Raw genomic sequence first — 288,358 nt, forward strand, 5'->3', positions numbered from 1 at the left:
GGATCGGAGCACAACAACTCTATGTTGGAGCAGCCACCATATATAGCGTATGGCCATGGTTTCTATGAGTTCCCAGACTCATGTAGAAATTCACCCGCTTCATAATCCATTTTCTAAATGGATTTTGGCCCAAATTTTTAAGAAATCTATAATCTCTAACATGAAGATTATTAATACATAAAAATAAATAAATTGTATAAACTAAAAGTGATAATTTTTTTAAGGAAATATTTAGATCATTGGTTTACAGATTTTTTTTTGGAGAGATCACCATTTACATCTCTTTGGGTTGGAAGGTTTATGCGGGAAGGTAAAATGTAGGAATGAGTCCCAAACGCGTATAACACTTTTCCCATATGTATTATTTTTTCTTCCTTGACAAAGTTCAAAGGTCTAGAAATAATAGGGCTGGTAAGTTTTGTTTTCAAATTGGTATTAGTTGTTATACCAGGATACATAAATAAGAGGAATTTATGAGTGTATTCCCGAATTTTTCTGTTATTCAAAATTCCCTCTTTAAATTTTGTCAGTGCTGTTCATAATCCAAACTTTTATGCTTTTTTATTTTTTTCAAAATTACCTTATTTCGGATCTTTAAAGTTCAAAATTTTATGAAATTGAAAAGTTTCGATAATGGATGGGATCTTAACCGCACTATTAAAAGCAATTATTTGCACTCATTAGATGTCAAATTCAATAGTTTGGATAAACACGAAGTTCGAGAATTTTTTTTCATGAAACTTTGTGTCTATTCAATGGCACTCTTACAATTTTGAAATTTAATCGATAAGAATGATTCACCTCCATGTATAAAAGATAAATGGCATCATGTAGAGAATCCCTTATTTCAATGAAATATATCCTACACTTTAAGTGTGACTAATAATATGTATATCACATAAATAACATGCAGGTGGCATAACTAGAGTTATCATAACACTTATTCCCATGGTTTTTGACATTGCTTCTTAGTCTCCACCACAATTTGTTTTCATATTCATCACTGATTTCCTCATGATTCCACCAGTTTAGAGAAATATCGGTGTATCAATTTGGCAAGAAAGTTTCATCAGCTATTTTTTACTATATTTTCATATAATTGATGGATAAATGCATGTTCCTCAACTGTGATATCAATTAATTGGACAGTTGCAAGGCATCATTCGTCCACTAGAAATCTTCCTATAAGTTGAGAGAAAAGTATTTAATAGAGGAATGATGTCACTCAACCATCCTTGTTTAGTGAGTTGGGGGACTTGTTTATATCCATGCATTATATAATGTTATATGAACAGGAACAGATGATGACCTCTTTTTTTTTAAGGTAGATCAGTAGGGAAAGGGCCCCTACTTAGATCAGTAGGGAAAGCGCCCCTACTTATAAAAAGAATTGAATTTAAGACGTCATGTTGTGGCACTCACCATACTAACCACGCTTTGAGTCGACAAAACTCTAACGATCTCCTAATTCATCCAAAGTTGTAGTGCAACTCCAAAAATTTTGATTCTATTATACGCCAAAGTTTAGGGGAATTCGGTTAAACATTATTTTCCTCCTAAACCTTGGTCTTAGATAGTGAATATCATAATTTCAAGGTGGACAACTAGAAGGTAAGGCTCCACAAGTTAGAGATTGGGCCCATTCCTGGCAAATTCAGTGACATTCAAGCCAAAATGTGAAGAGCTTCGGCCCAAATTCTATGCCTACCTGATTTGGCCGAAATTTATTGAAAGTTTGCCGAAATTTTGGACAGGAAGGATGGTCCCAACACTTAGAAGAGTTGGGTTTGAATCTCCAGCTTGTTGCAGTTTAATAATAGATAAAAAGGAGAGTGAAGAATATTCTAGCTCGCAAATTGAGGGAATTCCAATCCTTACAAGGACAAGTATGAAGTGCCAAATGGAAAGTAATATTTGATTAGGGTTTCCTATGTTGAACCGAAAAAAAAACTTAGAAGAAACAAGGGCTTGGGTTTGTTTTTTCACTTTTGAACCAGGATTTTGTTTGGAGGCAATTGGAAGCAAGCACATTGGGCATTAATTGGGTTTGGAACTATGTCCATTGCCTATGCATTTGGGAACCATGATATGACCGAAAAAAACCCCTTCAAATATTTCATGAAATGACAAAGACATCCATGAACATTGCCAAATGACCAAGATGCCATTGTTTTTTAACGGAGCAAAGTTCCTATCACATTAGTGTTCTTTCCTACTAGTAATGATAGATTGTAATGTTTTTCACTTTCTCAATCTAACCGTATTCACTTGAACTTAACCAAGGATTTATAAAGCTGATTCGGAATCGTCTGATTCAACTCGGGATCAATAGCCATGGGATCCCATTTTGAAGAACTCATGCATCCCCTTGATTCCCCCACTTCCAGCTTTTTATAAAATTTCTACGTTGAATATTACCCTGTTGACTTGGAAATTGCCCGAGTCGTGCTAAGCGAATCAGAATCAAACCTTGGCGAGTTGTAAACCGATTGCGATTTTTGAGACCCGATTGCAATTTTTGAAACACTGGTTTCCACCAATGTGCTTTGATAGTACTACTTCAAGTTGTTGCTAGTGATTATATGATGTCCAAAATGGGATATCAAGAATTGAGGGGTGATTTTGTCATTGAACTTCAACTAGCCCTAGGTGGTTACTCACGTGATCAAGGTCATTTTGGTCATTTTATAGTAGAGAATATGCCATGGCTGCAAGATTGACGAAATCATTGAGCATATCTTGACATGCATAAATCCAAGCCCAACCACTAAGAATACATCATCAACACCCTCACAGCACTATCTTTTTGGGCCCAAACCATTCTCTTTAACTTCTTCCTCTAAATATGGCCCTACTAAGCTCCTCAAAAAGCCATAATCCAAGCTTTAATGGAGGAAAAACCCACCAAATTGCAATAGAGAAAGACCCACTTTTTCCACCAAATATGGCCCAAGATATCCACTCAGAAACTAGCCCAAGCTTTCATGGAGGTGCACAATCTCACCAACTTGCAAGAGGAAAAGAGCCTATTTCCTCATCAAGTGCAACTCAAGAAAGCTCACCACCAGAATCCCATGATCCTAACTTCAATGGAGGATTAAAACCCCACCGAATTGCACCAGAAAAAGAGCTGCTTCCTCAAAAGCAAGGGAGCAAAACCATGAGGTTCCTTGGTGTGAGACAAAGGCCTTCAGGGAGATGGGTTGCAGAGATTAAGGATGCATCACAAAAGCTAAGGTTGTGGCTGGGGACCTTTGATAGAGCTGAGGAGGCAGCAAAGGCCTATGATGCAGCTGCGCGGATCTTGCGAGGAAAGAACGCAAAGACCAACTTTCAGACTGATGAGTTTTCGAGATCTTCATGCTTGAAAAACCCTAAGTTCCAGCACCTCCTCCTAAAGGCCATGGCAAAGCGTCGCTACGCCGACCAAGTTAGAAAGAACTCTAGCTATTTGTGCAATGAGAATTTGAGGTTCTTAGAGGGAGAAACTAGTTTGATTGAGTCTGGTGAGCCTACAAGGACTGGTGAGATGATGCATGGGGAAGGGTTGAGCTGTTATTTAGGCAGAGGAAACTTAGTATATGGGGATGGTAGGGTTTGGAGTGGGGGAGGGGAGGATTTTTCTAGGGTTTTGTATGGTAGCAAGGTTTATTCAACTGTTCATGTGGCCCCTTCCTTTAATGTTTCATTGCACTTGGAAAGTGTTGTTAGGAAGGATAAAACCAATCCTCTTCTTGTTGAGAATGGGTGGTTGGATGCAGTTTCCATGTGATGGGGAGGGGCAATGTGATTGTGAGTTATTTGTATGCCTTCTTTGAAACATATTCATGTTTATGACTGGTTCTCAGTTTGTAAAAGAGGTGGTGCACTAAGTTTGCTTTTGCTAGCTTTCTTTTGATCTACAATAATTAACATGTGTTTTGATTTGTTTTCTTACTTTTGTTATTATAGTTAAGGCAATGTTTACTTAAATAAACAATTGCTTACTTTGTAGCCAAAAGATTTCATACTCCCAAGAGAATATATTGTCCATTTCCTCCCTAGGGTAGAAACCACTATTGGAGTAATTAGGACCTCAAATTTTGAGGATGTGGCCTCTTTAACCTATAGACTAATCTCAGCCTCTTCAAACTATAGACTAACCTCAAAACAAATTGCATATTACTCTCTATGCACATGAAAAAAATAATAATTTGTCAAGATCGAACGGAGAGCATCTGATTTTTGGAGGGTGAGATCTAAGTTTTATTTGAAAATGATCCCAAGTAGGTTTGTGATAGAGGGAGTAAATCTGTGGTATGCGCTAGTGGGAGCATAGTATACATAGTCAAGTTTGTAAACTAGGGTGGAACAAGAGGAAATATATACAATGAGGCCATTTACTTTTGGTATAAGGAAGTCATGAGTATTATTGATAGTTAGGTGTGAAATCGAATGGTTAGAGATATGTCATTGATGGGCAAAAATTCAAAATAAAATTTTTAATGACCTACTTTATCTTTTTGGTTTTCACATTGATTAGCTAAGAGTTAAGAGTAATAGTGACTTTCTTGTTTCAAAAATATATGGTCTTATAATATATAATCTATATAATATAGAGAGAGGTGGAAAACTTAAAAAGAGCTAACATTGTAAACTAGGTTATGCAAAAAAATGGAAGGAAAAGGCAGGTTGGATGGAAACTTGGGAAGGATATGGTCTATCCAAGGGCTTGGGACATCGTATGTGGGAAGGATATTGTCTATCCAGTGGCTTGGGACAACGTATGTGACTTCTTTGCTCCTAGCATTGGCAATCAGCGGAACCTGGGAAGGGCTGGCTCTAGACGAGCCAGCCTAGGTCCCCTAGTCGTTCCAGCCCAAACCAGGCAAAAGACCGTGGTTACCTTGGCCCTTATAGGGCCGGGCTGGGACAAGCTAAGTTTAGATTGATTAAAAAAAAGAAAATTGTTAAAAAACAAAACAAAACAAAACATATGGGGCTGGGTTGGCCAAAACGGTCCTCAAGGCATGTTTTGTGGCTCAAGACTTACTATTTCATTGCCTGGACCACTGGGCCGAGCTGGATTGATTGGCCCATTGCTTGCCTAATCATTTCCTAAAGATATAAACATATTAGCCCGATTTGGGAAAGGTGTCTATATTTTCTCAAGAATATAGAAGATCTATGCTTCCCCTAGCATCTAACCGACCAATTTTGATCAAGTGAGTCACTCATTGTTTGATCATAGATCTGATGCCTCAAAATATTTTAATTTTAATTTTTTCTATACAATTTTATGAACATAAAATTCGGTACGTGTCATCTTATAATTGTGACGCACCAATAAAATATATTAAAAATAATTTTTTGATAAAATATAATGACCAAAATACCCCTTAAAACTTTTAGGGGTGTTTTGGTTATTTTATTTTATTGAGAATTTTTTTATATATATTTTTTAGAAGTGCAAATTTAATAGAGGATTAGATACCCAAATTTTGGTGTGAAAATATTTTATAGACAAATTTAAAATAAAATAGAGCAGATACATGACATTGTGATTAGGGGACATTGTGATTAGGGCTATCTTAGCCCTCCATTTAGAATGGGCAATTAGATAAGGAGAAATATACTTGGTGGGTATTCGGTTTTGGATACAAGAGTACCATTGCCCGTGTTCCCCACTAAGTAGAGCTATAAATGGGCAAGTCAGAGCGGGTTGGCACTAACATGATCTGGACTTAACCTGATAGTGTCTGGATCGACTCCCGTTCACTAGACTTGGACCTAACCAGATCCAGTGAGTGCTACTGTGACCTTGAACCGAGTATGGTGGACTATTCAGGTCGACACACACATAATTGGCTCATGTCTGGTCCGGTTGAGCTTGACTCGTCCCCGCCACTCTCGTTTACGAGTCTAACCATGTACCGGGGCTAGGGCAATCGATAGGTTGCCGGGTAGAACCGGCCCGATTGACCCTCCTATCCCAAGGATGGGATGAGGGAATCTAGGAAAAGGTGGGCGGAGAGAGTATCGGTTCATGAGAAAGAGAGAGAGACCCAGCAAGTGTCCCACTCATGGCTAGTGCCTTTTTAAGATATTAAAACCAAAGCCCCCTCTGTCGATAAGGTTAAGAATACTTGATAAAAAGGTTCTTTTTGGCCCTTTTAATGTTGAGTATACCAACATAAAGTTGCAGCCCATGAAACTTCATAAAAGGTTTCGAGGGGTTGGACCATTAACGATACAATATAGTTGCATCCCATTGTTGGAGTCTTAAAAAATAAAACAAAAGGATATTGATTTTAAAAGAAAAAGTAAGAAACTCCGTACACCTTTTTTTATTTGGCCAATGTTGGAGAGACCCTAAACAATCAAATTAAGGAGTACCTCAAAAATTTACTAGAAGAAATTGTTTCGATGTCCAAAAATCCTCAAATCAATCATCTTGACCTTAAGATGCATGGACATGAGGAAAAACAAATTTCAAGTCTTCAAATTTATGCATCTTGTAATGCATTTTCCAGATCATTAATTTTCAACATTTTCAAGTATTTATAATCTTCTAGGTCGACACTAATTTGGAAGCTTTAAATTTTATAATTTGAGATAAAAATAAAATTTATAGACATCACCAAGATTTTTAGTACTGAAACGGCATCTTTTGATGCTATTGAAAAGTGCACCTTACTTTGATTATTTAGGACCTCAGCCTTATACAAACGACACCTTTATTGTTTAGTATACCAACATAAAAGTTTGGAGCGGTTGGACTCAGAATGATACAGTATATAGTTGTACCCATTGTTGGAGTTTTTAAACATAAAATAAAAAATGTGTATAATGAGGCCATCTATTTTTTATATAAGGAGCTAACAATAATTATTTACTGTTAGATTTGAAATTAAAGATGTGTCATTGTTTGAACAAACTCCAAAATAAAATTTTTCGAATATTGCAACACACTTTCATCTAATAAACTTCACATCCAATGGCTAAAAATAATTGTGAACTTCTCATACTAAAAATACATGATCTCATAGTATACAATGCCATAAAATAAGTAATATTGATTTTAAAAAAAAATTACAAAAACATACAAGATTAATATTTTAAAAAAGACTTTCCTTTTAATATTGGAAAAATGGTATGTTCGTCAAGGGATGCACAACAATAGAAGCCCCTGGCCCATTAGGGGTATCAATGGGTCGGGATGGGTCCGAGTCGACCCGGCCAAACTTGGGTCTGGGTTTTGGACCCTGACCCAGTTGGGGTTTGGGTCTAGAACCTAACAAAAAATTTAAAATATATGTTTTTTGTATAATAATATACTGAAATAATCTTTAAAAACTATGTTAGGGTCATTTGTTTGACCCAACATTTTAAATATACACTCTTTTAATTTTAATAAAAAATTACAAAAAAGAAAAATTTGAAAACACAACCTAGAATGTGTTTTTTAGACCAGTTAATATAGGTTGTCCATTTTGGTGAGTTGCTTAGATCTAGACCTTATAATGATCTTTTTTCTTTTCAAATATTTAGATAAATTTATTGTCACTAGATTAACAATATTAAAAAAGAAAAAATTGATTTTGAATTCATAAAAGCCTAGATCGTGAAATTCACCAAATGGACGGTCTATATTCATTGTTGGAGGAGACTCAATTTGACTATATATGGGGCGAATTTTTTAATTTTATTTAGAATGATTATTGAGATGATGTGAGTGTATATACAAAATTTCAGGTCACACAAATACTACAAGCATGGTTTTCTAGAAATATGGTTTCATTATATTATAATGACATGATATTATCTATATATATATATATATATATATATATATGGAAAAGACTTCTTAACGCCTATAGGGGAAAATGAAAAGTGATTTCCCCTATCCTTATCACCGTCAAAGTTTCATCACATGGTCACAATTGTCTAGTAGTGTTTTATTTTTTTATTTTTTATTTTTATAAATCAAAATGACCTGAAATTTGAAGGGTATGTACATCTTACTGAGATGCATCAAATAAAAATATAAAAAAAAATTATCCGGTCAAAAACATTTGACCAAAATACCCCTGAAAAGTTTCAGGGGTATTTTGGTTAATTTTTTTTATGTAAAATATTTTTTTTATATTTTTCAAAGATTCCTCTATTTTTTTAAGAATACACTTTCCAAGTTTCAGGTCATTCAAACTTGTAAAAAAAAAATGAAAAATAAAACACTCCCAGACAATCATGACCGCGCGATGAACTTTGGACTATGAGGGGGTAGGTGAAATCATTATTCATTTTCGTCTATAAACATTGCGTAGTGTTTATATATATATATATATATATATGTATGTTTTTTTCCAATTAATTGGAGTCGGTTACATAAACTTGGTTCTCCATTCTGCTCTATTAAAGGTTATATCCTTAGTGAGGTTATAACTCCCCATATCTTTTTAGACTACTTCCAACTATTTCATTTTGGGCATATCCCTTGTCTCTTTCAATCATTTCACTTGAACTAACTCGTATCTCCTAACAAGTGATGTATTTGGTCGGCGCCACATATGGCCAGCCCACCTAAGTCTCCTCTCTCTTATTTTATCGCTGCCATACTTAAAGTCTCTTGAATAGATTCATTTTGGATTCTATTCCTTCTTGTCTTGCCACTCATCCATCTCAACATCCTTATTTCCATTATATATATATATATATATATATGTGTGTGTGTGTGTGTGCACGCGCAAATGTTCAGGTCAGGTCAAACTTAACCGAATCCAATTTAACTCCAAGGTTTTTGACCCATACCTTGATCGGGTCGACCCAACCCAATTACCAACCCTATGGCCCATTAAACATCCATCTTGTAGATGGAAGCCAAAAAATAGTTCCCCCATTAAAATTTGAAATTTCGGGTGTTAAAATTTTATTAAGAAATTTTATTTTTAAAATTGATTTTCTTTTTTCGTATTCCTACTCATCACGGTTGAGATTTTCATTCCTTAAATTTTGAATCCAAAATCCACATTTATAATAGATCTTGCAAGGAGGACTCATTTAAATAGATGAGTGGGGATGGAAACCTTGTCCATATTATATATTTTATATTGGAGTCTTTCTCAGATTTTTTTTTGTTGAAATTATTCCCAATTCAAAACCTTTTATTTATTTATTTTCTTTTTGCAAGAAAAAGCAATCTAGAAGTTAAAATTCCGAACCCAGGTCTAAATCCAAAAATGGATTTGGAACTTGAACTTTTAGCCCATAGTTCACTAAAAAAACTTCGTGTTGGGTTGGCAGATTGGGATTCTGAACCCGGGTCTAGAATTTTCACCAAAAAAATACAAGTGTGGTGCATTCGGAACTTGAAGTTTCAGATCCACCATTTCACAAAAATTGTGTTCAGTATGTGAAGTTCAAAATTCCGATCATCAAACCTAGCGCACGTTTTCTTATTGAAATCTGAGTTCGGAAGTTTAAGTTCCATACCTATCTTTCACTTCCAAACTGCTTTTCCGCATTTAAAAATTATACAAATAAAATCTTCTGATTCTGACCTTAAAGTTCCGAGCTAAGACAATTTAATAAAAATGGTTCAACATAAAATATAAAACAAAAATTCTTTTTTTTTTTCTAAGGGCAGTTTAGCATGAGGAATTTTCTTTTAAACCATTTCCCTCTTCTAACGAAATTTTTGAACTGGAAACTTTTCCCTATAAAAAAAACGATGATATGATATTTTTGAACTGGAAACTTTTCCCTATAAAAAAAGAGAGGTGCATTGTTGAATTCTTTGATGGTGTCATCTATAATGTTTTGAGAAAGGGTACGGTTTGTATAGAGCCTAGGCTCAAAAGTAGGAACTCAGATGAGGCTTTCCACTTTTGGTTGGTATCCTCGTGGGTTTGAAGGCGCTTTGGGATTAGATGGCAGGTCTCCTTTTCCCATGGGAAGTGTTGAGAAAGCTGAGTGGGAGAAGCTTAACATTAAGTCGGGACTCTTTGTTTATGGCTCCTTCTCTCCTCCCATCACTGATTTTTTTAGTTTATCTAATTGGGCTAAGAGGGGGTGGAATCTTTCTTATTGTCCTGATGTTAAGAATATTGGAGTGAACCAGGTGGTCTTTAAATTGAAATATGAGGATAAGGTCGCCAGAGCTCTCAAGATTCGCTTCTGTAGAGTTCGTGGTAGCCTCCTATCCCTAGATTTATGGAAGCAGAGTGATCATAGCTCTTTTTTATAGAAAGAAATTGTTTGGATTTATCTCAGTGGCATTCCTTTATATGCATGGAACTTAGAAATTATTAAAAGGAATGTGAATGTTGTGGGCTTTTACAAAGACATGGATTGGGACTCTTTTTTAAATCCAGTATGCTTTGGAGTTCGCGTCAAAGTTTCCAAAGTTAAAATTTATATTTTTCCTGACCATATTTGTCTTAATATTGGTGAGGATTCTTTTGTCATTCAAGTACGGTATGAATCCACACCTTCGACTACACAGGCTGGTGCCCCTAGTGGGCAACTTGTTGGTAGCCATGGCAGAGAGATGCAGGGGATGGAAAAACCACAATCGCCGGTGGCCAAAGAATCCCCAGTCAAAGTTAACCGTAAAACTCCTTTCCAACGGAATTTTAGGGCTCTCAAATTTCAAAAAAAGGTAACCCCAAAAGTTTCAAAACGTTGGATACCTGTGGGGCGTTTTCCGGAGTATTTGCAAGGCCTTTGTATCTTTTTTCGTAACCCCCTGAAATTAAGCTAGGAGATTTGAATGGTTTGAAGAGGGATTTGGAAACTGGGATTGTGGAAAATGCAGATTTAATGCCGAAACTTGTGCCAAAAAATTGGATTCTTGACAATGCCTCGTTGTCGCAATGTGCTTGCTTAGAGAAGGTGGCTAACGGTGCTTGTGCCGGTCCATCAAATAACTGGAGTATTAATAGTGCAATTGATTTGACTTTGGCGGTGTCCTCTAAAAATGTGTCTTGCACACCTAAGGAAAGATTGTCATGCCACCAGGCCACCTTTGGGAAACTGCCCATTCTACGAGTGGAGGCATATCTTGTGGTTTCCGTTCCTAAGGATATTATCCTTCCCTGTTTGAAAAAAGCTGATATCTGGCCTCACCTTGCTTCACCATGCCCGGTTGCTGCTTTTATCTTCTTCGTGGTTCAGTGGAAAGGTCTGGGTCGAGCTTGGTGTTTGGTGATTGTTTTGGCCATCCTTCGCAGCAAGATGCACCCTTTGCTATACCGGAATGCAGCGGCTAAGGGCTTCCCCAAGAAAAGTCGCAAACGCTTTGACCCTCTTTTAATTGATCCAATGGCCACAATGGTGGCTGACCCAGATGAACCTCGGATGTTGTTGGAGAAAGAATAAGTTCACGCCTTACCTCCTTTTATGGATGCTCTTGTGGGAGATGTTGAGTTTGTTACGCCCTCGGATTGGCCTTTGGTGATGGTTCCTGAGCCACTACCTTTGGGGGTCCTCCTCTCTCCTTCTGATGGGTCGTCGTTACCAAGTAAAACCACTACTGATGATTCCCCTTTGGTCCAAAAGCTGCTGCTTGATATGAGTTTGGAGAATGCTCCTTTGGCGATGGTGATGTTCGAGATTCATAAACACAGGGTAACTAAAGAAGCCATGAACATGAAGGACTCTATGAACCCATCTGAACTTCGCCCTATTAAAGATTTGGTGGCTTATACTCCGAAGGGAAAGGCATCAGCTAAGGCTAAGGGGAAGAAATCATTTCGTCGAGGTATACGCTCCTCGGCTCCACTGGAGGCTCGGGGCATCCCTAAAGGAGGTTTCCTTAATGCCGGGGTAGTTTTCCGTGAACTAGAATTTGTTGACCTCGGCACCTCGTCCTCTTCCTCCTCGCCTGATGACGATGACTGGGAGTCCATGCTATTGCCTGAAGTGAGCGGTGGGGTCGGTCCTTCTAGACCAGGTTCTTCATCCTCTCCTTCTTCATTTTAATGAGTATTTTATCTTTGAATGTTCGGGGCCTGGGTGACCCCAGGCGGAAAAAAGATGCTTTGTTTTTAGTTTCTAAGTACAAACCTTTAATTTTGGCTTTACAGGAGACCAAACTTCCTAGGACTTCTTTTTCTATGGCTAGGGAAGTTTGGGGTTCTAGAAATGTTGATTTTTGTGGTATTGATGCTGTGGGAAATTCTAGTGGTATTTGAGTCCTTTGGGATCCGTTAGTACTTAGTAATTTTCTGTCTATAGTTAAAAATAGTTTCATATTTTTTGGGTTTATGGATCCTACTCAAGGTTTTTCTTGAAGTTTTATGAATATATATGGCCCTTCTGTTTCTTCTTTGATATGCTCTTTTATTGAGGATATGTCTTCTGTGATTAGGGATTTTTCTTTTTCATTTGTTATTCGGGGGGACTTTAATCTTATCAAATGGTCTGATAAATGTTTAGCAGGTCACCCTATAAACACTATGATGAGATTGTTTAGGTTCATTGAAGATAATGCCTTTTTGGACCCATCAATTATTGGATCAAGATTCACTTGGTCTAATAATAATATTGGGAATCTTGCTATGTCCAAATTAGACAGATTTTTTATTGCAGCAGATTGGGCAGAAGTCTTCCCTCTTGTTTCAGTTAAATCCTTGGTGCGGCTGCCTTTTGAGCATCTCTTAATACTTCTTATTACGGGAAGTCTTAAGGGAGGCCCTAAACCTTTCAGATTCGAGGTTAGAGAATCAAGGGGCGGTTGAACTTATTAGGAGAACATGGTCTACCACTGTGGTGTTTGGGTCCATGGACTACCAAATCCATAAAAAGATGTTGAATATAAAGCATAAGTTGTTAGAATGGAAGAAGGAGAACCAGTTGGATTTTAGAGCCAAGATAGATGTAAGTCTAGCAGAGATTGAGATGATGGACCTTAACATTCAAGAGAACGGTGTTTTAATTGATCAGTTGGTTTGGGAGCGTGATCTTAAAGTGAAACAGTTGGAGGAGCATGGAGAATTGAGGAATTATATTGGAAGCAAAGATCAATGAATAAATGGTTGAAAGAAGGTGACCTTAGTATGAAATTTTTTCATGCAATTGCTAGTTTCAAAAGAAGACAAAATGATATTTCGGGTCTTTCAATACTTGGAATTGATCCTGATGATAGTGAGGCTATGGAAGCTGGTGTTATTCAACACTTTAAGGCTGCTTTTTCTAAGGAGTTGGCTTGGCAACCTAACTTCGATAGTGTTCCTTTTCAAACATTGACTAGTAATCAACAAGCCTCCTTGAAAAAGGACATCTCTATTGACGAACTTAAAGATGTTGTTTTTGTATTGCCTGGAGACAAAACACCTGGTCTTGATGGATTTCCTCTAGTCTATTTTTATAGATTCTGAGATATGGTGAAGGATGACTTATTGTTGATGGGGAAAGAATTTTTCATTAAAGGTTGTCTGTTTAAATGAGTTAACTCCACTTTTCTGGCTTTAATTCCTAAGAAATCAATGATCAGTGGGTTATCTGACATTCGACCAATCAGCTTGCTTTCGAGTATTTATAAAATTATTGCGAAAGTTTTAACTGAGCGCATTAAAGGGGTCCTGCCTTCTCTTATTTCAACCTCACAATATGCTTTTATCAAGGGCCGTCAAATTACTGATAATGTATTGGTAGCTCAAGAGTGTATTCATTCTCAAATGTTGAATAAGAAAGCGGGGGTGCCTCTTAAATTGGATATGAAAAAAACTTATGATAGGGTGGAGTGGGGGGTGTTACTAGAAATTATGAAACATATAGGGTTTGGACCTCGATGGAGAAGCTGGATCTTTGGCTGCCTCTCTACGACTCATTTCTTTGTGCTTTTTAAGGGCAGCCCTGCTGGATTTTTTAATGCTTTCTCCGTTCTTATTCACCATCTATGCTAAATGCTTCAGCCTTATGCTAATCAGGGTTGAAAATTTGGGCAATTTCAAGGGATTTCAAATTGTGAATTCTAATATTATTGTTTAGCATTTACGATATGTGGACGATACTATTATCTTCTGTGATGCAGATGAAGAATAGTTAGGAAATGTCGCAAGATTTCTAGAAATATGTAAAGTTGTGTTGGGGATTAATGTGAACTTTCATAAATCTTATTTAGTAGTAATTAACTATTCTGGGATGTTAGTTCAGAATTTGGCTTTAGTGATGGGATGCAAAGTTGAATTATTTCCCATTACTTACCTGGGATTACCAATTTCGGATTCAAAATTCCTTATTGCTATTTGGATAAGGTGATAAAGATGGTGCAACTTAAATTTGATATGTGGAAGTATAAATACCTATCCTTGGGGGGTAGGGTCACTTTACTAAGATCATGCCTAGTCAATCTTTCTGTATACCAGATGTCTGTTGTTGAAATTCCCCCCTTGATGGCTAAAAGGATTGAGAGAATGATGAGAGATTTTTATGGGGATCGTATGGAGGTAGCAAGAAATTCCATCTTCTTAGATGAGATAGAATGTGTACATCTAAGCTTGAAGGAGGTTTGGGAATCCGAAGTTTGAGAAATTTCAATCTTGCGCTTTTTTGTAAATGGTGGTGCAGATGTTTTCAGTTGAAGGATCACCTGTGGTGTCAACTTTTTGTGGCCAAATATGGATTGGGGGGTTATGGTGTATGGCCTGGTGGTGGAAGAGGTAGCAAAATTTCTTATGTATGGAAAGCTATTTTTTAATTGCAGGCCTATGATCTCTAGTTATTTTACGTGGAACATTGGTAGAAGAAGACAGACTTTATTTTGGTATCACAAATGGAAGTGTCCTCTTAAAGTGGTGTTCCCTGACCTGTTCCTGGTGATGTCAAACCCAGCTATTTTGATTTATGATACAGTTGAGAGGAGATGCCGTAGGATTTTTAGAATTTACCTCTTATTTACAAACGGCTGAATAATGTAATATTATCACAATGGTGTGCATTGCTGGATAAAGTCTATGTTGCACAAGATGCTGAGGATATGCTCGTTTGAGAAATTTAAAATGATGGTGTTTTTTCAGTAAAATCTTGTTACAATTTGTTCTTCCATGACAGGTGTAGATGGTCTTTTCCTTTTATTACCCAAGTTTGGAAATGGCCGATTCCACATAAAATCCAAGGTTTTGTTTGGTTGGCATCCCAAAATAAAATCTTAACTGTTGATAATCTCCTCAGGAGGGAAAAAATTTTCCGAATATTTGGGAAAAAATTTTCCGAATATTTGCTTACTTTGTAAGCAATATGGGGAGTCAGTTAACCATTTATTGCTTCATTGCCCCTTCACTTCTAGACTATGGCACTGGTTAATGGGCATGGTTGGTATTTCTTTTGTTCTTCCACAAAATGTTCTTAACCTTGTCCATCAGTTCTCTCATCTATTATTTCCTAAAGTGGGTAGTGTGCTTTGGAAAATAGCTAAAAGAAAAATCTTTTGGGAGGTATGGAAAGAACGAAATAGGAGGACTTTCGAAGGGGTTGCTTTACCTTTTGACAAACTAATCCACCTAATTAAATTGTCTATTTGGTCAGGTCTTTCAGTGACTAAGGAAGGTTGGGGTATCTCTAAAGTTCATGTCATGATGAATCTCCCCAATTTGTTTTCCCTTAGTATACACAGATGTAAGTCGAAATGTCTTTGGGCTGTATTAAGCTTAATTTTGATGGGAGTTCTTTTGGAAACCCAAGCCTTGCTGGCTTTGGTAGGGGTCTTTCGAGATTCCTCTGGTAATATCCTCCTGCCCTATGCGGGTCCTATTGGCATAGCAACTACTAACTTGGCGGAATTATACACTGTGCTGAAGGGGATGGAGATTTTTATTGAGCGGAATTTAGGCTCCACGTGTTTGGTTGAAGGAGACCCCTTGAATGTGATCCAGTGGTGTCAAAAGGAACTATGGATCCCTTAGGAACTTCGTTCCTTACAGTTAAAGATTTTAGATGTTACTTCTTCCATTTCTGTTTCTTTCACCCATGTTTACAGAGAGGCTAATGGTATTGTTGATGCCTTAGCTAAGGGTGGTGTCTCTCTGGCATCTCTTACTATTTCTAATGATGTAATTTCTAATATCTTTCTCTTGATCAATAAAATTTCTGGATGTCTTTCAAAAAATCTTTGTGATACTCTTAAAATATATTTTCATATTTATTTATAACGTTTAAGGCTTAAAAAATAGTGTAGATTGATATATCTATGAACATCTTAAAAATTGACGGTCCAAAAATGCGTTACAAAATATACTATTTCTTAAACTTGAAATCTATTTTTTTCTCATATCCATGCATGGTGATGTCAAGATGATCAATTTGAAGATATTTGGGCATCAAAACAATATCTTCTAGTGAAATTTTTTAGGTAGGATCGGATTTGATTGTTTAGAGCCTCAGGTCTATAAAAACTTTTTCCTTTGAGAAATATTTTGTACTTCCCATGTAATTAGTTAATGACAAATAAGTACTCTTGTTAAAAAAAAAAGAAAAAAAAAAAAAAAAAAAAAAAAAAAAAAAGAAAAAGAAGAAGAAGAAGAAGAAGAAGAAGAAGAAGAAGAAGAAGAGACCGAACATAAAATTGGTACAGCACCAGCATGAATGCGTCATTGCAGGAAATTAAACGCACAAACTGCAAACCCATAAGCTCGAATTTATGTGCATCTGATTAGGGCACGTACCCTTGTCAGTTGATGCCCATGCCCAAAGGTTGATTCTTGGCATTGAACTCGCTAGCGCAGGCATTTAAGGAAGTGGTGAGGGTGAGGTTTACATAAGGTACACTTCGTACACTCAGAGTAAGGTGCGTATTTAAAGTTTTCCTATAGATGTAGTTTCGAAATCAAAAATCCTATGATGACTTGAAAATTTTTGTTCATCCTAAGCTATGAAATTTTAAAATTTTAAAATTAGTACAAATCAAACAAATCTATGAATACTTCTAAAATCTTGAAAATGGACAATTTAAATAACTTGTTGAAAGATGCACTGTTATTTGGAGTTGAAATTCTTTTTTCTTTGTACCCATATATCTCGATACAATGACCAATGGAAGAATTTTCCAATATAGCAATTCTCTCTTCTAGAGGATTTTTGAGATGCACCTTATTTATTAATATAAGGTGGACACCTTATTTATTAATATAAGGTGGACACCTTATATAAACTCTTTTTTTAAGAAAAGGTTTATGTAAGGTTGACACCTTAAAATGTAGAATAAAGATGCACCTCCTTCAAAAAAAAAGTGACAAACATTTAATTTATCATCTCGAAATCAAGATGTATAAATCCGGAGAAAAAGAAGATTTCAAATTTTAAATATAGCAGATCTTGCAACACATTATATAGACCATCCATTTTGAAGATTTCCATGCATTTACAAATTTACTTGATTTGAATCATTTTTTTAAATTAAAATTTTATAATTACAAATCAAAATAGATTCTCCCACTATCCTAAAAATTTTCGATTCAAAAACTACCTCTTAAAATAAAAGTTGGAAGTACACCTTACTTTGATAGTTTAAAGTTGCAACCTTATGCAAACCACACCCTTTCTAAAAAAAAAAAAAGCTAAGTGCACATTAAAAAAAGAAAAGCTAAGTCCACATTAAAAAAAAAAATTGTCTCCATTGTTTTCACTCGTTTTGAAGAAGTCGGAACCGGCACTTCTGCTGATTCTAATGCGAACCCCACTCACGTAACCTGAGCGTTAAAGAAAAAGGCGTAAAAAAGGGTGAGGTTCCTATAAGATGTCAACTTTTACTGTACATATAAGGCGTACCTCAAAATTTTGCAGGAAGATGCAGTTTCAGCGTCAAAAAACTTATGATGGATTGAAAATTTATGTCCCACCCGAATTATAAAATTTAAATTCCAACCACAGTATATACCGAACATGTATATAAATATGTAAAAATCTAAAAAATAGACGGTCTAGATAATTTGTTACAAAATGCCTTATTTTTAAAACTTGAAGTTCTTTGTTTTTTCTCACTACATAGATTCCGAAGTCAAGATGATCAATTGGAAGGTTTTCCACTTTCCAAACACTCTTTTCTATTAGATTTTTTAGGTGAATTCTCTATTGTAGAATAGTCTTATATAAACATTTTCATCTAAAAAAGTGATTTTTTGCCACAAACTTGACCCATCTGACTTGAGTACATGAACCATTTCATGCCGAACCATGGTAGGTAGCAGGTTCCAATTTGGAATCACAGGTAACAAGTATTGAAGTACGGACAGGAGCCTCAAATAATTTTTTGAGTGAAAGTTGACATGTCCCATAAATAATCCCCTTATGAAAGGTTATGGATTTCCCAAATATAAGGAATTATGAGACATCCAAACTATCAAATTCCATTTCACATCAAATAGTTGTAAAAAATTGTGACCACTTTGTACAAAAGATAAATAGTCTCATTGTATAGAATCTTTTTTTTTATTTTTGGGAAGGTTATAGATCCATACTTCCTTTCCCAATGGAATCAAACCAAACCCCTCATAAATTCAAAGTACTTTTGTCTCTTGGAACAAAAGAGAGAACCAATATTTCACTTGAAAAGAAGCTAATTTGACACTAGTCACTAAGCCTGACCTCTATGCCGTACCGCAGGACAGTGCTGTAGTGCGTAGGATCATTAGAATCTGATCCCCACCCCAATACTGCTGAAGAGGGTCACCACTTCCTATGTACTTCAGATCGCCGAAGCTCGAAGAGACATCACCCATATTTCACTTGCGAAGGAGCTAAATCAACCCAATTTTTTTGAAGAGGTCACTAAATTAAGGCTAAAGGGGAATCGCAGGAACAAAACACAATACTCGACATATAACCACATATTCACGATCCAGGAAGATTCTACCAGTGTAAAAGGACAATTTCCAAAAAATGTAGCATCCTGTGTCATTTAAGAATCAAGATTGGTGTAATATGTATACAAGATCTTTAATTCCTCAACACAACTTTGGTCATGCTTATCTTGAGAATACACCTTGCAATGCTTATATCCAGAATTATTATCACATGGTGATCAGTTAGAGGGAATCTTTTCTTATTTTTGTGAGCCATATTTTTATGTATCAGAATGAATGGATGAAAGAGAATATTCTGTAAGGAACGGAGCTGAGCGAGAACTAACCGAGGCTCTGTAATCTTTAGACCAGTTCAAAGCAGAAGCTTAAAAGCTTGGTCTTAGTCTGGATTGCAAGCACTCACACCAAGTCAAACTTGGGACTCACGAGAGTCAGCAAACCATGTTTCAAGTTTAACAACTCAAGAAGCACTGCCAAGTTCAAAGAATATGGGATACTTCAAGAAATATCCAAGATTCCAAGATTCCAAGATTTAAAGTGATCTCAATATAATCAAACAAAATTTCAAAGGATACAGATAATTTAGAAATCCTGCACACTTATTTCAAGCAATATGCTTCCAATTATCCCATATAAGCTCTGGATCTAACTTACCCAACCATATGGAAAAAAGGGATCCATTTGAACAGAACCCAGATTATGAAAATGGCAATTTCAAAGAATTGATTATTCCAATTACTCATTGACTTAAAAATTATAAGAAGCCAAAGAATCTGACAAAATTAGACAAGAAGGAAAGTTGAAATATTTTCATATTTCACATCCATGACAAGGATCAAAATATCTCCAAAATCAAAACAATGAAAGAAATACCAACATGGATACAGCAGGTGGGATCATGAATTTTTTTCGTATTCAAGAATGCACAACGAAGGTGTTCTCTGGAAGATATTTCATACATGATCATCTTATAGGAGGGGAGTGCAGAATGATAGGAATGACGCTTCTGAAAGGATGAAATAAAAGAGTAGTGTTTTGTGTGAACAGAGAGCAGATGGCGCTGAAAGTTCAAAGCCCTCTTCTTTTCCAATACACTTGGGAGATTAATTAAAAAAAAGAAAGAAAAAAGCAAGACTCTTTGGAGGTTATCAAGATTGAATTCAGGGAAGTTGTTGAGAACTTCCCTTCCTAATCTGTATGCTAGTATTTTTTTTTTTTTTTGGGGGGGGGGTTGGGCGTTGGGGGGGGAGAAGGAAAGAAAGGAAGACCCTTGCGAGGTTATCAAGATCGAATTCAGGGAACTTGTTGAGGACTTCCCTTCCCGTTATGTATGCTAGTGAATAGTTTGTCATTCTTATAAAAAAGAGAAGGTGGAAGACGTACATGAATCTCATATGAATGGGAGAGAGATGAAAATAAAGAAAAAATTTACAGTTTCATGCATTGGATTTCATCCACATTTAAATAAATAAATCACAATAAGATATGTTACAAGAGTAATGACCGCCATGAAATCAAATCAGACAACAGTTGAAAGAATGAGTATTCTGTCTTAATGTTGTATAAAATCTTACGAGTGTTATGGGTAGAGAAAAATGATCGTTTCGCCCCATTAATGACAATGATGCAGAAAAAATACTCATTGTTTGTCCAGATCATTGTCAATCAAGTGTAGGTACAGAAATCCACTACTGTAAATCTCTATATAAGCTTTTAATTATTAGAAGCCATCCCCCCTGGCCCCCCTCCAAAAAAAGAAAAAAGAAACCACATCATGGCTAAGGTCTTGGCCAACAAGATCAAGTAATGAATTTTGATCATCTACCTGAATAAGGGGGCCATGATCGAGGCCACCATGTTCTAAATTGTGTACATAACGCCCATGAGAAATACGATTTAAGAGGCAAAATAAAGCTAAGGCTACTATATAAGATGGATCACGCAAATCCTATGACCTTGAAAACCAGGATTCATTGATAGACATGCCCTGCAAGATGGGTTTTAAGTTTTAACTTTTGAAGGAATGGCAGCAGCAGATTACAGCTTATATGACTAAAACATCATGAACATGAAAAGTAGGTGAAGGAAGAGGTATTTTCCTAATAAGGGATACGCTTTCTATACTCCCATATAGTATCACATGTCGACTCAGCTGTACATTAAGGAAATAAAGAAACTTACAAATTTCAATGCACGTTTTATATTTTATGGAGTAGAGTGGACATGAAAAATGCAACTGTCGTATCAAATGAAGGAGGTCAATAAGCCGAATAATAAGAGGGATCTAGGAACTAATAGGTACAGAATGGTTAGCAGAAATTTCCTCTCTCAGTTATTACCAGGAATTTTCTAAGGAAATTCCTTTTTTGTAATGCAAAATCCTCTTGGGTAAAGATCTTTCATCTCTCCATGCTGCACTTAGGACAAAAACTACATGACGCCATCTCATTCAGCACTGCACATTGAGGGAGATACTATGAATAAGACCAGATGGATGAATAAAGATCACTGTGCCACACAAGAGGTTTCAGATTGTTTTGCATGATTTTGGACACTCACAAGTAGACGTAATTTGTCAATACCTCCGATAAGCATTAGATGGTGAACTTCCTTGCAAATTGGAAGGAAAACTTGGAATTGGGCTGGGTGATCGTTTTATTCAAAGGGGCCTAATGATTACTCTGATTACTAATGATCTGCTACCCATTAATCTGATTACAAATGACCTTTTAGCAATACAATATAGAAGGGCAAAAAATAGTAATGGAAACATGCTGCAAAATGAAATCACGAATATTCATACAGAGCCTGAATGTATAAAACACCAACGGCCGAACTAAATTTCAGTTTCAAGAATTTATCAAGTCACTTTGAAAACAATCTCCACTGTTGCCTCCTCCATCCAGAAGTTAAAACACTCCCACATTATTTGTGCAACTAGATATGAACTGTATGATTTGATAGGTGGAATATTTCACAGTAGCAGATATGTCATGCAAAAAAACCTCAAGCGTGGAAGCAACACTGCAATGAACAACAAGGCCGGTACTGTCAAAAGTAATTAACAGAAACATAACATGGCCACTGTACAAAAAATTTTGTATAGGCACGCAATACTCACCATAACCAAGCTACCCATCATTGATCAAGCTAATATACAAACAAAATTAACAAATCATCTGAAATTAATGAGATCAAACAAAAGAAGAGCAAAGCAAAATTACATGTAAAATCCAAATAGACTAAATCATCCTCAATGGAAAGAGAATATACCATTCATCCAACACCACAAGACAAGGCCTACTACATGGGAAAAGAAATTCCCAAACCAAATATATATATTAAACTTATTAGTCTTTGTTCGTGGAACATCGGCAAGCCAGCTAGAAAAAACAAAATATCCTAGACGAGATCTCTCCACTAAATACTGAATTTGGGTCACCGACAATCCCACAAGACTCAAACACCAGATCAGGAGTAGCAAAAGCAAAATGATGAGAACTTGAACTTGTAAACCCCATATCTCTAATTTCATAAATAAGAGTGTGCATAAGAATTAAACAACTGCAGAAGGCAAAAAAACAGGAAATCTCCTAAGGTCCACATCTCAACCTCCTTAAAGAACAGAGCAGCAGATAAATCAAAAGTCAGGACCCCTCAAATATAAATCGAATAATATATGGTCCTGACAACAACTACGAATGATTAGAGAGAAAAAAGAGACCCAACAACCTGAAGAGGTCTCAAACTGGCGAGTCATCCTTCCGACCTTCAGCTTCTCGATCAGGCCTCTGCTCCATTAGCAAACCAGCCTCCTCCTCAGCTTGAGCACTCTTCTTCTGAGCTTCCTTCAACTTCAAAGCCTGCAACTTGGTGTGATTGTAGTAACAAACACCCAAGAAAGCGAGCCCATACCCCAAAAGATTAATTGGGGTCACTGTATCCCTGATAACTGACCACGAAAAGGCAATGAGGAGCCAATCCTTGACCACCCCTGCAACATTCATGGTGAGAGCAGAGGTCTTCCCAATCAAAAGGAAAACAGCCAAATTCAAACCAAAAGCACAGAGAGAATTGGTCCCAAATATGAAGTAATCGAATCGGAACGTCGAAGTCTCTCTAATAATAGGGAATTCCACATAGAGCCATGGAATAGTGAGAAAGACCAAGCAACAAGGAGCCACATAGTAGAGAGAGGTTATGGGATTCAAATTGATCCCCTTCGAAGTAAGTAAGATCTGGATCAAAACCAGGCGGGTAGCCTCAAAAGCCACAGCACCCAATTGGAGCAAAACCCCCCATGAATCAAATCGAGCTTCACCATAGGCAGCGACTGCAACTCCAACGGAGATAGCAAGCATATTCGCCATGACATTGGATTTGAAGGTCTCCTTTTTAAGGCCAACCCCGATCGAGTAAACAGCAACGGGCATTAGGGCTTTGAGCATCTGGATGAAAGATACTGATAGATAAATGTACGCAGAGTTGGAGAACCAGAGGCTCATCGAGTAGAGAGCACCAATAGGGACTACAGAAGACAGGTAGACCTCCTTGCTCATGCCGATGGGCTCAACGACCTTGAGAACACGAACCAGAAGGACAGCTAAAGTAGAGCAAAAGGTCATATGGATCATGGTGAGGCTTATAGGGAACGGCCATCCGTACATCTTCCGATCGAGAATGTATTTGTTGTATACAATTACAGTGAAGCTCAGGAGGATCCAGATCCCCACATATGTATAGCTCAGAAGGATCTTTCTCAGCACATTCTCGTTCAGAGACCCGCCCTTCCCCATCTCCCTCTCTCTAAACCCTCAAACCTAGAACTTGAGAGAGAGACAGAGATATGGAGGTCTACAAAGAGATATACAAAGGCCTAGAGAGAGAAAGAGATATGGAGGTCTAGAGAGAGAGAAAAAACACAGAATTCACAGATTCAGATCGAAAATGAGACGGAAAACAGGAAAGACGAAAACTTTAGAGATAGAATTCAGGGATTGAGAGGCTAAGAGAGAGAGGGAGAGTTCAGAGGAGAATAGAGAGAGAAAAATTAAAATTAGAGAGAGAACATTGGAAGATCGAGATGTTGAATTCTAGAGAGAGAAAGGGGGGAGTCAAGAAGCAGATCTCTGCAATTATGAAGCATACAAGCAGATGGGAAACCGGGTTAGGGTTGGGTGGAGGAAGCCTCGTCCGTTCAAAGGTGGGGCAGCAATGCGTTGAAGGGGCAAAAAAAGTGTTAGAACAAATATATAGAGAGAGAAAGTGAGGAGAGTAAATACTCAGAGAACGTAGGAAATAACAAAGCCGCTGCCCGGGGTGGTCCTCATGGATCACGTAACTGTAACGAATAACGCATGTTAGAGAGAGAAAACAGATTAATCATGTAGAGAGAGAAAGTAAATAGATTAATAATGGAGAGAGAAAGCAAGGCAATCGTGTTCTAAGAGTTAGGGTTTCGTCAAGGATTCCTGTTTGGTTGAGGAGTGGGGTAGGTGATATGCTCAGGAGAGTGAAGGGTGAAAATATTACAGAGAGAGAGAAGAACGAGTCAGTGAGAGAAAATGGAGCAAAAAATATAAGGATTTTTTTTCTTTTTTTCTTTTTTCTTTTTTCTTTTTTTCTTTTCTTTTTTTTAAATTCAGTGGTAGGACAGGCTCTATCTATTTTTTCATGCAGATAAGATGATTAGTTATTTTTAAGGATCCCGTTTCCATGCGGCCAAGCCTGCGTATGTTGAAATGGGGCCTATTAATAAATGGCTTTTTTTGAGATTTTTTTTAAATGGCTTATTTTTAAGATGACTTTTTTTTACTTAATTTTTAAGATGGCTTTTTTTACTTAATTTTTAAGAATATGTAATATCTAACATGGTAATCATGAATGTGAAAAAATAAATAAATTTTTAAAATTAAAAATAATAATTTTAATAAAAAATATTTGTGTAGTTAGTTTTTATTGTTTTTAGATGGAACACCTACTTGCATCCACCTTTAAGATTTGACGTTTTGATCCATATATATAGTCTTGTGGTCCAACCCGGATGAAATAATTTTCTTTCTTTAAGAGTGTCCAAGTTAGTGGTGTAGGAACTTGGTAACTAGGTATGGGGGTGCTATCATCACAAGCCGACCTCTTTCCTAATATCAAAGACTTCAAGTAGAGAGAACTGGAAAAAAGTTTACATAGGGCCACGGCGTAAAACTTGCCGTTTCAATCATCTAGAAAAACATTGTGAACATCTTCACACCCACAATTGTGGGGTAGCAAAAGGTCGGGTCTGAATAGTATTCGAGTCCAAAATTTGGACCTAGATTCGACTTTTCAAGTCCAAAATTTGAACCCATTTCTAGACCCAAGGTTGGGTCTATCCGTTGGTCTTGATTCTAATTAGGTCTATTGCCACCCTATGACTACAACTTTTTTCTTTCTTTTTTTTTGCCATTTTTTTTTACCATCATATACGACATGTGCTGATATTGTTGGCAACATTTACAATATTGCACAACATTTATGACTACCCACATTCCTTACTGTTTTAGGAAATTCCTAAGAAACAAATGTATTGGCAACATTTATGAATACCCACATATACGTGATATTAGTCGGGTCAGGAGTCGACTTTTCAGGTCCAAAATTTGGACCCATACCTAGACCTGACCTCGGGTCTACCCATCGTGTCCCGGGACCTTTTACAATTATGGAACTCAGAGAAAAAAATTAAAAATAAAATATCTAAAAACATATTTTTTTTGTATAGTTTATCATTCAAGCATTTTTTAGAGTGAACATCTTCACCCTAACAATTATGGAACTCAAAGAAAAAAAATAAAAAATAGAATTATCTCGGAACACATTTGTTTGGATCGTTTACCATTCAAACAATTTTTCTTTTGTTTTATTTTTAACTTCATTCAAACAATGTTTTTAAGTTTTAAAGCCCATAATTTGGTTTCGATTGTCCCCTAACTCTATGATCAGGATCGGGTGGATCGATGATTCTGCGTTAAAAATCAAAAAGTAAATTTAGGAGATTCAAGGGGTTGGAGATCTGGATTGTTCATCGACCGAATCCGATATGGATTGGTGATTCATGACCAATTATTGGGTTTTAAAAACTTTTGATTATATGCACCATTTTGGGAGCCCAATTTTCATAATACGGGAAAAATAGAATTGCATGGCATTATAAGGGATTTTGGCGGCGAAATTACATCTTCTTGCAGGGTTTTAATATACATTTTTATTTTTTATTATAGAAAATATATATAATGAGATAATTTATTTTTGATACAAAGATGTCACAATTATCATCAATTGTTAGATTTGAGATTGCATGGTTGAGGTGTGTCATTCTTTGGGCACAAAGTCTAAAATAAAATTTTTTAAATGTTGTAATATAATTTCATCTATTGGAATTCACATGCAATAGTCAAAACTCAAAAATAATGTGTGACCTCCTTGTATAAAAATAAATAGTCTCGTAATATATAAAACATAGAGATAAGGGAGAGATAAAAAAAGCTTATTGCCGGACGTGTCATGTGTTAGAGCATAGGCTGAAAATTGGGGTGGGGAGAATGTTGTTTGAAAACAAGATATTTTTTAAGGATGTGGTTAGCATAAGGCCTAGGCATTGCCATAAAATGTAAAGCCGCACTTCCAAACTCTGCAATCACATACAATTTTGATGCCATAAGGGTCTATGATGGCCTAAAATTTATTGATATACTTCGTATGAAATTTAAACTTTTAAAAATGATGCAAATGTGGTGGACATAGAAATAGTTGAAAAAAAACAGTGATAATGTGTCACAATATTTAAGACTTAAAATTTATTTTTTTCATATCCATCATCCAAGGTCCATATTGTCGATTTGAGTGTTTTCTTGCGACAAAATTGTACTTTCTATCGGGCACGGCTTGACCTTTAATGATAAGGGTATATATGAAGGATTTTTTTAATGTACTAAATGTTTTTTTGACACTTAATATTCTTACTCCATAGTGAAGTAATTTTTTCTCTAACGGTAGTCTAGGCAAGTAATCATGAGTAAAGTATTTATTAATTATAATAATAATGACACTATTCAATATTACCCACATAAAATATTAATTGTTTTTTAAACATTAATAGAATGTTGTTAGTTTTTATAAAAATACCTATCCTACCTTTTCTAATAACAAAAAATTGCAAAAATGCTATATTACTAAGCAAAAGTTATGAATGTCAAAAGATATTAAATAGATGAGAGATATACTCTATATGTAGTATATGTAGTAGTACCCTAACAAAACCCTAACAATAAAGTCTAGATTTATGTAAACTTTGTCCTTTTATTCTTTTTTTTTTAAAGATGCGGATAGCATGCGGCCAACTTTGATATTGTAGAAATGTAGGTTTGGCAATAAATATATTTTTAAATATAACTTGATCTTAGTTTTTATAGTATATATAATCTTTAACATGAAGATCATGGATATGAAAAAAAAAATTGAAAACTAAAAATAATAATTATATTAATAAAACATTTGAAGCATTAATTATTATTGTTTTTAGATGGAGTACTAAAAAAAAGAAAGAGGAGACAGTCCTCGTGAAAGACATTTCGATCTCAAGAGGTGAGTGTCCTTTCTCCTTTCTGTTTCCTTTGTGCAGGAGAGAGAGAGAGAGAAATTTTAGTAATTGTGCAATACATGAGCAGGACAAAATTGGATAATTTAGAGAGCGAGTTAAGGGAAAAAGTCGAGGGACAAAGGAAATTCAAGGAAATGTAAACGTGTCTTCTTCAGGTAATTGAAAAGTAATTAGAGCAAGAGATTGAGTAGGAGGGGCATGGAAACAACACGCGGGACACAAAGAAAATTTAAATTTTTTGTTTATTTCGTAAACTATAAAAATGTCGAAAGAGTTTTATTTTTCTATTTTTTTGGGTAAATTAGTGGGAGTGACAAACTCCTATTTGTTTTTTCTTTCGACCCACATATGTAGAAATACGGGCCTCTTAATAAATTTATTTTTGATATGGATTTTAAGATTTAATTTTTAAAGGCTTGTAATTTCTAACATGAAGATCATGAATATGAAAAAATAAATAAATTTTTATAACTAAAAATAATAATTCTAGTAAGAAAATATTTGGACCTTTAGTTTTCATTGCTTTTAGATGGAATACCTACTTGTATCCATCTCTAAAATGGATGCTTTACACTTTCTAGACCATTTATATAGAAATGCGATTCAGCCCGCATAAAACAATTTTCTTTTTGCTTTTATCTAAAAAATTACAAAAATATTATACGAGAAAAAAATACACTTACAACCATTATACAACCTTTTCTTGGGGAATATTGACAGAATCCCTCAAAATACAAAGAAAAACAAAAAGAGTTACAAAAATAGAAGTACACTTCAACTTGGGAATAAAAAATAGGGATAAATCCAGTGTGAGAGAGGGAGAATAATAAAGCGATTAAGATAGAGGATAAATGCATTGTAACTGGAGAGATAAAAGTATGAAAAGACAAATCAATAGCATGAGATCATTGTAAATAATTACATATCTAGAGGCACAATAGATTATGTAGGGTGGGTGCTTATATTATTACGTAATTTATAATTGTACTTCACGAATTTTAGACACTTTTATATTTTTATTTTGTATTTGAGTATCTTTATAATTGTACGTTATAATTGTACTTCACAAATTTTAGATACTTATATATTTTTATTTTATTTAATAAGTTATTTTTGTTATTGAGAGGGGTTTGACATCATCCACATGGAGTTTATGTTATAATACTCATACTATAAAGTATTTTATAATTATAAACAAATTTTGGATACTTTTATATCCTTATTTTCTATATAGGTTATTTTTTAATAGAGGTATTTTTTGTCATTAAGAGGGATGTAACATCACCCATAAGCACATCATTTAATGCTCCAGGGGTGATATTACACTGGTGTAGATCATGTGGCACCTTTCATAATGATCAAAATACCCTTATTAAAACAAGGTGTGGTTTCTATAACATTGCAACCTTAAACAATCCAAATAAGGTGCACCTCCAAAATTTATCATAATATGTAATTTTAGTGTAAAATATTCTTAGGATTATGTCCAAATCTATTTTCATATCTAATTATAACATTTTAAACTCCAAAAATGGTTAAAATCAAGTAGATCTAAAAACATATGAAAGTCATGAAATTAGACGGTCCAAATAATGTGTTGCAAGATGCACTGTTTCTAGGAATCAAAATCTTTTTTCTTTCATATTCATATATGGCGATGTTGAGATGATCAATTAGAGGGTTTTTCAACATTAAAACAACCTTTTTCGATGGATTTTTTAGGTGCATCTGTAATTCTACATTTTAAGGTTGCAACTTTATATAAACTTTTTCCATTAAAAAATATTGTATTACAAAAACAATACTATATAAATGTCAAAAAATTTGCCAAGCACTATTATAAAATGTTCTATAATGTGAATATCCTAACATAGTCCTTTTAGTTTTTAGGCAACAAGATATATGGAGATACACATAAATTATGGTCTTGTGGATATCTGGACAGTTATTGTGGTATAGATAATCTACATCAAGAGAAAACTGAGTTTTGTTTATTGATGTTATGGAGAGATAACTTAGAGATTAAGACGCAAATATCATTTTGTTTCATTGGTTAAATGATTATATATTTAGAATTATTAGGATAGAGATTGTTGATAGAGAAAGGGCAAAACCGAAGTTGGGTAAATGATGAGATATTAGATAAGGCATTGAAGAAAAGAATGATAGAGAGAGCCACCAAAAGGGACAATTGAGCAGGGATAAGTGATTCCCGATCGAGCTTCGTGATGAGGTTGGATAATAAATAATTTTAAAAAGTGAAAAAATAGAAAATTGGGATCTCGGATAATTTCGGGTTTTAAAAAGAGGTGTATGGCCTACCCACCAATCCCAAGCATTGTCGCTGAGTTAGGCAATTTTAAACAGCGAATTCCACTGTTCTAAAACTCGGCTTGAGCCTTGGCCCCAGCAAATTCCTTGAGCGAGTTCGAGTTAACTTGCCTAAGGTACATTTCTTGGAAATACGGCACTTTTGAAAGAAAACCAAAAAATTTGTGACTCAATAAATCAAACTAAAACACAAAGAGCACTAAAAGCAAAAAATAATGAAAAAAAAAAGGTCTCTGAATCGACGATCCACTTCAATTTGTATCATTAATCCATAAAATATTAAAAATAAAATAAAATAGACTAAAATTAAAATAAAAACTTATAAAGTTGTGATTTAAAGGGACCGAAAAAATATTAAATAAGCTTAAAAAAAATTTGAAAGAAGTATTATGGGGGGACTAGGTTGGCAGCGTTACCTTAGAACCAGTTCGCTGTCAGCTTTTCCCAGTTCAAATTGACCCCAACATATCTACACAAATACATATATATTTTAAATGCGCAACACATACACATATTTTTTGAAATGTATAGCATTTCCTACATATATATGATGTGTGTGTGTGTGCGTTTGAATATTTCTCAAAAAACATTTGTTAGGTTCCAGACGCATACTTGAACTGGGTTGGGTCCCCTAGACTTGAGTTGGATACTGGTCGGGTCCAGGTCTAGGTCGACCTAGACCCAACCCAACCCCTTGCTAGAAATAATTCAAAAAATTATGAGAAAAAAACTTGAAAATTGGAACAAATGATAAAAAACCATATCAAAATTGTGAATTTTAGGTACAAACATGTTTATACATTTATTTACTAAAGGGTTATGTTTGGGTACTCATACTATATATCATTTTATAATTGTACTCAACAAATTCTGGACACTTATATATCATTGTTTTGTAATAGAATATTTTTAGTTACTAGGAGGGGCGTTACATCAACTACATTGGATATGACTACACTTAGATGGAGGATTAAATATGACTAGTATATTCCATAGAAGTGATATCACACCCATGTAGATGGTGTTACGCTCCTCTTAATAACAAAAAATACTTTTACTAAAAAAATGATCCATATACAAAATAATGGTATATAAGTGTCCAAAATTTGTTTTGTACAATTATAGAATGCTCTATAGTGGTGAGCACTCTAATTTGGATAAATAAAAGAGAAATTATCAGAAATATACTTTAATTTTTGCCTAATTGAAAAAAAACCCTTAACTTTCATGAATCTCACATGCACCTTTTTTCTTCAATTTTCGTATTTTTTTGACCAAAATACCCTTCACAGTAGTCACAGTACAGTGAAGACCGAATTACGGTACTTTAAGTACTGTAATAAATACCACATTTTATACGGCATTTATAATACTGTGATAACTCCTAGCATTATTACGGTACTCAAATTACTATAATACTGTCTAACTTGAAGTCTTATTTTCTCTCGTCTTTCTCTCTCCTCTTCTCTATCTTCTCCCTCATCTTGTGGGGCCTAGCTTGCCCTACTCTCAAGTTAGTTCTATCTCTATATATCGATATACTCATATCTCCCTCTAAATCCTATCTTGGGTGTTGATATATCCTAGGGTTTTGCTCTCTCTTGAATTTCTAGTTGTTTTGCTTTATTTCTTTCTCATGGATTTGATGTTTTTTCCTTCTGGTGTTTCTCTTGCTTTTTCCTCTTGTTGTTTGGGTGTTTTTCTCTCTCTAACTCTTAGGTGTTTGCCCCTTCTCTCTCATACCTGTTATTATGCCCTTTTTCGAGTGTTTACATGTTTTTCCCTTTCTCTTTCTTGACTCCTTCTCTCCCCAAGTATTAAGGCGTTTTTTGGGTTTTGTTATCGTTCTCACATGTCATTTTGGGCTTTTTCCTCCTCTGTCTTGTTGCTTTCTTCTCTTCCAAGGCCATTTGTATTCTATCTCTGTAGATATTCACATTCACTTTAGGAAAAGGTTTCTATGTTTCTCCTACAGTATAGAAGTTCTATCCTTCTCTTACCAGCCAACCGTCCAATTTTGATCAAGAGAGCCACTCACTGTTTGATCTTAGATCTGATGTCTCAAAGTATTTTATTTTTAGTTTTTTTAATACAAATTGTATGAATATAAAATTTGGTACGTACCATCTTCTTATATGAGCGCACCTATAAAAAACATTAACAATAATTTTTCGATAAAAAATAATGACCAAAATACCCCTTGAAATTGTTAGGGGTATTTTGGTTATTTTATTTTATCGAAAATATTTTTTTTTTTATATTTTTCGTTAGTGCGAGTTTAACAGAAGAATAGACGTCCAAAATTTGGTGTCAAAGTAGTTTATAGAAAAAAAATTAAAAATAAAATAGTGTAGAGACGTGACATTGTGATTGGGGCAATCTTAGCCCTCCATTCAGAATAGACGATTGGATAAAGGGGAGGATAGAACTTCTATGCTGTAGGGGAAGCATAGAAAGCTTGCCCTTCACTTTATCTCTCATAGGGCATTCATCCTATGGTTTTTATTCCATCTCAACACTATTATACGTTTGTCTTTCTTGGTTTTTTTTTTTTCCCATAAAGCGTGAGGTTAAGGAGTTTCAATGTGCATGCTGGTTGAGACCATTTCCAGGGTGCATTACAGTCTTTAAAGTACTGTAATGCTTAGCATGGTCATTACGGTACTTAAAGTAACGTAATGCTTAGCCTGATTATTACGGTACTTAAAGTACCGTAATGCTTAGCCTGATCATTACGGTACTTAAAGTACCGTAATGCGGTCTTCACGGTAATACGACTACCGTGAATGCTATGTTGGTAAAAAAAATATCAAAATTGAAGAAAAAATGTGTGGATGAAGTTTATGAAAGTTGAGAGTTATTTCTCAATTAGACAAAAAGTAAGGCATATTTATGATAATTTCCCTAAAGAAAAGTATACAAATTTCATATGCTAGTACTCCTCTTGTCAATGTGTCGATTCTAAGATAAAATAAGTCCAAGTTAACTCAGTTTGATTTTTTGAACATAAATGGATTAGATTTTTTTGAAGATAAATGGATTACACATAGAGGTGAAAATTAGAGAAAACATAATAAAGGAGGGAAAAATATAGAATGAGACTATTTACCTTTGGTACAAGATCGTGACATTTTTTTGTACCATTACATGTGAAATTGGGTGTTGATCAAGCTCAAACTTCAAAAAAAATATTTTCGAACTTTGTAACACATCCAAGCTATCAAATTTCACATCATATGGTATACAATTGTAAATAATTATGACCACATTGTATCAAAGGGAAATGGTCTCATTGTATAAAATCCCATAAAGGAAAATCAACTAATTAGTAATGACATATTGTGGTGAGCTGGAAATGCTGGAGTCAAGAAAAAGACACCGCTTTGAGGAGAGAGAAAGGATACCCTACATCACATGGAGACACAGGGCCAAGACACCGCTTAGTGCTGAATTTGCCGATGTTGGGAATGCCAAAAGATATTCTACTCCTTCGAGAGTACACTGTTGATTTATTCCCTCAAGTAAAAGTCCACCAAGGACTAATTTTGGTCGCCCAAATATAACTTTTTTTTAGCACATAATAAAAAAAATATCTTCTAATTGGACGCTTGAAATAGTTGAAAAAAATTATATCTCTCAAGGCTAAATAAAAACAGTCCGATTTTTATATGGTAAGACCTAAGTGTCTGATATCTCAAATTTAAAATTGTTTCTTTTGAGAATAATCATCTAACAATTTTTAAGTGGCTCTCAAAATTTCAGATTGAAAAAAATCTCCACTCTTCTCACGTAGAAAGTAAAAAGGGTTTACGCCCTCAAAAGGTCGAGAGAGAAAAGAGGGAAGAGAGAGGAAAAGATCAAATTGAAGGGGATAATTAGAGATTTAGCGAGAGAAAAGCAAAGAAAGAGTCAAACAGGAATGTAGTAAATGTAGAGAGAGAGAGAGAGCACTCTCAGCCCAAATGTACTAGAAAATGCAATGGCATGGACCCCGTTTCTCTTACAAGTGCGCAAGCAGCAGTTACTACGTTTCTCTCACTTTTAGCTCCTCGATCTCGGCTTTTTTTTTTCTTCTTCCCTTCTGAAATCTTTTTTTTAATATTAATTAACAATTTATTATTACTGTAGTTGTTGTACCCAGCTGTATTTATTTCAATATAAATTCTATTTAATTTGGAGTCGGGTACGCTTCTTTGGCCAATCAATGCTCTTGCAGCCACAAATGAATAAAAAACAGTACAAATTATGTATGTATTTAATATTTTTAAAGATTTTAAATGTATTACAGTGAACTTAGAACGAGTTTTAAATTATTGAAATATAATAAAACTATCAAATTGAGATAGAAAAAATGTCCCAAATTGATGTGAATGATCTTCCATAGCAGCCCAATAATGGATGAGAGACTGACTGCATGCCAAAACCCTTTTGACTTTGTAGAATGAAGCTTCGCCGCCCCTAAGTCTCTTTCTCTCTCTTTGAATGTTAACTTGTTTGTTTTTTTTATAATGCTCTCTCTAGAGAGAGAAAAGAGAGAAGAAAGCGTGGTCGAAATAAAGTAATGACCTTTGGTGATGAAAAGTCTCACTTTCTCTCTCTAGAATTATGTACCACTCTTCCAAGAAGATGAAACTCTCTCCCCTTTTTTCAAATTTGAGAGGACACGGCCAATGCTGTCTTTCTCCATTGTCAATTAAAATGAAATATCGAAGTGCTTTCCTTGAGGGTAGGATAGAAAATAACACGCTCACTCTTCCTCTCTCGTATAATCTTTTCTCTATGAAAAAAATGACCATATGCTTTTGGTACAAAGAGGTCACAGACCCTATATCACCTCAAATTTTCATCATTGATTAATTAAAGTTCACAAAAAAAAGTTATTAAATTTTTTGATATACCCTAAGCCATCCATTTTTACATCTAATAAATAAAAACAATTGTGACTCTTTATAACAAAAATATATGGTCTCATAGTATACAATCCCTTAAAAAAATAAGGGAAAAATAATATAGAAAGAATTACAAAGGCAACCCAAAAACGTATTTGTTCTCCAAGGCTGCAATATAAACATGGGGTTATTTGTAAGCTTTATTTAGCAAAGGCATGTCATTGGGGAATCCTTCTAAAAAACCCCGCAATAAGGGGGGTTCGAGCTAGGTAGAGACACTAGATTAGGAGATGTTTCTTCCGTATTAACAACTCATTTCTCGGTCTTGGTTAATGGAACTCCAAAGGGATCCTTCAATGAAACCCGAGTAGTAAGATAGGGGGATCCTTCTTCTCCCTTCTGATTCGCTTTAATGGTTGAGGCATTCAACATATTTTTAAAAGGGTGCAGTTGGCATACAGATGCATCCGTAGCTGTAGAGGTAAGGTGCACCTTCAAATTTTATCATGGTATATAATTTTGATGTAAAATGTTCTTAGGATTATCTCAAAATCTATTTTTATATCTAATTATAAAATTTTAAATTTTAAAAATGGTTAAAATCAATTAAATCTATAAACATATGAAAAACTTGAAAATGGACGGTGTAGATAATATGTTGTAAAATGCACTATTTTTTAGATTTAAAATATTTTTATTTTTCTTGGTCATACATCTCGATGTCGAGATGATCAATCAAAGGGTTTTTCAACATTAAAACTACCTTTTCCGATGAATTTTTGAGGTGCATCCGTAGTTCTAAATTATAAGGTTGCATCCTTATATAAACTTTTTCCTTTTTAAAATATGTGGAAGCAGTTGGATTACTCTTAGGTTTCAAAATTTTAGATCAAGTTCAATGTGTCGAGCATCGCCAATATGCTAATGGTACAGTGATCTTTGGAGATGTAAGTGAAAAGACGATTAGGAATCAGAAGTTTTTTTGAGATGTTTGAAATTGTATTGAGTTTAGTAAGGATGGAACCATAATGGCTGAAATTGCTTGGAGTGAAGGAGAGGTTACTTCGACCTGCTACTTACGGAAGTCATGACACCTGGATCAATATGGAATTGGGTTAATCAGATATCGTTTTTGAAGTTGGACTTATGGAAAGCAAAGCACTCGTTTTTGAAGTTGGACTTATGGAAAGCAAAGCACTTGTTCTAGGTGGAAGGATTGTTGGGTTTATGTGACGTGTTTATAAAATGAAATGTTATAGTGGAACATGAATTCAGTGGGAGTGTGGTCCCTCGTAGATCATACTAAGTAAATGATGGTTTGCTGATACCGATCTGTGCTTAACGATCTAGGTCAGACGGTTGGAAAAAACCCATGTTACATGGACATGAAGAACAAACCGATGAGGGTTTATGGGTTAGCCCTTGATGAGGTCGGAGAACATGCCCGGATGAGTGAGCCGAGAGACTGTGTGACTCTTGTGTGTAATGGTAGCCTACAGAGACACGGGCCAAAACCTCATCCATGTACCATCACACGGCATGCATATAGATAGATCATTCGGGAAAGCCAGAAATCTGCCTTTTAGGGTGAAGCGTACGCATGTGCGAGAGATACCCCTATGCGCCATAGAGCTGTGGTCGAATAAGGTCTTGGTGGCCTTGACTTGTCTCTAAGGGTGGACCTGTAATCTACAGACTGAGATTACGACCCCTTGGCTCATCCGTCAGACTTTGGTGACCCGCTAATGAGCTCCTGCTTGGACTATGGGTCATGGGAAACACTGGGTCGGTTTGATAAGACAAGTGTGGTTTGTAGTCCACAATTGAAGGTGGAGTGCCCCATAATTGTAGATTAAATTCTTTGACTATATGGATCTATTTCCCATCAAGTTAATTTAATTATGTTTGTTTTATGATAGACATTATTTTAGAATTATTATTTGAATTTTTATGAGTCATTTGATATTTTATTTATATTTTTTTTTTTACTTATAAAAATGAAAATATTGATTTTACAAAATTATAAAATTCAAATAATGTTTTAGATTTTTTTTTTGATAATTTAAAATTATATAAAATATCATGGAGGGGACCATAGTGCACATGGGCCCACCATGTGTCAAGTGGGTGGGGCCCACATGTGCCACACATGGGTGGCACACCCCACCCATTGGATTCTTTCTTGGAGTTTAAGCTATTTCATGTTTTGGTAATATTATGTTATGACATGTGGTCAAATAAGATATGAAATATTTTGACTATATATTGAAAGTATATATTGACTTGATATATTTTTGGAATATTTTATGAAAGATTATGGAACGCATAATATTTTAATTAGATTTAACTTATCTAATTTTTATTGATGGGAAGATGATTAAGAAAAGGGGGATAATGGTCCATGCACCTTCCATAATGTTGATGGCCTATCTATGGAATGGATGACTCAGATCTCTCACCCCACAAGTCACCCTTGATCAACGGTCTATGTTCAATCTCACAAGAAGATGCAAGCTAAGAAAAACCCTAAAAAACCCTAATCTTGTTCAAGCCTATAAAAAAGAGATTGTCTCTACTCAAAATCTCTACACCTTATCTTTATATCTCTCTCTTAAGAAAGTTTCTCTCTCTCATGTTTGATCTCTCTCTTCCACATTGTAAAAGAACCTAAGGGTTTAGGTCATGGAGTTCTTCTCTCTTTTATCTCTCAAATATGGATAAGGGTTTTAGGGTTTAGCAAAAAGAGAATCTATCTCTATTAAACTAGGTTGCTAAGAGAATTCACATAGGGTTTGAGTTTGTGATCAAAGGGGTCCATGTTCCATTAGTGTGGCTTAGCCGAAATTTGCTTTCTCAATTCGATATTGAAGCTAGACCGTTGATCTCGCGCCATCGGATGGTGGTGACTCGATGTGGGGTGTAATAAGCCCGGTTGAGGTAATCTACGGTACTCTTCCTTTTGTTTCTTGCAATCTTATCCTTTATTCTCAAACATAGTGCATAGTTATTTCAATGACATCAAGTTGTTAAGATCTTGGTTTTATTGTTATGTTGATTTATTTTGAAATTTATCTTATTATAATAAAAACCACCTGTAAGTGATCTTTTGAAAAAAAAAGGGGTAAAGAAAAAAAAAAATGTATTTCTCGGTAAAAGATCACATAGGTCTTTCTTTCCAGGATAACCCTGATAAAGTACACCTTCTCGAATTTCTCACTATATCGTGGGCCTAATTACATCTTTAGATCCCTCGAAGGCTTGATGAAAACGTTATGTGTAAAGACGACAGAGATCGAAAGAGTATGACCGAGTGGCATGGCATAAGGTTCGTACCCTGTAAAAGGATGAGGGATGGAGTTGGGGAGATTGAACTTGATGAATATGGCTTTGATGATGTGGAGAAGTTTTTTGTTCGTATTATACCAGTGTTTTCAAAATCGAATCGAAATGGTTAATCGGATATGGGGCCGGAAGCGGTTTAACCGGCGTAACTGGTAAACTGGCCGATTCAACTGTTTCAATCGGGCAAGTCCTACGTGGCCAAAAAATTATTAAAAATTAAAAAAGGATGCAAACAAAAAATTTACTAAAATATGAAAGCCTATAAATAATGATTAAAACAAAATGCATTCAAATGAAGTTCAAAATTAACGAAAAATGGATTTTAAAATTGAGTATTCATGACCAAAACAATTTTTAATATTTACCATAATGTAAAAATTATTAAAAAATGTATCACGAATCAAATCCTTACTTTTAAGATTTTATATATATATATATATATATATATATATATATATATATATATATATATATATATATATATATATATATATATATATATATTTTTTTTTTTTTGAATTTTTTTTTTTAAAATACCAACCGATTACCAAAACCGCCCAAAACCGAAACCGACAAGGGATCTGTTCTGATCTAACCGGACGGTTACCAGTTAGATCACCCGTTTTTTTTAATAATGTATTATACCCTTTGTGATGGTCTAAGAAGGGTGACGACCTTAAACTTTCCCTTAACCCATCTAAGCCTGGGTCAAAAGGTTGGGTTGTGGTAGACAGGCAACTAAACATAAAATTTTGTCAAAACTTTACATGAATCCGAGATCTGCAATATCTCCTTATGCCTAGGGCATGATATTTCCTTTAATAGAGTAGAATAGTGGACCGGTTTTGATAACCCAAACAAGGAAGAATAATTGATATGGGAAATTTCAGAAGATGGATATTCTCGGTGTGCTCACTATAGAACCTGATGTTCCATGATAAACTTCATCTCTTTGAAGTATGGAATCTGTCAATGCCCCATATGATTCGAACTTTGGATCCCAAGATTTAGAAAGGTGGTCAACGATTGCTATGCTAATGAAAAAAAAGGATACCATAAAAAGTGTCATGTTTTGGTCTAGTTAGGATTTTGGTTTTTGAAAAATATTTCAAAATATTTACATAGATTTTTTAAGCTGTATTTCGTAGAGAGAGAAATGTGTGCGTGTTTGGTCCCCTATTGAACAGTTGAGTGTGGATTGACTATTATTTAAGTGTATGTATTCTCATGCCTTATACTCTCAGTATAAAGGTAAGAGTGATGGTGTATATGTGGTGCATGCGAAGCCTGCAACACGCATACGTGCGTAGAACTTTGATGGCGTACTTTGCACTTCACACGTTTGGATGAAGCGCTCCTCACCCGAGTAAGTGTACAGGTCGGGCTTGAAGCTTGATATATTTTTATGAACGTGGCACGTGTGAGACATCCAACAGTCACCAGTCAATATCTATAAGCTTGGCACGTGTGGGACATCAAACAAATCAGTACAATTGAGGAGATGGAGACTGGTACCAATAGCCGTTGAGATTAACGACGTGTATGTAACTTGTGAATGTTGGTGGTGCATGTAACCTTTCCTACAATAAATGGGCAACCTCTTGGAGCTTTCTAAAAATGTCATTTCTCCCAAACAATTTACTCTCTTCTAAGACACATTTCTCACACCATTCTTTGCGAAATTCTAAAGCACATAACATAGCACTCCTCTCTCTTTTTCTACATATATTTTCTCTCTTTCTCTCTCTAAAATACAACACTCTTGGTTCTTTATATAGTAGGCTTCAAGCTTGGGTGCATAGAACTTTGAAGCATAATAGAATAACCTTTTGCTTTCTTGTATCCTAAAGACGAATTGCCCTTCCTTGTCCCCTCATTTACATTATCGAAAGGGGCATATATCATATTGAGAAAGTGCTATGCGTGCTTGAATATAGCAAGGTTTTTCACTTAACTCATTTTCTTTTTGTTCCATTTTTCACACCGATCCAACAAGTCCAAGTAAATTCATGATGTGCGAAATAATAATTCAAAATATTTCATGATCTTGCTAGCCATAGAATTGAGGTTATGGTTTTTTCTTTATGTTCCTACTTTACCTTCTGAAATTAATTTCTCTTAATCTTAATGAGTTGTGTAATAGAAAACAAAATTCAAAGAAGAAAAGAAGGAGTAATACACTTTCCTATCCTGGTTGAAAGAAATCGAGATCAGCTACATATCTACAGATTTGATGATTGCAGACCCTTTGACTAAAGGAGTTGTCCCTAATGTTTTTGTAAGACATGTGAGAGAGATGATGATGAGAGAAAGTGAGGAAGTAAGAAAGGCCAAGTGGAGATGTTAGGTTATCTGGCCTTTAAAAGCCTTATGAGTGTATATTCAAATACTTTTATTATAGTGAAACATAAACTTAGTGGGATGTGGTCCCTTGAGGACCATACTAAGCCAATGATGTTTACTTATACTGGACTGTGCTTATCGATCTAGGCTAGTCGGTTGTAAAACCCAAGGTACCTGAGCATAAAAAATTAACCGATGAGGGTTTGGGCTAGCCTTTGATGAGGTTGGAGCTTATGCCTAGATGAGAGAGCCGAGGGACTGTATAACTTTTGTGTATGATGGTAGGCTTACTGAGACAGGGGCCAAAACGTCATCCATGTTCCATCACACGACATGCATATTGATAGATCGTTCGGGAAAACCAGATATTCACCTTTGGGTGAAGCGTATGCATGTGCGAGAGATACCCGATTACACCATAGAGTTGTGGTCGCATCAGGTCGTGGTGACCTTGACTCATCTCTAGGGGAGGACTTGTAATCTACAGACTGGGATTGTAACCCCTTGATTCATCGACCTAACTTTGGTGACCCGCTAATGAGCCCCTGCTTGGACTGTGGGTCATGGGAAACACTGGGTCGGTTCGATAAAGCTTGTGGTCTGTAGTCCAAAGTTGGAGGTGGAGTCTATATTTACAGATTGAATTCTTAAAATCATATGGATCCTTTTCCCATCATATTAATTTAATTGTGTTCGTTTTATTATTGAAATGATTTTAGTTTTATTATTTGAATTTTTATGAATATCTCAATATTTTAAATATGTTTTTTGGACTTATAAAATACAATTATAGATTTTACAAAGTTCTAAAAATTCAAATATACATATATATATTAATTCGTTTTATTTTAAAACTTTTTATAAATTTCATGGGGGCCCAAAGTGCACATGGGCCGACCATGTGGCATGTGGGTGGGGGCCCACATGTGCCACAAAAGGGTGGCACGTCCCACCCTTTTGGATTCTTTGTGATTAAGGTCTTTAAGGTTATGGTAATTTTGATTCGAGGCATGCGGTGATTCGGTGTAGGGTGTAAGAAGCCCGATTGAGGTAATCTTTGGCATCTTTATTTTATATTTACTTGTTCTTTATTTCATGTATTATTTATTTTTGGAATTTTTATTTTTTGTAATAAGACCATCTGTGAGTGATCTTGTTGCCAAAATTATAGGGGGCGATTATTATTAAAAAAAAAAAAATTGTATTCTCCCGGCAAAAGATCATATAGGTCTTTCTTTCATTGGTATCAGAGCAAGATTTTACTTGATTTCCATTAGGAGTCTTATCTTATTTTTGCTTGAGCATAGAAACATAATTGCTGCTCGTACCTTCATCTCTGAGATCCTGAAAATCAAAAGGTTTGATGGGACCAAGTTTACTTCATGGAAATGAAAAATCAAATTTGTGCCCTATGAAGAAAACTTGCATGAGGTACTCTTTGAGGACCGACCTCGTTGTCCAACTGACGACTCATATCAAATAATCAAGATGAGTACGCCAATTGGAAGAGGAAGAACTTGAGATGCAAACACATTCTTTTATGTGCCATGACTGATTCGTATGTTTCTGAGTACGAGTCAATCTATACTGTAAGTGAGATTTTTGATAAACTTGAAAGATAGTATGTTGAACCCTCTCTCATGAAGTAAACTATGGCTATGAGAATGTACAATGATTTAAAAATGGTAGAAGATACCAATTTTACAGATCATGTGCACGTGTTTCGTGCGCTAGTCAGAGATTTGGAAGATACATGCATGAAGCCCAATGAATCTATGCAAGTGATTCATTTAATGAATTCTCTTCTTAATTCATGGGAGACTTTCATATCTTCCATCTCCGTTAGAAAAAGGTACCAAAATTGGAGGAACTCATCACGACCATCAAATCTGAAGAAGAAAGGAGGAGTTCAAGGCAAACCCCAAGGGATGTTGTGCATATGGTAAATACTTTTGAGAAGAAAGAGAAGAAATGCTTTTGAGAAGAAAAAATATTTCAAAATAAGAGATTTTAGAAATAAGGGAGCAAAGAGAGAGACTCGAACTTTTTTTATTTGCATGAAGGTAGTCCACATAGCCAATAGTTGTCGGTTCAACAAATCTGGTGGAACTAACAAGGAATTGGTATGAGTGGTTTCGCATCCATGCTAGCTGACCCCAAGAGAGCTTCTTGGTGTCTTGACTCGGGGGCTATGACCCATGTCACAAACACCAAAGAAAGTTACTGTTCTTTCACTCCCATGGGGCCAGGACAGCAGCATATTTATATGGGAGGAAATCAAAAGACCGATGTACTTGGAGTTGGAGATTTTGAGCTGAAACTGAAGAGTGGGAGCACCTTGATCTTAAAGCAAGAACTTTATGCTTCTGATATGAGGAAATGTTTGGTTTCGGTTCCTAAGATGTCTATAGCTGGATTCATAACTACTTTTATTGGTGAGAAAGTGGTGGTCAAGAAGGGGAGAAATGTAATCATGACTGGACGACTTGTAGACGGGCTATTTATTATTGAAATAAAAGAGAATGTTGCTTATGTTTCGTTCCCTAATGAATTAGAAACTACCCTATGACATATGAGCTTAGGGCGCAGTAATATCAAATGAATGGAGAGATTAAAAAGGGACAACATTATTCAAAATTATAAGGGAGATTTATCATACGTGTGTGAGTCTAATAAGGAAAAATACCACCAGGGCAAAAAGAACTACTAGCGTATTGGAAATCATTCACAGTGATATATGTGGACCTTTGAATGTGACCACCAAAAGTGAAAAAAGATATTTTATCTCTTTTATAGATGACCACTCGCGATATGACCATGTGTACCTTATTCATGCAAAATCAGAAGCCCTTAAAAAAATCAAAGAATATAAAGCCCAAGTAGAGAATCAAACCAACTTGAAAATTAAAGTCCTTAGAACCGATAGAAGGGAAGAATATTCATTTGACATTTTCAAAAAATTGTACATTGAAAATGATATCATCCATCAGTATACCATGCCTTATACTCCTAAACAAAATGGTGTAGCTGAGAGACGGAATATAACCTTAGTGGAAATGGTAAGGAATATGATGGGGCATACAAATCTCACATTGGAGTTTTAGGGAGAAGTCGTATTAACGGCATGCTACATCCTTAACCGGACTCCCACAAAAACTGCCCCACTTACTCTTCACGAAATTTTTACAGGTCGTACTCCCTCCCTTTAACACTTGAAAGTTTGGGGTTGCTCAGCCCATGTCCTTATCCCATATCAAAATAAAACCAAATTGCGACCCAAAACTGTTAAATCCATTTTCATTGGTTACCCAGATCATGGTAAAGGATATCGATTTTACAACCTGAAACAGGTGCGGCTATTGAAAGCCGCAATGCTCACTTCTTCGTGAAAGAGTTCCTTTGGAGCAAGGGTGAGTAGAAAACAAGCCGACTTTTATGAGGAGGCCCAAAACAAGGATGTAGTTCGAGACCCTGAACCTAAAACTTCTAAACCAGCCCAACTTGATCCTGAACTCCTTATAGAAAGTGAACATTTATCTGAACCAAGACGAAGTAACCGAGTCAGTAGACCACCTCTTTACCTAGAACATTTTGTCTAACTTAGAGAACATTTTGATAAGGTTGGGGAAGATCTAGATTCAGAACCTAGAACTCACCGTGAAGCCTTAACCAAAATCATGTATGAGAATTAGTACCTCTACCTCCACCTCCAAAACGTAAGGCCATTGGTTGTAAGTGGATTTTCAAGAAAAAGTTGAACTCTGAAGGGAAAATAGAAAAATACAAAGCTAGATTGATTGTAAATGGTTTCACCCAGAACGAATAGATAAATTATGAGGAAACTTTTTCCCCTGTTGCCAAATTTCCATCCATCCGAATCCTTATAGCTATAGCAGCCTATTTTGACTTTGAAGTTCATCAAATGGATGTCAAAATAACCTTTCTAAAATGGGGATTTTGAAGAATAAATTTACATGACCTAACCTGAAGGATTTGAGGAGAAAATGAGAGAGAACCTAGTATGCAAACTCAATAAATCCCTTTAAGGCCTGAAATAAACATCGCCACAGTGGTATATAAAATTCTAGGAGACCTTTGCTCTTGAAGGGTTCTCCACAAACAATGAGGATTATTGCATATATCAAAAGGTCAATGGGAATGATGTGGTCTTTATATCGTTATATGTGGATGATATATTAATTTTTAGTAGCTCAATTGCCCTAAAAATAGAGACGAAAAATTTTCTTTGCACAACACTTCGATATGAAGGATCTTGGAGAAGCTTCATATGTGTAGGGCATCAAGATAATAAGAAACATGAGAGAGAAGACTATCCAACTTTCTCGGGCAACCTACTCTAAGAGGATACTAGAAAAGTTTGATATGAATATGTGTAAGCACATGTCAACCCCAATTGACAAAAAGATGAAGCTTAGTAATAAAATGTGTCCTACCGAAGACATGGATATAAGAGCCATGGAGAGAGTGTCATATAGGAGCGCAATTGAGTCCCTTATGTATGCCATGATGGGGACAAGGCCTGATTTGTCTTTCATTATGAGTCTGGTGAGCCGTTTTCAAAGTAATCTAGGAGATGAGCATTGGAACGCTGTAAAAAGAATTCTTAGATATTTAAAGGGGACCATGAACTATGCGCTCACATATGAGGGGAGAACTGAAATAACAATAGAAGGATATTCAGGTATAAGCTATCTCGCGGATTCAGATGATGCGAAGTCTACATCTAGGTATGTGTTTATGCTTGGAGGGTGTACGGTTTCTTGGACGTGAAAGGAACAAGATATTGTGGTTTTGTCCATTATAGAATCTGAGTATATGACATGCTTTCTAGCAGCCAAGGAGGTCGTGTGGATTAAGAAGTTTCTTAATCAACTTAATTTTCATCCTGTACGTTGTGACGCAGTACAAATTTTCTGCGACAACACTGCAGCTATTTGTGTCTCTAAGAAGCTTGAATTTCACAAGAACTCTAAGTATATTAAGCCTTATTTTTATCATCTGAGAAATAATTTTATGGCCTATCTATGGAATGGATGGCTCAAATATCTCACCCTACAAGTCACCCATGATCAATGATTCATATTCAATCTACGATTCATATTCAATCTACAAGAAGAGGCAAGCCATAGAAATCCTAAAAAAACTTTAAATCCTATTGTTGCACTATAAAAGTGGGTAAGGATCAATGGTTCATATTCAATCCACAAGAAGAGGCAAGCTATAGAAATCCTAAATAAACTTTAAATCCTATTTTTGTACTATAAAAGGGGACCCCTTGCCCATAATTCTCTCCACCAAAAACTTTCTCTCTCTCTCATCCACTAGGTGCTCGCCCCACTCTAGAAAGTCTCTCTCTCATCTTGGAAATCTCTCTCTCTCTCTCTCAAGAAATCCTAAAGGGGCACGCCCCACTCTCTCCACCTCTTGGATCTCTCTGTCCCACATTGTGAAAATGAGCTAAGGGTTTAGGCTACGGAGTTTTTTTTTCTCTCATCTATCAACTATGGATCTATGGCTAAGAGTTTTAGGGTGTAGCAAAAAGAGAATCCATCTCTCTCAAACTAGGTTGTTAAGAGAATTCACTTAGGGTTTGAGTTTATAATAAAAAAACTTCATGTTCCAATGGTATGACTTGTTCAAACTTGCTTTCCCGATTGAGATTGAAAGTTGATTGTTGATTCTGTGCCATCGGATGATGATGACTAGGTGTGGGATTTTATATGCTCGATTGTAGTAATCTCCGACACCCTCTTTTTGTTTCTTATCATATTTAATTATATTGTCTTTATATTATCAAGTATGAGAATTGTAGATATTTTCTTTGTTTAAAAAAAAATAGTGGCATCAAGATTCTTAAGATCTTAGATTTGTTAGTTTTATTTCCTTTGAAGCGAGAGTTATTATAATAACACTACTTGTAAGTGATCTTTGCCATAAGAAAAGAAAATGGGTGAAAAAAAGATAAATAAAAAAATATATTCCCCGGTAATATTAAATTAGTCATTCTTTCATAGGTTGTGTCTTTTCTTTTGTTAATGAAAAGTACGGCTTGAATGGTTTCAAGTTCCTGAGATCCTATTGTATTCTTTTATATTATTTGAAGTTATTATAATGTAAAAAGACTTCTTGTGAGTGATCTAGACCATGGAGAAAAGAAAAGAATTGAAAAAAAAAATTATTATATACTCTGACTAGATCACATGTGCCATTCTTTTACATAGTATGTTAAAATCGTAAGAAAGTGGTGATCATTTGTTTCAAAATTTTTCACTTAAATAGAGAATATGCGTGTGGACAATAAAAGAATTTGAGAAACATATGCTGATCGGCATGAATCAGGAAACCTATAATTCGCTTGTTGGATAAACTGAAGGAAGTTGCAAGTTGATACAAGCAAAGTCACAAAGATAGGGCTGGCAATGGGCTGAATGGCTAGGCCCAATAAAAGTAGGCCTTGGCCACAAACGGTGGCTTGAGGGCCGGGCTAGGACTATACCGGCCCAGTTTGGCCCGACCCATCCTGACCCAAACAAGGCCAGGGTTGGACCTAGACCGGTTTATAGGGACAAGGGCTTGGCTAGGGCCAAGGCAAGACCAATCTAGGCCTGACCTGTTGCCACCTTTACACCGAACGCCCAAGCCTACACAAAGAAGAGGAAGGCGGATGCATTGTTAGCATTTTTGGTTTAAAAAATGCTTAAGAGTATTTCAAAACAACCACTTTGGTTTTATTGTAATTTCCTAAAATGCCTTTGTAGAGAGAGAAAGATGTGGGTTTGAGTCCCACATTGAAGATGAGAGAGTTCGTTGAATATTATTTAAGAGCACACATTCCCATGTAATATAGTCTAAGTATAAAGGAGAGAGAAGGTGCATGTACGGAGCACACAAAGCATGCGACACGCTCACACACATGCACATACGTGTGCTCCTTATCTTTTAATGAGAAGATGCATGTGCGGAGCATGTGAAGTGTGTGACGTGTGCGTGCTCGTTATCTTTTTATGAGCCCGGCTCGTAGGGGATTTAACGGTCATCTAGCTGTTGACGCGTGTGGGACATCCAACAGTCTTCTAGCCATTGATGAGATGGAGGCTTGTAACCACCACAACACTAAATGGGCAGCCTCTTGGTGCTCTATAACAAGAGTCCTCCTACCCATAGGATTTTAGACACTTAGAACAAGTTTTAGCCTCACTCTACAACTCCAGCAAGCAAACCAGTGGGTCTCCCTCTCAACTCATTTTTCTCTTTTTCTCTTTCTAATACAACTAGACCATGGTGTCTATTGTGTAGGTTCCAAGCTCGGGTGTATAGAGCTTAGGAATATTAAAACATACCTTTATATTTTTTTGTATCTCGAGAACGAATTGCTTTTCTTATGTACATCAAATAATCTATTGAATGGGGGCAAATATTGTCTTGAGATAGCGCTCATGCGTGCTCGAAAACAACAAGAGTTCAAGATCTAATTTTGCATAACGTACCATTTTCTGTCCCCTTTTACACCAACAACAACTTCCAACAGATGCCACCACTAAATGGTACTATCAAACTAAATTTTGATGACAATTCTATTGGAAATTCAGGACATATGAGAGTTGATTGTCTGCATAGGGATCACGAGATCAAGCTTACATTCTCAGGCCCAAGGGGAATCAATACAATAAATGGTACAGAAGTTGGGGCTGTATTGCAAGGATTGAAATTAATGAAATGGGCGTGTGAGGACCTCACTATAGATGGGGATCCCATGAATGTAGAATGCTCTGGCAATTGATGCCCCATATGCTTGTAAAGGCATCACCTTTGTCCATGCTTTTAGGCACAATTTGGGTCCCTCGAAATCGATATCCTAGAGATATACATCTTCTGCTGTATGGATAGCATCTAATAAGAGACATAAAAGATGCTTGTTCCATTGCTTGGATGGCCTGGAAGATATGTCTCCCAGAAATTATACAATATAACATTATATAATAAATATATATATATATATATATATATATATATATATATTACAATACAAATTGCTTATATATGTAATATATAATTAATTATAATCATACTATATAATCACTATATCCATATAATTATTAAATATCATATAGTATTATATATAAGCAAATATTATAATATAATATCATATAGTATTATAATATTATATAATGATATAAAATTATGTTATAATATTATATAATATTAAATGTAATATTATATATATTATTATTAAATATAATTAATATGTTAATTACATATTTTATGATATACATTAATTATTAAATATAATAATATATGATTTATTAATTATTATTTATATATATGAATTATTACAAGTATTACAACTCTAGGGTTTGAAGTGGTTTTGGGGTCCAAGCAGTGTTCACAAAGCCAGCTGATTTAACCGCTAACTGGCCGGTTAGATCGGAACCGGCCAATGGTCTGTCCAGTTTTGGCCGGTTTTGGTGATCAACCGGTATTTTATATGTTAAATAGATTAATACTTCCAATTTATATCAAGTACGTTAGGTTGGTTTATTGGATAGCATTAACGAGTACCTTTTACCTGAATCAATTCTTGTTTTATAAGAATTGGTTCATAAAATCATTTCGTTGGATAAAAAATATTTACCCTCTTTCAATGAAGTCCTCTATTACTGGACACACTAACCAATATGTCATTAATTACTTAATTGATAAAAATAAGGGCCTATGTTATATATAACATAAATTTTATTCATTTTCTTGAAAAAAAAAATCTTTTTAAAAAAAATATAATTTTTTTAATAAAATATAATTTTTTTTAAAATTAAAAGAGTTGGTCTAGTCGATTTTTTTAACATTATTTTAATATTCTTTACATTATGGTAAAGATTAAAAATACTCACTTTTATATTTTCCTATCTTTTTCAGAAAATTTTAAAAGCACCTCTTAAACCCAAAACCCTTGCTGTTTTTGTTTATGTATTCCTGATTTATCCACTAGGTCAGTCTAGTTGGTTCTTTGCACCGAGTTAGACACAAATCGACTCGTTAAAATCCATTTTTTCATTAACTTTCAACTTTATTTGAGTGTGTTTTGTTTTAATCATATTCTTTATATGCTTTTCATATTTTATTAGATTTTTTTTTTATCTTTTTTATTTTTTCAACACTTTTTTTATCGTTCAGGACTTGCCCGATTAAAGCAGTTGAATCGGCTGATTTACCAGTTAGGCCGGTTAAATCGCTTTCAGGCCCATGTCCGGTTAACCATTGCGTTTCGATTTTACGAACACTGGATCCAAGGCTCTCTTTCAATCTCCCGAAAAAATTATTTTCACATATTAAAAGGCTAAAAATGTGGAAATCGATCTCCACACAGAAATAGGACTCCCATCGGAGGGCATCTAAACAATACTTACTGGTTGTTTCCAGATGTCCATTTCTAGAGAACCAAACGGGCCATTAGGGAACTCAATCAGGAGGCAGAAATGTTGGCAAGCGGGGTGCTTTTTAGCCATTATCTAAATGTAAATAGGCGTTAAAATTACATTCCATCTACTTGCATGTTGTAGCAGCCATAAATGGACATTTTCCAGTAAATTCAATGGACTAATACTATATTAATGTTCGAAAAATAAGCAAGGTTTATGCTTGAAATTTTTCAAACATCCTTGATTCATTGAGATTGAGAAAGAAATGATCTTGAGCTCTTAAAACCCTAGATCCATCAAGTACTCTGTGTGGATGGATACCCAAGTCAATCATGGAGCTGGAATTGATTTGGAGTCTGTGTTTAGGTTCCATATTAGTTTTCTTAAATAGTATGCTTCGCTAAAGAGTTTTCGGATCAAAAGATACCCCACCTTGACATTCTATTTTGACTACGGGATCAAACCAACAATTGGATCCTGCTGGACCGCAAACCTTTTGGAGTACTAAAAAAAAAATTCCATTGGATAGCATGCCGGTGGTCCCCCAGGACCACCATGTCGTTTTCATTATAACATATCAGTGGTGAACATGAAATTACATTTGCATGCAGACATCTCGGTGGGTGTGAAGACACAGATAAAATTGTATAGAAAAGACATAAAAAGATGGACTCGGATGAATGGGAAAAGGCCAAAGAACAAAGCCTGCAACAACAACCATAGAAATATGGAATCGGATGAATGGGAAAAGGCCAAAGAACAAAGCCTGCAACAACAACCAACACATTTTAAAAGGTTTTCGAAAGGAAAAAGACAGGACTCATTGCTATTATGAGAGAAGCAAAAATATGAAAGAGATTTTGAAAGATTGAGGTTCACTACTTTTTAGGTAAATGTTGGGAAATACATTTCCACCAAATCATAGAAATCACATGCAACAGAATAGTAAGTCAACCTTCATAAAGCCTTTTTCCAATTGAAATTTGCACGAAATAATTGATCTCATAAAGCCAAGCCGAAAGAGCATATGATCCCACTATGTATATCTTACATTCACCTCCTTGGGTAAAACCGTATCAATGATGAGTTTTAGGGCCCCAAAATTTGGGGATGTAACTTACTTGATCGAGAAACCAGGTTAAACGATAACACGGATCGTCAAAATCTTTTTTCAACTAATTCAAGTTGGTTATACGAATCCTGGTCGGTTATTCTGCTCTACTAAAGATTATACTCTCGATGAAGCCATAAGTCCATATCTTTTCTCACTACTTCAATTATGTTCTTTTGGACCCACCCTTTTATTGAGCCTCCTATTTGAACAACTCGCACTTCTTAACAAGTGATGAGCCACACATGTTATATATTCTTGAAAATAATACCATTTTAAGATTGAACAAAGATTATCTAATTTTCGGATGGTCAGATCTTAATTATAAGGACCTCAAAACTATTTTCCTTTTAAAAAGAATAGTCTTTTGTTGATTCTAAAGTAGAGATCAAAAAAGTTTTCCTTAGTGTGCACTACGCTCCCAGGACTACCCTATACGATCTCTATAGCGCGTTGGTGTTAAGCAACAAACCAAATATGGACGAAAAGCCTCATTAGTGTAAAAGTATGTCCTAGGTTGTAACTTGCAGCAAGGTTTTAAAAATTGGATCAGGTTGAACCGGTCCCTCATGGGGTCCGAGTCAATCCAACGATCTAGCCGACTCAGATCGTTTCGGCCAACCAAGTTGGTAACCAAATTTGGAAAAATATTCATAAATCTTAAAAATAAAAAAGAGTAGATTTGTGAAAAAAATTAATTACACATTTGGGCGTGGTTTATATAAGACAAGGCCCTAAACCATTAAAGTAAGGGGCACTTCTAAATAGTATCCAAAGATCATTTTTCCATTATCATTTTTTTGTTGTTTTTATTTTTATTTTTATTTTTTTTAATAGTCCCTAGCCTAGGTTGTTTAGATGTAAGTTTTTTTTTTGTCGCAAAAAAGAATGGTAAGTATATTTGCCCTATAATTTATTTTTGTTTTGCTTTACAGTATGGTCCCAAAATCCTTTTGCTGCAAATTTTTGCCATGAATGATCCGGAACCAGGTTGCTGTAATGGAACTTTTTGTTGAACATTCTCAACAACCCATGTTTTTTATATATTTTTTTCCTGGATTTCTGAGAATGGTTAGCAACGTTGTTGTTTTGATATAATTTGCAACGAAAACATTCAACAGAAAAATTCTGCGTGGCGAGGATCCAGGTTCTTTATAATGTAGTCATGTAATTATTTGCTACATTTATTTTTTCTTTTTTTCTTTTTTTCTTTTTTTTTTTGCCCTCTTATTGTTTAAACGGCTCTTTGCTGTTCTTTTTTTTAACCTATATTCTTTGTTGCTGAAATGTTTTTGTTGAATTGCCAATAATTACTTGCTGCACTTATTTTTTCTTTTTCATTATATGGATCCACTTTTGCCCTCGATGTTTGCTCTGATAATTGTTCTTTTATTGATTTTAATTTGCTCTTTGCTGATGTCATGAAGTTGTTTCCGCTAAAATGTTATTTTCAGCTGAAAGTGTACCCACCCATATAGTTTTTTCTCGAAATTGTTTTCTTTTTCATGGCTGAATGGATCTTAGAATCGTCACTGAATTCTGATAATAATTTATGGATCTTATAATAGTGGGGAAATTTTTGTACTAAAATTGAAAATTAAATATGTGATCTAGACCATCCATTTTGTTAGTCAAATTAAAATCTCATTCTTTTAATAAAGGTTATCCTCTCATCAATGAAAACTACAGTGAACGAATAAAAACGGCGTGAAATTCATATCTCCAAGTTTGCAAAATCCCATATTAAATCAAACCCAGCTGTAGAAATTTACAGAAAGGTTGCCCTACACAATATTTTATCTTTATCAGGTATTCAAATTCCGAGCATCCAAATCTCAAAAGTAGAAATTCTAGCTTCCATTTCCAACATCTACTTATCAATAGGGGTGTCAACGGGTTGGGTATGGATTTGGCCCCGGACCCGATCAAACTCGGTCAAAAAATTAGAATATTTATGTATTTAATTATATTTAAATATGTTTCATAATTTGGGACCTGAAAAATGTATTATGGGAACTAGACTCAGACCCGATCGAATTTGGACTTGGATAATGTTGGGATCCAATTTTTGGATCCACACTCATACCAGTATTGGGTCTACCCATCAAGTCCCCAGGTCGGGTCTAGGTCCATAGCCACCCCTAGTTGCCAAACAAACATCCCATTAATGTCCCCTAAAAATTGGAAATTAAATTTATTTTAATTCTTCTGCCTACTCTGAAGTAATAAAATGGCTTTGTCGCTTTAAATATTGTAAGCAGTTTGGAAAAAAAAAAAAAAAAAAAACGGAAAAGGAAAAAGAAAACACAATTATTGTAACAATCCTAAAATTTCAAAAAAAAAAAAAAAAAAAAAAAATAAGGGGGGGGGGGGGGGGGGGGGGGGGGGGGGGGAAATGATGCTTTTAATAGGTGATGGTCTGATTGAGTATGATGGTCCTTGGGGACCATCACTATTTTCAAAACTTTTACTTTGGTTTAACTTTTGCTCTTTTGCCTCCGGCTGCTTACAGCTGGCAACGTCCTTTAGCGGATGTGGTTTTCGTACGATAAAAGCAGACTTTTAACGCGACACCTCAGGTATGAGGTAGAGCGTAATAAAATAATATAATAATACGTTATAAGAATTTAAATAGGGAATGTGAGCACTCCCACCCTAAAACAAAATTTTGAGATCTCTCTCTCTGGTCGAAACACAGTGAACTTCTCTCTCGAACCGAATTTTTTATTGGAAGCTCCGTCTCAAATAATTGTGGGTAAGTGACATCGTCTTCTTGAAAAATAGTCTGTTTTTAATAAATAGTGATATTTCCGTCCAGGATCTTTATTTTATAAGATTTGTGTGTAAGTGACCCCATTGTCTCGAAAAATAATCCATTCTTTTTAAAAATGAAATAAAATAATTATTTCTGCTTATTATCATGAATTTTAGGCGCGATAAATTTTATGCGCACGTGACCTCATTATCTTGAAAAATAATCTTTTTAATAAAAATGGTGATATTTTATCTATGTTAGAAATTTTGAATGCTGTAAATTAGAAAAATAAATTTATTTATTTTTCTTGTCTATTGGTAGAAATAAATGTGATATTTCTGCTTTTAGTAAAATTGTGATATTTCTTTCTACTGTTTTGAATATTTAGACATTGTAAAATTCATGTGCAAATGACTGCCTTATTATTTAAAAATTGACATTTTTGCAATTGATTATAGTATTGTTGTGAAATGTTTATTTGTGAATTGATATTCCATAAATTGTGATAATTCCGTATTCTTGAATTTTTATAAGAGTTTTTCTATACATATTAAATTGGCAATTATGCTAGAATGCCTTTACAAACTGCTACCTTTCTAAATTTGAGCCCAAAATATTTGATTGGTTATTTTTGAAATGTTATAGAGAGTGACTGTTATTAATGGTTTAAGTGAAATTCATATTAATGGTTTCAGTGATATGTTGAGTACATGATATTGCTGCTTTCGAATGTTTAAAGAGATTAGAAATAATTTAAGTATGCAAGTGGACTCATCCGGTTCGCCGGTGAGGTATAAGTGGACCTATCTGGGACGCCGGTAGGGATTAAGTGGACCTATCTGGGACGCCGATAGGGATTAAGTGGACCCATCAGGACACTGATGTGGTATATAGGTGACCTACTTGGGACGCCAGTAGGGTATTTTGTGAAATCCTTTGAATTATGTACTGCCGTTAAAAGTGTTATAAGCATTTCAATTACTCGGATTATACTTAAATTATGCATTTATTGAAAGTGAAACTGTTGATGCATTTCTGTTATTAGATCTCATTTTGGAAAATATTGATATCTTTCAATCATGATTATTTTTAGGATTATGATGATCACTTACTGAGTAGCCAAACTCATCAAACTATGGTAAACATTTTTTTCAGGATAACTACGGATTCATTTTGAGTGCTAGTCAAGATCAACCTTGGAAGATACTATTGTTGTGCTAGCTTTCTTTATTTACTATGTAAGACCTCGCCACTGTAAATTTGTCCTATCAATAGATGTATATATGTTTTGTCCGTCACATCTCAGGAATAATAGTATTGTAAATTCTTGGGGTGTGACAATTATGGTACTTAGGAAATTTAAAAAGATCCTTAGGAAATTTAAAAAGAATGTACTTAAAATCCCAATTATTGTGTGTACAGACCGGGATAAAGTCAGGATCCAGAATAGCTGAAGCCAATATGGAAGGAATTCACAAAGCCTTGGAAAATATGGTTGCTCTAATGCAACATCAGATGGAAAATAACAATCCACCCAGGCAGTCAGTTACAGGAAATGGTGGGAGCAATATCGAACAATTTAAGAAATTAAACCCACCTTCTTTTAAGGGTGCTGTAAACCCACTGGAAGCCGAGGGATGGATTATGCAACTGGAAAAAATATTCGAGGTTATGGAATGTCCTGATGATAGGAAGGTGGCCTTGGCAGTTTTTATGTTAGAAGGTGAGGCACAACACTGGTGGCGAATGGCAAAAGGAGTATTGGTCAAAGAAAATAAAACCTTGACTTGGGAAGTATTTCTAGAGGCATTTAATGAAAAATATTTCCCAGATTTTATTCGAGACTAAAAAGAAATGGAATTTCTAGAATTAATCCAAGGAAATAAGACAGTAGCACAGTACGAGGCCAAGTTTACTGAATTGGCCAGGTTTGCACCATATATGATTAATAATGAGGCAAGAGAGGTGAAGAAATTTGAAAGGGGTCTCAGGCCAGCTATTAGAAGCAGAATATCAGTCTTGAAATTAAGAACTTATGTTGAAATAGTGGATAGTGCTCAAATTGTCGAAAAAGATTTTGAAGATTACTAAAAGACGAAAAATCAGAACAGTCATGTTAGACCTACATCATCTAATCGACAACAGTTTGAAAGGCCAAACAAGAAGCCAAGGCCCTCGCCATTTCAAAACCCAATAGAACCATGTAGAAAATGTGGGAAAAATCATGGATCAAGCCCTTGTTATTGGAATACCGGAGCCTGTTTTAAATGTGAAAAATTGGGACACCAGATTAAACAATGTCCTAGCTTACAGACACAACAGCTTCCAAAGCAGGGAGAGATAGCTCCAAAGCCTCAGATGAAGGGAAGAGTATTTGCGATTACCGAGCAAGACGTACAGGCCTCAAAATCAGTGATCCAATGTACTCTTACTATCTTCCAAAAAGTAGCTCATGTTTTGATTGATCCTGGATCTACGCATTCATTTGTGTCACAACACTTTGCATGCCACTTAAAGGTAGAACCAGAACAATTAGAATACATTCTAGAAGTAGCCACACCGATGGGAGATTCAATTAACACCAATATAATGTACAAATCATGTGTAATAAAGATAGAAGAAAAGGAACTGTTGGTTGATTTAATACTCCTGAAAATTCAAGATTTTGATGTAATCTTAGGCATGGATTGGCTCTCTGCATACCATGCAAGTATTGATTGTTATAAGAAAATTGTTACCTTTAGTATTCCGAATCAACCAGTATTTTACTTCAATGGTGTCAAAGAAGACTCCCCATCATATTTAATCTCTTGTATTCGAGCTAATCGCCTCCTTCGAAAAGGGTGTCAAGGCTTTCTTGCCTATATCAAAGAAGATAGGAAGGAAGAAATAAATTTGGATACCACTCCGGTTATCCGAGAATTTCCCGACGTTTTTCTTGAAGAATTGCCAGGATTACCGCCTGACAAGGAAATTGAATTCTCCATTGAATTATTGCCAGGAGTAGCACCAATTTCTAAGGCACCTTACAGAATGGCTCCTGCAGAACTTAAAGAACAGAAACAACAATTGGAAGAATTATTAAATGAAGGTTTTATCACGGCCAGTGTGTCACCTTGGGGTGCTCCAGTACTGTTTGTCAAAAAGAGAGATGGGACTATGAGATTATGTATTGATTATAGACAGTTGAACCAAGTGACAGTGAAAAATAAGTATCCATTACCTAGAATTGATGATTTATTTGATCAATTACAAGGATCACAAGTGTTTTCAAAAATTGATCTTAGATCTGGATACCATCAGCTTAAGATTAAAAGTGAAGATGTACTCAAGACAGCTTTCAGAACAAGGTATGGCCATTATGAATTTTTAGTCATGCCTTTTGGATTAACCAATGTACCAGCTGCATTTATGGATTTGATGAATCGGATCTTTAAGCCCTTTTTGGATAAATTTATTGTGGTATTCATCGATGATATTTTAATTTATTCCAAGAATCAGAAGGAACATGAGCAGCATGTAAGAATGGTATTGCAAATATTAAGAGAGAAGAAATCGTATGCCAAACTTAGTAAATGTGAATTTTGGCTTGAACAAGTGACATTTTTAGGACATGTCATATCAAAGGAAGGTCTATCAGTTGATCCTTCAAAGGTTGAAGCCGTTGTTAATTGGAAACAACCAAGTAATGTGACTGAAGTTCGAAGCTTTTTGGGATTGGCAGGATATTACAGAAAATTTGTAGAAGGATTTTCTCGAATCGTAATCCCATTGACTCGATTGACACAGAAAAATGTCAAATTTGAGTGGACAAGTGAATGTGAGGAGAGTTTTCAAGAACTAAAAGTTCGATTAACTTCAGCACCTATTTTAACTATTCTTGAGGGGAGTGGGGGATTTGTGATTTATAGTGATGCTTCACATAAAGGTTTGGGCTGTGTATTAATGCAATACGGGAAAGTAGTGGCATATGCATCCAGACAGTTGAAAGAATATGAGAAAAAATATCCAATTCATGATTTGGAGCTAGCCGCAATAGTATTCGCTTTAAAAATATGGAGGCATTATCTATATGGTGAGTAATTCGTAATATACACGGATCATAAGAGTTTGAAATACCTTTTCTCTCAGAAAGATTTAAATATGCGGCAGATAAGATGGATGGATTTCTTAAAAGATTATGATTGTACAATCCATTATCATTCAAGAAAAGCTAACGTTGTGGTCGACGCTCTAAAAAGAAAATCTACGGGAGTCTTAGCTCATCTAATGATCCAAGAAATGCGATTGTTAGAAGAAATAGTGGATTGACATCCAACTCCATCCATTAATGGTGTGGTAAGTATGATTGCCAATATTAAGGCGGAACCCCACCTAATCCAACAGATTCGATTGGCACAAAAGAAAGACCCTCAGCTTATAACAATTATAGAAGAGGTGAAGCAAGGAAAGAGAGATGAATTCTCTATATGTAGTGAGGATTTGCTAAGATTCAAAAGTCGGGTTTGTGTCCCGAATGATGAGAGTGTAAAGAAAGCTATCTTAGAAGAAGCACATCATTCTCGTTATACGATACATCCCGGAAGTATTAAAATGTATCAGGACTTGAAGAAAACCTTTTGGTGGAATAATATGAAAAAAGAGGTAGCATTATTTGTGTCTAAATGCCTAACATGCCAGCAAGTAAAAGCTGAACATCAAAGGCCCGCTGGGTTGTTGCAGCCTTTACCAGTGCCAGAATGGAAATGGGAGCACATCTCTATGGATTTTGTCTCTGGCTTGCCTAGAACAAATTCAGGACATGATAGCATTTGGGTCATTGTGGACCGGTTAACCAAAGCTGCCCACTTTCTACCGATTCGCACGACGTACACTTTGGATCGACTGGCTCAGCTGTACATTAAGGAAATAGTGCGATTGCATGGAGTTCCTGTCAGTATTGTATCGGACAGGGATACTCGGTTTACTTCTAAATTTTGGGCTAGACTACAGTCAGCCATGGGGACGAGACTCGCCTTTAGTACTGCCTTTCACCCCCAAACTGATGGACAATCGGAGAGGACCATCCAAACCTTGGAAGATATGCTGAGGGCCTGTGTTATTGACCTTACAGGAAGCTGGGATGACCATTTACCCCTGATTGAGTTTGCTTATAATAATAGCTTCCAAGCCAGTATTCAAATGGCACCATATGAAGCCCTGTATGGAAGAAAATGCAGGTCACCCATATGTTGGGACGAGGTTGGTGAAAAAAAGCTTTTGGGGCCAGAAATTGTCCAGATAACCACAGATAAAATAGCATTAATTCGTGAAAGGCTCAGGACAGCTTAGTGTCGGCAAAAGAGTTATGCCGATAACCGAAGGAGAGATCTTGAATTTGAGGAAGGTGATCGAGTTTTCCTAAAAATCTCACCAATAAAGGGCATTATGAGATTCGGCAAGAAAGGAAAGTTGAGCCTACGTTACATCGGACCATTTGAAATCCTGGAAAGAATCGGAGGTGTCGCTTATAGACTTGCCTTACCACCCGAATTGACAAATGTCCATAATGTCTTTCATGTATCTTCACTAAGAAAATATCAGCCCGACCCGTCCCATATCTTAAAATATGAACCTTTACCGATCAGGAAGGACCTATCCTTCATTGAGCAGCCAATTTTGATACTGGATAGAAGGGTGCAAGTGTTGCGTAACAAGGAGATTCCTTTAGTCCATGTATTATGGCAGTACCATTCAAGAGAAGAGTCGACTTGGGAACGAGAAGACGAAATCAGACAAAAATACCCCTATCTTTTTCAGTAATCAGGTACACAAATTTAGAGGACTAAATTTCTTTAAGGAGGGAAGAATGTAACAATCCTAAAATTTCAAAAAAAAAAAAAAGAAAAAAAAAAAAAAAAGGGGATTGGGGGGGGGGGGGGGGTGGGGAAATGATGCTTTTAATAGGTGATGGTCTGATTGAGTATGATGGTCCTTGGGGACCATCACTATTTTCAAAACTTTTACTTTGGTTTAACTTTTGCTCTTTTGCCTCCTGCTGCTTGCAGCTGGCAACGTCCTTTAGTGGACGTGGTTTTCGTACGATAAAAGCATACTTTTAACGCGACACCTTAGGTATGAGGTAGAGCGTAATAAAATAATATAATAATACATTATAAGAATTTAAATAGGGGATGTGAGCACTCCCACCCTAAAACAATTTTTTTTTTTTTTTTTTTTTTACGTCCTTTAGCGGACGTGGTTTTCGTACGATAAAAGCAGACTTTTAACGCGACACCTCAGGTATGAGGTAGAGCGTAATAAAATAATATAATAATACGTTATAAGAATTTAAATAGGGGATGTGAGCACTCCCACCCTAAAACAAAATTTTGAGATCTCTCTTTCTGGTCGAAACACAGTGAACTTCTCTCTCGAACCGAATTTTTTATCGGAAGCTCCGTCTCAAATAATTGTGGGTAAGTGACATCGTCTTCCTGAAAAATAGTCTGTTTTTAATAAATAGTGATATTTCCGTCCAGGATCTTTATTTTATAAGATTTGTGTGTAAGTGACCCCATTGTCTCGAAAAATAATCCATTCTTTTTAAAAATGAAATAAAATAATTATTTCTGCTTATTATCATGAATTTTAGGCGCGATAAATTTTATGCGCACGTGACCTCATTATCTTGAAAAATAATCTTTTTAATAAAAATGGTGATATTTTATCTATGTTAGAAATTTTGAATGCTGTAAATTAGAAAAATAAATTTATTTATTTTTCTTGTCTATTGGTAGAAATAAATGTGATATTTCTGCTTTTAGTAAAATTGTGATATTTCTTTCTACTGTTTTGAATATTAGACATTGTAAAATTCATGTGCAAATGACTGCCTTATTATTTAAAAATTGACATTTTTGCAATTGATTATAGTATTGTTGTGAAATGTTTATTTGTGAATTGATATTCCATAAATTGTGATAATTCCGTATTCTTGAATTTTTATAAGAGTTTTTCTATACATATTAAATTGGCAATTATGCTAGAATGCCTTTACAAACTGCTACCTTTCTAAATTTGAGCCCAAAATATTTGATTGGTTATTTTTGAAATGTTATAGAGAGTGACTGTTATTAATGGTTTAAGTGAAATTCATATTAATGGTTTCAGTGATATGTTGAGTACATGATATTGCTGCTTTCGAATGTTTAAAGAGATTTAGAAATAATTTAAGTATGCAAGTGGACTCATCCGGTTCGCCGGTGAGGTATAAGTGGACCTATCTGGGACGCCGGTAGGGATTAAGTGGACCTATCTGGGACGCCGATAGGGATTAAGTAGACCCATCAGGACACTGATGGGGTATATAGGTGACCTACTTGGGACGCCAGTAGGGTATTTTGTGAAATCCTTTGAATTATGTACTGCCGTTAAAAGTGTTATAAGCATTTCAATTACTCGGATTATACTTAAATTATGCATTTATTGAAAGTGAAACTGTTGATGCATTTCTGTTATTAGATCTCATTTTGGAAAATATTGATATCTTTCAATCATGATTATTTTTAGGATTATGATGATCACTTACTGAGTAGCCAAACTCATCAAACTATGGTAAACATTTTTTTCAGGATAACTACGGATTCATTTTGAGTGCTAGTCAAGATCAACCTTGGAAGATACTGTTGTTGTGCTAGCTTTCTTTATTTACTATGTAAGACCTCGCCACTGTAAATTTGTCCTATCAATAGATATATATATGTTTTGTCCGTCACATCTCAGGAATAATAGTATTGTAAATTCTTGGGGTGTGACAATTATGCACCTAAAATAAAAAAATAGTGAGCGTTCCTTAATAATACAATTCCAAAGGACATTAACATAATTTTCTTTAAACTTTAATTTATTCAATTATTGTAACTGTCAAAATTCAATTTTTTTTTTTTGATAATTCAATGGAGAAGATAGGCGCCTACTCATTTTTCAAAGAAAAAGTTTATACAGAGCTGTGGCTTTAAACAATCAAATTAGAGCACACCTAACAAATTTACTAGAATAGGTTGTTTTGATGCTCAAATATTCTTAAATTGAGCATCTCGAAATCAAGATGCATGGACATGAGAAAAAAATAGATTTCAAATTTTTGGAAATAGTACATCTTGTAATGCATTTTTTAGACCGTCAATTTTCAAGATTTTCGAGTTTTCATAGATCTTCTCTCTCTACACTATTTTTGAAGCTTTAAATTTTCAGTATTATTACCCAAAAAAAAATTCAATATTGAAACCATATTTCTCGACATTATTTGAAGGTACGCTCTACTTTGATTGTTTAAAGCCTAACCACACCCTTTTTCAAATAGATTAGGAGTTAGTTAAATAAATGAAGAATTAGCTTTTTCAAAGCATTAGTGGGTGGTGTTAGCGGTGGGAATAGAAACCACAACGGAGTGATCAAGATATGGTGTGCTACCACCACAACCCGAGCGCCTTTCCCGAATTCCAATAATAGTTGCTCAACCGAGATTTTTTTCAATAGCCAAGAGAGTTTTCACACAAATAAGAGAGCAATGAGGAAATTATTTCCATGCCACTTTAACAACCGACATAAAAACCATCATTTTCAATAGAAGTTTCAGGGGTGGCAATGGACTTGTAACCGACCCGGCACCCGAGCGGTAGTTCTAATTCAAGTTTGAGTGATAGATCTAAGTCGAATTTGGGTATGGGATTAAAACTTGAAATTTTTTAAGTCCAAATTTTGAACCCAAACAATATTTAGGTCTTGGTTAGGGTCCGAGTTTAGTAACATTTGTCTAGTCTCAATACATAACACATATTTAAATATAATTACATATATAAATATTTTAACTTTTAAATCGGGTCGGAATCCAGGTCCGGGTCCAGCCGGGTGGCCACCCCTAACTGTTGAATAACAGTCCCACTAGCATATCTCCCCAAAGAACTCAACTTGCAAAACCCTAAACAAGTGACACAAAAACCAGTAAAACAAGCCCGCGAACAGAAAAATAAAAACAGCAATTAGGGTTTCTCTAAACCCTGTTCTCTGGTTGAGGGAGAGATTACGCATCTTGAGGGAGAGAAAGCACAGAGAAGGTTTGCAATTCTCAACGTAATTTCTAGGGTTCGTATCTGGTTGTCCGTCAGTGAAGATGGGGAGAAAGAAGAAGTCTTTCGTGGACAAGAAGAAGTCTGCAACTTTTTGCCTCCTCGCTAGGGATTCATCTGAACCAGCATCAGAAGCCCAAGCTTCGAGTGATAGGGTTTTCGTTAGGGTTGATAATAATCCTTACTGCGTTGACGGATTCTCAGAAGAAGATTGTTTTGCTTCGAATAACCAAAATCAGGAACCAGTTGATGAATCGATATTTGCAGATGCTGATGAAGATGATGATAGTGATGAAGAAGTTGCAGAGATATTGGGAAACCCTAGAATTGGAGGTTTTGAGAGTTCCTTCTCTTCAGGTCCTCTTCGTGATCATATTAGGAGGGAGATTTTGGAGTTAGGGTTTCCTGATGATGGGTATAACTATCTTCAACACTTGAGGGAGATCAAGCAATCAGGAGGCGGTTCTGCATTCTACGAGAACAGCAAAGCGAAACTGGACCAAGTTCGTCTCGACGTAAAGGTTAGGGTTTGGAGAATTACTGTATATTTCCTGCACAGTGTAATTGCTATTTCAAATTTGCCTGTTTCATTTGTCTTTTTTTTTTTTTTTGGGTTCTGCTTATAAAAATATTTGGTTAAGTAATTGAAACCATTTAGTAAATCCTTAGTCACAGCTTTATAATTTAAGTTCTTAATTTTGGATTTGGTATCTTTAAATCATTGGTTTTCAGCATCTGTTTTTACTTATCAAAATCTTTATTTTTTATACTGACTCAGAGTCTCATGTTTAAAATTAATTACTTTCAACTCAAAGGAGTCCTAATGTTAGAATTAAAAAACTCAATTTTTTTTTTGTAGTTATGTTGTAATTATTTATCAATTATGGGCAATGCTTTGTTGAGCAAACACCTGTGCATATAAGATCTGAATAAATCTGAAAATTTAAATGAATAGATGGCATAATCTTTTTTCAGTTGAAAGGTTTTTTGTTTTTTTTCTATTTCAGATAATGTGGTGCTTGTCTCTTTTGTAGAAAGTCATGGACCTTTTGGTTTGTTCTTTTTTAGGATTTATGATACTTAACTGATGCTCATTCATGTTTTCTTTCTATAATACCTTATGTTTGGTTTCTTCATTTTTCTAGGCGTATGATGCATCAAAACTGCAAATCAAGTCTGAGGCTTCAGAGGATTTATATAGAGTGGCTTCAAAAACATATGGAGTCAGGGTTCAAAAGGTCGTGCATCCTGAGGTGGTTGCATTGCTCAATGATTCAGACGGTTCACAGTTTGGTTCTGATGTGGAGGACTTGGAAGAGGATTTTGTGGTTCAAGCTAATCTAGCTGATGAAGGTGATGATGAACAAAGTGAAGATGTAGGTGGTTCTAGAAGTTTGAAGGTTAGAGATAATGACACTCTTTCTCCTTTGAAGAAAGCCGGCGTGAGTGATGATCATGATGACCAACCAGTTAGTAGTGGCTTTAAAGGGGTGAGTGGTGTAGGCAATGAGGAGGAGGTGAGGTTACGCAGGCCCTTGGACGAGCAATTCGATTTGGTAAGTTGCTTCTCTTATACTTCATGACAATCAAGTTCAGGACTAAGATAAAGAAGTGCCAGAAAACAGTTTACCTTGTAGAATGGGAATCACTTCTTAGGCTACAAAAAAATTCAGGAAAATGCTTGGACAATTTAAAGTAAAATCTTGGGAATTGGGTTGCATAGGGACATTGAAATACAGGGGGAAACACAAATTTCAGGGATAAGACATCCCTATTTTGGAAACAAGTTCTTGAGGAAAAGGTTTTCCAACCAACCAACAAGTTTCCCTCAATCTTTGTTTAGACAATATGTTAGGAAATTAGATTACTAGTTCAACTTGTTCAGGATATTATTCCTTACATGTTAACTGATACTGAATCGAACTAATTTATGTTCAAACTTATCATCGGAAGACTCTAATAAAGTGAAATCTAAGTTGATTTATACAATCTGAGTTTTGGTTTTAGGTGTGCTTCTAAGGGATATGAAAATCCAAGTCATAAGTTAGCTTAAGGTAGATGTATAATATATGTGACAGACTGAGGTGAACAAAATCGGACTTGCATTTGTGCACAATAGCTTTGAGCTGTGATATCATCGATTGAGAGGGCAATAATTTGAGTATTTAACATTTGTGGAAGGGATTATTTGTTATTTATGTGGTTAGGCTATTCCAGTTCGATGTTTGCTGCTCTACGAGTCACTATAATGTGTGTCTATGTCATAGGCCACTTGCATATTGTCATGGTTACCTTCGGATATCTTAGCTTAGATTGTAATTTTCCAAGGGGTTATTTTCTTATTAAAACAAGAAATTATGAGTTACCTTCATTATTGAGATTGCTGGATCTGTTTAGGTATTTATTTATACTGTTGTTCTTGAAATGACATATAAACTCTACTTTGATACTTGTTAGCATTAAAAAACAAAAAAAAAAGTAGAAATATGTGCAAAATTGTCAAGGGGTTTGGTATTTTTTAAAAAAAAAGAAACAGTTTTGGTGACCTTCATTATTTTTTCTGGGTATGCCATGTCTAGTTGCTGAATATCTTGATGAGTTGGGCAATGTGAAAGTAAGATACTCCCCAATCAAGCACTGCAGCACTTATTCAGGCATGGCAAACTGCATGCTGATGCTTCTCATATACCAAATGAATGACCAAAGCAGCCTTCAACCTTTTCCATTTACTATCTGTTGTACAAGAAAGTTGATTGAGTAAAGTTTTACTATCAAATGTCGAATCTTTTGATGATTCTCTGTCCTTCGAATCCCTCATCCACGTTTTCTCCTTTCACACTTCTTCTGCAAATAAATACTTCACACCTTTTTAAGATCAGATGGACAAGTTTCAAGCCTGTCATTCATAGCACACAAATATGTAATATCCCAGGTTAACTCCCTTCTATTTGACTAGATGTGCTCAACGATTTTAAGTCATAATATGTGTAAACTTCGTGCAATGTTTTAAATACTCCAATTATGTTTGTATTGTAAATTATGCAATGAATGTACCTTTCTGGACATGTGGTTGCCAAATATGCTTCTTTTTCCCAACTTGTAGCCTAAGTCGATGGTGCTCTTGCTGATAACATGCCTTTCCATGTATGTTCTTACTGAGCACAGGCCTTAGCACACTATTCCATGTATGTTCTTGATGAGCACAGGCCTTGGCACACTATAGCCAGTGCTTTGTGTCAAATGTGTTCTCTTAGTACTTCTCCTGAATGTTATATAGATTGATTACTAGCAATGTTTTATGATTAATTTCGGAGGTTTCTTTTTGTGTTGGCTGGGAATGGAGGTGCTTCTGCTCTTCACCAATTTGGAGGAAGCCTTCTGCTTTCTTGTTAAAAAAAAAAAAAGAAATACCTTTAAAAAATTATGCAGTACAAGGAATTTTTTAAAATATATCGATGTTTAAGTTGTATTTTCAAAGTTCTGAATATCACAGAGGTAGTTCTACAAAATTTTTAATATTGTGGAAGTATTTTCCACTTTTTGAATAAATCAGGTGCATTTTTTCATATCATTAGCGATATATTGAAATATATCAGGGAGTGATTTGCTTTGCTTTGCCTGAAGAAAATGGCCGAAGAAGTCAAAGCGAAGTGAATTTAATAATGGACCGGTTTATGCCATATAGCCTTTCAAATTTTGGTTTATGGTGGAAGTAAAGCTTACATTTGGGGATAAGCCATGGTTATTGGTTATTGGTTTTGAATTTTAATCATTTGGCCATCTATGTTGTAGTTTGTTCATTCATCCATGTTGCTCTTTTATTGTATGTTCATACTTCATAATGCATTTTTTGTTTTGCTCATAGAATCCTACAGTTAGCCCTCTCAGAGTTATAGTCTGATCCTGAGTTCAAACAAAAGACTCAGTTTGGGATTCGTCATGGTCCTGATCTGAGACGAATCGGCAGGACGACTCTGGTGAAAAACAGTAAATTTTTTTGGACTTGGTTTTTTATCTTTCAATACGTGGCTTTGTTAGCTACCCAGGTGAGCTAACTTGGGTGCCCTTGCTGCATTCTTGTTGACTAGTGTTATCATTTGTTGAGGTGGTGTATTTGCACAATCGAACGAGTGTGGGGCTGAATATTTGTGAAATTTGTGCTGATATTGGGGTTGATGAATTGATAAATCCATTGTGATGTTCAATTTACCAACATATTGAAAGTCAAATGGAACTCGTAATAACCACTCCATTGAAACATGAGGTAAGCACCAAATTACATCCTTGAAGGGTCATGTAGCAAGCTTGTCATGGGTCATACTGGTCTGAAATGCTATCCAGCTTGCATGATCACGAGGGGTTTGTTGTGTCATGGTTTTAAAATTGTGTGTGTGTTGCTGTTCCCAGGGCTTGTGGCTTCTGTGACAAACATCCAGATTGGAGCTCTAGATGAATGATTTTTTGGACTATTGGATATTTAAATTGAATACAAAAATGTGAAAGTCTTCACAGGAGAAGAGATGATGATCTTGAAGAGGATGAATGAATTTGAACCAAATGCACTTCCAAATAAATGATGCGTCTTCATGAGATGTAGATGTATAAGAACCAGCCCATAATGATGACTTCCTTGATGATTTCAATTTGCATATGGATGATACTAGTGTAGTTTCAGCTCCAGAGGGGAAGGGTGGGTGGGGGAGTGAGGACCCCACTTTCTTGTGATCTGCTTTTAAAATTTACCAAAATTGGTTAGAGTTGTTATTTTCATCCTGTATCATATGCTCATATTTTTTGTGTGGTTTGGTAGTAGTAATCGGACTTGAGGTATAGCATACATTATATGCTCATATTTTACTTGAGCAAAGTTTCTGTCAATAACGGAAAAAGTCAAGTCTTTAGAAGGAATTTGTTTTTCTCTTTAGTTTCAGAATGATGTCGTGAGAGAGATTTGTTTGTTTGTTTTTTTTCTAATTATAATGAGCCTTGAGAGGGATTTCTTTGTTCTTAATTAATTAATTAATTTATTTTTTGAATTATGATTGAGTCTTGAGAAGGATTATCTTACACACCGGTTTTATCACAGATGATGCTCCGCGAGTATGACAACAACAGCGAGGATTTCGAGGGTCATGACTACGCCTCAGAAGATGATGATCCTCTCGCTTCCAAGCTCAACAATGCCCTGAAATGCCACCCAGTGGATGAGCTTGACCTCCTAGACAAGTACAGAGTACCTGCCGATTTTATTCATCCAAAACACCCAGATAAAATAGAGGAATACCCATCAAATTCTTTGGTAGAAGTGATCCGTAAATGTTCAGAATATGCTGAAAAGTACAATGTTGAAGGAGAAGAAGAGGGAGTAATGGAGATCAAGGAGAGCAGCGATGAGTCTGAAGTGTGGGACTGTGAGTCTGTGATTTCTACTTATTCAAATCTAGATAACCACCCTGCAAAGATCGGGTCACCTGAAAAACCTAGAAAGAAGTTAAGTGAGTTGGTGTCGAGAAAGCAAGATATCAAGAGTCCTTTGATTTCCCTTGGAGGCAAGGAGAAGTTACCAGTGGAGTTCTTGCCACTTGGGAAAAAGATGGATAGTGCTGGGGAGGTGAAATCTGGGGGTCAGGAGAAGAGGGGAAGGGTTCGCTTTGGGGAGACAAAGGAGGAAAAGAAGGAACGGAAGGTATGGGAATTTCTCGACATTGGTAATATATATATTATACACACACATTTGGATAAATCTTGAGCTAGGTAAAAAATATTAATGATCTAATTTTGAAAATCTTATGGAAAAAAGGAAGTAGTTATTGCCATTGCAAGTTTTTCCTTGCACCATAAAGAGAAAAATATGATCATGCTAGAAGTAATTTGTTTCAACTGAAAAATTAATCTTTTTAATGTGAAAAAGGTTTGCTCCTGCATTATTTTGAAAGATTTAGTTGTGCTCAAACAAATTTATGTGAACGAATAGAAGTTCTCATGAAAAATCTGAATGCTCATGTATAACAATGTACAAGAACTAACAAGGCCATCAATCAATTCATGTGTGGACGCGCAAACAGAATAAGTTACACTTTTCCTTTTAAAAAAGCAATCTTTTGGAATCATGCATAAAATTTTGCTTTTCCTTCTGTTATTGTTTGTTTCAGGTCTTTATTTGTTCAGAGTTTTCCATTTTCCTAATTTCTCCTGAAGTTTCCCCAAGAAATCCCTTTTGAGATCCTACATTTCGAAAGTCTCTCCAAAAACAAATTAAAATGATATTGTCAGCATGGTCACGAACTGATTTTTATGTTACAGCTACTGTGACATGAGTTACTTGTTTTTTCCAATCCTTGTTAAGCTAATTCTTCTTTTTTATTACATCTAATGTGGTCAGACTGCTATCAAAGGGGAGAGAAGGGAAGCAAGGAGAGCGAAGAAAGAGTTGAAATGTGTCTACAGAGGCGAGGCCCAAAGGGCTCAGCAGGTTGCTGCTGTTTCAGGCCCATCTTCAATTCATTTAGCCTGAAGCTTTCTTTCGTTTCCCTATTGATTAGTTTGTTTATTTGGTGAAAAACCTTTGTTTAAATGTAGAGATGGATTCCTCGTTTTTCAGTATGAGAGGCTTCCTTCACTTTAGAGATATGTGAGATGGAAAAGGAACTTGGGGAAGGAAACTGAGAGGAAGGGAAAGGGGGTAGGAGGTGTATGTTAGTGCATTCTGTTTAATTTCATCTCTCTTCAGCATTTGTGTCTTAGCTTGGTTACTTTTAATTCTTTGTGACTCTTGCGTTTTTTCTCTCTCACTACCAAAATGATAAAAAACATTAAAAAACATATTATAAACAAGTTCTTTATTTTTTTGGGATTATATATATATATATATATATATATATATATATATATATATATATATATATATATATATATAGTCCAACGGTCCAGATTGAATTTGGGTCGATTTGATGATCACGGATGTTTGGTAGTGTTTGAATTTTAATTTTTTTTTTATAAATCTAAATTATTTGAAATTTTAGATGTGTATTTTTTTTATCAAGCTGTATTTAATAAAAATATTTAAAAAATAATTCGTCTAAATGACATTGATCAAAATACTTTTAAAACTTTTTGGGGGTATTTTTATCAATTTATTTTATATAAAATATTTTTTTTGATATTTTTCGAAGATTCGTTTATTTTTTATGTATACATGTATCAAATTTCAAGTGATTTGGATTAATAGAAAAAAATTAAAACTCAAATATTACCAGACATCTGTGGTCGTTAGATCGGTTTAGATTCAATATGAGTTATTGGGTTTATTTTTTTCTGTGAGCTAGTGGGTTCATATATATATATATATATAATTTTATTTTAAGTTTTTTAAAATACCCAACCGGACTACAAAAACTAGCCAAAATCTTACCATTTGGTGCCCAGTTTCAGTTTGACTGACTGGCTGGTTTTGAGTTGGACAAGCCAAGTTTACAGGATGAGGGTTGATTGCCCTCTCTTTGTTGATAAAGTCGTTTAGAATGCTATATCAATCCAATTCCAACTCAATGCGTCGACCTTTGGCCCTATTGCGACAATCGTGTTATGAATATCCTATTGCGATGGCAATAATCAGAGTCGTGTTATGAATATCAGCATGCATTGTTGGCATGTGGGATTTCGTAAGCATCTCCAGCCTAAGAGGCTGGAGAATTTTTGAGGTGGTGGAGAATTACATATTAGCTCGAAAACCACAAGCTTGGGAAAAAGAATGTGCAAGTTATTCACAATGTGCAAATTAGAATTTTTGAGGTGGTGGAGAATTACAGATTAGCTCAAAAACCACAAGCTTGGGAAAAAGAATGTGCCAGTTATTCACAATGTGCAAATTAACGTGTAAGAGCAAGATGCATCTAAATTTGGACTTGGAAAAAAAGAAAAAATTATGGGATAGGTTTCTATTCTTCCCCTAAAGCATAAAAGATACATATTTTCCCTTTCATCGAGCTATCCAATTTTGATCAAGTCAGCCAATCACTATTTGTTGCATAAAAGATGCATGTTTTTTCCATCGAGCTATCCAATTTTGATCAAGTGAACCAATCACTGTTTGTTGCATAAAAGATACATGTTTTCCCTTCCATCGGGCTATTCAATTTGATCAAGTGAGCTAATCACTGTTTATTGCATAAAAGATACATGTTTTCCCTTCAATCGGGCTATCCATTTTGATCAAGGGAGCCAATCATTGTTTGTTTGATCTAGATCCAACACATCATAGTATTTTATTTTTCGTTTTTTCTTGCCATATTAAATTTGGTATGTGCCATATTCTCATATGACGCCTCATATACATCAAAATTTACTAATTTTGGACTCTAACCTCCTCAATTTAGTGTTTGATCTTACAAAATTTATACCCTCAATTTGTACAAGGTTTTTTGCTTGGCAGAGTATAAATACAATATGATCCTCATAGAGCATGTACTCACGCACTTCTACTCATTTATGTAGTAACTGTTTTTTCAGCGCAACAACCCATTTGGAGCCCATAGACTGAAAACTTCATAAAGATCAGATGTAAAATTTATAATATCAAAATGCACCCACCGTTAAGGCATTTTTAGCCAATTTGGATATTACATATTTTTTTATCTTTATTTGGATCGCCTTGTTGAGACTTGCATTCTTCTAAAGTTACAAGTCAAATAGTTTATAAATGGCAAGGTTTATACGATACATAGCTTAAACATTCAACCTGCAATCCCTGTGAAGATGTAGTTCAATAACTTTTGATATTTAAATTATGAAATGTATATAATGAGATTATTTACTTTAACACAAGGTGGTCACAATCATCATTGATGGTTAGATTTGAAATCGAGTGACTATCAATATTTGGGCACAATGTCTAAAATAAAATTCCTTGAATGTCAGGATATACTTTTATCTATCGGATTTCACGTCCAATTGCTGAAAGCAATGGTTTAAAAAGCGGATCGGTGACTCGGATCGGGCACCTAAAAACCGATCCGGATCGGCGAATCGACGATCCGGATGGGGAATCGGGTGAATCGGTCAGATTAAAGCTTCAAAAAAATCTGAAAAAATTATTAAAATTCATTATAAATATTGTTTTCAGGAATTCAATAAAAAATGAGGGTATTCCATTAAGAATTTTCATTTCTTTGCATGAATATGCGAATATTGATATGTTCTTTCCATGCTTGAACTACTATTTACCATTTAATTTACGTCACACAAAAGGATAAACATAGAATTATCATGGAATAAGTATATCAACATACGTGGACTATAATAAAGCATACAATTAGTAACATACGATCTAAAAATAAAATGACAGACGACGTCGTTCTTCTTCTTGGTCACGCTGGTGCCATTGATTGAATTCGTTTGACAATTCATTGATTCGATCTAAAAACGAATCATCGATATTAGCAGGCGTCTAACTATATCCAAATCCCTGAGTGTTCTATTGTGTTCCCAATCCAAAATCCCCGAAGCTTGTCCATCCTTCATGCTCACCTACACTGTCGTGCTCATCCCTACCCTGTTACTGTTGGGACTCGATATGTGAATCATATTGTTGGGATAAGGTGGCCTCGGAATCATCATCTCTCTCATTTTCCCTTAGACCCATTTCCCACTCTCCGTCATTAGGTGCAATATCACCGACATCTCCGACGAATTGTGGATACGTTGGCTGACTGTTTCCTCTTTCATGCTGCTCATCTCCTTCTTCAAGATCTTCCTCACCGATAGCCTCAAGGAACGCTCTCTTGTGCAACACTGGCTCCTCCTCTTCTACTACCCATTGGCCTACTGTGTTTGTGACAAATATTGTGTCTAAGTCTATCGGCCCATAGTCTTCAAGCTTCCTTCTTATTTGTCGCTCTCGGAGGTTTAAGTTGTAATGAACGTAGACTAGTTTATGAAGCTTCTCCGAAGCAAGTCGATTTTTCCTAGTAATGTGCAACCATCGGAAAGTACTTCAGTTGCGCTCACAGTAGTAGCAGAACATGTCTGGGAGAGCATCTTGATTGCTATCCTCTTTAAGTGAGGTGCATCAGTACCACATATCTCCCACCATTCAGCTGTATTAAAATGTAAAAAGCATTGTAAGGGCAAGAACAATTCATAAGATTAAATATATGAATGAACAAAATATTAGCTAGGGGATAACCTGGATCCATCTTAGTTCGAGAATTCCTAGCAAGTCTAGTTCCAAAGGATCCTATAGCATCCCTATACATAGTAAGCTAAAACAAATATATTTCGTTTTAGTGCATTATTCCTCACAAATATAACAACTCAATAAAGTTCTTACCCAAACATTAAATAATACCTCTTGTACTGCTGCTACCTGGTTTCGATGGCTTCTCTCCAACCGGGCAATAATGTATCTGACCCCTTCCATAATCTTGTGGGGATGTTCAGGTGTCAAATTGAAAAAATTTGGGTTGAAGAAGTAACCTGGAAAATATATCGATATACAATGAAACATTCTAATGATATAAATATATATTTACCTGCACAATGAATTGGACGTCCAAATTTGGTGTTCCACCTCCGTTCTATAATCTCGATCACTTTGCTAGCAAAACTACACTTCTTCCCAATAGCTGATTTCGCTCTTTCGATACCTTCATAAAGGATGCCCATGGTAGCTTTCTTGTCAGCATCCACCATTCTTAACACCGTGACCAAAGGGGCAGTGGCCTCTACGACACTGGAACATTGAGACCAGAACCTCCTATTTGAAACTATGCCATCCACTTTTATACCGGTACTGGACTTCGAGAGGCGGTCATTTAACCACTCTTCACAGGTAAACAATCTCTTTAATGCACCTTCAGATTCCCGAATGGAGTCCACAGCTAAGTAATCGGTCGCAAAGCGAGTTATGGCAGGCCTGATTATCTCTTTTTTCTTAGAGTGTTCTCTAAACAGAAATAATATTTTAGAGTGGTTGTATATAAATCTCGACACGAACCTTGCTTCATCTAGCGCCTCCTTCACAATTTTGATCTCACCGATCTCCTCTAACATAAGATCGATGCTGTGTGCAGCACCCGACGTCCATACTAGATGCTTCCTTTTATCCATTAACTTGCTGCCATGCGCATTGTCCGTAATAAACTGGACTACATGCTTATCTCCTACCTCCTCCACTATCTGATCATATAGTCGTATGTAGAAGTTTGCATCCTTTTTCGTTCCTGATACGTCTTTGCTAGACAAAAAAGCTGTACCTTTTGGGGAATAGGCCAAGAAGTTTAAAAACTCATTTTTGCTAATTTTATTTAACCAATCATCACTCATGAGAGTAATGCCTGTCTTTGGCCAACTTTGTTTATATTCTTCAATCTACTTAGTAACTTCCTTCACCTCTTCATCTACTATTGGCCCATTGAGCTCATATGCCGTCGGGGGTTTTACCCCGGGCCCTGCTCTCTGAATTGCACTGACTTATAGGTGGAAAATATGGGCTATCGGCTGCATCAAAGGGAATCCCTTTATCGTAGAACCATTTACCAACATATCTCCCCAACATGTTTTTTATACCTTTAACTATGCCTTTTAGGGTCATCTATTGTGACTTAGGCATTGAGAGAAATGAGTCTATACGACCATGACCTACAATACTGGCACTTCTAGATAAGTTAGGAACTATTTCTTCAACGTTTGATTCTTGTTGACACATACTGCCACCAACCCCTCCATACAAATTTGAGCTGGGCTCGCCATACATGCTCGACCTGGGCCCGTCATGCATGTCTTAACTGGGCCCGTCATACATGTCTAAGCTAGGCCCGCCATACATGTCTGAGCTAGACCCACCATATATGTCTGAGCTAGACCCACCGGGCATTCTAAACCCACGCTCCCTCTGATATTGTTCATGTAAACTCAATCTTGTGGCCATGTCCAGGTCATTATTATATTGCTCTTCTAGGTCATTATTTTATTGCTCTTCTGTATCATTCCTACTCGATGGCGTATATAAACTAGCTATCTCCTCATTCATCCTATGTTTGGCAATTTTTTTATCTTTGTTAGCATTAAGAATTGCCGCCATCTATTTTTTTACATTACTAGGGACACTAGTGCATGCAGAAACATCTCCCTTAACCTTTGCTAAGTGTTGTTTGAACCTATGTACCGCATTACTTATCACTCTTTGACAGTAATTACAAATAATTTTGTCTTTTTTTTTGGGATCAAGTTTGACCCCATGTTGCCATGCAGAGTCTTCTGCAGATCTTGACATGATTCAACTGTTTTAATATGTAAAAAGGTAAAAATTAACCTGACAGTTCAACAAGAAAAATAATCACCATGTGTAGTGATAATATGTTGGGGTAGTTCACGTAATCATATTTATCGTTATTTGTTATTGCACAATACCTCTATTGACAATAATATTTTCGTACATATCAATTACAAACATACAGGATAATATAATACAAAATGCAAGCTCCAAAATGGCTACAACTCAATTATCAAGAACATACATTTTTTGCATTTAAAAATTAATAATAAAATTGAAAAAATGCAGGATAATATAATTGTCATATATGCCACGATTTTTTTACAATGATATTCACTTTAATTCCACACGATAATACAATTTAACAACATGTATTTTTTGCGTTCAAAATTATAAAAATTGAAAATACATTTTTAATGCAAAACTACATAAAAAATATAATACAGTTTTGCATTAGAAATATAATAACATGTATGTTTTTTGTATAAATATTCTATCAACATGCAATTTTTTCAACAAAAACTTTAACAACAAAAATTAAAAATATGGTTTAATACCTCATGATAATCAAAACCTGGTCACTATTTTCACATCTTTTCGAAAAATCACGATTTTTAAAATAAAATCCATCATGTACAAAAAAAAAAAAACAAATAAAAACAATTCTTCACAGAGCCACCTAACATAAGTTATTCCAACTCAAAAATGCATTAACAAAAGATTAAAAAATACAGTTTTGCATTAAAAATATAATAGAATGCATTTTTTTGCATAAATAATCTATCAACATACAATTTTTTCAACAAAAACTTTAACAATAAAAATTTAAAATATGGTTTAATACCTCATGATAATCTAAACCTTGTCACGATTTTCACATCTTTTCGGAAAATCATTATTTTTCAAAAAATTCGATCATGGATAAAAAAAAAAAAAAAAAAGTACAGCAAATTTTCATAAAATCCGATCATGGATTACAAAAAAAAATTCGATCATGGATTAAAAAATAAATTGCAAATTTTCAAAAAATTCGATCATGGATTACAAAAAATTCGATCATGGATTATGGATTACAAAAAATTCGATTATGGATTACAAAAAATTCGATCATGGATTACAAAAAATTCGATCATGGATTACAAAAAATTCGATAATGGATTACAAAAAATTCGATCATGGATTACAAAAAAAAAAAAAAAAAAAAATTCTATCATGTATTACAAAAAAAAACAAAAAAACAATTCGATCATGGATTACAAAAAATTCGATCATGGATTACAAAAAAAAAAAATTCGATAATGGATTACAAAATACAAAAAAAAAAAAAAAAAAAAAATTCCGTTCTTCACTGAGCATCTTAAATCAGCCATGTTAACTAAAAAATCCACCTCCAAGCAAATAAATTACATCCAATTGAGTACATTTTCTGATAAACGACATTATAAGGAATCAAAACCCTAAATTTTGAACACATTATCATTTATAAATCAAATCAAATCGATTAAAATGAGCAAAAAAAAAACAACACAGTTTTTCACAGACAACAGTCATTGAATCTAAAAAATGAAGCTCACATTGATTAAATCAGATCAAATTGAGTACATATGATTATAAACAAGACTATAGCGATTAAAAACCCTAGAAATCTAACACATTAATTGTAATATATCATGAACAAAAACTCGAAAGGCGGAAAAAAAAAAAAAACAGCCATCACTGTGTTCATCTAAAAAATCAGGCTGTAATTGAGCAAATTAAACAAAATTGAATATGTTACATGATAAAAGACACAATAACGATTAAAAACCCTACAAATGTAACTCATTATTTTCAAAATCTGCAGTGAAATTGATCATATGGCGGAAAAAAAAAAAAACCCAAAGTTCTTACATGGTTTCGTGAACCCGAGCCTTCAATCTCCAAATTATTCTGTTTTTCTCAACGATTTTCACAAATTCGTAACAGAATGTTTTGATGAACAACTTTACGATCAAAATGACTACAAATATTCACAGATTCATGCGCTATTTGGCATGAAACACAAAGAAAGGCGAAAACCCTAAAAACTCAACGTTCATGATAAAAAAAAAAACTAAATTTCTCCACCATTTAATCCATGAAAAGGCTGAAAAAATATGTATAAAGCCTGCATATTCGATCATAGGGCAAAAAAATAAAAAAAATGATAAAAAAATGATAAATTTTGAAGAATCCCGTGAAGAACACTGTGCAGCCCATGTTCTTCAAGGGATTCGCCAATTCCGTACAGTGAATCGGCGAGTCACTGTACAAAATCGTCCGGTTCTCTTTAGAACCGTGCGATTCCGTGTTTTTTGATCGATTCGGCACGTTCAGTGCCGATTCCCGAGTCGAATCGGGCGATCCCGGTTCGACTCGCCGTTTTTTTAATCACTGGCTGAAAGTGATTATGATCTGCATGTAAAAAAAAAATAGTATCGTAGATTACATTCTATTCAAATTTTTAATAGATAGATTGTCTAAATAATGTATCTAAAAGATTCACTATTTTTTAAATTTTTAAAATCCCTCCACCTGTATATCTAAAGGTCAAGATCATCAATTTGAAGAGTTTTATCCACAATAGAGTAGTGGTTTTTATGTGTTGAAGTGCCTTTACTTCGCTAATCGAAGTTTAAAGACGAGTATAAACCTTAATAAAACAATATTTGTGCACTCTGGTCATTGAACATGTCGAGATCGGGTATTCATCTCAGGCTTCCTTGGAACTTGGGCTAACCTATTTCACCTAACCCGGAGTCATATCATACGAACATTTTAATACCTGGATTGGTGGGGCGGATGATTCAGTCACGCATTCCTCATTGGTGATCCCAATCGTGTGGCCCAACTTGATGATTGAAAAAATACTATAAAAATTGAATAAAAAATAAAAATTAAAATAGAACTTTATAGAGTGAAAATTTAGAGGAGACGTAAAAAAATATTTGATAAATTTTGAAAATAAAATAAAATATATGAGGTATTTTAAGGAGAACTAAGGGCCGAGACTCATACCATTTGGAACACCTTCGGTTCCAGAAGATTTCCCATCCCAGATAGGCAAATCCAAAACAGAAATCGTTGATTTTAAAAGACTTGATCTTACTATACATTTAGACCTCTTGTAAATATGACGAGTAGGACACCTAGGCAATGCAATCATGTACTAAGTTACAGTATTGCGCATCGAGACTGAAGAATCATTGGCAATAAATGATGCAACCAAGCCTCTTTCCAACAAAATTTCACAATTTTGAGGAGACCCATCAGGCATCTTCTTCCTTAATTTTCATTTTCATGGTTTTTTTGGTAGAACAAGAAGCATGGCTCCTCTCCCTCTAGAGACTGTAACAGTAGAGCAAATCAGAGAGCTTGATATCCCTAGAGATGAGGCAGAGAAGTTTTATCAGAAGGTGCAACAGATACTTAGCGACCATGGAAGTTGCCGTGTTAAAACATGGGATAACATTTCAAAGCATCTTCTCTCACCTGAACTTCCATTTGCTTTGCACCATATGATGTATTATGGGTGTTATAGCGAATGGGATGCAACCCAATTGGGCCCTCCTCCCGCTTGGATCACTAACTTGTAAGTTGATGCAGTATTATTTTCCCCTCTTCTTCTCGTTTATCGAATTTCTTTCTCCTGGTTTATAATCAATTTTCAGTTTGTTGGGTTCTGGATATTCATTTATCAACAGTACTGTTAGTTTGGGTCCTTTGTTTTCTTTTATAATTGGTTTTTTTCCCTATTCTTATGCTTCTATACTCCATTCACAGTCTTAGCTAACTTAGATCAAGGATTATATGCAGGTTCAGAAATTTGAATTAATAGAACAGAAAAGACATCGTTCAAAATTGGGTTGGGAATCCTTCTAAGAGTAATGAAAACTTCGTTCTTGTGTTTCTAAATTTTTGAATGGTTAGAAGTGTAATGAAACTTCATTGAATCACAAGCTTCTAGGGATGGGGATTTAGTGTAAACTAGGTAGGCATATTGTCCACAACTCTCAATTTATGGACTTCTAACTATGTATGCATGTTTGCCCATAAATCTTGATTCTATTCCATTGCAATGTCAGATTTTCTTCATGGGGCTTATATCCTTTGGAAGTGAATGACCTTGTCCTGAATTCCTTTATTTGGCACATAACTCCCAACTTTCTGCGAAATCTTCCATAATGTTTTGGCACAAATGGCATCTATCTACTACACTATCATGTTACCCTTGGATGACATAACCCAAACTTTTGAGAAATTAAGGCTTTATATTTGTGGTTGCAGGGACGATGCAATGAGAACCAATGTTTCCCGGGTTTTAGAGAGACGTGGGAATGAGTTTCTCGGATTGAAATATAAGGATCCCATCTCAAGCTTCTCTGCATTTCAAGAGTTCTCAGTTACGAACCCCGAGGCATGTATCCCTTTTCTTCTGGAATTTTAGCTGAAAGTGGAAATAATTATGGTGGACTTTCACATAGATTGTTTGTAGGGAATATACTATAATCTCATGGAGTATGCGAAACCATAGTTTGGTGGGTTCATTACCATCCATTGGAATGATTAATACCCGTGGAAAGGGTGGGCCCCAAATGTGGGTCCTACTTTCTCTTCATATCATCGTCCATCATGTCATTAGATGGTGATGGCCCCAGTGAACAATGGGTACCCGTGTTCAACTGGATTATATCACTTTTTGCCTTGTTTGTAACTTCAAATCCTTTTGAATTTAGAAGCATTTGGTTTTTCTTGTAGGCCTACTGGCGTATGATGTTAGATGAGCTAAATATTTCCTTTTCTGTGCCTCCATCCTGCATATTGAGTTCTGATGAGTTAGATAAAAATGAGTTATCTTGCCCTGGCGGAAGGTGGCTCCATGGGGCCATGCTGAATTCTGCGAAGAATTGTTTGCTTCCAAAAGGAAGAAGTATGGAGGATACATCCATTATCTGGCGTGATGAAGGTTATGATGAATTACCGCTGAATTATGTGACCTATAGGGATTTGAATGCAAAGGTCTGGTATGTTATGCTGCTGCCTTCTGCCTATTTTCTTTTATCAACAAATGAACTAATTTACTTTGTACAAATATCAATATTTGGCTTAATTCCCATGTATTGAACATTGGGTCCATTTAACTGTCATCATTAAAGGAAATTTTCTTTAGTTTTGAACTTTAAAATACCTTTTATGTTACAGTGATGTGGTCATGATGGTCAGGAAAATTAACATTGTCAATTGTTTGATTCTGTGACCAGTGTCCAATGTCTATGCTGCTGTAGTGTTCTTTTGCATCTCTTGCAATCTTGTTGTGTATACGGTTCACGGCATCAAGTGTAGGGATATTTGCATTCTTTGAGTATAGGGCTATTTGTGTTTATTAGAAAATCACATTCTGATTTTTGTGTTTCTTATGCGACTTTAGTTCTCTAAGGCATTTATTTTCCTGCTCTTGTACCTTCCTACTGTATATAGGTTCCTTTGATGTTGCAAAACTAGTGGAATTTGTGCTTCTAGAAAATCAAACTTGTGAATCTTAAGGTTTGTGTCTCTACAGTTACGTAATAAAATAGTACCCTGGTTATATATTTTTATGGCAAGAACAGAATGGTTCTCACGATAGTTTTCTAACAAGAATTGCATGTGTTCAAGACTTACTTTAGTAAAGTATATCTGTTTTCATATTTGTTGAATATTTATTTTGTGTTACCTTTATTACAATTCCATTCACTGCTTTGATCTTGCTGGCACTGATATAGTCTCCAATCATGCATTTTATAGCCTTCCTTGGAAGCTTAGAACTGTATATTCATCGTATTCGTGAAAACTTTTTAACTATTTCTTTTCTCAGTTTGGTTGCAAATGCACTTGAAATGTTGGATCTAGAGAGGGGATCTGCTGTTGCAATTGACATGCCAATGAATGTCACTGCTGTTGTTGCCTATCTTGCCATCATTCTGGCTGGATATGTAGTTGTATCTATTGCTGATAGCTTTGCTGCTCGTGAGATTTCAATGAGGCTCAATATATCAAAAGCAAAAGCGATATTCACTCAGGTACTTTACACTATTGTCATTGAACTTGCCTCATAAAGCAGGATCCCTGTGGTGACCCTTGTTTACGTTTTGACTGTTATGGTTCTAGATCTTTGGCTCCCTCGAATGATTGGAAATGGGCTGTTATTAAGATTCTCTCAAATACTTTTGCATGAGCCATTCATAACTAATGACAGGTTTCTTATCTTTGGTGTGTCTGCGGTTCGTTGATCTCTCTGACCATTGCCTTTTGCACCTTGTTATTTCTATGTATTCTCCATTTTAAGGTTATTTTGAACTAATGATTCATCATGATAATGTGGATTGTTTTATTATATTTTTATACTCCTTGTATGGTTATTTTTCATCTTATATTCTCTTCTTATGCTGAGTGATTGTTTCAAATTTTTTAAAGCAGTACAGGTCTAAAATTCTCTCATATAATCTTTTTATTCTTGTTTCCAATCCTTTTAGGATGTTATCATCCGCGGTGATAAGAGTCTTCCTCTGTACAGGTATTGTTAATCAGCTCCTTTCCTCATTTTTCTTCATTTTCCTTATCCCAATTACATTAATATTAACAGGTGATTGTTGACAATTTGTCAATTTCAGTAGAGTTGTGGAAGCTTATGCACCTTTGGCAATAGTTTTACCTGCTAGAGGCTCGAGTCCTAGTGTGGAACTTCGTGAAGGTGATCTATCTTGGGATGAATTTTTGGCAAGGGTAAAACACGACGGGTATGTAAACTTGGTTTTTGTTTCCTATTGAAGAATCTCTAGTTTTTGTTTCCTATTGACGAGTCTATCTTTTTCATCATACTCAGTCATGCATCTGTCATAATCTTATGAAAGAATCAATAAGGTAGGAAAAAGATGGAGAAAATAGATAAAACCAAAACATGAAGTAAGATGGGAGAAAATACCGTCTCAGAGTCTATAGGGGAATCGGCCCTGAAGGTTTGAGAGATTTGCCCATCTCTCTGGGCCTGCAAGGGAATTCGCCTTGAAAAGCACAAGGCCTAAAAAGGAAAAAAAAATCAATTCAACTTCTGTGTTCTATTCCTAGTCCAACACTTACATATTTATAAACAAACATTAAAAATCTAACTTGTTCCATAAGACACCCTAATGACAATTAAACACAAGCGCGCTTCATCTTCTCAAAATTAAACTTCTAATTCCACCTTTCGGTTCTCTACAACAAAAAGAAATAAATATCCTACACTAATTGGAAAACTAGAATTCCAAATAAACCTGATTTCAATATCCTAAAAAAATCATAAAAATAAAATTAAATGCCCTAACTGCATCATTCTTTTGGGTTCGGAGAAGCTCAACCTCAAGCTTGTGTCACATCCTTCAGAAGCCTTTTCAATAGTTGTTGAGTCCTGTCGTTCACTTCGGTGCTTTTTCCACGTCGATAAACCAATGAATAGAGACACTTAGTGTGCATCTTGCAATGGTACATTTGGATATCGAGCATAATCTTAATTTCTCATTCGAGCCCAAAGGGTTGTATTTTCACACCAATTATCATCTTCTTTTAATGAATTATCAAAGTTCATGGCAGTTTTTAGGATGAATTTGCATGTGAAGTTTGATTCTTGATCAACTGGATTATGATCAGCCTCTTCAAGGCAAAGAGCAATTTCTAATCGTTACAATCATTGATTTACTTGAATATCTCCTCGAAGTTTGCTGATTCCTCTTCATAAATTCATCTAAATACATCGACATCTCTTGGTTCTATTAGTTACTAATTTTCGTCTATTGTATTACAGAACTAATGATTACACCCCTGTGGAAAAACCTGTGGAGTCATTCACAAACATTCTTTTCTCATCTGGAACTACAGGTACTTGCACCACTGATTCTTTCAAAAATTCCAACCATATATCTTCTCGTTCTTTCTTTCGTAAATTTTACTTCCTTTCAGAAGTGAAGAACAAAGGAAAAAACTTGAATTTCATCATTGATAGTTTATTCTTTGATTTTTATGCTTTCATTTATTATCTTTTGGTTTATCATAAACTGTTCAGTGTTTTCTGTTAAGGTATAAAGGGGGTTATTTCTGAAGCAAAATTCCTGCATAAGTGGATGCCTACTAAGGCCCATATGATCTTCCCAATCTCCAGAATATTTCTCCTTGACCTCGAGCTTTGGATCCCATTTCCCTTCCAATAGTCAATAACTTCATGCCAGTGTGCAAAAACTCGGGCGAGCCATGACAGAATCACCACCCTGGCAAGTCCGATTATTCCAAAGTTGGGTGGTCCGACTTGGGGATAGTAAAAAAAAAAAAAAAATTAAAAAAATTAAAAATAATAAATTTATTTGTAATATGTTTTTTTTTTTCTATCATTTTGAAAAAGATTGGAAGTTTGGCCATGAATATTTATTTTTACATTTTCCCTTTTTATGGATTATTTCTAAAATATCCTCTATCACAAATTCATTTTTTCAAAATCCATTTTTTCACTACTTTTTTAATTTCATTTAGATGTTTCTTGTTTAATTTTATATTAAACATATTTTCCTTTTTCTGGGATTTTTTTGTATTTTTTGTAATTTTTTTTATTTTTTACGCTTTTTGGCTTGGCCAGACATAGACCAACTCAGGTCCCCAAGTTGTGGTTTTACATAGTATACATTCATATTCAATTAAATAGTTGACTTCTTTCCCAACACGAAATTCTTCTAAATTCAGTGTTTGTATATTCGACACCCTGAAACCTGATAGTAGAGTGCTAGGTGCTTGTTTTATATTTTCTCTCTAACGTTGTTTTTATCAAACTTGCGTAAATAGTGGCCATTATTTTTTTCTTTCTTTCTTCTCCCCTTAAATATAAGCCTAGATTATCTAATTTTCCTTTATCATGTGCTTTTTAGATAAGAAGAACAAAACTCAATATTGTTGTTGTATTTCATGTAGGGGAGCCTAAGGCTATTCCATGGACTCATATGACTCCTATTAAGGCAGCTGCAGATGGCTGGGTGCACATGGATATCCTTAAAGGGGATATAGTTGCTTGGCCCACAAATCTGGGTTGGATGATGGGTCCTTGGCTTGTGTATGCCTCTCTCCTTAATGGTGCTTCAATGGCTCTATACAATGGATCCCCCCTTGGTTATGGATTTGCCAAGTTTGTTCAGGTAGTTGAGATTCACTACATAAATGTTATCTAGTAATCACTGTTCTTCATATGTCTCAATCAATTTTTAGTGTCATCATGTTTTAATGTGTTCTTTTAATATCATCTTTTGCATCTGATTGACATCTTTGAACTTTGACTAAATTAATGGCACTGGAAGCTATGCAAGTTGGGAGATTGAAGTCTTACTGAGATAACCCAAAAGTCTTCCGGGATGAACAAAGTGTCCCTTGCATCATGGAGCCATAAATTGGGTGTTTTATTTTATTTTTTGTTTTTTGAATGAACTTGTTTCTCAAACAAGTCATTCAGAGCAAGTTGAATGGGCAAAGGCACAAGCCAAGTTTTCGTTAGTCGGCTGAGTCTTGAGAAATCTTCTTGTTTTAATTTTATTTTTTTTTGCTTTTATCTCAAATGAGTCCTAATGAGTTTATGAATTTCAGTGGAGGTTATAATTATCTCAATATCATTGTGCACGGAGCTCAAACTTTTGCCCCATTTTTGTATTTCTACGTTACAGATGTTTTGGATTTGCATTTCATGCATGATTTCCTTCGTGAAAGGCATGGAAATTTCATAAGTCACTGTAATCATTGTAGGATGCAAAAATAACTATGCTTGGTGTGGTTCCAAGCATAGTACGGGCATGGAAATATTCAAATTGCACAGCTGGTCTTGATTGGTCTAGTATTCGGTGAGTTGTGAATTTTGAATTCTGTTTTGGATTCTAAGAATGTGATCACTGAATGTTTTTGTCCAAGTTCCATTTTGAATTTCGGAAATTTGAGAATGCCCAAAAGTTCTTATGCTTTTACTTAAATCCATCTAATTAATTGTCAAAAGAAAAAGTATTCCACAAGCCAATGGTGTATCATATATGGTGCTCCAAAGAGGCATCTGATGATGCCAGAGATTGACAGTAGCATCTCAGCTGCTCCACCAAGGGTAATCTCCTGTAAATTAACAGGAAATGAGTCTGACATTTTGGAGTATTGTATGTCTTTCTCCCTAGGTATGTGGTATGCCATAAAAAATTAAAGTGAGGATATTACATGTTTGATTGCTTAAATTGACTGGCTACAAGTTGGGTTGATTTCTTGGAGAATATGGCAGATGCTTTGGCTCCACAGGTGAGGCATCAAGTGCAGACGAGTATCTCTGGCTCATGGGTAGAGCTTGCTACAAGCCTGTGATTGAGTATTGTGGTGGAACTGAAATTGGGGGTGGATTTGTTTCCGGATCACTTCTGCAGAATCAGTCTTTGGCTGCTTTCAGTACACCTGCTATGGGCTGCAACCTCTTCATCCTTGGCAGTGATGGAAATCCCGTTGTAGGTCATTCTTTTACCTTCTCACTTTACTGAATTCACAGGATTGTGCTGGAGTGCTATCCATTCATGGGTGCCAATACTATGATCCATATGGTAATGGTTGTTGGGGTTATCAGTGTCAATCCTATGGATTTGACGGTGGTGGAATTAAAGTGGGGCATACGACTCAATGAAGTCTTTGGTGGCATTAACATTTCTTGCATCAACGTCCAAGTTGTTGATGGGACAGTAATATCCCTGTTACCACATACAGTTACAATGTGGGTCATGACTTACCTTCCCTTATTCACGTGTGCTAAGGGAAACTATACTACACAGTGCAGTATTAATACCACAGGCATTTGGATTACCAGTTTCCTGTTGAATGATGTGATGTCTACTCTCTATCATTGGATGCTGATGACACATTTGACAAGTGGTTTAAATAACGGATCGGTGCCCTGGATCGGGCACCCCAAAATCTCATCCGAATCTGTGAATCGGCGTTTCAGATCTGGAATCGGGCGGAATCGGCAATTTTTGTATAAAAAAATATTTAAAAAATCACTAGAAATCTCTAAAATAATGTTATTTTAATTTGTTAAAGAATTTAGGAGTGGTGCATTATGGATTTTCATTACTTTGTAAAAATAGGTGATTATTGAGACGTTTTTCTATCTGGATGTCTGTATAATTAAAATAAATAAATTAATGAATAAAATAGACTTAGTTATCATTGTAATTAGTATAATTATTAATTACAATATTATAATAAATGTGATTCAAAAAACAAGGGTATGACCCTCACAAATAAAGAAATCTAATATATAGCAATTAGTGTGGATAGAAATATAGAATTTAGAAATACAAATTTAAACTATTTTTTTTTAATATCCAATAGACTAGAATTGGTATTATTATTTTTATTTATTCTATGAGCTAGTACGAATTTTTTAATCCTAATTAACTATTTAATTAATTATTATTCATATAATGAAATAATCCAATGATATAATAGCTTAATAGAGTTTTTATGTTTTTTTGTAAGTAAATTTAAATTTTTTTGGTGAAAGATAGGGTGATGGGCACCCAATTATTATTTTTAATATTTTTTTTCTTTTTTATCGTCAAATTTATTTGCCACAATTGGGCAAACAACTTTTTTATTCATGATGGACATACACTGTCGCGTGTGCACCATTGCAGGTACACCATCTTATTGCAATTTATTCCAAGCTAACAATATTTGCCAGCTTGCTTATTCATGACGGGCTACAGAAATGTCCCACATCGGAGCGATGCGGGAAGACATAGTGTAATAAAAGAAACCCACAATCTAAGGTAAGAAAATGTTGTCTGGGCCATGAATGCTAAAGTTGAAGTGGCAACGCCACCTGGACTGAAAGACGGCGGTGAATGGGGTTAGGGAAGCTTTTTTGGTGGCAGCGCCACGTGGCGTGCAGGACGGCGACGGATATGTAAAAGCCACTGTAAACAGAAAGCCAGATTTTAAAAAAATAGAAGTTCGAGTCACCCGGCTTTACCAATATTGGATTTGGAGCGGTATCACCGATACCCGATCCACATCGCCCGACTCCGGATTGGATCGGCCATTTTTAAAACACTGCAATGGACTATTATTTTTCCACTGTCCATTGTATCATAGCATTCTTTCTTGTCCATGCTCATGCATACCAGTGCACGTACGTAAAAACATGTGCACTTTCCCACTCATATGTGCAAGTTCCATACATGCCTTTGGATGCAGACATGTTATCCATGCATTTACGCTCAAAAGCGCATGTCTATGCTAATTACCTGTGGGTTAATTTTTTTTCTTCCTTTGAAAGCCATCGTCCACCCCGGCAATTGGGGAACTAGCACTTGATCCAGTGATGTTTGGGGCATCAACAACACTACTGAATGCAAATCACTATGATGTGTATTTCAAAGACATGCCCAATTGGAACGGAAAGGTACATTTATTGGAGTACCTTCTCCCTACTCACTTCCTGCTTTATACTCATATTCATGAGAATTCCTCTCCTTTTGAAGGTTTTGAGAAGACATGGAGATGAATTTGAACGTACTGCTGGAGGATATTATCGTGCCCATGGCCGCACAGATGATACAATGAATCTTGGTGGCATTAAGGTGTGAGCAGTTGCATCAAAATCTATGTTTATGTATTTATTTAACTATTTACCATGTAATGTGTGTGGGCGTACTATAAATATATATATATATATATATATATACACACACACACACACACACGCACACACACCCACACCCACATGCATGCACATATATATGTACCATATAATTTAGTTTGTATAAATGTATGTATTTCTGCATGCTTGGATGTATTTATGTACTTTGTACGTTACTTATGTGTATTTGTGCATGTAAAAATTGCATGATTGATGATGTAATATGGTGCTATCAAATCATGCTTAGGTGAGTTCGATTGAGATTGAGCGTATCTGTAATGGAGCGGATGAGTCTGTGCTTGAAACTGCGGCTATTGGGGTGCCCCCAGATGGTGGCGGACCGGAGCAATTGGTCATTGCACTAGTTTTCAAGAACCCTAATCATTCCAATGTGGACATAGTTCAACTGAAAAAGGCATTCAATTCTTTGTTGCAGCAGAAGTTGAATCCTTTGTTCCGGGTACACTTACAAGAATCTTTGATCTCAAAATGGTTTGCCATGGGTTAAAACATTGTATTTTCAAAGTAATGGAGAATGATAGCATGTGGTGTTCCATCCACCTAGAAAATTGTTTTGAGGTGCTGGGGGATGTAAAAAAAGTTCCTAATTACTCTCCGACTCTCTAGAAACAGTTCTCTAAAAGAAAATTAATTTTGGATCGCCAAAAGCAATTAGTGTTGCCCCAAATATAATCTGGGCCATCTACTTCAACTGGCAGTGGGCCAAAAGAATTTGAACATTTTTGCCGTATTAATTCATATTGAGAGGAGAATGTTTTGGAACTTTGTTAGGCCACCCGCACCTCAAAAGTGGTTTTGAAGTCTGGGGCTAGGGATGTCAACAAGCCAAGCCAGCTCGACCTGGCTTAGTGAAGCTTGAACTGCATTTTGCAGCTCCACAAGCCAAGTAGATCCGAATGGACTGCTGTACTAATCAAGTCAAGCGTGCCTTGAACTTGGCTTGAGCTTATTTAATATATATATATATATATATATATATATATATATATATATATATATATATATATATATATATATATATATATATATATATATATAGATATAGATATAGATATATGACATTTTCTCAAAAAAATTATATACAACTTTTATAGATGTAAATTTCAAAACCACTTTGCAACCCAGAAGCACCCCTTGTACCTGCCATGTTATTGAGTTTTTTGGCTGGATTAGACGCATGTTTATGGCATGAATTAGCTTTTTTATAGGCATGTTTGGACTTGCTTAGTGAAACAAGCCCTGTTAGAGAAGTTCAAGCTTTCCTCCTCTCAATCAAGGCAAGCCCAAGCTGGAGCTTGATGTTTCAAGCTCGAGGCTGAAGCCAAGCCTAAGCTCATCCTCTTACTTGCAACGCTTGAACATGTTGAAGCTTGGCCCTTTGACAGACGAATCCGGGGGGGTGGGGGTTGGCTAAGGATAAGAATCAGAATAATAATCATCATTAAAAATAGCATTCAATTTTCCAGACACAAAAGTTTATGTATTCATTAAGAGAATGGATATTAAATTTATGTCGTGTTTTTGCAGGTCTCATACATTATGCCCACCACAAGTCTTCCTCGGACAGCATCAAACAAGATAATGAGGAGGATTCTAAGGCAACAATTTATTAATGATATTAGAAATTCTAAATTATGATTGAGTTTTTTCTTTTTTTCCCATCTTTATGCGTGGATTTGCAAAATTGAGTATTGAGATCGCATATGTATGTGCATATTTCAAGTTTGGACGGGGAACATTGGAAATTGTGAGTTTATTTATTGGTAAGTGTGGACAATGTCCATATAAAATTGCAATCCTATGCTATAGACGCAAATGACATCTCAAATATCAAATAGAAAAGAGTGTTCCAAAGTAGTAAAACTGTCTGATTGATAATCTCGACCTTGAGATGTGGATATAAAAAAAAAAAAAAAAATTTCTTCAAGATTTTTAACAAGTTTTTAGATGGTCTATTTTCAAGATTTTAAAGTTCTTATAGATTGTTCAATTTACACTTATATATATATATATATATATATATATATATGGGAAAAGTTTATATAGAGCCGAGGCTCTTAACAATTAAATTCTAGCCTACTTAAAAAATTTCACTAGAAGAGATTGTTTTGATGCCTAAATATCCTCAAATTGATCATCTCGACGTCAAGATGCACGGACATGAGATAAAAATAGATTTCAAGTTTTAAAAATAGTGTATTTTGTAACGCATTTTTGGACTGTCAAGTTTAAAGATTTTCAAGTTTTCATAGATCTATCGATCTACAATATTTTTGAAGCTTTAAACTTTATAAATGAAACTAAAAACATATTTGAAGGCCATCAAAAAGATTTTTAATATTGAAACCACATTTTTCGACATTATCTGAAGGTAGGCTCTAATTTGATTGTTCAGAGCCTAGGCTCTATACAAACCGTATATGTATGTGTGTGTATATATATATATATATATATATATATATATATATATATGAAAAATACTATGCTATGCCTATAGGTGAAAATGAACAGTGATTTTGTCTATCTCCATCATCGTCAGAAGTTCATCGCGTGGTCACGATTGTCCGTTAGTGTTTTATTTTTCAATTTTTTTATAGAAAGCGGAATGATATGAAATTTGGAGCTTGTATTCATAAAAAGTAAGGGAATTTTTGAAAATTATAAAAAAATATTTTACACGAAATAAATTGATCAAAATACCCTTGAAAGGTTTTGGAGGTATTTTGGTTAATTTATTTTTTGTTGATAATTTTTTTTTATATTTTTATTAGAAGTACTTCAGTAATATGTACATACCCTCCAAATTTCAGGTCATTCCGATTTATAGAAAAAAAAATGAAAAATAAAACACTACCAGATAATTGTGACCGCGCGAAGAAATTTGGACGGTGATGAGGGTAGGCGAAATCACTATTTATTTTCGCCTATAGGCGTTGGAAAGACTTTTCATATATATATATATATATATATATATATATATATATATATATATATATATATATATATATATATATATATATATATATATATATATGGAAAAGGTTTATATAAGGTTGCAACCTTAAAATGTAGAATTACAGATGCACCTCAAAAATCCATCGAAAAAGATTTTTTAATGTTGAAAAACCTCTAATTGATCATCTTGACATCGGGATGTATGAATATGAAAGAAAAAATATTATGATTCTCATAAATAATGCATCTTGCAATATATTATCTGGACCATCAATTTTCAAGATTTTCATGAGTTTATAGATCGACTTTATTTTAACCATTTTTGGACTTTAAAATTTTATAATTAGATATGAAAATAAATTTTGAGATAATCCTAAGATATTTTTCACCAAAATTACATGTTATAATAAAATTTGGAGGTGCACCGTAATTGGATTGTTTAAAGTTGCAACTTTAGAAAAACCTATATATAGAGAGAGTTAAACATGGATTTTCAAGCCATTATATGGTTTCCAATATTAGATTATATCTTCCAACAAAATTTAGAGATACACTTTATTAGTGCGCTTATACAAATCTCACTCATAAACATGAAGACAAATCCTGTAATCATGTGTCTTACAAGGCATCATAAGGTTTCCGAAATCAAAACTATATCATCTGGCAAAATTTAAAGATACGGCCGACTTGAACAGTGTAAGGTGTGCTTCTTATATAAACCTCAGCTTTTAAGTATGAGCATGAACACAAATTCCGTAGGCATTTGTGTCTCAGGCAAATGAAGTATAAGGTTTTGGTATATGGTTTGGTTTTTGGTATATCACAATTGTACGTTTCTTTCAAGATAGATGTTGACCCGCAAACATCTATCTTAAGTGGACCATACATTATTTTTTAATATTCATAATCAACTTGGCTTAGATGATGTATTACTAAAAATTTGGATAAAAAAGATGAATTTTATAGGGGAATCGCAGGTGTGCGTAATATGCATTGGCTTACTCACAGAAACCCCATCCTTTAAAAGGTGTATTGATTAGGAATCGGAATAGAGCTTGATTAGTTTGCAAGTTTTATCTCAAGCTCTATTCCTACTACTGAAGTACTAAAAAAAGGTGTATCGATCAGGAAAACGTTTAGAACCAAAAGTATACTAGAATTCGCATAACCAGAAGCTTACTAAAACTTGCAGAATCGTGACCGTTGAAATGAAGTTTATCTACTTTTTAACTAGTAAAATGCAATTATTTGTGGGGGCGAATAATCTCCTTTTTCTTTTTTCCACTTTTAAAACCTTGGTTTCATGCCAGTTATGCAGTATTCTACAATTTCATTACTTGATACTTCAAAAAATTTAAATTGTATGGACAATGATAATTGTGTTATCAGCTCTCAAGAATTTTAAAATCCATCAGAAAATGATTCCAAGAATTTCTAGAAACATTATAATTTTTCATTGTTGTAGCTTCACAAGGCCCCAACCACCAAGCCGAACTCCACACTTTCAGGCTATGATGAACGCTTACCACTCTCTCTCTCTCTCTCTCTCTCTCTCTCTCTCCTTCGTGGGTGTATCGGGTATTTAGAAGGTTGTACCTTTCTTATTTCCAAAACTTTTTCGACCAAACTATAGTCAGGTTTCAAAACTCTGTTAATGCATAATTATAAACTATAGTCAGGTTTCAAAACTCTGTTAATGCATAATTATATACAATCCCTTATTTTATAGTCAGGTTTCAAAACTATTTAGAATTGAAAGAGTTATATACGTAACTGCAGCATGACGGGAGTGAAACCATCATTTCTAAAACAAGGAGAGATATTGAGCTGTGATCTGAAAGAGGGCCTATTAATAGAAGATGATCGGTCCTTTCCAGCTGAGATTTACTTTGACAAAAATATCAAGGAAAATACCAGCTAGCATCCTCTCGCAAATGTAAAATTCATCATGTTATACCCAAATGTACAATGCAGAAAGGAAAGAAATGTTTTTAAAATTCCTTGTGGACAATATCATCATGCCGTAAAGATGTAACACACCTGGTGTCCCCTCCATATACAAACATGGGGTGATAGAGAGCTATAAAATTCGCATACTTTTTTTTCCATATCTAAGCAACCGTTTGATTCACATAAATACCAGATTGTGCTGCTTTTGACTCAATATAACTATTCATTAATAAGTTTATGTTCATAGGAAGCATTTGGGAATCAAGTGCATGAAAGAAATGGAGGCAGAAACATGTACTTTTCTTAGAATCATAAAGAGTAAGGTAGTTGATATTGAAGTCAATTGTGAAACCATTCACCATGTAAAAAGCATACTTTAGCAATCAGAACAAAACATTGTTGGTACTTGTGAGATAGTGAGGCTGCAAACTGTCATTGAATATCCAATGAACTGAAGAAGCCAGAGTTTTCTTGAATGGAGTCCTTGGTATCTTCTGGTTCGCATGCCAGATGGATTCTTCCCTTATTCGGTCATCTGAAAATGTCGATGCGTTTACAAGTTCAATTTGATCCCCATCTTCCAATCACTCAATGATATTATCTCAAAAATGGAAAAACACCAAAAACAAGTTTGGTTTTGGTGATCTTCTAGAGGATTTCCTAATGTAAGTCTCTTCCATACCTCACCTTCAGTTGTGATCCATTACCGAACAAGTTCATCGTGAGGGTCATCAATGTCAATTGGCAGCACAGTCTTAAAAGAGACACTAGCACTTATCTAAAAGTTGCGATCAGCACTACGCACAACAGAGTCTGACACACGAACCAGTCCAGAATCTAGCGGCTTTATTCACCTTAAGCATTAGGCCTCAAACCTTAATTCTTCCCTTATTGACAGTAAAAATAAATGTGAGCTAAGTTGCAAGATGATGCTAAAAACGAGATGTATCTGTCTCATTTTTTTATAAGACAGAATTAAACTCATGCCAATTCTATTGTTCACTATAAATTTTCTCAGAAATGAGAAAAATAAGCATATGATTAAGTATTTCTCTCCTTGTACCTCCAAGGTGTCTAATACCTCGTCTTGGGGCCACAACCTACTACAGCTTCTAAGAAAATCCAAGTTTTCTAGTTCTAATAATCCATCCCCCATTTCGAAGTTGGTCATGCATCTACAACCTATTATTGTGTTCAATATTTTCGAGTGACTTCAAATGACCTTTAACTAAAACCAAATATTGCAAGCTTTTCAAAAATTAATTGCATAATCTCCAAACCAAAAAAATGACATTATGAGAGTCGGCTTCAACCAGTGTTTGAAAACTCGTCGAGACAAGCCGGACTCGCATGGTTTGACTCGGGAATCGCCTGCTACCGAGTAGGTTCCACTAAAAAACCGGGAATCGCCAGTATTTTTTTGGATTTACACCTGGCAGCCTCACATGAGTGACACGTGGCCACCACCAAGAGTGACACGTGGCCACACGTGGTAACTCATCTACCGTTTGCCTCCCTCACGTCTCTACAGGCGCAATAGAAAGTCTAATACACATGACTTTATAGAGAACCAAGCAACACTCATCCTTCGATGTGGGATAATTCCCACAAAAAGTCATTAAAGCAATATCATTGAATATATATTATTATGGAAGCTAGAAAAATCACATGTGGTGACGTGGCCATGTTGGTTGACAACATTGAATTTTGGGTTTATGTCTTGACTTCGAACCCTATAGCGAACACCAAAAAATATTTTGAGTTTCCCCCCTTAGCACACAAAATTTTTTATTTTTTGAGTTCGAACCCCTTAGCGCACAACCAAAATATACAAAAAAAGTTTTGTTGTCAAAAATAAAAAAACAAAGGCAGAAAATACAGTTGTAAAAAAATAGAAAAAATATAAAATAAAAGGCTTTTCAAGATAAAGATAAAAAAGATAATACAACATTTTTTTATTTTTTTGTGAAAAAATACAATTTGTTGTCAAAAAAATAAAAAAAGGCAAAAAATACTGTTGTAAAAAAATAAAAAAATATAAAATAATAGGCTTTTCAAGATAAAGATAAAAAAGATAATACAATATTTTTTTATTTTTCTTGTAAAAAAAAATACAAGGTAATATAACAAGTATTTCTTGTAAAAAAATAAAACAAAAGGCATAAAAAAATAAAATGTACTTCGGCAGCATTATTTTTTTTATTTTTCTTGTAAAAAAAAAAAAAAAAGTAATACAATAAGCAAAAAAAAATGTAGTACAACATCTTCTTCTTTTGTAAAAAAAAAAAAACACAGATAATCAAAAGTATCATATTTTCTTATAAAATAAAATAAAAGATAACACAATTAGTATTTATTGTCAAAAAAATAAAAGGTATTTCTTCATACAACCTAGGAATAAATGGTCTAATTATATTTTTTATTTTTATAATAAGATGGTCTTTAACATAAATTTAAGAATATTAATTTAAAGATAGGATTCATACAATGAGGCCATTTGAAATCTCTCTCTTTCTACTAACAGTCTCTTCTACTAATTTATTCTAGAAACCTAAAAAATTAAAAAAAATTGGTACGCATTATAATAATTTCTACATTGATAACCAAATCTTTTATTTTATTTATTAATTTTTGTATTATAAATCATGTAGTGTATTATTTTTCTTACAGTTGTCAATAATACATTTTAAATTAGATGATATTATAAAATATTTTGGATTTGTTATTATTTATATAATAAAATAAATGTAAAATATTGTTGGTATATAATATTATAGTTAGTTAGGTTGTAATAATTTGGGTTTTTTTAGCGGATTACAGTTTTCCGCCAATTCGAGATTTTAGTGCCCAAATTTTCATCGATTTAGTCAACTCATTATTGTAGTCCGTATATGATTATACAATTAATCCATGACAGTTCTATGATTTCTTTTGTGTGATGTAAATTTAATGGTCAACGTAAGTTCATACTGGGAAAGAGCATCTCAATATTCACAAGGTGATGAAAAAAGTGAAAGTTAATAATGTAGTACCCTAACTTTTTATTGGATTCCTAAAAACCAACATTTATAATGAATTTTAATAATTTTTTCGGATTTTTTTGAAGCTTTAATTCGACCGATTCTCGATCCGGATCACTGATTTGCCGATCCAAATCTGTTTTGAGGTGCCCGATCCGGGTCACCGATCGACTTTTTAAACCATTGGCTTCAACTATAAAATTGTTGCGCCAGTCGGGTTAGGATCTCTTGAGAGATTCTAGACAACACTATAGTTGCCCCAGTCAGGTTAGAATCTCTTGAGAGATTCGAGTAGAGCAGTAGTTGTCGAAGCTTGTCCAGTTTATTATCCGCATTCAACATATTTGATGATTCCGCTTCCCAAACCCTCCTTATCGACTCTTTTACTTACACAAATATGATGCTTATTTAATCACCTTTTTTTTTAAGTGGGTTATTAACATCATCCAATATAAAAATATCAGAAAATTTCTTAGACTCAAACTTATTTTTGAAAACTCTGAAACCTCGATCACCCAAAAAGTTATTTCTCACACGCAATCATTTCTTAAAAATTATTTTTAACAAGTACTGCCCTAACATCAACTCTGAAACTTTAATCACTCAATCAATTAAAAAGTTATTTCTTATAATCAATACTTTCTTAAAAATTATTTTTAACAAGTGCTCGTGATACTTCTCTAACATTACAGAGTTTGAAGTTTGGACATCTCTTAACATCGGCTAACATTATAGAGTTTGAAGTGTGGACATCTGTAACCTATGGCTAACATTCCAAAGTTTGAAGTTTCGACATCTCTAACCTCCTGCAGTTTCAGGCTGACAAATTTTTGTTAAACACCGCCTCAAAATTTTATTTCTGATGCCACCCATGCAGTCTTAATCATCCAAAACATTCTCATCAGGTCACTCACCTGAGAGTCAATGCCCAATAGGGTTATCAGTGACATGACATGGTGTTCTCAAATTCAACTTAGTTGAAACATGCGTAGCGTCAACCAAATTCACTTCATTCCTGTAGAAAATCCTTCCTCATTAAGCAAATTAAAGAAACATGAAACATCTACTTTTCTAAGTAATCAAGTAAATAAAAGTGATGCAACAGAGATATTGGTGACCATGATGCCGTCTGGCTAAGAAGATAGGATATATTTTTCGGAACATGGAAGATAGAATATATTTAAGCCGGTGCTTAAAAATCCGGTTCAGTGTCACAGATCGTTCACCTGCCGGATCATTGGCTCAGCAATCCAGATCAGGTCTGGATCTGTCTGTCCAAATTCCCGATCCAAAAAATATTTAAAAATAATTAGGCAAAATAAAAACAAAAAAAAAAAAATCAAAATGTGTAATTGAGTATGGAGATTTAGGCTGGTTGAGATGTTCTGTGAAGCTCTTTTCTCTGTCTTGATGACAAAAATTGAGGAAGACAGCTATTCGATTTGATTTCTGGTTCGATCTCTCTGTTTCTCTAGGTTGTGAGGGAACTCATACTGAGATTTTACCATGTTTCACAGATCTTAACACAAGTTCAAGTATACTTGGGCCATTTTGCTCTTTCCCTCCATCAATTCCTGTAAATGCTTCTCCATCAATTCCTGTTAATGCTTCTCGATCGGCTTTTTGTACAGCAAGGGTTAGGGTTAGGTTTCGGACAGTGAGGTCACTCAAAACCGTTCAATCCAGGAAAGTGGAGCAATGCTGGCACTTCTTTTCAACGGTTACCCACGGTGTTTTAAAAATCGGCGAGCGCGGTTCGCCTCGTGTGCGGGTTCCATCATAAAATCGGGAACCATTCGGTTCTAGAATAGAACCACCGGTTCCCAGCCGGTTAAATCGGTTCACGCACGTGCTCTCGTTCGTCTGCACATACGAGGTTGCCCTAATATTTTTGCATTTTTTCACATCTAAAAGAAAATCGACAATTCTCGACCGAATCACTGTATAGAATCGGATGGCAGCACCACATTCACATGCAATCACGTGTCACCCCATGTATCGTTCGCTCGCACGCTATTGAAGAGCTCATCCTCACATCTTTTATAAACTTGGAAGTCGCTTGATCTTTTCGATGTGGGACAATTCCCACTGATGTGGGACAATTCCCACTTGCCTTCAACAGCGTGCAAGCCATCGTCACACAAGCCATTACCTAATAAACGGCCATATAATTTTTCCAAGCCATTAACTATTGCAAGCCATTGTCCATATGTGTAGCGTTTTAATTTAGCGTGTCAAATTAATAGCACTAATAAACGGCTATATAAAATTAAAAAATAAATTAATAGCACTCATTAATTTAGTGTGTCAAATTAAAAAATAGCCATATAATTTTTTTTGATGTTTATTAGTAAAATAGATTTTTCGATGGGTTTTATTACAATATTTTATTTTTATTTTTATGTTTTTGTAGCTATTGTGCATATTGCCGATAGGATTTTTTTTTGAATTTTGGCATCTTTATTTTTCGTTTTTTTGGGTAAATTTATTTTGAATTTTTTAATATAATTACATTAGAATTTATTGGTGGTTTTATTTTTAATTTTAGTCATATGATATGGAAGCCTCTTCTAATAAATTTTTAATCACTTTTCAATTAGATAATATTCTAAAATATTTTTAATTTGTTATTATTTGTCTAATAAAATAATTATAAAATGTAAACTAATAATTATAATTTCAGTATATAATATTATAATTAGTTAGGTTGTAATAATTTTGGATTATAGTTAGTTAGGTTGTAATATTTTGGGTTTTTTTAGCGGATTAGGGTTTTTCGCCAAAACGAGATTTTAATGGCCATTCTTTCATTGATTAGTCTAAACTTTATAATAGTCCATGTATAATTATATATTTTATCCATGATAATTCTATGATTTTTTTTTTATGTGATGCAAATTTAATATTTAAGTTTATACAGGGAAATAGCATCTCAATATATACAAATTGATGAGAAAAATGAAAGGTGATAATGTAGTACCCTCATTTTTTATTGGATTCCTAAAAAACAACATTTATAATGACTTTTAATCATTTTTTTGGATTTTTTTGAAGCTTTAATCCGATCGATTCAGCCCATTCCCGATCCGAATTGCTGATTCGCCAATCCGGATCGGTTTTTGAGGTGCTCGATTCGGGTCACCTATCCGCTTTTTAAACCATTGGTACCCATATTTGCTTTTGAGCGGGGAATTTGCAACTTACTTCGTTATACACGGGCAAATTCCGCTTTGACATTATATTATATTATATGGAATTGTCTTCAAAGAGTACATAGAGTTCATAATTATTTTTGGCTAAAATAAAATAAGTAAAGTATATAACGAGACCATTTACCTTTGCTGGTCACAATTGGATATAAAATTTATTTCATTGACCAAGCTCAAAATTCAATTTTTTTTTTTTTCCAACACCCAAGCTATCAGATTTGACATCAAATGGTTGTAAGTAATTGTAACCTTCCTATACAAAAGATAAATGGTCTAAATGTATATAATGCCAATAAAATAATCAAAACACCGTTAACACTTTTAGAGGCGTTTTGGTTATTTTATTTTATAAAAAATATTTTCAAATATTTTTTTAGGTTAACCCATTGGGATGATGGTACGTGCCAAATTTTATATTCATATAATTTGTATAAAAAATAAAATAAAAATAAAATATTTTGAAGCGTCGAATCGAGATAGAACAGTCTGTAGCTCATTTGATCAACATTAGACAGTTGGATGGGGGAGTGTTTATCTTCCATATAACAGGAGAAGTATAGAAATGTTTCCCAAGACATAAATCCCCTCTCTAAGATTATAATATGAAATAACGTCCTGAGTCCTATAAATATCCTATAGAATCCTCCAAATTAAACAAAAAAATAATATTTAATTTATCTTTATTTTTTTTCATTGTCAAACTATAAAATATACCTTTCGTTTTTTTTATCAACTTCATTATGAATATCCAGTTTGTAAAGCTATTTTTAATTTACTTGTAAGGTTCAGGAGATGAGAGAGAGAAGTATTTTGGAGAAGTTAATAGAGAGAGGGGAGGAATATGTTCATGAGTGAGGAAATAAGCGATAGAGGGTAAATTTTTTTCCAAGATTTAGATAATAAGGTGATTAAGAAAAAATGAAAGGTAAATTTTAAAAAAGCTAAGGTGGGTATTAAATGTCTTTCTTTATTTAACTTGGGGTCCCGTGAAGTATTTATAGGAATTAGGGTTAGTCTATTTCCTTATATTATTTAGATAAATTGTACTAGTGCGTTGCACGCTTTTAATTCATCTGAGTTTTTTAAAGGAAAAAGTTTATATAGAGCTGAGGCTTGAAACAATCAAAATTAGAGCCTACATCAAAACTTTTGCTAGATGATATTATTTTGAGGCTCAAATATCCTTAAATTGATCATTTTGACATCAAGATATATGGACATGAGAAAAAATGGATTTCAGGTTTTGGAAGTAGTGTATTTTGTAACGGAATTTTGGATCGTCAATTTTCAATATTTTCAAGTTTTCATAGATCTATCGATCTATACTATTTTTGAAGCTTTAAACTTTATAAATTAAGATGAAAATATATTTTAAGGCTATTACAAAGATTTCCTATTGGAATCACATTTCTCGACACTATTTGAAGATAGACTCGAATTTGATTGTTTAGAGCCTAGGCTCTATACAAACCGCACTCTTTTTTAAAAAGTTGAAAAGATGTATTTATTTATGGGTATGGTTTATATAAGGCAGGCTCTAAACAATCAAAGTAAGACAAACTTTTAAATAGTGTCATATGTTGATTAAAATTTATTTTTATTTTTAATTATAAAATTTAAAAATTATGATCCCACTGTCTTCCGATAACTTGTATAAATCTTTTCTGTTTTGGACCATTCTATTCTCTTGGTACATGGGCATTAAATCAAGGCTGATAATGGGTTGGACTGCTATGCCATGCTTGGTCCTAAATTTGGGTCAGAAGTTATATGTGGCCTACAAGGCCTCGACCTAGGCCCAAATAGTTGAGAATAAAGTAAAGCCTCGCTTCAAATCCTTATCCGAAAAGCACTTTCGACAATAGAAATCTTTATGATGGATTTAAAATCAATTTCCCATGCCAACAATAAAATTTGAAATTTAAACAACGATACAGATTTTATGGATATATGAACCCTTATTTTTAAGGTAAAATGGACGATCTAGATAATTCATTATAATATGACCTATTTTTAGTGTTTAAAATCCAAACTTTTTTTTTTTTTAACAACCATAATGTTCAAGTTAAGACAAGATGTAAAGCTTTTTCAATGCGTGAATTGTAATTTTCGATGAGTTATGAGGTGAAGCTTTACTTATTTTATTAGAGTTGCAGCCCTATCAAACCATTTTTCTTTAAATCAAAGCTTCATTATAAGTATCATTGCCTTGATTTCAATTTAATAAATTTTTTTTTCAAACTTCATCACACGCCCTACGCCATTAACAACTAACGATTAGGACTGACTGCGGCCCCCTTGTTAAAAAAATGATCTCATAGTGTACAATCCCCTCTTTAAATGGGTGGACCTTTTGTAGAGCAAAAAGTTTATATAGAGCCGAGGCTCTGAACAATCAAATTCGAGCTTACCTCAAAAATTTCACTGGAAGAGATTGTTTTGATGAACAAATATCTTCAAATTCATCATTTCGACATCAAGATGAATGGACATGAGAAAAAAATGAATTTCAAGTTTTGAAAATAGTGTATTTTGTAACACACTTTTGGACAGTCAATTTTCAAGATTTTCATAGATCTCTTGATCTACACTATATTTAAAGTTTTAAACTTTATAAGTAAAGATGAAAAAATATTTTAAGGCTATCAAAAAGATTTCCAGTTTTGAAACCATATTTCTCGATACTATTTGAAGGTAGGCTCTAATTTGATTGTTTAGAGCTTAGGCTCTATACAAACCGCACCCTTTGTAAATAGGTTGAAAAATGTATACTGCACTTAAATATACTAATTAATTAGTTAGAACCCGAAGGATTTGCATGCATTGGATCCTGAGTTGTCAGTATTTTCCAACTAACCGACTTCTTAATTTTCAAATTGTTCCACTGTTATATAATACTTTTGGGAAATGATTAGGATGTGGTTTCTACAAGGTTACAACTTTAAACAATCAAATTAAGGCACACCCCGAAATTTATAATAATAAATAATTTTGCTGTATAAAAATATTAGGATTATATCAAAATCTAGTTTCATATCTAATAATAAAATTTTAAACTCTAAAAATGGTTAAAATTAAGTAGATCTATAAACATATGAAAATTTTGAAAATGGATAGTCTAGATAATATGTTACATGATGCACTATTTTTGAGATTCAAATTTTTGTTTTAAAATTTATATATCTCGATGTCGGGGATGATCAATTAGAGGGTTTTTCAACATTAAAACATATATTTTTTAATAAATTTTTGAAGTGCATGTGTAATTCTACATTTTAAAGTTACAACCTTACCTAAATTTTTTCATAGTTATATAATGCAACCATATTGTATGACCATAAATGTTGGTCAGTTGACTTATAAGCATCAATTAAAGAAATAGAAAAAGACCACGCTTCTTTATCCCAATGCTTCCATTCTTAAATAGGCGACATCCAATTCTGAGAGGGGTTTGAATTATTTATTTGTTTTTATGCTTATTGATGTGGACGGAAAGGATTCCTCCAAGTAAGAAGGAGATGCTTTTGCATCTGGTGCTGCTCTTCTAACTTCCCTTCCTGGAATTCACGAAGCTCTTGCCCTTGGTTCCAACGGTCCTGATTAACTGTCTGTACTGGTTGAAACTCATCTCCTCGTACAATGCTTTACCTCTTCCTGCTGCGACCGCCTCCTCAACTGGCCCAATCTTCATCTCTCCGTCCGGGTTACAGAATACGACCAGAGACATCCTCTCCCTCTCCTTGTTCACTGTTGCCCTGTGCTCCGCACTCGTGTATATCCCATTTGACAGCACCTTTTCAGGTGTGATTGTATGCAATTTGATCATTCACTTTTGATATAAGGTGATCGCAATAACTTATAACTATTTTAAATTCGAAAAAAGTTCTTATATAAGGTGATCGCAATAACTTATAACTATTTCAAATTCGAAAAAATTTCTTTTAAACTTTGAGCTTGATCAATAAAATAAATGCAGTCACCCAAATTCACATTCTGGTCAAAATTAATTGTCACGGTAAATTGTCTCATTATATACTTTTCCTTTGTGGGATTGTATATAACAAACGATTTACCTTAGAGAGGAGGAGGTGACAATTACCTATAACCATATGATATGAACATGGAAATGAGTTCACACACCCACAAGATGCGGAGGTGGCAGTGGTGGTACAGTTACCTCTAGCTGATCAGCCAAGATGATGATAAGGGCTTTTGGAATGGGAGGAACTGAAACCCAAACAACATCCTTCTTCACCTGCAACCCGCACAGATTGTCATCTTGAATAATCACTGTGAAGCCTCCGGGATCGGTATGGGGGGACAGCCCGAGGGTGAGCTCTGGTTGTGGGCACTTTGGGTAATAATTCATTCTGCAACTCAGCCCAATCTGCTCCTCTCCACCAAACCTTTCAACTAGGCATCCTTTGGGAAGTCCCAAGTCCTCAGAGAATATGCCTAGCAGCTCCTTGCACAGCTCAAACACCCGGCTGCAGTATTCATCGATGTTCCTCCTGTACAGAAATGAAATCTACAATGAATTCAACAAAACAGAGACAACGTCGCAGAGGGCACACAGAGAGTACATAGAAAGCGAGCGATAAACGGGTTAAGTCTTTGTGTTTTTTTTTTTATTTTTGGTAATTTAGTGAGGAAGATAGACCCTGTCCCTTTGTTTTTATTTTATATAGATTAAAGAGTTAGCTTTTTTAAAAGGTATCAGTGGGCGGTGCCAGGAAAACCAGTATAGGGGTGCTACCACCACTACCCAGACCCTTTCCTAAGTTCTAGTTAGATTGGAAGAAGGGTTTGTTTATGACCTAAAGTGCGGCAGGTTGGCAGGCCATTTATGTTGTTTCTGGTGAGAGAGAGGACGGACATGGTGGAAGAAGTAGTCACCCCAATCCAAAAGAATGCCCTTCTGCACGCCCACCCTGCTACCGTAACCTTCATAAGTGAGGGGATCGTTGGCATAGAGCTGCTTCTCGGACATGGGGAGGTCAAAGAATCCTCTGGAGGCATTCATGGCGGAGGAGAGAACCGTGTCGGGGATGCCATGGTTTACGAGCTGGAACACACCCCACTCCCTGCAAGCGGACTGCATCACCTTCATGCTGTTGCCTGCTGATAAATCCACCACTGGGACACCTGTAGGAGAGAGAGAGAGTGAGGAGCTTCTATCTTGGGGAGGCCTTATGTACCTCTGTGGCAAATGCTGAATCCCACTCTCCGCAAGCTTCTGCACTCTCTCCACAGGCTCCGGCCATTCCACCCCCACACCCATACTGTTATTGCAAACCACTACCATTCTCTCAAAACACAAACCTCCGCTCTTTGTTGAGTGAATGGATGAAGAAACTGATGAAAGAAAATGCAGGGCTCTCCCTTTAAATAGAAGGTGCATCTTTATCGTCTACATAATTAACCCCTTTCTCTCAATAGAAGATGCATCTTTAGCATCGACATAATTAAAATCACTCGAAAATAGTGATTTACGTGGGAACCTTAAATTTTTTTCAAAAATAGGAAATGTTAGGTGGAAATACAATTTTTTTTAAAAAAATTACCCCTTGGTCTAAGTACGATCGAATTTTAATTTTACTTCTCTTTTTGCGTTGACAGACTTTTTTTTATAAATTCTACCTATAAAACATAAATAAGAGAAGGGTGCGGTTTCTATAAGGTTGAAACCTTAAAAAATCCAATTAAAGCGCACCTTCAAATTTTATTGTAATTTTTAGTGTAAAAAATTCTCAGGATTATCTGAAAATCTATTTTTATATCTAATTCTAAAATTTTAAACTTCAAAAATAGTTAAAAATAAAATAGATCTATAAACGAAAAATCTTGAAAATGGACCGTCAAGATAATGTGATGCAAGATGCACTATTTTTTATAAATTTTAAGGCTATTATAAATATTTTTGATACTAAAATAACATTTTCCAATACTACTTAAAGGTATGCCTTACTTTGTTTGTCTTATTTTGAGGTCACCTTTTGTTACGTTGTTCGTGGTTTTAACTCTGCAGCGGACCGCTTGGCCAATGATGCTATGTCTTGCCTAACCTTGTTGTCTTTCCTCTCAAGTTCAGTCTACGTCCCTCTCCTCTTCTTTTTGTCTCTTTTTATATTTGTTTTTTCTTTTTCCTTGTATTCATTTCATTGTCTTAATGAAGCTCGCACTTTCTCAAAAAAAAAAAAATCAGCCTTATACAAACTACACCATAAATAAATACATCTTTTCTACCTTTTGAAAAAAACACATTTGTTAAAAATCGTACAACACCGTAGCATGCTTTACCTAAATAATAATAGGAAAAAAGACTAACCCCCTCTCTAATATTATAATTTCAAATAACCTTTATTCCTATAAGTATCCCATGGAACCAAGTTAAATAAAAAAAAGAGACAATTTTACCTTCTCCTTACCTGTTCAAATTACGTAATTTATACTTCTCCTCTTCCTCCCCTCTCTTTAGTAACTTTACTTGAATACTTCTCTCTCTCTCTCGTCTCGTGAACCTCACAAGTAAATTAAAATTGGCATCACAAACTCGACATTTATGATGAAGTTGCTTGATGTTTATGACTATGTTTTTAGAAAAAAAATTGATAAATTTTATAATTTTAACAATGAAAAAAAAATAAAGAGGGGTTTAAATATCTTTTTTGTTATTTAACTTACAGGTTTTATAACATATTTATAGGACTCAAGCTCTTATTTGAGATTATAAGTTTGGGTGCGGTTTGTATAGAGCCTAGGATCTAAACAATCAAATTAGAGCCTACCTTTAAATAGTATCGAGAAATTTGGTTTCAATTTTACAAACTTATGTTCATGCATCTTGATGTCAAGATGATCAATTTGAAGATAGTTGGGCATCAAAACGACCTCTTCTAGTGAAATTTTTGGGGTAGGCTCAAATTTGATTGTTTAGAGCAGTGGTTTAAAAAATGGTTTGGTAACCCGGATCGAGCAATCCAAAAACCCATCCGGATTGGTGAATCGAAGATCCGAATTGGGAATCAGCCGACTCAGTCGGATTAAGCTTGAAAAGAAATCCAAAACAATTACTAAATTTCATTATAAATATTGCCTTTTAGGAATCCAATAAGAAATGAGGGTACTACTTTATTACCTTTCATTTATTTCATCAATTTGTGAATATTATGTTAACCATTAAATTTACATCACACAAAAAAAAAATCATAGAATTATTATGGACAAAGTATATAATCATACATGGACTACAATAAAGAGTAAATTAAATCGATAAAAAAGTACCCACTAAATCTTGAATTTGTGGAAAATCCTAATCCGCTAAAAAAACCCAAATTATTACAACCTAACTAACTATAATCCAAAATTATTACAACCTAACTAACTATAATATTATATACTGAAATTAAAATTGTTGGTTTACATTTTATAATACAAATAATAACAAATCCAAAATATTTTATAATATCTTCAAATTTAAAATATATTATTGACAACGGTAAGAAAAATAGTACATTACATGATTTATAATGTAAAAATTAATAAATAAAATAAAATATTTGGTTATCAATATAGAAATTATTAGAATGAGAATCAATTTTCGAAATAACACTTTAATTTTTCAAAATTTTAAATTTTTAGATTTCTAGAATAAATTTAGTAAAAGAGATTGTTACTAGCAAGAGAGAGATTTCCAATGGAATAAACCAGTAGTTTAAAAAACTGATCGTGCCCTAGGGTGTATTATTACAACCTAACTAACTATAATATTATATGATTTATTCCTAGGGTGTATTAAGAAATACTTGTTGTATTTATAAAGATCTTTTATTTTTTTTTGACAATAAATATTTGTTGTATTATTATTATTTTTTTGTTAAGAAAAATATGATATTTGTTGTATTACTTTTTATTTTATTTTTTGATAAAAAAATTAAGAAGATGTTGTACTACATTTTTTTTTTTTTTTGTATTATCTTTTATTTAATTTTTGACAAGAAATACATTATATTACTTTTTTTATATGAGAAAAATAAAAAGATGCGTTATTATTGTTTTACCAAAAATGCTTGTTGTATTACTTTCTATTTTTTATTATTTTCTTTTTATTTTTTTTACAACATGTTTTTTTCTTCTATATTTTTTGTTTCCTTGTATTTTTTTTACAACATGATTTTTTTTATTTTAAGTTTTTAAAAAATAAAAATAAAGCCCCAAAGGGTATTTTTGTCCTTTTCTTTTTTTTACAACAAGAGTTTTTTCTTTTACGGTTTTAAAAAAAAAAAAAAATTTTTTTATAACATGATTATTTTTCTTTTATGTTTTTAAAAAATAAAAATAAAGCCCCAAAAGGTATTTTTTCCTTTTATTTTTTTTACAACATGATTTTTTTTCTTTTATGTTTTTAAAAGAAAAATAAAAATAAAGCTCCAAAACGGCAATTGCACAAGAGAAAGAGAAATCAAGGGTGAAAAGTGCAGAAATCAAGGTTGAAAAGTGCAGGCCAAAATGCATAGAGCTATCCTTTCTCCACCAATTCATCACATTCTATTTACAAGGCTGTAACATGCTATTAGTTATGCAATTCTAATTTTGTCCCGCGGATGACGAGAGCCCTAAAATGCTCTATAAATAAAAACACAATACACAAATAAGGTGCATGCGGAGGTACAGGGCCTTAATGTGTTTCCTAACTCGTGAGATGGGCCTACCACGTGTCCGCACGAGTCTACTATTGAAAATCGCGCGCTCATTTTTAAACCACTGGTTTGGTTCAGAGGAATTTGAAGATAGTTGAGCATCAAAAATGTCTTTTTCTCAATAATATATTAGTAAATTTCCCTGTGAATAATATTGTTCAGTAGTTAAAAGCGGAATCTGGCCCTGGCATAAAGTAAGTGTGGTCCAGATTCCCCGCTCAAAAGCAGATATGGGCACGGTTGAAAAGTAAGTGGCAGCATTGCTCCACTTTCTTCGATTGAGCAGCTTGAGTGACTTCAGTCTCCTAACCCTAACCCTAACCCTAACCCTAACCCAACCCCAACCCCAACCCCAACCCCAACCCCAACTGTACAAAAATCCGCCGAGAGATCGAGAGGCAATTACAGGAATTGATGGAGGTAAAGAGCAAAATGGGGAGAGTATACCTGAACTTGTGCTCGGTTCTGTGAAACATGGTAAATCAGTATGAGTTCGGTTCTGTGAAACATGGTAAAATCTCAGTATGAGTTCCCTCACAACCTACAAGACATAGAGATAGAACCAGAAATCAAATATGTCTTTCTCAATTTTTGCCATCAAGACATAGGAAAGAGCTTCACAGCACATCTCAACCAGATCTAGGTGATTCAGGTATCTCTACCTTGTATTTACCCACACAATATGATGATGAAACCCAGAGGAGAGAGCATATTCCCTGTGATGTACAGAGATCCATTGAAGAATGTGAGTTCTTCATCACTGTCTTTTCATCCAACCATGCTTCTTCTTTCTTCTGCCTTGACCTGATTTCTTATGGACTGAGTTTGCAACTGACGACTATGATAAGGTCTGTTTTTCCTGTTTTTTGTATTATGGAGCCTTCACATGTCTGTTGGAAAAATGGGCCTTGGTTTGAGGAGAAGAAAACACGAGGTGTGGAGAAATGCTTTCAAAGAAGTTGCCCATCTTTCTGGTTGGGATATGAAAAATTACAGGTAGAGTCAAATTTCTCAGATTAAAAAAACAAAGAAAGAAAAACTTCATGAGTATGAAATATTTCTTAGTCTGTAAGTTAGTTATTTGTTTTTTATTTTTAAAAAGAGTATGAAATATTTCTTGGTGCTTGAATGTATCCATTTTCTTAGGCAGACCGATGTGTTTGCCATCATGGTTGAAGAAAAACTTCATGAGTATGAAATATTTTCTTAGTACTTAAATCAGTGTTTAATACCTGGCAATTTTCGATCCGAATTGCCGATCCAAATGGGAATTGGTGGGACCAAACTGGTTATATAGTAGTAAGTGTCCTGACCAGGTTCTCCCTTAAAACTCCTTAAAATATATTTTTTTAAAATTTTATTTAATATTTTTTTAGGTCTTTTTAAATCATCGTCCTATAAATCCTTATTTTAATTTTTTTTACTTTATTTTATTTTTCCTAATTATTTTTAAATATTTCTTGGATCATCGATTTGGACCGATCTGATCCAACGATCAGACATGTATTAGTGGGTGAACAATCTGTCACAGCGATTCGGGTTGGGTTTTTAAACGATGGCTTAAATATATCCATCTTCTTAGCTAGACCATTGTGTTTGGCATCATGGTTACCAATATATGTGTTGCTTCACTTTTATTTACTTGATTGCTTAGAAAAATAGATGTTTCATGTTTTCTTAATTTGCCTAATCAGGAAGGATTTTCTACAGGAGTGAAGTTTATTTGGTTGATGCTAAGCATGTTTCAGGGAAGTTGAATTTGCAACACTATGGCATGTCACTGATCACCCTACTGGGCTTGAGTCTCAGGTTAATGATAAGATGAGACTCTTCAATATTAATATTTGGTTACCAATAATGATATTTGGATGAATAGAAACCATGGCATGGGCAGCATCAGAAGTTAAATTGTGAGGCAGTCTTCAGCCAAATTTATTGAAGGTTCCAACACGTGAGGACTTATCACCTTACAGAAACAATTTCTAAAAGATCCAATGTTTATGAATAGAATTGGTTGTAAGAAACAACTTTCATCCAATATAAACAATTTTATTAGGGGATAAAATTGAAATTTTGGAGAAAATTTTTTTCTTTTTTGGGAACTGGGAAAGATGAGTGCTCGCCCCAAAAATTTGAAAAACAACATACATATGTGATATGTCAAAACCCAAATCATATAGGAGAAAACCAAATCATACAGGAGAAAACCAAAACCTTCATTTACTTTATTCACATGTCACACAAATGGTTACCGAATTTGTCTTTATGCTTACACTTCATAGTGAGGTTTGTATAAGGAGCGCACCCTATATTATATAAGTAAGGCCTATTTCTAAATTTTCCCGGATGATATAATTTGATGTTGGAAACTTTATTATGGCTTGAAAATATATGTTCTTTAATTATAAAATATAAATAATAATAATAATAAATTGAGCAATCTAAAAACACTTAAAAATCTTGAAAATAGACAGTTAAAATAACTTGTTACAAGAAGGATTATTTTTGGGACTTCAAAAAAAAAAAAAATTTCTTTATATCGTATATCTTGAGGTCGAGATGATCAATTAAACAGCTTTGCAATGTCCGAACACTCTTTTCTACTTGACTTTTGAGATGCACATTACTTCTATAGTATAAAATTGCAATTTTATACGAACATTTTCCGAACTTTCCAATATGAGGCCTAGTATGGCAAGCTCCACCCACATAATTCTTTGATGTACTGTCTCAAAAAAAAAAAAATTGACATAATGATGTTCGATCATTCACGAGAGATTCTATCCATCAAGCTTATATGTGTTGTGACAACCGTTGGATTAAATCTCGACGCTGATATCGTCCCTTGATTCTATGCATTCCATCTTAATTTAGAGTGTTAAAAAATCATCCCCAATACTCATCAATAAAAATATCCAACTGAAAAGCATAAGAAACCAATTAGGACCACAGAAAGTACCAAAACAAACTTCCAACTTCTTTAAACTCATGAATTAGTAAACTAGGTAAGAGAGAGATAAAGGGGTCTCAGTCAGAGAAACTCAATATACATTGAATTATACATAATTCTATCTTTTTTTCAAACACTAAGCAAAAAACCATATCAGCAGGCACTAATGGCCCCTTTACATAAAGAAACCATCTAAAGCAAGAAAAAACAAAAAATAAAGAAAGAAAGAACTTCACAAAGTACTAGTGGCCCTTTCGTATTAGCTTATACTTATGATACCATTTTGGCAACTCAAATTCTACTGTATTTGAGTTGCTCTCCCTGTTTCGTTTGGGTCAGGCACAACTGCCATCTAGGCTTCTCCTCCTGAGCCGGGTTGAGGATAAGCTGTGCAGTACTTGCCCACTCCTTTGATCGAAAACTCTCCCAAACTGGATTCGAATCTTCCATCTTATCGAGCCTTCCGTCCACCTCCATTTGCTCATAGGCTTCATCCCACCCAACTGCCTCGCTCCATAGTCTCCCCATCCCCCCTCTTCTCCTCTTCCACATGCAGCAACCTGGCCCCATCTTGTCCCCACTTGAGTCTTCATCTTCTTGAGGACTTCTCTCTGGTCGTATAACATCAACTTCCTTAACACTCCTAACTGAGTCCCAATCCCTCGAGGTGTAAGCATCGTGTAGAAGTTGTGTCACATAACCGATGTCCCTCGACTGTATCATGACATATGAAAACAGACAAATGAGAGTTACAACATTAAATACCCTAAAAAATAAGACAATATGAGAGTTTAAATATAAAATACATTTTCAAATGAAGTGAACATTGTACTATTTTATCCTCATCATGATACCCTCAGGACGTGAAGCTTCAGGGATGAGGTCTAAAATGGTTATGGATTAGGGGCCTAGTCCGTAGCGTATACTAATAAGGATATTCCCTTGTTGGCTTCCCATTGAGCATGTATATCTGTAATCCAACCTATTTGCCACTTCTTCACCTGAGCTCAAAGCTCGTCCACCCAGTTCTCATATCTCTTCCCCTTGGTCTCCCTCCTCTCCCATTGCAAGGGATCTTCTAGTATCCTTTGGTGGAGCTCAAACTGCTAGAGCATACAATTTGGCATGTACCCCTCACATATGTGTCCATAGATGAAGAACTTGCAATGTAAGGTTGTCTCGCAAACCTCAATGGTGTATACTCTATCTTCCTGACTTTCCTCTCCTAACTCAGGGAAATATGATAGGTAACCTATCATAAAAAAAAGGGAAAACTAAATGTAAATAACTTGCACCAAAAAATTATTGAGATTTAAATGAAACTAGGTTGGTGAACACTTTTTCTATGATGACATTATATATGTGTGCATTATCAATCACCTAGCGCCCCACATGATGGAAGTTGTGAGTGTTTTACTATTTTCTAAGAGGGGCCCAGGGCATTTGGCAGCCCTGCTTGGATATCTTTGGGCTTCAGGTGCAATAACTTGAAGTGTTTGTATGCCCCATACTACAATGCATTCATATTATTCAAATATAAGAATATAAGAACACTACACAAAAAAGAACTATCAAAACCTTCAAATATTTTGATGTAAATATCAGCAAAAGAGTAGCTGAGCCACTTGGGTGTGGGTGATCAGGATGAATAATCTTGGCTATAATTAGAACAAATAAGCTAGGACAAGTGCACCCATGTGTACCAACAAGCTGCCTCGTATCCTCAAACAACTTCAAATATAATGTAGACACCATTCTGTCTGTGAAATTGGCAAAGATTGTGGAGTCGACCACATATGGGAGGTACATATGGATGTGCCGTATCAAGGTGCCGGTTACAGTTGTGTGACAGTGACAAAACTTACTCCTCAACCATGTCATCCCAATAGCACAATAGTTGGTCAAAGGGGGTAGATCTCCTGGCATTGACTATATGTTTCAAAAACCTTTTGTCAAATTCCCTCAATCAGCGCCCTACTTTAAGCAACTTAGTTTTTCCAATCGTTATCCCCAGCAAAATTTTCTTCGTTAGATAGACCCTTATTTGCTGAGAATATTCGTAAAGCAAATCTTTGATCTCCCCAACGGTAAGGCCCATGGACCTTTTGGGTTCCATGTAGCAATCTTCTAAACGTTAGGGACACTATAGCCCCTAATCTCTTAACTCTCTTTGAAGAATTTTTCCATAGATGTAGGCTTAATGCGCTTTAAACTATACCTTTATAGCCTTGGTCCCCAAACTTAAAGGAGCCCATAGGATGCAGGATTTTTTCCCTATTAGTCTTCTTAATTCCTCGTATAAAATCCTTGTTAAGGTGTTAGCCTCTCGCCTTTAAGAGGTCCTCGGCTCTGTCTTATCCCCTTACCAATCTGCCTTTGTGGCCAATCGTCAAAGCTTTGATGGAGCTCTAATTGCTCATGAGGCCATCCATTCTACGTTGCTATCTGACCAGAAAGGCCTCATAGTTAAATTGGATTGGGAGAAAGCCTATGATCGAGTGGACTACGACCTCCTGGATTCTATCTAATCCTGTGTGGGCTTTGGCTCTTGTTGGAGGAGCTGGGTGAAAGTTTGTATCTCCAATCCTTCTTTCTTGATTCTCCTTAATGGATCCACGAAATGCTTTTTCACTGCTGCTATAGGACTCACGCAAGGGAATCCCCTACTACCCTTACTTTTTACCCTTAAGCCATATGATTTCGTACCTCTTTTATCCTGATGACACCCTAGTCTTCTATGAGGCCAATCCTGATCAAGTTGACCGTCTCTGACGGTTCCTAAGAACCTTTGAACTGCTTATTGGAAAAAAAGTTAATCTTGCTAAGACTAAAATGTTAGGAGTGGTAGTCGATAGTAATGATTTGGACAACCTCGTCAGCTGCTTACGTTGAACTCCTCCATCCTCTTACCATGGCCTTCCTCTATGTGTAGGAAATCCTAGAAAACACCTTTGGGATAAACTAAAACAGAAGTTCACCTGGAAGGGCCGGTACCTCTCCTTTGGGGGAAGAATCCCCCTATCAATTCCACCTAGCCAGTATCTCAATCTACTATATGTTCCTTTACAAAATTCCTTGCTATGTTATCTATCTTCTTGAAAAAACGCATGTGTGACTTCCTTTGGTCAGGCACGAAAGATTCCAAGAAGTTCCACTTAGTTACTTGGGACAAAGTCTGCTCCCTTAAAAGATTAGGTGGATTAGGGATTAAGAATTTGAGAACTATGAACCTTGCCCTTCTTGATAAATGGTGGTGGAAATTTTCTCCCCCCACCCCTTCATTTGGAAACTTGTCATACAAGCTAAGTATGGTTTGGGTGACGATGACTGGGAGCCTAGGTCCCGTCCTCACAGGTCCTCTCAAGGTTGGAAGTGCATCTCCTCTTGCAGATCTGGTTTCCTTGGTCGTACCAAACTCAGTCTAGAAAATGGTCTTAAAATAAAATTTTGGACCTACTGGTAACTGTCCCCTTAACCTGTCTGTCTCATCTATGTATCTCAGGCTGCCCCGGTAGCTAACTATGTAGAGCTCGGAGCATCAACTTTGGTTTGGAACCCAATGTTTAGGAAAAACCTCTCTAACCAGGATTCTCTCCTCTCTTCTCTACGCTTGAACCTATCTTTAGCTCTCTTACCATCCAAGATGCCCTAATCTGATCTTTCTGGATATCCTCTTTCTATGCCTCCCTTCCCTTCTTCCTAATCAGAACCTTGACCCTCTTATAAACAAAACATGGTTGCTCCCAACTCCCCTAAAAATTCAAGGTTCCTATGTGAGTGAGTGGAGCTTGCCAATCAAGGCCTCATGTGCCTTGAAACTGTCGAAAATCTTCCCACTTTCTTTGTATATATACTTTCATTACCAAAATTTGGTCCACTTTTCCCACTTTCTTTGATGGTTTGTGGGAGCAGATATTTTCATTTCAAGATTTAGCTATTAAAGTGGGTGTGGATTGCATAAGGCCGAGGACCTAAACCATCAAAAGCAAGATTCGCCTTCAAGTTATGTCAAAACATATTGTTTCAATATTAAAAATCTTTGTGATAGTCTGAAAATTTATTTTCATCTCTAATTATAAAATTTAAAGCTTTAAAAATAGTGTACAGCGATCATATCCATGAATACTTGAAAATTGACAATCTAAAAATGCATCACAAGATGCACCATTTCCACGCTTTGAAATCCTTTTTTTTTTTTATGTTCATACATCTTGAGGTCGAGATGATCGATTTAAGAATTTTTATACATCAAAATAGCCTTTTCTAGTGAACTTTTGAGGTTCACCTTAATTTAGTTATTTGGGACTTTACCCTTATATAAGCTTTTTCCTTTTAAAATGGCGTGCAATTTTTATACAGTCGAGATTCTAAATAAGCAATTAGGTGCACATTTATTTGTGATAGCTTAAAAATATTTTTTCATTTCTAATTATAAAATTTAAAGCTTAAAGAATAGTGTAGTTCAAGCATATCTATGAAAACTTGGAAATCTTAAAAATTAACCGTCCAAAAATGTTTTACAAGATGCACTATTTTCAGAACTTGAAATCTATTTTTTTTTTCTCATGTCCATACATCTTGATGTCGAGATGATCAATTTAAAGATATTTGAGCATCAAAACAACCTATTCTAGTGAAATTTTTTAGATGGGCTCTAATTTGATTGTTTAGAGCCTCATTATATATAAACTTCTTCCTTCGATAATATCATAAACTCAATCCCGGGGAAATGAGAAAATGGGCTTCAATGAGAGGGAATAGATCCTCAACAATACCAATTAGTAACAATAATCCATGCCATGCCATGCCATGCCATGTCGGCACCTTGGATGCTTCCATACTTGTGCCGCAAAAGTAACAGCGGCTTGTTCCTCATTCCTTAATATTCGCCATCTGCTAAATATGCTATGTTCTCTCTCTCCATTGGAATATGTAGTATATGGTTTGGGCACGGTGTGCCTCATTTTATTTTTTAGTGATTTAGGTAGGGACTTTAAATTTTTTAAAAAATATGAAATGCTCTAAAAATAGAGCATTTAATATATTTTTTTAAAATTAAGGTCCGTACTTAAATTTTTAATTTTTTTTTAAAAAGTATAAAATAATATAGATCGGCAGATATATAAACACTTGAAAATCTAGAAAATTGACGGTCTAAATAATACATTACAAGATGCATTATTTTCAAGACTTGAAATCTATTTTTTTCTCATGTCCATACATCTAAACGTCAAGATGATCGAATTGAGAGTTTTCAACATTAAAATAACCTCTTCTAGTGAAGTTTTTGAGGCGCGTCTTAATTTGATTGTTTAGGGCCTCACCCTTATAAAAACATTTTCCTTTATTTATTGGACGTGGTGAACTGATTGAAAGATAACCTTTCAATCCACACAATTGGACGGTGGTGATTGGAGTTTTGATATGCGGGCTTTTTCTTTATTTGAAATTTATAGTTGAAAGAATAAAAAGGTTTGATAAATACTTTTAACATAAGTATTTTACATGTGTATAAATATTTTGATGTTCTCAATGTAAACTAATAAAAATATTTATTGCAATCAATTAAGAGGTTACTCATTTGGGTAAACCTAATCCACGAATATTTTAAGATTTCAAAACTTGAGGATGCAACATCTTCAATATAGCAATTAACTTTAACAAAAAAAAAAACCTCATTTTTATGCATGTATAAAAAAATATTGGCATAATATCGACAGAGACTGCCTATGTGCTAAAAAACACAAAATCCAATTGCTCTTTATGAAAATAATTGTATAATAGGTCTCTTTTAGAACCCAAATTTAAAATCGACTAATTTCTAGATTCTTATTTCCTAAGCTTAATCCCCATAAAACTTAACAAATACCCATAAAATGGCCTAATAAACCCCTAGGGACTATAATTGTCTACTAGACCGTAATGTATCATAATCCATAGTCTACACACCCTAAACCATAATCCCAATCTTTTAGAAAGTCCTAGAAGACATCCAACTGAAATCCCAAAAACTACTTAGATTAACTAGGATCAAAGTAGGATTAGAAAGTATTAGAGAACTATTTAGTTGCGTGACATTCTTCCCTAAGAAGGGCCAATTTTGCAAAGATGAGCATGGTCCTCATCTTTTCAAGATGCAGTTTTGATTAGAGAAACTTGTGAGGCCTTTTGGAAATCTTCCCCTACAACATAAAACTTATATATTTCTCTTTATCTAACCGTCAAATCTGAATAGAGGGTTAAGATTGCCCCCATCACAATGTCACATCTTTACACTATTTTATTTTTCATTTTTTTTCTATAAAATATTTTGACACCAAATTTTGTATGTCCAATATTCTATTAAACTCGCACCAGTGAAAAATATAAAAAAAATATTTCTAATAAAATAAAATGACCAAAATACTCTTGAAAATTTCAAGAGGTATTTTGGTCATTATATTTTATCGAAAATTTATTTTTAATATTTTTTATAGGTAAGCCCCAATGAAAAGATGGCGTGTACCAAATTTTATATTCATAAAATTTGTATAAAAAAAATAAAAATAAAATACTTTGAGACATCAGATCTAAGATCAAACGGTGAGTAGCTCTTTTGATCAAAATTGGATGGCTGGATGGTAGGGGAAGCATAGATCTTCTATGTTGTAGGGGAAGTATAGAAACCTTTCCATTTTGTAAATTGCACACTTTCTCTCATGTGAAACATACATGGATTTCATAAGATAGATTCTCAAAGACATGATTTAAAATAAGAAAACGTTTATATAAAGTTGCAACCTTAAAATGTAAAATTACATATGCACCTCAGAAATTCATCGGAAAAGGTTTTTTTAATGTTTGAAAAACCCTCTAATTGATCATATCAATATTGCGATGTAGGAATATGGAAAAAAAGAAAAAAGACTTTGAGTCCCATCTTGCAATACATTATGTAGACCGTCCATTTTCAAGATTTTCATATATTTATAGATCTAATTGATTTTAACCAGTTTTGGAGTTTAAAATTTATAATTAGATATTAAAATAGATTTTGAGATAATCCTAATAATGTTTTTGGCCAAAATTAAATGTTATGATAAACTTTAGAGGTGTGACTTAATTGGATTGTTTATGGTTGCAATCTTATAGAAACCACACCCTTTAAAATAAGCCAAAGAATATGAAATATAAACAAATATGACCGAAAGACCCACTTTAAGATACAATATATTCTTATTATGAATTTTATTATAAAGGAAATTCTCATAATAGAATGCTAAAAACTTTAAGATACAATATATTCCTATCATAAACTTTATTGAAAAGAAAATTGTCCTAATAGACGGCTAAAATAGTCTCCAATTATTGGTGCATGTGTGTACTATTTAGGCCGTCCATTCCCATGCAATAGAAAGGGTTGAAGTTACAAAATTTATAAGAAAATTGATGCTAATATCCCTATTATTAGAAGCATTAAAAACTATCCACTGTATTTTACATTTGGGTGCATAAGGTCGACCTTGAACAATCAAAGTAAGGTTGGCCTCCAAATTTTATCATAAATTGTAATTCAGTTGTCAAGAATTCTTAGGAAGAACTAATAATTTATTTTCATCTCTAATATTATAAAATTCTAAACTTAAAAAATGGTTTAAATCAAGTAGATCACATGAAAATCTTGAAAATGGACTGTCCAGATAATGTGTTGTAAGATACAATATTTTTAGGACTTGAAATCTTTTTTTTTTTTTTTCATAGTCATACATCTCATGCTGAGATGATCAATTAAAGGGTTTTCCAACATCAAACAACCTTTTCCGTTAGATTTTTGATGTGTACATTAATTCTACAATTTAAGGTTGCAACCTTATATAAACTTTTTCCTTTACATTTTTATTCATGTCCTATTTTTTTTTGGGATGTTTTTGCATTTTTTTCCAAAATGCCCTTTTGTTGTTCATGGTAAGGAATCTAAACTACTTATTCCGAGGAATCAAAGCTTCAATGAACTATTAGTCCCAAACTGCTCATTGCAAGGAAAATTGTAGACCATTCAGTAGCTTAGAACTTATAGTGGTTGGTTCAAACCTATTAGTTCCGACCCTAGTTAGCGAGTCTTTGATTAAAACTCAGTTTTTTAAAAAAATCTTTAAATTTTAAATCCGTAAAGATCTTCAAGTTTTCAAAAGATCTTTAAAAAAAATCATGTTTTTTTTAGTGGAATCGTTATAAATCCATATTTTATCTTTTTCAGAAAACTTTTCAATTTTGACTTTGAGATAAGTGCATTAAAAATAAAATTAATTCAGAATCTTGATTTAACGCAAAAGTCCATATATTCTTTGACTAACATATTCCCTTAAAAATCATCTTAAAAAACATGCGCAATGTATTCCAGAAAAAATAATCTCGTAAAACAACCATATATGTCAAATAATGGATGGAGTTAGAGGAAAAATAACACAATGAAAGATCTTCTTTTTTTAAAAAAAAAATCAAGAGCATCATTATAAAGAACAAGAGAGAGATTTACTCATAGTAAAAAATTTAAGCAGCTAGAAATTCAAGGAGAGGTTCCAATATTTATTAAGCATTTTGTTGCTTTCTTTATGCATTTCTTGTTATTTTATTGGTATGCACAACGCAATAATTTGGATGGACCATTGTTTCATATTTTTTGGCGTTTGTGTTTTTGTTAGTTGCAATCCTACATTGAAGGTATTTTTCTTTTCTTTTTCCTTCTAATAGAAATCCTATACATTGGGCTATAGTTTTTATTATTCACTAATGCAGTTCCTGTGTTTGGTGTTGTTACTGTTCTGCCATTATATCCTCCCAGCAAATCTGTCATATGTTTTGTTTCATCACAACATAGTAAGTATTGTTGTGGTATATAATAAAAATGTATAAAAAAATTTGTCAAGTGTTACCCTAAATGATACTAGGTTAGAACACAACATTATTGTTCAATAACTTTAATGCATCTGTATAATAACTGTATATCATAATTATTATTTTTTGTGATCTTTATACTCAATTTTTTCACTCTAATTTTTTGAGCAAAATCCAAAATATTTACAATTATTTAAAACTACCTAAATTTTGGCAATATGTATTTGTCACTTGATTTTTGCCAGAGCAAAAACTGATGTATTACTGTCATTTTGGTTTACCGACATATTATTATTCTTTAAGTTGCTAATTGTGTCCAACTACTTCATTCCTTACAATGAGCAATTTGGAGCTATTAGTTTTTACTGCTTAGAAACATTACAAATTGAAGGGCAGATCACAGCGGTCCAGAGCTATTAGTTCCAAACTGCCCATTAGAATTCCGGTGAGTAGTTTCGAATTGAGAGTTCCAAACTAGGAGATTTTTTGGTAAAAAATAAATAAATAAAAAATGACATGGGAATAAAACATACCAGGTAGAACGTTTAGAAATCCACCATAAGAACATATGGCATAAAAATTAAATTTCGATTTTTTTTTAACATCCAAGATTGGATAGAGTATGTACATGAGGAAGCACATATAAGTATAGTACGGTGCATATATTAGATCATTCAAAGCTCTTATATCACACTATTATATTCTCTTAAGTTTTCATCTTTAAGGCTATAACAAATGACTAAACCCTATTTCTAAGGTATTAATATAACTAAGAGGGGAGCAATTTTTATTCCGCAGCACATATGTACCAGCCTAAGTGGTGCTTTATATATAATAGATACTATTTTATTAATATTTTTGTTTAATTTTCGAAAATCCTGTCAAAATTAATAATAAATGGATGATAATTGAAAATGGGTATATTGTCAAATGGCCCGTAAACAAGGTGTATTTTGATAAATTTTGTATTTTTAATTGTGAAAAAAATATTTGTGAATTATTGTATAATCCCCAAATTTTAGCATTTCGAATAAGGAATTTATGCAAATGATTTAAACTTTGTCGGAATTAAAAAACAAAAATATACATTAGTATCTCCTAATTTTTGTGGCACTAAAAAACATCTCATATCTTACATTTGAGGCTTATTTTTATTTTTTACTTTTATTCCAAAAATCCCTTGTTGGTATCTATACGTTGTGAATCGCTCATTATAAGGAATCGAAGTGGTTTCGTGAATGCTCATGGTAATGAATCAATGCAGTTTGGAATTGGTAGTTCCAGATTGCTCATGCTAAGGAACTAGAACTGCTCATTAGTTGTTGACGACCGATAGAATGGAATCAAAGCGATCCAGAGCTTACTCTTGAACCGGTCATTGTAAGGAACACGGTGTTCTAGAACTACTAGTTTTGGACCGCTTTGATTTCCTTACATAAGTATAGATCAAGGCGGTCCAGAACTTTTTGGATCCCTTTGATCTATTACATGATGTACGATCAAAGTTGTTGGCTTGAGTGCATGCTCAAAAATAATGAAAGTAATGAAAGTAAGACCAAAAGGTAGGTGGAGCTTACCTATGTTAGGGAGTATCAAACTTAACTTAGACGAAAGCTCATTAAGAAACCCAGGCCTATCTGGAGTTGGAAGAATTTTGCGAGATGCATTTAGAGAGGTGATCTTTTGTTTTGCTGGCTCTTGTGGGAAGGTAACGGCTAATGAAGTGGAATTGGATGCATTAGAGTGTAGAGTTCAGATTGTGAGTCAGAAGAATATCAGAATGTCATGTATTGTTGAAGGGGACTATCTGAATGTGATAAATTGATGCAATAAGAAATCCAGGCTACTATGAAGCTTGAGGAGGAAATGGCTAAATATTATGGATATGTGTGAGGGTATCCAAATCTCATTTTAGCATGTGTATAGCGAGGCTAATGACATTGCCGATAGATTGGCAAAACAAGGGGTGTTTATGCAGAATTTGTTTATTTAAGATGTTTTTCCTTTCTAATTTGCTGTAACTTTTGACTGATTAATAAAGCTTTAGTAACATTATCAAAAAAAAAGAAAACAAGAATACATGCTATAACGAATCAAAATGGTCCAAAACTATTAGTTTTGGATTAGGGATATTTTATAAAAAAAAGGAAATACGGAAAAGGGGAAATATTTTTTTTCTGACACTAATTATGATGGATATTAATGTAAATTTCCCATTAAAAGACAAGGACACGTTACCATGCGGCCATGCCTGCACATGTAGAAATATGGGCTTGGAAATAAATACATATATTAAATATAATTTGATCCTAGTTTTTAGAAATTGTATATTCTTTAACATGAAGATTATGAATATAAAAAATAAAATAAATGAAAACTAAAAATAATAATTATATTAAAAAAACATTTAGACCGTTAGTTACAATTGTTTTTAGATGGACCACCTATTTACATCCATCTTTAAGATGAATGCTTTATACCTCTGGACCGTATTTTGTATAAAACAATTGTTTGAAAGATAATCTCATGTAGTTTACGCCGATATATTCAACCTCTAAATTTGGTAAGATGATTTGGAGGGAGAAATATAAATAGATGAGCAAGGGGATTCACTGAAACCTCCGTCACAAAGGAACATTGGCAGTATACGTCTATACTTCATTTTTTTTTTTTTTCTCGGGATTGTATACTATGAACATTTATCATTATACAAAGAGGCCACAATTACTTCCAACATTTAGCTTTTAAATTGAATCGTTTAGGGTGTTACAATTTTTTTTTTACATTTAGCTTTTAAATATAATCGTTTAGGGTGTTACAATTTTTTTTTTTTTTTTTGGACTTTAACCGGTCAGTGGCATATTCACAACCAACCGATTTAAAATACGGAAAAAATATAAAATAAAATAAAATAAAATAAAAAAATATGAAACTTACTCCCTTACTTTTTTCTTCAAAATAGACTTTCTACACAAATACCCAACCAAATAAAAAATAAAAAAATACCTAAACTACTTTCACTTACTTTTACGTTACCGGAGCCTCTCTCTTATATCATGCCAAAATAGGGGCTCTGATACTGTGTAAATGTGGTCTGGCAATAGGGTGTGTAAGGTGTGATCTGGCAGTAGACTTCGGCATTGTGTAAAGTGCGGTCAGGCAGTTGCAAAGGGCAGTCCATTACTGGATTGATGGTGTGCTCCAGTAAAAGTCAATGTTAAATCTGGTCAAAATGATTTTTGTATATGAAAATAGCATTTCCATAATAATAATAATAATAATAATAATAATAATAATAATAATAATAATAATAATAATAATAATAATAATAATAATAATAATAATAATAATAATAATAATAATAATAATAATAATAATAATAATAATAATAATAATAATAATAATAATAATAATAATAATAATAATAATAATAATAATAATAATAATAATAATAATAATAATAATAAACTCAAATGAACTTTTTCCCTTGGGGTATTTGAATAGAAAACTTGTTTAGGAGAAAAAAGTCTAAAAAAAAAAAAAAAATACTGGATAGATAACATGGGATTGGGTACTGGATAGATAACATGGGGTTGGATACTGGAAAAAAAAGTTAGGTACTGGATAGATAACATGGGATACATAGGTACTGGATAGATAACATGGGATCGATAACCGAAAGAACGTTAGGTACTGAAAAAAAGTTAGGTACTAAAAAAACTTAAAAGAACTTGTTTTTCTTTTTATAATTTTCCTTTAAAATATTATGGATAGTGACTATGGCCTTCCTCATACTAAAAGTATACGGTCTCTTTGGGTACATTTCGTTTGCAATTGATTTAATTTAGGATTTAAGTTTGGTTGCGGTTTTTATAAGGTTGTAACCTTAAACAATCCAATTAAGGTGTATCTTAAAATTTTATTATAATATATAATTTTGTTGTAAAAAATATTTAGTATTATTTTAAATTTTTTTTTTATGCTTAATTATAAATTTTAAATTAAAAAAAAAAAAAAAGTTAAAATCAAATAGATAACATTCTACAAAAATGTGTAGCAACCTGCACTATTTTCGGGACACAAAAACTTTCTTTTTTTCATATTCATGCGTATCGACGTCGAGATGATCGAGGGTTTTACAACATTCAAATTTCAGATAGATTTTTGTGGTGCGTCTGCAATTCTACAATTTAAGGTTGCAACCTTATATAAACTTTTCCCTTTAAATTTCTCCATCGACATTCTTTCCATCTTCTCTGTTAGCTAACGCTCTCTCTTTCCCGCTTTACTGCAAAATTTTACACGTACATCTCTCTCGTTTTGCTTCAATTTTATGTTAGGGTTTAGTATATGGTGTATCTGCGGATTGAGAAAGCTTCATTTTGAGGTCGTTCTGCACATGCTATGGTGAGCTTATTATTCAGTTGTTTAAATCAATCTTAAATTGGTTTTTATTTATTGGTGGTTGGAAGTTTGAACCTTTTGTGTTGATTATGTTATAATATTTGAATAACATGTGGACTTTAGTATGTCATGGATTTACTTGTAGGGTTTTATGCTCTTTTCTTGTTGAAGCCATTGAATGTTTCATGTTTTTCAGTTATCAGGAGAAGAAATTTTTATCTTTCAGGGTCTTACTTTTGCGTGCTTGGACTCTGGCAATAAATTGTTTTCAGGCTTTAATCTGGAATTCTGGATGTTCATTTATGTTGATTTAATTTGAGGTTTTGACCTCTCTTCGACTTCTATTTGATTTTGAGTGTGTTGTTCTATAGGTTTGTATTCATTTCTTAAGAATTTCGTGTGAAATGCTACTACAGTATAAATTCTGCTTGATAAATGATGGGGTTTCATGATACTGCTTTTATGTTTGATACCAATACGAAATTTTCTCGCAGCTGATATGTTGAATGTTTCTGTGTTATTTGGCAAAAGTTCTCCTATATTTACTTTTGTCTTCATCAATATTTGAACATGAGTGGAGTGATATCAAATAGAGCGATGTATTTGGGGGAGGAGTTGGAGAATTGAGAGAGGATGAACTATGAGAGACGATATTTCGTTTTGGAATTGAGGGAGATATTGGAGAAATTTATTTGAACATGCCTGGGTGTTTCAAGGAAAGTACTTTTTGGTTTTCTGTAGTCTTAGAAAATGATGGCTGTGATTCTTTAATCGTACACTGAATGACATTTCTAATTACTTCTTTCCTTAGAATCCATGTACTGTGGATGCTAATGGGCTTCTATATCCTATTGAGAATGAGCAGACCTAGTTATGGGTTGCAATTTATAATTCCTAAAGAGTAAAAATTTAGGTGTGATATAATATTGATAGATGCTCATCCATGTATCTTGTAGCCACTTATCTTCAAAAAAATATGGGATTCAGTAGACAGAAAATTCTATTTAAATGGTCATTCCTTCTTGCATTGCGTTTTATTTGGATCATTTGAAGTGTTTTGTTGTTCTATGATAATCAATCTTTGGGGTCTTTTCGCATGATTACTTGTAACTTTAAAGCGCATGTAAGGATGGAGGGGTTAAAGGGGCAGGCAGAAGTGTATCAGAGGTCCCTTTTATATGTTTGTTTGGGAGTTCCTGCCCCCCAAGCATTAGAAGGGATAATAATATTTGTAGAGGTGACACTAGATTGCAAAAGCACTCAAAAGAAGGACCACAGACCAAGTGGAGGAGGTGATAGGGCGATTTCCCCAGAGTTGCTATCAAGTGGAATTTAAAGGAAAAGAAGAAAGAATGTGAGGGCCTATGTAGTGGAGGTGGAAAAAGGGCAAGCAAGAGAGTTTGGAGTTCTTACGAGGTAAAATTTGAAAGTGGATGATAGAGGTTGATGATGGTTTTTGTAGAAGAGGCTGGGGTTTCCATTTTGAGGAGAGGGACCAAAGGCATTCTCGGCCCCCTTGATGTACAGATACAGAAAGGGCTGTTTCTGTGGGCTGTACTTTGGGGAAAGTTTTTGGAAAGGTAACGCAAAGTCCTGCTTATTTTATAAAGCTAACAATTAAATTGCACCTGATTGGGAGAGATGCAAATATGTCGAGGAAAGAGTGTGCTGTTGATTGTAATTTCCCTTGTTTTTGTTTCCTTGCATCATTGTGTACCAAGTTTCCCAAAATTGCTCTTGTCTCCAAAACCAACTGTTATGTGTCTTACAGTGACTCAAGGAACTGCTGCTTTTGTTTACTTCTTGAGGTTTCCTGGTGATGTCTGACTTACAAGAAATAATAAATCTAAAGGGTGTTGTTTGATTATGCATAAGAGCACACATAAATTGTATTCTAATGTTAAATGAGTTCTCAGCTCTTAAAAACCCTAGGGAGTGGAGAAAACCTTATCATGTCCTACAACAATGCACTTTAGCATCTATGGAGAATCCAATAAACCTGCCTATTTGCCCCACCCTAGTGGAGTTTGTAGTGTCACATGACTCAAGGGAGTCAGCCAAGTCTCCATCATAACCAAGCTTGGCATTGTGTCGACTCGTTTGCCAAACTCTTTGTTAAACATGACTTTGACATGACTTTACTTGGTTGGGATGGTAAACTGGCCAGTGAAATTTCAATTTACACCTGGAATTATGAGTTTGTTCCTAAAATCGATGTATTCATGAACCAAAAAGAATTTACTTGAATCCAACATGTTCTGACCCAAGAAGCAAGGTTAGTTAGTGGTCCCATCTTTCATGTGAAACAATGAGACAAAATCCTTTTCAGCTTGCAAATGGAGATAGTCGCTGAACAGATTGGGTTGAATCTCCACCCAACATCCAGATCTTCAACTGGATCGTCTCTTCCGAGAGAGCTTTCACAATGGATCTGCTACAAAGGAGAGGACTCTAAATCCCCAACAGGTGCATTATGTGTATTGCAGAAGAGGAAAGCAATGCCCATCTCTGCATCCATTGTGAGCTGGCGCCTTCCCTCTGGGCCAAACTCCTCCAACGTTTCCAGTGGCAGTGGGTAACCCCACCCGATGTTCCCCAACTCCTTTGGTCAGCCTTCTCTCCCCCTTGGCCGAAAGCTGGTAGACTGCTGTGGCGGGCATCAGTGGCTGCAACCTTTTGCGATTCCCAGGCTTCCAATAACTATGGTTTCGATCAGTGTTCCGGTTTGACTCGGGAATCGCCATGGACGGATCGAATCGCCGAAAAAACGGGAATCGTCTGATTCTGTTCTGTACAGTGACTCGCCGATTCACTGTACGGAATCGGCGCGTCCGTACATTGAATCGGCGAGTCCCGTACGGTTTTTTTTTTGTGTGTGTGTGTGTGTGTGTAATCCATGATAGATTTTTTTGTAATACTTGATCGATTTTTTTGTAATCCATGATCGAATTGTTTTTTTTTTTTTTTTTTGGTAATCCCTGATCAAATTTTTTGTTTTTTGTTTTTTTTTTGTAACCCATGATAGAATTTTTTGTAATCCATGATCGAATTTTTTGTAATCCATGATCGAAATGTTTGTTTTTTTTCCTTGTAATCCATGATCGAATTTTTTGTTTTTTTTTTTTTTTTTGTAACCCATGATAGAATTTTTTGTAATCCATGATCGAATGTTTTGTAATACATGATCGAAATGTTTGTTTTTTCTTGTAATCCATGATCGAAATGTTTGCTTTTTTTTTTGTAATCCATGATCGAATTTTTTGTTTTTTGTTTTTTTGGTAACCCATGATAGAGTTTTTTGTAATCCATGATTGAATTTTTTGTAATCCATGATCGAATTGTTTTTTTCTTTTTTTGTAATCAACAATTGAATTTTTTTTTTTTTTTGGTTTGTTTTTTTTTGTAATCCATGATCGAATTTTATGTAATCCATGATCGAATTCTATGTAATCCATGATCGAATTTTTTGTAATCCATGATAGAATTTTTTGAAAATTTGTGATTTTTTTTTTTTAATCCATGATAGAATTTTTTGAAAATTTGTGATTTTTTTTTTTTAATCCATGATCAATTTTTTTTTTTGTAATCCATGATAGAATTTTTTGAAAATTTGTGATTTTCTTTTTTTAATCCATGATCGATTTTTTTGAAAATTTGTTTTTTTTTTTTTTAATCCATATTATTCGAAGAGAAAATGAGAGAGATGATGATTCTGAGGCCACCCTATCCCAGCCATATTATTCACATATCGAGTCCCAACAGCAACAGTGTAGGGATGAGCACGATAGTGCAGGTGAGCATGAAGGATGGACAATCTTCGGGGATTTTAGATTAGGAACACAACAAAACACTAACACTCAGGGATTTGGGAATAGTCAGATGCCTGCTAATATCGATAATTCGTTTTTAGATCGAATCAATGAATTGTTAAACGAATTCAATTAATGGCACCAGCGTGACCAAGAAGAACAATAACGTCGTCTATCATTTTATTTTTAGATCATATGTTACTAATTTTATGCTTTATTGTAGTCCATGTATGTTGATATACTTATTCCATGATTATGTTTATCCTTTTATGTGATGTACATTAAATGCTGAATGGCGGTTCATGCAGGGAAAGAACATATCAATATTCGCATATTCATTCAAAAACATGAAAATTCTTAATGGAGTACCTTCATTTCTTATTGAATTCCTAAAAAATAATATTTATAATGAATTTTAATAATTTTTTCGGATTTTTTTTAAGCTTTATTCTGACCGATTCACCCGATTCCCGATCCGGATCGTCGATTATTCGATCCAGATCGGTTTTTTAGAAACCCGATCCGGGTCACCGATCCGTTTTTTAAACCATTGGTTTCAACCAAAGTTTGTGTAGGCTTAAGGGTATCTCTTTTGGTTTTTGTGTTGCTTCATTTCTTGTAATCGTCGTACTTTATTGTGAACATCTCTGCTTACCCCTCTCGTTTTTATGTGCCAATTTTTCGTACTCCTGCAATGAATAAATGGAAATCACTTTTCAATGTAAAAAGATATTACATTATTAACTGGTGATGGGGTATTAATGTTCCATAATAGGCTCTCTTTTTCTTTTTCAAACAAAAATGCTCTGTTTTTTGTGGATTTTCATCTTAAAAAGTGTTGCCAAACTTGTTTATTTACCCAAGTTATGAATTCTTGTTTTGTAGGATTCGAAGGAGAATGGACAATTTCATCTTTCCCACCTTCTTTTAATGGTTTGGCAGTTTTCTTAGTAACCCTTATATCATCATTCCATGACTTGCAGATTTGTCGGCCATAGCGAGGAACTTTGTGTAGAAGAGCTAAGAAGGTTTGCAGCTAGAGGAGCGCTTTCAAATCCGGATCCGACCCGGGACCTAATCGTTCGGACCCGATCTGGGTCCTGGTATAGGTTCAAGAATTGGATCCGGTGGGTCGGGTCTGGGTCCAAATAACAGGTCTGGGTTCATGTAGACCTGACCCGAATAGTGATACTATATAAATACTGTTTAATATAATATTTTAATAATATTTAATTAATATGTACATAAATATAACCATATTGTTTTAGTATATTATTGAAATAATACAGGTATATGTTTAACATAACATTTAAATATATTTAAAGCTTTTTTTTTTTGTTTGGGTCGGTTTGGGTTTGGGTCTAATAACTTTAGGTTTGGTTGAGTCTGGGTCCCATCCCTGTGTCTCTGAGGGTTCCACTACTGACTTAGTGGAGCTAGGTTCTTGATTCTGTTGAGGAGTTGGATGAGTTGTAACACATTCATGGGTTTAGATGGTTTGCCAAGGGAAATCAAACTGCTGGTTTCCTTATGATTTCAAAGGCTCAGGAAAAATATCTGGATGAAGCTTCTGTGGTCTGATGCCAAAATGGGAACTTTTGAGAGGACTTTTTTTTTTTTGAAACTAACTCTTTTCATAGGCTTTACAATTTGAGATTCGTATATTGGCTACCAAAAATTGATCTTAAGGGTTATCCTTGGCTAAGTTTTGATAGGCCTCTTGCGGTGGATGGTGGAATGAAAGATCCTCTCTTTCCACAATGAACTGGGGAGTCCTAGAAATTTTGACCAAACCATTAAGTAGTTAGTGATAAAGTTTTCTCCACTAAGTTTGAAGATGGTGGCACTTTTTACTTCCTCTTGCCAAGGAGGCTTTGAGTTGGGGGCATCAAGATTTATGGTGGAGTTTACTAGTCCTGAGTAGTCTAGTTTTTCAGTCTTCTTGATTTATTTGTGTTGAGTCTCTTTCTTTTGAATAGTGGTCTTGCAGAATGGCTTTTTAGGTGTTTCGTTAGGCTTAGGCATTTGCAGCCTACTGGCCTTTGTTAATAACATGGAAATATTCTTCTGATTTTCTATAATACTTGAGACAGCCATTGTCAGGGATAAATATGGACTTTTTATTAGTACTTAGTGACCAGTTAAGTCAAGGGAGATTGAGGGCATTTATGTCATTGACTTGGTTAAAAGAGGAAACAAAGCAATACAGCTCTCAAGGTCATTTTAATATGTAGACAAATAGGAGAGCAAATATTTGGTATCTTCTGGTACAATTCACTGCAGAATATACAAATATCAATTATTTACTGACCAACAAAATGGGGGACAGTCTGCAAATGGTAATGTAGGCCATTATTTGCATGTAAAAGTATCCCAATTAGGCCTTCAACTGCGATATAATGAGACACATTAGGGTGATGTTACAAATACATCACCGTTACATTTATGACTATTTGGACAGATATCCTGTACCAAACACACAACACTAAATTAATTCCTGGAATCTTTCCTTGTATAATGTATCCATATAAATCCAATTTCATGGTTTTAAACTCTCTCTTCCAAAGCCATTCTGGTCTTTTTCATCTTTCTCCTTTCCAAATCCATTCTGAACTTTTGTGACTCCTAATTCCAATTTGGTGATTATTTGTTTCAGTCTCTCTCCCCAAGTGCTGCAGGTGTCATCGTAAGAGTGTCCTCCCAACTTCCGTCTTCAACATTTCAAGTAGAAAAGAGTTCCAGCTATCTATTGGACCCGGAAGGCACCAGTGCACACAATCATTGTACAATGGCACATTCTCTTGAGGCCAGTGCCCGAACCTACTCGGGTGGCCATCAGGCCTCATTAACATAGCCTGGGTAGTGTCAATAACTCTAAATTTGTGCCCTCTCTCTCGAGCCACTCTTTCTGCATCTCTAAACTCCTCAATTTGGATCATGTACAACTCCATGCTCATCCCCTCTAACATTGTCTCATTGCTCTTGACAGGTTTGGTTCTTATACAGTTCCCACCTTCATTCCAAAGACCACCCTCAAAGTGCGCAGGGGCAAAGGTCCTCAAGAAAGTTGTACCCTTGAAATTTTGTAGCCCATTAATGGCTTTGAATGCTGTTCTGAAGGCTCTTCTATAGGCATAGTATATGCCCAAGTCTGTGATATTCTTCTGTTTGCAATAGAAGCACCCAACGACTTTGCCTTGCTCATAGAAGACCATAGGTCGAACGAACCAATGGCCGGCAGATATGATGACATAGTCAAATCCTTCGATCTGGGCTGTCCAATTGTCATCAAAGGTATCGAGATGGAGGTTAAATAGCCCTGTGTGCATGGGGCCCAAAGGGTCAGCTTCCATAGATTTGACAAGGTAAGGGGACCAAAAGGCAGCAATGGTGAAATTGTAGGTGGTGTAGAACCAACGCCTGAACCTCTCGTCACTGACAATGGAGGCGTCCACAGGGTACTCCACCTAGAGATGTTAGAAGTTAAGAATGGTTATCAGAGATAGAGAGAGGTAGTAGTCACAAGCAACATGAATGCCTTTGCATAGTGATAGTCATCCAAGAAAGTTCAAATATGGTGAAATTGATGAACCAAAGAATCCCACGCGAACATGCGCTAGGGAGTATTGCTGTAGTTTCCCGTAGAACAGAAATAGTGTCGCATCCCATTGTCTTTCTCCATTCATTTGGTCAGTCAAGCTTGCTAAAATAAAACTTAAAATCACCTGGCTATCTTGCTGGAGATCTCTGCAAGCTCTGGCCAAAATGTCTTGAAAAATGGAACAGGAGGATTCTATTTCGATCCTCCTAATGGAAGATTAAATGGTTTCTTTTAATTCAATATTTTGAATATGTACACATGCTTCCTAGCAAAAATTTCTACTTAGGTGTTTTATATGAAATTAAGATTTTAGTATATGGGGGAGTGTTAGATGCTCGACTTGTTCAGCTACGATACATGATCAAGCCTGCCAAAATAATAGTTAGGAAGATTCTTTTTTTATCGGAAAATATTTTAGATCACGTTTAGTCACTCCAAAAATCAATTCTATAAAAAGAAAGGGAGTTTTGTAAGGGCTCTTTTCTGCTGTCTTGATTGAAGCACCGAAAGCCATCGATTTGGTGGACGGCACTTCCTGCTCCAACAGCTATTACTGTCCGTTTGTATAGCAAGCAGATATACCATTGTAAGAGTCCAAAATGTGGTTTTTCTTAATTTGGATTTGATCACAAGGTGAAATTGAATATTTTTGAAAAAAATTCAAAAATTCAGTTTTGTGGGCTTTGGTCAACATAGGAGAAATGGACAACGCCATTAATAGGTAGTTCTCCCCTAAAAAAAAAGAATTGATTTTAATCTCATTGATCTAAATCAATGGCCCTCAAATGTAGATTATGAATCAAAGGACAATTGATTAGGGTTGTAAGACCTCTCCATAAATATGGACTGTATATCATCATCATCCAAGCTTTATCCAAATCCAAGCTTTATCCAAACTATTTGAGGTCGGCTGAACATTTCTTTTTCATAATACGTTGGTTTTTTTTAATATCATCTACATTGTTAGTTGCATTGCATGTATATTTTGTTCAATGTACTGTTTCTACATGCCAATCAAAATACGGATACACGTGATTAGTTTTTAATAAACATGGTTGGCGGGGAGTCGGGGAGTCGGATTACAGTTGATTTATCTCTTAGCCTGTCGCCTGTCAAGTGTGTTAGGTATATAATCCCAAACAACACGGTCAAAAGAAACAGTGATAAACAAAGCTAACTTCATCCTCATATGCTCACCATCCTTTCGGATATACAAAATTCTCTCTCATTGTTGGAAAAACCGGCCGTTCTGACCGGTAACTGCCCGGTTAGATTGGAATCTGCCACTGGTCGGTATTGATGATCAACCAGGTATTTTTAAAAAATAAAATCTAAAATTTATAAAATTCTAAAAAATTCTAAAAAATAAGGGATTTTGTTTGTAATGTATTTTTTAAAACATATTTTTATCAATATGGCAAAAATTAGCAATTGTTTTGGTCATTAATATTTATTTTTACGTTTTTCCATCTTTTTTAAAAAATTTCAAAAATACCACTGGGTAAAAATCCATTATTTAAAATTCATTTTTTTAATTAAATTTCAACTTCATTTGGATGTGCTTTGTTTAATCATTATTTAGATATACTTTTCATATTGTATTAGGTTTGTTTTTGTATTTTTTTTAACATTTGTTTAACCGGATAGGATTTGCCCAATTAGAACAGTTGAACCTGCAGGTTTACTGGTTAGGCCGGTTGAACCGCTTCCAAGCCATGTCCAGTTGTCCGGTTAACCGTTCCGATTCGATTTTTCTAACACTGCTCTCTCTCTCATATTGGTACCTTTGAAATTTGAATAATTTGACATGTTGGTGCCTCTCTCTCTCTCTCCGTCGTGTTGGTACCTCTCTATCTTCTGGAAATTTGAATTCTTCACATGTTTGTATCTCTCTTTCTCTCTGATTTTGGTAAATCTTTTCAATCTGAAATTTGGATACTTACTGGACGTGAAGGTATCATGATAGTTTAGATTATTGAATGTGAATTTAGTTTCTTTGTTTATATTTGTTCACTCTCTTTGGGGGATTAGGTCTTCTGCTTCACAACCTAATTTGGTTTCCTCGTAGGAATGGAATCTTTTTGCCCTTTACCATTTATTCATTTAAATTTGAAAGTGAAAGTAATGCTACACGTGTGTCTAGGAACATGGTAAGCATAAAACGTTTTGAATATTATTCTTTCCTGCAATGCTACAAAATAAGGATGGGTTTCTGAGTCGGCCAACTCATTTGTACACATGTGGCCCCCTCTAAAATTCATTTTAGATATGGTTTTTTTTTCTCTAATTTTTTTATGAATTTATCATTTAGCCAATTTGATCATGAATATGAAAAGAAAAATCAAATTTTAAAATTAAAAAATATATTATTTTGGTATTTTTTGGTGCTGGGTTACCCATCCTTTTTCCATAAAATAATAAGGATGGGTAACCCAGCAACCTACCAATGACTAAAAATGAAAAGAAAAGGTAAGCAAAGAGAGCCAGGTTTGACAAATCCTAAACAAAGCAAGTGCCATACTGGCAGGATACCGTTTCAAGGAATTGGACTAAATAAGAGAGAAGTACAGCACGCCCTAGAGTAATGATACTAAATAAGAGATATAAGTACAGCACGCCTAAAGTAATGGTGATTTAGGATTAAGAAAGATATGAGGTATAATCTCCGCTGCGGGAGCATATTGTACATTTACTTCCTTCCATAGGAATGTTCAAGTGTATTTCTCAAATTAAAAATTTAGGATCTACTTTAGAATAACCAGATAAGTATTTTCAAGAAATAAAAAAGAAAAAACTTAATTGAGTTTGCTAGAGGTGTGTATTTAGGTGTTTAGTATCTCGTTATGTAAGTGTAGGACCTCTCCCTCTCTCTCTCTCTCTCTATCTCACACACACATTCACACACAGTGAAAAGGCAGCTCTTTCAACCTAAGAACTAACACACAAACATACAGGCAATAACTTTTGAACCAAGGAGTTAAATGGAATAGTTGAAAGGTCCTTTTCAAAGCAAAATTATAGAAGCTTCTCTAGCAACTGCTGGGGGCCTAACACCTAAAAAAGGACTCGATGAGTAAAGCAAAAGGAACACACAATCTATTCAAAATAAACATATCATCCTACTCACACGTGTATGCTCTCTCACACGCATGCAAATGTTGTATGCATGTGCATCTGCACATATGCATTCGCATTTCTGTATCAGAGAGAGAGAGAGAGAGAGAGAGAGAGAGATTCTGTGTGTTTGTGTTCTTTCCTGGCTTACTATCCAACAAACCAACAAAAGTGACACAAAAAGTGCAGATTACTTAGAATGTGAGGCCTTGGTTGAGGCTAAGGCTTACCCTGGACAAGAGGCAAATCAAGGACTGCATATGGTTCCTCGCAACCGAGTCGCCCACGAAAGCTATGGACTTCCCTCTCACAGTCTCGAAAAACTCCGACGGATTGAACTCCGGCATCTCGCACTCATCTGGTCTCCACTTCCATTTCATGAACCCAGTGTCTGGCCTTCCATATTTCATGCAATTTTGTTGATCATGAATGGCCCAACATGTGGTGTTGGTGTAATAAGGGGCCTTTGGGTCAGGAACCCATTCTCCTGTAAATATATCACAACTTCTACTGGTTTCTTTAAAGGCCCCAAGATCGTTAGCAGTAGAATCTCTTATGTTGTTGCCCCAAAGAGTAGAATTTATCAAAAGGAAAGAAGGAATTTTGATACAGAAGGAGAGAGGAATGACAGCAAAGAGAATAAGGATTGATGACAGTAAGAGTGCAGCTCTTTTTGGGGCCTTTGAGAAATAATTCCCAATTAGGGTTTCTAAGGAATGGAGATTCATGGCTGTAGGAGTTTGAAGCCCTTGGGACCTGCAAGGGCAGGACACAAGGAATGGATATATATGCCACACATATTATTAAACAATACCATGGTCTTTGGGGGCTCACCACTTTTCTTGTTTTAATTTTTTTTTTAGTAGTTTACATTTTGGTGGGGAAGGGGGTAAATGGACATTAATGTCCCGAGGATTCAAAATAAGATAGTTTCGATAGCAAGATGTTCCTCTCAATTAATTTATTTTATCACAATTTTTTAAAAAGATTATTTTTAAGTTTAAAATTAAGAAAAATATCTCAATATCCTCTATTTTTAAGTTTCATATCTCCGTACACCCAAAGATTAAACACATATCTTAGGTTATAAAAATCCTATGTTTTATATCTTTTAATACCCTATCTAACTTTACCCTCTTCAATCCTATTTTTTTTATCCAAACAAATTATAGAATGACAACTCTTTCTAAACTCATCTTAGCTCTCTTCACATGTATCTCCCGGACTTTTCCCTCTTTCTTTTTCCCCACCAGAGTGACCCCAAACACTTTCTCTATCCGTATTAGCTCTCCCTCAAAAATAGGTTTATTAGATGCATGACCCCCACCTACTCGTCTCTCTCCCTCAAGAGGTATAATTGTTTAGAAAGGTGCATAGAATCACTCTACCATCATTTCCATTGATCTCTCTCTAAAAAAAAAAAGTGCATAATATCACTGCATCACTATTGCCGTTGATCTCCTCTCTAAAAAAATGTGCATAATATCATTGTAACACCATTGCTATTGATATCCTCTCTAAAACGAAGTGCATAAAATCACTGTACCACCATTTCCATTAATTTCTCTCTCCGCCTGTGACTGACTCCAAGTGTTTTCTCTCTCTGTACTACCTCTCTCTCTAAAATAGGTTTATTAGATGCATGACCCCACCTCGTCTTCTCTCTCTCTCTTAATAGGTGTAATTGTTTAGAAAAGTGCCTGGAATCACTGTAACATCATTACCATTGATCTCTCTCTAAAAGTGAGTGCATAATATCACTGTACCACCATTGCCATTGATCTCCTCTCTAAAAAAAAGTGCATAATATCACTGTACCACCATGGCCATTGATCTCATCTCTAAAACGAAGTGCATAAAATCAGTGTAGCACCATTTCCATTAATTTCTCTCTCTCCCCTGTGATTGACCCAAGCCATTTCTCTCTCCGTATTACCTCTCTCTCTAAAATAGGTTTATTAGATGCATGACCCCCACCTCCTCCTCTCTCTCTCTCTCGCAACAGGTGTAATTGTTTAGAAAAGTGCCTAAAATCACTGTACCATAATTACCAATAAGTGTAATTGTTTAGAAAGGTGCCTAGAATCACTGTACCGTAATTACCAATAAGTGTAATTGTTTAGAAAGGTGCCTAGAATCACTGTACCGTCATTATCATTGATATCTCTCTAAAAAAACTGCATAATATCATTGTACTACCAATGTCATTGATCTCCTCTCTAAACAAAAGTGCATAATATCCCTGTACCACCATTGCCATTGATCTCCTCTTTAAAACGAAGTGAATAAAATCATTGTACCACCATTTCCATTAATTTTTCTCATCGATCTCCCTCTCTAAGAATAAGTGGATAAAATCATGTACCACGATTGCGATTAATTTCTCTCTCTTAAACGTAGATATAAATGTAGATAAACCCTAATCAAGGGAACCAAAAATTGAAATCCCAATCTCTAACAACAATGGAGCCAAACACCAGCTCTTCTTCATATGTTTCTCTCTACACCAACTCTTCTTCATATGTTTCTCTCTACACCAGCTCTTCTTCATGAGTTTGTCTCACAACATTAGCCATGGCCTCAACAAGCGAGGCTTTAGCTAGAGCGTACAAGCAAGTACAGCCCAACAAAACCCACATTCAGGATCTGGGCAAATACCATCTCCACTTACAATAAACAGAGTGGAACGACGTTATGTTTCATCGCTGTGGTCGAAGGGAAGGAACCGGATGTAGCAGGAGCTAATTATAAGTTAGCAATCTAGGTTCTTGAAGATCCATTTGTACGGGCTTGGGGTAATATAGAGAGAGGGGTAGTACGGGGAGAGAGAAGGGGTTTGGGAGAGGGGTTTGGGAGAAAAGAGAGAAAAGATGTGTTTAAAAAGGATAGTCATTCTATAATTTGTTTGGGTTAAAAAAATATGATTAAAGAGAGTAAAGTTAATTAGGGGGTTAGAAGATATAAAACCTAGGATTTCTGCGATGCTAGATATATTTTTAATTCTTGGGTGTATGGAGATATGAAACTTAAAAATAAGAGATAAAGATATTTTTCCTTAAAATTATTATGCTATAAAATTATAAGATATGAATTTCTTAAATTTTAAAGTAAATTTAAGTCATTACAAGATCTTTGTTTGAAGAAAAGGATCTCTCTTATTTTAAGATATTGAAAGATTTAAATTTTGGAAACTTACATTGCCAAAAACAAGGGGAAAGATTTGTTAGAGAGAGTTTTTTTTCTAATTTATCTTAAATTATAAGTGGAAAAAAAGCAGTTGAAACTCTATTTTTCTTTCCTTTGTCCATGCGTCCGGGACCGATCAGGAATTGTCCGTTCACTCACAACATTTGGATGATCATTTGGAGGACATCAATCATGTTTTCATGAATTATCTATTCACTCACAACATTTGGATGATCATTAGTGAGCCCATGAGTCATAGAGAAATCGTGGACCAACTTGACATGCCGGGTTTACCGAAGTTGGGGTATTTTATGAAAAGCTTTTAGGGTAACCATTCCATGGGAAATATGGAGAGGAAGCGGAATTGCTTTGGTATCTCTAGAGTGGATATACTTGCTAATATGGATTGTCGTGTAAATAAGAATAGAAAGGGAGGACTTTGGAGTCCGCCACTAATGGGATGCATGAAGATTAATTTTGATGGAAGCTTGGTAAGAAATCTGGAACCGGCATGGTTGGGTAGAGTGATAAGGGACCATCTGGGTAATGTTTTTTTATTAGACTTTGGCAACTTTGTTGAACTGATAGCCTTGTATTACCTTTTTTTTTTTGAGATTGTATACTGTGAAATAATTTAATATTGTTACATGATAGTATAACCATTTCTACCCATTAGATGTCAAAATGGATCGTTTGAGGTGTGTTACAAAGTTTGAGATTTTTATTTTTATTTTTATTTTATTTTTTAACTTTTGAGCTTAACCACCCAATTTAAAATCTAATGTATAAGAATGCTTATGGCATCATTGCACTAGAAATAAATGAGATATATATATATATATATATATATATATATATATATATATATATATATATATATATATATATATATAAGTTTGTCTAAAGTTAACAACTCCTCAAAATACAAAGGTTAAAGTTAGAAGGGGTTGTGATGGATGTAATTATCAAAACAATCATTGCTTTTTTATTAAAAAATTATTTAAATAGGCAACTTTACCATTAAGTAAGGGCAAATGTGATATTTTCACAAAAGTACAATGGTACTTTAGAAGTTAGTGTTCTGGAACTTTATTTGTAGAGTGTCATTATCTTTTAGTTAAAATTTCAATTTTACCCCTTACGGAGATGACAAAAGTACCTTTTGTCTTGTAGTAATATTTACAAAATTGCTCGACAAAAGCAACTGTTTTTTAAAATTAGACTACAAAATTAATAAATCCATCATTCACAACTCTCTTTATCTTGAATTGTTGTAATTTGAAAGGTTGTGAGGTTTAGAATATCCATATATATATATATATATATATATATATATATATATATATATATATATATATATATATATATATATATATATATATATATATATATATATATATATATATATATATATATATATATATATATATATATATATATATATATAGAAGATACTACAAAACGCTTATAGGCGAAAATGAACAGTGAGTTTACCTACCATCATCACTGTCCAAAGTTCATCGCATGATCATGATGGTCTAGTAGTATTTTTTTATTTTTAATTGATTTTTACAAATCAGAATGACCTGAAATTTGAAGTGTGTGTTCATAAAAAATAGGTGAATCTATGAAAAATATCAAAAAACTATTTTACATGAAAAACATTGATAAAAATACCCACGAAATATTTTAGGGGTGTATTGATCAATATTTGTTTTGCGAATTATTTTTTTTATATTTTTATTTGGTTCGCATTACTAAGTTATATATACGCTTAAAATTTCAGGTCATTCCGATTTATATAAAAAAAATGAAACATTACCGGACAATCCTGACCGTACAATGAACTTTAGATGGTGATGAAGGTAGGAGAAATCACTATTTATTTTTGCCAATAGGCATTGGGAAGACTTTTTATATATATATATATATAAGTAACGACACTATGAGACCCTCCCACACCCATGTGAGTAGGACCTCAAAGGATCACCACTAAATTTTGACACATATCTCTAGAAAAGTTATTACATGGGTGTGGACTTGAGTGAATAGGTTTTCCAGAGATCTGTGTAAAAATTTAATGGTGATCCTTTGGGGTTATACTCATATGGGTGTCGGAATGTCTCATAGTATCATTAACATATATATATATATATATATATATATATATATATATATATATATATATATATACACATACACCAACGCCTATAGGCAAAAATGAACAGTGATTTCGCCTACCCTCATCACCATCCAAAGTTCATTGCACCGTTACGATTGTTTGGTAGTGGGCCATTTTGGGGTTTATCATGATTGGGATTGAGTCTCTTTTATGAAACCAGATTGTCGGTATGTTTGTGTTAAGGTTGGGTGGTGTTCTGGTGCGCTTTTCTCGAGGAATATTTTTCTCTATATCAATGCGAGTCTCTTTTCGATTTCAATCACAGATGATACTGGTGAAAGACCTTTGTGATGGTTTGTCAAAGACAGTACTTTGGTTACTTCAGAGCCTGAGCCACAATTGGAAAAATTGACAGAGGTGATGGTAAACACTGCCGCCGGTAACGTTATGCATAACCATCAGTGGAGGAAATTTAAGAGCAACTCTCGTAATTTTTAAAAAGTTGAAACTCCTAAGATCTCCAAGCGGTGGATCCCGGTTGGCCATTTCCCAAATTCAACGGCAGAATTTTCTAGCAGTGTTATCGCCCAAGCGCCGTTTTCTTCGGTGGCTGTTAGCTCACCATTTCCCACGATACTATTTGGACGACTGGTAGTCCCGTGGGCATACCCAAGTCTTCTTTATCCATGTACATAGAAATTGCTGGAGAGGCGGTGTCAGAGTGTCCCAAGGAAGTCTTCCTTGGTTACAATATCTTCAAGAATGATTTTTCTCGACGTGGCGCCTCTTTTTTCAGTTGACCAGGTTTTTAGAAAACCTTGCTTGTCCCTTTCTTCTTTTTCGCTTCAAAAAGGGAAGGTTTCCTCCTCGTGGTGGCTTCTGTTGGTTTTGTGGTATCCTCGCCTTTTTAAGTCTGGTACATTCCCCTCTCAGCTCTAAAGCCTCTGGTGTGGTGTGCTGGTGGTTTGATTGAGAGGGATCATGCATCCTCTTCCAGCCCGTAAGGCAGTGGCTAAAGGTTCTTGTCAGTCTATATCTGAGTTCGATCATCTGCTTTTCGATCCTTTCGTGATGATAATGTTAGATGATGAAGTTGGTGTGCTTGAAGATCCTCAACCTCTTGCCATTGAACCTCCGTTAGACCCTGTTTTGGGTCTACCAGCCCTTGGCCAAATTGATGATGAAGAGGTGGAGGTCCCTTTACCACTGGTCGTGGTAGTGCTAGGAGCACCATGCCACTCAGAAACTGTCTCTGATGAAGTCTCTAGGGTGGTGTCGGTATCCGCTGGAGTTCCAGCAAGGGGGTGTCAAGATCCCAGCCACTGTTGTCACCTGGTCTTGGCAAGCCGGAAGGGGTGGCCGTGATGGAAAATTTGTTTGTGACTGATGCTTATGTGGTTGGTAAGCTGATAGATGATATGAGTATGGAAAATATTCCATAATGTGTGGTTATGAATGAGATCAAGGAGAGTCATAGGTCACAGAAAGCTGTTGAGATATGGTCAGTGGGAAGCTTCCTAAAGATTTTTAAGACTTACCCACTGTTTTTGACACGCCAACTAAAGAACGTGATTGTGGGAAGAAGACCAAGGAGATGAGGAGACGGGTGAGAACCTCTGCTAGAATCCAGGCATGAGGGCATCTGAGGATGCAAGCATTGAAAGGAAACTCTATTGTATTTCGCGAGCTGGAGGTTAAGTTCCGGGATTGTTATTCATCTTCGTCTAGAGAGGAGGATTTTAATGAAGCTGTGTTACTGAAGGATGGTCTTTTTGGTAGTGGTATTGAAGGACCAGGTTCCTCCTTTAACCTTAATTATTCTGTTGTTGAATAAATTTTCTTTCATAGAATGTTAAGGGGCTGGGACATTCGAATAGGAAAAGGGATGTCACGTTTTGGTTTCTAAATTTAATCCTGTAGTGTTGCTGTTGCAATAAACTAAGCTCTGAAGCCCCAATGTCTCTAGGGCTCGAGAGGTGTGGGGATCGGGTGCGGTTACTTTTTGTAGGATTGATGCCATTGGTGCTTCTGGTGGTTTGTGGCTCCTTTGGGATCCTTTGGTTGTGGTGAAATTTGATGTTATAATTAATGGCTATTTTTTACTTTTGGGTTTTATTGGCTGGAAAGTGGGTTTCTCTTGGGGTTTCGTGAATGTTTATGGGCCCTGTATGCATGCTTTAAAAGAACATTTTCATACTGATTTACATTATGTAATTCAATCGTGCTCTTACCCTGTAGTGATTAGGGGGGACTTCAATTTGATTCGGTGGCTTGATGAATGTCTTGCTGGCACCCCTCTTAATTCTTCAATGAGGATGCTCAACAGGTTTATTGAAAATAATTATTTGGTGGATCTCCCTATTATTGGTTCCAAATTTACTTGGTCCAATAATAGTATCACTAATTTAGCTACGTCTAAATTAGATAGATTTCTGGTAGCGGCGGAGTGGTTGGAAGAGTTCCCCCTTGCTTCGGTCAAAGAATTACCTAGAGTATCTTCAGATCATTGCCCTTTATTACTCTTTTCTAGTATTTTGAATGAGCAGTCGAGACCTTTTAGATTAGATGTTGGCTGGCTGATGGAGAAAGAGGTGGTTGATCTGATTAAAGGGGCTTGGGTCAATACTATAATGGAGGGAACTTTGGACTTTTAATTATATAAGAAACTTTTCAATATTAAACATAAGCAGATTGATTAGAAGAAAGAGAATATATTTGATATTAAGGCCAAGATGAATGGTGTTCTTGCTGAGATAGAGGTGCTAGATTGTAATGTTCAATCAAATGGTGTGTTGTCGGAACAATTGGTCTTTGAGAGGAGCTTGAAAATTAAAGAGCTGGATGGTCTTCGTAGATCAGAGGAAGTATATTGAAGATAAAGGTCCAGATCAAAATGGCTTAAAGGGGACCTAAACACTAAAATTTTCCATGCTATTGCTAGTGCTAGAAGGAGACAAAATGATATTTATGGTTTGTCTATCCCTGATATTGATTCTGATGATGAAGTTGCTATGCAAGGGGCCTTGATTAATTATTTTAAGAAGGCTTTTTCTAAAGAAGTCACTCTTTTACTATCCTTTAACAGAGTCCCCTTTAAAGTTCTCTTGGTAGAATCAAAGAATTTTTTAGAAAAGGATATCTTTATGGAGGAATTACGCAAGGCGGTTTTTATTATGCCTAGGGATAAAGCCCCAAGTCTGGACGGTTTCCCTCTAGCATTCTTTCATAAATTTTGGGAGTTGGTTAAAGGTGAGTTATTGGAATTTGTTAGGGGTTTTTTTTATTAGAGATAGCATTTTCAAAAAGGGTGAATTCGACCTTCCTAGCCCTAATCCTGAAGAAGTCTCGATCTGATATCCACCCTATTAATCTTTTAACTATCCTTTACAAAATTGTAGCAAAAATGTTGGCAGAATGTTTGAAAAGTGTTTTACCTTCTCTCATCTCCAACACCCAATTTGCTTTTATCAAGGACCGTCAAATCACGGATAGTGTTTTGATTGCAGAGAAATGTATCCACTCGAGAATCCAAAGTAAGAAGCATGGTATTTTTCTTAAATTGGACATGGAGAAAGCTTATGATCGCATGGAATGGGGGATCTTGTTAGAAATTTTGAAAGGCATGGGGTTTGGTAACAGGTGGAGGAGTTGGATGTTTGGTTGCCTCTCTTCTGCACACTTCTCAGTGATATTCAAGGGTAGCCCGATTTGTTTTTTTCAAGCTTTTAGAGGTTTTACCAAGGGGATCCTCTCTCCCCCTTTCTGTTTATGATTTATGCTGAGTGCTTTAGTTTAATGCTGAGAAATGTGGAGAGGGTGGGACATTTTTCGGGTTTTTCTATTGCTGATTCAAGTATGGTGGTCTCCCATTTACAATATGTTGATGACACTCTTATTTTCTGTGATGTGGATCCCCTACATATTAAGAACATTGCATTATTCCTGGAAATATGTGAAGTTACCATTGGCATTAAAGTTAACTTTCATAAATCTACCCTGGTTGGCATCAACTGCACTGAGTCTTTGACTGCATCCTTGGCTAAAGTGATGGGTTGTAAGGTGGATGCCTTTCCCCCTTTTGTAACTTTATCTACCAATTTTCGACTCTAGACTTTCTCTAACAGTTTGGGATAGAGTGCTTGAGAGAGTTCAATGTAAGTTGGATATTTGGAAACCCAAATACTTATCTCTTAGTGGTAGAGTGACGCTCTTAAGATCTTGTTTGGCAAACCTTCCTGTTTATCAGATGTCGCTGATTAATATGCCTGCCTTGGTTGCCAAAAAGATCGAGAAGATGATGAGGGACTTCTTTTGGAGCTCTAGTTATGACCAATGGAAATTCCATCTTCTTAGGTGGGATAGGGTGTGTACACCCAAGAAGAAAGGGGGCTTGGGCATTAGACGCATTAGTTTGGTTAATGGAGTCTCTATTTAAAAGAGCAGCTGTGGTTTCAAGTCCTTTTTGCTAAGTATGAGTTGGGTAGATCGGGAGTTTGGCTATGGGGAGAGAAAGGGAGGGAATACCTCTCAGATGTGGAGACATATAGTTTTGTGCAGACTTAAGATTGTTGGTTATTTTATATGATCTGTAGGGTGTGGTAACCAAATCTCCTTTTATCATCATAAGTGGGTGGGGGAGTATCCTCTTAAGTCTCTTTTCTCACAATTATTTGAGGTTATTTTAAGACCCAACATTAAGGTTTGTGAGGTGATTGAAAGAAGATGTGACTCTTTATCGTGGAATATCTCATTGTCCTATGCGAGGCTAAACAACACACTCTTTGCTCAATGGTACGCGTTAATGGAATTACTAGAAACAATCTATATTTCACCAGATGTGGAGGACTATATGGTATGGGAGATTGAGAGTGATGGATTTTCACTGTTAAGTCTTGCTACAATGTTCTTCTTTATGATCGATGGAGATCGTCTTGCCCTTAGATTGGTCAAATCTGGAAATGACCCATACCTCACAAAGTACAAGTCTTTATTTGGCTGACCGCTTTGAATAAGGTCTTAACAGTTGACAACCTGATTAAAAGGCATAAGATTCTACCAAATGTTTGTTTGCTATGTAAAGCTGATGGCGAATCTGGTGCGCATCTTTCCATACATTGCCTTTTTACATTCCAAATTTGGTACTGGTTGTTTGGGGTGGTCAATATTAGTTTGGCTCTACCACAGTCGGTGAAGTTAATAAGACTTTGTGGAAAATTGCTGAAGGAGTTATTCTTTGGGAAGTTTGGAAAGAAAGGAAAATGAAAACTTTCGAAGGACTTTCTCTACCTTTGGATAACCTGATTCATTTTATTAAGTGTTCGATCTGGTCATGGCTTTCTGTCTCAAAAGTAGGATGGGGTACGACAAGGTTGATGTTTTTGCTAACCTAAACAATCTTTTTCAGTTGGGTGCCATTAGGAGTAGACCGAAAAGCTTGTGGATGGCGCCCCTTTTGGGTACGTTGAAACTCAATTTTGATGGAAGCTCTCTTGGTAATCCAGGGATAGCTGGTATTGGTGGCATTCTAAGAGACTGTGATGGTAATACCCTTTTTTCGTGTGCTGGGCCGATAGGGTGTGCAACGACAAATTTTGTTGAACTGCGTGTACTCTATCAAGGTTTGAAGATCTTTAGAGAGAGAAACTGTGGCCAGTCATGTTGGATAGAGGGGGACTCGCTTAATGTGGTTAAGTGGAGTAATAAGGAACAACTTATTCCTTGGAAACTAAGATCTCTCTTGTTACACATCATGGATTTGTCTTCTACCATTACGGTCTCTTTCACTCATGTTTACCGTGAAGCAAACTAGGTGGCGGACAATCTGGCCAAGAGGGGTGCCTTTTTATCTTCTCTTGTTATCTCTGTTAATGTAATAACATTTCCATAATATTACTAAGATTATTAACATTTGTCAAAAAAAAAAAGTGGACCCATACCCAACCCGTGGATTGACCCATTGGGTCCATGGGTCGACCCAATTCATTTCCCACCTTTAATATATAGGATATGGATTGATGTTAATATTGATAAATTTATTAAGTTACTTAGGATTCCATTGAAGTTCTAGTAGATTACGGCCCTAGGTTTTATCTTAAGTTTGAGATATATGTGGCATCTATGATATTTTTATCTAGTATGGATTTATTATCTTATATAAGGAATGAGATAAGAAATAATATGTGTGCCCTATTTGAGTCATTATACAGGAAAGATAGATTCGTCTAGGAGAAAGAGGTAGGGCCTCATGTGCATGAAAGACAAGACCTTCTTTTAACAGAAAAATAAGCCTCCCATGGACATAAAATTGTGATAGTGCCTCCTGGAAAGTGAGAGGTTGAAGAGTAGTTCATATGGAGATTTTAGGTGGTTTTCCTTTTTAGAGAGAGTTTCAGTTGCTCTCAAGATTATCTTCTTGGATCTTTGGAATATAGATGAGAGATCAATGAGTAATGTCGGTTGACAGAGTGGGTCTAAAAGGTTGCAGAAAGAGAGCTTCAGTTGCTCTCAAGGTTATTTTCTTGGATCTCTGGAATAGTGATGAGAGATCGCCGAGTGATATCGACTGAGAGAGTGGGTCTAAAAGGTTGCAGAAAGAGAGCTTCAGTTGCTCTCAAGGTTATCTTCTTAGATCTCTGGAATAGAGATGAGAGATCTGCGGGTGATATTGGTTGAGAGAGTGGGTCTAAAAGGTTGCTTGATTGAGTTTTGTTAAGGGTTAGAAAAGTAACTCTATATCCAAAAGACGATGATGCTAGCTCTCATTAGCATAATGGATTTCAGTTTGCCCTTATGCCTATGGATATATCTCTTTGGGATAAACTACACAAATCTTTGTATTGTCGGCGCCTTATGTTTTATGTCTGTGCTCTTATTATGGTTTGTACTTGCCTATATCATTTATAGTTAGTTAAGTACATGATCATGGTGGGATCCAACTTTTAGAGTTCATGTTTTCGCATCTAAGGTTATTAAATCCTAACAAGTTAAAGGTAGTGCCTTGAAAGTCAGAATCAGACCTTGAATTGCTAGATGAATTCACCCAGTTTTACCAGGTTGGATTGGTATACAAATAGCAAAGAAAATCAAAATAAACAAATGAATCGAGCAAATCAGGATGCAATTTTTCCATCGCTAGTAAAGGAAATGTATTGGCATGGCTTAGGTTCAATTGAGTCGCAGCTCCAAAACTCATCATAGCAATTTTTTAATCGCTAGTGTCACGACCTCGAGAAATACTTTCTTGAACTTTAATTGTAGTAAATAACATAGGTTCACAACCACTCGATTAGAAATCTAAAGAACAAAAATGATATGTATATTTTTTATAAAAGGAACACATCCAAAATTCACTTGAATACCATTAACATCCAATGTCGTACTGCATCTTGCTGCAAAAATACCAAATATCTAATAAAAAAACGAAATTTAGAATACATATGAAGAAAAAAGTTTATATAAGGTTGAGACCCTAAACAATCAAATTAATGTGCACCTGAAAAATTCACTTGAAATTTTTTTTCAATGCTCAAAATCCCTTAAATCAAACCATCGCCACCTTGAGATACATGGACATTAAGAGAAATCGACTTCAAGTCTTGGATGCATTATCAAAACCATCAATTATCAAGATTTTTAAGTGTATAGATCTTCTGTTAGTATGTTTGGTTTGAAAAATGCTTAGTATATTTCAAAACAACAATATGATTTTATAGTTCTTTCCTAACTTATTTTGTAGACTGAGAAAGATGTGGGTTTGAGTCTCACATTGAAGGAGAGAGAGTTTATTGAACTGTATTCAAGAGCACGCATTCTTATGCATTATACTCTTAGTACAAAGATAATAACGATGGTAAATGTGTGGGGAAAAGGATAGAAGTGGTTTGGGGAAACCAAAACAAGAAGTGCTTGATGTTGCATAAGGATTCGATTCAGAGCATTAAGGTTTCCTATTATTGTCCTTTCTTGCTGAGAGAAGAAAGAGCTTGGCTAACACACATTTTGTTGTGAGAAATAAGCTTTGCTTATAAGTTTTGTTGTAAGAGATGAAGAGACCATATGCTATATTATTTATGAAGTGGTTAGTGCAATTATTTATTGATTTTAGTGATTACATCGATTTCTCTCCCTATACTATCAAATCTCTGTTGTCAGGCCGAGGGTTTTTGATATTCACTTTACTATCTTATTGCATGTTTTTTATTTCTTATGGCTAAGAGAACTATAAGGTAGATCATTGCATGTATTCTTTGAGAATTTATGGTAGAAGAATTGGAATAAGATGGATACTCGGTCAAAAGAGGAAGCAAAGAAATACAGCTCTCATGGTCATTTTAATGTGTGGACAAATAGGAAAGTAAATATTTTGTTGTTTCTAGTACAATAAATTGCAGAATATACAAATATCAGTTATCCCCTTACCAACATATTGGAACTGCCTGCATGTGGTAATGTGGGCCGTTATTTGATATAAGAGTAACTCATCCTTGTCATCAACATTTTAACTTTTTTTTAATTAATTGGGGTCGGCTACATGAATCCTGATTCTCTATTCTGCTCTATTGAATGGCATATCCTCAGTGAGGCTATAAATCTTTATATATTTTCATATTACTTCCAACCATGTCCTTTACAAATTCATCACCCTTATATTTATGACTACTCGACAGATGTCTTGTACCAAACATACAACACAATTAATTCCTGCAATCTTTCCTCGTGTAATATAAATCCATTTCATGTCTTTGAGCTCTCCCTTCCGAAAGCAATATGGTATTTTTCATCTCTCTCATTTTCAAATCCATTCTGAGCCTCTCTGTCTTCCAAGTCCAATTTGGTGTTTGTTAGTTGAAATCTCTCTCCCCAAGTGCTGCTGCTGTCATCGTAAGACTGACCTCCCAACTTCCGTCTTCAACATTTCAAGTAGAAAAGAGTTCCAGCTATCAATTGGGCCAGGAAGGCACCAGTGCACACAATCATTGTACAATGTCACATTCTCATGAGGCCAGTGCCCGAACCTACTGGGGTGGCCATCAGGCCTCATTAACATAGCCTGGGTAGTGTCGATAACTCTAAATTTGTGCCCTCTCTCTCGACCCACTCTTTCTGCATCTCTAAACTCCTCAATTTGGCTCATGTACAACTCCATGTTCATCCCCTCTAACTTTGTCTCATTGCTCTTGACAGGTTTGGTCCTAATACAGTTCCCACCTTGGTTCCAAAGACCACCCTCAAAGTGCGCAGGGGCAAACGTCCTCAAGAAAGTTGTACCCTTGAAATTTTGTAGCCCATTAATGGCTTTGAATGCTGTTCTGAAGGCTCTTCTATAGGCATAGTTTATGCCCAAGTCTGTGATATTCTTTTGTTTGCAATAGTAGCACCCAACAACTTTGCCTTGCTCATAGAAGACCATAGGTCGAAAGAACCAATGGCCGGCAGATATGATGACATAGTCAAATCCTTCGATCTGGGCTGTCCAATCGTCATCAAAGGTATCGAGATGGAGGTCAAATAGCCCTGTGAGTGCCGGGCCCAAATGGTCGGCTTCCATAGATTTTACAAGGTAAGGGGACCAAAAGGCAGCAATGGTGAAATTGTAGGTGGCGTAGAACCAACGCCTGAACCTCTCGTCACTGTCAATGGAGGCGTCCACAGGGTACTCCACCTAGAGATGTTAGAAGTTAAGAATGGTTATCAGAGACAGAGAGAGGGAGTAGTCACAAGCAACATGAATGCCTTTCAATAGTGATGGTCATCTAAGAAAGTTCAAATATGGTAAAATTGATGCACCAAAGAATCCTATCGCCTTTGTCCATTCATTTGGTCAGTCAAGCTTGCTAAAAATAAAACTTAAAATCACCTGTCTGTCTTGCTGGAGATCTTTGCAAGCTCTGGCCAAAATGTCTGTAAAAATGGAACAGGAGGATTCTATTTCGATCCTCCTATAGGAAGGTTAAATGTTTTCTTTTAATTCAATATTTTGAATATATACACATGCTTCCTAGCAAAAATTTCTACTTTAGGTGTTTTATATTAAATTAAGATTTTAGTATATGGGGGAGTGTTAGGTGCTCGACTTATTAGCTACGATACATGTTCAAGCAAGCCAAAATAATAGTTCGGAAGATTCTTTTTTTATCTGAAAATATTTTAGATCACATTTAGTCACTCCAAAAATCAATTCTATAAAAAGAAGGGGAGCTTTTGTATGGCCTCTTTTCTACTTTGTTTATTAAAGCACCAAAAGCCATGTATTTGGTGGACAGCAGTTCCTGCTCCTACAGTGATTACTGTCCGTTTGTATAGCAAGCAGAAATACCACTGTAAGATTTCAAAATGTGTTTTTTCTTCACAAGGTGAATTTGAATATTTTTTAAAAAATTTAAAAATTCAGTTTTGTGGGCTTTGGTCAACATTGAAGAAATGGACAACGCCATCAATAGGTAGTTTTCCCCTAAAAAACAAGAATTGATTTGAATATCAATGATCTAAATCAATGGCCCTCAAATGTAGTCATGAATCGAGGAACAATTGATTAGGGTTTAAAACCTCTCCATAAATATGGACCGTATATCTTCATCATCCAAGCCTTATCCAAAACTATTTGGGATTCACTAAATATATATTTTTCATAATACCTTTTGTTTTTTTTTTAATATTATTTACATTGTTAGTTGCATTGCATGTATATTTTGTTCAATGTACTATTTCTACATGCCAATCAAATCGAGGACACACGTGATTAGTTTTTAATAAACATGGTTGGTGGGGAGTCGGATTACCGTTGATTTTTCTCTTAGCTTGTTATAAGCCCAAAAAACACAGTCCAAAGAAATAATGTTATTCAAAACAAAGCTAACTTCATACTCACATGCCCACCATCCTCTCGGATATACAAAATTCTCTCTCTCTCTCTTGTTGTTAGAAAAACCGGCCGTTCTAACAAGTAACCGCCCTGTTAAATTGGAACTGACCACTGGTTGGTTTTGGTGACCGGATAGGTATTTTTTTTAGAAAGAATATAAAATTCTAAAAAATTAAGGAATTTTGTTTATAATGTATTTTTTAACAAATATTTTTATCAATATGGAAAAAAATTAGAAATTGTTTTGGTCATCAATATTTATTTTTACGTTTTTTCATCTTTTTTAGAAAATTTTAAAAATACTCTTGGGCAAAAATCCATTATTTAAAATTCATTTTTTTTTATTAAATTTCAACTTCATTTGGATGTGCTTTGTTTAATCATTCTTTATATATACTTTTCATATTGTATTAGATTTTTTTTTTGTATTTTTTTAACATTTGTTTGACCGCCTGAGATTTGCCCAATTAGAACTGTTGAACCGGCAGGTCTATCGGTTAGGCTAGTTGAACAGCTTCTGGGCCATGTCCAGTTAACCGTTCTGGTTTAATTTTTCCAACAATGCTCTCTCTCATATTGGTACCTCTGAAATTTGATTACTTTTACATGTTGGTGTCTCTCTCTCTCTCATATCGGTACCTCTCTATCTTCTGGAAATTTGAATTCTTCACATGTTGGTATCTCTCTCTAATGTTGATAAATCTTTTTCATCTGAAATTGGAATACTTACTGGACATGAAGGTATCATGATAGTTTAGCTTATTGAATGTGAATTTAGTTTCTTTGTTTATATTTGTTCACTTTCTTTGAGGGATTAGGTCTTGTGCTTCACAAATTACTTTGGTTTCCTCGTAGGAATGGAATCTTTCTCCCCTTTACCATTTATTCATTTAAATTTGAAAAGTGAAAGTAATGCTGGACTTGTCATCCTAGGAATATGGTAAGCATAAAACGTTTTGAATAGTAGTCTTTCCTGCAATGCTATAAAATAAGGATGGTTTCCATGAGCCAACTCATATGTACCCCTCTAAAATTTATTTTGGATATGGATTTTTTATCGAACTTTTTTATGAATTCATCATCTAGCTAAGTTGATCATGAATATGAAAAGAAAAATAAAATTTGAAAATTAAAAATATATTATTTTGGTATTTTTTTGGTGTACCGTCTATATGGAATCCATGGAAGGTACACTTTATACAACGTCCATCTTTATGATGGACGTTTGTGAGTTAGCGGCTCCGGTGGCCGCTGACTCACGCAACACTTTTTCCATAAAATAATAAGGACGGGTGACCAACCCAGCAACCTATCAATGACTAAAAATGAAAAGAAAAGGCAAGCAAAGAGAGCCAGGTTTGACAAATCCTAGACAAAGCCAGTGCCATACTGTACACAGCAGGATACCCTTTCAAGGATTTGGATTAACTAACAGCAGGATCCCTAGAGTAATGATGTGATTTAGGATTAAGAAAGATATGAGGTATAATCTCCACTGCAAGAGCATATTGTACATTTACTCCCTTCAATAGAAATGTTCAAGTATATTTCTCAAATGAAAATTTAGGATCTACTTTAGAATAACCAAATAAGTATTTTCAAGAAACAAAAAAAAAAAAACTTAATTGAGTTTGCTAGAGCTATGTATTTAGGAGTTTAGTATCAGTGTAGGACCTCTCCCTCTCTCTCTCACACATTCACACACAGTGAAAAGGAAGCTCTTTACACATAAGAACTAGCACACAAACATACAGGCAATAACTTTTGAACCAAGGAGATAAATGGAATGGTTGAAAGGTCCTTTTCAAAGCAAAATTATAGAAGCTTCTCCAGCAACTACTGGGGGTAACACCTCAAAAAGGACTCGATGAGTAAAGCATAAGGAACATACAATCTATTCAAAATAAACATATCACCCTACTCACACGTGTATGCTCTCTCACACACATGCAAATGTTGTATGCATGTGCATCTGCACATATGCACTCGCATTTGTGTATGAGAGAGAGAGAGAGAGACTGTGTGTGTGTCTGTGGGAGAGAGAGAGAGACTGTGTGTGTCTGAGAGAGAGACTGTGTGTCTGTGAGAGAGAGAGAGAGAGAGAGAGAGAGAGAGAGAGATAGAGAGAGAGAGAAAGAGGGAGGGAGAGATTCTGTGTGTTTATGTTCTTTCCTTGCCTACTATCCAACAAACCAACAAAAGTGTGACAAACTAACAAAAGTGACACACAAAAATTGCAGATTGCTTAGAATGTGAGGCCCTGCTTGAGGCTAAAGCTTACCCTGGACAAGAGGCAAATCAAGGACTGCATATGGTTCCTTGCGACCGAGTCGCCCACAAAAGCTATGGACTTCCCTCTCACAGTCTCAAAAAACTCCGATGGATGGAACTCCGGCATCTCGCACTCATCTGGTCTCCACTTCCATTTCATGAACCCAGTGTCTGGCCTTCCATATTTCATGCAATTTTGATGATCATGAATGGCCCAACATGTGGTGTTGGTGTAATAAGGGGCCTTTGGGTCAGGAACCCATTCTCCTCTAAATATATCACAACTTCTAATGGTTTCTTTAAAGGCCCCAAGATCATTAGCAGTAGAATCTCTTATGTTGTTGCCCCAAAGAGAAGAATTTATCAAAAGGAAAGAAGAAATTTTGATAGAGAAGGAGAGAGGAATGACAGTAAAGAGAATAAGGATTGATGATAGTAAGAGTGCAGCTCTTTTTGGGGCCTTTGAGAAATATTTCCCAATTAGGGTTTCTAAGGACTGGAGCTTCATTGCTGTTGGAGTTTGAAGCTCTTGGGACATGCAAGGGAAGGACACAAGGCATGGATATATATGCCACACATATTATTAAACAATACTATTGTCTATGGGGGCTCACCGCTTTTCTTGTTTTAATTTTTTTTAGTAGTTTACATTTTAGTACTCTTCTCCTTAGCTTTTTATGAAATGGCTAAGTGCCTCCCATCCAATGTGATAGGGAAAAGGGCCATAAGATCCATACTAGTGCACAGGTATCTCGATTTAGAAAAGAGCAAGTATACGATGTTTCCTCGGGGCAATAGTTTAATTCTACTCTAGCAGGTTAGAAGACCTGCTTGGGAGGATTTTTCAATATGGAATATTGGGAACCACAAAAGGATCACGAGATGACTATTTTTAAAAGAAAAAATTTGATATTTGAGTTTTTAAGACTTAGATCTCACCATCTAAAAATTGGATGGTCTCTATTCAATTTTGAGATATTAATTTTTTCAGGTGCATAGAGGGAGTAGCTAGAAATTTTTTTTATTAAAGTTAATTAATGCCTTGACCCAATTGGGTTTTTTATAAGTTTCGTAGGTATTTTAGTAAATTTAGTTTTCACGAATTATTTGTTATATATTTTTATTAGATGTGCATCATTAAGATGTACTTATGCTCCAAATTTCAAGTCATTCTGATTTGTAGAAAAATAATGAAAAAAAAAACACTACTGGACAATCATGGCCGTATGATGAACTTTAGACGGTTATGAGGGTAGACGAAATCACTGATCATTTTCTCCTATAGACATTTTATAGTATCTTTCTATATAGAAAAACCATCCCAATATATATATATATATATATATATATATATATATATATGTTTTTTTCGGAATTCAAAATTTTTTATAACATAGCTGAGTTGCTTCCACCAAGGTCATTGTTATCACTTTTCAAAGCCAAACCGTCATTTGTGGAGGACATCTTTGAGACTAGTAGGGAGCCTTGGAGTATGATTTGGCTGTTGACCTTTTGCCAGGATCTTGAACCATTGGGTGCAAATACCTTTAGTTCATAGGTTTTCTCATGGCGATGAAGTTTTTATAAGGCCAAGGCTTTATGAAAACAAAATATGGCGTCAACCCAAATTCTCGGCCCCTAAGTACTTTTGGTAATGAAATTTTTCATGGTGGTTCTAAAATCAATTTTTAACGCCGACAATAAAATTTGAAATAAACAAAGTCTTAGAGATCTTGCATATCTGTGAACATTTATTTTTAGGCGAAATGGACGGCCTAGATAATTTGTTACAATATACAATATTTTTAGATGCTAAAATCCTATTTTTTTACAACCATAACATTCAAGTAGAGATGATTGATGTAAAGGTTTTTCAATGTTTAAATTGTAATTTTCGATGGGTCATAAGATGATGTGAGGCTTTACTTATTTTGATAGGACTGCAGCCCTATCAAACCGTTTTACCTTTTTCGTGTGCCAAAGTTGTTCTCTTGCAAAAAAAATTTATAGGGCTGCTCACCGACTAAATGTATTAAAGCGTTAGTTGATAAAAATAGAATTATTCTCAATTAGTTGGGACAAATAGAACACTAAATTGTATGAACTTTAGTATAATTGCTATTGTTTGATTGATTTAAAATAATTTGGGTTGGTACGGTGTAAAGCTCATGTACCTTACTAATCATCTTAGAACCACAATTATTATATCACAAAAGCATACGTAGGCAGAGACGCATGTTATAAGGATGTCCTAACCATGAGAGTTTATTGAAAACAAGTAATTAAGAGCTAATAGAATTTTTAATAATAGGAATTGTAACCACAAGATCATTTTAGTACATAGAAGTCACAATCATCATTAGCTATTAGATGTGAAATCCGACATCTTCGATGTGTCACAGTTGTTTGTTTGTTTTTTTTTTTTTTTTTTTTTTGAGTTAGGCCCAATTAATCACATATCTCCAATCATCTGATTTTACATCTAATGATCAGTAATGAATGTGACGCTGTACAGAAGATAAGTTATTATCTTGCAGTAATAATGAGTGGGACTAGAATATGGGCATGTTGGTCCTTCCAAAATAAGGCCTAATGAGTTGGACTTCTTATTCCCTCGATTTTAGAATCTGGCATTGGTTTTGAGAGGGAGAAGGAGAGGGAGATATGGATTCTTGACTCCCTAGTTTTGAACCCTGCCATATGAGAGAGAGTCTATTTATTAGTCCCGTAATTTCCTATTCCCATAATCCCATCGCTATTGATGTAAACCATCGATTTTTTCTACTGATAGGCTACATGGGTAAATTTATAAATTTGGGTCCCAGTTCAATTAAGTATAAAAAGTTTTTGATCTTCAAGAAAAAAGGCAAGTGAAGAAAGAAAAGACGAATAATTAAACCTTGAAGGCAAAGCCAAATTCTTGTAACGTTTGAGTTTACATCGTAGTTTATTTATTAATTAATTAATTAATTTTATTTGACAAATATTAAGAAACCTTTATTCATCAATCAAAGAGATTATAGAATTGGAGATTCTAATATCATAAAAAGAAAGCATTTTTTTTGCCAATAAAATCAACAACCTCATTTGCTTCTCTATCGATATGGCTAAAAGAAATAATCGAAGAGTGAGCCAAGTCCATCACCTCCAACCATATAGATCTCAACAGATATCGGGTTTGCTGTTTTTTATTATACATTTGATGACATTTAAAGAATCACCTTCCACAGCACATAATGAGTTTGAAAATCTTTCTTAAAAAGCTTCTGGCTATGCAACAAACAAATAAATTCAACCTCATTTGTTGTGACAAGCCAACAAGGATCTGCATAGCACGATAAAATCTCCCCATTGCAATCTCTCACAACCCCTTTGTCCCTCCATTCCTAGTCACCCGTAGAGCTATCAAAATTGAGCTTATAACTACCAAAGAGAAGAGGTTCCATAACTGCATGAAATTACTGCATATAACATATTTTACCTAAGCCAGGAGCAATTTGGTCCAATTAATATCTATTAAGTATTAACCTCCAGCTATCGTGTTAGTCCTGAAGTCTATTGCAACTTTTCTTACGAGCGTTTATGTTGCAACCATTGTTTTAAAACCCCCCTTTCACATTTTTTTTTTTTAAAGCTTATGTGATGTGTTTTTTAGTTCCCGCTAAGTCCCTAACCCGTAAATCCTGCTTTTAATTTTAATTAATTTATTTATCTTTAGATCGCTGATTCAAAGTGATCCGGGTCGCTGATCCAACTATCCAACATGGATACGTGGGGTGGACGATCTACCTAAGCTAACTAGGTTTTAAAACTTTGATTGAAACATAAGCATCCCTTTTTTTGAATGATATGATAGCATTCAACACAAACCTATTTCAGCTTGTGTTAAAAAACCAAGAATAGTGTGCTGACTCAGGCACTTGCCACTTCCCAATGAATAAGCATAAATGGTGAAAATAGAATTAAAAGACCACTTAAAACTCGTGAACCCGAGTCCCTACAGTGAACATGTTTTTACTGTAGGGAACCATCTGAATAACTTGGGCAATTCTCCAATCCATGACCATCTAGAGGATCCAAGCCGACTTGGGCAATTTCGAGTGGACCCACCAAATTTTTTCCTAAAAAATATATCAAAATATCTATAAGATATGAAATATTTAATTTTTGAGGTATGCTTTAATTTAATTGTTTAGAGCTTCACCCTTATATAAACTTTTTCGGTTAGTACTCTCTCTCTTTCTCTCAGGCACACGTGCACATTCAATGACACTTATTCTAGAGTAAATTCCTCTATCAGGGACCATCAACAGTAAAAGTTGGCGCTATTTCCTTTTCATAAGAAATGCCCTTTACTCATTTTAAAGGTTTTTACAGGTGGCGTGTTCCTTATCATTTGTAGGGAGCAATAAACATTAAAAACCATGAAAATTTTCGATTGTATGCTCCCTATTGGACCATTGATGCTACTTTTTTCCCAAAGACGCAATTCAAAGATTAATTTGTGGTGATTTCCATTAAATTTTGGTAAGGACAGTTGTTCTTCAGCCTTCAATTCCAGCTGCTCCATGGGTCTGGCTTCTTTTAGTCAGCAATTTGGTCTGGTAGCGCACGTAACCTAAGTGATTCGTGTATTAGGAAAGCATATTATTTACTCTGTCTTTCAATTATTTGGTGGTTGGGGGCATTTCAATCTCTATCAACGCATAATTATTTAGTAAAATATTCAGAGTAACTTCCAAGACCCAAGTTTTTGGGTATTCTGCTCATAGCTAATTTGGATGAGGCACCTATAATGGTTATGTTGGATGTGGTGATATCTAGAAATCACCACCGTAAGCAAATCTCTATGATATGTAGGGTGGGAATGGGTTGGATCAGGTTCGGTCGAAGCCAACCTAGATTCAACCCTAATTCCGGACATGGACCCGACCAGGTTTTGGCCATGGTCAAGTGGATCCAGACCCGACCCGACCCAACGTGATTTAAGCTGGATCCGGACGTGGACCCGACCTGGTTCTGGCTAATGTCAAGTGGACCCAAACCCGACCCAGCTCAACATGATTTAAGCTGGACCCGGATGTGGACCCAAACCCGACCTGGCCCAACATGATTTAACATAGACCCAAATGTGGACCCAAACCCTATCCAGCCCAACATGATTTAAGCTGAACCCGGACGTGGACCTAACCTAATTTCGGCCATGGTATAGTGGACCTAGATCCGAACTGTGGACCGACCCATCAGATCCATGGGTCGACCCAACCCATATTCCACCTTTAATTATATAGGACAGGGATTGATATTACTATTGACAAGTTTTTTTAAGTTAGTTAGGATGCCATTGAAGTTCTACTAGGACTCTAGGTTATATCTTAAGTTTGAGATATATTTGGCATCTATGATATTCTTTTATAGCATGTGATATATTACCTTATTACATAAGGAATGAGGGAAAAAGTGTTATGCGTGCCCTATTTGAGTCATTATACAGGAAAGCTAGATTCCTCTAGGAGAAAGAGGTAGGGATTCCTGCGCATGCGAGACAAGGCCTTCTTTTAAAAGAAAAATGAGCTTCTTATAGACAAAAATTTGCGGTAGTGGCTCCTGCAAAGTGAGAGGTTGAAAAGCAGTTCATATGGTGATTTTAGGTGGTCTTCTTTTATAGAGATAGACTTCAGTTGCTCTCATAGTTATCTTCTTGGATCTCTGAAATAGAGATGAGAGATCGGCAGGTGATGTCGATTGAGAGAATGGGTTTAAAAGGTTGCTTGATTGAGTTTTGTTAAGGGTTAGAAAAGTAACTCTATTTCCAAAAAACGATGATGCTAGCTCTCATTAGTATAAGGGATTTCAGTTTGCCCTTATGCTTATGGATATATCTCCTTGGGATAAACTACGCAAATCTTTGTATTGTCGGCGCCTTATGCTTTATGTCTTGTGCTCTTATTATGGTTTGTACTTGCCTATATAATTTACAATTAGTTAAGTACATAATCACGGTAGAATACAACTTTAGTGCCTTGAGAGTCTAAATTCACCCCATCTTACCGAGTTGGATTGGTGTACAGATAGCAAAGAATATCAAAACAAACAAACGAATAGAGCAAATCGGGATGATTATGGAAATTTTTCAATCGCTCGTTAAAGGGTAATGTATCGGCACGGCTTAGGTTCAATTGAATCGCAGCTCCAAACTCAACCTGGCAATTTTCAATCGCTAGTGTGACGGTGAAAACATTTTTTTGAACTTTAAGTCTGGTAAATACATACATCCACAACCACCTAATTAAAAATCTAAAAGACCATAATGAAATGTATATTTTTTATAAAGAACACCTACAAAATTCCTTGAATACCGTTAACATCCAATGTCGTGTTGGATCTTGCTGCAAAAATACCATATAAAAATGAGACTTATAAGTATATATATGAAGGAAAAAGTTTATATAAGGTTGATGCTCTAAACAATCAAATTAAGGTGCACCTCAAAAGTTCACTAGAAATTTTTCTTTTGATGCCAAAAAACCCTCAAATCACTAAAAATTTCTTTTTTATGCCAAAAAAACCCTCAAATCGAATTATATCGGCCTTAAGATACATGGAGGTAAAAAAAAATGGACTTCAAGTCTTGGACGAATGCATCTGATAATGTATAATCTAGACTATCAATTTTTAAGATTTTTAAGTGTTTGTAGATCTGTTTGACCTACATTATTGTTGAAGTTTTAAATTTTATAATTAGAGGTGAAAATAAATTTTCAAGCCATCATAAATATTTTGTGTACTGAAATGACATCTTTTGATAGTATTTAAAGGAGTGTAGTACTTCAATTGTTTAGGGCTTCAGCCTTACACAAACCACACCCATACATGAAACATAAACACCTTTCAAATGATCAAACTCATAGCACGTGTCCCAAGGATCCTACCAAACAAGGAAGTAATGAATCAATGGCATAATAGTGATCATCACATCTTCATTGTAATAATAATCAAGGGGTTTCTTAGAAGCCAACGAATTGACCACAAAGTTTGCTTTAATAATGTTTTTCCTTTAATCTAATAAAGTTAAATCGTTGTAAAAAAAGGAGGAAGACCCCAACGCTGTATGATTTGCCATAGATTGTCGAGGTAGTTAGACGCCAAACAGTGCTGATTTGGATAAAAGTTAAACCACAATGGAAGCATTCCATAAAGCAAAATTGCTTCATGTAGCGGGGACCGCATTTCTACATTTGCAGTCCCTTAAGTATAAGATGATCTATTTAAAAATAGTTGAAACTAACAGTCCAAATGTTTTCTTAATAGAATTATTGTTTTTAATTTTTAAAATTTATTTATTTTCTCATATTCATGATCTCCATGTTAGAAATTACATGTCTTTCAAAATTAGGTAAAAAAATCCATCTTCAAAATAAATTTTTAAGAGGTGACTCATTTCTATGTGGACTCATAGAAACCGTGTCCTTCTAGAAAATCTGAGTGGCACTCTCTTCTGCAGTATCTATGCGCACTCCCAAAACATTTTACTTGTTTTTAACCCCCTTCCAAGGGGTGGCCGCTGGCCGAACCTTGACCCCACCCAAAAATCAATGTATTTAATTATATGTAAATATATTGCGTATATTGAGACCCGAAAAATATTATGGGACTCAGTCATCGATCTGGAACCAGATCCGGACCCAAATAGTGTTCAAGTCCAAAATTTGGACTCGGACCCGACCCAGCAGGTCCAATTTTTGGACCTATTCCCGGACCTAGATCAGGTCTATCCCTCGGGTCCATTGCGACCCTTACCCCTTCTTGGTGCAAATTTTGTTGGGTGTCTTCGAAACTTCTAGAACAAATATTCACGCTGAGTTTGAGCTGATTGTAATAGTTGTGTTGGTTTTTTTTTTTTGACAATATTATCAAAATTTATTGAATGAGGAAAATTACAAAAGAGAAATTACATCATTAGCAATGACCAAAGATTGCAAAGCCACACCCTTTTTCACTAGAGAATCAGCGATATCATTCGCTTCCTTGTAGACATGATAGAAAGAAACCGTCAAGGAAGCCACCAAATTTCAAACTCAAAACTAAATCAATTTCAACTGCCATGGAATACATTGTTCTTTTTTGCACCATCTAGTAACATTTATAGAGTCCTTTTCAATTGAATAAAAGGATCTTGTATTTCCTTCTTTAAAAATTCTCAAACCATGGAGAAGGGCTACAAACGCAGCATGGTTGGCAATCTTGACACCACACGAACCTGCATATGAGAAAATGATGTGTCCATGCCAATCTCTAACCACACCACCAAAACCTGCTTGACCAGGATTTGGGAGCTTGGCTAGTAGGAGCCTTCCATGGGGGGGGTGAATAATATCCAACACATTTTGTGGCAAAGCCAGCCTTATCCCCATAAGGTGGAAACACCAGTATCAGATTCTAAAGATAAACGAACAATGAATAAACAAATCGGCTCATGTTTCACTATTTTCCTTATACATTATGCACACATTAATAATAATCTTGCCTCTCTTAATTAGGTTATCAATAGTAAGGCCCTTACTTTGGACTGTCAATCCAAGAAAGACTTGCACTTTATGTGATACGGGCCATTTCCAAACTTGAGTCACTAAAGGTAATGACCAGCACCACCGTGGAAGAGCATTCTATAAACATACTTCAACATGAACTACCTGTCACTTTGCAACTCCCAAACTAACTCATCTTCCATATTTAAATGGATATAGATATTCTTCATTTCCTACATAATATTCATAAAAGGAAGATATGGATCATTTAAATTTCAAATGGGTGATTGTAAGAGTATCATTGAATAGACACAAAGTTCCAACAAAAACATTTTCATAATTCATGACTAACCCCAAGCCATCCAATTTGACATCTAATGAGTAAAAATGATTGTGACCCCCATATACAAAAAACAATTGGTCTCCTTTGTAGACAACCCTTATAGAAATTCCAAATCCATTTTTTAAGGGTAAATGGATTTGCAGCAGAAAAATTTTGGATCCTAAATCCATTCAAAGCATGAATTTATGGAGGGCCACTTAAACAAAAAATTAGATCATATCTCCCTTTCAGTGAGTCCATGTACAAAGTCTCTCTCTCTCTCCATGTAATAAGCTTTTGTGGCATAAACTTAATGAAAGCTTTTGTTTAATGGTTGCTGGCACAGGATCCAACATTGAAATAGAAAATTTGTTACTAGCTATGCTCTGTATATCCACTCGAGAGATGATTTAGTCATTGATATCACCTATTAAAATACACCTTATGCTTGATAGAGATGGACTTTGCACTCTCATGTTGGTTGTTCTTTTTTATTTTTTTCCTAATCTTTGAGAGAGAAACCATTAAAATAGGCCATCTTTTTGCAAGATAGATAAGGAAAGATAAAGGGTTTGCTTTCCCATTTTAGTGTTTCCCTCCTCATTTCTCTCCCCACTCCACAGATTTTCTCGTTCTATTTCTTTGTTATATTTTTATCCACTTAAGCACCACTAGCTAACGAGGTTTGTGTATTGCGTAAAGCTTTAAACTTACGATATTTATTTAAATTTTCATTGGTCTTCACAATTTTTTATTTATTTATTTTACTTTGAATAAATTTATGGACTAGAAATCAATAGGACTATTAACTATATTCTCAGAAAGTTTCTTATTTACAAAATATGAGTAATATTTATTTTCAAGGCCAATTCAAATTAAGATATTTGAAATCTCAGCAAAGACATGGATTCCTGCTTTTTTTTTTGTATTTTTTTAATTATGATTTTTTTTTTTTCATTTTGAAGTAATTGGATGTCTCACTAATGTTAAAGATTTCCTATTCGTAACATCTATTTGCAACCAAAATTTCTAATATTTGAAACCAATGATTTAAAATCGCCGAGTCGAACCAGATTCGACTCGGGAATCGGCACAAGCCGTGCTAGTTCCAGCAAAAAATCGGGAACCGCCTGGGTTCCAGAGCAGAATCACCGGTTCCCTCCCGGTTCTAGCCTTCACACGTGTGTACACGTCACGTGCCACACACACCACTCACACACGTGTGTACATGTGACACAAGCCGTACACACTCCCACACGTGCCACACGCACGATACGTGTGCTAGCCGTACATACTCTCACATGTGAGTGTACATACTCTCACACGCGCCACACACACAGACACGTGTGCACCGACACGTGCATACGTACATGTGCACACACACACGTGTGAGGTTGCCCCAATGTTTTCATATATATGCTTCAATTCATATTACATAGGTATTTATATACCAAAGTTAAACACCTATCTTTCGATGTGGGATAATTCCCAAACATCATTAAATAAAAATGAAATGTAAATATATTCTATTAATCAGCAAATTATAACTACATGTGGTGAGGTGGAGTGGTGGTTATGTCTCTTGCTTGTTCACTTCACCGCCTAAGGTCGAATCCCCCCTTGGACGTTGTATAGTAGTTTTTTTTGTAAGCATTTTTGTGTTGTATAGTAGTTTTTGTTGTATATATTGTATAAATATTTTTGTAAATAATATAAAAGGCACAAAACATGAAAAATAAAAAAGTTCATTTTTTGTATAGCAGTTAATTTTTGTTGTATATAGTGGTATAATTATTTTTGTAAATAATATGAAAGGCATAAAAAAATAAAAAATAAAAAGTTTATTCTATTTGAAATCTTCATCTTTCTACTAACAATCTCTTTCACTAAATTTATTATAGAAACCTAAAAAACTATATTTTTGAAAAATTAAAATGTTATTTCCAAAATTTGTACACATTTTATTAATTTTTACATTGATAACCAAATTTTTTATTTTATTTATTAATTTTTACATTATAAATCATGTAATGTACTATTTTTCTTACAGTTGTCAATAATACATTTTAAAGTAGATAATATTATAAAATATTTTTAATATGTTATTATTTATCTAATAAAATAATTATAAAATGTAAACTAATAATTATAATTTCAGTATATAATATTATAATTAGTTAGGTTGTAATAATTTGGGATTATAATTAGTTAGGTTGTAATAATTTGGGATTATAATTAGTTAGGTTGTAATAATTTTGGTTTTTTTATCGGATTAGGGTTTTTCGCCAAAACGAGATTTTAATGGTCATTCTTTCATTGATTTAGTCTATTCTTTATTATAGTCCATGTATAATTATATATTTTATCCATGATAATGCTATGATTTTTTTTTTTATGTGATGCAAATTTAATACTTAAGTTTATACAGGGAAAAAGCATCTCAATATTCACAATTGATGAAAAAACTGAAAGTTAATAATGTAGTACCCGCATTTCTTATTGGATTCCTAAAAAACAACATTTATAATAAATTTTAATAATTTTTTCGAATTTTTTTGAAGCTTTAATCCGACCGATTCAGTCGATTCTCGATCCAGATCGCCGATTCGCCGATCCGGATCGGGTTTTGAGATACCCGATCCTGATTACCGATCCGCTTTTTGAAACTATGAATATTCTTCATTTTGAAGCAACTAATACCAACTTAAAATGAGAGATTTGGAGTCTTACGAAATAGATGGGATGGGTGTCCTGAAGTCTTACTTTCACCATGCTTACGAAAAAGAAAATCCAGAAAGAAGGTTGGATTTGGAGATAACAGAGAGATTTATTGCATTTAATAATGGAGATTGAAAATAGAATGAGGAGAGAGATGATCTAGAAATTTTAAAATTATTCATTTTCTTGGAGATTTTAGGGGAAAAAAATGGAGGAAAAGAGAAGCCATAGGGGAGAATGCATGATTATACAAAAGACAGAGGTTGACAGGCAAAACAAGGGATATTATACAAATTAGTAAACCCACAAAAGGGAATTGGCACATGACAGAAAATTCGCATTGAGTACATGTTTCCGAATTAATATTACAAAACAGGACAGGACAAACCAGATGAGTCCTTACACCAGCTTATTTCAAGATATGTCCTTACTCCACTTGAATATAAAGTTCAAAGCTCATTTCTCATAGCACTCTGGGCATCAAAAATCTTGACCATGGCTTTAAAATCAATTTCCAAGCTGACAACACAATTTGAAATTTGAAATTTGAAAAAAGGGTACAATCTTGCAGTTCTGTTAACATTTATTTTTAAGGTGAAATGGATGGTTTAGATGATTTATTGGAATATATACTATTTTTAAGACTTGAAATCCTAATTTTTTTTTCACAATCACAATGTTCAAGTTGAGATGATTGATTTAAAGGTTTTTCAACATTTGAATTGCAATTTTTTATGAGTTATATGCTGGGTCATTACTGTTTTTACTGGGTGTGGTTTCTATAAGCTTACAACCTTAAACAATCTAATTAAGGCGCACCTTAAAATATTATCATAACATGTAATTATTGTTGTAAAAATTTGTTAGTATTATCTTAAAATCTATTTTCATACCTAATTATGAAATTTTAAATTTCAAAAATGGTCAAAATGAAGTAGATCTATAAATATATGAAAATCTTGAAAACGAACGATCTAGATAATGTGTTTCAAGATGCACTATTTTCGATATTCAATAAAAAAAATTTTCATATTCATAAATCTCGATGTCGAGATGATTGATTAGAGGGCTTTTTAACATTAAAAAAATATTTCCGATAGATTTTTTAGGCTCATATGTGATTCTACATTGTAAGGTTGCAACCTCATATAAACTTTTCCCTTTTTTAATAGGGTTGTAGCTAACTATTTTCCTTGTTTTAAAACCCCCTTTTCACATTTTTTATTTGTAAGCTTATGTGATGTTTTCTTAGTTCCTCCCTAAGTCCCTAACCAGTAAATCCTTATTTGAATTATAATTTATTTTCTTAGTTTTAATATTTTTTTCCGGATCATTGATTCAAACCAATTCGAGTCGCTAACCCACGATCCGACACGGATCTAGGGGGTGGACGATCCACCCAAGCTATCTGGGTTTTAAAACATTGTTTGCAACATAAACCTGGCTTTTTTCAGTTTTTTTAATGACATGATAACATGCTATGGGTGGGCTACATAAACTATGACGTAACTCTCATTGGTACAATGGATTTCAGTTTGCTCTTATGTGGATGGATGTAGCTCTTTGGGGTAAACTATATAAATCTTTGTATTTTTATGATGTTTGTGCCTTATGTTTTATATCGTGTGCTCTTATTATGGTTTGTACTTGCTTATTTCATTTTTAACTAGTTAAGTACACGATCCTAGTAGAATCCAACTTTGAGAGTTCATGTTTTCGCATCACAGAGGACTATTAAATCCCAACAGGTTAAAGGTAGTGGCTTGAGAGTCTGAATCAGACCTAGAATTGCTAGGTGAATTCACCCGGTCGGATTGGTGTACAGATAGCAAAGAAAATTAAAACAAACAAATGAATCGAGATCATTCTGGGAATTTTTCAATCTCTAGGTAAAGGGAAATGTATTGGCACGGCTTATATTCAATTGAGTCGCAGCTCCAAAACTCAACCCTGCAATTTTTAAATTGCTAGTGTCACGACTTCGAGAAATATTTTTTTTAACTTTTAGGGTAGTAAATAACACAGGTTCACAACCACACGATTAGAAATCTAAAGGACAACAATGATATGTATATTTTTCATAAAAGGAACACCTCCAAAATTCACTTGAATACCATTAACATCCAATGTCGTGTTGGATCTTGCTGCAAAAATACCGCATATCTAATCAAAAAATGAGATTTAACAGTATATATGAAGGAAAAAGTTTATATAAGGTTGAGAACCCTAAACAATCAAATTAATGTGCACCTGAAAAATTCACTAGAAATTTTTTTCAATGCTGGAAATCCCTCAAACCAAATCATCGCGACCTTGAGATACATGGACATTAAGTGAAATGGCCTTCAAGTCTTGGATGCATCTTGTTATGCATTATCAAGACAGTCAATGTTCAAGATTTTAAGTGTTTATAGATCTTCTATTAGTATGTTTGGTTTGAAAAATAATTGAGTGAATTTCAAAACAACAATATGGTTTTATAGTTCTTTCTTAAATTTGTTTTGTAGAAAAAGAAATATATGGGTATAAGTCCCACATTAAAGAGGAAAGAATTTATTGAGCTGTATTTAAGAGCACGTATTCCCATACATTCTACTCTTAGTACAAAGGTGATAGAGATGGTGCATGTGCGGGGAAAAGGATAGAAGTGATTAGGGGAAACCAAAACAAAAAGCACCGGATGTTGCGTAAGGATTTGATTCGGGGCATTAAGGTTTCCTATTGTCCCTTCTTGCTGAAAGAAGAGAAGAAAGAGCATTGCTAATACACATTTTGTTGTGTGAGATAAGCTTTGCTAATACACATTTTGTTGTGACAGATAAGCTTTGCTAATAGCTTTGTTGTAAGAGACAAGAGACCATGTGCTATGTTATTTATGTGAGAGATAAGCTTTGCTAATAAGTTTTGTTGTAAGAGACAAGAGACCATATGCTGTATTATTTATGAAGTGGTCAGTGCGATTATTTATTGATTTGAGTGATTACATCGCTTTCTCTCCCTGTATTATTGAATTTCTATTGTAAGGATGAAGGTTTTTGATATTCACTTTACTATCTTATTGCATTTTTTTTATTTCTTATGCTTAAGAGAACTATAAGATAGATCATTGCATGTATTCTTTGAGAAATTATGGTAGAAGAATCGGAATAAGATAGATACTTGGAGGTTGAAATAATGAAGTTGTTAGGAAATTAGGATCAGGTTTCGATGCTTCTTACAAGAATTTTGTGGATTTCTGTCCTCTAGGCCTAAGTTATAGGAATCAATATTTGATTCCTATAACTGTCAACATTATTTGATTCCTCAACACCAACCCACTCTCTTCCAGAGGAACTCCATAGACATATTTTGGTTTGAAATGACCCTTTTCCGGTTGGCCCCATCCTTGTGTCTCTGAGGTTCCACTACTGACTTAGTGGAGCTTGGTTCTCAATTCTGTTGAGGAGTTGGATGAGTTGTGACACATTCAAGGTTTTAGATGGTTGGCCGAGGAAAATCAAACTGCTGGTTTCCTTATGATTTCAAAGGCTCAGGACGAATGTATGGACTAAGCTTACATGGTCAGAGAGCAAAATAGGAATTCTTTTGAGATGCTTTTCTTTTTAATTTTTTTTTTTTTTTTTTTTTTTCTGAAACCAATTCTTTTAAGAGGCTGTACAATTTGAGCTTGGTATATTGGCTACCAAAAATTGATCTTAAGAGTTATCCTTGGTTAAGTTTTGATAGGCCTTTTGAGGTGGATGGTGGAATGAAAGATCCTCTTTCCACAATGAACTAGGGAGTCCTAGAAATTTAGACCAAACAGTTAGTGATTAAGTTTTCTCCACTGAGTTTGAAGATGGGGGCACTTTTTACTTCCTCTTGCCGAGGAGACTTTGAGTTGTGGGCATCAAGATTTATTGTGGTGTTTACCAGTCCTTAGTTGTCTGGTTTTTGGGTCTTCTTGATTTATTTGTGTGAGTCCGCTTTTTTTTTTAAATAGTGGTCTTGCAGAAAGGCCTTTTAGGTGTTCCATTAGGCTTAGGCATTCACAGCTTTCTGGCCTTTGTTGATAACCTGGAAATATTCGTTTGATTTACTATAATACTTAAGACAGCCATTGTCAGGGATAAATATGGACCTCTTATTAATATTTAGTGACCAGTTAAGCGAAGAGAGATTGCCGGCATTATGTCATTGACTTGGCTAAAAGCGGAAGGAAAGCAATACAGCTCTCATGGTCATTTTAATGTGTGGACAAATAGGAGAGTAAATATTACAAATATCAGTTATCCCCTGACCAACATACTGGGACTGCCTGCATATGCATATGGTAATGTGGGCCATTATTTGCATTTAGGAGTAACTCATCATTATCATCATCATTTTAGCTCTTTTCCACTTAATTGAGGTTGGCTACATAAATTCTAGTTCTCCATTCTGCTCTATTGAAGGCTATATCCTCAATGAGGTCATAAGTCTCCATATCTTTCAGACTACTTCCAACCACGTACTTTACATTTAAGAGTAACTATGATATAATAAGACAGATGAGGGCGATGTTACAAATTAATCACCCTTTACATTTATGACTACTTGGACAGATATCTTGTACCAAACATACAACACTAAATTAATTCCTGCAATCTTTCCCTGCATAATATATCATAAAATACAAATCCAATTTCGTGTCTTTGAACTCTCCCTTCCGAAATCGTTCTGGTATTTTTTATCTCTCTCATTTTCAAATCCATTCCGAACCTCTCTGTCTTCCAAGTCCAATTTGGTGTTTGTTAGTTGAAACCTCTCTCCCCAAGTGCTGCTGCTGTCATCGTAAGACTGACCTCCCAACTTCCTCCTTCAACATTTCAAGTAGAAAAGAGTTCCAGCTATCTATTGGGCCAGGAAGGCACCAGTGCACACAATCAGTGTACAATGTCACATTCTCTTCACCCCAGTGCCCTAACCTTCCGGGGTGGCCATCAGGCCTCATTAACATAGCATGGGAAGTGTCGATAACTCTAAATTTGTGTCCTCTCTCTCGACCCACTCTTTCTGCATCTCCAAGCTCCTCAATTTGGGTCATGTACAACTCCATGTTAGTCCCCTCTAACTTTGTCTCAGTGCTCTTGAGAGGTTTGGTCCTAATACAGTTCGCACCTTGGTTCCAAAGACCACCCTCAAAGTGTGCGGGGGAAAAGGTCCTCAAGAAAGTTGTACCCTTGAAATTTTGTAGCGCATTAATGGCTTTGAATGCTGTTCTGAAGGCTCGTCTATAGCCATAGTACATGCCCAAGTCTGTGATATTCTTGTGTTGGCAATTGGAGCACCCAACAACTTTGCCTTTCTCATAGAAGATGATATGTCGAAAGAACCAGTGGCCGGCAGATATGATGACATAGTCAAATCCTTCGATCTGGGCTATCCAATTGTCATCAAAGGTATCAAGATGGAGGTTAAATAGCCTTGTCATTGGGGCGGCCAAAGGGACAGCTTCCATAGATTTTACAAGGAAAGGGGACCAAAAGGCAGCAATGGTGAAATTAAAGGTCGTGTAGAACCAACGCTTGAACCTGTCATCACTTTCAATGGAGGCGTCCACAGGGTACTCCACCTACAGATGTTGAAGCTAAGAATGGTTATCAGAGAGAGAGAGAGAGAGGGAGTAGTCATAAGCAACATGAATGCCGTTGCATGGTAATAGTCATCTCAGAAAATTCAAATATGGTGAAGTTGATGCATCAAAAAATCCCACGCGATAGAAGATAGAAGATGTGCGAGGGAGCATTGCTGTAGTTTCCCCATATACATATTAATTTTATGGATAATTCTGGTCCTGTAGAAGAGAAATAGTGCGAATTCCATTATCATCGTCCATTCATTTGGTCAGTCAAGATAGCTAAAAATAAAACTTAAAATCACCTGGCTGTCTTGCTGGAGATCTCCTCGAGTTCTAGCCAAAATGTATCGGAAATGGAACAGGAGGATTCTATTTCGATCCTCCTATAGGAAGCTTAAATATTTTCTTTTAATTCAATATTCTGAATATGCTTCTACTTAGGTATTTTATGTTAAATTAAGATTTTAGTATATGGGGGAGTGTTAGGTACTCGACTTGATCAGCTACAACACATGATCAAGCCTGCAAAAATAATAGTTCTGAAGATTCTTTTTTAATCTGAAAATATTTTAGATCACCTTTAGTCAATCCAAACTTCAATTCTATAAAAAGAAGGGGAAATTGTTTTTGGGCCTTTTTCTACTGTGTTGATTGATGCACCAAAAGCCATCAATTTGGTGGATAGCAGTTCCTGCTCCAACAGGGACTACTGTCTGTTTTTATAGCAATCAGATATACCATTTTAAGAGTCCAAGATTTTCTTTTTTCTTATTTTGGAATTGATCACAAGGTTAATTTGAATATTTTTGAAAAATTTCTGTTTTGTGGGCTTTGTTCAACATTGGAGAAATGGATAATAGGTAGTTCTCCCCTAAAAAAAATAGAATTGATTTGAATCTCCATGATCTAAATCAATGGCCCTCAAATGTACACTGTGAGTCGAGGGATGATCGTATTAAGACCTCTCCATAAATATGGGCCAAGCCTTATCCCAACCAGCTAGAAATTTCACTTTCCCATATACATTGATATTTTTTTTTTAGTGTATTATTTCTGGATGCCAAAACAAAGATACACGTGATTAGTTTTTTATAAACATGGTTAGCGGAAAGTTGAATTACAGTTGATTTATCTCTAGCATGTCAAGTTTGTTAGGTATATAATTCCAAACAACACAGTCAAAAGAAGTAATGTTATTCCAAACAAAGGTAACTTCATTATCACATGCTCATCATCATTTCGGATATACGAAATGCTCTCTCTCTTAGAATATTAGGCCATGGTTGAGGCTAAGGCTTACCCTGGACAACAGGCAAATCAAGGACTGCATATGGTTCCTCGCGACCGAGTCGCCCACGAAAGCTATGGACTTCCCTCTCACAGTCTCGAAAAACTCCGATGGATTGAACTCCGTCAACTCGCACTCATCTGGTTTCCACTTCCATTTCATGAACCCAGTGTCTGGCCTTCCATATTTCATGCAATTTTGATGTTCGTGAATGGCCGAACATGTGGTGTTGGTGTAATAAGGGGCCCTTGGGTCAGGAACCCACTCTCCTCTAAATATATCACAACTTCTAATGGCTTCTTTAAAGACCCCAAGATCATTAGCAGTAGAATCTGTTATGTTGTTGCCCCAAAGAGAAGAATTTATCAAAAAGAAAGAATGAATTTTGATAGGGAAGGCGAGAGGAATAATAGTAAAGAGAAGAAGGGTTGCTGATACCAAGAGTGCAGCTCTTTTTGGGGCCTTTGAGAAATATTTCCCAATTAGGGTTTCTAAGAAGTGGAGCTTCATGGCTATTGAAGCTTGAAGCTCTTGGGGCATGCAAGGGAAGAAGACCAGGCATGGATATATATATGCCACGCATATTATTTTAAAAATACTATGGTCTATGAGGCTCACCGCATTTTCTGTTTTGATTTTTTTTTAATAGTTTATATTTTGGTGCTACTCTTTAGCTTTTTTTAAATAAATAAAAGGTTACTTCATTATAAAAGTGGTTGGTACTACCGCCAAAGCCCCAACACATTGTCGTTAGCTTTTTATGAAATGGGTAATTGTAAGAGTGGTTGGTACTATTGCCAAAGCCCCAACACATTGTCGTTAGCTTTTTATGAAATGGGTAATTGCCTCCCATCCAATGTAATAGGGAGAGTGGCAATAAGATCCATACTATTAGACAAGTATCTCAATTTAGAGAAGTGCAGGTAAACTATGTTCCCTCGGGAGCATAATTTACTTTTTTTTTTCTTGGTTGGAAGACCTCTTTGGGAGGATTTTTCAATTTGAAATATTAGGAACACAAAAGAATAACTAGCTAATTATTCTCAAAATAAAAAATTTGATATTTAAGTTTTTTAAGACTTAGATCTCACCATCTAAATATTGGATGGTCTCTCTTTAATCTCGAGACATTAATTTCTTTAAGTGCATAAAGGGTGTAGCTAGGAATTCTTTTATGGAGGTTAATATTTGGGTTAACCCAAAATTAGGTTTTTCTTGAAAAGAAAACTCTCGTAAAAATATCCCGAGTATTCGAAATAAGATAGTTTCGAGTGCAAGATGCCCCTCATAATTAATTTATTTTAACATATTTTTTTTTAAAAAAATCTAAAGTTTAAAATTATTATCTTAGAGAAGTATAAGATATGAGTTTCTTACTAAAATAATTTTAAAGTAAATTTAAGTTTCTACAATATCTGTGTGTGAAGAAAAAGATGTTATTATTTATAATATTCTTATAATTTGTAAATTTTCTCTCTTATGTTTAGATATTGAAATATGCAAATTTTGGAAACTTCCATTGCCAAAAAAAAAAAAAAAAGGGGGTAAGATCTGTCAGAGTGAGTCTTTTGTAATTCGTCTTAAATTATAAGTGGAAAAAAAAAGCCCGTGAAACCTTGTTTTTCTTTCATTTGTCCATGTGTCTGGGACTAATTAGGGCAGCCATTCTATGGGAAGTATTGAGAGAGAGTAATGGGATGTGTAAAGAACCCCAACATCAGATTTTTTATGCAGGTTACCCCAACCTATTATTTTTTTTTTGCATTTTTTTCTCAAAAACAAGGTTTCTATGCAAATAACCCCCTAGGGAAAAAGTTCATTTTTTAGATGGAAATGCTTTTCTTGTATACAAAAATCATTTTGGTTAGATTTGACATTTACTTTCAGACCCCAGTAGCACATTACTGGTGCGCACCATCGCATTGCCGGACCCATTACCCAAAACCTAAGTGTCGGACCACCTTAAGATAACTACCAGACCGAAACAGAGTTGCCGGACTGCCATTTATATAGTGTTGGAGCCTTGGAATCGAGTAACGTCTACTACCAGGCTGCCTTTGCAACTGCCGGGTCATTGTATCCAGAATTTTTACTACTGGATTGTACTTACAGAATGCCAGAGCCTTGTAACTACAATATCTATTGTTAGACCACCCTTTGCAACTACCAAAGGTATGTGACTCCATAAGTTTTACTGCTAGACCATACTTACACAGTGCCGGAGCCTTATGACTCCAGAGTATTCTTCTGCCAGAACCCTGTGACTTTAGAGTGTTCTAATGCTGAACTGCACTTGCATAATGCTGGAGCCTTATTTTGGTGGGATAGAGGAGAGAGATGCATATTTTGGTGGGATATAGGAGAGAGGCATGGTAAGGTAAAAGTAATGGAGGGTAGTTTAGGTGTTTTTTTTATTTTTATTTTGGTTGGGTGCATTTGCATAGAAAGTGTATTTTGGGGGAAAAAGTGAGAGAAAAAAATTAAATTCGGGGTAAGTTAGATCGAAAGTGTAGTCTTAAGGGGTTTTGTAATTTTTCAAGATTAATTTTGATGGAAGCTCGATAGGAAATTTGGAATCGATACGTTTGGATATAGTGATTATGGATCATCCGGGTAATGTTCTTCTATCAAACTTTGGTATGTGTGAACATGCTACAACTAACTTTGTTGAACTGATAGTCTTGCATCACTTCTATTTTTGGGATTGTATACTACAAAACTATTTATTATTGTTACAAGATGTTATAACCAATCCTACCTATTAGATGCCAAACTGGATGATTTGGGGAGTGTTACAAAGTTGAAGATTGTTTTTTATTTTCTTTTTAACTTTTGAGCTTAATCAATGACACACTTACAACCACTAAATTTAAAAATTGATGGATAAGAATGCTTATAGCATCCTACACTTATTTTTCACGAAGTATTTTTTTTATATTTTTATTAGTTGTGTCTCACTAAGATGTATATATGCTCCAAATTTCAGGTCATTCCGATTTGTAAAAAAAATAAAAAATGAAACACTACCAGAAAATCATGACCGTATGATGAACTTGGTGATGAAGGTAGGCGAAATCACTATTCATTTTCGCCTATAGGCGTTGGGAAGATTTTTCATATATATATATATATATATATATATATATATATATATATATATATATATATATATATATATATATATATGCCTAATTGTGTCTGATCTGGGTTGGCATCGACCAAATCTAACCCAACAGATTCCCAAGCTACATATCTTATGAAAATTTCGTATAGGCGTGATTTCTGGACGTCACCATGTCCAACATGCCCTCAACTAAATAGCCATGAGCAGAATGCCTAAACACTTGGGTCATGGAAGTCACTCTGAATTTTTTACAAAATAATTATACATTGATAAAGATTGAAATGCCCCCCAACCACCAAATAATTGAAAGATTTGGAAAATAATATGTATTCCTACTAATGCCCAAAAATTTGGGTCGTGGACGTCACCCTGAATTTTTTACAAAATAATTATGGGTTGATGGAGATTGAAATGCCCCGAACCACCAAATAATTGAAAGACTTGGAAAATAATATGTTTTCCTAATATATGAATTACATAGGTTACGTGTGCTACCAAACCAAATTGCTGACTAAAAGAAACCAGACCGATGGACCAGCTGGAATTGAAGAGTGAAGATCACAGTCCTTACCAAAAGTTGAATAGAAATCACCACTAATTAATCTTTGACTTGCATCTTTGAGAAAAGAGCAGCATCAGTGGTCCAATAGGGTCTAACTTCTGAGCACACAATCGAAAACTTTCATGGTTTTAAATGTTTATTGCTCCCTACAAATGATAAGGAACAGGCCCACCTGTAAAGGATTTTTTAATATGGGTAAGGGCGTCTCCTATGAAAAGGAAACAGTGCCGACCTTTAATGTCCATGGTCACTGAGAGAGGAGTTTTATCTAAAAATATGTCTCTGACTGTGCGCGTATGATTGAGAGAAAGAGAGAGAGCGGTCATCATCATGATCCAAACTTTATTCCAATTATTTGGGGTTGGGTATCATAATAAGATGTGTCTAAATTTTATGTTGGTGGTTGACCTAATGCAACTCACCTCCTTTATCCAAGCTTGGGACTGGTCATCACCCTTATTAGACCCGAGAGTAAGAGAGTAATTATCATTATTCTCCCTCTCTCTTGCCTATTCTAATATGGGTAAAATTGTTAAATAATTCATGTCTTTTAGATATTTTGATAACAAGAAAAAATTTGTGAGTCAACTCAAAATGGGCAGAGTCAGTTTGCATCCAGGTGGTCCTCAATTCCAGATGGTCCCGAATTGGAGAATTGCTCAAGTTATTCCGAACTAAACGGTTCCCATCAGTAAACAACAGGTTCACTTAGGGTAGTTCACGAGTTTTAAGCCTTCTTTTAATTTTCTTTTCACCATTTATGCTGATTCACTGAGAATTGGCACGTGCCTGAGTCAGCACACTATTATTGTTTTTTAAACATGAGATGAAATAGGTTTGTGTTAAATGTGATCATGTCATTCAAGAATAGGCAATCTATGTTGCAATCAATGTTTTAAAATCTAAATAGTTTGGGTGGATCATCCAGCTCATATATTTGTATCGGATCGTTGGATCAATGACCCAACTATGAGTACCTTATTTTAAAAGGGCCAACATGCCCATATTCAGCAAGCTCACCATTTTTATTGATCATTAGATGTAAAATTAAAGGGTTTTATTAGGCTACACCACTTGGAAATGTACTCTTAAAGTGCTCAATATTTTTTTATAATAAAATACCTTTGAATTGTAATACAAAATTTTTGAAGTAGGGGCATTTTTGGTCATTTAGAAAGGTAAAATGGATATTTTTATAAGAAAATAATATCATTCTATTAGTAGTTAAAAATAATTAATGCCTTTTGCGGGTGATGTCACGTACCATAACGGTGATTTCATTGTCCACTATTTTTAATAAATATTTTTGTTTCTATTAGCAACCCAAATTATTTTAAATGAGTGTTTAAAAAATGGGTGTCTCAATTCGGAACTGGATCGGGAATCACTATGACCCTCCCGAATCCAGTAAAAATTCAGGATTCGATTGATTTAGAATAGTAGACTCGCCGATTTTTTCAGGGACTCGTCGATTCTTCATTGAGTCCGGCCGATTCTTCATCAATTCTGATCGATTCTTCACCGAGTCAAGAGAAAAAAAACGATGAACGATTTTTCCTTAAAATATTTTAAAAAATAATAATCGAGTCCGACCGATTCTTTCGATCCGATCCACCAATTCCCCCGATCCAATACGGGAATGGGTGTGACCGATTCGAGTCACCCATCCGGTTTTTAAAACACTGTTTTAAATCAGTTAAAAAATAGAAATTAAAACTAAGGTTCAAACAATTCTTTGTCCTATTAGTCCCAGCTCAATGAGAATAATTTGCAAAATTGAAATTTACATGAATATATGTACTGCTTTTATTCAACTAAATCTTCATTTAGGAAATAACCTTTTAGAATGGATGATTTTGATTTCACTGACCTCAATACTTGATCACCCCCATATATTTTTGTTTTATTCAAGTCAATATTCATTTAGGAAATGAACCTTCTTTGGGTGGTAATTTTGATGTCACTGATGGCAACATTTAGAGAATGAGGGGTACCATGACATCTAGAATAACAGTCTCACAAAGCCCCAAGTTCAAATATTTCATCCCCTCGGGGTAGGGTACGGCAACATGCCGTCTAGAGTAACATTCTCACCAAGTCCCTTGTTAAAAAGGTCTAACTCCCCTTATTTCATCATCATTTTTGGTGATAATGAACCAAAGATTTACTGATGCAAGATATTAAAAAATGATTTAGAGCCCTAAAAGTGTTTGATATCATATACCTGCTCAATATACAATTTGAACCACCCGTTTCAATGGATACTGAATCAGTCATATGGGTGCCATTTTAGAAATTCCAAATCCATATTTTTAAGGGTAAAAATATTCCAAATCTCTCTTACTGTGAGTCCATGTACAAAGCCTCTCTCTCTCTCTCTTTGAATCCACTTTGCAATAGAAAATTTGCTTCTGGTTGTGCTCTGTTTATCCACTTGAGAGATGATTTATTCATTGATATCACAGATTAAAGTATACCTTATGCTTGCTAGAGATGGACTTTGCACTCTCATGTTGATTATTACTATTATTTTCTAATCCTAGAGAGATAAACCATTAAAATAGGCCATCTTTTCGCAAGATAGATATTGCAGGAAAGATGAAGCGTTTGTTTTCCCATTTTAATGTTTCCCTACTCATTTCTCTCCCCACTCCACAGATTATCTCTGTTTTCTTGTTATATTTTTTTCCACTTATGCACCACATCGCATAAGAGAGTGACTACTGTTAGCTATTAAGGTGTGTGTAGTGCATAAAGCCTTAACTTGTGATATTTATTTAAATTTTTATTGATCTTCACAAAATCCTTTATTTTATTTTATTTCAATAAATTTATCGGCAATAAAACAATAGGATTATTACCTATCATCTCAAAAAAAATCCTATTAACAAAATTAATATATTACAAAGTATGAGTAATCTTTATTTTAAATGCCAATTCAAATAAAGATATTTGAAATTTCAGCTAAGACATGGATTCCAGCTTTTTTTCTTTGTCTTTTTTTAATTATGACTTTCTTTTTCATTTTGAAGTCATTTATGCCATGATGAACTAATTGGATCTCTCACTAATGTTAAAGACTTCCTATTCGTAACAGCATTTTGAAACCATTAATATCAACTTAAAATGAGAGATTTGGAATCATACGAAATAGATGGGATAGGAGTCCTAAATTCTTGCTTTCCAATGCTTATGAAAAAGAAAATCCAGAAAAAAAAGAAAAAGGAAAAAAGGTTGGATGTAGAGATAAGAGACATATTTATTAAATGCAATTAAAAATAGAGATTGAAAATAGAATGAGGAGAGAGATGATCTAGAAATTTTAAATTTATTTTCTTAAGAGATTTTAGGAAACAAAATGGAGGGAAAGAGAAGTCATAATTCATGATCATATAAAAGATAGAGGTTGTCAGGCAAAACAAGGGATGTTATATAAATTAGTAAACCCATAAAAGGGAATGAGCACATTACAGAAAAATCGCAACAATTACCTGTTTCCAATTTAATATTACAAACAGGGCAGGAGAAAAATGATTAAGTCCCTACCCTACTTGAAATAAAGTTCAAAGCTCATTTCTCAAAAGAGTTCATTTCTCAAAGAAACACGCTCCCGTCATTCCTTTGATGTAATGACCAGCAATCCCAATGCACCTATTAGCAGGTACTGCAACATGGAGGGACACACATTTTAGTGACAAGGCACAAACTTCAGATAAATACATAGTTTACAGTCCATGAGCTACAAAAAGCAAGCACTTCATTGTCCAAGTTTCTTCCTAAAAGTGAAAAGATCCTTGGCTTGTAACCAAACACCCAGGACTAGTTATATTGAAGCTAGCAGAAGTCCCCAAGAATTTTAATAAGATGAGCCATATCGGTATACAATAATTAGAAAATGACAACAAACAAAAACAAAACGACTCCATGAAGAAAAACATGATCATGAAATTTGTGATTTGTCAAGTGACCAAAACATCTACTTGAGTGCCTTCGTTCTTTCACATGGACTGCCTTTTCATTGCTACAGACTGTTACTATTGCCTCAATCAGTGTCTTAGAAACAGGAGTATGGACCAAGTCTCACCAAGGTCCTGAGCCCAAGCCACCTGGTCCAACTACGGCAAGTCCTAAGTCGGACCAGGTTTTTTTTTTCTTTAAAATAAATTATTAACTTCTTAAAGAAATCAGATCTCCCTCAAGCTTTTGCCTCAGGATTCGCCAAGGGCATGAGCTAAGCCAAATTGGGGGAGTCTCGAGCTGAGTCTCTGATCTTCTAATCACTGGTCTCAATTATTAAAGTAAGGATTGAAAGGGTCAGGGAGCACTTTGTTGAAAAGACTTCTTTGGTTTTGGTTAGTTCTGCTGAACTTGTGACGCGATAAAGTTGAAGTGACAGTTTTCTCCAAAGGGTATTTGCATAGAAAGAGACCAACACATTTGAGAATTTGAAATCAAATGTGTGTTATTTCATTTTCACAAAAATAGCAGAACTTGGGAATTCAAATCTTGATCACTTGCAAAACTGGTATCAACAAGAGCTTAAATATAGTACTAAAAAATCAGGAGAATGTCTGATAGCATGTAATATTCCTGCCAAGTAGAAACAGTTACATATATCAACCAACACAAACCTTAATGATAGGCTTTTCAGTCATGATGATAGTGACCCAGCCAACATAAGGTAAGAACCTGCAAAAGGTTAAGTGTAAAAATAAACTTGCGTTATTGGCTAGAAAGAAGAATCCCAGTTAACTGGAGATGAGAAGTAGAAGTGCCCTCTTGCCATGACCATTCATTCATATTGGAAGGCCAAGCACTTGAAAGAACTCACCCCACAGCCCTCCCCATGATATGATGCTGCTGAAGCCAAAGCTGACCATGAGCATACAAAAGTCTATCATCTCCAAAATTATTATCACCTGAAATAATGAATGATATGAATGTCCAAAACACCAGAAAAAATATAAATTTATTAACCAAGTTGAGTAAGACGCTTATTAATTACTCCCTTATATTTAAAATACAAGTTCACAGATTGAAAAGTCCCTTATATTTAAAATACAAGTTCACATATGATTTTCAATCTTTTACTATCATGCTTACTGCACCAGGAACTCATTGGTGTTCGAAGGTTAGTACCTTTCGTGAGAACATCAACCTCACCGGTCTCTTGTCGTTCATGTACCTATAAGGGAGAGCAACAAACATTAAAAGCGTGATGTATTTACCTTAAATAGCAATACAGTACTAAAATCTAGCATGTAAATTGCCAAGTAGGAAATATGAAAGCAAAGTATACATGAAGGCCAATCCTACCAGAAAGCAGAAACCAATAAGGGTGCCCTAAAGAACAATTTAAAGCATTGAAATGTGTAGTTACATGTTTGTTATCTACGTGGGTAAAAGCAGTGGTATCCCGGCAAGCTTCTTATATATCCATGTGAGTGCATAAAAGTAGTAGATCATGACGCAAGCATTCCACTGCAAACCATATTGTTTTTTGCATGGACCATGGAGCACTGTGTCTGTATATCTAGTTATCAGCTTAGGATGTAAATTTTCCATTGCCCAACGGAATCCTCTTTGTATGGAATTTGGAACAGGTTGCCAAAACAAGTACAGATACAGAACCACTACTCTTACCAGCAACATAATCCACTATCAATGACATCCCTCTACCAGCAACATAATCCACTATCAATGACATCCCTCTACCAGCAACATAATCCACTATCAATGACATCCCTCTACCAGCAACATAATCCACTATCAATGACATCCCTCTACCAGCAACATAATCCATTTGCAGTTTGCGCAGCACTTGTATCTAACAAATTATACGATTCGCTACTCTCTGGCCTTATTTTCTTCCAAAGCCAGATACATTTATAACCTTCAATATTTTGCAAATGAGGCCCAGTAATCACTGGCAGCTAAAATCATTATGTAACTTTCTAAATAGAGGAATATCTCCTAGCACATTGTGCGACTTTTATGCTGACAACTTCGCATTATTCCGAGGAGGTTTCGACGGTCCATTCTCTGACGGGGAAGAAGAACCACTTCAGCTCGACCAGTCTCCCTCAGCCGTACCGGACCCTATTTAACCTAGTGATTTGCAGACGAGCGACCTACTCCTCTCGGAAGCTCAGCATCCAGCAAGGGAGGAAAACATTCCTGAATCCATGGACCCCAACCTCCTTCCCTGCACCCTGCTCCCTCCTGTCCTAGTAGGGCTCCCTGCTGATCCTCTTAGTGGCAACCCCATCGTCATTTCTGTCACATGCATTCATCCTCCCCCCATTCCCGTCCCTATCCCTAACTTCATTCCTCCATCACCTGTACTTGCCACCCAACCTTCTTTGAACCATTTGCTGATCTATTTCCGCCTAATTTCTCAACCAGCTTCTCCCCTTACCAACCCTTTCCCCACCTCAACACCCTTCACCAAAATTTCTTTCTGGCACCTGTTCCTCTCAGCCCTCAACCTGAGCCCCAACCCACCAATCTCTCCCCCATTACCGACCCTGGAACAGACCCACCCTCGGAGCCTCTGCCCTCTCTTTCTCCTAGGCCCTGCCCCGCTACCGCTAATCCCCCCACCCCTTCGTTTGCTCCCATAACCTCTCTTCTAACCAATAGTTTATCCCCTCCCCTCTCTCTTGTTGAAACTGCTTCCACCCCAACCAAAGACCCCTTTGGTCTGTCAACTGGTACTTTCAGACCCACCACTGCAAATGGGCTCCACTTTCCGGTACTTCTGGCATTGCCTTCCCTTGTTCCGTCCTCCAGGGACTCATCAGGATCGTCCCTTTCAGTGGACACCATGGGAGATCCTATCTCCCCCCCTCCCCCCAGTAGACTCCAACTTTGTCAATGGCGTCAACGAGGGCCAAGGACAAATCCGGGATGTCCTGAGAGTGAGAGGCTTCCCACAAGCTGGACCAGATGGACCTTTTCTTGATTTCTTCAAAGATGATCTGAAGCCTCGAGTTCTGGCATGCAAAAAAGGCACTCGAGAGCTAGCAAACCTGGCTTGCACTATCAACTTTGATAGACCTTCTTCTTCCAATCTCTCCCTCTCCTTCATCCTTCTTAAAGATCACCCCACAGGTCTTTTGGTCAGGCAGTCTCTCAAGAACTCTCCCCTGACTTTCTCACCTCAATGCTGATACTCTCTGTGAATATCAGTGGGCTCGGACTGCCACAGAAAAAGCAGGTAGTCAGGGACCACTGCTTTAGGCTCAAACCCACCATTATGGCTCTCACAGAGACGAAACTATCTGAACCCTCTGTAATTCAGGTGAGACAAGTTTGGGGGCGCAGACCTTGTCAATGGGTCGCATTCCCAGCTAAAGGGGCATCAGGAGGAATATGGGTCATTTGGGACCCCACGGAACACTCCTTATCGTCCCACCATGCTTCCAAATTGTCTGTTACCACACTACTGTCTAGGATCCCTGATGGCCTATCCTGGAAATTCACCGCAGTCTATGAACCGAACTCGGACAATGACCGTCTTCTTCCGTGGGAAGAACTCAACCAGGTCGCCACGCTAACCAATCCCATCAGGTGAATAGGGGGGGATTTCAACGTTACGAGGTGGTCCCATGAGAGAAACATCTCAACCAGAATCACCCCGGCTATGTTAGCTTTCTCTAACTTCATTGCCCTCAATAACTTGCTTGACCTCCCTAGTCAAGGACCCCAATTCACCTGGTCCAGCCACTCCCCACCCTCTCAAAGCTCGACCGATTCCTAATCTCTATCAATTGGAACTCACATTTTCCTGGGACCCAGTCCTTGGAACTCCCCAAACCTACCTTCGATCACTGTCCCATACTTTTGGATTCCAAGCCAATAGAGCCTGGACCCAAACCATTCAGATTCGAATTGGCTTGGTTAGAAGAACAGTCGCTCTTCAACCTATTTCTTGAATGGTGGTCCACTCTGTCGAACTTAGTAGATGGCTGGGCTGGCTTCAAACTACAACGAAAGCTATAACTTTTGAAGCCTCACTTAAAATCCTAAAGTAGGAGACTACCAGGGTTTTTAGGACCTCGAAAATCTGCCTCTCTGCAAGCCCTACAAACTCTTGACTCGCTAGAAGAATCCAGACCCCTCTCGGCCCAAGAATCCACTCTCAGAGATGATGAGAAGCTCCAATATCAAGTCATCTTAAAAAAGAGGAAATCTTTTGGTATCAGAAATCCAGAATCAAGTGGCTTAAGGCTAGGGACCTCAACACTGGATTCTTCCATAAGCCTGCCAATTGCAGGCGTGAAAACAATTCAATCACACACCTTGTGGTAGATGGCAACCTTATGGACCAACCTCCCGATATTAAGCAAGCCATCCTTGGCTTCTTCTAGAACCTCTTCTCTGCCCCCCAACTCCTCGACCTCCAATGGGCGAACTTGACTTCCTAGTTCTACCTCAAGACAAAGCAAATTGGGTATAGAGACCTTTCTCTTAACCTGAAATCCTAGCTGCCATCTCTAACCTAGACTCTGATAGGACCCCTGGACTCGATGACTACCCTATTGCTCCGTTCAAAGTTTTTTGCGGATCTTTCAAAGAGGACTTCCTCAAACTGTTTGACCAATTCTACTCTAGGGGTATCATTAATAGGGCCATGAATGCTACCTTCATCAATCTCATTCCCAAAGTAGAAGGGGCAACCAACTGAAGGACTTCCATTCTATCAGCTTGGTAGCCAAAGTCCTTGTCGGCTGCCTTAAAGAAGTCCTCCCCCTAGTCATTTCCACCACCCAAGTGCTTTCATCAAGGATCATCAAATCCTAGATGGCCCTAGTGGCCCATGAATGCATTCACTCAAGACATCTGGCCAAAGCCCCTGGAATTGTCGTAAAGCTGGACTGGGAGAAGGTCGACGATCACGTAGACTGGGATATCCTAGAAGAATCTCAGTCCAGGATGGGATTCGGCTCCAGATGGAGAGGATGGATGAGAGCATGTTACTCTCATCTATATTTCTCTATCATCATTAATGGCTCACCAAAAGGATACTTCCCATCTACTAGAGGCCTCAGACAGGGGGATCCCCTCTCCCGCTTCCTTTTCGCAATCACGATTGAGGTTTTCAGCAGGTCCATTTCCAGAATGTATTTGGCTGAACGATTGCATGGCTTTTCGGTGGGTCCTCGAGCCCCAACCATATCACACCTCTAGTATGCAAACGATACTTTGGTATTCTATGATGCTACCATATAAGAGGTTCACAACCTATTTTTGCTTCTCCGGTGCTTCTATTACGTAATCGGCTTCAAAGTCAATTTTAACAAAACCAAGATAATGGGGATTAATGTTGATTCAACAACCCTATCCACCTTTGCTGAAAGTTGGGTTGTGAAGCCGAAGCTTTGCCATCCAAATACCTAGGTCTGCCCCTCTATTTAGGCAAATCGAAATTGAGATTGTGGTCTCATATCGTAGATAAAGTGGACCGCAAACTAGCAGGATGGAAGAAGCGCTTCCTTTCCCCAAGAGGGAGGCTAAGTCTCATCAAGGCCACTTTGGCTAACATCCTGGTCTACCAAATGTCTCTATTTCGCATGCCAGTGGCAGTTAGCTCCAAGATCGAACAATTAATGAGAAGGCTCTTCTCGTTAGGTGACGGGGCCAGCAATAAATTCCACCTGCTTGCATGGGGCAAACTCTGCCAATCGAGGCCAAGGGGAGGATTAGGGATCAAAAACCTCAGAACCCAGAATTTAGCCCTCCTTGGTAAGTGGCGTTGGCGCATGACAAACCTGAGGAATCAGCTATGGATAGATATTCTTAAGCACAAGTATCATCTTCCTAGCACACCGTGGTTACCAAACTGCAAGACAAATCAAAGATCCTCAGGCATTTGGAGGTCGATCTGCTCAACCTTCCACGCCTTTAAGTCACGAATCAAATTCCACCCAAGATCAGGGAATCACATTCTGTTCTGGCAAGACTTCTGGTTAGGCCACACCCCTCTCAGGGACAGGTTTCCTAACCTCTTCTCTCTGACCCAAAATCAAGGGGCTACTATAGCCAACGAAATGCTTTCGACTGGCTCCTCTTGCTCGTGGAACACATCATTCAGAAGAGCTCTCAATGATTCGGAGTTTGGGAGCTTCACAACCTTAGCGGCAGATCTACACGCCTGCTTCCTCCCACCAACTGGTTCTGATCGCATGATCTGGACACCCGCACCCTCCAGCCTTTTCTCGGTCTCCTCTTTCTATTGCAGCCTATCTCTGCCCCCCACTTTTTCTTTGGCACCCGCAGCCATAGCTGCTCAAGTATGGGACTCCTTCGCCCCCCAAAAATTCAGATCTCTATGTGGTTGGCTCTCTCCCAGAGAGTCCTCACAGGAGATCAATTGCAGAGAAGGGGTATTTTGATACCCAATCGCTGTGTTTTGTGCCTAGCAGCTGAGGAAACAAACAATCACCTTTTGCTACACTGTCCCTTCGCCTTCAATCTGTGGGGGGCAATCCTCAAGCTCTTTAAAGTTCAATGGGTACTACCACCTGAGGTAACACTCATCTGCTCAGCTATCAAACCCTATCCCTGGCCTAAAGCAGGGGTATTGCTCTGGAAATCCACGGTCGCAACTACTCTTTGGGCCTTTTGGATTGAGTGCAACAACAGAACTTGCCAGGGGGAGTTCTCCCCTTGGAACAAAGTGTTCAATAAGCTCAAGACAACTATCACCTTCTGGGCAACCAACCATAGCAGCTTCAAAGGAATTCCAGCATCAGCTTTCACTCACGATTGGAGCAATGTCCTCCAAGTCAACAGAGTGCGTCTGTCCAGGTCCACAAGGTGGAAGCCCCCCAATGCACGAGAGCTCAAACTAAATTTCAATGGCTGTTCCATTGGAACTCGGGCCCATCATGCGTAGGAGCCATTCTCAGAGACCACCTCGGTTCTACACTGACCGTCGTTTCCAAACATATAGGCCACACAAATTCTATGGAAGCCGAAGACCTCGCGCTTTTGGAAGGCCTAAAACTCATTCAACCCTTCCACTTACACTCCTTAGTGGTGGAAGGTGACTCCAAGAACACCATCTCTTGGGCACAGAGACTTTCTAGTTCACCCCCTCCCTGGTTCCTCACGCAAGTGTTTGACAACATTTATCAACTATGTAGGAATACGTCCGTCTTGTGGATGCATACTTGAAGAGAAGGAAACCAGGAAGCTGACACGCTAGCCAAACAAGCAGCTACGATGGCGGTCAATGATTTTTTATTTTTGCATTTTTGGGCTTTTCTTTTTTGTTCCTAGGACCGACTTATTTTATTAGGTTGCTACCCTGTTGTAACCTCCTAAAAAAGGACTTGTTCTAGCCTCTTTTCTTATTTGCCCTTGAGCATCCTTTTTTGTGGATCGCTAAGGTTTTCTGTACTCTTCTTTCCCCACACTATCAATTCAAGGTTAACATTATCAAAAAAAAAAACTCATGAGAAACATTTGAATAACTCCTTTTTCATGCTGATTCCATTGAATAGGGCCTTGCAGCTACTGCCTCAATATACTCAGTTTTCAAGAACTATGGCCAGCATAACAAGTCCTGGAATTTCAACCTCTGAGTCCTAAAAATGGAAGAGATCTGATTTATTCAATTGACAACTTGAAAACTTTAGTATGCCAGCAGGACAGCAAAATGTGATCACCAATCAATAGGTTTAAAAAGCTGCTAGACATCATCGGCACGCAACCAACAGATCTCGGTAGCAGCAAGATATTGATTCAGTGGCTACACTTTGGCATTCACACCATGAACATCTATAACCTGTGTCCTTTGCCATGTTTGACCAAAATGGAAGATTATCAAAACAATAATGTGGATTCCATTCATTAGTCTAGGAGGTTCATGAGCAGAACCTTCTCACTTATGCATTCTAACAGTTAGGGACAAGCTCCATGCCTCCTTAGTATCTCTTTCCTGTAGCATTTATTGATGATTGTTCCCCAGTGACATGCTTGTGCCCCATGAAGTTAAACGATGCAGTCTCACGTATTTTAATACTTACCTTAAGATGACTAATCCTCAACTTGATGGAGAATAGAAGGTTTTGTGTCCATTATTTGAACTGATTACATCCAGAGAGACATGTTATATTAACTTTCTTAGAAGGGAATCAACCACTAAACTTCCAGCATTCCCACTCCACAATAGAAAGGGCTAGTTAAAGGGGGGAAAAAGGGGTTGTCTTAACTTTGGTAATTGGAATGGAAGTACAATATGTTCCTAACATGCTTATGCATTGGCTATACAATTCTGGCATTTAAGTATTGTTTGTTATTTCAATGATTTTAGCCAGAGTTAATGACTATATGACCTTTTATGGTTCAATATCACCTAATGTCACTACTCATCACAATCTTCCAATTCATGTTGTTATTCTAATATGGTATCAAAGCATGCAAACACTTAAATTTTTAGACTCACTCTTTCATAAATCTTTCTGTACAGACTTTATTCACAAGCAACACATTGTGTTTTATAGACACAGATGGAGAGATCTGTTGCTTCAAGCTTCAGATCTATAATGGTCCATTAATCAACATGTGACAATACGGGCCACAGAGTAGTCAAAGATGGCTGCGTATAGATAAGGTGGCCTTTAACCTCAAGTTAGGGAGCCTGACGTGGTGTATTTTAGGCAAGCAACTGGATGATGCCAAGGTGAGTGACTGGGCTAGTTGGTCGATTAATCGCATAAAAAGAGAGATAAACAATAAAAAATGAGTGAACAACAAAGAAAATAGACACTACATCCCCCTCCACTGGAAGCAGCCCTGGCTGCAGTATTGTCGGCTCTGTCCACTATACTTGCTAGCTTGGTATATTTGTTTGTTTCATCTAATGAGTGGATCCTACCAATCTTTATGCTTGCTTACAAAATTGGAAATGTCCCTCTCACTATAGTAGCGACTAAAACAATGTTATATTAAATAATTACTCCATAAATACACCTACCATCTTTCAAATCATATGTTTGGTCTAAGAAGGGCGAGGACCTTAAACTTTCCCTTAACCCGTCCCAAACTCGGGTAAAGGAGGTGGGTTGTGTTAGGCACGAAGCCAATGTAAAACTTTGCTATAACTTTTTATAAATCTTGATTCTACCTTATCTACTTATGCTAGGGCATTCCCCATAAGCGATGTGTTGTACCAAAAAAAGGTTTAGATGATAATGAAACAAAATTTTCTTAATAAATACTGCCCACTATACTTGCAACCTTGGAATATTTATTTGGGTATTCTCTCAATTAGATGAGTGATCATGGCACCTTATGTGCTTGCTTAGAAAAATGGAAATGTTTCCATCACTTTATCAATGACTGAGACAATGCATATTAGTCTATTAAAGAATTGCTCCATAGATACACCTAGTATGATATAAATCACATATTTCTGTTGTTCCTCACATTCTCATTATTCTTGAGGTTTTTCTAATTCCTGTTATAGTTATCATCCAATAGGGAACTAAGACAGCTGCATGGAACCAGATAGAGTTTTGGAACCCAAAAACCGGTTAGAGCGCTCCTGCTGCATCTGACTCCACTGAAAGGTTCACAAAAGTTGGAGTTAAGACCTTATATTTCTTTTAGGGTCTACAAAGATCTCATATATCTTTTAGGGTCTACAAAGATCTCATTGAGAGTGAGGACTTCTAATACAAGCTTGAAGGACTTCCACTCAATATCATTGAAAAATCCCAATTCACAAACATAATCTGTCTTTTTCTAATGAACCCATGTGATCCATCATAGAAGCTCATCTTTGAAAGAAGCATCGCATGTATAGGAGTCACTCGTAAAGTTTCATTGAGTGTGAATATCCTTTGCAGCAGATTACTAAGTTTTTCTAATTTTGGGTGTAAGATATTCAGAACTGCTAACCATTTAAGTTACCAGTGGAATGACATTAAGAGGAAAGCTATAAACCATTAAACTTGATTTAGAAATCTACAGTAACATAATTAATTTAAATAAGAGTCCTTATTTCAACATGTGAGAAGAGAAGCCAACAAGGAAGCCAATAATCTGATAAATGCAATTCCACAAGCATAGTTTGCAATAGAGGCATTTTTATTTTACATCACTGAGATGCCACTAGGCATCTTTTTTATGTCTATTCTTTTTTCATTTTTTTTGAGAATGTTATGTCTATTCTTTCTAAGTAATTTTATTTCTAATATTAATAAAAACAAGGAAAATTATCAAAAAGGTGTTGAAACCCCTTACAAGATCACTAAAGGGATCAACAGCTTACGAATTACACTTGAGGGTAAAGCTTTTAAATTTCTATATCAATCAGGTATGTCCTAAAAAAGGAACTTGAAAAATTCCCAAATTGGCCCTATTCGGTGGTGGGAAGCCAAAACAATTACGGTACTTCGATAATTTTACCCCCAATCATCATTCGGTTAAGGACTCTTTGGGGGTAAAGTTCTGGCATCCCAACACTGAATAGGGACAATTTAGAAATTTTCAATATCTTTTTTTTTTTGGACGACGTACCTAATTGATATAGAATTTAAGAGCATAACTTCAAGTCTAATTTGTAATCTTTACCCCTCAATGATATTGTAAGGGTTTTCAACCCCTTTTTTGATATTTTCCCAAAAACTATATCAAATATCAGAAATAAAAGAGAGGGTGAGAATTGTCAATGTTGATATATCGACAAATAAATGGCTGCTATTCTGGTTGTATTGAACCCCTGGAGAACATATGGATCACGTAGATCTGTCCTTTGTAAGTAAAGTTGATCAAAAGCACTTACAGACTATACACTTCCAAATAAAATATGATTCCCATTTTCTTTGACATTACTGACTGCTGGACATTCAAGATTGTATGCTTATATGCGATAAAATGTAGAATACCATGAAAAGGAGAAAGTGAAAAGATATAAAATCTCATCTATAAGCATATCATACATGGAACATCCTAGTTCAAGCAATCAAAGCATGAATAAGTATCAACAAAGCTAGAATAATAATAATAGCCCTTCTAATTCAAAGAGAAATCACCACAATTCCCTATTACTACAAAAGATTTATGTCACCCTCCAACACATGATAAGATGTTGCCCTAAGATGTCGCTCTTGGAAGCTTACCTTTATAACACGATGAACAATAGGAATTTCACGTCCCTGAAACACAAAACAAAGAGAAAAATAAATACTAAAATTAACAGAAATTCGTAAGATATATCAAGATAATTATAAATAATTTAAAATTAAAATAAGTAATAACTCATCAGGGAAATGACAAAAGCATATTCTAAATCAAATATTTTTTCAAGAAGTCTTCTCATAAGGTATAGTGTAAGAATCATCTATAATCAAAATTATTCGAATAGACTTGATTTTGTCTTGGATTTCAAATGTTGCTAAAAGAGGAATGCACAAAAGTCAAATAAAATAATAGTAACCAAAATTACTCTAAGTTCCATGGACAAAATCATTGCATCCAGGAGTTGATACATGGCATGGAAACCAGTAGTGTTGTGCTATGATGAAAAATGTTTAAAGTATGTTTTAGCTGTTAGTTCTTAGGAACATAGAAATTAGCCAGGGGTATGGTACAATATTGGCAAAACATTGGTACTTACACATAAATGAATGTGTGCCAAATCTCCAATATGCAGTTGAGTGAGGAAAGATGCAGCCAAAACCATGAATACCTCAAATGAACAAAATTCTGAATGAGGAAAAAGTAAAGAGAACTCCAGCTTGGAGAGGACTAGAGGGGTATTTTATACAATGTCACTGCCAATGTTCAATGAATATGTAGCATATTTTGAGGTTAGTGTATCACAAGTAAACCATGATGACAGGAACATTCATAAGTCATGATGTGTAATTGTGAGGCTATTCCTTTGAATTCTCAAACAGTTAAAATTTCTCCAACAAAGGGTGCAAACTGCAAACAAGCCCGGCTATGCCAGACCAAGGGTCCACTCACACCAAACTCGCTTGTTGTATAGTAGGGACTGAGGAAAACATGGGCTAATAGAGGCCCAACCGAATTCTTGCTTGAAGTGGGACCTAGGCCAACCCAACTCCTTGTCGCTGGCTCAGGCCAACCTGACACAGCATAATGGCATCATAGGCTTTGGCCATCTATGGTACAACTGCACGACCTATTTTTATGCTTTAAGAAAAAAAAAACAATTTTAGAAGAATTCTGAACATACAAGTCATGGTCGTCATCATCATCATCCGAGCCTTATCCAAGACTATTTGGGGTCAGCTAATAACATAGGTTCAGGGATTCATGAAAAGATGTGGCAAAGTACTCTGTTGGGTGCCTATCTATAATAAACCTCCTCCTTTATCCGGGCTTGGAACCGTCATGACCAGCTTGTGACCGACCATAGAGAAATCCACAAAAATAAAAGAAAATATTTTTTATTGATCAGAAGGTCAAGATCAAAGAGATTGAATCAATAGGGAGAATCAAGAATGTGTATCCAACTCACCATCAATGTCTTATATAATATATATATATATATATATATATATATATATATATATATATATATATATATATATAAGAAGTACATCTATTAGTTTTTTTAATCAGTGCAGCATTACGTAGAATTTGCAGAAAAATACCTAAATAATTGGTAATATCTCCCTAATTCTGAACAACAGCGTTTTAGACTCGGCACAATCCACTCAGACTCGACGAGTAACTCAACTCAGTTATTGCAGGGGCCGGCCCCTACTTAAAATGCTAAAAAAAACATGCATTTTTTATTAAAAAATCTTAATCAAATGGTCTAGAAATACTTCTGTTTTTTTTTTTTTAATCTGTTGACTTTGTATTAAGTGTGGAAGCCACTTCTAATGTTTCTCATATGCTATATTTCAGGAGTTTAATCATGTGTTGATAAACATCAGACGCAACTGTATCTAGTTTCAAGAACAACTTCTAATGTTTTCTCATATGCCATATTTCAAGAGCCCCTGCAGTAATGTGTTGATAAAATCTTGGAAAACACAACTTATACAGGCTAACAACGAGCTCTAGAGTGATTTATCTAATCCAATGAGGAGGCTGAAATTCATATAAGGACAATAATTAAAGATCCTGATCTTGAACAAGTTACTAGATGTATAAAGGCCTAAAAATTAGAACTATCAACCTCATCAAAGTGAGACCTATAAAAAATTCAAAATTTAACTATCTGTGGCACAACAATACTATGAAACTTGTTAGAGATTTACTCTCCTACAAACATTATGTGATGCAAAGATATTTCCAAAAAGGAGTCATAGCATTGTCCGATATTTTTAAGACACATAAAATCACAAATGAACAATTGCTGTAACCAAGACAAGATAATCATTATTGTTGACTTAGAGCATTAAAAGATCTTTGAGGGCAAAAAAAATAGTGATTTCAACGCATCTTTCTCTCACTCTACAATCATTGCTCATTGAAGCATAAAAAATAATTAGGCAGACAGCCCAAATGGGAAATGCATATCAATAAAGAAAAAGCAGCTTAAATGGTTTTCAGCTAGAAAATGGTTGTTCCCCTTAATTTTGTTACATCAAGCTCATAATGCAATTCAGACATTCTAAAAAAGAGGGATGAAGATCAATTTCTAAATGCAAAAGGCAAAAAGAATCAAGAGATATTAAAACTTAAGGAGACTTAAAATCCAGTGTTACCAGCATAACCAGGCATACAAATGTAATAACCTCAATTCAATAAAAGGAAGGGTGACAGGAAGCTTACATCAACATGAAATACAACAATCTCCCCAGTACGAATGGGATCCTTACTCATGCGTAGAAACAATATATCACCCTAGAAAAGAAAGGAAAAGTTATTGAAGAAACAATCCATGCCAAAAGCAATAACCAATGATGAATATTATTGGTGCCATCCTGGAACAAAGAAAATCCCCTTCGACCATCATTTAATAAAAACTAACAAAAGACACCTAGTTCAGAAATACAAGACACTATTCAAAACACAAAGAAACATTGAGTTCGAGATGACTTCCACAATTACAATGATGTACAAGATAACCAAAAATTCTTGAAATTTAGTCCCAGGTAAACTCACTCAGTGGCCAGACAGCATCAGGACAGACTTGAATTAAATAGTCTCAATTCCCATTCTAATGCCATCTTAATAGTCTCAACTCCCAATTTAACACCATTCTAACCATGACGTGTCATGTGGATTACTACAAAAATCAGAGCCTTTTCCTAACTATTTGGGGGCCGCTAATTCTACCTTCTAAGGTTCAAATAAAAACTTAAAGATAATACAAAACCATAGCCCAATTCTAACCTATAATGAAGGAACCTAAAAAATATATACTCAAACCCAATATGATGGCTAGTGATGTTGAGCCAAGAACTCTACCGAATGCCTTCACAGGAAAAGAGATGATAAAGCCATAAGACCTTCAAAGCTAAGCTTCAAACTCTCCAAAGCTTCCCATAGTGAACTTTTTCAAACCCAGCTTGCCTAGAATAAAAATGCAGCAACATCCTAGCCACATGCCAGCAAAGCAGAAGAATTTTGTCTAACTAGGACTAGAAAGCATGCCTACTCAAAACTAAAGATGATGAGAGAATGACACATAACGGCAGACAAAAGCATTCTAAGCTGAATCACAGGGAATATCAAACCAATTGACAAAGAAAGACGCCCAAAATAGTTCCAAAGCTGAACACCTGCACACCAACCACTTTCACAAAACGTTAGAACTCCTCAAGAGTTATGTAGCAACAGCTGATACAGACAATGGTCTATAACCATAAGAGAGTTCACCCACCATCATCTCATCTTTCCCAATCAATCCATTGGGGTCCTTTCACCTTATACAGCTTTGGGAGGAGTACGGATGAGATTCTGATGCAAGCCAACTTCGTTTAGCAAACCTCAAGGCCAATGTTCTTAAGAGGATTTTTTATACTAGTTCATTGGGTGAAACAGGCAGGGTTCCAGCGCTGCAGTATACTCCATTCACTTTTGTCATATGTGATGAATTGCTTGATATAGATCTTGTACATAATCAGATAGAACAGATTTATGCTTCAAGCGTGATTTTTTTTTTCTTCCAAATTGTAAATTTATGCTTTCCTGTCAAACCTGACTTGCCTGCAGCTACTGCCACCAAATTTGGGTGTGGCCCTTCAACGAGTAGCCACGAATTTTACCTTGTGGCCCTTCAACGAGTAGCCACCAATTTTACCTTCTTCTCTTTTGATAATTCTTTCCACTTGAAGAAGGCTTCCACAATGGCAATCCAATCTAAGAAGTCATCAAGTTGCAATCCACCTGTAAATTTAGTCACATCAACTGGAACTACTCGATCCGACCCTTCTATAGCACAAACCAATTGATCCACTAATGTGGGACTCTCTCTCTCATGGTTATGAAATGAGGTCACATCTTCTGCGAAATCAGAATCCACTATCATGAACAACAATCTCGTTCAGAGTGAGTGTGATGCACCTCCTGCACCAATTCCTTTAATCTCCTTATCAGGTTATCGAATTCTTCTTGTGTAGGTCCGGATCAACCACCTCAGCCACGGCCTTCACGTCCTCCTCTGGCTGCCATTGTGCAAACTTGCAGCACATCTGCACCTTGGGAGAGACAGCCTGCTCTGAAACTAGGCAATGTAAAAGAAACAAACAAAAGGGAAATCCAAAAAAAAAAACTCTGATAATTTGATACAAATAAAAAAAGGAAGCTTATACGCAAAGCTTCTAGAAATACAGGAACTTGAGGGAAACAATCTTAAACTCTGAAGGACAAAAGGAAGAACAAAACTGAACCGAACCCTATTTATAGACTTAAACTTTAAGAAATCCTAATTCTAATATAACTTCAACCCCTTTTAAGCTTTAATATGCACTTTTTCCCTTGAGAAAATAAAATATGACCTGAAAAAGACCCTGAAATGATATCCCAACTTTTAGAAGCTTGGACTTTTCAATTTGATGTCAAAATGACTATTACAACCCTATTTGGAAAGGAATTGAGTGTACTATGACACTGAAACCCGCTACGCCGGTTTTGCCCAATGGGTAGTAACGGTCCGAATGTCAAACAACCTTCTAAATCTTCTCAATAGGCTCTCCATGATACTTGTATAGATCAGAGATAGGAGAGATCTGAAAACCTTCTGGAAGATCATCTTGTATGCATTATGGCCTAAATTCTGGAGCACTCAACATGGGTTAATCTTCGTGTACTTGAACTTGGGTGAACAAGACTAGCTGGTCATGGTGTTTTGACCATAGCACTTGAATGGTAGGTACGATAAATGTGAAATTTGGATTGTTAGAAAGCTCCTTTGATTCTCTATAACATGGGATGGGTTTTGGATGATGATAGGTTAGTTTTCCTAAAGGACGCTGAGCAGGAATAGATAGCAGGAGTTACTTTTGTGTGACAACAAGAGAAAGGAGGCCTTTTCTAATGTTGCAGCTTACCATCATGACACCATACATTTAAAATTAAAACTCTCGCTATGGACAGCAACCCAAGTATGTGATGCTTAATACAAGTCTAAGTGCAATGAGGTAACAAAGCGACAACTTGATGATTCAATGTAGATGGAAAACAACATCTGACATACCAATGTGGCTAAAAGATCAGTTTTTTGTGATTTCACATCGCTATGGACAGCAACCCAAGTATGTGATGCTTAATACAAGTCTAAGTGCAATGAGGTAACAAAACGACAACTTGATGATTCAATGTAGATGGAAAACAACATCTGACATACCAATGTGGCTAAAAGATCAGTTTTTTGTGATTTCACATTTGTTTCTGAACCATTCCATTTGGATATGACACCTTTTAAATCATCCATGCATCATGAGTCTAGGGACTATTATAGGAGATATATCAGGTTGCACACACTTAAGGAAAAAACCTGCAATATATCAGGTTGCACACACTTAAGGAAAAAACCTGCAATTTTCGATCTTCAAAAAACTTGTATGATTCAATTCAATTTGATCAAGGACAATGACCAAGGATGGAAGAAGTGAAAATGTAAACAGCTATGACTTGAGCATTACAGTCAAAGAACTCGTTTACTCAAAACCTCATTGACTCAATACACAACCTATCGTTTTGTCCAAACATGCACAAAAGGCCTGAAGTTAATAGCACCAAATAAAATGCCCCGCAGGATGACTAGACAAGAAAAAGAATCTCAAGCCCTCCTGATTTGGAGGTCATAGCTAAGTTAGGGGCATCTCCTGATTAAGGTTCTATCAACATCATATATGGTTCATTGAGGACTTCTGAAGGCCTCGCACAAACATCAGATTTGGAAAGGGCAGTCAATTCTATTGTCATCATCAAAGGAGGTAAGCTTCAACGAGGCATGCTAAATGAAGACTAGTGAACAAAGATAGGGAGATGCCATCTCATAGTAATTTACCATTGTTGCCATTATCCATTGATATTTATTTTCAAAAACTTGTCAATTAGCGAAAGAAATCCTTTCTATTTCTCATAAACATAGGTAAGTTAATAAAGTAAATAAGACCTCAACCACAAGTAACAGAAAATTCATTTAAAAAAAGAGACCAAGTACAAATATATCAAAGGTTAGCATTGAGATGAAGAGATGACATCTCAATGGCCAGTCACACCATCAACAATGAACTCACCACAGGCCACACCATCTTTCACAAGAGCATCCTCAATCACATTTTAGCACCTATGTATGTATGAATGAGTAAGAGATTGCTACAAGATGCGCAAAGGTCTCAGCAAATGACTAGTGTGATAATATGGCCTATGGATAACGAGTTACTTGGAGACATTCCCCAAGTTTTTAAACTTTTTGATGTCCGAATATAATTGCAGTATGTAAATTTGATTTACTTTAACTTTCAATCTCCAAAGAAAGGTTGCAGCCACGCTACTTGGTTAATGGTTACTATTATCAAAAGCTAAAGAGGGGGAAGAGAAGGAAAAAAGACAAAAGTGCTTGCGCTTTCCCATGTATTGCAAATGTAAGCAATTCAACTCATTTCTCAAAATCACAACATAAAACAGATCACTGTTGTACAGCAAAAGACTGCCACCTTTTTGGCAGCTATAAAATACAAACTAAGTGAAAACTGGACTCACCCTCTTAAAACCAGGTTCCATGCTACCAGAAAGCACAACTACAACAGGTGATTCACTTCCAGTAACACACATCAATCCCTTCCATATTATGAGGGCTGATGTCACAATCAATCCTGAACCATAACAAGATTACAAAATATTAATATCGATTAGGAAAATAATCCAACTTGATTTGATAAACATGCTAATAAGAAAATTATACAAATATCTTGGAAAACATACACCATGTGGACACTAATATAATAAGATCTATTTCCTTCATATTATATTGCAAAAAATGCACCCTTAAAGAACAGAAGAAAACAAAAGTCCAAGATACAAATAACAAAACAAAAAGAATAAATTGTCTTTCCAGTCTAACTAAGAGCTAGGCCCATGAATAGTTTAAATAAAAATTGTTGCTGAGTACAAAATTCCAATTAAGGCTCAATAATAGTCAGAGTGTAGTTAATAGAGCACTAGGGCAGGAAGATCCATAATACAAAACTCCTGTAGGATTGCCAGAAACAACAATGACAAGATGATCGCATCCCAAGGCATTTCAGGACTGCCACGACTCACTTTCCTAGTTTTCGGGCAATAAGGGCAATACCATAAAAACAAAAGGACGGCTTAGGAGGGAATGGTTAGTTTCAATAGAAAGTAAGCAGCACATTCTATGAGATCCTTTGTATAAGTCAAGGGTTTAGAAGCGTAGGGCGCGAAACATACCTAGTTGAATGTCAACAGTTTTTGGTTCAGTAGGTAGAGACCTAAATGCCAAGAAGGATGTTTCAAACCACAGTTACAGGGAGCTCCTATCTGAGGTGGTGCTCCAGCTCCATTCTATGGAGAATGTGTTCCTTGTTTTATTGGGAACTCTTTCTACCAATGTTGTCATCTTCAATTCACCTCCGCTTCAGGTTTTCTTGCCGGGATGAAGTGAATCAAAGAGGTAAACCCCCTTTATATATAGTTTTTTCCTTCATTTTTTTTGTCCAAAAAAGTTCATGCCTCTGCAGCTATATATGTTCCTTCAGGTAAATTATCTAGGAGCATTTTTAGGTTCCCAAATTTTGGGAAGTATACTCCTCAACCTAGAGATCAACCTCAAAAAGAAAAGGATTCATATACAAATATATGTTTCCAAAACAATTAATGTCCTAAGATATAATAAAGACCATTCAATTTTTGCAACATAAGATCTAATTAGTCAGAAACTCAAAATTTAATATTTCTTTTTCTTGGAAATACTCATATAGTGATTTTAAAGTAGATCCCAAAACCTTAGATCAAGAGAATACTTTGAATATTCACCCAATTTTGTTAGATTCACTTCGAAAGCTTATTCGATTTGGCCTGAAAAATGCGTGCTACAAAGCTTCGACCGATTCAGGACAGACTTTAATTTTTAATTAATTTAAAAATATAAAAGAATAATAGAAAATTAAAGGAAATAGTGGACGAATTTCAAAAAAACTTGCACCAATGGGAAGCCCATTATAGTTTTGTTTTTCAAGTGTAAGTAAGTGGTTCATTGACCACTCAAGTATAAATTCAGTTTTTCAAATGTTCAAGTTTACATTTAGGTGATGAACACATTGCAAAGTGGCTCAATGGTCAGGGAATAACACCAAGACCACAAGATTCAGTGTTAGAACTTTGAACAACATGCCCAAAAAATGAGGGAAAAGGATAGAAAGAAATTATAGTAAACCTTAAAAGATTTCAAACCAAAATTCTTAGCCGATAATAAACTAACATCTTTTCTAGAGTCTATGAGTATTTCCAATCCTAGACAGTGAGGAATGCATGTATCCAGTATAGTAGAGACATAGAGACAACCCAACACCAAAAGATAAATTTCAAAAATTTGAAACAAATAATTAGCAGAAAGCAAGACAGCGTCCCACCCTACACAACAAAGAATTGAAAATGTGGCAGACACGAACTCCCCAAATTGAGATTCTCTTTACAAAATAACATGGTAGAAAAAATTGATTAGAATAAATTCAAGTTGAATTAAATAACAACCAACAATTCACCATGATAAGCAGACCCTGACCACAATTGTTTATCTAGATACCCCAAAGGAAATATTGCATTCAGTTTGAGCATCATTCATTAGGATCAAGAAGCGAGCTTTTCATAGCTGCAAACTTCCCCAATGAAAGCAAGCACCAAGGCCAAAAATGACAGGTTAAGAGGATCTTCAGTTCACTCTAACTGCAGTTTGACCCCTTCTCAAACTGTTTATCAAAAAGAAAGCATCCAATCAAACCTTTAAATTTTCCAATAAATATTTCAGCAAGGTTCAATTACCAGGCTCGGGCTCAAGACTCCAGCCCTGCATGAGCCAAGTAACTCGAGCGAGTCCGAGTAGACTTACCTAAGTAGTGTACAAGCCCAAAAAGTGGCTATAAATATAAAAATTCCAAAAGTTCGTTAAAAATAAAAATAGTATTAAAAAACAAAGGAAACTATAAATAACATCCAAAGTCCGAATAACATGGAAAAAAATATAAAATAGATGGATTTAGAAAAAATATATTTATAGTTGGAAATGTTTTAGAAAATTCCAAAAAAAGGGAAAAATATAAAAATAGGGCACATGACAAGACAACTCACAATTTGACAAAATTATCACAATTATATAAAAAATATTTATACATTGATTTTACAAGAATATAATATTATGAATTTTAATATTTTTTATTTTATCCGAGTTTTTACCCAAGTAATCGGCTTGGCAAGGGACTGAGTCCAAGTAATAGTTTTTCAGCCAGTAAAGATGAGGAAAATAACATCTTTTTGTTTGAATTAGAAAATTGTCATACCAAAAAAAAAAGAGAGAAAGAAATAAATGAAATTCCCCATAAAGGGTAAAATGACAACAAGATTGGCTATCATCCATCTCTCTCAAATCTTAGAGAAATGCAGCAGCAAATTGATAGTTATAAACATACAACAAATTAAATCCAAACAACAAAGGTTACAGAACATGGATTAAAGCACATGAATTTCAAACTGCCAAGGAAAAATTTATACCAAAAGAGGATTCTATTATTAATGGGGCAAATCTAGTACGGATGGAGTTTAGAGCACAGCGAAGTTAGAAACTAGGAACCATTAACAAATCGAGAAATAAAAACAAGCATCCAAAAGCCAGTCCACTAAAGAAAAACAGCGAGAAAAAAAGGCAAAACGATCGAGAAAACGCTGACCTAGATTGATAGCCTGTGTCAACAATTGTCTCAGCTGGAGCGAACGAACAGAGTCTCGGGCTGAGCCGATCAAACCCATCCTTCTCACTCTCCCTGCCTCTCCCGAGTCGAAACGCCCAAGCGTTGAAACTTGAAATTAAGGGTTTTTTAACGTCCGTACCGGTTTTTAAAACCGATATAATGAGAAGGCCTAGGCCGTTATTACTCAGAAGAACGGCCCTTAAAACTTTTTATCTTTACAAAGTTTGCCACTGGTCGGATGTTTAGCCATCGGCTTTCCTATTTTAAGATGTCTCATGTTTGAAAAATCATACCGACACTTAAGTTAGGCAAAACAGAATTTTGAGGTACACAAAATGAATTTAAATTTCTTACGTCAATTTCTATCAATTTGTGAAAACTAGACGTCTAAAGGTTTCCTATTTTCGTTTGACTAATCTTTTTATTTAGTATAAAATTTTTACATTTATTACTGGTAGAGAGTGCATGAGTTATAAGTAACTATAATTTCACGTCTCTCATGTTGATTCTTACATCTAGATGCCCATTTTATGTTTTATCAAATCAATTTAATCAATATCTCTATGCTTCACTTGCAATATGAGAATTTAGTGATGCTACAATTTTCTATATTTAATTTTACTTCAAGTATCTTGATGCATATTTTATGTTTTATGAAGTAATTGAATGACTGTCGCGATGTTTCTTAGGCTTATTGACATTTGGGTGCTCTGTATATGGATTTGTTGCAAATTGTAATGATAAGTGGATAATTGGATTCTATAGGAAGACAAGGGCTATGTGTTGGTGGTCTTTGTCTACATATATTTTTAGACATTTCTTTCATTTTATCATTTCTAACATGGGAAGATTGATCCAATTCAATGCGTTGTGGTCCTTGTTTATCTTTGATTCCTTTCCAAGTTTGGTGCAAGCAATTCTTTTTTTTTTCGACACTATCATTTTACACCTTGTCATTCATTCGATATCTTGTGAATTGGGTGACATTCTGTTTAGCAATTGATATTAATGAATAATAATCATGTTTTTAGGATGTATGTATTGCTTACTTCTGTATAATAATTGTAAATACAACTAATTTTGGTTTATACTCGGATTTTTTGCTGTAGGATATCTTTGACTAGGGCTATCTCACAAACTATACAAAGCCATCATTTGAGTCATTACAATGGCCACAGGTGGAGTTAAGTTGTTATGTCATTATGGTGGTTCCTTCAATAGAAGTCTAAATGATGGCGAATGTACTACAAGGATAGGAATGTGAAACCTACATTATGTAATCGAAGGCACTCATTGGAACAGTTAAAAGCGCATAGGGGTCTATTGCGCGTCTTAACCTAAGCAATTTGATAATTATATATCTAGAAAATGATAATTTAGTAGAACTAAATGAAGATGTAGATGTGACATGTATGCTATTGGTAGCTTCCAATATTCATGTATGTGTTGCAAACCAATCATTCGAAGCAACATGTAGGGAACATCAAGCAAATGTAGTGGGCATAGTTCCATCATGCGGTCCATCAACGTGGACCACGTAATACTAATGACATGCGTGTTTATCATTGAGTTTCATTATTTGTAGTTAATGCTTATTAAATCCCTTGGACGTCCCTATTCAGCCCTTCCCATTGAACCAGTGCTAATCCCCATCATCCAAAAATGTAGTACATACATGTGAGGTGGACCCTGAGAGGATGATAAACATCCGAGCATCTATCGGAATATCCCAGCAGTTCAGTTCGCTTGCATCTTCATGTGTACATAGGACAAGAATTCAAGAATGTCAGGCTACTCCGTGATCATTTAGTTGATTTTTGTATATATTAAAAAAATTTCATGAAGTACATGACGAACAACCACGATCATTTAGTTGAGATCTGTATTGGAGAAACAGGCAAATGGAAAGTTCGTTGCTTTAGAGTTTTTACCACAAAGTATTTTAATATGAAAAAGTTAGTAAATGACCACACTTGCATGAGTCCAATGGGAAGAGCTCACCAACCTTGCTAGTGGGTAGCTAGGAAAACTGAACCCCATTTGACCAACCAAATAAATCTAACATCCAAACATGTTATGAGTAACGTTCCACACGAACATTGTGTGAGTTTGTTATATATGCAAGCATGGAGGGGGAAACAGGTTGTGACGATTCATAGGTCACATAAGCAGTCATATATAGAGGTACGTCTATACATGGAGAAGCTACGAGTCACCAATCCCCAAACTGTAGGCTATATACTTACAGATTCTCATTATAGAGATGTTAATTATTCTTTCATTCTTGCCTAAATGGATTGATGTATAATTGTAGGCCTCTTATAGGTTTGGATGAGACGTTTTTGAAGGGAACATTCAAGGGGATCCTGTTGTGCGCTATTGGCGTAAATGCTAATAGTGGCATATTCCTAATAGTATTTTGTGGTAGACAATGATGGCAGAGATACATGGGTATGGTTTCTTAACTACCTGCAGGAGTTGTTCAATACACTCCAAGACCTACCTCGTTTGACGATTATTTAAGACCCACCAAAAGGGCTATTAGGAGCACTACAATGCATCTTCCTAGACTGTTATCCAGAGTTTTACATGCGTCAATTGGCAGAGAACTTCCAAAGGCAATTTAAGAATGTTGTTTCTAAGGGGTATGCGGTTTTTTGTTGTTCTCAATGATCACTAAAAGTTTCCCCGTATCAAACTTCATCTTTTTTTTAATGCAAAAAATGAATCTATCTGGGAAGGGGATTGAGGGCACCCTTGAGCTTCAATTATCGGTCTAGGTTTCCATTCCCATTGACGCATTCGAAAACCGCTAATTATGTCTAAAAATAGGTAGGGGCCCGTATTCTCCACTGATCTACAAATAAAAATAAAAATGAAAAATGAATCCATCTGTTTTGAAAATGATGAATCCATCTCTTTTCCACTAAAGTAGGAGATAGATTCTCCATGAGAATTGTGCAAGAAACACTTTATAAAGAGAGAGAAAAAGTAACAAGGTGTAGAAAGAGAGTGAAAAAGCAGCATTAAGAGAATATGTGAAATCATTGTACATTTTTCATTAACAGATTAATACAAGTAATAGGTGATTTCACAAAAAAAATTTAGGATTTAATATTAAGAAACCGTGTCACGTGCTTTCTTTTGTGGTGCAAAGCTTGTTTTTTATATGCTTTCCTTAGATGGGTGATTAATGTTGATGTGGTTATTTTGCTTTTGGAATATATAGAGGTGTTTTTTTGTATTGGATTTTATTATAATTTGTTTTCACTCGAAACATCTAGCTAAGTTGATTTTTTTAGTCGACACTTTTGGGAACCATATAACGATTACTAGCTGGTTATTTTTAAAAGAAAAAAAAAAAGAGTTTTGAGTTTTTGTTACACATAGATCTAGCTCTTCAAAAATTAGATAGTCTCTATTTAATCTTGAGGCTTTAGTTTTTTTCTAGTATATAGAGTTTATTTCAACAAAAAATTAAATTTTTTTTATCGAGATTATTCTATTGGCGGTAGAGATGACAGCCCCAAAATTTGCAATCTAAAACGAATCCCTAGCATGTATTTGGTCTGTGGGACTCAATGAATAGCATATTCGAATGGGAATAGGAAATATTTTGGCTTTTTGTATTTTAGCAAAATGTTCTGGGGGATAATATTAACATCTGGTATAATTGTTAATTATGTTCATTTTTTATGTTTAGCCTTATTTCTTGAATTCTATAATTTTTTATTTCTTTCTAATGTTGACATTTATTTTGTTGTAATAATAATCGTTGTGCACGCAATCCGTAGGAATCATTACAATTGTAGAAATTCCTACTTTAACTTGATTCTAATAAAGTTAAAAGAGAAATATTTTAGGTAAATTAGAGAAATACTAAAAAAGAATTGACATGATTGGAAGTCTATTTTGTGAAAGGAAAGTGTATATTGTGTATCAGGATAATATAGAAAGTATATATTGTAATCAGTATTTATGGGAATGGTTAACAGAGTATTGGCATTTTATTATAAGTTTGAGCATGGTTTAGGTATCTATGATTTAGTTTCTATTATTATCATTTGTAATTTTTTTATAAAAGACAAGTCTGTATATTCATATGATTAATAGACACAAGGAGTTTCTTTAGAAAAACTTGAGACTCTTCACATGGTATCAGAACAAGATTCATCTTAGTTGTGTCCATTCTTCGTTTCTAAAATATTGTTGCCAAATTTCAAGACGAGTTTGTTGCTCACCCAGTCTATGCAACTTCTGTCGAGTCGTGTTTCGACTCTCTGATCTATCATCTCTGTTGAGTCACGTTTTGACAATCTGATATGTCCTATCTATCGAGTCATATTTCAACTCTCTGATTTGTCTCTTTGTCGAGTCGTGTTTTGACTCTCTGATTTGTCTCTATGCCGAGTCATGTTTGGACTTTCTGATCTGTTTGATCTTTTCCAATAGTTCTCGAAGCTATTTGTTCTCGAGGCTTGTTGATTCACCGCTACTTTTGCTGCTTATTGATTAAGCAATCTGAGTATGCATCTGAAGATCCAACTGCTAGTTTCCGCAATTAGTGTTCAAACTCATTTTCACTCTCTCATAGCATCTTGAGTTTGAGGGGGAATGTGAAAGAAAAGTGTATATTGTGTATCGGGTTAATATAGAAAGCATATATTGCAATTAGTATTTATGGGAAGGGTTGATAGAGTATTTGTACTTTATTATAAGTTTGAGTATGGTTTAGGTATCTATGATTTAGTTTCTATTATTGTTATTTGTAATTTGTTTATAAAAGACAAGTCCGTATATTCATATGATTAATAGACACAAGGAGTTTCTTCAAAGAAACCTGAGACTCTTCACATATTTCAATAAAAAATCTTGTTTAAAGCCTTGTCAAAAAAAAAAAATCTTTTTTTTTTTAAGTTTAGAGAGTGAAGAAAATATTTAGAAAACTAGAGAGATAAAAGTCATGATGAGAATTCAAAACTCACACTCCTATTTATTCTCTCTTAATAGTATAGATATTCATACAATTTAATTTTATGGGGTTACATACTTGTTATTCCTAAAACAAAATCTCTCTCCCATAAGTAGGGGTGGCAATGGGTCAGGTTGGTTCCGGGTTCGGCTGGATCCAAATCCGAACCCGAAGTTATCGGACTCGGACCCGGATTTGGATCCGACCAGATATGATTGGACCCAACCCAAAACTAAAAAATATATATTTAAATATATTTAAAAATAATTAAATATTTTTTAAAATATATACATACATTATTTAAATATTATAATAAAAAATACATAGATATATTAATTTAAATATTATATATGAAATATTATTTATATAATAACACTATTCAGGTAGGGTCCGGGACGCACATGGACCCGATCCCGAACCCAAATAGTGGTTGGGTCCAATATTTGGATCTGGACCCAGGTCCAGTTCGTAGATCCATACCCATACCTAGGTTAGGCCCGGATGTGAAGTCCGGGTCCATTGCCACCCTTAGCCATAAGTTTGTCTCGCATAGTTTTATATTCCTTTGTGATTGAATCACTACTACTAGTGTCATTTCTCACGGGTGGGTTTCTACCATAGTATATTTAAAAGGGATTGTATACAATGAGACCATTTATCTTTTATATAATGAGGTTACAGTTACTTATAACCATCTCATGTGAAATTTGATAGCTTGGATGTGTCACTAAGTTTAAGAACAATTCTTTTGAACTTTGCACTTAGTCAATGCAATAATGTAGCCACCCATTTGCACGGCAGGCAGCACACTGCTCAGCTTGCAGTCACCACCCCAATAGGTCCATAATACTTCAGTAAAACTTTACCTTCCCAATCCCCAACTAAACCTCCCACAACCGCTTTCTAAATGTTCAAAAAATAATATGCATGTGATTGGACTATCTACTACACCAATTCGATTTTTAGATTTTTATGACCCAAAGACCGGCCAAAGGTTGCAATAATTACTTTTTAAATGTTCAAAAAAGAGTATATACATGATTGGACTATCCACCACACCAATCCGTTTTTTAAAATACTGATTTAAAATCTTTTTGAATTTCCGCAAATCTTTGAAGCATTTTTTGAGGGGTCCGCTACTTTTTTTGGTGTTATGAGGGAACACTAAAAATTTACCCATAACAAAAGGATGAATCCATCTTTTGAATTCTCGCAAATCTTTCAAAGTACGCCACTTTTTGGTGTTCTCAGGGAACACTAATTACATAAGAAATTAATGAATCCATCTTTTTTTGTTATGTGAATAATGAATCTATCTTTTTTGGAAAGGTGAATCTCTCTCTTTTCCTCTAAAATAGGGGATATATTCTCCATGATAATTACGTAAGAAGATTTTATAAAGAGAGAGAAAAAGTAATAGGGTGGAGAAACAGAGTGAGAAAGCGAGCATTGGGAGGATAAAAAGAGATTGTTAAGCCATCATAAAGTTTTCTACCCTAAATAACATCTTTAAGTAAATTTTATAGGTGCACCATACTTTTACAGAATAAGGAGGCAACCTCAAACAAACCTCACCCTCAGTAGACAAAGTGGTATGAAAGATAACAAAAAAAAAACAATTGATAGGGTCTAAATAGGGGAAAATAAAATAATAAAACAAATCATCAGAGTGGCTTTGATACGGATGAAGGCTTTTAAGAAAATTATTTAATAAGAAAGGGATATTATTTATTATTATTATTTAACGCTTATTATTATTATTTAATAAGAAAGTGATATATTTTTTTATTATTTAATAAGTAAAAAGGGATATTATTTGTTATTATTATTTAATAAAAAAAGAATATTATTATTTTTCCTATTTAATGAATTTAATGAAAAAAGGTAGGGGACTTCTCTTTTATTGCCTTACCCAAAAAATAAAAAGGGTATTACTTTTTTATTTAATGAAAAAAGGGTAGGAGGACTTCTCTCCCCACCGTTTTTTTTATTTTGTATTATTTAATAAGAAAGGGATATTATGTTTTATTATTTTGATGAATTTAATGGAAAAGAGTATTACTTTTTTATTTAATGAAAAAGGGGCACGAGGCCTTCTAATGAAAAAGGGATAGGAAGCCTTCTCCCCCACTATTGTTTTCATTTAATAAGAAAGGGATATTATTTTTTATTATTATTTAACTCTTTATTATTATTATTTAATATAAAAAGGATATCATTTATTATTATTTAATAATAAAGGGATATTATTTTTTATTATTTTGATGAATTTAATAAAAAAGGGTAGGGGTCCTTCTCCATTATTGACTTACCCGAAACAAAACAAAAAAATAATTTTTTTTTATTTAATGAAAAAAGGGTAGGAGGCCTTCTCCGCCACTAACTTAATATTAAGAAACAAGGTCTCATGCTTTCTTGTGTGGTTAGTTTTATCATATTATTTTTCACTCAAAGCCCTTGTGGCATGTAGGGGTGGCCATGGGCCACGTAACTTGGTAAGGCTCAGTCAGCCAAGCCCCAAAAATACTTAGCCAGGATAGGGTTGGCCCAGCCCGCCTATTTACTGTGTCTTTTTTTTTTTTTTCGAACTGATCTTGTGAGACCCTCCCACACCCATATGTGTAGGACCTCAAAGGATCACCATTAAAATTTATACAGATATCTAGAAAAGTCAAATCTCACATCCATGTGATAACTTTTCTAGAGATCTGTGCCAAATTTAATCGTGATCCTTCGGGATCCTACACACATGGGTGTGGGTGGGTCTCATAGGATCATTACTCTCTGATGTTTTTAAAAAAAATTATTTGGCCTTGCCCAAGCCCTGATAGGGCAAAAGCGGGACCGGGTTTGGGCCAGTCTAGGGACTAGGGTTGGGCTAGGGCTGTCCCAGCCCGTTGCTGGCCCAAGTAGCAAGGTTAGTAAGAAATCCGAAATAATTTTAGGATCTGAAGATGCAATACTACAAACCTTATTTTGACGTGGGATCGAGCCTTACAAGGGATATTTCTTTTGTGTTTGGAATGCATAGAGGGGTTTCTCTTTAGGAAAGAGTTTATAGAAGGTTACAATCAGTGTTCACAAAATCGAATCGGAGCAGTTAACCGGACATAGGCCTGGAAGTGGTTTAACCAACCTAACAGGTAAACCGGTTGATTTAACCGCTCTAACTGAGCAAGTTCCGGGCGATCAAAAAAGTGTTGAAAAAAATACAAAAAAAAATCTACTAAAATATGAAATGCATATAAAGAATGATTAAAAAAAAACACATTCAAATGAAGTTGAAAATTAATGATAAAAATAGATTTTAACCCATTTTATATTTTCCAAGGGCTATGTTTAAAATTTTCTAAAAAAGATGGAAAAAATATAAAAGTGAGTATTAATGACCAAAACAACTTTTAATCTTTAGCCTAATGTAAAGAATATTTAAAAATGCATTACAAATCAAATTCCTTATTTTTGAGAATTTATATACATTTTTTTTATTTTTTTTTCTTCAAAATACTGGTTGCCCTAACCTCCCAAAACCTGAATCGACCAATGGCCGGTTCCGATCTAACCGGGCGATTAGCGGTTAGATCGGTCGATTTTGCGAACAATGGTTGCAACCTTATAGTGTGAGGAAAGGTGCATCTCAAAAATCCTACAGTTGAGATAGGAGAACCCTCCAACTGATCATCTGACCTTGAGATGAATGGATATGAAGAAAAAAAAGAATTTCAAGTTAAAAAAATAGTACATCTGGTAAAAAGTCATCTGAACCATCTGTTTTCAAGATTTTCAAGTATATATTGATCTATTCGATCTGTACCATTTTTTAAAGTTTAAATTTTCTAACTGAAGATAAAAAGAGATTTTGAAGCCTTCATAAGATTTTCGACGCTGAAACGACATCTCTAAATAAATTTTATTGGTGCACCTGACTTCTACAGTATAAGAAGGCAACCTTATACGAACGTCATCCTTCTTTTTATATTTTAGTAGATTGTAGTCAAATCTTTAAGGGGAGAATATTTGTTAAAGAAAAACAATTATATAGAGCCTCAGCTCTAAACAATCAAATTAGTGCCCACCTCAAAAATTTCACTAGAAGAGGTTGTTTGGATGCCCAAATACCCTCAAATCGATAATCTTGATATCAAGATGTATGGACATGAAAAACAATGCATCTTGTAACCCATTTTTGGGCCATTAATTTTTAAAATTTTCAAGTTTTCATATATCTGTTCAATCGACACTATTTTTGAAGCCTTACATTTTATAATTAAATATAAAAATATATTTTAAGGCTATCATAAAGATTTCTAATATTCAAACAACAATTCTCGTTTCTATTTAAAGGTGCGTTTTATTTTGATTGTCTGGAACCTTCGCTGTATACAAACTGCACCCTTTGTTAAATATGATTAATTGTACGTACAGTTTAAGATTTCTTTTCTTTTGGGTGTAAAAACAAACAAAATATTTTGAAATAGAGAGGAAGCGGGAGACCCATGAGCTATAAAAGGGTTTGATTAAAGTTCCTTTTTTCGTGTGTGTTAAGCTTCCTTTTTCATCAGGAATTTATTTTTCCCATAGTTTTTCTTTCCTTCTCATGAGGGTTTTGCACGGGTATCAGCGGGCCTCTCTTTTACTTTATTTTCCTATTAATTGTTCACCTATCATTCTTTCCATATATTTATGGTGGTTTTTATGCAGATGCTTTTTCTTATTTTTTACTTTGATTTTGGGGTAGAAAAAAAATGAAGTTTAACTAAGATTGCAACATTATACTACATAAGTAAAGTAAAGTTGACGCAATGTAAAATTACTAACACCTGGCAAAATCCACCACATTTTAGAGCGATCCACAAGAATCGACTGACACCATTTGAAATTTACTGGCAACAACAACTAATAAAATAACTGTATTTAAAAATAGAAATAAAAATCAAGAAGAAAAAACGAACGTGTAGATTTGAGCTCTCCACTACAGGCCAACAAACACAAGAGAAAAAAAAATACCTATGAGAAAGCTCCTCTCTGTCTATATAGCAAACTGCCACTTTTTCATTCCAAAAAAATATCAACTCTTTAGAATGTTGTGCCTCGTTTTATATCAATATTGTTTCTTCTACCTTTGCATAACCACTGCATGGAACAAGTTCTCGTATGCAGCTTCCTACTTACTACCGTCATCATAGTATGTCAGAGCTAGATTTTGCGCCAAACTTTGGGTTAGCTCCTTCATTTGCCTTCTTAAATTTTGTACCTCTATATCTCGGAAGTCTCATCCTCATTAGATGGGCTTATTCCTGTTACTCAGACATATACCATAACTACGAACCATAACACCTATCAATGAACATCACGATCCGCAAGAATTGACTGACCCTCTGATACCACCTGACGCGGTTTGAAATTTACCGACAACAACAACTGATAAAATAGCCATGTTTTAGAAAAAAATAAAAATTAAATGAATATGCGAATCCGAGTTCTCCGCTACGAGCCCACAAACACAAGAGAAATGTTTCTCTCTCCATAGCAAATAACCACTTTTTCACTCCACAAAATATCAACTCCTCTTGACAATGGTTGTGCCTCCTTTTTATATCAATATTATTTATTTTCTCTTTGCATAACCACCTCACAAAAAGATCACACCATTCCTTGCAAAATCAACCTACCAAACTTTTGTAGTTATATCTTATTATTTTATTTTATTTTTTAAAAAAACCTTGTTTCCAAAAAAAAAAACTTTAATAAATACCTACTAAAACATAAGACTCAACTTTTTTATTAAGAAAATATGGACTCCTAAAGAAAGTATGAACTCTTTTTTTTAAGAAAATATGGACTCTTAAGAAAAGTACATATTTTATTAAAGTAACTTTAAAAAACATACAATCCTATTTTTAATATTTGACTCTAATAAAATAAAAATTTGATTCTAAAAAATAAAAAATACACTCATGAAAATAAAGAAATAATTAAGTCCTAAAAAGTTTGGGAAGAATGAAAACTACTAAATACATCTGATCTTCATCTGCATCATTCTCCTCTGGTTAAAATTACCGACACAGTGTAAAATTCCTGACGACTAATGCCTGGCAAAATCTTCCATATTTTAGACAGATAAATAAAAATAGAGAAAGAAATCATAAAAAGATATCCAAGCCTCCACCATGTACCCACAAGCAAAAGAGAAGAAGAAAGAAAACCCATGAATATGTTTCTCTTTCTCTAAATTTATTTCACAAACTATAAAAGAACGATTCAATTTTATTCATGGAATAAAACTCATTTAAAAGATCAACTACCTTCCTTTTATACTACATTTCCTTCCCTTTTTCAAGATGAGGATGTCTCCAAAAGTTACTTCATCCCATTAAAGGAAAGCAACCCACCAAATCTTTCCTATTTATCTCTTATTTGCTTCTTTTTTAAAGCAAGATTCCCAAAAAATTGACTCTAATAAATGCTACTTTTACCTAAAAAGAAATATGGCCTCCTAAGGAAAGGACAGACTCTTTTTCGTAAGAAACTACGGACTCCTAAGGACTTTATGAAAGTGACCTTAAAAAAAATATTAATCTTATTTTTAAAAATTGACTATAATAATATATATATATATATATATATATATATATATATATATATATATATATACTCATAAAAAATAAATCAATAATTAAATCCCAAAAATTTGAAAAAAATAATAAATAATAAATCCATCTAATCTTGATCTGCATCAAAGATACATCTTTTCTTGATATGTATGAATATAAAAAACAAAAAATTAATTTTTTAAAAAAATACATCTTTTAACAAGTTATCTAGATTGTCTATTTTTTTTCAAGATTTTCAAGTGCATATTGATCTATTTGATCTAATACCATTTTTAAATTTTATAATTAAAATTGAATATGGATATTCTAATTATTGTTGGAACTACATCTTTTGACAAAATCTAAAAGCGTAAGGTCACCTCATATATATATATATATATATATATATATATATATATATATATATATATATATAAAGGCCAGGCTAAGCGTACGGATGGCCCACATAAAAAGCACTTGTGTATGCTCATATCAAGAATATCTAGCTGAACGGATGGCCTTGATTAAAGGATAGGATACACTTGAAAAATCCAAACCGTAGAACACTCCAATGCAAGAATTTGTGCACACATCAAGAGCATGGTTTTCATATCGAAGGCCCCAAGTGTTGAAATTTGATTGGCCCAGCCCTTAGGGAAAGAAAGTAGAAAATTCCATTCCATAGGAATGAACCACTATAGAAGAAGTTAAAAGAATATGACAATTAGGGTTAGAACACATATGAGAGGATGCAACAAGGCCCATGTGTGTGGCTAGTGGCCATGAGTTGTGGTCCACAAGGATCATGTGAATGGAAAGCAACTCAATCCTCTTGAAGACCAAGCACGTGGACATGATGAAGAGTGAGAGTTATGAAAAAATGAGACCATTTATTTTTTAAATATGATAGCTTGGGTGTGTCACAAAATTTGAAAAAAAATTTGTTTGAAGTTTGAGAATGGTCAATGGAATAAATGTATTCATCTAATTTTACATCCAATGATCAAGATTAATTATGACCACTTTGTACCAAAAATAACTAGTCTCATTATATACTTTTTCTTAATTTAAAAGCCTTATTGGATTGTATACATTTAATAGCCCTAGAGAACTCATGATCTCAAAACCCTAACGTGAAACCCTAATTTTGTGGCCTCCCTTGTGATGGATTTCCCAAAGGGAGGTGCCAAAGAGAGGGTATGAGAAGTCAGGGTTCCATAATTCAAGTGCAAAAAAAAAGCGTGAAAAAGTGCATATTATATTGCCTTCTAATCAGATATCCAACAGAGGACTTAAATTGTTGGGAGTCATTTAAAAATATCCTTGCAAATTGGTTTATATCAAATGGCTAGAATGCCCCTACTTGAGCTCTCTAGGGTCACAATTTTCCCTTCGATTTCTAATGCCACCATTCAAAAGGTAAATTCCTCAACCATACGATGAGCAATTTTAGATTTTAACCAGACTTAAAATTGCCTGATTTAGATTTGGATCAAAAGTGACGTATTCTAGGTGGAAAATATAATAATTGTCGGATTTTATTTTATTTTATTTTGTAATCTTTTTTAATTAAAAAGTGTTTCATTCGTCTAGAGACACAATCGTACATTTGCGTTCCCCACGTGTGTGTGTATATATATATATATATATTATAATGATGAATGTAAATGGGTGGCCCCTCCAAAAAAAAATATAAGGAAGAAGTTTATGTAAGGTTAATGCTCTAAGCAATCAAATTAAGGCACACCTCAAAACTTCAATACAAGAAGTTGTTTTGATGCTAAAAACCCTCAAATCTGACATTTTGACCTTAAATACATAGACGTAAAAAAAATGGACATCAATTTTTAAAAATAATACATCTTGTAATGCATTATCTAGACCGTCAATTTTCAAGAGTTTCAAAGAATTCATAGATATGCTTGATATACACTACTTTTAAATCTTAAAATTTCATAATTAGAGATCAAAACACATTTTCAAGCCATCATAAAGATTTTCAGTGCTTGAACGACATCTTTTGATAATATTTGAAGGTACGTTTTACTTTGACTGTTTAGAGCCTCAACCTTATATAAGCCACACCCAAAATAAAATCCAAAGGTCTAAAAATTTTCTCTAAAGTTTATCATTTTTAGTTTCAAAATTTATTATTTTACATAATAATGATCTCCATATTAGAGATTATATATTCCTAAAAAACTAAGTTCAAAATCCATTTTAAAAATTGGTCATAAAGAGGGGATGCCTATTTACATATGAATCAGCAGACTCATAAAAACATTATGCTTATCTAATTCATTTGGAAAGTGTAATGCAGCCCAACTAGGGAATCCAATTTGGATCGGAAGAAGCAGGATTGAATGTGGATTCATTGTCCAATCCAATTTCTAGCCCCTTCTGCTAGAAAAGGTAGGGGCAATTTTGCAAATACTGACAAAAACAAGGGGTGAGATTAACAACACCTTGCATCCCATCTCTCACCTCCAAACTTCTAATAGAACCCCACATTACACTCTCATATGACCATCTCTTTCTCTCTCTAAAATCTCACACAGGAGAAGCTCCTCAGCCATCTCTCTTTCAGGTGAATTCTCATCATAAAACATTTTCCAAATTCATCTCTTCTCTTCTTCTCATTGTATTGTTTCCTTTGCTAATCTTTCTCAATTAATTGGATATTATTTTGCTTTGAGCTTGATGATTTTGGAGGCCAATTCTTTTCTCATATATGAAAATATTGTTCTTTTTTCTTAAATAAATTTTGTTTGGTTGGATTGTAGGTTTTTGAGGATGGAAGATTATTTGCAGAGGTTAATGTGGAATTTGAAGGGGAAGTTGAGAGGATTGAAGACCAAGAAGTACACAAAGGTGGACAAGAGTGAGAGTATGAGAATGGAGATGAGGAGTAGGAAGGCTCAGAAGCTGATTGCTGAGACTTTTAAGATTGCAGATTCACCAGCAAATAAGAGCCTTGTTTTCTAAGAAGGATAAGAGCCTCTTTTCCTTTATTCTTCTTTTTTTTTCCCCTCAAGTGATTGATGTACGGACTTTTAATAATTTTTTTAAATACAAAATGTTCTATTTATAGGTGGAAACCTGTTTCTTTGGTTGTTTTTTTTTTTAAAATTATCCCTCTGTCCGAGGACATCTTAAGACCTAATTTTAATTTTTTCTTTTAAGTTTTTTCATTAGTAGGGTACCACCCTAAAGCTTCGAGCATTGCCCTACTAACGAGAAAACTTTAAAAAAATAAAAAATAAAATAAGAACGAGGATTCCATCTTCAGAGGCAATTTTGAAAAAAAAAAAAAATTACAAAAGAGGTGGGATGACCGACCTTTGTAATTTTTATGTATTTTGTATTTTAGAAAAAAATTTAGGGTTTGTACGTAAAATCACACTTCTTTTTTTTAATGTCAATAGAAAATAATTATTTAATAATGTAACTTTTTTATCTCAGCAGTTGTTTGAAATCACTTTGTCTCTCTCTTTGATTTTTTTTTTCGGGTGAATCAATGTCTGTCTCTTTCCGACACACATTCTTCCGCAATATCGTAGATTTATTTATTTATTTTCAGAAGTGAATGTGAAATACTACTCATGCATCACCGTAACCATGGAACATGTCATCTCCACCATCCCTTCTCTCTCTCATACACAAATAGCATGGTCTACTGATTTTTACAAGTGCTAAAGAGAAATACTGCACATGTATCATCATAACAATTGAACATGTCATCCGGATCATCCCCAATCAACAACAGATGGTGGATATGAGCTGATATTGATTACAGAAAGTAAAGAAACATTTATCATGCTGTTACTATGTTTCAGGCATTTAAGTATGGGTGTAGTTTCTAAATGGTTTTAACCTTAAATAATCTAATTAAGGCCCACGTCTAAATTTTATAATAACAAATAATTTTGGTGTAAATTTTTTTTAAGATTATCTGAAAATCTATTTTCATATCTAATTATAAAATTTTAAACTCAAAAAATGGTTAAAATCAAGTAGATATGTAAACATACAAAAATCTTGAAAATCGACGGTCTAGATAATGTGTTGCAAGATGCATTATTTCTAGGACTCAAAATCTTTGTTTTTTCATATTTATACATCTCAATGTCGAGATGATCAATTGGAGGGTTTTTCAACCTTAAAACAATATTTTCTATAGATTTTTGAGATGCATCTATAATTCTACATTTTTAAGGTTACAACTTTATATAAACTGTTTCCTTTAAATATATACATCTTGATAGGGCGTATAATCCCATCAAAAAAGGGATTCTTATCTCAAGTGTATAATCTCTTTACAACTTTGTCCTAATATCTTTTTTTTTGTTTTGAACTGTTTTTTTTGTAATAATAAGTTATCACAAACCCAAATCTATTAGGATTCAAATTCCAAATAGATTTCTATAAAAAGGAGAGACAAAATATTTATCAATTCTAACATGCTCATTAATAAGGGTCATGCAGCCCTTGCCACCAAGAAAAAGAAAATAAAATTCTCCACAAAATAAATTCCAAAGCTCTTCACGCCATAGCAGAGCAGCATGCCTACCACAACCGTCTCAGAACTGAAAGCCTTCCACGCCACGGACCGAGACATGTATCGTCGACTATGCACATCATGGCTCTTTGGCTCGTCTTAGAGACAATCAACTTTGAAGGAACCGGCTACGCTGATTTGGTCCAAAAGGCCGCCTCCTATGACAACAATGCCTTGAGCCTACTTGGTTTGGAAGCTGAATATTGTATAGCTTTCATGAGGAATGGTTCTGAATCAGGTACATTGCAGAAATTAAGCTCCCACTACGATGGTATTTCGCAAAACCCGAAATACCTGCTAGAGCATATTTCAATGATATTAGGGAGGCCGATTTCTATCTTGGATTTCACTCAAAATTCTTGGAATTCTGCCAAAATTGGAAGAATACATGTCGGAAGGTATTTGACTATGATGAAGTCCCTGTATGCCGAACCGAAAGCCTGAATGAGGAGGTGAAATCTAGGAATTTAGAGGCGACGACACCCATTGATGAAGCACGCACCCAACCTGTCGACTCGACCGGCTACTCTAATGAAGAGTGGGTGCCACTGGCAATGACCGGAATGGAGCAGGCAGAGCCTATCCAAGATGTCATCTTTGAGGACGAAGAGAGCATGGCTCGCCATCTTTTGGGTGACCTCCTCATGTATTTGTAAACTTGAATTATATCGTGGTCCCCCGGATCACCAAATGTGAATCATTTAAAGAAAGTGAAGTTTTTACTATTTATTTTTTATAGAAGTATTTCAAATGTTTCTCGATATAATTTTAAATAAACAATAAATTTATTATACCAAATTCAAAATAGTATACGTTAAAAAATAAGAAAATGGGAAGATGTTTGATTAGTAAATTAGGATGTTTGGTAATTGCAGTAGAAAATTTTGAGGTATTAGAAAAGACTAAAGACGTATCTTATTTCAATTGAGCTTTTACTAATCTCTTAAGATGATTGTGTGAAATTTTTTCGTATCCTATTTCAATTGAGCTTTTACTAATCTCTTATAAAGATTATGTTATATGAAAATTTTTGTTATGATTGTATGTGTAATTTCTTATTTATTACTAATTATTATTTTTATTATTTTTGTTTTTATATGAGAGCTGATGAGTTCAAGCCGAATGTGAGCCCGTTATCATGAATTTAGGCGCTGCCTGTGCTGAAACTTAATTTTCGTGCTCGGATCAAGTCGTTTCAGGCCAAGCCCAAACCAAGCCCATTAACAACACTAATTCTATTTTTTCTTTTCTTTTTTTTTCATCTCAAGTATGAGAAGATGAATATTCTAGTTTCCATAAATCTCTCAAATGTCTCGTTTTTTCTATATTTTTGGGTGCGGTTTGTATAGAGACTAGGCTCTAAATAATCAAATTAGTGCCTACCTTCAAATAGTGTCGAGAAATGTAGTTTCAATATTGAAAATCTTTGTAATAGTTTTAAAATTTATTTTATCTTTATTTATAAGGTTTAAAGCTTCAAAAATAGTATAGATCGACAAAATAATAAAAACTTGAAAATCATGAAAATTGACGGTCAAAAATGCATTATAAAACATACTTTTTTCAAAACTTGATGTCAAGATGATCAATTAGAAGATATTTGAGCATCAAACAACATCTTCTAGTGAAATTTTTTAGGTAGGCTCTAATTTGATATATATAAAATTTTCCCTATTTTAAAAGGGTGCCGTTTGTATAGAGCTTAGGCTCTAAACAATAAAATTAGAGCCTACCTTCAAATAGTGTCGAGAAATGTAGCTTCAACTCCAAAAATCTTTGTGCTAGCCCTGAAATCTGTTTTCATTTTTATTTATAAAATTTAAAGCTTCAAAAATATTGTATGTCGACAGACCTATGAAAACTTGAAATTTTTGAAAATTGACGGTCAAAAAATGCACTATAAAATATACTATTTCTAAAACTTGAAATCCATTTTTTTTTTCTTATGTCCAAGATGATCAATTTGAAGATATTTGAGCATCAAAAAAATATCTTCTAGTGAAACTTTTGAAGTAGGCTCTAATTTAATTGTTTAGAGCTTCGGCTCCATATAAACTTTTCCCCTTTTTAACACCTCTCACGCAATTTCAATCCCCGCTATTCCCCAATAAACTCTCAAACTCAATTGTGGATATCTAATTTCAGCATATTCTTTTCTTTACTTACATAATAGAAACATGATTAGAAATTTTAGTTCTACGCGGGTCGAGGAAATTATAGGAAGGAAATTTCTAGGATTAAAATTTAGGAGAAAGTGATATCACACCAAAATCATCGCAAGGAAATGGTGGAGATAGAATCAAATTTATGTTTTAAAAATCTTAAAATCCCTATATCTTAGGGATCCATCTACCCTACATAAATTCTTTTCTTTAAAGGTTATGAGTGTTACATCATCTCTTGGAATAGGGTCCTTTTTTTTATTTTTACAACACATGTCCACTCCTCAATTTTAGCTTAACAAATTTAGAAAGTGAATCCTTAATTTTAGCTTACTAAATTTAGAGAGAGAGTTAACATCTCAACAGGAATACCAAGTTCAAATGGTATTGGAAAGGTATATCAAGAGATCAATTAGTTTTGGTGTAGGAAGGTCACAATCACTCTTGCCCATTAGATTTCAAATCGAGTGTTTATGACGGTACCATTTATCAGGTTCAAAGTTTAAAAAATTTGAAGTTTTCGTCACTAACAAAGGTAGAAGATCTCATAGTATACAATCCAAATAGTAGTATGCTATCTAAACAATTAGAATTGCAAACTTATCAATGGTTTCGTCATTATCTATGACCACAAGCCCCATAACTTTTTGGCAGTATTTATCGAGTTTTTCAATGCTCTGTAAGCGAATTAATCAAACCGGGCCAAACAGCCGATCCAAACCATTTTGGCCAGTAGTGACCAACCAAATCTGGGCTTCAAAGCATTGAATTATGAAATGTTGGCTATTTGGACCATAGGTATAAAGTCGAGGAATAATAATATATTAAGAAACCAAAAAATTGGTAATGATTTGATTTTACTTCAAACTTCGTTGCAAAAAGTCAAGAGCAAAAATATAGAAAAAAAAACTAATCAAGTTAAAAAAAGTGTAATCTTTTTTACTTGGCTAAAAAGAATGACTTATATATATATATATATATATATATATATATATATATATATATATATATATATATGAGAAGTGATCATATAGGACCCTCCCCCACCCATGTGTGTAGGTCCTCAAAGGATCACTATTAAATTTGGCACGGATCTATAGAAAAGTCAAGTCCTATACCCATGTGGGCACTTTTTTAGAGATCCATGTCAACTTAAATGGTGATCCTTTGGGGCCCTATACATATGAGTGGAGTAGGGTCTAATAAAATCATTATTTATATATATATATATATATATATATATATATATAGGACATATAATAAAGTTAGAGTAATTTCAAAATTGGGCAGTGATTTCATGCAACAGTTGTATAGCCTTAAAAAACGATGTTAGGGCTATTTGTTTGATCCAAATTTTGAAATATACACTATTTTCATTCTAATGAACAATAAATAAAAAATAAAAATTTGAAAACGTAATCTAGAAAGTAGTTTTTTAGCCCAACTAACATAGGCCGTCCATTTTGGTGAGATACTTAGATCTAGACCTTATAAAGATTTTTTTCTCTACCAATTTTTTTAGATGACTTTATTATAATTAGATGAATAATGTTAAAAAGATAAAAAATAATTTTGAGTTTTTAAAGGCTTAGATCTTGAAATTCACCAAATGAATGGTCTAGATCCATTGTTGGAGACGACTCATTTTGACCATATCTAGGTTCAAATTGAATTTTTTTTTTTTGTGATTGATTATTGAGATTAAGAAAGTGTATGTGCAAAATTTTGGGTTATACAAATATCACAAATACGGTTTTCGATGAGTTTCGTTGCATTATACTATGATACAACCATTGCATGAAATCGTTGCCCTTCAAAATTATATATATATATATATATATATGAAAAAAGCTGGGATTAACCCAATTAATAATTGTTATCTTTTATAAACTTTTAAAATAGCAAAGAACCCCCAAAAAGTTAAATTAATTAAAATTGTTCATAGAGATAGCAAGTAATGTAAGACTCACATGAACCTAGCACTATGTGTAAGCAAATGGTAATGGTCAGCCTGCCAAAAATTTCAGTTGTAACTAGTTCATTTCTTGTCTTCTTCGTAATGATGCTGTTGGTTTAGAAAAATAAAGAAGTTTTTCTCGCTGAGTTGTTCCCTCTCTACCTTTATATGTTTCCAGTTTCCACTATTATGTTTTTTCAGAAAGGACGCAGGCTATAATAGGCCTAGGTTAAAGTCTCATCCTGAATTTTTGCCTAAAAGCACCTTGGGCATCATAATTCTTGATGGATCTAAAATGATAAAATCAATTTTCAACATTGATTATAAAATTTGAAGCTCAAAGACAGACTAGGCGATGCCCGATCCGGATGAAGTTACTGATTTTTCAAACATTTCTGAAATCAATTCAACATTGATTAAGAAATTTGAAGCTAAAAAAATAGTACAGATCTTAAGGATTCCTAACACTTATTTTTAGGAAAAATTACACTTATTTTAAAGAAAAATTAACGATTTAAATAATGTATTATATTATACACTCTTGAAATCCTAATTTTTTTTCATAACCATAACGGTCCAGGTCGAGATGATCAATTTAAAAGCTTTCCAACACGAGAGCTACAATTTGGGGTGAGTTTTGAGGTGACTCTTTACTTATTTTTGGTAGGGATGCATCCCTATCAAAACATTTTCCTTGTAGGAAATAGGGGTGTTCTTTTGGGAGATATATTGGTAGCTTTTTTTCTTTTTTTTTAAGACATGATGGTTTTTGGATTATACGTTGGTAAAGTCCTTAGATGAAATTTGTTGTCAAATCAATGTTTTTTATTAACCCGAAAATTTCAAATAATGGGACCGGTTTGAAAAATGCTAATTCAGTTCTACTACGGTGCATTACTGAGCCAATTCCCTCCTAGAATCAGGAATCGACCCCATTCTCTCTTAAACATATTATTCTCCTTCCCCAATATGTTTTTTATAATTTTTTTTATTTTTCTATTTTATTATTTAATTTATCTGATGAATATATTGCAGATAGGGAGGATGATCTATGCGACCTTCTTCTTTTTTCTTTTTATTTTTTTGTGTGGATCAGTCTCTGCAAATTCGATTTGCCTCATCTGGTTGATTATGATAGGTGTGGAGGAATGTTGAGCCACATTGGTTAAGAGTGTTTAACCCTGCAAAGAAAATAAGGGAAGCTTCAACAAAGTCTGAAAAAGGAGGACACTAAAATTGGGAAAATATGTACAAAAGTTTGTTGAAAAATATAAAATTGAAAACACGATTTTTTTTAAATCTTTTGAAATATTTAGAGTTTTTAATAGATTTTTTTTAATAAAAAAGATCATTTATTTTTAATACAAATAGTGCACAATCACCCATAGCCTTCTCACGTGAAACCTGACAATTTAGAGTATCATAAAGTTCCAAATATTATAGATTTTGAGCATGATAAATGAGAACCTACCAGCCACCGAATTTCACTTCCAATGGCAAAAGATAATCATCGTACCCAAGGCAAACACTTTCTCATGGGAAATATACAATAGCATGCAATCCTTTATAGTGACTCAGGATGGAACTAACCACCAAAGCAATGGGTCAGGTCCAACAATCAATTCGACCGCCATTCAAATTCGTTAGACCCTAATTTTTTAGGATTGTCTGCAATAAGGCCATTTACTTTTGGTATAAAAATATCATAATTTATTTTCAACCATTCGATGTGAAATCAAATAGTTTGGGTGTGTCATAAAGGCCAAGAAATTTTTTTTTTGAACTTTGAGCTTGGTTAATGGAATAAATGCAGCCATACAATTTCACATCCAATGATCAAGATTAATTGTGACTACCTTGTACCAAAGGTAGATGGTTTCATTACAAACTTTTTTTTTTATATATAAAAGAGAAATTTATCCAAATTCCCCGTTAGAGACGGACTATTTGTTGATCTACCTATCTCTTTCGATATAATTTTAAAATACTCATCAAATGATGCATGATCAAAAGTTGAAATAGCTGTGAATGGTAAAACTTTGAGTCGTTAATCTTTTTTTAGTATTTTGATAATTTATCTAAAGAAAAAAAAAATAAAAAAAAAATAGATGTTTCTAAATCTATTAGAATTTTTCTCACAACATTGTTTAGAAGATTAAAGCGGTCAAAACCAGATAGTTTTAGTTTACTAAACCAAAACCAGTCAAACACTAAATTTTAACCAATTCTCAACCTAATTACATTTTTGCTTTGGGCTAGATCGACCAAGCCGAATTGGATTATCTAGTTTTCATAACTATGGCAATATGAGCTTTATTTTATAATCTTATGTCAAATTGCTAAAAAAAGAGCAACATCGTAATCTTCTATTGAAAACTAAAAAGACAGCATTGTAATTACGCACTTGCTAACCATGATTTTAGCTTTTCATAGAAGTTTCCTTCCTTTTTTTCATAACCATAAAAAAAACTATCGTTTAAGTTAATTTACCGTATACTATGAGACAATTTATTTTTAATATAATGATGTTACAATCATTTTTAGCCTTTAGATGTGAAATTCAATAAATTAAAGTATGTCGTAGTATTTGAGAAAAGTTAAAAACAATTTGAGAAGTGCATCACAATATTGAGACAATTTATGTAGAACTTTTTGTCTAATCAATGATACATCTTTAACCACCAAATTTCATATCTATCCGTCAAAATTTATGTGGAGCATGGCCCTATTAACGAAAAAACTAAAGAAAAAATTTAAAATTCAAACCGAGGATTCCATCCTCATACTAAGAGGCAATTTTGAAAAAAAAAAATTACAAAAAAAGTGGGTTGACCAACTACTGTAAATTTTATGCATTTCGTATTTTAAAAAAATATTTAAGGTTTGTACGTAAATCAGCCTTTTTTTTTTTTAATGTTGGAAAATAATTATTTAACAATGTAAGTTTTCTTTCTCGGCAGTTGTTTGAACTCACACTTTCTCTCTTTTTGTTTTTTTGGGTGAATCAATGGGGTAAAAATTCTTTTGCCAGGATTCAAACCCGGTCTGTCTTTTTCCGACACACATTCTTTCACAATATCCTCGATTGTTTTTTTTTTTCAGAAGCGACTGTGAAATACTATACATGCATCACCTTAACCATGGAACATGTCATCTCCACCATCCCTTCTCTCTCTCAAACACCCAAATGTCATGATCTACTGATTTTTACAAGTGATAAGAGAAATATTATACATGAATTATCGTAATAATTGAACATGTCATCCGTATCGTCCCTAATCAACAACAGATAGTGAATATGAGCTGATACTGATCACGGAAGGTGGAGAAACATTTATCATGTTACTCCTGTTACATGCCTTTAAGTATGGGCGAAGTTTCTATAAGCTTTAACCTTAAACAATCCAATTAAGGCGCACTTCCAAATTTTATGATAACATGTAATTTTGGTGTAAATGTTTTTTAGGATTATCTGAAAATCTATTTTTCATATCTAATTATAAAATTTTAAACTAAAAAAATGATTGCAATCAAGTAGATCTCTAAAGATATGAAATTCTTAAAAATGGATGGTCTAGATAATGTGTTCCAAGATGCACTATTTCTAGGACTCAAAATCTTTGTTTTGTTATAGTTATACATTTTGATGTCAAGATGATCAATTGGAAGGTTTTTCAACATTAAAACAACATTTTCATAGATTTTGAGAGGCATCTATAATTCCACATTTTTAAGGTTGCAACTTTATATAAACTTTTTCCTTTAAATATATTCTTGATAGGGCGTATAATCCCATTAAAATAGGGATTTTTATCTCTAGTGTATAATCTCTTTACAACTTTATCATAATAATCAGTTGTTATCTTTTTCTTTTTTTTGAACTATTTTTTGTAATAACGAGTTATCATAAACTTTTTCCTTTAAATATACATATTGATAGGGCGTATAATCCCATCAAAATAGGGAAACTTATCTCAAGTATATAATCTCTTTACAACTTTATCCTAATAATCAGTTGTTATCTTTTTCTTCGTTTTGAACTATTTTTTGTAATAATGAGTTATCACAAACCCAAATCTATTAGGATTCAAATTCCAAATAGATTTCTATAAAAAGGAGAGACAACTATTTATCAATTCTAACATGCTCCTAAACAAGGATCATACAGCCCTTGCCACAAGAAAAATAAAATAAAATTCTCCACAAAATAAATTCCAAAGCTCTTCACGCCATAGCAGGGCAGCATGCCTACCACAACGGTCTCAGAACTGAAAGCCTTCCACACCACGGACCGAGACATGTATCGTCGATTGGTCGACGATACGGAGCTGGACCCAAGCTCGGCTAAGCACATCATGGCTCTTTGGCTCTTCTTAGAGACAATCAGCTTTGAAGGAACCGGCTACGCCGATGTGGTCCAAAAGGCCGCCTCCTATGACAACAATGCCTTGAGCCTACTTGGTTTGGAAGCTGAATATTGTATAGCTTTCATGAGGAACGGTTCTGAATCAGGTACATTGCAGAAATTAAGCTCCCACTACTATGGTATTTCGCAGAACCCGAAATACCTGCTAGAGCATATTTCAATGATATTAGGATTGCCGATTTCTATCTTGGATTTCACTCAAAATTCTTGGAATCACGTCTGCCAAAATTGGAAGAATATATGTCGAAAGGTATTTGACTTTGATGAAGTCCCTGTATGCCGAACCGAAAGCCTGAATGAGGAGGCGAAATCTTGGAATTTAGAGGCAACGACCCCCATTGATGAAGCTCGCACCCAATCTGTCGACTCGACCGGCTACTCTAATGAAGAGTGGGCCCCACCGGCTACTCTAATAAAGGAGCAGGCAGAGCCTATCCAAGATGTCATCTTTGAGGACGAAGAGAGCATGGCTCGCCATCTTTTGGGTGACCTCCTCATGTATTTGTAAACGGGAATTTTATCGTGGTCCCGGATCACCAAATTTGAGTCATTTAAAGAAATATTGTAACTGTATTCCCAAATTTTGGTGAAGTTATTTTTATTTATTTTTTATAGAAGTATTTCAAATGTTTCTCTATGTAATTTTAAATAAGCAATAAATTTATGATACCAAATTCAAAATATTTATGGTACAAGTTAAAAAATGTGAAATTGGGAAGAATTTTGATTAGTAAACTAGATGGTTTGGTAATTACAGTATAAAATTTTGACGCATTGGAGGAGACTAAAGATGTATCTCTTTTCAATTGAGCTTTTATTAATATCTTATGAAGATTATGTTGTGTGAAATTTTTTATTATGATTGTATTGTCTAATTTGTCATTGATTATCAAATTATTATTTTTATGTTTTAAATGAGAGCTAATGGTTTCATATGAGACTACAACCCAAATTGAGGATTAAGGGATCTACCACCCAAATTGGGGATTGAGAGATGTAGAAATTTATATGCTCAAGTACTACTACCCAAATTTGGAATAGAGGGATGTATAAATGGATATGCACAAGAGAGTGACCATCCAAATTGAGGATGAATGGATGTAGAAATGAATATGAGCAGGAGGGCTAAAACTCAAGGATAAGGATGTAGAAATGGATTTATTTGAAGATTAAGGGATCTACTACTCAAATTGGGGATTGAGGGATATAGAAATATTCAAGCACTCCCACCCAAATTAGGAATAGAGGAATGTACCAATGGATATGCACAAGACAGTGACCATCCCGATGAATGGATGTAGAAATGGATATAAGCAGAGAATAAAACTAGTAGAAATCATATACGCAGAGAGTGACGATCAGATGTGGGCTACATCCAAATGGGGATAGAAGGATGTAGTGGGATAAAATCGGATATGCCTAGGAGATGATCGCTAAAACCAAATTGGGAATACAAAGCTATAAAAATGGATATGCCCTAATACCAAATTGGGGATGGAGGGATGTAGAAATGGATATGCATCTGATCGCTACCACCCAACTGGTGAATAGAGGGATATAAAGGTAGGCGGGATAGATACCACCCAAATTGGGGATAGAAGGATATAAAGGTAAGAAGGATAGAGGGATATAAAAATGAATATGCCCAGTAACAATCATCTGATTGTTACTACCCAAATTGAGGATAGAGGGATATAAAGGATATAAAGGAGTGACGTTTTACGTATTTTGGGAATCTTATGTAATTTATTTCTATTTTCTTATCGTTAAAATATACATATATTTCTTGTAATATGGTTTGCTGTAATAGATTTTCAAGTACCCAAACCGTAGTGTTTAGGTATACCGCTTCTAAAAGAGGCAACATTCCAATTTTATTCTAAAAATTAGTTAAAAGGCCAAACTTTTTGTGAGTAGTAATTTTGAAATTTTCTACGAATATGGTGACGGGGTTTTAATAATGGTTTCCGTAATAGATTTTCACGTACCCAAACAATGCCTTAGTGTTTGGGTATGCCTTTTTTACAAGAGGCAACTTTGCAATTTTATTCTAAAAATTGGGTAAAAAGCCGAGCTTTTTTTTTTTTTTTGTTAGTAGTAACTTTATAATTTTCCACGAATTCGGTGAAGGGGTTTTAATGACGGAGTTCTCTGTGTGGATTTTTTTAGCTATAGGTTTAGAGATTATTACTGCTAAAAAAACTGAGATTATTGTTTTTTTTTTACTCCCATTGCAGTTTGGACCATTTTCTTTCAATAAATTTTCCTAATCTTTTGATTAGGGTGGGAACTTTTGACCTCTTAAATTGGGCATTTACGGTTGATTGCAAGTGCATCAAAAGATATCGATTAATTGATTTATCTTACTAGTGCCTGTAGTCCTGAGGGAACCAATTATACATATGCTCCTTAAGCAAAAGCCCATTTAGAAGGTTTTTCTTTTTCGGAAATTGGGATTCATTTTACATGAACTACATGATTAATCCATCGGAGAAGATTATTTTAATGTTGAAAAACCCTTTAGTTGATCACCTCGACCTAGAGATGTATGGATATGACCAAAAAAAAGATTTTGAGTCCCATAATTAGTGCATCTTGCAGCACATTATCTAGACCATCCATTTTAAAGATTTTTATATGTTTATAGATCTACTTGATTTTGACCATTTTTGGAGTTTAAAAGGTTATAATTAGATATGAAAATAGATTTCAGATAATCCTAATAATTTCTTACACCAAAATTACATATTATGATAATATTTGGAGGTGCACCTTAATTGGATTGTTTTAGGTTGCAAAAAAAAATTGAACACCAACAGCTCTTTGAAATTTTAAAAATGAAATATTTTGGTGGAAATACAAATTTGCTATTTTTGTGGTAAGAGAATATAATTTACTTTAAAGCTTTAAAAATCCAAGCCAAACATTGCACAATGTTAATGAAAATTTGGGATTTATTTATATAAGCCCGACTTGGCAACCCTTACTTTTTGGGTTCAAGCCGAATGCGACCTCGTTATCATGAATTTAGGCCCGGCCTGTGCTGAAACTTAATTTTCGTGCTTGGATCAAGTCCTTTCAGGCCAAGCCTAAACCAGGCCCCGTTAACAATAATTCTAATATTATTATTTTTTTCCATCTGAAGTATGAGAAGATGAATATGTTGGGTTTATGTGGCCCTTAAAGGCCTTATGAGTGCTTGTAAAAATTAAATGATAAAGTGGAACATGAACTCAGCGAGAGTGTGGTCCCTCGTGGACCATACTAAGAAAACGATGTTTGCTGATACCAGACTGTGCTTGACGATCTAGGCCAGTCGGTTGGGTTAGCCCTTGATGAGGTCGGAGAATATGCCCGAATGAGTGAGCCGAGGGACTGTGTGACCCTTGTATGTGATGGTGGCCTACAGAGACAGGGGCCAAAGCTCCATCCATGTGCCATCACACGGCATGCATATAGATAGATCGTTCGGGACAGGTAAAAAATCACCGTTTTAGGGTGAAGTGTATGTATGTGCGAGATATACCCCTATGCACCATAGGAGCTATGGTCGCATCAAGTTTAGGTGACATTGACTCATCTCTAGGGAAAGACTTGAAATCCACATATTGGGATTGCGATCTTTTGGTTCATCGGCCGGACTTTAGTGACATGTTAGTAAGCCCCTGCTTGGACTTATGGGAAACACTGGGTAGGTCTGATAAAGCAAGTGTGGTCTGTAGTCCACAATTAAATGTGGAGTGCCCTATGATTGTTGATTCCTAAACCATATGGATCATTTCCCATCAAATTAATTTAATTGTATTTGTTTTATGATGAAAATTATTTTAGAATTATTATTTGAATTTTTAACCCCTGGATATTTTATTTATAATTTTTGGATTTATAAAATTAACGATATTGATTTTACAATAGTTTAAATATTCAAATAATATTATAAAATTCTTTTATTAATTTTAAATATATAGAAATATCATGGGTCCCATTATGCATATGGGCCCACCATATTTCTAAAAGGTGGGCCCATGAGTGCCTCCCTTGAGTGGCACGTCCCGCCCTTATTCTCTTTTTTTTTTTTTTGGTGATATGGCATGTGGCCATTTTGTTGGAAGATATTGACTAAATATTGACTTGATATATCTTTGCAAGATTTTGTGGAAAGATTGAGTAGATTCGAGCTATTTTATGGTATGCACAATATTTTGATTATATTTTTAATTTGTATTGATGGGAAAATGGTTTAGGAAATGTGGATAATGGCTCATGCACCTTCCATAATGTTGATGACCATCTATGGAATAGATGATTCAAATCTCTCACCCCACAAGTCACCCAAGATCAATGGTTCATATTCAATCTCACACAAAGAGGCAAGCCAAGGAAAACCCTAAGAAACCCTAATCTTATTCAAAGCTTATAAAAAGATATTGTCTCTACTAAAAAATATCTACACTTTATCTCTTATACCTAATTCTCATCTTTCTCTCTCATATCCCACAAAGGGGTACGCCCACTTAGAATTTCTATCTCTCTCTAATAAAAGCTTCTCTCTCATGAAAACCAAAGGGGGCATGCACTACTCTCTCATCTTTGATATCTCTCCCACATTGTGAAAGAACCTAAGGGTTTAAGTTATGGAGTTCTTCTCTATGGCTAGGGGTTTCAGGGTTTAGCAAAAAGATAATTCATCTAACTCAAACTAGGTTGCTAAGATAATTCACCTAGGGTTTGAGTTTGTGATCAAAGGGGTTCATGTTTTACTGGTGTGGCTTGGCCTAAACTTACTTTCCCGGTTGAGATTGAAGGTCGATCATTTATCCCGCGCCATCGGATGGTGGTGACTCGGTGTAGGGTGTAATAAGCACGATTGAGATAATCTCCGGCACTCTTCTTTTTGTTTTTTGCAATTTTATCTTTTATTCTAAAGCATAGTGCATAATTATTTCAATGACATCAAGTTGTTAAAATCTTGGTTTTATTATTATGTTAATTTTATTTTGAAATTTATCTTATTGTAATAAAGACCACCTGTATGTTATCTTTTACCAAAAGAAAGAGTGAAGAAAAAAAAAAAGGTATTCTCTGGTAAAAGATCACTTATGTTTTTCTTTCAGAATATTCTAGTTTCCATAAATCTCTCAAATGTCTAGTTTTTTCTTCTTTTTTTTGGTGCGGTTTGTATAGATCCTAGGCTCTAAACAATCAAATTAGAGCATACCTTCAAATAGTGTCGAGAAATATAGTTTCAATATTGAAAATCTTTGTGATAGTTTTAAAATATATTTTTATCTTTATTTATAAAGTTTAAAGCTTCAAAAATAGTGTAGATCGACAAATTGATAAAAACTTGAAAATCATGAAAATGCGTCACAAAACATAGTATTTCCAGCACTTGAAATCCATATTTTCTTATATATCCATGCATCTTGATGTCGAGATGATTAATTTGAAGATATTTGAGTATCAAAACAACATCTTCCATGGAAATTTTTGATGTAGGCTCTGATTTGATTGTTTAGAACCTTGGCTCCATATAAACTTTTCCCTACTTCAAAAGGGTGCCGTTTGTATAGAGCCTAGGCTCTAAACAATCAAATTAGAGCCTACCTTCAAATAGTATCGAGAAACGTGCTTCAACACTGGAAATCTTTGTGATAGCCTTAAAATCTGTTTTTATTTTTAATTATAAAGTTTAAAGCTTCAAAAATAGTGTAGATCGACAGACCTATGAAAGCTTGAAAATCTTGAAAATTGACGGTCCAAAAATGCGCTACAAAATATACTATTTCCAAAACTTGAAATCCATTTTTTTTTCTCATGTCCATCCATCTTGATGTTCAGACGATCAATTTGAAGATATTTGAGCATCAAAACAACCTCTTCTAGTGAAATTTTTGAGGTAGGCTCTAGTGAAATTTTTGTTTAGAGTCTCGATTCAATATAAACTTTTCTATTTTTTGAAACTTCTCACGCAATTTCAATCCCACTATTCCCCAATAAACTCTCAAACTCAATTGTGGATATCTAATTTGAGCATATTCTTTTCTTTACTTGCATAATAGAAACATGATTAGAAATTTTAGTTCTACGCGGGTAGAGGAAATTATAGGAAGGAAATTTCTAGGATTAAGATTTTGGAGAGAGTGATATCACACCAAAATCATCGCAAGGAAATGGTGGAGATAGAATCAAATTTCTGTTTTAAAAATCTTAAAATCCCTATATCTTAGGGATCCATCTGCCCTACATAAATTCTTTTCTTTAAAGGTTATAAGTGCTACATCATCTTTTGGAATAGGGTCCTTTTTTTTATTTTTACGACACACGTCCACTCCTCAATTTTAGCTTAATAAAAATCTTAAAATCCCTATATCTTAGGGATCCATCTGCCCTACATAAATTCTTTTCTTTAAAGGTTATAAGTGCTACATCATCTCTTGGAATAGGGTCCTTTTTTTTATTTTTACGACACACATCCACTCCTCAATTTTAGCTTAATAAATTTAGAAAGAGAGCATCTCAACAGGGATACAAAGTTCAAATGGTATTGAAAAAATATACTAAGAGAACAATTAGTTTTGGGGTAGGAAGGTCACAATCACTCATGCCTATTGGATTTCAAATTGGGTGTTTATGAGAGTATTATTGATCAGGTTCAAAGTTCAAAAAAATTAAGGTATTTGTGACTAACATAGGTAGATGATCTCGTAGTATACAATCCCAATAGTATTATGCTATTTCAAATAGTATGCTATGTAAACAATTAGAAGGTATTACAACTTTATCAATGTTTTCATCATTTTCTATGCCCAAAAGGCCCGAAGAACTTTTTGGCAGTATTTATAAAGGCTATAGGCTATGTAAGCGAATTAATCAAACCGGGCCGAACAGCCGATCCAAACCAGTTTGACCAGTAGTGACCAAACAAATCGGGAATAATAATATATTAAGAAACGGAAAAATTGATAAAGAATTAGTTTTCTTCAAAATTAGTGACGAAAAGTCAAGAGCAAAAATATATATTGCTAAACAGTAATCAAGTTAAAAATGTGTAATATGTTTTACTTGGCTAAAAAGAATGATTTGAAAATTATATATATATATATATATATATATATATAAAGCTTTTTATGTTCTCCTTATAACATAGAAGTTCTATTCTCTCCCTTGTGGGGGCTATGATTGTCCCAAATGTCCCCCAACTGTCCATTTTTTAATGGAGGGCTATGATTGTCCCAATCACAATGTCACGTCTCTACACTATTTATTTTTAAATTTTTTTCTATAAACTATTATGATACCAAATTTTGGACGTCCATTCTTCTATTAAACTCGCACAAACAAAAAATAAATAAAAATAATTCTCAATAAAAAAAATAACCAAAATACCCCTGAAAGTTTCAAGGGGTATTTTGGTTATTATATTTTATCAAAAAATTATTCTTAATATTTTTTTATAGGTGTACCCCAATGAGAAGATGGCATGTACCAAATCTCATATTTAGAAAATTTATATTAAAAAAACTAAAAATAAAATACTTTGAGACTTCGGATCTAAAATCAAACGGTAAGTGGCTCTCTTTATAAAAAATGGATAGCTGGATGTTAGGGGGAGGATAGAACTTCTATGTTGTAGGAGAAATATAGAAAGCTTTCCCATATATATATAATACAGTTACAATTAGTAATTGTTATCTTTTATAGACTTATAAAATAGCAAAGAACCCCAAAAGAGTGAAATTAATTAAAATTGTTTATAGAGATATCAAGTAATATAAGACTCACATGAACCGAGCACTATGTGTAAGCAAATCCTAATGGTCAGCCTGCCAAAAAATTTAGTTGTAACTAGTTCATTTCTCGTCTTCTTCGTGATGATGCTTTTGGTTTAGAAAAATAAAGAAGTTTTTCTCGCTGAGTTGCTGACTCTCTACCTTTATATGTTTCCACTATCATGTTTTTTTCAGAAAGGATGCAGTTATAATAGGCCTAGGTTAAAGTCTCATCTCGAATTCTTGACTAAAAGCGCCTTGGGCATCATAAATCTCCTTGATGGCTTTAAAATGATAAAATCACTTTTCAACATTGGTTATGAAATTTGAAGCTCAAAGACAGGCTGGGCAATGCCCGATCCGGATGGAGTCATTGATTTTTTAAACACTGCTAAAATCAATTTTTAACATTGATTAAAAAATTTGAAGCTCAAAAAATAGTATAGATCTTAAGGATTATTGAACACTTATTTTTAGGAAAAATGAATAGTATAAATAATGTATTATGATATACACTATTTTTTGAGCTACAAATCCTAATCTTTTTTTCATAACCATAACTGTCAAGGTCGAGATGATCAATTTAAAAGTTTTCCAACACCAAAGGTGCAATTTGGGATGAGTTTTGAGGTGACTCTTTACTTATTTTTTTATAGGGTTGCAGCCCAATCAAAACATTTTCCTGGTAGGAAATAGGGGTTCTTTTGGGAGATACGTTGGTAGTTTTATTATTATTATTAATTTTTGGGAAGACATGATTTTTTTGGAATATTCGTTGGTAAAATCCTTGATTGAAATTTGTTGTCAAATCAATATTTTTTATTAACCTAATATTGGGACCGACAAAGAGGGGTTTGAAAAATGCTGATTCAGTTCTACTACGGTGCATCAGTGAGCCAATTCCCTCCTAGAATCAGGAATCGAACCCATTCTCTCTGAAACATATTATTCTCCTTCCCTAATATTTTTTTTTATTAAATTTTTTATTTTTCTATTTTATGATTTAAATTAGGAAAAAGTTTATATAATGATGCTACTTTATAATGTAGAACTACAGATGCCCCTCAAAAATCCATCGGAAAAGGTAGTTTTAATGTTGAAAAACCCTTTGATTGATCATCTCGACATCAAGATGTATGACTATGAAAAATAAAAAAATTTTAAGTCTCAGAAATAATGTATTTTACAACATATTATCTACACCGTCCATTTTCAAGATTTTTATATGTTTATAGATCTACTTGATTTTAATCATTTTTTAAATTTAAAATTTTATAATTAAATATAAAAATAGATTTTAAGATAATCCTAAAACCATTTTACATCAAAATTATATACCACGATAAAATTTGAAAGTGCACCTTACCTCTACACCTAACGGATGTATCCGTATGCAACTTGCACCCTTTAAATTATCTAATGGATATATTGCAGATGGGGAGGATGATCTATGCGATTTTTTTTGTTTGTTTGTTTGTATGGATCGCCAATTCGATTTGCCTCATCTGGTTGATTATGATTGGTGTGGAATGTTGAGCCACATTGGTTAAAGAGTGTTTAACCCAACAAAGAAAATAAGGGAAGCTTCAACAAAGTCTGAAAAAGGAGGACACTAAAATTGGGAAAATATGCAGAAAAGTTTGTTGAAGAATATAAAATTGAAACTATGATTTTTTAAAGATCTTCTTAAATATTTAGAGTTTTAATAAATAAAAAAAAAGAAAAAAAAAAGAAAGAGATTGTATACCATAAGATCACTTACTTTTAATGCAAGCATTCCCAATCACCCATACCTTCTCACGTGAAACCTAACAATTTAAAATGTGTCATAAAGTTCTAAATATTATATAGATTTTCGGCATGATAAATGAGATGCTACCAGACACCTAATTTCACTTCCAAGGGCTAACGATAATCATGGTACCCAAGGCAAATGCTGTTATTATATACTTCTCTCGTGGGAAATATACAATAGCATGCAATCCTCTATAGTGAATCCGTAAGGTACTGACCACCAAACTAGTGGGGTTAGGTCCAACAATCAATTCAACACCATTTACATTCATTAGACTATAATTTTTAAGGATTGTATATAATGAAACTATTTACTTTTGATATAAGAAGGTCACAATTACTTTTAGCCACTCGATGTGAAATCAAATAGTTTTGGTATGTCATAAAGTCCAATTTTTTTTTTTTTAACTTTGAACTTGGTTAATGGAATAAATGCAGCCACACAATTTCACATCCAATGATCAAGATTAATTGTGACTACCTTGTACCAACGGTAGATGGTTTCATTGCAATCCTTTTTTTTTTAATAAAAGGGAAATTTATCCAAATTCCTGTTAGAGACAGAGTATTTGTCGATCTACCTATCTCTTTCGATATAATTTCAAAATACTCATCAAATCACATATGATCATGAGTTGAAATAGTTGTGATTGGTAAAACTTTGAGTAGTTCATCTTTTTTTTGAGTATTTTGATAATTTATCTAAAAAAACAATATAAATGAAATAATAGATGTTTCTAAATCTATTAGAATTTTTCTCACAACTTTGTTTAGCAGATTGAAGCGGTCAAAACCAGACAGTTTTAGTTGACTAAACCAAAACCAAAACCAGTCAAACACTAAATTATATTTTTGCTTTGGGCTAGATCGACCAAGCCAAATTTGATTATCCAGTTTTCATAACTATGGCAATATATGCTTTATTTTATAATTTTATGTCAAATTGCTAAAAAAAAGCAACATCTTAATCTTCCATTGAAAACTAAAAAGACAGCATTGTAATCTTGCACTTGTTAACCATGATTTTGGCTTTTCATAGAAGTTTTCTTCCTTTTTTTTATTTTTTTTCATAACCATAAAAAAAAAATCGTTTAAGTTAATTTATCGTATACTATGAGACCATTTATTTTTAATATAATGAGGTCACAATAATTTTTAGCCTTTAGATGTGAAATTCAATAAATTGAAGTATGTCATAATATTTGAGAAAAGTTAAAAAAAATTGAGAAGTGTCTCGAAATATTTGAAACAATTTATGTGGAACTTTTTGTTCAATCAATGATACATCTTTAACCACCAAATTGAAAGAAAGACCTATGTGATCTTTTACCGGGGAATATATATATATATTTTTTCTTCACCTCTTTCTTTTAGCAAAAGATCACTTATATGTAGTCTTTATTATAATAAGATAAATTTCAAAATAAAATCGACATAACAATAAAACTAAGATCTTAACAACTTGATGTCATTGAAACAACTATGCACTATGCTTGAGAATAAAAGATAAGATTGCAAGAAACAAAAGGAAGAGTGCCCGATAGTACTTCAACCGGGATTATTACACCCCACATCAAGTCACCACCATCCGATGACGTGGGATCAACGGTCTAGCTTCAATATCGAACCGGGAAAGCAAATTTCGGCCAAGCCACACCTATGGAACATGAACTCTTTTGATCACAAACTCAAACCCTAGGTGAATTCTTTTAACAACCTAGTTTGAGAGAAATGAATTCTCTTTTTGCTAAACCCTAAATCCCTAAGCCATAAATCCATATTTTAGAGATAGGAGAGAAGAACTTTATAACCTAAACCCTTAGGTTCTTTCACAATGTGGGAGAGTGATTCTTTCACAATGTGGGGCAGAGAGAGATCAAACATGAGAGAGATAAACCTTCTTAAGAGAGAAAAATATAAAGATAAAGTGTAGAGATTTTTTCGTAACAATCCCTTTTTATAGACTTTAAATAAGATTATGGTTTCTTAGGGTTTTCTTTGGCTTGCCTCTTCTTGTGAGATTGAACATAGACCGTCGATCAAGGGTGACTTGTGGGGTGAGAGATCTGAGCTATCCATTCCATACATGGACCATCAACATTATGGAAGGTGTATGAACCATTATCCCCCTTTCTTAAACTGTTTTCCCACCAATAGAAATTAAATAAATTAAATCTAATAAAAATATTGTGCATACCATAAAATAGCACAAGTCCACCTAATCTATCCGCAAAATCTTTCAAAGATATATCAAGTCAATATCTTCCAACTATATAGCCACATGTCATATCACCAAAAAAAAATAGGAAAGAGAATAAGGGTAGGGCGTGCCACCTTCTAAAAGTATGGCGGCCCATGTGCACAATGGGCCCCCATGATATTTTAATATATTTAAAATTAATAAAAAGATTTTAAAATATTATTTGAATATTTAAATAATTGTAAAATCAATCTCTGTAATTTTATAAATCCAAAAATTATAAATAAAATATCCAGGGGTTCATAAAAATTCAAATAATAATATTAAAATAATTTCTATCATAAAACAAACACATTTAAATTAATTTGAAGGGAAAAAGATCCATATGGTTTAGGAATCAATAATCATGGGGCACTCCACCTTCAACTGTGGACTACAGAGCACACTTCCTTTATTAGACCGACCCGGTGTTTCCCATGACCCACAGTCCAAGCAAGGGCTCATTAGCAGGTCATCAAAGTCCGCCCGATGAGCCAAGGGATCACAATCTCAGTATGTGGATTTCAGGTCCTCCCCTAGAGTCAAGGTCACCTAGACCTGATGCAACCATAGCTCCTATAGTGCATAGGGGTATCTCTCGCACATGCATACGCTTCACTTTAAAAGATGGATTTTTGGTTTTTTCGAACGATCTATCGATATGAATGCCGTGTGATGGTACATAGATGAGGTTTTGGCCCCTGTCTCTATAGGCCACCATCACACACAAGGGTCACACAGTCCATTGGCTCACTCATACGGGCATATTCTTCGACCTCATCAAGGGCTAACCTATTAAAACCCTTTTCGGCCTCATCAAGGGCTAACCTATTAAAACCCTTTTCGGTTTGTTCTTTATACCCAGGTAACATGAGTTTTTTCCAACCGACTGTCCTAGATAGTCAAGAGCGGTCCGGTATTTGTAAACATCGTTTGCTTAGTATGGCCTACAAGGGACCATACTCCCACTGAGTTCATGTTCCACTATATCATTTAATTTTACAAGCACTCATAAGGCCTTTAAAGGCTACATGAACCCAACACAGATTTTATATCTATTAGTTAATAATGATCATGGCCTCCTCCGCTCTCGAATAAAAAATAAAAAGGTACATTTCCTAATGAAAAAAAGTTTACAAAGAGTCGAGGCTGTAAACAATCAAATTAAAGCCCATATCAAAAATTTTACTAGAAGTGGATGTTTTGATCTCTAAATATCCTCAAATTGATCATCTCGATATCAAGATGTATGAACATGAGAAAAAAATGGATTTCAAGTTTTGAAAATAGTGCATTCTGTAACACATTTTTTACCATCAATTTTCAAGATTTTTAAGTTCTCATAATCTGCTCGATCTACATTATTTTTGAAGCATTAAATTTTATAATTAAAATCAAAAATATATTTTAAAGTTATCACAAAGATTTGCAGTATTGAAACCACATTTCTCGATACTATTTTAACGTACACTTTATTTTATTGTTTAGAGCCTCGGCTCTATACAAACCATAGTCTTTCTGATTGTATACAATGAGACTATTTACCTTTAGGACGTGTTTGATAACAGGAACCAAGAACGTGAACTGGAAATTGGAAATTACTGAAGAACCGTAAATTAGAACTTACTTAAGAAGTTAATGGTTTATGTGTTTGATAACCTCTCCGGAAAGTTAAGAAGTTCATAGTTTTTGTGTTGGATAAATCTTGAGATATATGGTAAATATTGTATATTTATATTTACATAGATAATAATTTAAATAGAAATATATAATATTTATAACATACTATAATATATGATATATTGTATTTTATATTTATTTGTAATATATATATATATATGAAATTATCTTATATTATATAAAATAATATAATATATTATACATTGTATATATTTTTATTATATAATATTATAAATATCTATTATATAAATATAATATATATATAAATAATATAATATATTATAATATAATATATTATACATTGTATATATTTTTACTATATAATATTATAAATATGTATTATATAAATATAATATATATATATATATATATATATATTTTTTTTTTTTATGGGTAAAATAAAAAATTTATTTTTCAAGTTCCATAGTTTAGCATCGAACTTTTCTCAAGCCTAAAAGGTGGGTACTTCAACATTAAAGAAGAGATCACAAATATCAAACAAAATAAAGTTTCTTCTTCCTCTTCTAATATCCTATTATCAAAACACTCCCGTCACAATTGCTTATCACTATGCTGAAGTGTAATCTGAAGGCTTGGATGAATCACGAAGTTCGATAAAATTTTCTTTTCAATTTTGAGCTTGGTTAATAAAATAAATTCATGTGACCACCTTGATTTCCTCTTAATTTACCCGTTTCTATATACATTGGCCCCGTATCGTCTGTTTGCCCTCTCTCTAGCTGTTCGGCCTGTCACGTAACACACTCTCTCTCTCTTCCCCTCCAATTCTCTCTCTCTCTCTCTCTCTCTCTCATATTTTTCTTTTCTATTTCCCTCCCTTTCTCTCTCGCATGATTTTTTCACTCTTTGAAATTGCAGAGTTGATGAAGGGGAAGGGTAAGGAGTGGATCTTGTGCCCATAGAAAAAGGGCACCCTTTTGTCGATTAAGCCATGGATGCCTCTTCTTTGCTTGCTGCTTCCCCTCCTTTACCCACCACTCCCTCAAGAAAGACCTTCTCTAAACCCATTCTCGGACTGAAACTGTGAGGCCCCCCATCTCTCTCTCGTTTCAAAATTCTTGAATTTATTTTTTAGCGATTTTCAAATTATCCTAGCTGATTCCGTGAGTCTGTATATTGAATATTACTTGCCTGTAATTTAACATCAGAAATATTTTCTGGGTCTGGATATGAACTAATTGATTTGTTGTGTCTCTCTTTACATGATAGTTTTTTATCTTCATTTTGTTTGTATAGAATTGTGCAAAAGTGGAAGATGTTTTCGTTTATTATTGGGGTTTGATTATTTAGAGATGCAAATTGTTAGTTTTTGGTAAATTTTATTTTTATTTATTTATTTTTCCAATCCCTCGTTTTCCTTTTATATCTCTATTTATTTATTTATTTATTTTTGGTATTTTTTGTGAAATGAAGACACTGGAAACGCGTGAGAAGGCATGGGTGGAAACCCTTCATTGCTACAACTAATCCAAGATGTGCAATGGACATATCCTTTGGTGGTGGTGGCAGCATAGGTAAGCCTTGATATGAGTCTCTCTCTCTCACACACACACACATGCACAACACACACTGCGCGTGCATGAAAATATACATTCATACATTTGTATGCATATGGTTGTAACTCTCTGCAATTGCGATCTATTGAGCTGAAACCTAGTCATTGAATGGTGGCAATTGTTAAAAATTTTCTTGTATGGTCAAAAGTATTTGAGGAAAGTATACCTTGTTGGTTGTAGTTCTTAGTTGAATGAGCTCACTAGTATTTACTTAATTTCAATTTCATTATGACTTCATTAAATGAGTACCCGGAGCTCCCATAGTTACGTTGCCCCTAACGAAGTAGCAATCTACTTCAGTACCTTCATAATCTTGGTACAAAGCACGAATTATCAGTGGAATCTTTGGCATTTTTATTTTTGTCTCAAAATAAACTCGTAATTAAAATTAGGAAGTGCCTCTTCTATTGGATAGCTCACAAGTTGTAGGGGGCAAATTTTATACCTTGCTTCTTCTTGATGTTGAAATTAATTACTAATAATAAATATTTTTTGTCTAACTAAGACACCATAAGTCCATAACTAGCCCTCAAAAAGAGTAGCTTGCATAATTTGCAGTCAAGTATCCTGAGCCTAAGCATAAGCCAATCGGAGTCAATATCCTTGAATTTGATTGGACACTGTTCTATAACCTATAAACATCAATGGGATAGCATTTCTAGAGTCCTGCATAATGTTTTTCACCTCAATGGCTATGTAAGTATTGTTTGGTGAGTTGATGAAGGACAAAGGAGAGAACCAACCAATAAATTAAGGCCGGTACAACCTTTATCTAGTCACCATAGTTTCCCTGAAAAGAAAAAGTAGTTCAGTGAAGATTTTGTTCAAATGGGAGTATCACTAGGCTTTTGTCCTACCATTAGAGTAACACAAGGTTTTTACCTGCCATTGCAGTTCATGCAAGAAAATCCGTTACCTATTTCCTTTTTTGTTAAAAGTCCTTTTGTTTAATCTAGCCATTTTCTTCTAGGAAATATCTTATCTTAACATCGAAAGTTTTCTGATTTCAGAGTCTTCATGCCTGTGCTTCATCTCTCCAGCAGCATTGACATCCATATCTACAATCATTAATGTAATATGGTATCTGACATGGAAACCTTTATAAAGAGAATGGAATCAGGGTCTGCCCAAAACTAGCCTGGCATTTTACCTCACTAAGGGTCTTGACAAATCCCTTAATGCGTATTTTGGCTTAAGTCTTATTGCGAACTGAATCTGTTTTACCAAATAGGCTAAAAGTTAGTGGGGAATCCATGGAAACTTTTTCAATTTTACCTTGTGGGGTAAGAGTTAATCAGGGATCCATGCAAACTTTTTATTGTGTCTCTAGGTACAAATTTATAAGTCACATTAAGCTCTGAATCAGGTAGTGCTTCTTTGTAATTAGATATATGAGCATACTTCTTATCGAGGTCTTCGTGACAAAATGGGGTACAAGTTTTCTATTTCCCTGAGAGCTATGGCCTTTGCCTGTATGCATCCTTTCACAACATAGTTGATTTTTAATAGGGATTGTATACTATGAGGCCATTTATTTTTTGTACAAGGAGGTCACGATCATTTTTAGCCATTGGATGTGAAACCCAATAGATGAAAGTATTTCACAACATTCAAGAAATTTTGCTTTGGACTTTGTGCCTAAACAATGACACATCCTCAAGCACCTGATTTCAAAACTAACGGTCAATGATGATTGTGACCTCCTTGTATCAAAAGTAGATGGTCTCATTGTATACTTTTCCTTTTTAATATTTTCGCTTTTAAGGTAATTACCATGTAAAATCTGCATGAATCGAAGAACCAGTTTGCCATAAAGTAGCAAATCAAGTTCCCAAATGAAATTCTTCTTAGCTACCATTATTTCCGTTTGCATAATCTTTTGCTACCAAGGTTCAGCCATTCAGGTGCAGCTTCTAGGAAAAATCCAAGCTCATTATTAAGGAAAATAAAATACAGTGAAATGCGTATGCGAAATTAGAAGGAGCTAATGGGTATGTACAGAAGATTAGACATTTGGTTTGATTTGACATAATTATAACCTTTGAGTACCACTGTGACCATTATTGCCTTTTCATGTCCTTGGTGGTTTCTTCTTTTGTTTATTTCATACAGCTGTGTTGTAATTTTTCTTTCATTTGTGAAGTGCTATGGTAAAAAGGAAAAATAGGAGGAAATTGGAGCACAGAAAACCATTTAAATGCTTGAAAATTGTAACTTTGGGGAAGTTCATCTTACAAAACAAGGGATTGAAACACTTGTATACCTTTTGAGAAGGATTTTTTATCATGTCGCAATTTTTTTATTGACACATACATATGACATACCTGAGTTGTACTAAGTTATGTTTCTGGCCAGTTTTATTGTGGGAAGTTATTGGATGCGCTTTATCTTGTTTGTATGAGATCAAGTATTCCGAAATGATCAAGTACAGAACATGTCCAAAGAGGTCTGACAGAAATTTATCGTTAAGAACAGAAAAATTCATCCTTTTAATCAAATGTATAGCAATAAGACAATTTGTGACTTGGAAACATGGGATTTGTAGTTGCACCTCAACAAATGTATATTTTATCTCTTTATTTTTTAGGGGAGAGAGTGCACACAAAGCTGGTAGTTATCGGCATACTGTTCTGGCATAGTTTCTGGATGATGTGCTAGTGTTCCATGCTATTCCTAGTTACCGTCTTTTGTTGAGAAGAAAATAGTGACAGTTCTATTTAGATTGAAGAAACAAGTGCGGATGATAAAAGTGACTATCAATATGCTGATACCCATTTCCAGGACGTACAGGCAGTTGCTCGATCGGTACTTGGAAATTGTACTACCTTTAGTTCTTAAGAACAAAAAGGAGGGTAGCAAGGTCAAGGATAGCTTGTCAATTAACCAGAAGCAACTTATATCGTAAGCATAATCACTAAAAGCATTAGAAATAGGCAAATGATGAGTGGAGACATTATTAATGCCGGTTATAGGGATACAGTGACAATCAAATGTGTATTTGTGACAGGATGTAGCAAGTCGGCCTATGAATGGTGACACTGAATTAGCTATAGGATTATCCACGCCATATGGATACCTGACTTCCAAAGCAGTATTTGCTACCTCAGTTTCGGTTACTATCAATATAGCGAAGTGCACATGGAATAAAGAACTAAAGCCTAAGAGTTCATTAGATGACCCTAAACCGTAGTACTATTGCATATAGGGCCTGCTTAACATTTTTCTCAAGAATAAAGTTCTTCACTTTCAAATACATTTTCAACATTGAAGTACATCATACATATGTTTATTACAAACTAATCACTCTTAGATTTCCAAATATATACGAAATTGCGTTAATCCAACAGGCACAAGGATTTATTCTTTACAAGTGCAACAGAAAGATTTCAATTTTTTATCATTCCGTTTTGGAAAAGACAGCAATTTTTTAGTGCATGATTTCTGAATAGAGCCCATTGGGAGTTGTGTATGTCATTGCATTTAGGGTCGCCATTCCTCTTTGCAACCTTCTTTTTTGATGCCATTTTGTGCACTTGGAAACAAATGGACAGCGAAAAAATATAAAAGGCAAAAGGGGAAGAAAGAAAAATTCTCTGTTTTACAAAGAAAAATTCTCTGTTTTACTTCTTAAGACCTCTCTTAATCAACCTTTGAACCAGTTGAGGTGATTTGAAAAAGCTTTTTAATTATGACTTCAAGTGTTCATTTGGGTGTTCATTTGGATGTTCATCTAAGGATATCAACCCTAGGTTTTCATGAATTGCTGGCTAAAAAGCAGCAATTGATCATGGTGCATGCCAACTTTGCAAAAAGTACAAAGGGAGCCGGGTCCGGGGGGGGGGGGGGGGAAAGGGGGTGGTTTGGGGGGAGGAGATGGAGAGAGATTTTTATGTCAGTCACGTTTGAAGAGATCCCTGGGATTGTCTGTCCTATGAAAGGGAAAATTATAATAGAAATTTAAGTTTGAATAAACTGATTTTGTGAAACTCATTTTTCTCTACAAATGCATAAACTGATTTTGTGAAACGCATTTTCTCTACAAATACGTTATATCTGAGAAGAGTTCATTTTGTACAGTTCTCTTCACAATATAGATATGGTGCTAAACTGATTTGGTATTCGTGGTGATGATCTGCCTCTAAATGACAGCATTGAGGCTCTCTTAGGCCTGTTAGGATTTTATGTTGAGCTAGTATATCCCACATAAATAACCCAGCATAGACAACACTCATAGGCTAAAAAATCTGGCAGTTAAAACTCTGCAATTAATCGTTGACGCTAAATTAATTTTGGGGGATAAGGGTCTTAATATTCTTCACACAAGAAATAAAAATCCACTGAGTTTTTTGCTTCTACCTTTTGATCTTTAGGAAGTTGACTACTTCTTTGCAGTAACCGACCGTGTCACCGAGTTTGAGCAGAATTCGAGTTTTTGAACAGTCCAGACAGGCCAGATGTTTCAAAATTTCCAAAAACCCACCACCTACACCATTAAGCTCTCTCTCTCTCTCTCTCTCTCTCAAAATCCACCATTTTTAAGGTTGAAAATCTACTCTCTCTCTCTCTCAAAGTCCACCATTTTTAAGGTTGAGAGCCTACTCTCTCTCTCTCTCTCTCTACCATAACTTCAGTGGACCCAGTTCAACTCTGTTCTGCCATGTACCGAACCCCAAAACCTGCAGGCCTCTTCATCTGTTCCTGTTTCTACCTGGAACTTTACTTTTATCTCTCCTCCACTCTAACCCACAATCCCTCGCAAGTCCTCCCTTTAGCTTAGCGCTTCTTACCCTTATGCATATGTTAAAGCTCTTGCTCAAATCCCTAGAAAATAGATGGCAAAGATTGTCCAGGGATGGGAAGCGAATTCACTGAGATATTTCCACCACCATTTCATGTCTCACAGGCCATGCGAATTTTAGGTGATTGATACTAATATGAGTAATTTTGGAAGTAGTAGTAGTTCTACTTTATCAAATGTGTAGACATGAGAAGGACCAAAACTTAGCCATACTGCAACAACTCTTTGTTGTTATTGAAGATGAAACTATGTTGTTGTGGTAGGCACTGAGTCTATAAGAATTTTCTGATGATACAATTTGAATTTTCAGATCCAATGGCTCTCTTTTTTTTTCTCTTTTTTTCATTATCAAATCTCACCTGCTAGAATAAGATTGACTGGGGTGTATATTATCTTCTATGCAGTGTTTGAAAATTCGGCTGCCCGACCACCTAGGCAAAAAAAATTTAAAAACGCCTAGGCACAGTCTGGGTGGGGGCATTATGCGTTTTGCTTCTGGGCGCCCACCTAGGTGGTCAAGGCGTCGCGTAGGCACTATTGTCTGGGCTCTTGCCTAGGCGCCTTCCCGTGACAACTTGCTGGCGGCGGAAAAAACCCTCAGGTGAGGGTAAAAAATGTAAGTTTTCCCCTGTAAAAGGGGGGAAAAGGGTTTTAGGGGGTATTTTAAACCCCCGATAGAAAAGCTGTGGCCTTTAGGGTGAGAAAAAACCCTCAAAAACGACTCTTTTGTGATTCATCGAAAGATACGATAAATTTTTTATTTTTTCGATTCTTCCCAAAACAAAGGCAATATAGTTCATGGGTGGATTTGGAGCTTCTAGTAGTTGCTTTTGAGAACTTTTGGCGACCCAATAGGCGAGGTTTGCACCGACATCAATTTGATTTTGATATTTTTAAAGTATTATCATATCTGAAAAAGTGTTTTGATTTTATTTTGCTACAACATATTATGTTATGAATCATGTGTTTTTTCTTCTAGTATGGACTTCTAGTTTCCTACAATGACATTTTGGATTTCAAGCATTTTTAATGTCTTACAACTTACAAGTTTCAATTTCTTTGAGACTTGTATGATTGTCTCATCCGTAAATATGTTATGTGATTGTACTCATTGTAGTATTGTATTGTTGTATTATTACGTTTTCGTCTATTTCATGATCACGAGGAGTTTGGGGCTCTAAAATTGCTCTAAAAACTCCCTAAAGCTTTAAACCATGCCCTAAGAACTCCCCTGCCTTTTATATTTGGGGTTGGGGGGGCAGGGGGTGTTTTGATTTTGGTGAGGGCACCCTGTCCTTGAGCTCTTGCCTAGGCAGCCGCCCGACCGTCTAGGTGGCAGGCACCCAAACTGCTTAGGCGCTTGAATGCATTTTTTTGAACATTGCTTTTATGTCACTAGGACACTGAAAGTGGTGTCAAGTTTTGACATGGAGATGAGTTGTCATGCACAATCTTTTAAAAGCAGGTGTTTTTGATAACATGACTCTGTAGAAGTGTCATTTTTGAGTTTCCACATAAGACATGCTAACAATATGATACATGCATCGGAACATGTGTCTTTGATTGAGACATGTCTCTTATGGAAGACAGTCCTTCTCATATATTATTTAAAGGGCCATTTTTTTTTCACTATGGAACATTGGAACTTTCTTTTTTTGTAACACAGAATTATGTGATCACCGCATATACCAATGAAACTGTAGGGGAAGTTTCATAGGAAGGTTGTAAGACCTGCCATTCTTTATAGGATAGAATGTTGGGCAGTCAGGAAACACCATTATCTATATAATGAGTGGACTTGAGATGAGGATGTTGGGATAGATGAGTGACAAGACAAGAAATGATAGAAGTCAGAATAAATGCATCTGAGGGAACTCAAGGATGGCTCCAATAGGCAATAAGATGAGGGAAAGTAGACTTGGTTGGGTTGGCCATGTTGCAATACCACCAGTTAGGAGGGGCAATTTGGTTCAAGTGGAAGGCTCTAAATGGGCAAGGGGAAGACCCAAAATGACATGGATGGAAATAGTGAAAAGAGATATAGTGGTTTATGGTTTGACTGAGGGTATGACCATTGATAGAGCAGAAAGGCAAAACATGACTCGTGTAGCAGACTCCAAATAGTTGGATAAAGCTCAGACGATGATGATGATAATAATAGACTTATAGTGAAAAATTTCTAAATATACAATCCTATTAAAATTTTATACGTTTTGAATTTGAAATTGGCATTAAAGAAGTATTTTTTATGATGATTACGAATTGTTGTGAATTTCTCTATAACTATGAAATTGAAGTTCAACACTTATGATTGTAGATGATTTTCCATCTGATATAGACAACTGTTTTAAGTAATAAAAATTCTTTGTATGGGGATTGGTTAGCTATGAACCTCAAGGTTGCAACAGCAATTGCTTTCATTTTGAGCTATGGGCTTGAATCCTAGTGTTCATTTTTTTATATCGGCAGCTCATTGCAATTTTTAAATGTCTTCTAGTTTTTTTACTATTTCATACTTTTCTTCTTTTCATATTTTTCTATTATCTATAATAGTTTTGGGTTTATTGAAAGAAACCTTCTTTTAAAGCAGCGTAGCTCTTCTTTGCCCAAACAAAACCATAGTGGGCTCCTAAATGATTCTAACAACATTGTTTTATAGAGAGAAAAGCTTCTAATGTGCCTTTGAATGTGTTCACAATCAAGTACATGTGGACAAGAGCACCAAACCATGTCATGATATGCATACTCAAAGCGCATGAAATTTCTACACCCCATTGCTATTGAGTTCTTTGAATGACTTCTGACAATGAATTGCAAGTTCCAACTATATTGTCTTGTTAAAAACCTTTATATAATATTATTCTACTTGCATCTAATATTGTTATCATCAAATTTAGATAATGGCAAGAGGTAAGAAGACACACTCAACTATGAATCAATGGAGAAATTTTGTAATTCTGCGATTAACCTCGGAATGGCAATGATCATGGAGCTCATTCTCTCACAATTTTCTTCAACAAAATAGTGATACTGGCTTGATTATAAGAAACAAAATATTTCGTTGAGGGGTATAACGAGAAATATCATAAATGGCGTGGATAAGATATCAGAAGCGGAATTGCAAATCCCTTTTTCCTTTTACTTCTGTTGCAATTTTCTTCAATTCCTGATTTACTTTCAAACAAATTCATGTATGTCTCCTAATAAATTCAATAGAATTGTGCATCTTGCATATTTCCCATTTTATATTTCAGACTTTTATTTCATTGGATCCTTATTCTTGGCATGGTCTTGCCAATTAAATTTCACTACCACTTTTGGAGTTTTTTAATGATTCTATCAGAATCGGTATTCTTTTGTCTTCATGATTTCCTAATGCACATCTAGGAGTCTGAATTACCTTCTTCAATAAATATTTAGCCTGAGTCTATGCAACAATTTGAAACCTATCTTTATTTATTTTCCAGAAAGAAGCCTTCCCAAATTTCCACGTATTCATGTATGGGATCCATATAAGCGCCTTGGTGTAAGCCGTGATGCTTCTCAAGAGGAAATTCTGGGGGCCCGGAATTTTCTCTTGCAGCAATATGCAGGTCATGAGAGAAGCATGGAATCCATAGAGGATGCTTACGAGAAGATTATCATGGCTAGTTTCAGGTTAAGAAAGAAAATGAAAATCAACCTGAGGACGCAATTGAAGAAGAAAGTGGAAGAATCTCCTCCTTGGTTTAAAAACTTGCTTAATTTTGTGGAGGCTCCTCCACTTGAGGTGATCCTCAGAAGATTCGCCCTCTTTGCTTTCATGGGGGGGTGGAGTATTATGAATTCTGCAGAGAGTGGGCCTGCATTCCAGGTATGCTTAAATGCTCCCTTCTATTGTGGTAGTAGGTTTGTGAAACATGATTTAGTAAAACACAATTTGCTATGATGCTTTGCTTGTGAATTTCTGCAAGTTTGCAGAAGGTCTTTCTCTCTCTCATACACACAGACACACACGCACACACACTCCCACACTCTCACAGAGTTTTGTTCATAAACTTATTAGCGGTCCTTAACTGGCTTCCAAGACAACTCTGAAAGAGTACACAGAAGCTATGTATACTACTATTGAAATGGTAGAACCTTTATATCATGTAATTTTATCCAATATGCTCCTATGGTGGCTGAATCTGTGACTGGCAGAGAATTTGTTTGTAGTTTCAAAATGCACCAATCAAGTCCGTATCTATACCTTCTACCGGTAATCTTTAATTTGTTTGATGTTCCTGGACAAATAACTCTCAATCATGATTTGCTTTTCATTTTTTTCTTTCATAAACAAAAAGAATAAATAATCCAGGAATGTTTTCTTTCTCCACTTTTTCTTTGACCCAGCAGAGACATGAGTGTTAGAGGTAGGCTTTGACAATGTTGGGGTTCACATAAAGTAGGTTTGTGTGGGTTTAAAGGAATGCATGTCTTAGTAGTTAGTACTGGGGCAGACTTGGGAAAAAACAAGCATGTAAACTGCTATGGACTCATCCTTGGACTTGAGCAATGGCTTGGCTGCTGAGCTTGACACTACAAGCTAAGTTTGTTGAGCTTGACACTACAAGCTAAGTTCATAGTTCAAACCCATAACCCAGCAGGAGTTTATTTGGGTGTTCGTTGATTATCTCAACATTGAGGTTTTGTGTCCAATCCAAAACTTAGCCACTTTAAGAAACACACCCACACACACAGGAGTTGTGTGTGTATTTACTGTAAACATCAAGAGGTTTGGTGGTTGATTCACCAAGAAGGCCCAAGGTGCATTATTGGGCTCTAGCCCCACTGAGTGAGCAAGGAGAAAATTTCCTATTGGGAATCATCTAGGAGTAACCAAGAAACAGTTCGCCTTGAGGGGGTGGGGGAAATTTTTTTTTCATAACAGAGAGAGGCTCAATTGATAATCATGCTTAACAAACACAACCCCACACACACACATACACACACACCAGAGTCTAAATGGGTATCTCGCTTAACAGACATGCATACACCTATGTGAACAAGTGGTTTCGTGTGGTGTAGGTTGCGGTCTCACTGGCAGCATGCATTTACTTCCTCAATGAGAAGACCAAGAACGTTGCCCGAGCTTCCATTCTGGGGTGAGTGACATCTATCAAGGAAGAAGCTCAGCAATACATTTCTCTTTCCTTTCCGTTTTGTTCAATTTTTTGTTGGATTATTTATTTATTATAATTTTCTGTAAATAGGTTCGGAGCCCTTGTGATTGGCTGGTTATGTGGATCCGTCATCGTTCCCACAATCCCCACAGTTTTATTGAGGCCAACTTGGACACTTGAACTCCTAACTGCACTTGTGTCGTATGTTTTTCTCTTCCTCGCATGTGCTTTCCTCAAGTGAAAGTGTGAGATAAGAATATTGTTTTTATAGAGCCATTAAATCTCATCATCAGAGTTTTCAGAACCATTAAATTTCATTATCATCAGAGTTTTGTATTTTATTTAAAATGTAGAGGTTTTAGTTTCTTATAGATGTGACTAAATTTAGAAGTGGTACTGGAAAATGATTGAATCAACAAGCAAACCCAGATAGAGAGTGAGCTCCAACATTTACCCTGTGCAAGCAAAGAATCGATTACTATATAAATTACATGCATATGTAAATAACTGAAAAAATAAAATAAAAAATAAAATGCAAAGAAAGTGTAAAGAACAGAAACATACAAATCAGACGATGCTGTCCTACTGCTAAGGAAGTCAATAAATTATATGCTCCTGTGGGAGCATATTGTCCTTTAACTATTCTGGGTAAAACTCAATCCATGAGTATCTCAAGGACCCCAAATTTTGGGGATGTAACTTCTTCAGCCCTGTGAATAATGCCAAAAAAAACAAAAAAAAAAGGAAAAGAAAAATGGAAATGTATTGTGCTTGTGCGTAATAATAATAATAATTTAAGATTGAATAGAGAAACCCCCAACTTTTAAGGGTGAGTTCTAAGTATTGAAGAACTCTATAACTAATTTTTTTGAAAACTAATCATCCAGTGATGTTTAAGTGAATTCTAAAATTTCAAATCAAAGAAATCCTCCCAAGTATCTCTTTCGCCTAAGGGAGTAAGTATGCATTATTGTACCCCTGATGGTGTATTTGATCCTCTCAACAAACATAACCAGCCCATGTATTGGAAAGGAAAACACATTGGGTAAAAGATAAAAGAGAGATTGATTAAATTAGGCGTGAGAGATGAACAATTTGATACATTATCCATATCTTTTGATTTAATTTTAAAATTTACCCATAACAAGAAATACCTCCAATTGGGCAAAATATTAAAAGAAAAGTTTATATGAGGGTGAGGTCCTAAACAATCAAATTAAGGCATACCTCAAAGATTCACTAGAAGAGGTTATTTCGATGTTGAAAAACTTTCAATTCGATCATCTTGACTTCTAGATGTATAGACATAAGCAAAAATAGATTTTAAGTTTTAGAAATAGGGCATCTGGTAATATATTATCTAGACTGTCATCAATTTTCAATATTTTCAAGTATTCATAGATCTGCTCGATCTACACTATTTTTAGTCTTTAAATTTTACAATTCAAGATGAAAATAAATTTTAAGACCATCATAAAGATTTCTGATACTAAAACAGTATATTCCAGCACTATTTGAAGGTGTGCCTTACTTTGATTGTTTAAGACCTCATCCTTATACGAACCACACCCAATATAAAATACTTATTCTCTCTATGAGTATTTTGTCAAATTTCCCAAGGTAAAACTCTAGCTGTCCCACTGTCTGGTTTTGTGTACTAGTCCCTGACAAGGAGAACTTATCCACACTGTTCCTTACTCGTTTGGTGGAAAGCTGATATTCGCGGTGTAACCTTGACACAGGAAGAGCCATTCTTCAGCCATGCTCATTTAAGTCCGGCACGACGGACTTAACAATGCATTCAAACTGACCCTAAATTAGTTCCTTGCTTCCATGACAATTCCATTTTGGGCTTTTACAAAGGGTCTCCCTTCCCTTCCAATGGTGGGAAGGGTGAAGTTGCAGGATCTGGGTCTTGGGGGCATTATTTAGCTGCAAACAGAATGAGTTGAAGAAGAAACCTGGGGGCATAAACATCAAGAGAATATGTCATGGTTAACTTTGTGCTTCATGATCAATCAATCATAAAAGATAGAATCATAATCAAAATTTTTAAATGCTTAAAGCACTAAATGTAAACATTATTTAACATTAGGTCAATGCGGTGGGCAGCAGAATAGTATATAAAACAGGCTTCTTCTTAGCCATCAACTTCCTCGTTCTTTGCAGTATCACTAATGACTTGAACTACATTCTCCGACACCCTTGATTACTCTTATCAAACAATCTTGACAATATATTGGAATGCTTAATTATTCATGTTACATCTACACTAATTGTGGTAAGCTGTTTGACATGGACCATACACCAAGAAATTAATATAATCCTTCTCATCTCTCGAGTCCCTCCAATCATTAGACATGATCTAGACAATGTAATCAGCCACAATTGCTTATACTTATGAGTAAATTGTCCCATAACTTCAACGCCCTCCCCTCTCTTTTTTAGGTAGATGTCTCTCTCTCCCGCCCTTTTTCAGGCAGATATCCGTGTCCCTTGAAGATATCCATTTCTCTCAAATTTGGGGCATGTTTGATTGCTGGAAGGTAAACATTCGCTAAAAACTGGAAGTTCTTCAATCCTGGGAACTGGAACATTATGTTTATGGAATTGTTAGGAATTGTGTTTGATAACATGTCTAGATATTAAGGAAATTTGGGTACCTGTGTTTGATTAAACTTGAACGTTTGAACTCTGGAGATCTATAAATAAGCCAGTTTTGATCTTCCATTACCTTTTTTGTGATATGAGGCTGATAAGTCCTCTTATGAAGAAGATATTTAAGATACACCTAAACTTCACCAAGTCTAACAAAAAGAAATGTTTAGATCAGGTGATGAACTCGGTTCTGGTCTCTCCCCCACCTCCAAAACAAACACGCCTTTAAAAAAATGGAATGTTGCATATCATTTTTCAACCATTTTATGCACAGGAAAATATCATATCTTGCAGAATCATGGATTCTTTTATATATTTGTATACTTCATTCTTTGTTGTTTCTCACAATAAACCAGGTAGTGCGTACTGATCATAGGGCGTTCTATATAGATTTTCATATAAAAAATATAAGAGCAAAATAGGTTTGTAGATACTAGGAAAATTATATGAAAAAGTGCTTTTATTTATCCGTTTGTTTTAAGTTTCATATTCTTTAAATTATGAAAAAATTGACTGAATATCTTGTTATTTAACATCATCAAAATCTTCAAGTTCACAGAAAGTCTTCAACTCAAGTTGGCCCGGGAGGCCAAGATGGGAAACAAAGGAACTATGATATGATTTATAATAGAAGCAGTACATGCTGGTGATGGCAATCAAAAGAATTACGTTAAATAGTTGTCAAATGGATAGTTGAGATGCCCCAAGCACAATATCACCTGAACACTATTTTATTTTTAAGTTATTTTGTACAAATCAGATTCACACTAAATTTGGGGCGTTCAATTCTCTTATAGAGTCGTACCCATAAAAAATTATATATAAAAAAACAAGATTGTATACAATGAGACCATTTATCTTTTAGTACAAGGAGGTCACAATTATAACTTTCTTATTTGAAATCTATTGGCTTGAGTGGATCACAAAGTTTTAAAAAAAATTATTTTAAACTTTGAGCCTGGTCAATAGAATAAATGCAGTGACCTAATTTCACATTCAATGGTCAAGATTAATTGTGACCACATTGTACCAAAGGTAAATGGTCTCAGTGTATTTTTTTAAAAGAAATATTTTCAAGAAAATAAAATGACTAAAATATCTCTGAAAGTTTCAGGGGCAGTTTGGGCAATTTACTTTTTTAGAAATATTTTTTAATTTTTTTTAGTTGAAGCCCATTGAGATGATGACATGCACCAAATTTTATGTTTATATGATTTGTAGAAATTAAAAAAATATAAAAACACACTATGAGAGTCAAATATAGATCAAACGGTCAGCGTTCACTTGTGACATTATGGCTAACGGTATCCCAGCCATCCATTCAAATTAGATGGCTGGGAGAGAGCAGCATATATTAATTCCTTATGCCTAGTGGCATATAGAAGGCTTTCTCTATTAAGAAACGAGACATTTGACTTTGGAAAATATACAATACCATGCGGCAAGGTTTATGACATATGATATGCCTCAAGAACATCCACTGTTGGTTCTCCAATGATAGATGGTGGCGATTATGTGTGCCGAATCTCCATCACTAGAAATTACGACTGATCGCCATTGAATGCCATCTACCGTGTACTATTGGTGCATGGTGTGATCTCTGTCAGATTTGTCAAGAAGTTAATTGACAATGTTTAGATGGCCACCCATTTGAAAACAAAATCTGCATCGATAGATAAAATGGAGGATGCGAACAGCAACTAAGTTTCAGGACACCATGTCCAGAGGATCAACATGCCCTTATCTCTCTCTCTCGTTCACACACACTCATCCACCCCACTCATATAGAATAAGATTTGCTTTTGCACAATTCAGGATTGAAAATATTGTGTGCTTAGACCAAATGAATCAAAATTAGAAGTTGAAGAAGAGATGCTCTTCTCTGTGGGAAGTGTCACTTTGAATGGGAATACATCGAAAGTGCATTCCTCCACCCACTTCTCGTGAATGAGAATTTCGGCAAGGCGTTGGAGATGACAATCCAAAAGGGTGGCAAGTTTTGATTATCCTTCTTTTTGCAGCTTCTTAACCCTATGTTCTCTGATGGAAAGGTGATAAGGGAGGTAAGCATGCATCCTAACAGAACATCAAAGACAAGCATATATATGTAAAGAGATCATGTATGCATGCACATAAAATGATATCAATCATAAGCACCAGGTAGGGATTGAGCATAGGTATGGTTTCAACTCTCTATAGAAACCAATGGATGAATGGTACTCAGCGGTGGAGGGTGCTCGCTAGTGGAGATGGTTGCTAATGGAGGTCATCGCTGGTGGACGGAAGGTGATGCCCTCTCTCTGTTCTCTCTCTACGGTAGTGAAAAAGCCCTTTTGGGTTTTGTCCTTTAAACTCCCCTATCTTCTCTCTCTCTAACCTTTTCTTATTTTATTGGGTTCCCTTTTTTTTTTTTCTTTTCACTCCTTATGAGGCTGGACCCCACAGGGTAATCACCCAACATTAATGACATCACCTTCAAGCGTTACCTGGCCAACTAGCAGCATGCTTATCAAGAAGCTCTTTGAGGTTCGCATTTGCTAGGTCCTCCATGACTTTCCCAGGCCTCTCTTCAATGAACCCTTCAGCAATCCAAAGCATCTCCCAATCAATCCCATAATCAGTGTTTCAAAAAGCGCTAGGTGGGTCTTACGCGGCCTGGAGGATCCAAGCCACCTAGCCGCTAGGCGGGTGCCCAAAGCCTGGGCGGCCCAGTTGAATCCAAATAAGGATTCTGCAATGCAGTTATGTCAGTATCACTATCGGTTATATGTATTGTAGTACATAATTCAAATTATACTACATATTGGCATTTAGCACACACCCCATAAACATAACCATAATCCATAAGTTGGTTCATACTCCATATCTAATTAAAAATTCAAATTTACAACCAACCAAATTGTCCAACCAAGTTATCAAATAGTATCACACTAGTATTGCAGTACACCACCATGAGGAAGAAAACAAAACTGAATTATGAAATTATAAAAGTAATACTTGAAGACTCAAAAGAATCTTCAATAGTTCAATACACAATACTCAATCAAATTTCAAACTTCAAAGTTTAATAATTATTCAACAATCAATATTCATCATTCATTCATCATCAGAAAATCTTGGGTCAGCTGCATTGGCATTATATTCATTGGAGTCGACGAAGTTGTCACCCTCCTCGACATATTGGTCGTCCCTGTCCTCCTGCGTATCTTCTGAATCAGCCTCTTCTTCCATCATTGTTTTATGTGTAGAAGATCTAGTAGCCCTAGTAGGGTTAGCTGATGTCCCTGAAACATCCATGACCATGTCCCATGTCAATCTTTCATGCCCCTCGACCTCATCATCATCAACTAACCACTCCATAGCATAATCCATATTTTTTGATCTGATAGGGTCTCTCTTATCTCTCTTAGCAAACATGTCTTTCAAGAATCGATTGTACTTGACATAGACTAGGTCCTTGAGCCTCTTTGATTCAAACATATTTTTTTTCTTTGTATGAATCTAACAAAATCAAATGAAACTAATTGAAGTCTAATATCTATGGTTCATGTATTATTTATAAAATGATACAAATTACCCTTACGGCCTTACCCCTTCAAAAGTACTCTAACTGCACTCATAATCGGATGAAGAGAAGTGGTTAGGTTTAAGATCTGAATGGCCAACTTTTGTAAATTTGGAGAACTACACCTATATTGGCTCCACCAATGGGCTACAAAGATATAAAAAAAAATCATAAATAAATAATAGAATTACTTGATTACTTGAACTTGATGAAGACGAATTTAAGAATATTATTAATACTTGGATTAATTTTGTCCTTTGTTTCATCGCCATTAGACTCTCAAAAGACTTTAATGAGCACTTGTAATTTATCAGCTCATCAGCGCATACAATATCCTGCATATCAGGATCAAGGACTAGCACCTCTATACACTCATTAAATTCATTCATAATTGTGTCATTTATTTGTATATTATTGTTAATATAAAAAACAACGGGTTCAAATAATAACCAGTTGCATACAATGGCCGATGTAGCTGCCTATCCCACTTCTCATCAATAATCTCCTAAACAGGCTTGTAGTGGGTTTTCTCATCATTGAAATTTTGGGCTATCTCTCTTTTGTATTTCTCCATAGCATCATATATGTAGCCCATAGAAGGTTTGTCACTATCAACCATGCGAAGGACTTTGACAAGAGGAAAAAATACCTTAAGAGCGTCATTCACCCCTATCTAAAAAGCTTTAGAAAGTATAAAATCGCTCACCTTCTTCCCAACTTGATCCTTAGACCACTTGTATGCTCTCCACTCATTCGAGATAAACATTTGCCTCAACTGCACTCTCCTCGAATGAATGCTATCTAGGCATAAGTACCAAGTCGCAAATCTCGTGACCCCAGGCCTCACAATCTCATTCTTCTTTGTAAAGGTACGCTTCATGCTGAGGGTGAGAAGGTGGCTATAAATGAAATTTGTAACTAACTTGGCTTTCTTCATTGCACCTGATATCTCGGTTAAACCGCCAAGAGCCTCAAGCATGAGGTCTATACAATGTGCTTCACATGGTGTCCAAAAGATTTTAGGATAAGTTATGCTCAACAAATTAGATGCAGCAACATTAGGAGCAGCATTGTCTGTGACAACCTGTACAACAAGATGCTCCCCAACCTCGTTGATTCCCTTCTCTATCACGTGAAATATGTAATGGGCATCGTGGATATGATCGGAGGCATCAATAGACCTAAAAAAGACAGTCCCTACAGCACAATTCACAAGCAAATACATCTGACTTCTTTTCTTCCTATCACTCCAAGCATCAATCATAATAGAAACCCCATACTGAGCCCATGCATCATTCTTAAGTTCTAAAGCTTCGTTTGTGGCACTCACTACCTTTTTTAAAAAGGCTCTAAAAGCTCATATGGGATTGGACGTTTCATCTCAGGGCCAAATTGTGCATAATATTAGAAGTTTTTCATTATGGTCTTGGCATGCTATATTGTATGTCTGCCTGTAATTAATGTTGTATTTTTTAAGCCATTTAGATTTATTAATCAACTTTTTTAAGAGTTTGTTCTAATTATATAAATTATCAAACATAATTTAAATATTTATAAATTATTAGTTATAATTTACAAATATATAAATTTCTTTTAACTTTGAGCTTGGTCAATAGAAAAAATGCAGCCACGTAATTTCACACCTAATAGTCAAGATTAGTTGTGATAAAATAAAATAACCAAAATATCCCTAAAAGTTTAAGGGGCAGTTCGTGTATTTTACTTTTCTAAAAATATTTTTCAATACTTATTTTAGGTGAGCCCCATTGAAATTATGACATGCACCAAATTTCAATATGGTTTGCAAAAAAAATTAAAAAAATAAAACACTCTGAGAGTCAAATATAGATCAACCGGTCAGTCACTCACTTGTGACATTATGCTTAAAAGTATCCCAGCCAGCCATTCCAATCGGCCAGGAGAGAGTAGCATATATTAATTCCCTTTGCCGGTATATAGAAAGCTTTCTCTATTAAGAAACGAGACATTTGACTTTGGAAAATATTCAATACCATGCAGCATGGGTCTATGGCATATGATATGCCTCAAGAACTTCCATTGTTGGTTCTCCAATGATGGATGTAGTGATTACCTGTGCCGAACGTTCATCACTATAAATTACGACCGACCACCATTGAATGCCATCTACAGTGTATTATTGGTGCATGATGTGATCAATCTTAAATTTATCAAGAAGTAATTTGACAATGTTTTAGATGGCCACACATTTGAAAACAAAATCTGTATCCTGTAACAGCAACTGAGGTTTCAGGACACTAAGTCCAGAGGATCAACATCCCCTTGTCTATCTCTCACTCGTTCACACACACCCACCCCACTCATATAGAATAAGATTTGCTCGACAATTCACAGGATTTCCTGATGGACCCATTTAGAGAACGAGAGGTTCCAGCTGAAAATATTGTGTGCTTAGACCAAATTAATCAAAATTAGAAGTTGAAGAAGAGATGCCCTTCTCAATGGCAGGTGTCACTTTGAATGGGAATACATCGGAAGTGCCTTAGGCCACCCACTTCTCGTGAATGAGAATTTCGGCAAAGCGTTGGAGATGACAATCCAAAAGGGTGGCAAGTTTTGATAATCCTTCTTTTTGCAGCTTCTTAACCATGTGTTCTCTGATGGAAATGTGATAAGGGAGGTAAGCATGCATCATAATAGAACATCAAAGACACGCCTATATAAAAAGAAATTATGTATGCCTACATAGAAAATGATATCAATCAAATGCACCAGGTAGGGATTGCGCATCTGTTCAAGGCATACAATTCCCATTAACCAATAGGTATGGTGTCAGGTCTTTATAGAAACCAATTCGAGCGAATTTTAGACAGCATATAATCCTGGAAGTGATCCATTGATAATATTCAGATATGAGACCACATGAAAGTAAACATGCATGAACATAATTCCTTTTTCGAATGGTTACTTATATATATATATATATATATATATATATATATATATATATATAAAGATTAATTAGAGATTGTAATCAAAATTGAAGCCACTAACCTCCGAAACCAAGGGGAAGAAAATAGAGGTGGACCAAAACCCACAAGCCTTTACAATGATTAACAAGCATAAAATTTTCGCTCGAAATTAGATACCTAATATCAGCCGAGGATGGCTTGCATGGTGAGTTCTTGTTAATGATCAAATTATGTGAAATCAAATATTAAAATCTTCATTAACCGAACACCAACTTAAACAACCCGTATATGGCCACTAGTTCCCTATCTCCTCTCTTCAAGTGGGTGGCAAGGTTGTCTTTGCTGTCACAACAAAAATCCGCAAATGGAATAAAGCACAATGGAGGTTTACAGCTAATGATCCCCGACTAATTCAGAAAAACACAAAAAGGTTCAGAATGACCTCAACAGACCTAAAATCCCATGTTTTTCTACACTTCTCTCATGTCACGTTTGAAATATTAACCTGAAGCCTTATGCATGAGGCACTCAGGGAATAAGATTATGAAATTTTTTCATAGTTAACATCCTACATTAAAAACAACACTTAAAACATGAGTCAAAGTCGTTGGATCATTTATTACAAAATTTTGAAAAGTAGTGCACCATGCCACTGTCCATAGATTGCAGCCTCATGTGTATAACTGTACATGAGGCTACCACCAAAAGAGCATCAAGGATCCAACACTTGCTCCACCTACAAATGGAGTATCGCATTTGATTCATTGCACACATAAATAACCCAAGAAATTCTTAAATCACAACTTGATACAAGCAATCTTATTGACTCATTCTCAACGCGATAATTACTCCGAAATAATAATCTGTTAAAAATTATGTCAAGGTATCAATCCAAGTTCTTGGGTTCCAAGGAAGTACATAATGTCAAGAAAAACTGTATAAACTGAACCAATTTATCAAAAATAAAGAGGTTCAAGACAACAAATGTACAATCTATAGAAAACCCAGAAAAAGAACAGGTGTAAAATCTTAAAAATCAAAACCTATGGAGATATAGGGCGAGCAAGGGGTATACAAATTCCTTTGTAAGGCTCAACTTGATAAGTGCTGAGTTGAATTGCCTGAGGGGACCAAAACAAAGTGGAAAATAGCATAAAAGTGCATAAAAATTAATAAAGTTTCATAGAGTCATGGTATATCAGCACATATTCTATAAACACACCTGCATACATATATAGGCGATTCATATATCAAACTAACACACAAAAGTACCACTCGATGTAGCCATATCGCCCTTGTGGAAATTACGATCACTGCACTTGTTGGAAAGTTTGAGGCCTCTGGATTTTGAAAAGCATAGGCCATTTAATGAAAGTTTACCAAACATAACGTCCTAAAAGAGGATAAGATTCAAAGAAAATACAGTATTTTACAAAGGAATCTTCTACAATTTGGGAGAAAAAAGTTCATCGAAAGCGCATATTTATGGTAAATTCCATGCTTACGATCGAAAAGGGTGAGAAATAAAGCTTCATAGAGACCATGTGATTGTAATAGAATGCCTTCAAGGATATGGACCCTCGAACTTTGGATGTGCACATTGGAGAATCCTTGCTACCTGTATTTCAATTATCATTCTTTATTAATGTAGACAGGTAGGAACCCAAATCTCCCCCCAAAAGAAAAAAAATAAAAGAAAAAGAATGCTAGCTCCCATGAATCTCCTCCGAACTTCAGATTGATATAATTTGCTGCTGGCGTAAGAGAAATGAAAATAATGAGCATCAATACTAGGCACTTATAGATCGGGGACAAAGTAAGCCATTTTTAGTCATCTAAAAGCCCTAGAAGTAAGAGTTCCTAGGCATACCTCTGTCCCAGGGTACTTCATTCAATCGGATCTGCAGTCTTAAAGATAAGGAGTAAGGACTCATATTCGCCGTTTGATCTGGGTGCCGAACCTTAGGGACTCGCCTGACAGGTTCTTTCATTCTTTTATCTTTTATTTTCTTTTATTGTTTAATTTTTTTTAACTATCTATTTAGTTTTATTTCTTAGTCGATATGCTTCCCTTCTCTTTATTCTCTTTTGTTTTCATTGTTATTCATCTTTAATTTTTTTATTATTCTCTTTATTTTATTTAGTTCATCTTTATTCGTGATTTCTTAGTTTTCTTTATTGCTTTAGCAGCTTATTTTTCCATTTCATTTTAGTTCTACTTTCTTTTGCGTTTATTTCGGATTTCACACTACCTAAGTCGGCGCGGCCGAAGATTTTCAAAGAATAGGCCTTTTAAGGTTGATTTCTTTGTAGATCTAAATTTGAGGGGATCCACTTTGTATTAGCTATTTTAAATAACTAACTTTGCATACAATCTTAGATGGATCAGGCTTCCCGTAGCCAGGTCTCGAATTCAGAAATAGGTACATGCAATGACAAAACTTATTGATGTAAAGTACTATTTATCCTTGAGATAATAATAGCCGAAAGTGATGTCTTGTTAATGAAGACTGACAAAAAAAGGATATGTTGACAAAACTTGTTCTATTACATAAGTTCAGTTTATACTTAGACTTGATTTATGTGTTCCCAAAATGAGGGCATATATAGAGAAGATGATTGAAAGGAATGTCTTCTGAAATTCAAGTCAATGTGGAGAATTATTAAGTCCATCTTGAATCCTTAAAATCTACGGCTTGTTTCCTTAATTTTGGGGTCTCTAATCTTTTGGGTTTCTTATTATTTAGGATCGTGATTAACCAACTTACTATTATTTAGGAGCTTATTTGGGTGATCCTATTTGGATCAGGATGGTATGTACTCCATAGAGAAAAAGGTAAAGTTAGGAAAATTAGGGAGGCCTCATGTGGGTTTTTTTCTTGGTTAGATTTTTCACTCTATACTAGGTTGTATTGTAGAGAGAGAAAAAACATAGATACGAAAGGAAGGGAAACTTGGGTTAGGTAGAGAAAGAAAATTGTAGAGAGAGAGAGGTTTTTTGAGAGATTAAGTTTTCATCTATGGATGGATGTAGTCACATCTATGACGAATAACATAAAATCTCGTTGTTCTTTTTACATTATTTATTTCATGCTTTATGTTTCTTTCTTATGGTTTATATGTTGCCGGTTCTATTTTTCTCACTCTTTATTTGCCAAAAATCAACTCATCTGATTTTAGAATTTCCACGCACAATATTACCTACATGAATATATGTATGCAATATACACATGATTACATTTATTTACATATATAAAATAAAATATATATAACATCATATATAGTTTTTTATCTAGACACAGACCTAACCTAAGCAAGAGGTTCACATCTTGATCCAGTGATCTGGACCCTTAATCCCCTAGACCATACCTAGGTTGGATATAGGTTCGGATCTATCATAGACCTTATTAGATCAAGTTGAGTCAGGTCAATATCGATCTGACTGGTCTCAACACAATATATGTGTGTATATGTGCGTGTGCATGCATTTGTGTGTGTGTAAAATCCTTTGTACAGAATAAAATATGTAGAATAAAGGACACCCAACCCAACCGATACAAATAAAATTGGGGTTTAATTTTTATTTTATTTTTTAATAGAAATTGCCCTCGGATAAATCAAGTTAATTTGGGAGGAGGGCAGGTTTTGTGCGTGATGTATTATTGATAAATTAGTTGGTTAGTTTAGGAGTATAAATAGGATAAGGTTAAAAAAGGGAAGGTTATCTATTCAACTATAAGGCAACATTTTACTTCTGGGGGAGGCTTTGGATAAAACGTGGATTATCTAACCAATTTTGTTAACACGTGAGGTTAAGAGATAGGGATGAGAGAGAAAATAGGTTAAGAGAGATAAAATAGGGATGAGAGATAAAATAGAAAAAAAATTGATCTTCCGTGTTTTAATTTATTTAAGAGAGATTTTCCTTGACTGTAAATTAGTGAATGGGTTAATAAAATTTGGTCTAGAGATTATTTTTGGGTGGATTATCTTGTAAACCTTGAGAGATGGTATATTCTTTCAACCTTTTCTTTTTATTTTTTTCTGTATCAATTAGTACAGTGCAAGTTAGATCCAGAGCAAGTTAGATCATGAGATATTCAGTTTGTTTTACAATGCCACCTAATCTTGCTCCTATGGATGATCGTTGGGGACAAACTATAGAAAATTTGAGTAAAGCCTAGAGGATGGGGACAATCTATAGAAAATTTGACTAAAGCCCTAGAGGATTTTCGAACTGAGATGAATAAGGGGATAGAACGGTTGGATTAGAGGTGGCAACGATTGGAGAACAATCTTCCTTGAGAAGAAGGTGCTCGCAGCCAAATTGATCTTGCCTCAATGAAGAAATTTATAAAGCCAAATTCGTGTCTTATAGAGCAGCAAAGAGATTTCGATATTAAAAACGATCTCCTAAAGTTTCATAGTCAATGGCGTTCATCAATTGCATATGGTGCGTCTTTGAAGTTGGACCAATTCTTAGTTAGGAATAATCACAATCAACCCAAGCTCGTATTCAACCATTACTCATGGAACACATTCATAATTACTCATGGAACACGTTCGCAAGTAAATAGTCTTACATTAGTCTTGAAGAAATGTGCCAAAGCGCATGGTGGGATTACATCACCAATTAGCTGATGGTGATTGGTTTGAACCTCGAGGTCGAGCTTTTCTCATCCCCGGGAGAATGATACAAATAAAATTGGGGTTTAATTTTTATTTTATTTTTTACTAGAAATTGCCCTAGGATAAGTCAAGTTAATTTGGGAGGAGGGAAGGTTTTATGCGTGATGCATTATTGAACAATTGGTTGCTTAGTTTAGGAGTATAAATATGATAAAGTTAAATAAGGGAAGTTTATTTGTTTAACAATAAGGTAACGTTTTGCCTCTAAGGGGAGGCTTTGGATAAAACGTGGGTTATCTAACTAATTTTTTTTAACACATGACTTTAAGAGAAAGAGAGATAAAATAGGGATGAGAGATAAATAGAAAAGTGTTTATCTTTTTTTTTTAGTTTATTTAAGGGAGATTTCCATTCATTGTAAATTAGTGAATGAGTTAATAAAATTTGATCTCGTCAAGAGAATTTTTTAGTTTATTTAAGGGAGATTTCCTTTCATTGTAAATTAGTGAATGAGTTAATAAAATTTGATCTTGTGAAAAGATTATTTTAAGGTGGATTCCATTGCAGATCTTGAGAGAGGGTATATTATCTCAACCTTTTCTTTTTATTTTTTTGGTTTTATTTTTTTCTTGCATCAATTGGTATCAGAGCAAGTTAGATCCAGAGCAAGTTATATCAAAAGATTTCCAATTTGTTTTACAATGGCACCAAAAACTAATCAAGCTAATCTTGCTCCTATGGATGATCGTTGAGGACAAGCTAATCCTGCTCCTATGGATGATCGTTGAAGACAAGCTATAGAAAATTTGACTAAAGCCCTAGAGGATTTTCGAACTAAAGTACGGTTGGATCAGAGGTTGCACGATATTTTGATATTAAAATCGATCTCTCAAAATTTCATGGTCCAGGGTGTTCATCGCATATGATGAATCTTTGAAGATAGACCCATTCCTAGTTAGGAAAAATCATAATCAGCCCAAGTACGCATTCAACTATGGAACACAGTCGCAAGCAAAGAGTCTTACATTAGCCTTGAAGAAATTGAAGAAAATGTGCAACCATGGAATACAGTCGCAAGCAAAGAGTCTTACATTAGTCTTGAAGAAATTGAAAAGAATGTGCCGAGGCGGGGGGATTACATCACCAATTAGCATATGGTGATGGGGTTGAACCTCGAGGTCGAGCTTTTCTCAACTCCTGGAGAATGATGCAAATAAAAATGGGGTTTAATTTTTATTTTATTTTTTAATAGAAATTGCCCTAGGATAAGTCAAGTTGATTTGGGAGGAGGGAAGGTTTTGTGCGTGATGTATTATTGATCAATTGGTTGGTTTGTTTATGAGTATAAATAAGATAAAGTTAAATAAGGGATGTTTATCTGTTCAACAATAAGGCAACATTTTGCCACTAAGGGGAGCTTTTATCAATTGGTTGGTTTGTTTATGAGTATAAATAAGATAAAGTTAAATAAGGGATGTTTATCTGTTCAACAATAAGGCAACATTTTGCCACTAAGGGGAGCTTTGGATAAAACGTGGGTTATCTAACATTTTTTTTTAACATGAGATTAAGAGATAGGGATGAGAGAAATAGGAGGAGAGATAAAATAGGAAAGTGTTTATCTTCTTTTTTTAGTTTATTTAAGGGAGATTTTCCTTCGTTGTAAATTAGCGAATGAGTTAATAAAATTTAGTCTTGTGAAGAGATTATTTTAAGGTGGATTCCCTCTCAAATATTGAGAGAATGTATATTCTCTCAATATTTTTTTCGTTTTTTTTTTGTTTTATTTTTTCCCTGCATCACCAACCCAACCCATCAACACCCCTCAACCTTTGCGGTCAAGTTTTGTTAAAATAACTTTGGTCTTCAAAGTCATCTTGACAAGTCTTGACTTCGTCCCAAGTCAAACTTTCTCAAAATTTTAAGTCTTGTTGCTTCATATCTTGAAAATAAGAAGCTAATAATTTTCTCACTTTCAATGCACCAAAAATGAAAGTACGAACATAGAAAACGAAAAAATTTGAACAGTTGCATTCAATGATGTGGCTTTAAGGGACATTAGCATAAATTTCTCTAAAATTTAAAAATCTAAAATTCAAGAAGTTCGACCGCACCAACAATTTGACAAAGGTATGACACGAGAAGCTAAAACATTATGAGTAAAGAACCAAATTTAAAGGAAATAGATAAAAGAAATGAGAGCAAGATGGGAACATATCTAATCAGACCAGTTTGAGCATTGCATCGCATTAACAAAAACACAAATAAAATAACCTATAATCATCATCCATGTCCATCTTCATTTAGAGAAGTGCAAAATAGTACTAGGAAGGGAATGTGGATCTTAGACTTTTTTAGAAAGGTATGTAGCATAGATATAAGAGCCTTTTGTATAGTCCGCAATTGAGGATGGACCCGTTACACCTTTCCAAAGTCCTAACAGACTTTCTACACTGCATAATTTCCCTAAAAATTAAAAGATAATGACAAGTATTTTAAGTATTATCTTTTTAACTTGTCTTGTAATAAAACCCTAGGATGTACGGTTTTTTGAAAACCTGATGGCACTCCTCAGTTACTGCTGCTTTTCCAATTAACAAACCCATTCCCTCTCTCTAATCCATAATCATAGATTTAAAATATTTAGAGAAGCAGAAACTAGAGCTCAGTCTGTTGACAAATGGGGGATGTGTTGTATTTTGAAATGCTCCTCTCCTCCTTCTTGCATCAGCCTATTCGTAAATTCCTCTGGCATAGAATTAATTTGCAAGCGACGGAGGGTGTTGAAACCCTTGAGGAAGCATCTTCAATTTTGGAAAATATGCAGGTAAGAAAGGCAGGGGAAGGATCCCTCCTCTATCTCTCCCCACTTTTCCATAGAACCCAAAGAAAGGTTTTTGAGTGAGGGAAATGATCCCCTGCCACAACCTCCTATTTTTTGGCATGTATATGCTTTAGAGAGGTTGAGGGTGGATAGATTAGGAAGGGATTGGAGGGCAGCAATTGGGTCTTCACTTAACTTAGTACCCTTCAAGTTTAATACAGCGATGCGACTGTGGGAAGTGAGGGCACTTGGAATTCTTTGCATTCGCATGTATAAAATCAAAAACCATAGGGATGGTGGAGGCTGGAAAGCTTGTAGGTCAAAAACCGAAGGAGGCGCTCCATCTATGTCCTCTAGCGCACTGGCTATCCAAATGTGCAAAATTGTGAGTTCGCGAAACTTGTTAATGGAGGCAACAAATTCAGAGCAGCACAACTCCCTCATCTCCCACTTCATTCGTAACACACGGAGTCTCCTCAAGTAACAAAGTCCTCTAACCACACCTACATCAGTGATATTTAAATGATAACGGATCTGCAGATTTTCTAAGCTTCTCGTTGCTTCGCGATACTTGAAGGTTATTCCATTAGTTGTTACATGGCTCAATGACGCTGATATCATTTTAGGAAACATTAATTTGCTACTTACATCCAAGGTGTGCAGACTCACAAGGTTGTTAATAAGTTCTTGGAAATTATAAGAAAAGGCATTTATGTGTACATACCTCGAGTGTACCACATCCTTCCGGCTCATATGAATCTTTTGCAATTCACTTACTTTCCACATGCTTTCGCAATTTACTACTTTCCACATGCAATACTCTCAATTTCATGAACTTGCAACTCAATTGTCCTGGAAACGAGCATCCAAACACTAAGATAGAATCATGTTTCTACTCTTAAGATTTTCCATGTAATCACCAACAATAAAGAGGCGGTGGGTTTCTTCACGGGGTTCAAACTTACCTTCTCCACCGTAGAATTCACCCAACATCTCTTCCTTAGCAATGGGAAGTGCAAACTCACATATGATATCATGAACTCGGGAAGAATGGGCATCGCCTTGTTTCGTTTCCTCACCAAATAGCAGCATACTTCTGTCAAGAAGCTCCTTAAAAGTGTTCATCTGCTATGTGCTCCATGATTTTCCCAGGCGACTCTTCAATGAACCCTTCAGCACCATAGACTAATCAACATCTCCCTTTTAATCGTATGATCCTCGGGAAATAAGCTACAGTATAAAAAGCATGATTTGAGATGCAACGGAATATCATTGTAGCTAAATGAGATAACATGAGCGACTTGACCACCACCTTCATGGACCTCCCATTGGGGGTCTTCAAGAACCCTCCACCATTCCACATATGTCAATGACTTCCTTGACATAATGCCTCCCATGACAATGATAGCCAGGGGTAGGCCATCGCATTTTGCCACAAGGCCGTCTGCCAAGTCTCTAAGCTCATCAGGACACATTCTATCATGTTGAAATGCCTTCTTACAGAAAAGATCAAAAGCTTCACTATCTTCCATTGGTTTAAGTTCGTAAATGCGGCTCACTGTGATCACCATTGGTTTTCTGTACGGACTGAAGCTTCACTATCTTCCATTGGTTTAAGTTCCTCTCGAGGCTGAACAGTTTAGGGTCATGCAATACCACATCCTTCGTGTTCACAGAAAATGTCAAAAATGCACTACTATCCACATGCTATACTCTCAATTTCCTGAATTTCCAAATCTATGGTCCTTGAAAAGAGCTTCCAAACACTAAAAGAGGACGAACCCATGCCATGTCTCTATTCTCAAGATTTTCGATATAATCGCCAACAATAAAGAGGCGACAAGTTTCTTCACGGAGTTTAAATCTACCCTCCCCACCATAGAATTCACCCAATATCTCTTCCTTAGCAATGGGGAATGCAAACTAACGTACTACATCATGGACTTGGCAACCATCGGCATTGCCTAGCAGCATGCTTCTATCAAGAAGCTCTTTGAAGTACTCATCAGCTATGTCCTCCATGGCTTTCCCAGGCCCCTCTTCGATGAACCCTTCAGCAACCCATAACGTTATCAGCATCTCCCTATCAATCTCATTATCCTTTGGAAACAAGCTACAATATAGGAAGCATGATTTGAGATGCAGAGGAAGATCATTATAGCTAAAAGAGAACACAAGAGACTTGACCGCCACCTTCATGGACCTCCCACTGGAGATCTTCAAGAACCCTATTTCATTCCAGATATGTCAAATGCTTCCTTGACATAATGCCTCCCATGACTACAATAGCTAGGGGTAGGCCACCGCATTTGCCACAACGCTATTCCCCAAGTCTCTAAGTTCATCAGGACACATTCTATCATGCCGAAATGCCTTCATACAAAAAGGATCAAACGCTTCACCATCTTCCATTGGTTTAAGTTCATAAATGTGGCTCATTGTGTTCACCACATTAGCTACGCCTTTGAGACGCGTTGTGATGATTATTCGACTTCCTTTATCATACTCTGGTAAAGCAGAATCGATGAGATTTCATACCTCGACCTGTCATACATCATCAAAAACCACCAAAAACCTTTTCTCCCATACATGATTATTTAGATTATTCAAAAGTTGGGATTGGACTTCCCTCTCAATTTCATTGGAGCTCCTCCCCAGACTTCTTATGGCACCAAATTCTTTGATAATGATTGCGATACTGTGACTCATGAAGAACAGGTAAACCTGCTCTTTAAGGAATTATAAACTCTCTTTGCTAGAGTGGTTTTACCGGCTCCATCCATTCCCACAAATGAAAGCACTCCACGTTTTTGACGCTCTACGCAATAACCAAGAACGTAAGTCACTTACAGGCTTGTCAATCCCTATGATATCATCTTCTTCCATAGAAGAAAAACTGGGCCGCGGATCTCGTCAATGTGTGATGGAATCATTTGAGGGCTTCCTTCATTTCTTTCCGGTTCCAATTGGTACCTCGATCTCCCATCTGAAACTTCTTGAACCCTCCTTCTAATGCCTCGGATCTCAGTCACAAACTTATGATGGATTATCAGCTTCTTGAAAAAATTTAAGCCACGCCTTAGCCCTTTGCGGTGCCGTAAAATCTTATTCCGAGTGACAAACTCATCGAGGATGTCATCTGCACGTTTCTCACACGTTCCGCCTAATCTTTAAGTTCCTCATCTCTTCGTTTTCTTTTATCAGCATTCCGTAGGAACACTTTCATTCTCTGAAGCTCATCTCTAATCCAAATGGTGTCTTCGCGCACTTATGAGAGGAGCCCCACCTTGTCTTTGATAAAATCATACAATCTCAGAAGGAGAGACGATAGAGCGGGACTGGCCATTGCTGTGTTTCTCACAAGCAAAAAAAGCAGTTGGTCCATCTCTATCGAACTCGTCAAACTATGGCTCTGCTAACTTCTTCAACACTAACTGCCTTGAGCCATATAACATGATGGGTATATATTATCGAAAATAATTGTAGTGTGAAAACTCATCACCTTGGTTTCTTCACTCGCTCTCTCGCATTCTTAGCATGCGGAAATTTCATGGAAGCATATGGTTTCTTTACTTCTCCCTCGTATTCTTAGCATGCAAAAATTTTATGGAATCATATACTTTTCCATTACTCCTCAGCAGTGAGCCAATGACCAAACTGCAGCTACAACATTGTACTCCTCAGCATTGAGCCAATGACCAAACTGCAGCTACAACATTGAATTTAGTGCAGCTTTTTAAAGTTTATACATTTGTGGGCCCGTTTGGATCCATCGAAATAGATTATCTAGAAACTATATTTCCATTTAAATTTAAATAATTGTGAAATTAATTATATTTTATAAAATGGATGTCTCTATGACGGGAAATCTAGCTGAAAATTAATTTCGGAGGGTAAAGATAATGATACAGATTTCTTTATATTTGGCTTGAAATGAAGAAAACGATTACGGGCATAAATAAATTTCAGTTTCAAAATTTCGATCCAAACGCCAAAAATGTGTCATTTCCACTAAAATACATTTCTAGAAATGTATTTTCAAGTATCCAAACGGCCCATAAAATCTATGTTTTTACTTTTAACGTTTTCTAAAATTTATTGAGGTCTATTCTTTTTCCATTTTTCGAAGAGTACAACGTATGGATCCCCTTTGGGCCATAGTGGGGAGATGCAATGACCTTTCGTGGCCCATGATTTTTGTCGGCTTACTTGACTTATTGTCCTTAATCCTTATTTTGAGTGATGATGCTCCACCTTAATTAATTAATTCATGTTTGCTCACCTCTACCCCAAGCATTTCAAATGAGCCCCCATCGCAAATAATGCAATGCATAAGGCCAAACCCACACTTGAATTTGATTCGACTACTATCCCCCTCTCTCTCTCTCTCTCTCTCCTCGTATGACTCGTAATGGACTGTAATAATCTCTCTCTCCTCCTCGTATGACTTGTAATGGGCTGTAATAAGTAATGGGATTAAAAAAGATTACAAAAGAAAAACAGTTCAGTGCTTAATATGCACATTTTGGATCAGTTAATCATAGCCATCCATCAAGGTAAGGTCCCTTTCCGTACCAGTGTTAGCAATATCGGCCATCCAACTCGGAAATAGCTGGTTAGACCAGAGGCTGGTTCCAGTTTTGGTCGATTTTTTTGATCCGGCCAGCTATTTAAAAAAAGTCTCAAAAAATTATATAAAATCCCAAAAAATAAGGGTTTATTTTTTAATGTTTTTTTTATCATTATGGTGAATATTTATTTTGGCCATGAATATTTATTTTTCATTTTTCTATCTTTTTAAAAAATTTCAAAAACACCCTTAGGCACAAATTGATTTCTAAAAGTTCTTTTTTTTTCAACTTCATTTGGATGTGTTTTGCTTAATCATGTTTTAAATATACTTTTTACTTTTTTTTTTATATTTTTTTCTAACGCTTATTTGACTGAATGGGACTTGCCTAATTAAGGTGGTTTATTGGTTACTCGGAATCAGCTCTTGACGGTTTCCGAGCCGTTTCAATTTTTTAAACAATGTTCCATACACTAACAAACCCCATACTCAAAATCCATGAACCTCTTCATGAATACAAGGCGTCTCCTACATTTAGACACCATTGAGATCATCCCTCTCAAAGTTTGGAGAGAAGGAACCGAGTATAGATTTAGAAGGCGTAAATTCTGAGATCTTCTTTTGTTCAATGGAGCTTTCAACTTTTATGTAGATTCGGACATATGATATTTATTTGCTTTCTCGGAGTAGTAAACACCCTCAAATTTTGCAATCGAGTTTAAGCGAGCATACCCTAAAACTTTCTGAAAGAAAGTATGGGGTGATTTGATGTTAGCAACAGGGTATTATATATGGCTTGGTATTGCATCCATAGGTTGGGAAAGATTGAGGCCAAAAGTGAATTTCGTTTTTTATTTTTAATTTTAGTTTAAAATGATATTAATCTAAAATTTAGGTTTAGCATCATTTTGTATATAGAATAAAATAAAAGTACAAAAACAGTATTTTGAATAAGAAACATGGATCAAAATAAATATAGGGGTGTTTTGGTTATTTTTACTCAAAATATTTTTAAATTATTTTTATTTAGAATAAAAAATAGGATATTAATTTTGGCCAACGGATATGGCCTTTTGAAATTTTAACCATTTGATGGGTTATTTGTACACCCTTTCTTCCGCACGATTTTGACGGAATACTTCCCCACCAAACCCCATCACCACCCCCTACCCCCTATCCACGCACCTTAAACGATCCAATGAAGGCGCACCTTCAAATTTTATCCCAACGTGTGATTTTGATGTAAAGCATTCTTAAGATTATCCAAAATCTATTTTCATATCTAATTAGAAAATTTTAAACTTCAAGAATGGTTAAAATCAAGTAGATCCATAAACATATAAAAATCTTGAAAATGGACGGTCTAGATAATGTGTTGCAAAATGAACTATTTATGGGACTCAAAATTTTTTCCTTTTTTCATATTCATACCTCTTGTTGTCGAGATGATCAAGTACAAGGTTTTCAACATTAAAACAACCTTTTTCAATAGATTTTTGAGATGCATTTGTAATTCTTTATTTTAAGGTTGCATCCTTATATAAATTTTTTACTTAACAAAATATTTAATGATCAAAGAGATCTATTAATCAAAAATTTGATTAATCATGCGTCACCCCTTAGACAATAAGAAAATTTTAACTACGATAATATGGAGAAGTAGTTTAATTAAAAAGAAAAATTAATAAAAATTTATAATTTGTTACAATTTTTTTTCCAAAAAATATATGAGGAAAATTTGTATAGATCAGTGTTCGCAAAATCAAACTGGAAAGGTTATCCAGACGTGGGGCTGGGAGCGGTTTGACCGGAACCGGACGAACCGAGGCGGTCAAGTAGATTTTTTTTTATTTAAAATGGGTCAAACCACTCTCCCCCCCCCCCTTCCCTCCCCGAGGCAGTTGACCGGACTAACCGGTCAAGTATATTTTTTTTTTATTTAAAATGGGTCCTCCCCCCCCGCCCCCGAGGCAGTTGACCGGACTAACCGGTCAAGTATATTTTTTTTTTATTTAAAATGGGTCCTCCCCCCCCCCCCCCCCACCACAAAAAACCGGTCCTCCACCGCCCCCCTCCCCCCTCCACAAAAAAAAAACAAAACTTAGATTAAGTGTACAATATCAATATCTTATTACATACATTTTATCTTACAAAAAAAATTGAAACAACTTTTTATAAATTAATATTTGAATACTATGGTCCTCTGCATGATCCCAAGCAGATCACATAAATCTTTTTGTTTGCTAGATTAAGATATTCTTTGAAGATACTTTTGTCATGTAACATCTTATTTCAAGAATTAAAATATTCATCCCAAACCTTACATGAAAAACTTTCTAGTTTTTTGTGTACAAAAATCGCTCACATTAGGAATGAATGTTTATGCAGTTTTTTTGCAAACAACAAAAGTAGCTTGATGCTATTAAATCAAATAAAAACACAAACTAATAAGAAAACGGTAAGAAAGAACTGAGATTATTGATCCTAAGTAAATTTCAAAATCCAAGACAGTTATTTAAAAGCAAGATCAAATTTTTTTGAGAATAAAAAAGTTTGAAAGTATGAATGCCTCTACCAACACAATTATAATCCCATTTCCATTACACAATTGCAATCTCAATTCCATTATTACAACAATTACAATTACAATCCCATTTCAATTATTACAAATATAACTATATCATGCGCTTAAAAAAAATCGAACAGAAAAAAAAAAAAAGTAAGACCAACACCACCAACACCATAATGCACTTATTTTTTTGTTTGTTAGAAAAAATATAACATTTAAAAAGAAAAATCGATTTTTTGTCATATTCATCAAAAAATATATTTTTATCATAAAAACATAATTTTATCAAAAAATATAATTTTAGTAAACAAAATAGAGAAACACTTCCCATATTCATCAAAAATAATAATTTTATTGACTTAATAATGTTAAGTAAAATTAATTTTTTTAAAAAATCGATTTCAGAAAAACCCCTAAAATCAATTAACATTTCAAGAAAAAACGACGCTCAATGTTTGAAAAAATGGAAAAAATCAATATAAAAAGCTTTGTAAAGGCGTCCATCATCTTTCAAATCCACCAAATCTAATAAAAAAAATATTTGGTATTTTTTATTTAGTTTAAAAATCGCAGAAAATTTAGACCTATGAAATTTTCATGACATCAAACAAGAAATAAATTCATATAAAAAAAAATCTCAATTATAAATCAACATACCTATTTTATATGACAGATGAAGCCTTGATAATAAAACTCCATAAATAAATTTGATAAAAAAGACCAGTAAATTGATCAAAAATATGTTTTTTGGATTGAAGACAAGTTCTTCGCGCAGCAAATTTTGAGGCCAAAATTAACCCCAAATATCTTGTTTTTTTAACAAATTAAAACATGGATATGGTAACCACTTCGATCATAATCCTCAGCTTTCATCAATAATTGTTACCTATTAAAGATGCAATTAACGAAATGGCGGATCAAATTAGGGTTCTTCGAGCAAATTTTCGAGCCAAATTCAACACCCTATATCTTGTTTGTTGAACAAATTAAAACATGTATATGGTAACCAATTCGATTATGATTCAAAAATCTCAAATTTAATCAATAATCATTTCCCATTGAAGAAGAAATTGATGAAATGGCAGAGTAGAAAATTTGCCACTTCAATCCACAAGAACTATACTTCTTTTAATCTTTGATTCGAAATTTTGTTGTTTTATAGACAATCAATAATGCTTTACAACACTAAAGCATCAAAATGCCAAAAAATGGCAAAAAAATCGAATAAAAAAAGCAAGAAAATTTGATTCACATATCCTGATGCAAATAATTCGCTTATTTCAAAAAACAGTTGTTATTTTGTTTTGCCCTTTTTTTTTTTCCAAAAAATGCCGTTTTAATAAAAAACCGATCCGGTTAGATCAAAATCGGCTGGTTAGACATAAATACAGCCGGTTCGATCCCAAATCGGCCAGTTTTGAACCCGACATTTTTTTGAGAGATGGCGCTAAGTATTGGTACCCCAAAATCGGCCTAACCGAAGTCAGAACCATGGCGGTTCCAATCTAACAGGCCAGTTCTAATTCAAACCGGCCGATTTTATGAACACTGATTTTGATACTATTTGATTTGAAGGTGTATTTTACTTTGATTGTTTAAACCCTGAACCTTAAACCATCAAAATAAGGTGCACCACCAAATTTTATGATAAGCTTAAAATCTATTTTCATGTCTAATTATAAAATTTTAGGCTTCAATGGTTCCAATCAAGTAGATTTATAATCACATAATAATAACCATTCTCATTACTACTGGTCATTGTTAGTTGGACTTTGTAACTTCCTCAATTGAATTTATATCAAATTATAAATGGTCTTGCATATCTCCATAGTATTCAAATATTAATTTATATAAAAAGTTGTTTCAAATTTTTTTTGTAAGATAAATGTATGCAATATGATAGTATACACTTAATCTAAATTTTTCTATTTTTTAAAAAAATAATAATTTTTTTCAAGGATTTTTGACCCATTTTTTTTAAATAAAAATCCACTTGACTGGTTTGTCTGGTTCTGGTTCGAACCACTCCCAGCCCCATGTCCGATTAACCGTTCCAATTCGATTTTACGAACACTGCAAACCACTAAAACTATGGAAAGTTTTTGTTCAATATTTTTCCATGTTTTCTCTCCCTGATGGTTCACAGAGGTTGGACAGAGGGTTCGCTGTACTCAAATTTAAACTCGGGAATTCTCAAGTTTTTCTCATTCCTTTTTATAAGATCTGTTTGAAATTGACGTTTAATATGAAACCATCAATTTGAATACAAAGTCAGTAAAAGGAACCATGAATTTTGTTGGTTTCCACAGAGTACAACTGCGAGGGTGAACGGTGCTTCACCAGCCCCGATGCATCTTGAGAGTATGTTCACTTGAATCCATTTGAATCCTTATGCTCAGGACCTCCATTACATCAAAAAGAAACTTGACCATTACGCACCTCCAAGCCTGTTTTCGTGTTGAGCTCTACTCAGCTAAAAAGAGTGAGCTCCACTCAGCTAAAAAATTGAGCTCCTGTTAGTTATTGGGTAGAGCTCCAATAAAAAGACTTTTAGTTTCTATCACTGACATCTGGACCTCAAACATTCTTCGAATTAGAACATATTTCAGTACTCTGGAATACATGAAACTGAATTTCGACCTAGTAGTATGAAATATTTAGCCCAAAGTTGGCTGAGGCCCGGGGATATTAAGTCGAATTGATTTCAAGAGGACACATAAACCAACACTGCTCATTTAATTATTTGGTTTCTTCCTTCTGCAAACGAATAATGCCTTTTATTAGAGTTTGCCACAGTTTACAGCTTCAAACTTTGCCATGCCATGAGTCTGATTTATGACACCTCCACCCATGATTTTAAAACTCGGCAGAGGCCACTCGGACTCATCCGAGTAACTCGACCTCGCTCTATTGGCAAAGCGAGTTCAAGGTGAGTTGGTTGTATACCAATTTTATACACCATATTAACAATTATTCGTCACTTTTAAACCACATATGTTGTTAAGACTTTCTGGTTAGTGTTTACGCCTAAGCTTTTGCATGGTCAGGGTTCAAAAAACTCACAGGACAGGGAATCGACCGCGACCTTTATTAGGGAGGCCATCATTGTCCAGCAGGACAACCAACACGCCATTGACTATTTAGATGTTAAAAATCCGCGTACTAAATATACATATTACGCATTTTTTCGTTTTTTTTTTTAAAACTGAACTATACTCAGGCGAGTTACTCGGACTTGACCGAGTAAATCGCCTCGGCCAGGGCCCAAGTACCTTGGCCGAGTCGATTTTTTGAACACTGCCTCCATCATTCCACATGCTTTCCAAAATGCAAAGTGTCTTTCCAAGACGCAAAATCTCTACAACACACAAATAATACTAAGAGATGGCTGATTGGCACAAAATCTTCCGGCTCCAACAATTCATCTTGGCCTCTCCTCATGTCCATAATAGACAGAAGGCTGGTCTCTACTCAAGAGAGTATTTATTTCCTAAAATCAGCACAAAAGCAATGTTGTGAGTTTCCTCTAATCATTCCCCAACACTTTGAATACTGAGACAATGCAATACGGACCACAATAAACAAATCAGGATATAACAATATATCAAGAAGTCAAGATATCGGTAATAAAGGGGTGTTGTTCCAAAAAGGCATAGGCAAAAATCAGGTCGAAATATAGACTGCCAAAAATTAGAAAAGTTAAAAGACTTATTAACATTTCAGATCTGACTAAAAAACTAGAGTTAAAAGACATATCGTGTAAAAATTACATGAGACAAAATTATGATTTACAGTTGGTATATGGATACACTAAAGTTATTGGACAATTATCTTATATCTATTCTTGGTATCAGGGTAATACTCTAACAAAAAAATTTCTTAATGTTCATAGAATACAACAATTATGTTTATTTTGCTCTATATTAGGCGCGTACAATGAAGCATAAACAAAATTATTAAACACAACAACAATTACCTTAACAAGCAACACGAATAATAACCCAAGATATATGACTACTGTTAGAAAAAGAAAGGTGAAAGGACACCCTAAGTATGGGATTGCAATTAACAAAAAAACACCAAATCCCAAACATTTGAAACAATGGTCCATTCCAAATGATATGGATCCTCGAACTTTGGATGTGCTCATTGGAGAAACCTTGCTACCTGTATTTTACTTATCTTTCTTTATCAATGAATACAGGTAGGAGCCCAAATCCCCACTGATTTATGATTTAAATTGATATCATTTGCTGCTGGTGTAAGAGAAATGAAACTACTGAGCTCCAATACTAGGCAATTATAGTTCATTTTCTCTTCTTTTTTTTTCTTTCTTTACTTTTTCTTCTTTTGCTTTGTTATGACATTTTCATTGTAATAGCCCTATGCTCAAAACCCATCAAAAAGAGTCTAAAGATCATTTCAAACTCTAGGAGGACCTATTCACAAGTTTGAGGCTATAATTTGAGCAAGAGACACTTTTTGAATGGAAAGGGCTGCTCCCTTTGGTCAAAGTGAGAAGTACCCACAGTCAAGCAAATTGGAAGGAATCTAAATGCGCCATGCTACAGAGACTTCATTTCTCTTGTTATTTTGCTTGTCGACAGATAACTCGTGCCATATTCATATAGCCTACAATCGCATTTAGATATAACATGTATGAAAGATTCTCATATATATATTAAAAATCTAAACAATAAATGTCTAGGTGTGCCTTCCCATTTCTTGACTTTAGGCTGCCACATCTAACACATGCATTTATTCCCATCTTCGTGAAAGTATATTGAATGTGTCACACAATTGCGCACACAATCATTGAGATTTTCTTTGTAGCTACAAAATGTGCTTTTCTTGTTTTATTCACGCTCTCTCATTTTTTGTATTTTCTTGTGGTGTTTAATATCAATGTAATTGCCTCTGGAGTAGCATCTGCTGATTCCAAAATAACCACTAGAGATGTGAAGGATAACATGATCATGCTAGGGAGCTTTGGCACTTCACTCCTAATCTCCAGAGATTAGTCTCATTTTTCGTTTTTGTCTAAACGACTAGTTGATCAATTTATAAGTTTGACACAAGCCAGTGATGCCCACTTTAACTATTTATCATGGAATTGCTAGTTAAGCCTCAAAACAAATTTTAAAAAGAATATAAATGGCGAACCCAGAGCTGGTCCTGCCTATGCAGGTTCCCGGGAGGGGTGGGCTGGAAACCGTCCTAACCTTTGGCTTTTTATGCATAAAGTGGCCACTCGCAGGATTCGAACCCGCACTCTTGCGCTGGCTACCCGAGCCTTTTACCGTCACAGCAAGTGACGGCCCCCATATCTAAAAAGTAATTTGTTAAGTGTTGATTATTATGTCTATAGAGTTTCTACGGAAATTGGTACAAGTTGCTTGGACAATTGGTAAGTGTTCGTACGGTTTCCGTCAAAAAGTACTACCCAAAAAGAGAACCTGCATAACTATGATCTCACCAATAGCAAGAAAATGGCATAATAAACATCACATGCCTATCTGGATGCATGCATAAGCATCACACAAATTGGGCTCATGTGAACACTGTTGGGCGTTGGTATTCTTATCACCAATGTACACAATGTTGCACCTCAGGGATGGCATCATTTCTTAAAAAATGCAGTTTCCCACATATTAGTGGAAAATTAACAATAAACAGGAGAAGAAATTGTCAACATATAAAATACAAGACAACAAATCATACTAATATCACAGAGCACCACATAAAATAATCACCAGAGAAGGTACTGCATTTAACTTCAGAAAATCTCACAAAAAAGTCATGTCAATTGCATTTAACGCCACATATCAGGGAATAAAACAGATCAATCCAACAAGAGAAAAGTAAGGGACCTCCTCCAGCATCTAGTAGCATCTTCAACATGGATCAAGGTCCCAAAGTTGTTCAGATGACATCAGCCACCACCTTAGAAGCCTGGATGTAGAATAGTAAAGAATATGCTTCTTCTATATTACGTAAATAGTAAAGAAAAAGAAAAAGGCTTAGCTATTTGGTGATAAAGAATTGTTGCATTGATGATTTTCAACCTTGATAATTTCACATGTACTATTATAAAACCAAGACATTATAAAATAATTAGTTTGCTATCTAAATTATTTTGAGAGTTGCCCACAAAACTTCCACTTTGTAATAGCTCGAGTTCCATTGAAACTTCACACAAGGCCTGCTCTTTGAAAGTAAGGTGTGAGGATTCAAAGGTTAGGGCTTGAAATAAGAACTATTTCCTCCCTCATCTGAAAATCCAATAACTTCAATGCCACCATAATCTCATGAAACTGAGGGTGTGAAGTGTGATATGCAAAAAATGTATTTATGGTCCCATTTAGCTGTACAAAACTCCAGCCAGGTACCTTCTTCAGTCCCATGGCCCGCATCTTCACCAAAGTCTCGGCCATTCCATCCCATTGGCTTAAAGCAGCATGCCCATGAGCCAATTGAACATAAGCCTCAGCCGCTTGTGGTCTCAGCCTAAGAATTTCATCTGTGATGACCTCAGCAAGCTCTGTTCTCCCATTATTTCTACAAGCACCGAGCAAAATGCCTAGAACCTCAATTGTCGGTTCACTCTTCATGCTCTTGAGAAACCCATATGCCTCCTCTACTCTCCCTGCACGACTGAGAAGATCGATAATGGAAGCATAGTGTTCAATCTCAGGTTCGATGCCAAAATCTACAACCATCGAGCGGATCAGTTCCAAGCCTTCCTTAACCAGTCCAGCATGGCTGCAAGCACACAAGACTGATAAAAAGGTGACATGGTTGGGTTTGGTCCCTGTTCTGAGCATGTCGGAATACAATTCAAGGGCAATTGGCCCTTTACCATGGCTTCCATAACCAGAAATCATAACAGTCCATGAGATTACATCATGTTGGGGCATTGCTTCGAAACATTTACGAGCTGTGGTGATTGAGCCACATTTTGAGTACATATCAATGAGAGCGGTCCCCACTGAGATGCATGAACAAAACGGATTTCTGATCACATAGTTGTGGACCCACTTTCCATGGTCAAGGGCCCCTAAAGAAGCACAAGCTTGGAGGAGAGCAGCTATGGTGATTGAATCAGGCCTCACAGGAACCAATGTCATCTGTGAAAACAAAGTAAATGCCTCCTCTAATAGACCATTCTGAGCATAACCTACAACTATAGCATTCCAAGAGACCAAATTCCTTTCAGATATCCTGTTAAAGACTTGACGACTCTGTTGCAGAAGACCACATTTTGCATACATGGTCACTAAAGAATTCTCAGCAGCCACATCCACATATAGCCCCCTCCTGGTTATGTAGCCATGAATGGCCTTCCCCTGATTGATCGCACCCATTTGAGCACAAGCTGCTAAAACACTAGCAAAAGTGGCAGAAGAAGGAAAAGAAGCCCAAGACTTTAGCATCTGATAGAAAACACGCAGAGCTTCAATGGGGAGACTATTATGCACAAGACCAGAAATCATTGAATTCCAAGCAACCAGATCTCTTTCAGTCATCCTTTCAAACAAACTGGAAGCAAAGCCTATGGCTCCACACCTCAAGTACATATCCATCAGAGCAGTCTCAACAAGAATATCTGATTCAAAACCACAAGTTAAAACCTGAGCATGAACCGACCGGCCCCAATCAAGTCTGCCCATATCTCCAATTGCAGAGGCTAAGCTCCCCAGTGTGCTCAAATCAGGGCACATGCCTCTGATTCGCATAGAAACCAAAAACTCCGCGACCTTTACCACATCCCCATTTTGCGAGTACCCCGAAATTATTGAGTTCCACGAGACTAAGTCTCTCTCATGCATTTCATCAAACACTCTCCGAGATGCAACAAAGTCTCCACACCTGGAGTAAATGTTGATGAGAGAGTTAGAAACTGGGAGATCGGAACAAAAACCCGATCGAATTATGAAGGAGTGAATGCACTCGAGGAGAGTGAAATGGTGGTGGGCGAGGCTAGAGAGAAGGGTTACCATAGTTATGGCATTTGGACTGCTATCGGAAAGACACATCTGCTTAAAGAGGGGCAAGGATTCGGACGGCTTATGGGCTGAGAGGAGGGCAGTCCAGGAAACAACGCATCTCTCTCGCATTTCATCAAACAACTGGTGGGCTTTGCAAGGGGTGGAGGAACATTTAGCATAGAGCGATAGGAGGGCGGTGGCAATGTGGGGACGAGAGAGAAGGTTGGTTTTGACGAGGTGGGTATGGACGATATGACCAGAGAGGAGGAAGCCATGAGTGGCGCACGACTTGAGGAGAGAAGGGAGAAAGGATGGTGGCGAGAGAAGTAGATTTAATTGAGGAGGAGGAGAAGAGGAGATGGAGGGTTTTATGCAGCGGAGGTGGGGCATGTGGATGGTGGGGATCTCTCATTGTTGTGGATGAGCATCAATGGAGGGGTAAACCCGTTCTCATAGCAGGACAACAAAAAAAAATATGTACAAGTTCAAATGTCATCAAAAAATCAGCACTATTTTAATTTTTAATTTTTCAATATTAAAAAGGACTTCGTTAATTTTATTGAAAAATCTAAAGCCAATGATGGAGACGATTTATATTTGGTACAAGATGATCACAATTAATCTTGACTATTGGATGTGAAATTAGATGGTTACATTTATTTTATTGACCAAGCACAAACTTTAAATGAATTTTTTTCGAACTTTGTGAGACACCCAAACTATCCGATTTCACATCCAATTGTTGCAAGTAACTATGACCTCCTTATATTAAAATAAATGGTTTCATTGTATACAATTCCAAATCTAAATAAACTATGCTATTTTTAGGAATAAACTATCTCTTAATTTGAGATTTTAAAAATATCCAAAAATTAAAAAAACCTTAATGATTAACTTTTTGAAATTATAATTAAATGAAGAATTAATTCATTTCCAAAAAATAAACATATTTCTTAATTTTATATTTATACAAAATAATAAAAATGCAATATTCATTTCAAAATCCTTAAAAGATGAAGAACCTTTATTTCTCATAATGAATTTTTTATTGAAGATATTATAATATTGATAAAGAGATTATTTTGTACACCTAGAATAATGTTAATTTTTTAAATTTTAATGCTAGTATTAACTGTAGGGCCATTAACAATTAATATTATCATCATTATTAGGATCTTGACTACTAATTTACTTATAGTAACAAAAAATCATTGATAACACATGACCTTTCATTAATGATCATTAGTAAACATGTATTATCAGAATTACACACATAACCACCAATAGAATGAACAATGCAATTTAAAGGAACGGCAAAGATATTGAGTATACCAATTAAAAAGAGCCTCTCTAACGAATCTAAGTAATTCAATCTTTATTATATATTTAATAAAATAATTACAAAACAATTAAAGTGTAGCTATGAATTATATAGAAATGTAAAATGTAATTGCAATTGAAATCATTGCACAATCAAAGGTTTTAACATTAGTGGGTGTAGATAATTAAAAAAAAAAAACAAAGTAAAACCCTCAAAGAGAAAAAAATTGAAAGTTCTAATTATAGATATATACACACATACCCGTACACAGACCTAGAAAAGACTTGAAAAAGGAAGAACTTAATATCAAAAAGTTTCAAAAAAATTTGAAAACTCAAGTTTAGAGTGAAATTCATGGAACTTTGGTTTTGTAGGTAAATGCCTTACTTTACAATAAGAAAATACATACAAACCCTGAAAGATTACCCGTTGAATGAGTCCAATCCTTTTTTTAGGAAAAAATAGCAAGTTTTGCCTCTTCTTTTTTTTGGGGGGTGAGTAAGTGGGGGAGAGGACCCTACCTTTGGTAGAAATTGAGCCTAGGACACAGCATTGCAAATTGTCAAACACTAACCAATTAAGCCCAAGCTTTCTTTCCGTAAGTTTTGCTAATTAGCATGTGGATAGAATTTTTCAAATGAATTGCCTAATTTAGAAAAGAAACAAGTAAATAAAATTTCATCAACCTCACTGAATGTAAAATAGGGTATTGTTGAGGCAGAGGAAGGAAATCTTTGTTTATTCTTCTTCTTTAACTTGTAATTACAACAATAAGTTGAATAAAATAAATTAAAAGACACAAAAGAAAAGAGAAAAAAAAAAAAAAAGAAGACCTACAAATGCAAAAAAAAATAAAATAAATTACGATCAAGAAAACATAATTTATAGTCATGTATTAGAAGCCATCATTCTTTTCCTTGTTGTTCATGATCTAGTGTCCCCTAACAATTAAAGCATACAAAATTTATTTGAAAATTAACTTTCAAGATTTTAAAAATCCAAAAAAATGCAAAAAATATTAGCGGCCCAACAACTTTATTTACGCACAAAAAAAGTCTTAACAATTTCAGCTTTTGAAATTTATATTTTTTATTTTAAAAATCCAAAAACACAAACAAGAAATAAGATCTTGAAAATCCAAAATTTATTTAAAAATTAAAATTTCATATTTTAAAAACCCAAAAATTCTATTTAATGTCCCGACAATTTCAAAATCCAAAAATTGTATTTTAACATCCCTTAACATTTTCAAGTTTCAAAAATCCAAAATTTACTATTTTCATAATCTAAAAATTTCATTTCCCACTAGATCATATTTTTATTAAATTCGGATATTGAAAATCCAAAAATCTTGTGAGGGAAAAGATTTTTTTAAAAAAAAGGCTTCAACTATCCTTCACTATCTGAAAATCCACAAATAAAACCGGGATCTTGAATATCTTGGCAATTTTGGGATCACCAAAAAAAACTAAGTATAAATATAATAATGAAAAATTATGGATAAATTTTACATCATGTCGAATAAAACAAATATTAACATATTTTTCTCTTAGTTTTACAATTAATTTGCGCTATTCACACGGTTGAGAAAGAAAAATTTTATAGGAAAAATTAGAGAAATCCCCCAAAACTCAACTTTCTCCACATTTTTCCCCTACCCATTCTTTTTATCGCAACTTTTACCCTAAAATTAACTTTTATAACAGACCCCCAAGTCAAAACGTAATAGTTTGGAGTACAAAAATACCCTTGTCCGTACATGAAGCCATCACATTCTCACATACACTCACTTGGTAAAGTCGAACGGACACTTTATGGTGGCGGTGTAGCACTTTATAGTGGCAGTTCGGCACTGAATTGTGGCGGTCCGACAGCTCACTGTAGCAGGAAGGTATTTTTCTAACGAACAGTCCAGCACATAGACCAAGGGATCCGACATACCGTAAATGCGGTCGGCACATAGAACAAGCGATCCGGCAGTAGTGGCCCTTGCCCGATACAAGGGTGCCACGGTCCGACACTTGGTATGTTGTTTTTGGAACGGTGGTTCGGCAACTTTTGGTATAGGTTCCGAGTAGGGGTATTTGTATGCTTCACATTATTACTTTTTGACTTGGGAGTCTTTATTATAAAAATAAGTTTTGGGATAAAAAAATAGTTGGAGGGAAAGTGTAAAGAAAGTTGAGTTTTAGGGAGTTTTTATAATTTTCCCAATCTTATATGGTAATGTGAGAGAGAAAAATCTTATATGCTAATTTGAGAGAGAAATGAGAATCTTATATGGTAGTGTGTGAGAGAGATCTTGGGCGGTAGTGTTATTTTACTTGAGGGTGGGAGACATTTATCCATTTAAGAGAAATATACACATAGGAGAGACATATGCAAATAGCGATCTTTAGATGGAGCTCACGCCATCCAAGCGGTGCAATATCAACCGTCGTTACACGCATAACTACCATGGGCGCCGGAAAAAAACGATTTCTCCATTTTAGGTTGCTATAAAACGACCTAAATCGTATGTTTTGGTGCCAATCCGCTCTTGGAAAGCACGTTGGAGACAACCAAAAATGAAGATTGTTTATTCGGTGGGCCACCATCAATTTTTTTAATTGGAAAAGTTAGGAAATACAAAGGTTGAGTCGTCCGGTTCTAACTACGGACCGTTCCGAACCGGTTGGTTTTAGGGAGCTCGGCTCGATTGGATCCCAATATATTATGGGATCCAAATCTGGCAGGGCCAAATCCGATTCAAATTGGGCAATTTTGATCTAAATCACCAACGTCGGCTCAAGGGGCTTGGCTGGATCCCGATATATAACAGGATCCAGATCGAGCAGGGCCAAATCCAATTCAAATTGGGTAATTTCTAATCCGTCTCACCAATTTTTCAAACCTTGATCCTAACCAAGGTTTAGAAAAACATATGGTGATCAGGATTGGAAACCCAAAAAACCTTCTGAGATCAGTGGATTGGTGAATTGGATCGGAGAATCAGGCAAATCGGCCAGTCTTAGCCTCAAAATCTTTCAAAAAAATCACAATAATTTATCAAAAATCTAGTTTTTAGGTTTTCTAAAAGTGGCAATTACATTATGATTTTTTATTATTGTGTCAAAAATATGTAAATACTGGTAATTTGTCTTGTTTGAGTGTTCGTTGTCTATAAAATTCCTTTTCTAGTTAAATGAAGTTTAAAATCTAACTCATAACAATCAAATGAATCTCTCTAATTTAATTTATTTAATTTTACTTTTGTATCAACCTAAGATTTTTTATTTTGTCATAATCTCGAATTTAATTTATTTAATTTTATTTTTGCATCAACCAAGGGATCAGTCGAAACCTTCCAGTTCTTAGGGGGACACGGGCTAGTTCTCGATATACGTTGAGAATTGGATCATTTCAGTTAATTTTCAATACGAATCAAGCAATTTCAATCCAGATCAAAGATTTTTAAAACATTGACCTTAAACTTCTCTAGAGAAACCACACATATGCATCCATCTTTAAAGGATAATATATACCTCGAGGGTCACAAATGTAGAAATGTGTCCCTCGCATATAAATTTATGCTAGTTGCCAATTTTACTCTAACTACCCTTAAATTTAGTGTAAATTTCTGCTAATATCCTTTATTTTTTGAAATTAATAATCTACATCCCACATTTTATAATTTGTGCTCATGTCCTCACTTTTAAATTTATTTTATTTTTTTCAAAACTCCATATATTTAAATTTTCAAAAACCAAATCGAAACAACTAACAAATCGATTCAAAACTTACATTATGGACCAACTTTTAGTGAACCGACTAATCGGGGAAAAGGGCTAAGGTCGTGGTAGTAGTACCCTCATGCCCTAGTCATCATGTTGTGGTTCCCATTCCCATCACCAACACCACCCCACTAACACTCACTCGTTTATAGTAAATCCGTACCTCAATAGAAAATATGGTCCTTTGATAGCCTGAAAGTCCATTTCCACTTACTTTGAAGCTCCAAAAATGGTGTCCATGAATTTAACTAGTATTTTATAAAGAGATTTTCACCATTAATCACAACAACAAGTAATAGAAAATCCCCTTACAGAAGAATGTTATGCAGCCTATGTTTCAAGGACATAGATGAGTCTCAGCATTTGACATGGACACACATATCAATAATATCAATCCCAATATTAGCATTTCAGAAAACCACTCAGAGTGGATAGGAGATAGGGAGATAGAATTTTATGTGAAATTGTGGACTTCTATGATAAAAATATAAGTGTCCAAGTTTCTAAAATGTTTGATCCAAGAACCTTAGGTTGGGTCATGTCCCGTAGTTGGCAACAAATTGGTGAGCATAGTTCTTTTTAAAGTATAAGCTCAACACAAGATACACAACGTACCAATCCTCAACTAAAGTATAGGCTCGACCTTTTTTGGTTTCTAGATTTTTATTTTTATTTTTATTTTTTTCATAAAAATCAAACTAATCCAATAAAAGTAGATAAAAATTAAGGACCCAGTTTCTATGCGGCCAAGCCTGCATATGTAGAAATGCAAGCCTATTAATAAATCTATTTTTGAGATGGATTTTTTGACTTAATTTTTAAGGATATGTAATCCCTAACATGAAGATCATGAATATGAAAAAATAAGTAAATTTAAAAAATTAGAAACAATAATTCTAGTAAAAAACATTTAGGTCGTTAGTTTCCATTATTTTTAAATGGAACACATCCATCTTTTAGATGAGATGCTTTATACTTTTTGGACTGCATATGTAGTCCTGCAGTCCAGCCGACATTGAAACAATTTTCCAAAACTTAATCTTATAAAAATAGATAAAATTGTGACTATTGCGAGGTCCTCTTTTTACACAAAGAAATTGTCAAAATGTTTCAGCACTAATTTGCGACACCCAAATATAAAGCTCGAAATTTGGATTCGACCTAATGAATCCGTGAAGAATTGAAAATAGATGGAGTAGATAATATATTACAAGATACATTATTTTATAAGATACATCGATCTTAGGTCATGAAATTAAATTATTCTTTTTTAGTCTAATATTGTTAGCGGAGATGATTAATTTGAGGATGCAGTTGGCACACAGATGCATCTGTAGGTAAGGTGCACCTTCTTAATTTTATCATGGTATATAATTTTGATGTAAAATGTTCTTAGGATTATCTCAAAATCTATTTTTATATCTAATTATAAAATTTTAAATTTCAAAAATGGTTAAAATCAAGTAAATCTATAAACATATGAAAATCTTGAAAATGGACGTGTAGATAATATGCTGTAAAATGCATTAATTTTTAAAC

The 288,358-nt window shown here is 35.0% G+C and overlaps 12 protein-coding genes and 4 long non-coding RNA genes across 28 annotated transcripts; 7 read left to right on the forward strand and 9 right to left on the reverse strand.

Annotated features, from left to right (window-relative positions):
- The first annotated feature begins 2,791 nt into the window (after positions 1-2,791).
- On the forward strand, positions 2,792-3,934 carry LOC18434083 (uncharacterized). Its single transcript, XM_006844158.3, has one exon. The coding sequence runs from the start codon at positions 2,846-2,848 to the stop codon at positions 3,770-3,772; it is 927 nt and encodes a 308-aa protein (XP_006844221.1). The 5' UTR covers positions 2,792-2,845; the 3' UTR covers positions 3,773-3,934.
- Positions 3,935-22,083: 18,149 nt separating this feature from the next.
- On the reverse strand, positions 22,084-23,925 carry LOC18434081 (putative sugar phosphate/phosphate translocator At2g25520). The gene has a single exon (XM_006844156.4). It carries the CDS (start codon positions 23,573-23,575, stop codon positions 22,523-22,525), a length of 1,053 nt encoding a protein of 350 aa, XP_006844219.1. The 5' UTR covers positions 23,576-23,925; the 3' UTR covers positions 22,084-22,522.
- A 38,743-nt stretch (positions 23,926-62,668) lies between these two features.
- Positions 62,669-69,467, forward strand: LOC18434080 (Low temperature viability protein). Its single transcript, XM_006844155.4, has 4 exons — positions 62,669-63,256; positions 63,881-64,291; positions 67,822-68,421; positions 69,118-69,467. The coding sequence occupies exons 1-4, from the start codon at positions 62,780-62,782 to the stop codon at positions 69,247-69,249; spliced, it is 1,620 nt and encodes a 539-aa protein (XP_006844218.1). The 5' UTR covers positions 62,669-62,779; the 3' UTR covers positions 69,250-69,467.
- An 8,556-nt stretch (positions 69,468-78,023) lies between these two features.
- On the forward strand, positions 78,024-89,612 carry AAE17 (acyl-activating enzyme 17). Of its 6 annotated transcripts, XR_016041989.1 has the most exons (15): positions 78,024-78,616; positions 79,312-79,441; positions 79,783-80,048; positions 80,879-81,083; positions 81,537-81,577; positions 81,675-81,800; positions 82,844-82,917; positions 83,995-84,215; positions 84,814-84,908; positions 85,328-85,548; positions 86,730-86,864; positions 87,374-87,499; positions 87,579-87,677; positions 87,984-88,196; positions 89,285-89,612. XR_016041989.1 is itself a non-coding variant. In XM_006844153.4 (14 exons), exons 1-14 carry the CDS (start codon positions 78,351-78,353, stop codon positions 89,393-89,395), a joined length of 2,190 nt encoding a protein of 729 aa, XP_006844216.1. In that variant the 5' UTR covers positions 78,024-78,350; the 3' UTR covers positions 89,396-89,612. The 6 variants fall into 6 exon arrangements, 4 of the variants coding, with proteins under 4 accessions (XP_006844216.1, XP_011623292.1, XP_088704903.1 ...); XR_016041990.1 differs by lacking the exon at positions 86,730-86,864; XM_006844153.4 differs by lacking the exon at positions 86,730-86,864 and having other exon boundaries at positions 85,328-85,544.
- A 12,545-nt stretch (positions 89,613-102,157) lies between these two features.
- On the reverse strand, positions 102,158-104,573 carry LOC18434076 (jasmonate-induced oxygenase 4). The gene is made up of 3 exons (XM_020667121.2): positions 103,709-104,573; positions 103,069-103,402; positions 102,158-102,684 (listed from the first exon to the last, which is right to left on the reverse strand). The coding sequence occupies exons 1-3, from the start codon at positions 104,290-104,292 to the stop codon at positions 102,436-102,438; spliced, it is 1,167 nt and encodes a 388-aa protein (XP_020522780.2). The 5' UTR covers positions 104,293-104,573; the 3' UTR covers positions 102,158-102,435.
- Positions 104,574-107,849: 3,276 nt separating this feature from the next.
- On the forward strand, positions 107,850-109,655 carry LOC105420623 (uncharacterized). The gene is made up of 3 exons (XR_016041991.1): positions 107,850-108,335; positions 108,470-108,586; positions 109,301-109,655. It is a non-coding gene; the product is annotated as an uncharacterized LOC105420623 (long non-coding RNA).
- A 13,779-nt stretch (positions 109,656-123,434) lies between these two features.
- LOC110007222 (uncharacterized) lies at positions 123,435-131,543 on the forward strand. Of its 6 annotated transcripts, none has more exons than XR_016041995.1 (5): positions 123,435-123,609; positions 123,755-123,821; positions 128,611-128,782; positions 130,284-130,486; positions 130,617-131,543. It is a non-coding gene; the product is annotated as an uncharacterized LOC110007222 (long non-coding RNA). The 6 variants fall into 6 exon arrangements; XR_002280884.2 differs by having other exon boundaries at positions 123,436-123,609; positions 128,513-128,782; XR_016041996.1 differs by having other exon boundaries at positions 123,495-123,583; positions 128,513-128,782.
- LOC110007221 (protein trichome birefringence-like 19) lies at positions 129,881-135,428 on the reverse strand. Its single transcript, XM_020666966.2, has 2 exons — positions 134,573-135,428; positions 129,881-131,094 (listed from the first exon to the last, which is right to left on the reverse strand). Exons 1-2 carry the CDS (start codon positions 135,068-135,070, stop codon positions 130,309-130,311), a joined length of 1,284 nt encoding a protein of 427 aa, XP_020522625.1. The 5' UTR covers positions 135,071-135,428; the 3' UTR covers positions 129,881-130,308.
- Positions 135,429-148,230: 12,802 nt separating this feature from the next.
- Positions 148,231-153,397, reverse strand: LOC18434073 (protein trichome birefringence-like 19). Its single transcript, XM_020667086.2, has 2 exons — positions 152,793-153,397; positions 148,231-149,311 (listed from the first exon to the last, which is right to left on the reverse strand). The coding sequence occupies exons 1-2, from the start codon at positions 153,318-153,320 to the stop codon at positions 148,526-148,528; spliced, it is 1,314 nt and encodes a 437-aa protein (XP_020522745.2). The 5' UTR covers positions 153,321-153,397; the 3' UTR covers positions 148,231-148,525.
- A 15,399-nt stretch (positions 153,398-168,796) lies between these two features.
- LOC18434072 (protein trichome birefringence-like 19) lies at positions 168,797-171,858 on the reverse strand. Its single transcript, XM_006844147.4, has 2 exons — positions 171,250-171,858; positions 168,797-169,943 (listed from the first exon to the last, which is right to left on the reverse strand). Exons 1-2 carry the CDS (start codon positions 171,775-171,777, stop codon positions 169,158-169,160), a joined length of 1,314 nt encoding a protein of 437 aa, XP_006844210.3. The 5' UTR covers positions 171,778-171,858; the 3' UTR covers positions 168,797-169,157.
- A 6,471-nt stretch (positions 171,859-178,329) lies between these two features.
- Positions 178,330-200,396, reverse strand: LOC18434071 (uncharacterized). 2 transcript variants are annotated; one of them, XM_006844146.4, is made up of 8 exons: positions 200,279-200,396; positions 197,076-197,188; positions 192,693-192,764; positions 190,058-190,093; positions 180,063-180,108; positions 179,755-179,842; positions 179,555-179,612; positions 178,330-178,587 (listed from the first exon to the last, which is right to left on the reverse strand). In XM_006844146.4, the coding sequence occupies exons 1-8, from the start codon at positions 200,355-200,357 to the stop codon at positions 178,537-178,539; spliced, it is 543 nt and encodes a 180-aa protein (XP_006844209.1). In that variant the 5' UTR covers positions 200,358-200,396; the 3' UTR covers positions 178,330-178,536. The 2 variants fall into 2 exon arrangements, with proteins under 2 accessions (XP_006844209.1, XP_020522707.1); XM_020667048.2 differs by lacking the exon at positions 192,693-192,764.
- Positions 200,397-214,366: 13,970 nt separating this feature from the next.
- On the forward strand, positions 214,367-217,156 carry LOC148780218 (uncharacterized). Its single transcript, XR_016041997.1, has 2 exons — positions 214,367-214,451; positions 214,648-217,156. It is a non-coding gene; the product is annotated as an uncharacterized LOC148780218 (long non-coding RNA).
- Positions 217,157-238,920: 21,764 nt separating this feature from the next.
- Positions 238,921-250,283, forward strand: CDF1 (cell growth defect factor-like protein (DUF3353)). Its single transcript, XM_011624988.3, has 6 exons — positions 238,921-239,208; positions 239,332-239,496; positions 239,887-239,987; positions 248,295-248,680; positions 249,877-249,953; positions 250,062-250,283. The coding sequence occupies exons 2-6, from the start codon at positions 239,405-239,407 to the stop codon at positions 250,210-250,212; spliced, it is 807 nt and encodes a 268-aa protein (XP_011623290.1). The 5' UTR covers positions 238,921-239,208; positions 239,332-239,404; the 3' UTR covers positions 250,213-250,283.
- Positions 250,284-258,421: 8,138 nt separating this feature from the next.
- LOC110007247 (uncharacterized) lies at positions 258,422-261,183 on the reverse strand. 2 transcript variants are annotated; one of them, XR_002280920.2, is made up of 3 exons: positions 261,016-261,177; positions 260,651-260,899; positions 258,422-258,830 (listed from the first exon to the last, which is right to left on the reverse strand). It is a non-coding gene; the product is annotated as an uncharacterized LOC110007247 (long non-coding RNA). The 2 variants fall into 2 exon arrangements; XR_016042536.1 differs by lacking the exon at positions 258,422-258,830 and adding an exon at positions 259,178-260,485 and having other exon boundaries at positions 261,016-261,183.
- Positions 261,184-266,580: 5,397 nt separating this feature from the next.
- On the reverse strand, positions 266,581-268,169 carry LOC110007227 (putative disease resistance RPP13-like protein 3). The gene is made up of 4 exons (XM_020667001.1): positions 267,900-268,169; positions 267,564-267,723; positions 267,376-267,450; positions 266,581-267,209 (listed from the first exon to the last, which is right to left on the reverse strand). The coding sequence occupies exons 1-4, from the start codon at positions 268,167-268,169 to the stop codon at positions 266,581-266,583; spliced, it is 1,134 nt and encodes a 377-aa protein (XP_020522660.1).
- Positions 268,170-279,478: 11,309 nt separating this feature from the next.
- Positions 279,479-282,355, reverse strand: LOC18434065 (pentatricopeptide repeat-containing protein At4g04370). Its single transcript, XM_011624987.3, has one exon. The coding sequence runs from the start codon at positions 282,113-282,115 to the stop codon at positions 279,968-279,970; it is 2,148 nt and encodes a 715-aa protein (XP_011623289.1). The 5' UTR covers positions 282,116-282,355; the 3' UTR covers positions 279,479-279,967.
- Positions 282,356-288,358: the final 6,003 nt, after the last annotated feature.

This window comes from Amborella trichopoda, chromosome 10 (genome assembly GCF_054954075.1).
Source record: "Amborella trichopoda isolate Santa Cruz 75 chromosome 10, AtrichopodaSantaCruz75HAP2 v2.0, whole genome shotgun sequence".
In the NCBI taxonomy this organism is placed as follows: Eukaryota; Viridiplantae; Streptophyta; class Magnoliopsida; order Amborellales; family Amborellaceae; genus Amborella; species Amborella trichopoda.

What these genes read in the sequence shown, in the direction of transcription:
- LOC18434083 (XM_006844158.3), top strand. Translation starts at nt 2,846, where the DNA reads ATGGCCCTACTAAGCTCCTCAAAAAGCCATAATCCAAGCTTTAATGGA.
- LOC18434081 (XM_006844156.4), bottom strand. Translation starts at nt 23,575, where the DNA reads ATGGGGAAGGGCGGGTCTCTGAACGAGAATGTGCTGAGAAAGATCCTT.
- LOC18434080 (XM_006844155.4), top strand. Translation starts at nt 62,780, where the DNA reads ATGGGGAGAAAGAAGAAGTCTTTCGTGGACAAGAAGAAGTCTGCAACT. An exon ending in AAGTTCGTCTCGACGTAAAG is followed by an intron (nt 63,257 to 63,880) that starts GTTAGGGTTTGG and finishes TCATTTTTCTAG; the next exon opens with GCGTATGATGCATCAAAACT. An exon ending in AGGAAAAGAAGGAACGGAAG is followed by an intron (nt 68,422 to 69,117) that starts GTATGGGAATTT and finishes TAATGTGGTCAG; the next exon opens with ACTGCTATCAAAGGGGAGAG.
- AAE17 (XM_006844153.4), top strand. Translation starts at nt 78,351, where the DNA reads ATGGCTCCTCTCCCTCTAGAGACTGTAACAGTAGAGCAAATCAGAGAG. An exon ending in TGAATCTTGGTGGCATTAAG is followed by an intron (nt 87,678 to 87,983) that starts GTGTGAGCAGTT and finishes AATCATGCTTAG; the next exon opens with GTGAGTTCGATTGAGATTGA. An exon ending in AGTTGAATCCTTTGTTCCGG is followed by an intron (nt 88,197 to 89,284) that starts GTACACTTACAA and finishes GTGTTTTTGCAG; the next exon opens with GTCTCATACATTATGCCCAC.
- LOC18434076 (XM_020667121.2), bottom strand. Translation starts at nt 104,292, where the DNA reads ATGCACCTTCTATTTAAAGGGAGAGCCCTGCATTTTCTTTCATCAGTT. An exon ending in GCCAACCTGCCGCACTTTAG is followed by an intron (nt 103,403 to 103,708) that starts GTCATAAACAAA and finishes ATTTCTGTACAG; the next exon opens with GAGGAACATCGATGAATACT. An exon ending in TCTTGGCTGATCAGCTAGAG is followed by an intron (nt 102,685 to 103,068) that starts GTAACTGTACCA and finishes ACACCTGAAAAG; the next exon opens with GTGCTGTCAAATGGGATATA.
- LOC110007221 (XM_020666966.2), bottom strand. Translation starts at nt 135,070, where the DNA reads ATGAATCTCCATTCCTTAGAAACCCTAATTGGGAATTATTTCTCAAAG. An exon ending in TGATTTGCCTCTTGTCCAGG is followed by an intron (nt 131,095 to 134,572) that starts GTAAGCCTTAGC and finishes TAACATCTCTAG; the next exon opens with GTGGAGTACCCTGTGGACGC.
- LOC18434073 (XM_020667086.2), bottom strand. Translation starts at nt 153,320, where the DNA reads ATGTCCCAAGAGCTTCAAACTCCAACAGCAATGAAGCTCCAGTCCTTA. An exon ending in TGATTTGCCTCTTGTCCAGG is followed by an intron (nt 149,312 to 152,792) that starts GTAAGCTTTAGC and finishes TAACATCTCTAG; the next exon opens with GTGGAGTACCCTGTGGACGC.
- LOC18434072 (XM_006844147.4), bottom strand. Translation starts at nt 171,777, where the DNA reads ATGCCCCAAGAGCTTCAAGCTTCAATAGCCATGAAGCTCCACTTCTTA. An exon ending in TGATTTGCCTGTTGTCCAGG is followed by an intron (nt 169,944 to 171,249) that starts GTAAGCCTTAGC and finishes CAACATCTGTAG; the next exon opens with GTGGAGTACCCTGTGGACGC.
- LOC18434071 (XM_006844146.4), bottom strand. Translation starts at nt 200,357, where the DNA reads ATGGGTTTGATCGGCTCAGCCCGAGACTCTGTTCGTTCGCTCCAGCTG. An exon ending in GGTTGATGTTCTCACGAAAG is followed by an intron (nt 179,843 to 180,062) that starts GTACTAACCTTC and finishes TCATTATTTCAG; the next exon opens with GTGATAATAATTTTGGAGAT. An exon ending in CTGAAAAGCCTATCATTAAG is followed by an intron (nt 178,588 to 179,554) that starts GTTTGTGTTGGT and finishes TCCATGTTGCAG; the next exon opens with TACCTGCTAATAGGTGCATT.
- CDF1 (XM_011624988.3), top strand. Translation starts at nt 239,405, where the DNA reads ATGGATGCCTCTTCTTTGCTTGCTGCTTCCCCTCCTTTACCCACCACT. An exon ending in CCCATTCTCGGACTGAAACT is followed by an intron (nt 239,497 to 239,886) that starts GTGAGGCCCCCC and finishes TGTGAAATGAAG; the next exon opens with ACACTGGAAACGCGTGAGAA. An exon ending in TGGTGGTGGTGGCAGCATAG is followed by an intron (nt 239,988 to 248,294) that starts GTAAGCCTTGAT and finishes TTTATTTTCCAG; the next exon opens with AAAGAAGCCTTCCCAAATTT.
- LOC110007227 (XM_020667001.1), bottom strand. Translation starts at nt 268,169, where the DNA reads ATGGTGATCACAGTGAGCCGCATTTACGAACTTAAACCAATGGAAGAT. An exon ending in TCCATGAAGGTGGTGGTCAA is followed by an intron (nt 267,724 to 267,899) that starts GTCGCTCATGTT and finishes AGCACATAGCAG; the next exon opens with ATGAACACTTTTAAGGAGCT. An exon ending in TGAATTCTACGGTGGAGAAG is followed by an intron (nt 267,451 to 267,563) that starts GTAAGTTTGAAC and finishes GCTCGTTTCCAG; the next exon opens with GACAATTGAGTTGCAAGTTC.
- LOC18434065 (XM_011624987.3), bottom strand. Translation starts at nt 282,115, where the DNA reads ATGCCCCACCTCCGCTGCATAAAACCCTCCATCTCCTCTTCTCCTCCT.